The following is a 241748-nucleotide window of genomic DNA, read 5'->3' as shown; positions in this document are numbered from 1 at the left end:
CGGCTTACCTTCCACACGGTAATGGTATGCACTAGTCGCACTAAGATGAACTCTTACAGAGTTGGTCTTAAGACCAGACTCAGACAAGTGCAGAAGTTATTCAAGCAGGGTCTGTGTAGGACAAGAGCGAGGATCTAGGGCCTTGCTGTCACACCAGACGGCAAACCTCCGCCATAGAAAGAAGTAGCTCTTCTTAGTGGAATCTTTCCTGGAAGCAAGCAAGACCCGGGAGACACCCTCGGAGAGACCCAAGGAGGCAAAATCTACGCTCTCAACATCCAGGCCGTGAGAGCCAGAGACCGGAGGTTGGGATGCAGAAGCACCCCCTCGTTCTGAGTAATGAGGGTCGTAAAACACTGCAATCTCCACGGTTCTTCGGAGGACAACTCCAGAAGAAGAGGGAACCAGATCTGACGCAGCCAGAAAGGAGCGATCAGAATCATTGTGCCTCGGTCTTGCCTGAGTTTCAGCAAAGTCTTCCCCACCAAAGGTATGGGAGAATAAGCATACAGGAGGCCTTCCCCCCAATCCAGGAGAAAGGCATCCGATGCTAGCCTGCCGTGGGCCTGAAGTCTGGAACAGAACTGAGGGACCTTGTGGTTGGCTCGGGTAGTAAAGAAATCCACCAAGGGGGTGCCCCACGCTTGGAAGATCTCGTGTACCACTCGTGAGGTTGCATGATCCTGCTCAGCTTGTTGGCCAGACTGTTGTTTACGCCTGCCAGATATGTGGCCTGAAGACACATGCCGTATCAGCGAGCCCAAAGCCACATTCTGACGGCCTCCTGACACAGAGGGCGAGATCCGGTGCCCCCCTGCTTGTTGATGTAATACATGGCAACCTGGTTGTCTGTCTGAATTTGAATAATTTGATGGGACAGTCAATCCCTGAAAGCCCTTAGAGCATTCCAGACCGCTCGTAACTCCAGGAGATTGATCTATAGTGTGAAGCCCATCGACATGAGCTCCCCATCCCAGGAGAGACACATCCGTCGTCAGCACTTTTTGCGGCTGAGGAATTTGGAAGGGACGTCCCAGAGTCAAATTGGGCCAAATTGTCCACCACTGCAGGGATTGAAGAAAACTGGTGGGCAGCTGGACTACATCCTCTAGATACCCAGCAGCTTGGTACCACTGGGAAGCTAGGGTCCATTGAGCTGATCTCATGCGGGCCATGGGAGTCACATGAACTGTGGAGGCCATGTGGCCAAGCAATCTCAACATCTGCCGAGCTGTGATCTGCTGAGACGCCCGCACCCAGGAAACGAGGGACAGAAGATTGTCGGCCCTCGCTTCCAGAAGGTAGGCACGAGCTGTCTGAGAATCCAGCAGAGCTCCTATGAATTCGAGTTTTTGAACTGGAAGAAGGTGGGACTTTGGATAATTTATCACAAACCCTAGTAGCTTCAGGAGTCGAATAGTCAACTGCATGGACTGTAGAGCTCCTGCCTCGGAGGTGTTCTTCACCAGCCAATCGTTGAGGTAAGGGAACACGTGCACTCCCAGTCTGCGTAGAGACGCCGCTACGACAGCCAAGCATTTTGTGAACACCCTGGGCGCGGAGGCAAGACCAAAGGGTAGCACACAATACTGAAAGTGCCATGTTCCCAGACGGAATTGAAGATACTGTCTGTGAGCTGGCAGTATCGGGATATGAGTGTAAGCATCTTTTAAGTCCAGAGAGTATAGCCAATCGTTTTCTTGAATCATGGGGAGAAGGGTGCCCAGGGAATGCATCCTGAACTTTTCTCGGACCAGATAGTCTAGGATGGGACGCATCCCCCCTGTTTTCTTTTCCACAAGGAAGTGCCTGGAATAGAATCCCAGTCCTTCTTGCCCCGGTGGCACAGGCTCAACCGCATTGGCGCTGAGAAGGGCAGAGAGTTCCTCTGCAAGTACCTGCTTGTGCTGGAAGCTGAAGGACTGAGCTCCCGGTGGACAATTTGGAGGCTTTGTGACCAAATTGAGGGAGTATCCTAGCCGGGCTATTTGAAGAACCCACTGGTTGGAGGTTATGAGAGGCCACCTTTGGTGAAAAAAGTTTAACTTCCCCCCGACCGGTAGATCGTCCGGCACGGACACTTTGATTGTGGCTATGCTCTGCTGGAGCCAGTCAAAAGCCTGTCCCATGCTTTTGCTGGGGAGCTGCAGGGGCCTGTGGAGGCACACGCTGTTGACGAGAACGAGCGCGCTGGGGTTTGGCCTGGGCAGCAGGCTGGCGAGAAGGATTGTACCTACGCTTATTAGAAGAATAGGTAACAGTCCGCCTTCCCCCATAAAAACGTCTACCAGTTGAGGTGGATGCTGAAGGCGTCCGGCGGGAGAATTTGTTGAAAGCGGTGTCCCGCTGGTGGAGCTGTTCTACCACCTGTTCGACCATTTCTCCAAAAATATTATCCCCCCAGCAAGGAGAGTCTGCTATCCGCTGTTGGAGCCTATTCTCCAGGTCTGAGGCGTGCAGCCATGTGAGAGTCTGCACATCACCACACCTTGAGCAGCGGCCTTGGACGCGACATCAAAAGTATCGTAAACACTCCTGGCCAGGAATTTACGACATGCCTTCAGCTGCCTGACAACCTGCTGAAAAGGCTTGGCTTGCTTAGAGGGGAGCTTGTCCACCAAGTCCGCCAACTGCCGCACATTATTCCGCATATAAATGCTCGTGTAGAGCTGGTAGGACTGAATTCATTCATTCATGCAGACGCCCCAATCTATATGCTAAACCTCATAGACTTACCTCCCAGAAACGCCACAAGATCATCCCGTAAATTTCTCAACCTGCACTACCCCAGCTGCAAAGGACTTAAATACAAGATGATGCACGCCACTACCTTTTCTTACAAGAGCATGCAGATATGGAATGCATTACCTACAGCCTGAAAGCAATCAAAGAAACATCTATCTTCCGAAAATCTCTGAAAACATTCTTCTTCAACAAGGCCTACAATGAGAACCTATAACCTCACTAAGTCCACTCAACTATGAACGCACACCTTCTATAATTACCCTAACAACTCCCTTCCTTCCTCCCTCATCCCTTCCTTAATCGCTACACATTACTAACTGTATCCGATATCCTGTTATGACAATGTTACCAAATCTATGTAAGCCACATTGAGCCTGCAAATAGGTGGGGGAATGTGGGATACAAATGCAATAAATAAATAATAATAATAATTTTGGAAATGAGCATTGCAGAATGGTAGGCCTTCCTCCCAAAAGAATCCAAGGTTCTAGAGTCTTTGCCCAGGGGCGCCGAAGCATACTCTCTAGAACTCTTGACCTTCTTAAGGACCAGATCCACTACACCAGAGTCTGCATCAACTCCGGGTCCCCATGGATCCAATACTGGGATTCAATCTTGTTGGGAATGTGGGGATTAGTTAGCGGCTTCGCCCAGTTTGCCAGCAATGTCTTCTTGAGGACATGATGCATGGGTACTGTGGACGATTCCTTAGGTGGCGAAGGATAGTCCAAAAGCTCAAACATTTCAGCCCTTGATTCATCCTCAGTAACCACAGGGAAGGGAATGGCCGTAGACATTTCCCGGACAAAGGCCGCGAAAGATAGACTCTCAGGAGGAGAAAGCTGTCTTTCAAGAGAGGGAGTGGGATCAGAAGGAAGACCGTCAGACTCCTAATCTGAGAAATATCTGATGTCTTCCTCTGCTTCCCACGAGGCCTCACCATCGGTGTCAGACACCAGTTCATGAACCTCTGTCCGAAGCCGTGCCCGCCTCGACTCCGTAGGAACATGGCCATGGTGGAAGCGTCGAGAGGAAGACTCCCGCACCGGTGACGATGGAGCTCCCTCCATCGATGTCGTCTGGGAGTCCGCTTGGGAGGCAGCCGATGCCAGGAGACCTTACCACGGACGAGGGCCCAGCCGTCGCCTCAGTCGTCGGTACCGGCGGCGCAAGCACCCCCCAGTACCGGAGGAGAAGGACGCAACAGCTCTTTCAGGATCCCTGGAAGGATGGCCCTGAGGCTCTCGTTCAGAGCGGCTGTCGAGAGAGGCAAGGAGTCCGGTACCGGCGACGAGCTGCGAATCTGCCCAGGAGGCGGTACTGGGCTGTCCACAGGGGAGCGCATCGACACCTCCTGAATGGAGGGTGAGCGGTCCTCCCGATGTCGACGCTTGGGTGCCGGTGGCACCAGCGACCCAGAGCTCTCGGTTCCACGTCTGGAAGGTGACTGATGACTATGCTTCTTTGCCTTCGCACGAAGCACATCATCGGTACCTCCCGGTATCGAAGAGGAGGATGTCGAATCCAACGTCTCCTGTGGGCCGGGTCCGAAAGAGGTCGATCCCGGGGGGCCTGTACAGCAGGAGCCCTCGAGGCAGGCGGAGACCTACTCGAGGGCTCACCGCCACCAGCAGGGGAATGGACAGCCCTCACCTGCACTCCGGAAGATGAAGCACCCTCCGACGACATCGATACCACCGATGACCTCGGTATAGTAGACGCTGGATCACCGGCTGAAGAGCTGGGTACCGCAGACGTCGACGCACCGGATGATGACCTCGGTACCGAAGACGTTGAAGCACCGGACGAGGCCCTGAACAACAGATTCCACTAGGCCAATCTCGCCGCGTGAGTCCGCTTCTTCAAGAGAAGGCAGAGAGTACAGGCCTGGGGGCGATGCCTGGCCCCCAGACACTGAAAGCACGAAACGTGCCTGTCAGTGAGGGAGATAGTCTGGCTGCACTGGGTGCATTTTTTGAAGCCGCTGGCAGGCTTCGAGCACATGGGCAGAAAAATCACGCCGGCGAAGTCAAAATTCGCGATGATGGCTAATGGCACCAAAAAATTTAGAAAAAACCCGTACAGGCAGCGAAAAAGGCCGTGCCCGACAACGAAAGGAAACTTACAGGAAAAAACTCGACGTAAGGAAAATTTTTTTTTTTTTTTAAACTAAGAGACACACAACAGAAAAAGAAAAAACCGGACACTTCCGAACAGAAGAACGTGGCGAAAAGACGCGAGGGGTCTCCTTGGGGCACAGACCGACCGAAAAACAGCCGTCCTGAGCCGCGGAAAAAAGAAGACTGACGAACATGAGCGCGTTCGGGCGGGAAGCCGGTCGCACATACACATGGTGCATGCGCACGCGAGGGCTAGCAAACACTGTTGCTAGTGAAGATCTCCGATCGGAGGGGCTACCATGGACATCACCCATTCGTGAGAACAAGCAGCCTGCTTGTCCTCGGAGAAATGAAGGCTTCACATCTGGGTGGTGGCATTTGACAGAGCTTGGTGTAGTCATATGAGTATCAAAGATTTGGCAGACTGGATGGGTCCGTCTTTATTTGCCGTCATTTACTATGTTACTATGATTTTGATTTTTATAGAACTTTGTAGTTTCTAAGTCTGCACATATGTAGAACTTAGCACTCTAGCTTCAGTTCTCTGTTCCCTGTGGAGCCCTTCAGACTTCTCTGACTTTGGTGTAATTAATATTTTATGAATAAAGGGGTTTTTCCTCTGTAGAACAGCATCAGGAGAAAGGAGCCTAGTTCTTCATCTGTAGGGTCCTAAGCCTATAGGACTAGCTGCTAATCCTTCCAGATCTATGACCACACTTCCTGCTGGTGGCCATCTTGTTTCCTATTCAGCACAAATATATATCTATATCAAGTAGGTTTAGTAAGATAGGAAGCGGCAGCAGCGTGCTTGGCCCATTCTGAGGGCTGAAGCTAGTATGCAGAGCTTGCTGCCACATTGAGTCACCGAAAACAATAGCAAATGCTTATTAAAACAATAAGAAAAAGGGATTATACACACATATCTAGAGCGCATTCTACAATGTCTAGAATTGATTATGTGTTGATCTCTTGTGAGCTTTTGTTGTCAATAGGAGAAGTCAGGTTAGGGCCTATAATGATATCAGACCAAGCCTGGGTAGACATGCAGATGCAGATAGGTTACCTTGCTCCTTCTGGCGGCTTTTGAAGGTTCCCCTCTTTCCTATATAAGGACAGTCATTTCTTACCTTTTTTACTCTCTAAATGGCAGGATTTTAGGGACAACAATGAAGCCCAGAGGGAGAACCCTGTTCTTTTCTGGGAGTCGGCGAAGGCAGTTCTGTGGGGAGAGATTGTCTCGTATACCAGCTTCCAGAGGAAGGTTTGGCATCGTGAGGTGCTGCGCTTGGAGAGGCGGGTGACATCTCTTTGTAAACAATATGGGGAATATCATTCTTTACAGGTTAAAAAGCAATTATTAGAGACCCAGCAGGCTTTGAGTGAATTATTGCATAGGCATGTTAAGAGATCTTTTGCACACTACAAGTATAAGCTTTACAGACACACAAATAAGAGTGGTTGGCTTTTGGCCAGATTGGTCCACAGAAGTTCGGATCCTAGTAAGATTGCCACACTGAGGGACCCCAGGGTAGGTGTAGCGCATAGTGATGGCGCCATTAATGCCATCTTAAAGGACTTTTTTGAGAAGCTTTATGGCCCCCAGCCCTCAACTCCTCTGGTGGGTATCTTATACTAACAGGTCGACACAGAGGGTGGGGTTGCTCTTGCTCAGGGAAAGGCACTTGAAAAACAATAGGAAGGTACTTGACTCAATTGCTGTTTGGAATGTGGTCATCGAGGAATGCTAGCACTTACTGGGTTTAAACTTCCACTAAATCCTCTGCTTTTTTACAAACAGCTCGTCCAATAAATGCACTTAAACAGTCCCAAACATTGCTTCTCTTAGCCAAAAAGCTTGCCTGTGTGCAGACCAGTCAACATCCCGACTGATACAAGCAGAGTTACTTGATTCACTTTTCCTTTCTAGTTTGATTAACCCAACACAAATCTGCCTCTTCACAAGCTTAACCCCATTCATCCTTTTCTGTTACTCACAATGCTGTATATATCAACAGATGTGTCTGATCGGGTCTAGGTATGTGTACCAACATTATGGGGTTGTAACATTGTTCATTGTACCTGGCCACCTGAGGGAGCCTGGCTGTGCTCTGGTTGTTGGCCAGCTGTGAATGAGGCCTTTCACCAGGCTACAGCTTAGCCCATTGATTCCCAAATGTGGTCCTGGAGTCATCCCAGCCAGTCAAGTTTTCAGGATATCCACAATGAATATTCAAGAGAGATATCTGCATGCAGTAGAGTGGTGCACCTTCATCATTGCATGCAAAACTCTCTTATTGTGGATATCTGAAAACCCAACTGGCTGGGGGTTTCCCCAGGATGGGTTTGAGAACCACTGCCTAGGGATGGAGAGCATGTCTTGGAAGTTCTCTCCCCCCCCCCCCCCCAAAAAAAAAAAAAATAAAAAATTGTATATATTCTTTGAACCCTCCCAATTACATTATTCTTAAATCTAATACATTTACAAGGAAATCAAAGGCAAATCTAGCTCCAAGGAAGAGAACTTCCCAGTGTATGACCAGGGATTGTTTTCACCTGGATTTTTACATCAGGACAAAAAGGTGTACAGCTCAAAGGGGGGGAAAAAGTGGTGGATCTGCATGAATGTTGACTATTCAATTCAAGTTGAGTGGAGGAGTGGCCTAGTGGTTAGGGTGGTGGACTTTGGTCCTGAGGAACTGAGTTCGATTCCCACTTCAGGCACAGGCAGCTCCTTGTGACTCTGGGCAAGTCACTTAACCCTCCATTGCCTGCCGCATTGAGCCTGCCATGAGTGGGAAAGCGCGTGGTACAAATGTAACAAAAAAAAAAAAAAAGTTATACCTCATATAATAGACTGCTGTCTTCAATTGGCTTTGAACATAGACACAAGGCAATGACTAACATAAGATGATGGTGAGAGGTAATTGCTGTCAGTAGGAGTTTGGTGCAATTTAGTTGGTGGTGATTTCTTTAGCTAGAGATGAGTTCACTGCATTATTGATTTGCACTTGAGGTCTGCACAGTGTTAGAGCTTGAAGGTGAGGCTGGTCTCCAGCCAATGAATTCTTAAGTGTAGGAAGTGTGCTATAGTAACATGGCAGGATTTTCGCTAACACCACAAGGGCCACTGTGGTCCAGTGAGTGGAGTTTGATGGTAGTTTTTGCTACAGCTCCAGAGAATACATGTAACATCTGGTTGTGGAGAGCATGAATAATATGATAAGAGTTTTTATAATTTCCATGTTTGTCCTGTTTCAGGGTCAACTCTGCTTTTTAGCATTTCTGTAAAGAGCTATCAGGTTGTTAACTCTTTCACAAAACTTGAGCTCTTCCTGCAATTTTTTGCCTTTGCCAAGACATCTGTGACAAAAAAGAGGGGATGAGCTTGAATGTTGATTTGGTAAATGTCTTAGGATTGTTGGGTGTTGGTGGCATGGAAGTAGTCCTTACTTGGTGCATGATCAACATGGTACCCATGGCCAGTTTCATGTCCTAATTTTGCAAGGATTGTTTTCACTCCTCTGAGCTGCACTGTTTAGCACTTTGGTATACATTAGCAAGTCTATAGTGCTGATGTTGATGGACTTGAAGAAATATATAAGTGGGAAGTTGGTGGTATCCTAGAAACACTAGTCATCTTTTTAGGGACTTTAGTAAAAGAGGAGTGTGACAGCACTGGAAAGAAGCTATTTATCCACATTGTAATGGCATCATAATATTCCTTCCTTTCCAAGATTCTTGAACGTGCCATTCACAGCCGCTGCATTGATTTCCTCTCCTCTCATGCCATCCTCGATCCGCTTCAATTCGGCTTTCGCCCCCTACACTCGACAGAAACAGCACTATCTAAAGTCTGCAATGACCTGTTCCTCGCCAAATCTAAAGGTCACTATTCAATCCTCATCCTCCTCGACCTATCCGCCGCTTTTGACACTGTCAATCACAACCTACTTCTCGACACACTGTCCTCCTTTGGGTTCTAGGGCTCTGTCCTCTCCTGGCTCTCTTGACAAATCCCTCCTTTCAGTACCCTTCTCCACCACCGCCAACTCTAGGCTTCGCCCTTTCTGCCTTGCTTCACCCCATACTTGGAACAAACTCCCTGAGCCCATACGCCGGGCCCCCTCCCTACCCATCTTCAAATCATTGCTCTAAGCCCACCTCTTCAATGTCGCCTTCGGCACCTAATCACTACACCTCCTCTCAGGAAATCTAAACTAGCCCAACTTGACATTTCGTCCTTTAGATTGTAAGCTTTTCTGAGCTTTTCTGAGTCCTTATTTGTTAATTTGTACAGCGCTGCGTAACCCTAGTAGCGCTCTAGAAATGGCTTTATTTGCAGATGATTTACTACTACTACTTTAGTAAATCATCTGCAAATAAAGCCATTCAGATCTTAATCTCCCATAAGCCACCTCTTTACTACCCTCATCCCATAGCAACCACACAGTGGCTCAATACATAACACAAAAAGCCCTGAAGATAGATGACAACCTTGGCCAGGCCCCTGCCTAACTTAAAATGCTCAGACAACTTCCCATTAACTAACACATGGGCCAGTAGCCTACTATACAAGATTTTTTATTATTTGAACAAATTCTTCCCCAAACCCATATTTCCGCAAAGCATACCACAAATTGTCCGAAATGCCTTTTCTATAACAAACTCACCACCAGTGCCCTTCCACCCTTCCTCTGCTCCGCCTCAATCTCTGTCAATGCCCACCTCACATTTATAACCCCCATACCTCCCTGGGACATGGTTGGAAATGGTAAATAGAGAATGGTTGTTTAATCTGTCAAATACCACAATAAGAAGAGGCCATGCCATGAAACTAGTGAACAGCAGATTGGGTGGGATTGGCACTGCGGGAGGAGAAGCCTCAGTCGAAGGCACGATGTGGTGGTCCTTATAAGTACATAAGTGGTGCCATACTGGGACAGACTGAAGGTCCATCAAGCCCAGTATCCTGTTTCCAACAGTAGCCAATCCAGGTCACAAATACCTGGCAAGATCCCCAAAAAATAAAACATTTTATGCTGCTTATCCCATTAATAAGCAGTGGATTTTCCCAAGTCCATTTATTTGATTTGCCAAGAGGGGCTATTTATTGGTGTAAATCCTGGGGGTGGGAGTTATATATGAGGAGGGATGCCATCAGGAGAGGTGAGTATCATCAGAAGGGGGGCCTGCAATCGGGGGGGGGGGGTCACATAGGGAGATGCCATTGAGGGATGATTGTTGTCGGAGGTATCATCAGGGAAAGAGGAGGCTGACATGAGGGAATTTTGGTGGCACAGGAGGCACTGATCAGGGCCTTTTGCAGAGAGAGCAGTGATTTTGAAAGGTGCTTCCCTGCCCCAGGTGGAGAGGAAAACCTTTTATTCCCCACTTGCGGCTTTATAAAATTGCTGTTCCCACTGGATGTGGAGGGCTTGGATATGCAGTTCTGCTCCTGTTTTACAAGCAGCTTTACATTTGGCAGAAGTTCCTGACTTAGATGTGTGAATTAATTTCTGTACATTCTACCTGAAATATGTCGTGATTATGTGCAATTTCAGTAGCAGAGATCAAAATGATTAAGGGGGTGGAATGATTCGCATATGAGGAAAGGCTAAAGAGTTAGGGTTCTTCAGCTTGGAGAAGACAAGGCTGAGGGGAGATGAACTGCTATTAAGGTAATCCTGGGGAAAGGCACTGCTTATCTATAGACATTAGTAGCATAGAATCTTGCTGTTTTATGGGATCCTGTCAGGTACTTGTGACCTGGATTAGATGCTGAGCTACATGGACCTTTGATCTGACCCAGTATGGCTATTCTTATGTTTCTGTGTTTTAACTTGTTTGGTCCTGGGCTCTGTAGGAGAGAGAGAGAGAGAGAGAGAGTGTGTGTATGTGTGTGTGTATTGTGCTTTCTCTCGGGTTTTGAAAACTAAGTAAAAATGCCAAAACTTTGTGTTTTGAAGCTTGATTCCTTAATTGCCACATCTTGTACATGCATGTTTAGAAAATTCACCACTTGCAAATGTAGTGCTGTTGGCAAAATCTGCTGCTTCCATATGTAACTGACAACCTCAAGTGATGCTGCTCTTTTTAGAGAAAAGGCTGTTGCTATTGTACATGTCTCCAAATACATGTGCTTTCCTGCACCAGCATTTACTGCAGCAGGTAAAAGGCTCTTTTTTTATTAATGGCTGTGTAGCAAGTGAACCACTTGCCGCATGACCATTTTTTTTTTGGGGGGGGGGGAGCACTTAAGTGGCGGAAAGGGCTTCAGCGCTAAACCAGTGGTAACTGGGCATCGCATGGCACTGCCCGATTACCACCAGGTATAAGACTATTTTTGTAGTTCCGGAAGTGGCGTGCGCTGGGGGCTGCAACTACCGATAGGCTGCTGATGTAGCCTGGTGGTAGTTCTGGATTAGCGAGTGTTAAGCCCATGTTGTGCTTCGTGAAAGACCCCCTCAGCTCTTAGTGTGTGCTGACAATAGTTTTCTGAATAATTCTTCCTATCTAAGAATAAACTGTTCAGACTGTAACATTTAAGGCACTTTATGTTTAAATTAAGTTTTAAATTTTATACAATCCCATATGGAACAAGAAAAGGATGATTAAAGAAATATAATAGTCATGCATCATATACTTCACCATCATCCTAAAGTCCACAAAGAAAGAAGGAGATAAAGGAAATAAACAAGGAAAAATAAGAGATTTCATTTCCAGAAAAGAGCCCAGTTCCATTTAATGATTCCAAAACCCTCAAACCTTCTTCTGGCCCTTAATAAAGGCATCTAAATGTAAAAGATCAAAGCATACATTGGACTTGTCCTGAAATATCACCTCATATTTACAGGGGTACCATATCCAGCGCACAGGGTCTTTAATTTGACATCACAATTTTCAAAGGATGGAGTGGCCACTTTTTCATTTATTAATGCTCTAGCAGTACTGCTTACTGGGTTTCCTATTTCTTCACAGAGAGAGAGGTGCTCTTTGGAACATTTTTTCTTCATTTCTTTGAAAAACCTTCTAATGTTGGTCAGCAATGATGGATATATTTTTTTTAATTGGAAATCCTCAAGGACTGCAACATGAGGAAAGTGGCACCCAGGCTCCAGCTAGTCTCCACATTATTCACTTTCTTTGTTAGCTGTGAAGAAAAAAAGGGGGGAAAACACCCACAAAAACATTTTTATGACAATACTCATACCTGGGGGCAATTTTCAAACAGTTTGAGGAGTTGCAAAAATATTTCCATTTAAAAATCTGTGTACACATCCTGCATTGTTTCCCTGTGAAAAGCAACATGGTAAAAGTTGGTGTCCTTTACACTTGGTATTTTTATAGATAAGTAGAAAAGTTACTCATGGAAATACAATTCTTCATTTTCAAAGTGATCATCCACCACTTTAAAGAAAAGCCCTCTCATTTACTCAATCCTGAGATTAAGGAGGATTTGCTGATACTGTATAAATGAAATTAAAAGTCAAGATAAAGCTTTACAGACTCATTTAACATGAAGGCATTACCCTAAAAAATTAATCCAGAGTGCATACAAGATAGCGAAATTTCAAAATGAAATCTTTTATTTGACAAACCCAGGAGACAGAGCACTAAGAATCAGTCATCGGTGTTTTGAAACATATTCCTTGGACTGAGAAGGTATTAAATATTTTGAGAAGACATTGGGACATTATTTCTAATTTGCCAGCGTTTATCAATGCACATTTAAGACTAGCGTTCAGTGGGAATCAAAATTTAAAAGAACTAATGAGTCAGATAGAGAGAGAACCAATCAGCAAAGACATACTGTAACAGTGAAGGGAAGACATTTGAGATGTCAGGGGTGTAAAATCTGTGAAGTTACTTTGGAATCAGAGACTTGAAGTCCTGTTTACTAAGCTGGGTGCGCTAGCATTTTTACCGTATGCTAAACGCTAAAGACACCCATATATTCCTATGGCTATCTCTAGCGTTTAGCGCACACTGAAAACACAAGAGCGCCTTACTAAACAGGGCCTTTGGTTTGTCCATCCAATTTCTAATCAAAAAAAATATGCTCTGAAACATGATACCACTTGCACATCTGATCACATGGTGTATTTGATGATCTGCCCATGTTTGTGATGGGAAGACCACGTGCCCTTTAAGAAATCGTCTGACTAAACATAAGTTGTCTGAAACGACAAAGAGAGAAGCTCCGTTAGTAGAGCCTTGTATGTATATGAATCACACGTTTTCAATGCTATAGGTGTGTGATAGATCGAGTGACAGAAAATCAAATAAATCGTTCAAACCTTATTACAAAAGGAACAATTCTGGATTTTTAATTTAAAAACTGAAAAAACAGGTGGATTAAATTCTTTTAAGTCTGCCAAACATTGGTATCGTCAAACCAGAAGTGATGTTATTTTGAAGTTAAAAGGAAGTGGTCCCACAGTCATGTTTAGGGAATCTATGGACACGGAGAAATGAATGCGTGAAAACGCGGGCAAGTACTTTCCATTTTAATCAAGTTAAAAGAAGTTTATAATTGATTCTATGGAATGTGAATGCACAACACTTTGTACTGAATGTTTTTTCAGAGAGTAGGGCTTGGAGTAAAATTTTTTACTTTTTCACTTATTTTTAGAATGATTTGGTACACCTTGAAACAGCCTTTCTGGCAAAACTCTGGCTAGAGTCGGTGTGATTGATAATTTGGAAGCAGAAGAGCACTTTATATTTGAAAGCTAAATGTTGCTCTTAATGAAGTCATGTTCATTTTGGAATCCTTAGAGTGGTTAGTGCAGTGCACTTTAATCTTGGGGAACTGGGTTCGATTCCCACTGCAGCGCCTTGTAGCTCTGGGCAAGTCACTTAATTCTCCATTGCCCCAGGTACAAATAAGTATTTGTATATATTATGTAAACCGCTTTGAATGTAGTTGGAAAAACCACAGACAGGCGATATATCAAGTCCCATTTCCCCTCCCTTAAGAACTGAAGGCTACTGGAGTTGTAACAATTGATTTTGGGAGGGTTTTTTTTATACCTGTGAAGACAATAGACGCTAGTAAATCCTGCCACCTAATAAGGTGTAGAGGAAGGATTCTGAGGCTTTTTCCCTTCCAGATAAATTGTACTCCATGGGTAGATCTTGATAAGTATTTAAAGTACAGCAAGCTGTCAGTTTGAGAGAGTATTTATTTGTTGATTGAACTCTCTCTTTCATCCTCTTGATTATTTGAAACTGTCCTGGCACAAAGGTTATTTCTCTCTGGTTCAATCCTGAGCTAAAGATATGAGAGGAAGTGTTCAGCTGCCCTGAGTGGCAGGCTAGGGCTATTTGGTTTGTGTATTGGCCTTTTTGGGAAGGGTAAATTTAAACCTTTGAGCTCTTGAGTGGGAATATAAACTGAAAAAAAGGCATAAGTATCAATGGATGCGGTTAAAGCACTGCTTGCACTGCACGCGGGCGGTTGATCGACTGTTTGGTATGGCTCCTGAATTGACTGAGTTTTGTATATATACAAGAAGATGAAGACGTGTGTGTGTGTGTGTGGGGGGGGGGGGGGGGGGTTATATCTGTGTTGTGCTTGAGTGAGTTTGGCAGAGGGTCTTCCTGAGCCACATTAGGAAACCTTTTGGACTAAAGTAAGCCAGCCATTGTTAACAGCAGCACTCACTCACTCTATGAGCGAAATAATACACAGACTCTTATAGACCCCTTCAAAAGTTGCAATATTGGGGGCTGGTAGTTGTAATAAATTCTGTACCAAATTGTTCTCTGTTCTCATCTAATCAGCATTTACTTGTCATTCCTCCTCACCTCATTCATATCGTGCCACTGCTGGAAGCAGGATACTGAGCTAAATGGAGCATTGGTCTGACCCAGTATGGCTAGTCTTATGTTCTTATAAGGTTGTTGTGTTGCGATATCTCATTTATATAAAGTACTTCAATACACTGTTTCTTAGATCAATAACATCCATTAACATAACTTTGCTGTGTTACAAATCTTTTCCTGTTTCCGAGTTTTCCCTTTTCACCCCCCCCCCCCCTTTTACACTTGGCAATTTGGCTCCAGATGCTTAATTTCCCCTCTACTCTCCGTTAACTCTGAGAAAGTAGTATTATTGGAGGTTCCAAAGACTATTATGTCGTTCACCTCTTCCCTTCCTCTCCTCCCCCCTCCTCTTAACCCTTTCTCTCCCTTCCTCTCCTCCCTCCCCCCACCCCTGCTCAAGTCAGACAGATGCCCACGTTCTTATCACATCTCTTTACTCCAACACATTAAGTACCAGGCTCCTCCCTCTAGGTGACAAGGTAGCTATATATGCTCTCCAAACTTTTAGGAATAAAATTTTCCGCTTAGCTGAGCGTTTAGCTTCTTTCGCCTCCCACATCATCAATTGGTGCACCAGGTTCCGCCAGTGCCAGTATTTGGGCGTCAGGTCTCCCATCCAGTACTGCAAGATACATTTTCTTGCTAGTAAACAACATTTTTGAAACGACAAGGTGTCCTCCCTTGAGGTCCCCCTAAAGGACTCCGGCACATCCAGGAGCATTTGAACTGGGTTCCCCCCTATCTCCCGCTTCATCAAACGTGACAAAAGGTTAGCTATTCTTCCCCAAAATCCACGAATGTTCCTGCAGCTCCAGAAGGCGTGGTAAAAAGTGTTGTCAGCTTGTTTACACCTTTGACACAGAGATGTCTGCACCCCCCCCCCTCCAAATTTTGCGACCTGAGCTTGAGTGAGATATGCCCTGTGACCAATCCTGTCCCTATCTAGTGATTGTATAAAGTGCTTTAGTTGGCAGTGAGCAAATGTGTTCCCCCTACCAAATGTTGTCAGGGCCTAACAATTGTTCCAGTGTCTTGATCGTACCACCTGCGCCTACAACATCCCCCAAACAACTCAATCCTCTCTCTTCCCATTGACGAAAAGCCGGGTTTTCCATACCTGCCTGAAACATTGGATTTCCCCGTATAGGCAGGAGTTCAGTTACCCCTGTGCCCACTTTCAGACAATTCCCCAGGTACTGCCAGGCATCCCTCAGCGGCTTCAACAACAAGCTATTCCTATATTTCTCCGGGATCTGCATCTTATCTATCTCCAAAAGAGCCTGCATTTTGTAAGGAGCAAAAAATGCCCCCTCCGCTTCTAATGGCGTATAATAATTCGAAACGAATAACCAATCCCTGACGTGCCTTAACATACAAGCCACATTATATAATTTCAAATTGGGTAGGCCAAGCCCGCCTTGATGCCACCCGCCCATGAGCCATTGGTATTTCACTTTTGCTTTCTTATTTGCCCAACAGAAACGCATAACCATCCTATAAAAAGCTCTAAGGTCTTTAGTCAACAGATATAACGGTAGAGTTTGCATGACATATAACCACCTTGGTAAAATCACCATGTGTATAAGGCACAACCTTCCTATCAACGGCAGCTGCAGGGCACTCCAGCTCTTCAATTGCTGCCGAGTCTGGGATAGCAACAATCCAATGTTGAGAGTGTACAAGTCAGACACCCCCGGGGTCAGCAAAACACCCAGGTATCTAAACGAGCCCGTTGCCCACCACAGCGGGAACCACCCTGGCCAGTTCACACGAACACCATATCCAATTGCCATAGCTTCAGATTTCTCCAAGTTGCCCAGAACACTGCCACCAGACTCATATTTGGAAAATCTAAATATGAAAGCGCAAAAACCCTTAAGAGAGAAGCTCTACTGGCTTCCACTTAGGGAACGCATTGCGTTCAAGATCTGCACGATTGTACACAAAATCATTCACGCGGACGCCCCAATCTACATGATAAACCTTGTGGACCTACCTCCAAGAAACGCCACAAGATCATCCCGCAAATTTCTCAACCTACACTTCCCCAGCTGTAAAGGACTAAAATACAAGCAGATGCACGCCACCACCTTCTCCTATATAAGCACGCAATTATGGAATGCATTGCCTACAGACCTGAGAACAATCAACGAAACAACTGTTTTCCACAAATCTCTGAAGATTTATCTCTTCAACAAGGCCTACAATGAGAACCGATAGCCACACTAGTCCCTTTCACAAACCCACTCAGTTAAGAAAGCCCCCCTCCTATAATTACCCTAACCCCACTCCCTTCCTTCCTTCCTTCTTTCTTCCCTCACTTAATTTCTACACAATATTAAATGTATCTGCTATCCTGTAATGACAATGTTTACATATTATGTAAGCAACATTGAGCCTGCAAAAAGGTGGGATAATGTGGGATACAAATGCAATAAATAATAATAATAACCGAAAACCCGAGTAATCCCCAAATTCTTTAAATACTTCCAAGTAAGGCTAAAAGCGTTTCTTCTGGTTTCGTAAGCAGAACTAGTAGATCGTCTGCAAAGGCAGCCAGTTTAAATTTACTCTTTCCAAATGTTACCCCGTGTATAGCTGGATTTGAGTAAATATCTCTAATCAATGGGTCCAAGTACAGTGCAAATAATAAAGGCGACAGCGGGCAGCCCTGCCTCGTCCCCCTCCCTATATCAAAATCCTCTGAGCTGCAGTCATTAACCCTTATTCTCGCTTTCGGGGATGAATAGAGCGTCTCAACCGCCCCGAAAAACCAACCTTCGAATCCATAAGCTTTCATTATGGAAAACAAAAAATCCCAATCAACTCGGTCGAAGGCTTTCTCCACGTCAAAGCTCACCATCAAAGCCGGTTCAGCCTCCATGCCTATCTGCTCGAGTGCTGTTAAAATTCTTCTTAGGTTTTTTTAAGTCAACCACCCTTTAACAAACCCCACCTGCACTTCGTGTATTATTCTTGGCAGTACCCGGCTCATGCGGTTAGCCAATATCTTTGCAAAGATCTTCACCTCGCAATTCAGCAGCGATATGGGACGATACGACTCTGGTAATGTAGCGTCTCATTTTGCTTTGGGAAGCAAAATAATTTGGGCCACATTTAGCTGACTAGGAAGCGCCCTTTTCTCCACCCATCCCTTAAACACTTCGACCAATGTTGGCACTATAGCGTCCCCCATTAATTTATAAAATTCCACCCGGAATCCATCCAGCCCTGGTGCTTTCCCTCTCTGACTATCACCAATTGCCCACTGGACTTCATCTGGGTCTACTGGACTTCATCTGGGTCTATTGGGGCATTTAGTCTTGCCTGTTCTTTATCCGACAGAGCTGGAAGGTCCAGCCCATCTAAATAAAGATTACTCGGAAGATCATCTCCTTTCTTTCCTGCATATAGCTTTTGATAAAAAGCCTTGAAAATTTCTCGGATTTCTAAGTCCGAGTGCCACAGCTTACCAGCTCGGTCCTTCAATGATACTACCATACGAGAAGCTTGCTTCCGCACAATTAACCGAGCCAGCATCTCCCCCCCACTTACTCCCATGTTTGTATAACTAAAACCTATAGTATGCCTGTGATTTCACCTATCTCTCATGGATGAGTGTGTTTAGGGCTACCTGAGTACTCAGAAGTTCTGTCCTCAGCTTTGCGTTCGGGCTTTCCGCAAACTTCTTCCGCAGGACTCTGATTTGATGTTCTAATCTCAAAATCTCATTGTCCCTTGCCCTTTTAAAATGACTTACCTAGCTGATTATTTCCCCACGCATAACTGCTTTGGCTGCCTCCTAGAACAATATGACATCAGAGGTTGAGTGTTCATTGAAATTTTTATACTCGGCCCAGCTAGCCTGCAAACACTCCTGGAAACCCCCAGAATTAGCAAGATAACTAGGGAACGTCCATTGCCGTGACTTAGCTCCCATCCCCAAGGGGCTCCATGTCGCCCAAACTTCAGCATGATCTGAAATTCCATATGGGCCTATCTGAGCCTCTTGCACCTCACCCATCAGTGTGCGTGACATCAGCAGGTAGTCTATCCTCGATTGCGAGTTATGGGCTCTCGACAAATGAGTATAGTCACACTCCTGAGGATGTAAGACTCGCCAAACGTCCAAAAGGCCCAACAGGGAGCAAAAGTTCGGAAGCCCTCTTGATGCCCATAGTGATGGTGTGGGAGTAACTCGAGACCTATCCAACTGGGGGTCCCATGCCATGTTAAAGTCCCCTCCCACAACCAGGGGGACAGAATCTTCCCTTGTTAGGAGGCCTAAAAGTTTCTTATAAAATTTGGCCTCGATCTGGTTTGGAGCATATATGCTTCCTAATAACACCTTTTGCTTCTCCAATACAGCTGTACAAAAGACGTATCTTCCCTCGGGGTCTGTAACAACATTCCCTATCTGCACCGCCACTCCCTTTCAAATCAAAATGGCCACTCCTCCCTTCTTCCCCTTTGCTGGTGTGGCCACACATTCCCCCACCCACCATTTTTGCAACTTAGCATGTTCAGCCTCAGTCAGATGCGTCTCCTGCAAGAAGACCACATCTGCCCGAATCCTTTGTAGATATTTTAGTATTTTAGTATTTTTGAACGTTTCACAGGCCTATACCCCCAACATTCCAGGTAACTATTTTGACCATCTCATGGGATGTGATACAGCCTGATCTGCCACAGATATTCTTTGTTTCCCGGGGGGAGCCACCCCAGCCCATGGCCTCCCCCTTCTTTTCCCTTTTTTGTGTATGTAGTTCACCTTATCAGCAGTAGATATGATTTCTTCTCTCTTTCCCCCGTTCTTACAGGTTTCTGTCAAAGAGATCTTATTCCCTATACCTTCCCATATCCCCTCCCCTCCCCCCCTTTAATCCCCCTTCTTCTTGTTCCTGTAGAACTAGCCACGTTTGACACCCCCCTTATTTATCCCTTTTAACCAGTAACCTTAATCCTTTACACGCAGTATCCCCTTTATTAACCTTTAAACCCCACCTTCTCTTCCTCCCCCCCCTTAGTTTCAAAGCTGTGCATATTCATACGACCTTCAGACATTCCCCCTATAGTATAAATCAGAATTTTTAAACAGTTAATATGATTTAACCAAAATTGCAACTTAAGCAGTATTACTTTCAATTCTCCTTTGGGGCACCTCCCGCCCTTCTTATTGAGCTGAATTTCTCATGTCCAAAGTCATTTCACCCCTTTTAGCAACCTACTAGCTTACCCAGCTCAGTCTTTCTTTCGGGGTAGATGATATTCTGGAGCTCTCCTGCTCCTGCTCCTATGGTGCTCTACCCTAGGAATTATCTACTGTCGCAGCAGAACCACATTTGATATATGCTCCCACCATCCATTGGAATTACTCTAATCTCCGTTAGCTCTCCGCCAGCCGGCATCTGCGTCTTTGTGACTCCTGAGCTTCATGCTCCAACATGTTCTTTGCCTGGTCCTGTTTATTCTGCTTTGTAGCACTTAGTGTCTCAGGCAGTCCCCCAGCTGAGCTCTTCGGTAATTTCCCCAAATCAAGGTTTGCGCCCCACCAATCCTTTTGGAGAGCTATCTCCATTCCTCTGTTCTGCGATATCTCATTTATTAAGTAAGAACCAGACAAAGTTTAGGGAGAAACTCTTGAGAACATAAAGATCTGTTGAAAAAGTACAGAATCTGCTATACATGTTGCTCTTCATCCAAGCACATGGCTAAAGACTGTAACGCAGCCATTAAGTGTACAGAGTGCAATAGTGACCAGCATGTCAGCACCTTACACCCTGACAAGAGTAAGCCTACTTCTACAGGAACCCCAGCCTCAGTGTCCAGCCATGGCGGAGAGAAGGAGGAAGCGCAAAGTCACCACTGAACGCTACTCCAAACCATACACAAGTGTAAGGAGGCAGCCACGGTGGACGGTCATGCACCAAGATATAGGTAGATAAGGTGTATAACCAAAAGAGCAACCAGAAAAGGCAGTAAAGTTGTATTTCATCATAGATGAGCAGAGTAACCACAGTCCCTGGCAAGGACAGAGTTCTTTGACCTATTTGACATCCAAGGAGCTCACTATCCCTAGCACCTGTTCAGGGATGAGAAAAAGAACAGGGAGAAGAGCTAGTGGATACATGATAGAAGCAATGGATGGTAGCAACAAGACCCATCTACCAACTCTTATTGCACGTAATCAGATACCTGATAACAGAGAAGAAATTCTCATACCAGAGGCTGCGCAACACCATCGTCATCTCCAACCTATAGCAGAGTATCTGCAGCCTTTGGACCCAAATGCCAAGATCTTACTCTTGTTGGGAAGAGATGCACCAACCTTGATCACAGTTCATGAGTCATGTGCAGGTCCACCTGACACCCCATATGCCTACTGACTTGCCCCTGGGATGGGTGATAGGTGACGTCTGTCTTAACAGACTGAGGAGACCAAGTGTAGATGACTACAAAACGTTCATCCTGAAAAATGGGTGTACCATCTTGTTCAAGCCTGTCAAACATCTGTACATGAAGACGGTTTACAGTTGGGAAGAACCAGACCCCCAGCTTAACCATTTGTCAGGACACCTCTCTACCAGAGTTAGGAGAACATCTGGGGAAGTCTGTGTTCCAATTAACCAAGGATGATGACAAACCAACTTTTTCAGTACAAGACAGAGTTCTTGAGAATTACGGATAAGGAATTCTACAAGGATGAGTCCAACAGCTGGGTGACTCTGCTGCCATTCAGGACACTCAACACGACTAACCAACAGAGAGCAAGCTCTCTCTCATCTCACTTCATTGCAAAACACTCTGAGGAGGAAACAATAGAAAAATACAGAACTTTACAACATTCATGCAGAACATGCTGGATAATGGCCATGCTGAGCCAGCTCCACCATTAAAAGATAACAAAGAATGTTAGTACTTATCTACCTTTGTGGTGTATCACCCACAAAAACCAGGCCAGATCAAAATTGTGTTTGATTCCAGTGCTCAATTTCAAGGAATCTCACTCAACAATGTGCTGCTTTCTGGGACTGACATGATTAACAATCTATTAGGCTTCTTGATTCGCTTCAGAAAGAGCCCTATCACTATTAAGAGCAGATATCCAGCAAATGTTCTATTACTTTGTTGAAGAAGAAGAAGAAACAAAACAGCAAAGATGACCAACAAAAGCAAAAAAACATAAAAATAAAATATATATATATATATATAAAAAACGTCAAAATTTAAAATTAATCATAAGATATGTATTTAAAAGAAGAATCCATCAAAATCAAAAAATTACTTAAACAAGGCGACACTTTGGATGTAAAAATGAAGAATCAACTTTATTAGCCAAACTGTAGCAGGGAGAAAGGGACTCGACACAGCTGTGTTTCGGCCGTACTGGCCTGCATCAGGAATCTTCTCTGCCGTCTGTTGATTATTAATTCTATCCAAATATAAAAAGAATATGTGTGTCTTACCAATAAACTGAAGCTATAGTGCTCAATTATACTGGAAACAAAGTGGTTGAGCGGATCCTGCTCTGATCTCTGCTCAACCACTTTGTTTCCAGTACAATTGAGCACTATAGCTTCAGTTTATTGGTAAGACACACATATTCTTTTTATATTTGGATAGAATTAATAATCAACAGACGGCAGAGAAGACTCCTGATGCAGGCCAGTACGGCCGAAACACAGCTGTGTCGAGTCCCTTTCTCCCTGCTACAGTTTGGATGTAAAAATGAAGAATCAACTTTATTAGCCAAAGTGTCGCCTTTTTTATGTAATTTTTTGATTTTGATGGATTCATCTTTTAAATACATATCTTATGATTAATTTTAAATTTTGACGTTTTATATATATATATATTTTATTTTTATGTTTTTTGTTTTTTGCTTTTGTTGGTCATCTTTGCTGTTTTGTTTCTTGTTGATTTCCTTGTGAAGACTGGTTTCTTCTGTTTTTTGTACTATTACTTTGTTGTACTCTTAGACTACAGAAACTACTTGAGATTCCTGTGGTACCGTGACAATGACTTCAACCAGGAAGTTGTAGAATACATAATGAGAGTTCACATGTTTGGTAACAGTCCATCACCTGCAGTAGCAACTTTCTAGCTTAGGAGGAAAGCTTAGGAGCCCGGGAAGGTGAGAGAGAATAAGGCACAGATGCCAGACGCTTTGTTGAAAGAGACTTTTACATTGATGATGGTTTGAAATCCTTACCTACTGCAGAAGAGGCCATTGGCTTGCTAAAGAGAACACAAGCAATGCTGGCAGAGGCTAATCTGAGATGTTATAAAATCGCCTCCAACAGTCCAGAAGTAATGAGACCATTTCCTTCAGAGGATCATGCGAAAGATTTAAAAGATCTAGGTCTAAGAGTAGACACCCCTCTGCTTCAGAGAAGCCTTTGATTGCACTGGGATCTAAAAAGAGACATTTTAACCTTTCAAGTCTCCACCCAAGAGACATCATATACACGTAGAGGTGTCTTGTCCACAGTCAACTGTCTGTATGACCCACTGGAGTCTGTGGCGCCAGTCACCATTCAAGGAAGATCCCTAATGAGAGAACATTCTCAAAGTACTGATGAGTGGGATGTTCCATTACCACCAGTAATACAAGAATGGGAGAAATGGAAAGATTCTCTAAAGACTCTTGAACTGCGCATCCACACACTTACATCCCTGCAGCACTCAGTACTGCCCATCACAAAGAGATTTGCATCTTCTCAGATGCTTCTGAAAAGACCATAGCAGCAGTGGCCTACTTGAAAACTACAGACACAGATGAACTAGCTCATGTGGGATTTATCTTTGGAAAAGCCAAGTTAGCACCACAACCCAATCATACCATTCCATGCTTACAACTGGGTGCAGCAGTGCTAGTAATAGAGATAGAAGGAATGATACTAAATGAAATGGACGTTGAAATAGACACAGGCAATTTTTACACCGATAGTAAAGTTGTTCTGGGCTACAATTACAATCAAACCAGGAGATTTTGCATGTACGTCAGCAGCAGAGTTGAACATATATGAAAGTCAACATGACCAGAATAGTGGCATTACGTGCCAACTGACCAAAATCCAGCTGAATGTGCCACCAGAGCTGTGTCAGCATGTCGGCTAATGGAAGCTACGTGCTTGTCAGGACCAGACTTTCTTCTAAAACCTGACAACACACCTCTAGTGACAGAGAACTCCTTTGAACTTATCATGACTGACGCAGAGATCCATCCAGAGATGACTGTTCTTGCTCCTAACATTGTACCTGAAAGCAACTTGGGAGCACATTGTTTCTCGGGTAACACTCAGAAGAGCAATAGCACACCTTATTCATATTGCATCTTCATCTCATCAGTCAGCTGATGAAAGACCCAGCATTTGTCATCACTGGCACATCTGTAGAAAGCCTCACTCAGTAAATGAGATTGTCTGAGCAGAATGTACCATCCTACATTACATCCAACAAGAGGTGTATGTGGAAGAATTCAAATGCATCAGTAGAGGTATGAGCCTTCCAAAGAGTAGCCCACTTCTAAAGTTGAACCCCTTAATTGACAAGGAAGGCCTGCTGAGAGTAGGAGGCCGCCTTACCCAAGCAGAACTAGAGAGAGGTGACAAGAATCCTCTGATTGTCCCAGGTTGGCACCACATAGCAACCTTGCTTGGGCATTACTATCATGAGAAGTTAAATATCAAGGATGACATTTCACAGAGGGAGACATCAGAGCTGCAGGATTATGGATTGTGGGAGCAAAACATAGCATCGTCTCTGTAATACATCAGTGTGTCAAGTGTCATAGACTACGGGGCAAGCAACAAGAACAAAGAATGGCAGATTTGCCAGCAGACCGGGTCAGTACTGAACCACCATTCACCTATGTGGGTCTAGATATCTTTGGACCCTGGTCAGTTGTGATATGATGCACAAGAGATGGAGCATTCAGTAGTAAACTTTGGGCTGTGATTTTTCCCATGTATGAGCATTTGAGCAGTTCACATTGAAGTTATTGAGTCAATGGACACTTCAAGCTTTACTGATGCCTTGCGAAGATTCTTCTCCATCAGAGGTCCAGTTAAGCAGATCTGTACCAACTGTGGAACCAACTTTGTAGGTGCTTGTAGAGAACTGAACATCGCATTCACCAAATTAGACTATTCTGCCATTGAACGATACTTATATGACCAGAAGTGCACCTGGAGCTTCAGTCCTCCTCACTCTTAACATATGGAAGGAGCATGGGAGCGAATGATTGGAATAGCTCGTCGTAACCTTGATGCTAATGCTCTTGGATGCTGATCACCTTTGAAGCTCTGACATAAGCCCCTAATAAACTTGGTTTCATTGGTATTATTATTATTTTTTTGTTACATTTGTACCCCGCGCTTTCCCACTCATGGCAGGCTCAATGTGGCTTACATGGGGCAATGGAGTGTTAAGTGACTTGCCCAGAGTCACAAGGAGCTGCCTGTGCCTGAAGTGGGAATCCAACTCAGTTCCTCAGTTCCCCAGGACCAAAGTCCACCACCCTAACCACTAGGCCACTCCTCCACCGTATTATATCTATGTTATTTGAATGATCTAATGCATAATTATTAGGCGTTTCATTGGTAATATACAGACACTGTATTATATCTATGTTATTTGAAAGGGAAATGGGATTTAATATACCACCTTTCTGTGGTTACAGTCAAAGCGGTTTACATTTTATATAAAGACACTTATTTTGTACTTGGGGCAATGAAAGTGGCTTGTTCAGAGTCACAAGGAGCAGCAGTGGAAATCAAACCCAGTTCCCCTAGTTCTCAGGCCACTGCATGAACCAGTAGGCTACTCCTCCTACACAATGCAGTGCTGTTAAATGTATATATTTTTGATAGTATTTCATGGTAGTCCTATTATTAGGTTTCAATTTGCTGTTTTCATCTCATTTATTGTATTTATATTTGGTCATTTTACTATTGTTATGCTGTTAAAAAAAATTGTAAATTTTATGTTTAACTGTACCAGCTGTACACTACCTTGAGTGAATCTCTTCATAAAGTCAGTTAATAAATCTAAATAAATAAAATTACCAATATGTGGTTGGCAAGATAGCAAATTGCCAACCAGCGTTTAAGCAGGTGCAGCTTTTTCTTGTTAGGACTGGATGGACTGTGTGAGTCTTTATCTGCTGTCATTTACTGTGTTATGGTTTATTATTCTTAATGACATTTGATAAAATCATCTTTAATCACAAAGCAAATCAAGGTGATTCACAATAAAAATTTAAACAGACAGAAAGAAACTCCATAGAATACAGAATAGGTGTCATTAATGTGTTCTGTGTTCTGTGTTAATGGCACGAAAAACCCATGGATAAGAGCTTATTCCAATGCAGGGTATTTGAAAATTGCTCCCATATTATAAAACTCTTTGTAGGCTTTAACATTTTTTAATACCTATTCTGTAAAAGAAATAAATACAGCTGTCTGTGCTCATTTCTTGTATCAAAACTTAGCATCAAATGTGAGAAGTACAGAGTGGCACCTGTCAACCTACCCATGCTTAGAGACAGAAATTGTACTGAACGAACAAGTGAGTGTAAAAAAGAAGACACTTATCAGAGGGATGGGGGAGAGCAGTGCTTGTAAATTCCCCAGCTTGTAAATTCCCCTTGAGTATTCAATAAGCCAGTATCAATTTCCTTTTTTCTACCACCTTATCTTAGGATTAGCTCATTATCAACAGAGCTGTGATATATATGGCTGACCTGTAAAGGGGTGTTTATCTTGAAGCCGAAGCCTTCCTTTAGTAAGGCAGTGATGTAACTGAGGTCCATGCAGAGGAATGGGCTACTGGATGTAAAGCCTTCCATGTGATCACAAACTGAGAGCAAAGAAAAATGTGTTAGAGGTTTAACCAGCTATTTCTTTTGCTCTACTACACAGAAGTGCTTAATCTTAGCCTTATTTTGTTAATATGGCAAATTGGAATTAGCAGAAGATTAATAAGTAAAAACAAAACATATAAGGTGATAACTTTTTGGACTAAGTTGACAAATTTATTGACTAGCTTTTGGCTGAGAAAAGAATGAGTAAAGCAAGATATTATCAGAAAATATATGTGAATCATAAAGTATTCCAATGGTAGCAGCTATTCTGAAAAAGTTACAGGTCACATGGATCATCATGGCTTAACGGGCCAGACACAACAAAGACTTTGCAACCAGCAAGATGTTTTCAAGGTGTTTGTAAACATGTATAAGGGAGAGTCCATATAAAGCACCATTTTGCCTAGGATGCCTAAGTTAGAAAAAGGACATCAAAGTTGTACCATGCAAGTGAAATCCCCCACTCATCAGTTGGTTGCTCATGTGTTTGTTGCCAGCAAATTGACGCTGGCTGCTGCTTGGAAATAACTAACTCTACCAGGCCTGTGATAGGTCTTGCACAAGATGGACTATATCAACTTACTGTCTTAACTAACAGCCTTACGTACTGGAAACTTACTACCATATCATCGCATCTGGGACCCTTATGTACAATGGTCTTCTGGTCCCGGCCCTTCTGTGTTGTTAACGTAGCTGAGATACTAGAGGGTAGTGGTTAAGTTTGGGAAGAGGGTGGGATGGGGGTAAAAGAACAACTGTAACATCATTTAGCAATCTAGTATTTATAATGGAGAAATTGTCCAATTGGTTACTTTGTATTTCATAAAAGTTCAAAAATAAAAGTATATAAAAAGTTGTACCATGCAAGGTTTCCTTTGGTAAAAGTATATAAAGAAGTGCAGGAGTACAAGTGTATTTTCTGGTGAGTGGGAACAGACAATAAGCAGAGAGCAACTTTATGCTCTATGTTCACCAGCACTTACACATATCAGTGCTTGATTTGTATTGGGTCAATATTCAGTAAAATGTCTTGGGAATGACTGGAAATGTCAAGTGCCTGTGGTTTGGAGACAATTCCTCTAATTGCCCCCTAATTCAGCTTCTCCCCACCCTCAGTGATCACTGTTACCACCAGCCCAAGCTGGAAATGTTGCTAGTCTGTTTTAGCACCCCCCTCCCTGACCCCAAACTGGCATTCAGCACCACAGCATCCTGAACCTGCCTGTGCTTCCTCTGTAATCACTGCTGCAACCAAGCCTGGGCTGGAAATATGTGGTCCTGCTCCTTCCCCTGTGGTAAAAATAACTGCCATTGCTGGCTGCAGAGGAGGAAACCCCTGTTCACTTCCTTTTTCTACCAACTCTAATCACTGAGTGGAGAGGGTGTTTTAATATTCACCTGGAAGACCCACTGCACCATACACTTCCGACCTTGTCTTACCTCAGACTTGAGCCTGAACCAACTTATTGATGTCCACACATGCTGCAGGGCATACCCTCGATTCTGTCTTACCTTTCCAGTCTACTATTCGCCTGACTTCCTTTTCTGTGCACCCTGTCATAGACTGATCACCACTTGATCTCCTTTTCTTGTACCAATATCCATGTGCCTCTTAAGCTTCCAACTGAGATGCACACATGCACCAAGATCTTAGTAAGCTGACACCGGTATCTCTTGAATCCAACTTAGAACTACGCTACAACATCTTTTTCAGACTTTTTTTTTAAGCTGAATCAGCTTTGTAATGGGATACCACCCTTAGGAAAATCTTTGATAAAGTGGCCTCTCCTATCTCACATGCCCGATCTACAACACCCCAGAACTAAAACTCCTGAATGCCAACTCAATCATACTGAATATTTTTGGAGATGATAGTGTACCCCTGCTTCCCTTACCGCCTATAAGGATCATGTGCTTGTATAAATCTTCAATTTTGGAGGTTAAGAAGAAATACTACACACAGCAGATAATTAGGGCTCCAAACACCTCTACCCTGTACTTCATTCTCAAAACCCTTACTACACATTCCACTCCTGCCGATTCCTCCACCTTTCTCCCATCAGCTCAAGCGCTAGCCACATTCTTTTCAAAGTGACATTATGAGACTCTTTGCCTCTCATGAGGGTAATCTCTTATCTTTCCTATCATTACACTGTAGTGCCTTTCATCTACCCCTCCTAATTCCTTTCTCCACTACTGTATGTCTCTTCTATGTCCTTATTTAGAATTATAAACCACTCAGGTAAATTCTTTGATGAGCGCTATAGCAAGCACTTAATAAACCTGAAACTTGAAAGAGAAAGAGGATGCACACAGATGTGGAGAGCATGGTGGTTGAAAGAGATGAGGTGAGCCTAGGGTGCACGAGTGAGAAGGTATCAGCCTGATGAAATGGTACTGCTATACAAGGAGAAACCAGGGTTGGACAGTGCTCCTCCTCCTCCAAGAAAAATGACTTTCAGGTTTAAAATTAGGTGAAAGTAAGGGAGAACAAGGACTTGAGGTTAAGGGGACTAGGTGGAAGTCTGGGGACTGTGACTAAATGAGGACTAAGGGATGGTAGGAGTGGGGGTTCAGAGATTAAGCAGGAACTCAGGACTGTGCCACAGTGAGGGCAAAGCCACTGGGTAGGAGTACATGTAAGAGTATGTTAGACAAAGTGAGGTATTTGAGACAAGCATTAAAAGGTGAGGTGAGATGGAAAAATGGGGTGAAACTGAAGGACATTGAGGCATTAGAAAAGGGGCAAGAGAGAGGAAAGGGATGGACTGTCTCTTTGTATCAGGTGTTCAGCGCTGCGTGTCTGGTAGCGCTATACAAATGCTAATAATAATAATAATCTGTGATGCTAAAAGGAAATAGAGTAACTAGAGAGTAAATGAAAGGGGGTATTGGAAAATAAAGTAGGGGGTAAGAGAGAGAAGAAAGGGCTGGGCGACAGATGTGTGAGGGGACAAGAGGCACAGGGACATATGTGAGGGCTGTGCAAGTGGTTGAGTACAGGAGGTTGGAAATTAGGATTCAAGGACTGAGTGAAAGAAAGGAGGGAACAAAAGGCTTAGGAACGAGTGAGGAAGAAATGGCTTGACTGGGGAGGCATGATAATGATAGTTTTCTCCCATGCTGATTACTGCAATGGAATTTATGAAGTGTGCAAGGAAAACTATTAAATAAAATGCAAAGAACGCAAAACACAGCTGCAAGACTAATATTCAGAATAAATCAATTCATAAATGCAGAACCACTGCTCCAAAAGCTACACTGGCTCCCCATTAAATCACAGATATCCTTCAAGATATGCACCTTGGCCTACAGAATGCTTTTTGACTTAGCACCGGAATACATGACAAAACTAATAGATCTACCCAGTGTGTTTTTCCAAATGCCAGGACACCCTTCAGGGGTGGGGTGATCACTGAGGGACCCACCCCACAATAGCCAGGCCCTCTGCAACCACTCCCAGAACTATGACAATGCAGAATTTGTGTGTAGAGCCTAAACTCTTTTATTAAAACTTGGGGACCATGGGTCAATTTTAGCAGACAATGGAAAAGGTGCTGGTTCTCAGTAACCCCAAGTACCCCCTAAAAAAAAAGCCCTGGATCTACTAATACGCAACACGCTGAAAGGTGCAAGAACCTACCTCGCCTTACACTTCCCCAGATGCAAAGGCCTGAAATGCAAATCTTCACACTCAACCAGCTTCACATACATATGCCCCAAAACCTGGAAATAGCTTCTGAAAAACCTAAAATGCACAAATGACTACACAACGTTCCGAAAACACCTGAAAGCCCACTTCTTCAGAATTTTTTTCTCCAACAAACCCACATAGTCAACTTGATCACCAACACATGTTGCACGATCAATGACAGAACCTGACCAAAACCAGCATCTACTCCATACAGAACTGTAACAAATCCAACCGAATTAACTAAGCCACACTGAACCAACAACCCAAGTGGAAAATGTGGGGTACAATTGCAGAAATAAATAAAGGTTAGTAGGTAGGTATGAGGTGAAAAAGGGAGATTGAGGACTGCAGAGAAGAGGTGAAAACTAGCTATGAGTGGATAGAAAGGCATAGAAGAAAGAAATGGGAGAAAAAGAATGAAAAGGAAAATCAATGTCAACAAGAGATATAGAGAAGGAAGGGAGAAGACAGAGAAGAAATAAGAAAGGAGACTTTTGAAATGCATTTAAGAAAGGAGACTTTGGAAATGCATATAGGAGATCAACAGAAAAAAGTGGAAGACGACCAGGGACCATTAGATTTTAGTTCCAGTTGCTAGTGTTTGGAAAAATCAGTTTTGGGACTTTGCATCTTGATGTTTTGCTCAATACAGGAGGAAATGCATTTTTATTTTTATTTCTCCCAATATTGTACTGGTCACAGAGGCAATTGTTTATCTAGATTTCCAATTCTAATTTTTGGTCTTTTATTCTTTAATTGGTAAGGATTTGTGTTCTCTGTTGTGTGATTGGGGTGAGGAATGCTTTTTGGCATGCAGTTTTTGTGTGAGTTTTCTATAGCAGTCTGACTTGTTTGACTTCCTCAACAGGAGGCATAAATGGTGTTCTACACTTTCAGTGCTGCTTTTTCAATCATACAATTCTTGCTATTTGTGTCTTGAAAGTTAATGCTATTATGGGATGGAAGGTTTGCTACAAAGGTTGAGTAGATTATTTGCAAGGTATTACTGTACAAAATATTTATCAGTGGAGGGATTTTGTGGTGGTGTTATCGAGGGGATACCAGAATTTGGGGAAAAATATAGTGGTGAATAGGACACCCTCCTGGCCTCCCTGTTGTCTTTTCATACCTGACTGCACTATAAATACTATTTAAGGGGAGAAGAATTTACCTTGATAGCCGAGTATGCATCCCGTGAAAGGCTGCAGCAGGAGAAGGATGATTACAATAATCAAGAGGGCAATGTCCCAAGGTCCTAAACCCTTCCCAGTAATGCTAAGATGCTGTCCTTCCCCAGGACAGGCACAGAACCCCTGGAAGGGAGAAAACCTGGCATGGTGACAGGAAAGGAGGTGCTCCACACCTGCAGTGCTTTCCTGGCGGGAAAGGAGTCAGTTTTTAGGGACAAGCTAGGTTTTAGATCAAGCTCACAAAGCAGTATACCCTGGAAGACAGAGTGAGGCTGGGAAATGGGTGGGGCTCATTCTCCTGGGAAAGACGCCAAGCTAGAAAGCCTGCTGTTGCCTGAAGGAGGGAGGGAATGGTACAAGGAGAAATCTGCCCGAGAGAAGGTCTGGCTTTCCTCACGGAGAATTTGTTGCAGGAGTAAACAGGCTACCCAACCTGGGGGAGGAGGACCTCAAAGTTAATGCAATGCCAAGAAGGTGGGGGACAGGGAAGGAACTGCAGCCCAGTTCTCACTGGGGAAACGCTGTCGTAAGACAGGGACTGACCTGCCTGAAAGGAGAGAGAGGTGGTCAGGGAAACTGCCTGAATGGATGGAGTTTGTTCTGGAAGGGGGAACACTTGCCAATGAAGGAGAATATGGGGATTTTTCCTGAATAACCTAGAACGTCAGTTCCAGCCATGTGGAAGGTGCAGAGACTATTTCTGGCAGTCCTAGCCTGTGGCTGTAATCAGGTTAGTGAAAATACCTGGTCAGTGAGAGGTTCACTAAGGACAAAGCTCTAGTCTGTGCTGTGGAAACGCTGGTTCAAACTTATGGGCAAGATATGAACTGTCATGGACTCAGACTGAAAGTTTGGTGCTGGAAGAAGTGTTAAATCCTCTGCTGTTGTGCATGAATCCTTTTTGTGGCAAAAGCCTAGTGAAAGCAGTGAGTGAACTTGCTGTGTGAACCATTCGGGTTTGTTTTTCCTTTTGAATCCTGAGCCCACATGTTATATGGACTTGTGCTGTGTTTTGAGATTCCTGGGTGAGTGCTGATTAACTATACTTGATGCTTGTAGAGGCAAGATCTCACTGAGCTTGAGGATTTTCCCCAAAACTTTGAAAACTGAACTCTGGTTATGAGATTGATTCTTTTTGCTGAATAACAGCCTTCTTGTTTGGGAACTTGATTGCTTTCTGAATGCCTGTGCTGGAGAGTTGGAAATCCCGGACCAGAGCTGGATCCAAAGAAAGACCATGATCAAGTATATAATATCACATTCATTGTTGATTTAAATCTTGAATTGATAATGAATATGACTATTGAATAGGCTGGATGGACCATTCAGGTGTTTACCTGCCATCACTTACTATGTTTTTTTTCCAAGTTCCTTCAAAGGGAAGAGTGGGCAGACCTTATGACGCAAACCACACCATGCCCTGCGCGACATCACAATATAAAATCTATTTACATATTATTTATTTGGTACGGCAAGCTGTAAGGGGAAGCATCCTAGCTCTTCTCTGTACAGACGCCACAACACCTTTTAATGTCGACAATTTGTTGTGGCGTCTGTACAGAGAAGAGCTAGGATGCATAATATCTGACCCATAAGGATATATGAGTATCCTCCTGCCCTATTATAAAATTACCCACCCTAACGGCTAAAACACCCACATAACCTACTGAAATTTTACTCTTTTATAACTGCAATATTAGGGTGTGCATGAAAAGAGGTAGAGAATTTTCACCACTGAAAAGATAAAGCTAATACATCTGGCAACTGGCTACTTTTTTCAAACAAAAAATAGTTAAACTGTGAAGAGTCCTCAAATTCAACCATCAAGATATTTATGAAAAACAGTCAGACACACATACAGGAATAGCCACCAACAGAATCTAGCCTTCCTTCCAACTACCAACCCATGACACAGTAAAAACATTACCTCCTAAAAAATTCAAACTCACAATGCATACTAGATCCTTGTCCTAGTTACTTTATGAAGGAAGCTCCTAATATATTCATCAATCTGCTTCAGCAGCATTTATCCTTCCTACTATTTCACGGCACTTTACCTGATAATAAAGGTTCTATTATCCTAACACCAATACCAAAAAACAATTCAATCACCATAACTGAAGTAACAAACTACAGACCAGTAGCCTCCATTCCTTTGATGATAAAGGTGATGGAAGGAATAGCAGCAGCACAAACTCTGGACTACCTTTCACATTTCTCCCTACTACACAAATCGCAATCAGGTTTCAGACCATGCTATATCACTGAGACTGTCCTTACTACCCTAGTATCAAATCTCAGAAAAGAAATTAGCATAGGGTCTAAGATCTTAATAATGCAGTTTGATATGTCTAGTGCATTCGATGTAGTAGATCATAATATCCTACTAAACATACCTGTCATACCAGGGTACAAAGTATATTGTAGTGATAAGGTGGACCGGACTGGTGGAGGGGTAGCATTGTATATTAACGAGAGCCTTGACTCAGATAGATTACAAATTCAGTAGGACACAAATCACACCTTTGAATCATTGTGGGTTGAAATTCCATGTATAAAAGGGAAAAGGACGGTGATAGGAGTGTACTACTGTCCGCCTCGCCAGGATGAGCAGGTAGACGCAGAAATGATAAAATAAATCAGAGACGCAAACAAAATGGGCAATGTGATAATAATGGGTGACTTCAATTATCCAAATATAGACTGGGGAAATGTAACATCGGGACACACTAGAGAGGTACAATTCCTTGATGAAATCAAGGACAGCTTTATGGAGCAGCTGGTGCAGGAGCCGACGAGAGAAGGAAAAATTCTAGACTTGGTCCTTAGTGGAGCGCATGATCTGGTGAGGGACATTATGGTACTGGGGCCGCTTGATAACAGTGATCATAATATGATCAGTTTTGATATCAACCTTGAAGTAACTATACACAGGAAGCCAAATACATTAGCGTTTAACTTTAAAAAAGGAGACTATGATAAAATTAGAAGAACGGTTAAAAAAAACTTAGGGGGAACTTCCGGTTGGGGAATGGAGTAGCGAGCCATGAGGCGCAGCTGCTCCGGGACACCCAAAAACCTGCACTCGCTATCAGCGTCCCTCGAAAGAAATAGCGATGCAAAAGTAAAAATATAAGTGTTACAAGCCTACCTCGTCCTGAAAAGTGATCCGGAGGAGACGGATGGCGACAAAAACAGCACGCAAAGATCCCAAAGAGAGATTGCGGCTGGCTGAAAACAAAATGGCCGACAAAGTGGCGCCCAGCTCACCCACGCCCAGTTTGTTGTGGGCCACGGAGATAACGGAGGAGGTTCGGGCAGCAGTGGAGCAAGCGGTAGGACAGAAACTGCAACTTATATTGGATAAATTAGATGGGATGGAAGAGCGGCAGGCAGCGCTGGTAACGGATATGCGTGAAGCGCAACAGAGGCTGGGACAGGCGGAGGACGAGATCAGGAAAATAGTGGAGGCGCAGCCCAAGCTGGAGACCCGACTGTCGGAGCTAGAAACAAAACTCGAGGACTTAGAAAATCGCTCGCGTCGGAACAACCTCTGGCTGGTGGGTCTCCCAGAGAATCTGCCTGAGAAAAATCTTTGCCTGTTTTTAGAAAAATGGCTGCCAAGAGCGTTGGCGCACCCAGACCTACAGGACCGGCTGAAAATAGAAAGGGCCCATCGGTTAGGCCCAAGCAGGGACAATGCTGATCGACCACGAGTAAATCTTGAATTACGCCCACAAAATGGAAGTGCTGCAAAGTTTAAGAGCAGGGAAACATCTGGAATACCAGGGAGGTAAAGTTTTGTGCTTCCAAGACTATTCCTTTAAAGTGTCAGCAGCAAGAAAAGAATTTGCACTGCTCTGCTCAAAACTGTTTGGCTTGAAGTATAAATTTAGCCTCTTGTACCCAGCAAGACTGAAGATAACGCACAATGGGCAAGTGTTGTTTTTTGACAAAGCCCAGGAAGCAAAGAAGTACGTAGGTAAACTTACAAAGGAATCAACCGATGATTGTGGGCAGAACAACGGATGAAGATAGAATGTGCGCAGTGGAGTCGATCACGGAGGATGGCCATCTGATAGTTTGAGAACTATTGCACTTTAATGGATCGTTAAGGGGGAAAAAGCAGACACTGACTAATGGAGAAATGAATGTGCTGGACATGTTAAAACTGACTCCTAAAGGCACAAGATGGCCAATGAGAGGGTTTGAGAAGGGGCGTGAGCCCAAAGTGCTTGGGGTAACTGTCCCAATCCTTGAATAAGGGAGTTCCACGCCACACGGCAGGAGAGGGGTAATGTATGGGGGGAGGGACGGAAGAGGGAGATATGGGGGGGGGGGAAGATCCAGGGAGGGCAATATCCGAGAGGGAGGGTGGGGGTGCGAATGTGGTTACATGGTTGGTATGAATGTGAAGTGTATAAGAAGCGTCAAGGTTCTAGGAGAAAAGAGGAATATGGAAGCAGAGTGTGGTTCGGGGAGTGGTGGCTGGGACACTCTCCGGACGATAGGGTTGGAACTGAAGGTGACAGCACTACCCAGACACAGGTCTGACATCTCTGAAGTTTATGACTTGGAATGTGGGGGACGCATTTAACACAGGTAGAACATGAAAAATTGAAGAGGTGGTGGGTTGGAGAGATTATGGAATCCCCAGCAGTGGAAGGGAAAGGTGGCGTGATCATTCTGATTCGAAAGGGAATACACGTGAAGGTAAAGAAAATATGGGATGGCAGGGGAAGATATGTACTGGTGTCCCTGGAATTGGATAGACAGCTGGTGACATTATGTAATATCTACGCCCCCAACAGATATGAAAGGCAGTTCTACACACAGCTCCTACGAAAGATACAGGGTATGGGAGCTGCACCGGTCATCCTGGGAGGGGATCTAAATGAAGTAGTGGACCCTAAGATCAATAGTTCTAAGCCAACGGCGAGAGAGCTGGCCAGAGGTCAAAGGGGCACCAGGGTGTTAGAAGAAGTGCTAGATGTGGTGGACGTGTGGACACTCCAACCAGTAGACCGTGATTATACACATCTCTCACGGGCACACTCCACTCTGTCCCGTATTGATTACATATTCATAACACGGGCATTGCTGACACAAGTAACGGAGGCTAACATAGGACCCATTGCAGTATCAGACCACGCCTGGGTGGCCATGGACCTGCGACTAGAGGGAATGCAGCAGGGTGAGCGATCCTGGCGCTTCCCTGCACATCTATATCGAGATCCCCAATTTTTGCCCCACATTTTGACCAAATGGCAAGATTTTAAGCAGAACAATGAGGTTCACCGTGGTGACCCTGTCCTCTATTGGGAAACCACCAAGGCTGTGTTACGTGGAGAAATAATAGCTTATGTAAGTTTTAAGGAAAGAGCACGGCAAAGAGAGATATATAGGTTGGAAAAGAGAGTGACCTCTTTGAGGCAGAAATACGGGTTGGATCATTCACAGGGAGTACGTACACAGCTACTAGAGGCACAGCAAGCTCTAAATGAGCTTCTGCATCAATCAGTGCAGAAGTCAATGGTATATTATAAATATCAGTTGTACAAATTTGCAAATAAGGGAGGGGGATTCTTGGCGAAGCTTATACATACAAGAGTGGGTTCCCGAAAGATCATCACATTAACGAATAGGCACGGAGTATCAGAACACAGTGACAGTAAAATCTCTGCTATATTCAAGGATTTTTTTGTGGAACTGTATAAGCCACAAACAGAGATTGTAATGCCTAGTGAGGCTTATCTAGAAAGCATAGAACTCCCAAAATTATTAGAGGAGGAACAACAGCGGCTAAATGCGCCTATAATAGAGGATGAAGTGGCATGGGTATTTAAGCAAAGCCCTCTGGGTAAATCTCCAGGTCCAGATGGCCTAAGTAACGAGTTCTATAAGATGCTGGGACCTGAGATAAGCTCAGTGTTGATGGAAGTCTTTAATTCTATCATAACCAGGGGACAGATGCCACCCCATCTATGGTATAACAGGCTTCTTTGAAAATGCGGTGAGGACATTATACACAAATCCCCAGGCGAAAATAGGTGTTAACGTACTGTTCTCAGACTGGTTCTCTATTGGAAGAGGGATGAGACAGGGGTGTCCGCTCTCACCGCTCTTGTTTGTGTTGACCTTGGACCCCCTGATACGGGAGATTATGAACAATACTGACATCAAAGGGGTGAGCATTAGAGGTCAGATGTTTAAAATTGCAGCCTTTGTGGATGACCTCCTAGTGTTGGTTAAAGATCCCCAGACGTCACTGAGACACCTAATGGAAAGCTTAGCAGAATACGAAGCATTCTCGGGGTTTAAATTAAATTTGGAAAAGTCAGAAGCTTTGGAGAGCGCCGCGGTCCCAAGGGAGGTGTGGGATCAGTTTCCAATGAGGCGGGCAAATGCAGTATTTAAATACTTGGGGTGCTGTTGCCCATGGACCCACCCATTTATATCGTTCTAACATTTAGCAATTGCTGAGGGACACTAGAGACCAATTGGCGATGTGGTCTTCTTTACCTCTGTCACTTATGGGAAGGATACATTTATATAAAATGGTGATCTTTCCGAAGTGGTTGTACATAATGCAATCCCTCCCAATTTGGGTACTCAAAAAGACTTAAAGGTCTTGCAGAGACAGATAGTGAGGTTCAGCTGGGCGGGCAAAAAAACAAAAATGAAATGGCACTATATGAGCGGGGCCCAGGTGGAAGGAGGATTGGGCGTGCCAGACATGAAGGAATATAATCATGCGTGCCTTCTTCGGCATTTGAGAGACTGGATCCTAGAGACATCCTCATATACTGATATTAGATGGGAAAAGGCGCACTTCTACCCCTGGGCCCTACATTATCTATTATATGCTAAGACGAGTAATGTCCCGCAACTGCTGAAAGATAGTGTGCTTCTACAACCATTACGACAGCTTTGGCGGTTCATAGTTAAATTTTGGGATCAAAATCCAGAGAGTAGTATGCTGCTGCCGATTACCGGGAATGCAGAGTTCCCTGCGGGTAGTGAGAATAGAGTTTTTAGAGATATGGAGCGACAGTGAATAACACACTTAGAACACTTCCTCCAGGCAGATGGGACGGAGATGCCCCTTCTAGAGTTTGAGCAGACCTGTGCGGGGGGGGGGGGGGGGGGGGCCCTTGTCTCAGTTGGCCTATCTTCAACTCACTCATTATATCCGGGGATTACCCAGGCCTAGTTTATCTATAGAGTTTGGAGGGAAGATTAGGGAATTTCTAGAAGGAGACCGAGAATTTCTAGAATTTCTAGAATTTTGACCGAGGCGAGAGGTCCCGGAGGTTGCTGACAGATGGAACGGGGGGGGGGGGGGGGGGGGGGGGGGGGGGGGGGGGGGTGGGGGGGGGGGGAGGGGGGGGAGGAGAGTGCCAGTGGGGAGAATTATGACAGCTCTTAAAGGGATTGTGGGGGTGGTGCATAGTGCTGAACTGCAGGAGGCTCACTTTAGGACCATACAAAGAGCATATTTCTCAGGTAAGCAGGCCTGGTATGCTGGAGTCTTGGCCTCCGAACTGTGTCAGAAATGCAGAGTGGAGACTGCAACGCTAACCCATGGGCTCTGGCAATGTAAGGCCATTCAGATGTTCTGGTCAGCTCTTTCCCGTTTTCTTTCTAGGATCCTAGAGGGTTGGATTAATCTGTCTTTTGAAAAGGTGGGAGTGGTGGGAGTGTGGGGCAGAGGGACAGGGGAAGATAAATCATTTTTGAGTAAATCCTGCATCCTGGGGAAAAAATGTATCCTTAATTATTGGGTCACTGATAAAGCACCATCCTATTGGTATTGGAGAAATAAACTACACGAGCTTTTGCTGTGGGAGGCACGTGAGGCCCGATACACGGCAAAAAGGTGACAACTTTTTATTAGAGTCTGGGGCGCGTATTTAAAAGGAATTTCACCTAGAGCACACAGCCAAGTGTTGAACGCATTAGGATGAATGTGGTTGAATGTGGAGTGTATGGGGGGGAGGGAAGGATGAACGGTAGAAGGTGGAATACGCCTAGAGGACCAGATTTCTATTGTATTAGTGTGAGCGTACTTAGTTAATTGAAGAGCCCATATGCGGCAGTGGTTGAAAACATTATTACTAGTTCTTCATGTGGTTACTGCTATCCGTTCTGAGTGTATTGGCAGGTGAGGAGGGACGGAGGGAAAGGAGAGTTCTACAATGTTGTTATGGTTATGATATGGAACACTAGAGCTCTATGCTATAGAGCTTTCTGAGGCTGCCAGCTCGCCTTTTTGCTGAATCTGCACTACATTGATTATTGTGTTACACATATGTTACATTGTAAGAATCGTTTTCATATAACCTTGAAGGGGTGGGGGGTGGAGTTGGGAAGGGGGGGGAGCAAATGTTTAAATTTTGATGATGCGATTATCACCATCCGTGTACTCAGGTTGTCTTGTTTCCAAAGGTTACAGATGGAGCTTATTGACTGTCAATTTTGTTATTTCATTAATAAAAAATTGTTGAACCTAAAAAAAAAAAAAAAACTTAGGGGGACCACTGAGAGGGTAAAAACTGTACAACAGGCATGGACGCTGTTCAAAAATACCATCCTGGAGGCCCAGGCCAAACATATTCCATGAATTAGAAAAGAAAGACAGAAGTCCAAAAGACAGCTGGCGTGGTTGAAAAGTGAGGTGAAGGAAGCTATTTGGGCTAAAAGAAACGCCTTCAGAAAATGGAAGAAGGAACCATCTGAAAATAACAAGAAGCAGCATAAGGAGTGTCAAAGCTAATGCAAGGTGCAGATAAAGAAGGCCAAGAGGGATTCCGAAAAAAAGATAGCATTAGAGGCAAAAAAACATATTAAAAGCAGGAAGCTGGCAAAAGAATCGGTTGGGCCGCTGGATGACAGAGGGGTAAAAGGGGCGATCAAGGAAGATAAAAATGTAGCGGAGAGATTGAATGAATTCTTTGCTTCGGTCTTCACCGAGGAAGATTTGGGTGGGATACCGGTGTCGGAAGTGGTATTTGAAGCGGATGAGTCGGAGAAACTTAGTGACTTCATGGTAAACCTGGAGGACGTAATGGGGCAGTTCAGCAAACTGAAGAGTAGTAAATCTCCTGGACCAGATGGTATTCATCCTAGAGTACTGATAGAACTGAAAAATGAGCTTGCGGAGCTACTGCTAGTGATATGCAACTTATCCTTAAAATCGAGCGTGGTACCGGAAGATTGGAGGGTGGCCAATGTAACGCCCATTTTTTAAAAAGGCTCCAGGGGAGATCCGGGAAATTATAGACCGGTGAGTCTGACGTCAGTGCCGGGGAAAATGGTAGAGGCTATTATTAAAAACAAAATTACAGAGCACATCCGAGGACATGGATTACTGAGACCGAGTCAGCACGGCTTTTGTGTGGGGAAATCTTGCCTGACCAATTTACTTCAATTCTTTGAAGGAGTAAACAAACATGTGGACAAAGGGGAGCCGGTTGATATTGTGTATCTGGATTTTCAAAAGGCGTTTGACAAGGTACCTCATGAAAGGCTACAGAGGAAATTGGAGGGTCATGGGATAGGAGGAAATAGTAACATAGTAGATGATGGCAGAAAAAGACCTGCACGGTCCATCCAGTCTGCCCAACAAGATAAACTCATATGTGCTACTTTTTGTGTATACCTTACCTTGATTTGTATCTGTCATTTTCAGGGTACATACCATATAAGTCTTCCCAGCTATATCCTCGCCTCCCAACCACCAGCCCCGCCTCCCACCACTGGCTCTGCCACCTAATCTTGACATTTCGTCCTTTAGATTGTAAGCTCCTCTGAGCAGGGACTGTCCTTCTTTGTTGATTTGTACAGCGCTGCTTAACCCTAGTAGCGCTCTAGAAATGTAAAGTAGTAGTAGTAGTAGTAGTATCTCAGCTAAGCTTCTGAGGATCCATTCCCTCGGAAAAGGATTCCTTTATGTTTATCCCACGCCCGTCTTATCTTCCGCCAGGGTCGCTTTACTCATACTACCCCTCTCCTCAAGACCCTTCAGTGGCTCCCTATCCGTTTTCGCATCCTGTTCAAACTTCTTCTACTAACCTATAAATGTATTCACTCTGCTGCTCCCCAGTATCTCTCCACACTCGTCCTTCCCTACACCCCTTCCCGTGCACTCCGCTCCATGGATAAATCCTTCTTATCTGTTCCCTTCTCCATTACTGCCAACTCCAGACTTCGCGCCTTCTGTCTCGCTGCACCCTACGCCTGGAATAAACTTCCTGAGCCCTTACGTCTTGCCCCATCCTTGGCCACCTTTAAATCTAGACTGAAAGCCCACCTCTTTAACATTGCTTTTGACTTGTAACCACTTGTAACCACTCGCCTCCACCTACCCTCCTCTCTTCCTTCCCGTTCACATTAATTGATTTGATTTGCTTACTTTATTTATTTTTTGTCTATTAGATTGTAAGCTCTTTGAGCAGGGACTGTCTTTCTTCTATGTTTGTGCAGCGCTGCGTATGCCTTGTAGCGCTATAGAAATGCTAAATAGTAGTAGTAGTAGTAGTAGCATGTTTGAATTCCATTACCGTTTAAAAACTGGTTGAAGGACAGGAAACAGAGACTGGGGTTAAATGGACAGTATTCACAATGGAGAAGGGTAGTTAGTGGGGTTCCTCAGGGGTCTGTGCTAGGACCGCTGCTTTTTAATATATTTATAAATGATTTAGAGATGGGAGTAACTAGCGAGGTAATTAAATTTGCTGATTACACAAAGTTATTCAAAGTCGTTAACTCGCGACAGGATTGTGAAAAATTACAGAAGGACCTTATGAGACTGGGAGACTAGGCGGCTAAATGGCAGATGATGTTTAATGTGAGCATGTGCAAGGTGATGCATGTGGGAAAAAAGAACCCGAAATATAGCTACGTCATGCAAGGTTCCACGTTAGGAGCTACGGACCAAGAAAGGGATCTGGGTGTCGTCGTCAATAATACACTGAAACCTTCTGCTCAGTGTGCTGCTGCGGCTAGGAAAGCGAATAGAAGGTTGGGTATTATTAGGAAAGGTATGGAAAACAGGTGTGAGGATGTTATGTTTAAATGTGTTTATTAAAAGACAAAATAGTACAGTTTGTAGGGCTATAGTCAAAATACATTTTAAGAATATTAACTACAAAACATACAATTAATAGCCTCCAACAGTTTCGCCAGTTTTCTCTTTACTTTGAATCTCCCCTTTTCCCCCCATCTTCCCTCCCCCCCTCCCTCCCGTCCCTCCCGTCTCTAAAGAGCAATTATGGATACGGAGGCAAAGAGTCACTATCTAGCTTAGCCTCTTATGGAGCTATCACACACAAAACTTATGTTTGATTTACAAAACCTGCCAGTGCTGCCAAATCAGGCCATGTCGGTTAGCTTCCAGAGGTCATTTCCTTTTAAAATTCTTAATCTCTAGGGCTTCGAGGATTCTAGACAAGCACCTCATTAATTTGTACTTTTTCTCTTACATCATTTCCCTCTGTTACCACGCCATGGAAAACACCTCCATTCAACCTTTAAGAATTCAAAATCCTACTTCTAGCCACCTCTGTTAATGAGTCCCAAAAAGGGGCCCATGTTTGGCAGAAAGACTCTCCTCTGGGTGAGGCCAGGTCGCCCACCGCTCTTCGTTCCAAAGAGCACAAAAAAATCATTCTCGCTCGCCATTGAGACAGGGTTGGTGAGTCTGGCGTTATCCATAATTGCAAGATAACCTTCTTACCCAGTAAAACCGTTTTTTTAAGAAACGGGCGCAACCCTATAGGTGGTCTTTGTACCAAGTGAAATTTATGGAATAGTAGCTGAGGCTTTTTCCGCCATGTAACCCTCCACATTTCCGACACATGACAACACACTTGCGTCCAAAATCTGGCTATTCGGGGACAAGCCCAGAACATGTGACCCAGCCCCGCTGGAGAGTGACCACACTTCTTACATCTATCTTCCTGACCTACATGCGCCCTCCATGCTCTATGTGGAGAAAAAAACATTCGAGACAGGAATTTATAGGCCGTTTCTTGCAGCGCCACGCTTTCAGAGATTTTGGGTAAATCCAGAAAGCATGCCTTCAAGTGATCAGATTTAACGTTCACTGGTAGTTCTTTATTCCATTGCATTGCCAATTGTTCGTAATCAATCTCACCTAATTGCTCACGTAGTTCCGAATGGTAATATTTTAAAGGGACTGACCCTTGAGCATCCAGAGCTAAAAGAGACATCAGTCGGCTCCATATTTGGGGACTCAAATGTGCAGGTGGAAGAGATCGTAAATAATGTCTTAGTTGGAAGGAGGCAAAAAAATCTTTTCTAAGTACACCAAATTCTCTGTCTAATTCTTCAGTAGTTTTTTAAAATACCCTCTTCTGAGTATAAGTGATGTATATAGCTAATCCCCCGTGTTTCCCACTCTAGGAAAAGTTTAGCCGAGCTCCCCGGGGGGAAGTGATTGTTGCCTCTTATCGGCAATAGTGGAGTGCAAGTTGTAGAAAAAACAAATTTACGGCCCAGCCAACGCCAGGTTTGTCTTAATGGAGACACCACTGATGTGAAATACCGGGGTGTATTTACTGCCCCTGGCGTAGCATGTAGCCATGCACTAAAATGTCGGGGGGAGAACACCATGGTCTCTATACTAGTACACGAAAAGAAACTAGTGCCACGAAACCAATCAGAGAGGTGGCGCATATTACTTGCCACAGAGAATAACTTTAGATTTAAGAGTCCCAATCCCCCCTTAGCTCTAGAGAGATATAATTTAGAAACTGGTAACCTTGGTCTCTTCCCCTGCCATAAATATTTGGTCATTACCCTCGTCAACGTCTGATCATCCTTATGTTTAAGAAACAAAGGAAGCACTTGCAATACATAAACCCATTTTGGGACCAGAATCATGTTATAGAGGGCTATCCGCCCCATCAAGGATAGGGGTAAAGTCGTCCATGTTTGCAAAGTCTGTCTAGTTTTCAGTTTAAGGGGTTCTATGTTTTGGCTATAAAGGGTGGTCAGATCGGCTGTCAGCCATATGCCAAGATATTTCAATTTATCCTCTGCCCATGTTAATGGAAATGCCCCCTCCCAGGTCGAACGTATCCGTGTCTGGACTGGCAGAGCCATAGACTTACTCCTATTCAGGGCAAGGCCCGAGTAGAAGCCAAACTCCTCCAGAATTCCAAATAAATACAGGAGAGAGGATTGGGGTTTTGTTATAGTTACTAATATATCATCTGCAAAAGCTAAAGTTTTGAGCTCCCGCGAGTGTAATTTAATCCCCCGCACATCTGGGTCCCTTTGGATAGTGCATAACAATGGTTCAAGGTATAACAAAAATAAGAGTGGTGAGAGGGGGCAACCCTGTCTCGTGCCACATGCTATTGTAAAGGGGTTTGATTTCATACCATTAATCAATAATGACGCTTTTGGATTAGTGTATAGCGTTACAATAGCATTAAATATCCACCCTCGGATGCCAATATAATCAAGGACAGAAAAAAGGTAATCCCATCTCACCTTGTCAAAAGCCTTTTCGGCATCTAAGCTAACTAGCAGCAACGGTTCGTTCTTGGTAAGGCTCTGTGCAATGGCTAAACAGGCCTTCCTGACATTGTGACAAGGGTGTCTACCCCGCACAAACCCCACTTGACCCTCTCCCACTAATTTTGGTATTAGAGGGGATAAGCGTTCCGAGATGATCTTCGCTAAGATCTTTAAATCAACATTTATAAGAGATATAGGTCTATATGAACCTGGATTTTCTGGTGGTTTGCCCTCTTTTGGAATTAGGGTTATCAAGGCTTCATTAGACTCTCGCCTAAATCCCCCACATTCAATGGATTCCTCAAAAAAATCAAGAAGCGGGCCACCCACTTGTGGAAAAAAGCAATTGATAGTACTCAGCACCAAATCCATCCGGACCCGGAGCTGACCCACGTTTTAATGATTTCACTACTCTTTGCAGCTCCTTGGCCCTGATAGGCATATTTAATTGTTCTAGCACTTCAGGGTTCAGACGTGGCATTCCAGAGTCTGCCAAGTAATCTGTTATGGACGGACCGAGTGGCGCCTCCGGGGCTTTGTATAGGTTTGCATAATATTGTTCCAATAATCTGACTACTTCCTCTGAGTTGTTTATTTGTCTACCCTCTGCATCTCGAAGTGTTGGTATAAACCTATTTCCCCCCCAGGTCTTATTCAGGCGGGCCAACAATTTCCCAGATTTATTACCATGTTTGTGGAAAGAGAAAGATCTATAAAAAAATTGTTTCTTTGTTCTCTCATGGATCATTGTATTAAGGGCTGCCAGAGAGGCCAGCATAACCTCCCTGGACTCTTTCGAGGGGCGTGCTATGTGTGCCCGTTTCGCTGCTTGATACGCTACTTCCAATTGTTTCACTCCCTTTGCCAATCTCTTTGAACGAGCACACATATAAGCGATTATATCCCCACGAATCACTGCTTTGGAGGTCTCCCAGAACAGTCTAGCTTCCCCCGCATGGCCCCCATTCGTGTCAAGGAAATAAGACCATCTTTGTTTCAAGTAATCCTGGAAGTCTGCGTCCTCTGCCAGATATCCAGGAAACCTCCAAACTTGGTGACGTAAACTAGTTGCTCCCACTTCCAGTTCAATCCAAATCATTGCATGATCTGAGATTTCCATTACTCCTATCTCTGCACGTGGTACTTGAGGAAACAAGACTGAGGATATTAATATATAGTCTATTCTCGACCATGAGCTATGTGCTCTGGATAAATGCGTATAGTCTTTAGATGTAGGGTGGGTTAACCTCCATGGGTCTATAAGATCTAAAGCGGTACTCAAATACCCCAATCCTTTACCCCTCCCAAACATTGGGCTTGTTTGCGGTCCAGAGCGGTCTTGGAGCCCATCCATGACTTGATTAAAGTCTCCTGCCACTATCCATGGGCTATGACCATATTGGATTCCTAGCCGAACCAGGTGTTGGAAAAAGGAATGGTCATATACATTTGGGCCATAAACATTAAGTAGGAAAACTTCTTGTCCCATTATGTTTAGCTGTAAAAGTATATATCTGCCCTCTCTATCTTTACAAATTAACTTTGATGTGCATTGCATATTTTTATGAATTAAAATTGCCACCCCTCCTTTTTTGCTGCCCGAAGATGCAAAATAACATTCTCCCACCCAACGTTGTCTAAGCTTTTGGTGCTCAACGTCCGTTAATTTAGTTTCCTGAAGGCATGCTATTCCAGCTTTGTGGCGCTGCAACGCTGTCAAAATCTTTGTGCGTTTTATTGGGGAGGAGATACCCGATACATTCCATGAAATCAATCGGGGGGTTGGTGGCCTAGCCATCCTTTAAATAACTTGGTAACATAAATTAGACAATTTCCATATTCTTAGAGCTCCCGGGTGCCCAGCCCCCACCCAGCAGCCTAGTTTGTGTAACAGAGGTGGCCTACAGTCCTTTCCCAGTAACTTCCCATTCCTATCCGCCTCAGCATTGCAGCAGGTTTCACCCAAGCTTTGTACTTTTCCAGGTCCTTGCTGTAAAGATAACATTTGCTCCAATCGACAGGACTCCGTACTCCAACATAAACAGTGTCTAGTTTTGTGCTTCTCCCTTCCCCCCTCCCCCCCCCCACCATGCAAATCTAATCTCAATTCTACCCTGCTCTCCCATGACATCCCTACCCTCCCCCCTTAGACCTACCCTCTTCCCTACTCTATTCCCCATTTAGTCGCACCTGGGCCTACGTCACCAGACGCAACCCAAATTAGCCGCGTCCGGTGAGGGGTCAATAGGTGCCAACAAAGCCTCGTTCTCCGTCATTTTTAAATATCAACAAATTTCTGAACTTCCCTCCACCCTCTCCAAACCCCCAAACAACCGGGTTATACATCTCTCATAAAGCTTAGAGCACTTGCGAGCCAAATGACTCTAGTTCACTTATCATCGTTCCAGTCTTAGAATTGGCTCTCCAGCATCTGGGTGCCGCCAGTTTTACATCTTGCGTCCATTCTTCTGCACAACTGGGCCACTCGAACCCACAAACCAAGTGATCAACAAAATTCCAAACAGCCAACCTGTCAATCTCGATAATTGTAATCCAACAGGTGTTTTAATCACCTCCAGCCTTTCATGATGATCTCTCAGTAAAGCTGTTTTAATCAGTCTGCTGGCCCTGCTACCTGCTTATTCAGCCATTCCACGGCTACTTCTGGTTTATTAAAGGCTTTCCAGACTCCATTATCCATGATTTTTAAAGTCGCTGGGTATTGTAACATAAATCTGTGTTTCTTCTCCACCAGACTCGTGCAAACTGTCGAAAACGCCCGCCGCTGCATTGACAAGGCCGCGGAGTAATCCTGGAAAACACGGATGACTGCGCCATCATACTTAGTGGAGTCTCTGCATCCTTTATATGCCCGCAAAACGGCTGCTTTTTGTGAATAGTCGTGAAACTTTGCTATGATCACCCTCGGCCGCTGTTCTCTTGCTGGTCTAGGTCCCACGCGGTGGGCCCGCTCAAGACGTATTTGCCTCCCCTCTCCTGCTTCGGGAAAGTTCGCTTGCAACCAAGTTTCAAGAGTAGTTTTCAAATTGGCTTCTGATAAGGATTCCGCAAAGCCCACAAAGCGGAGGTTGTCTCGTCTTGATCTATTCTCCAAGTCCTCGATTCTCTCTGTATAATCTTGTATCAGGCGGGACAATCGTTCTAGTTCACCCGAACTTTCCTGGTGCCCCTCCTCCACCTCTGCCACCCGGGCTTCCAGCTCGCCCGTGCGCCGCGAGAGTTCCGAGGTCACCGCCGTTATGCCTGCTATTTGTGTCGATAACTGATCAAATTGTGGGGCTAATGCCCGCACAACTGCCTCCGTAAGCTCCGGTATGAGCGTCTCACCATTCTGGCTGGAAGGAGAATGTGCCGGCGAAACCGGCGCCATGTTGGATTCGACAGCTTTTGTTTTGTCTTCCTTTTTCTTTCCACTTTTCGCCGTTTGAGCCATCAGAGATCTCGTAATATACTTGTCCATATATTAAGAAAGCTGTTTTGCGCAGTTGGGGAGATTTTCAAGGGCGGGGATCGCCAGTTAAGTTGCTTTTTGAACGAGGCTTTGAGCAGCTAGAGTAGAGCACGTCTTCTGCCGCTCACTGCATCACGTGACCCCCCATGATCAGGTGTGAGGATGTTATAATACCGTTGTATCGCTCCATGGTGCGACCGCACCTTGAGTATTGTGTTCAATTCTGGTCGCCGCATCTCAAAAAAGATATAGTAGAATTGGAAAAGGTGCAGTGAAGGGTGACTAAAATAATAGGGGGGATGGGACGACTTCCCTATGAAGAAAGACTAAGGAGGCTAGGGCTTTTCAGCTTGGAGAAGGGGAGACATGATAGAGGTATATAAAATAATGAGTGGAGTGGAACAGGTGGATGTGAAGCGTTTGTTCACGCTTTCCAAAAATACTAGGACTAGGGGGCATGCGATGAAACTACAGTGTAGTAAATTTAAAACATCGGAGAAAAGTTTTCACCCAACGCATAATTAAACTCTGGAATTCGTTGCCGAGAACGTGGTGAAGGCGGTTAGCTTGGCAGAGTTTAAAAAGGGGTTAGATGGTTTCCTAAAGGACAAGTCCATAAACCACTACTAAATGGACTTGGGAAAAATCCACAATTCCAGGAATAACATGTATAGAACGTTTGTACGTTTGGGAAGCTTGCCAGGTGCCCTTGGCCTGGATTGGCCGCTGTCGTGGACAAGATGCTGGGCTTGATGGACCCTTGGTCTTTTCCCAGTGTGGCATTACTTATGTACTAGACAACTTTGGTATATGTGGCACAGTCCACAAATGGTTTCAAGGGGATTCCTGAAATCAAGATCTTATAAAGTGAAAATGAAAGGAACCTTATCCTCTCCTCGGTCACCGGACTGTGGCGTCCCTCAGGGTTCTCTATTATCGCCCATTCTGTTTAATATAATGATATCACCACTAGGCAACAGATTAGAAACAGCAGGATTCAAAACATTAATGTATACTGACGCTGTTACCATATACATAACCTTCATAAAGAACATTAAAGACATCTTACAAAAGGCAAAACTTGGCTAAAATCTGATGGAAACCTGGGCCTCAGAATCAAAACTAAAGCTAAATAAAGAAAAAACTAAATTCATGGTCATTGCCAACCTATTTGACCAAAAGAACTACAACAGTTTCACAATTGACAACACTTCATTCCCCACTGATAATAATCTGAAAATTCTAGGTATAATTATAGACAAACATTTAACATTTGATACTCAAGTTTCCTCAGTAGTCACAATATCTTTCATGTCTCTTTGGAAACTAAAAAGGATTAGACCCTATTTCTCATCGGAAACATTCAGACTGTTGGTCATTAACATTATCCCAATTCGATTATTGTAATGCCATATATGCTGGCTGTAAGGAGTCCTGTTGAAAAAACTCCAAACAGCTCAAAACACTGCAGCCAGGTTCATATATAAAATCTCTCGTTTTGAAAGTGACTCCCCTTTATTAATCAAAATACACTGGCTTCCCATCAAAGCGAGAATCACCTTCAAATTATGTACCTTTATCTTTCAAATACTAAATGGCACAATTCCAGACTATATGGTACCATTAATAAACTTACCTCAAAGAAACACTAAATATGAGGCAAGAAACTATCTCAGGCTACACCTCCCAAATTGCAAAAACGTTATCTACAAAACTGTCCACTCTGTAGACTTCACTTACTTAGGAACCAAATGGTGGAACTCCTTACAACCCAAAATAAGAAATATACAGGAATATACTAGATTCCGCAAAATCTTCAAATTGTTCCTATTCAAACAAACCCTCACAAAGAATGACCATATCTCAATTAATTATTACCTGAATAGGTTATTACTCTATTTACCATTAACTCTCTTTGCTTCATGTACAATTTTTCATTCATAATAGATTTTCTAAATGTTAAACATCCATAGCTATCCCACTATGTTTATTGATATTGTATTGTAAAATTGGATTCTTACAACAAATGACTTTCTTATGCATTATTCTTTATGTATCCTATACTGTTTATTGTAAGCCACATTGAACTCAAACTTGTTTGGGAGAATGTGGGATATAAATGTCACAAATAAATAAATCTAAATCATGCACACTCTGGGATGAATTTTTATTGCCAAAATTATGACAGTTAGGCTCATTTTCAAAGCACTTAGCCTCCCAAAGTTCCATAGAAACCTATGGAACTTAGCCTCCCAAAGTGCTTTGAAAATATGCCTCAGTGTGACATAAGAATTCCAAATTAAAACAACAGTGCACACCACCTGCCAATTTAGATACCAAAGGGGTAATATTCAGCTCGAGGAGTAAGCTGCTTCCAGCCATGGGCTGACCTAACCCCAAAACATTCAATGCCAGGGCATGCACGGCTCCCAGTGTTTGAATATCCAGGTATGTCCATTGAGCTGGAAGTTAACTGGGCATCTGCTATTATTCAGTGCATACCTTTTATAGATTTTCTGAACGTTGCCACTCAACAGCTAAGTTGCTGTTCTACCTTAACTCCACCCCCAGCCCGCCCCTAACTTAGCTCATTAGAGGATGGCCAGTTAGTACAGTTGAATACCGGTGACCAGCTAGCTCAGCGGGGTTTAACCCTTTTCCACACCAACACCAAAATAAATACTTGGATTGATACAGATTTTCTTAGATTTCCTAAATTAATCTATTTGCCTAAAGAAACATTGATGTAAAAAGTAAAAACATATGTAAGATAATCAGGAGGTAAAGGGGCAGTGAAAAAGAATAAAGGGAGAGACGGCACAAGTTAGCTGAAAAAAGCAAACACAGATTCATACAAGGAACTTGATTTATTTTCTTCTACATATGTGTTTTCCTCACAGGTTTTCTATGAAATACTTACCTTCTATGGCTTTTCTTTCAAAATCTCTTACTTCTAAAATTCCACCTTTTCCATAATCTGTAAAGGAAAATCCACATGTGAGTCCAACATCTTCATCTTATATCCCAGTTCAGGTTCTATATAGGGAAGAGAACATGCCTGTGACAGCAGGCTCCAACGTCTTCTCTGGCTTTCCTCATAGGAAGGGGACACACAGGTGACCGAAAGCTACTCTGCCTAGGCTCCAATGTCTTCTTTGGCTTTCCTCATAGGAAGGGGACACACAGGTGACCGAAAGCTACTCTGCTCTGGCTCCAACGTCTTCTCTGGCTTTCCTCATAGGAAGGGGACACACAGGTGACCGAAAGCTACTCTGCCTAGGCTCCAATGTCTTCTTTGGCTTTCCTCATAGGAAGGGGACACACAGGTGACCGAAAGCTACTCTGCCTAGGCTCCAACGTCTTCTCTGGCTTTCCTCATAGGAAGGGGACACACAGGTGACCAAAAGCTACTCTGCCTAGGCTCCAATGTCTTCTCTGGCTTTCCTCATAGGAAGGGGACACACAGGTGACCGAAAGCTACTCTGCCTAGGCTCCAACGTCTTCTCTGGCTTTCCTCATAGGAAGGGGACACACAGGTGACCGAAAGCTACTCTGCCTAGGCTCCAATGTCTTCTCTGGCTTTCCTCATAGGAAGGGGACACACAGGTGACCGAAAGCTACTCTGCCTAGGCTCCAACGTCTTCTCTGGCTTTCCTCATAGGAAGGGGACACACAGGTGACCGAAAGCTACTCTGCCTAGGCTCCAATGTCTTCTCTGGCTTTCCTCATAGGAAGGGGACACACAGGTGACCGAAAGCTACGCTGCCTAGGCTCCAACGTCTTCTCTGGCTTTCCTCATAGGAAGGGGACACACAGGTGACCGAAAGCTACTCTGCCTAGGCTCCAATGTCTTCTCTGGCTTTCCTCATAGGAAGGGGACACACAGGTGACTGAAAGCTACTCTGCCTCGGCTCCAATGTCTTCTCTGACTTTCCTCATAGGAAGGGGACACACAGGTGACCGAAAGCTACTCTGCCTAGGCTCCAATATCTTCTCTGGCTTTCCTCATAGGAAGGGGACACACAGGTGACTGAAAGCTACTCTGCCTAGGCTCCAACGTCTTCTCTGGCTTTCCTCATAGGAAGGGGACACACAGGTGACCGAAAGCTACTCTGCCTAGGCTCCAACGTCTTCTCTGGCTTTCCTCATAGGAAGGGGACACACAGGTGACCGAAAGCTACTCTGCCTCGGCTCCAATGTCTTCTTTGGCTTTCCTCATAGGAAGGGGACACACAGGTGACCGAAAGCTACTCTGCCTAGGCTCCAACGTCTTCTCTGGCTTTCCTCATAGGAAGGGGACACACAGGTGACTGAAAGCTACTCTGCCTCGGCTCCAATGTCTTCTTTGGCTTTCCTCATAGGAAGGGGACACACAGGTGACCGAAAGCTACTCTGCCTAGGCTCCAACGTCTTCTCTGGCTTTCCTCATAGGAAGGGGACACACAGGTGACTGAAAGCTACTCTGCCTCGGCTCCAATGTCTTCTTTGGCTTTCCTCATAGGAAGGGGACACACAGGTGACCGAAAGCTACTCTGCCTAGGCTCCAATGTCTTCTCTGGCTTTCCTCATAGGAAGGGGACACACAGGTGACTGAAAGCTACTCTGCCTAGGCTCCAACGTCTTCTCTGGCTTTCCTCATAGGAAGGGGACACACAGGTGACTGAAAGCTACTCTGCCTCGGCTCCAATGTCTTCTTTGGCTTTCCTCATAGGAAGGGGACACACAGGTGACCGAAAGCTACTCTGCCTAGGCTCCAACGTCTTCTCTGGCTTTCCTCATAGGAAGGGGACACACAGGTGACCGAAAGCTACTCTGCCTAGGCTCCAATGTCTTCTTTGGCTTTCCTCATAGGAAGGGGACACACAGGTGACCGAAAGCTACTCTGCCTAGGCTCCAACGTCTTCTCTGGCTTTCCTCATAGGAAGGGGACACACAGGTGACTGAAAGCTACTCTGCCTCGGCTCCAATGTCTTCTTTGGCTTTCCTCATAGGAAGGGGACACACAGGTGACCGAAAGCTACTCTGCCTAGGCTCCAACGTCTTCTCTGGCTTTCCTCATAGGAAGGGGACACACAGGTGACCGAAAGCTACTCTGCCTAGGCTCCAACGTCTTCTCTGGCTTTCCTCATAGGAAGGGGACACACAGGTGACCGAAAGCTACTCTGCCTAGGCTCCAACGTCTTCTCTGGCTTTCCTCATAGGAAAGGGACACACAGGTGACTGAAAGCTACTCTGCCTCGGCTCCAATGTCTTCTTTGGCTTTCCTCATAGGAAGGGGACACACAGGTGACCGAAAGCTACTCTGCCTAGGCTCCAACGTCTTCTCTGGCTTTCCTCATAGGAAGGGGACACACAGGTGACCGAAAGCTACTCTGCCTAGGCTCCAACGTCTTCTCTGGCTTTCCTCATAGGAAGGGGACACACAGGTGACCGAAAGCTACTCTGCCTAGGCTCCAATGTCTTCTCTGGCTTTCCTCATAGGAAGGGGACACACAGGTGACCGAAAGCTACTCTGCCTAGGCTCCAACGTCTTCTCTGGCTTTCCTCATAGGAAGGGGACACACAGGTGACTGAAAGCTACTCTGCCTCGGCTCCAATGTCTTCTTTGGCTTTCCTCATAGGAAGGGGACACACAGGTGACCGAAAGCTACTCTGCCTAGGCTCCAACGTCTTCTCTGGCTTTCCTCATAGGAAGGGGACACACAGGTGACTGAAAGCTACTCTGCCTAGGCTCCAACATCTTCTCTGGCTTTCCTCATAGGAAGGGGACACACAGGTGACTGAAAGCTACTCTGCCTAGGCTCCAACGTCTTCTCTGGCTTTCCTCATAGGAAGGGGACACACAGGTGACCGAAAGCTACTCTGCCTAGGCTCCAACGTCTTCTCTGGCTTTCCTCATAGGAAGGGGACACACAGGTGACTGAAAGCTACTCTGCCTCGGCTCCAATGTCTTCTTTGGCTTTCCTCATAGGAAGGGGACACACAGGTGACTGAAAGCTACTCTGCCTAGGCTCCAACGTCTTCTCTGGCTTTCCTCATAGGAAGGGGACACACAGGTGACCGAAAGCTACTCTGCCTAGGCTCCAACGTCTTCTCTGGCTTTCCTCATAGGAAGGGGACACACAGGTGACTGAAAGCTACTCTGCCTAGGCTCCAACGTCTTCTCTGGCTTTCCTCATAGGAAGGGGACGCACAGGTGACCGAAAGCTACTCTGCCTAGGCTCCAACGTCTTCTCTGGCTTTCCTCATAGGAAGGGGACACACAGGTGACTGAAAGCTACTCTGCCTCGGCTCCAATGTCTTCTTTGGCTTTCCTCATAGGAAGGGGACACACAGGTGACCGAAAGCTACTCTGCCTAGGCTCCAACGTCTTCTCTGGCTTTCCTCATAGGAAGGGGACACACAGGTGACTGAAAGCTACTCTGCCTCGGCTCCAATGTCTTCTTTGGCTTTCCTCATAGGAAGGGGACACACAGGTGACCGAAAGCTACTCTGCCTAGGCTCCAACGTCTTCTCTGGCTTTCCTCATAGGAAGGGGACACACAGGTGACTGAAAGCTACTCTGCCTCGGCTCCAATGTCTTCTTTGGCTTTCCTCATAGGAAGGGGACACACAGGTGACTGAAAGCTACTCTGCCTCGGCTCCAATGTCTTCTTTGGCTTTCCTCATAGGAAGGGGACACACAGGTGACTGAAAGCTACTCTGCCTAGGCTCCAATGTCTTCTCTGGCTTTCCTCATGGGGAGGGGACACACAGGTGACTGAAAGCTCCAGTGTCCTACTCAGCCTTCTCTATTAGGGCGCAGACAACTGCAGTTGGAGGCTTCTGCTCTGCTACGTTTCTCCATAGCTAGGGAAGGTAGTAAGTGGTTGGTAACTTTCCTGGAGATAAAAATGTTAGGAAATAAATGATCTTTTCACTTTCTGGGAGTTAGGGTAAAAGTAGTAGCCTTGTGCCTCTGTCCTGTATATCTCCCTCCTTCAGGCCTGCTCTATGTAGAAGTCTGGGTTAGGCACAATACAGAGAAAGAGGTACAGATTCAGATTCAAGGGCTAGTCCCCATTTAGAATAAGGATTTCATTTATGTACATTGCTTTGTTTATAGACTAACTGCGATTAATGCTACCTTCTGTCATGATGCTTTCATGCCAAACATTTGATGAAGTAATAGAACTCTTTACTGCTTATAGGTTAAATTGAAAGAATTAGAGGAGTGTAATAAATTCTACTAATATTGCTATAATATTATTCTTGCACCTTACCTATCAGATTTGTGTCAGCAGCTCGATCATAATAATAAGAAAATGCATAGAAAGTGCTTCCTTTGATCTCATCCACCTGGTGAAGTTTCCCTGCTACGATTCTCAATACTTCAGCATAACAAGACTTGAATCCAGACTCCCCTGTGGGTGGGGGGAGGGGGGGACATGTACAGAAGTAGGAAAAAGTAATGAGATTCCATGGGTGGAGAGGGAAGGAATCAGAGTAAAGGCAAAAGAAACAAGAAAACAGAAATTGTTACAGCCTATGACGACTGCACAACACACCTAGTCTGGCCAATTATACAGCAATGGAGGGAGAACAAGAAGAAAAAATACACAAGTGGTAGCAAAATATTCAAAATTTCCCCCAAAAAGCATGAAACATGCAGTTTGCTAACAAAATGGCTAACCCAGAATGTACAGCATGAGGAACAGCAAATCAAATGCAATAAGGAAGGCAAAGAGGAACTTTGCATTGGAGGCAAAAACACATAGTAAAAACCTTTGTTTAGGTATTAAAAGCAAGAAGCCAGCAAAAGAATTGGAGCACTACATGACCAAGGGGTTAAAGGGCCACTCAGGGAACAGAAAGACATAGCAGAGAGATTAAATTCATTCTTTGCGTCTTCACCGAGGAAAATTTGGAAGAAATACGGGTGCCAGAAATGGTATTCAAAGCTGACGAGTCAGAGAAACTGAATGAAACCTCTATAAACCTGGAAGATGTAATGGCTCAATTTGACAAACTGAAGAGTAGCAAATCACCTGGACTGGATGGTATTCATCCCAGAGTACTGACAGAATTGAAAAATGAACTTGCAGAACTATTGTTAGTAATACATTTTTAAAATCAAGCATGGTAACGGAAGATTGGAGGGTGGCCAATGTAACGCCAATTTTTTAAAAAACATTCCAGAGGTGATCTGGGAAATTATAGACTTGACGTTGGTGCCATGCAAAAGGGTAGAGACTATTCTAAAGAACAAAATTACAGAGTTTATTCAAAAGCATGGATTAATGAGACAAAGCCAAAATGCATTTAATGAAGGGAAATCTTGCTCACTAATCTAATACATTTCTTTGAAAGGTGAACAAAAATGTGGATAAAGGTGAGCTGGTTGATATTGTATATCTAGATTTTCAAAAGGCATTTGACAGTGTAACTCATGAAAGACTCCAGAGGAAATTAGAGACTCATGGGATAAGAGGTAGTGTTCTATTGTAGATTAAAAACTGGTTAAAAGATAGAAAACAGAGAGTAGTGTTAAATGGTCGGTATTCTCAATGGAGAAGGGTAGATACTGGGGTTCCTCAGGGGTCTGTGCTGGGACTGCTGCTTTTTAACATATTTATAAATGATCTGGAGATGAACATAAGAGTAGCCATACTGGATCAGACCAATGGTCCATCTAGCCCAGCATACTGTTTCCAAACAGTGGCCAAACCAGGTCACAAGTACCTGGCAGAAACCCAATTAGCAGCAACATTCTATGCTACCAATCCTAGGGCAAGCAGTTTCTTTTCGGTGTCTGTCTCAATAGCAAACTATGGACTTTTTCAAACTTTTTTAAACCCAGATATGCTAAACTCTGTTACCACATCCTCCAGCAGAGAGTTCCAGAGATTAACTATTCATTGGGTGAAAAAATATTTCCTCCTATTGGTTTTAAAAGTACAGTGCACTCCATTTAAGTTGGATAAGCGCATACCGTTTTTGACGCCATCAATTTCTATGGGGACAAACTTCAGTTTAGCGCACCACCGATAAGTGCAAGATTCGCTTATATACATAGTTTAAGACCGCTCTTCTGCAGGAATGACTCCACATAAGCGCGCGCATGGAATATGGAAGCCGATTGGTGCGTGACAACCAATGAGATTTCAGATTTACCGCCCCTTTAACTGCCACAGGCAGAATAAGCGAAAGAATGTTGTTAGAGTGTACACTGGAGTCGTCGTCATCGTCATCATCGCGCAACTGTAAGACTTTAACACTGGCTGAACGAATAGAAGTTCTTAAAAAATTAGAAAACAAAGTCAAGCATCTATTGCTAAAGAATATGGTCTCAATCCCAGTCAAATTTCACGTATCTTGAAGCAGAAAGACCAGCTTCTGGAAGACTGGCAAAACAATACAAATCCACACCAGAAACGAAAACGGGCGGGAAAAGCTGAGGAGGTAGAAGATGCTCTTCTTTGGTGGTTTTCTCAAGTCAGGAACAGACAGTTTCCTGTCAGTGGTCCACTGCTTATGGAGAAAGCTAATCAGCTAGCTGAAAATCTTGGACTAACTGAATTCAAAGCCACTGTTAGATGGTGGGAAAGATGGAAGGAGAGGAACAACATAAAGTTCAAGAAACAGCATTGTGAAAAACAAGACGCTGATGACTATGGTGCTGAAAATTGGGTTGTTTCAGTTCTTCCTACCATCTTGAACAAGTTTGCACCTCGTGACATTTTCAATGCTGACGAAAATGGTCTCTACTGGCGAGCGATTCCTGATGGAACACTTGCATTCAAACAAGCCGAAACTACAGGAGGTAAAACATTGAAGGACTGCCTGACGATCCTCCTTTGCTGCAATATGGATGGGAGTGAGAAGCTGGAACCACTCGTCATTGGAAAGAGCAAACAGCCCCATTGCTTCAAGAATGTTAAGCGACTTCCTGTGTCATACGAGGCTAACGCAAATTCATGGATGACTGGGGAAATTTGGAAGCAGTGGCTAAAGAAGTTAGACACTAGAATGCGGGCACAAAAGCGTCAGATTTTGTTTCTTTGTGATAATTGTGCTGCACACAGTGATGATGTCAGGCTGTCTAACGTCAAGGTGGTCTTTCTGCCACCAAACACTACCTCTCTGATCCAACCTATGGATCAGGGCATAATAGCCAATTTCAAACAACATTATCGGGCTCTTGTGCTACGTCATCTGATGAGCGTTATGGATGACCGGACTGGCAAGGATAAACGTACATAAGTACATAAGTAATGCCATACTGGGAAAAGACCAAAGGCCCATCAAACCCAGCATCCTGTCCTCGACAGCGGCTAATCCAGGTCAAGGGCACCTGGCAGCTTCCCAAATGTACAAACATTCTATACATGTTATTCCCGAAATTGTGGATTTTTCCCCAAGTCCATTTAGTAGCGGTCTATGGACTTGTCCTTTAGGAAACCGTCTAACCCCTTTTTAAACTCTGCCAAGTTAACCGCCTTCACCACATTCTCCGACAACGAATTCCAGCGTCTAATTACGCGTTGGGTGAAGAAAAATTTTCTCCTATTTGTTTTAAATGTACTACACTGTAGTTTCACCGCATGCCCCCTAGTCCTACTATTTTTGGAAAGCGTGAACAGATGCTTCACGTCCACCTGTTCCACTCCACTCATTATTTTATATACCTCTATCATGTCTCCCCTCAGCCGTCTCTTCTCCAAGCTGAAAAGCCCTAGCCTCCTTAGTCTTTCTTCATAGGGAAGTTGTCCCATCCCCGCTATCATTTTCGTCGCCCTTCACTGCACCTTTTCCAATTCCACTATATCTTTCTTGAGATGCAGCGACCAGAATTGGACACAATACTCAAGGTGCGGTCACACCATGGAACGATACAACGGCATTATAACATCCTCACACCTGTTTTGTATACCTTTCCTAATAATACCCAACATTCTATTCGCTTTCCTAGCCGCAGCAGCACACCGAGCAGAAGGTTTCAGTGTATTATCAACGATGACACCCAGATACCTTTCTTGGTCCGTAACTTCTAACGTGAAACCTTGCATGACGTAGCTATAATTCGGGTTCTTTTTCCCCACATGCATCACCTTACACTTGCTCACATTAAACGTCATCTACCATTTAGCTGCCTAGTCTCCCAGTCTCGTAAGGTCCTTCTGTAATTTTTCACAATCCTCTCGTGAATTAACGACTTTTAATAACTTTGTGTCATCAGCAAATTTAATTACCTCGCTAGTTACTCCCATCTCTAAATCATTTATAAATATATTAAAGAGCAGCGGTCCTAGCACAGACCCCTGAGGAACCCCACTAACTACCCTTCTCCATTGTGAATACTGCCCATTTAACCCCTATCCTTCAACCAGTTTTTAATCCCTAATAGGACATTACCTCCTATCCCATGACCTCCAATTTCCACTGTAGCCTTTCGTGACGTACCTTGTCAAACGCCTTTTGAAAATCCAGATACACAATATCAACCGGCTCCTCTTTGTCCACGTTTGTTTATTCCTTCAAAGAATTGAAGTAAATTGGTCAGGCAAGATTTCCCCACACTAAAGTCGTGCTGACTTGGTCTCAGTAATCCATGATGTGCTCTGTAATTTTGTTTTTAATAATAGCCTCTGCCATTTTCCCCGGCACCGACGTCAGACTCACCGGTCTATAATTTCCCGGATCTCCCCTGGAACTAGCTCGTAATCTATCACTGTTGGATTCCCTACATATGCAGAAAGAAGCCTGGAATCATGTTACACAGGCAACCATTGTGAACTGCTACAAGCGGGCAAGCTTTGTTAGGGATGTGGAGAGGTACGAAACAGATGCAGCTGTCGCAAACGTGTCAGATGAACAGGCTATTGACATCCCAGCCGGTGTTACTGAAGAGGAGTTTCATCACTACGTAGCTGTTGATTACGATCTACAAACAGCTGATGACAGCAGTGATGTCCAGATATGCGCCTACACACAGGCAACAGCTGATGATGAAACAGATAATGAAATGAGCAGCGAGGCACATGCTGACGAAATTCAACAACCTCCTATCACTTTTGCAAGAGCGCTGGAGAATCTCAACACCGTGCGGGCCTATCTGGATGCCACTGGATGTCAGTGCTATGACAGTTTTTACCGTCTGGCAGACGTTGTCTATGGAACTCACAGACATAAGAGTGTACAGAGGACTATGACTGATTACTTCAAGTAAGCCTAACGTTAGTTAACGGAGACTGTATACTGTACGTTTAATAAACAGTACTGTACATATGTTTATCAGATGTCAAGCTTCTTTGGGTCACAATGGTTAAGTGCACGCTCCGGTTAACTGCATGTATTTCTTTGGTACCAGACCCTTGCACTTAAGCGGATTGCACTGTATTTCCATTAATGATAAATATGGAGCTTGCTCACACTTTCTTTTACCAAACTATCATCAAGTAGCAAGACAATTTCCCTCTAATTTCTAATCACAGAGGAAAAGGCTTCAGACACTCAGTGAGCCGATTCTTTAAATTCATAGGCTCACTGACTCGTAATGGCGGCTGTAATTTCTCCGTATATTTAGCCTACCACGAGCATCCTCATTAGCCAAAAACCTCTACATCCATTTTTATAACTTTTTTGAAACTTTTTTCAGTCCTTAATAGTGTCACTTTATTATAATCCACTTAAAAAGGTACACTTATCTTCTGCTGCTTTCCATACAGGACTCCCGGTACGCCCTACAGTGAGCTCCCGTTTCGCCAACAGCTTCTTAAGGAGCAGTACCGCTTTAACTTTGAGAACTTCCTGTACTCACGAAAATGCAGCGCAGCATACTGTATTTCCATGTAATTTCATTGGGTTTCTCCTAGTCTTTGTACTTTTGGAATGAGTAAAAAACTGATTTACTTCTACTCAGGGCTTTTTTTGATGGGGTACATGGGGGTACTGAGTACCGGCACCTTTTCCACTGTCTGCTAAACTTGACCCATGGTTCTCATATTTTAATGAAAGAGCTCAGGTTCTACATACAAATTCTGCCTTGTCATAGATTCTATGACTGGTTTCAGGGGTCCTGGCTATTGTGGGGTGAGTCCCTCAATGATCACTCCACCCCTGAAGGGTGGCCTGGCATTTGAGTACCGGCACCTTTTTTGCTAGACAAAATGCACTGCTTCTACTCATTCTACACCCCTCAGGATTTTGTAGACCTCAATCATATCTCCGCTCATCCGTCTTTTTTCCAAGCTGAAGAACCCTAATCTCTTTAGCCTTTCCTCATAAGAGAGGAGTTCCATCCCCTTTATCATTTTGGTCACTCTTCTTTGAACCTTTTCTAATTCCACTATATCTTTTCTGAGATACAGTGACCAGAACTGAATGCAAAACTCAAGATGCGGTCACACCATGGAGCAATACAGAGGCATTATAGTATTTTCAGTCTTTTTCACCATTCCTTTCCTAATAATTCCTAGTATCCTATTTGCTTTCTTGGCCACCGCTGCACACTGAGCTGAAGATTTCAGTGTATTATCTACAACGACACCTGTATATCATAGAGGCCATGAAGAGGTGCAAACCACACATATTTCTAGGTTTTATTTTAATATAGCTATTTTGCTGGGAGCAGACTTAAGAGTTGCAAGAGAGCTATAAATGTGCTTTTTCTGAAAAATACCTTTCTAAGGCTGTGGTTTGACATTTGGCCTATGCTAACCTATGCTAACTTGTGATAAGTTGCTGGTCAGCAACTAAGAGCCAGAGACTCCTTTGACTAAGGACATCTGCAGTATCCAGAGAAGTAAGTAGGTGTAGGTAAAACTGTAGCCTTAGCAAGAGGGTGGGGGTAGTAACATGGTAACTTTACCCATTATCTAATGAAAACTTATGCTTATGTACATGACAGGCTCTGTCAATTTAAGGGAATATATTATAGAATTTGATGGAACGTCTTGCCCCATCCGTGGCCACCTTTAAATCTAGACTGAAAGCCCACCTCTTTAACATTGCTTTTGACTCGTAACCACTTGTAACCACTCGCCTCCACCTACCCTCCTCTCTTCCTTCCCGTTCACATTAATTGATTTGCTTACTTTATTTTATTTTATTTTTTTTGTCTATTAGATTGTAAGCTCTTTGAGCAGGGACTGTCTTTCTTCTATGTTTGTGCAGCGCTGCGTACACCTTGTAGCGCTATAGAAATGCTAAATAGTAGTAGTAGTAGTAGTAGTAACGTGAGGAAACTGGATTCATCATAACAGGAAACAGAATATTCTGGAAAGAAGCATATTCATTAGGTAGGAAGGGTAATTATAATCAAGATAATGAAGAAAGGAAGAAAAACTATTTAAGAGGAAAGAAAACTGAGGGTGGCGAGCCTCAGTGTGTCCACTAGCAGGTGGACATATTGACAGCTCCCAGGGAAAACTCTGTTTTTATTTGCTACATATTATATTGTATTGGGAGTTTATTTTTTACTATTTCAATAATTACTGATTGGCTTCTTTGACAATTTGAATAAACATTTATTATGTCTAATACTTATTTAGTAGCCAGAGTTTTTCTTGCCTGGAATTCTGCCTGGGGGGCATGGGTCCACCCCTCCAGGAGACCTCCAGAAGGCTACTCCTGTCTCAGAGGCAGAGATAGGAAATGCACACCTAGATCTTTTTCTTGAGTGCTGACCCCCAAGGTGGACTCTAGCATCAGGTATCTATGATTTGGATTATTCTTTCCAATGTGTATCACTTTGCATTTGTCCACATTAAATTTCATCTGCCATTTTGATTCCCAGTCTTCCAATTTCCTAAGGTCTTCCTGCAATATTTCACAGTCCGCACGTTTTTTAACAATCTTGAATAATTTTGTCTCATCTGCAAATTTAACTCACTCGTCGCTCTGATTTCCATATAATTTATAAATATGTTAAATAGCACTAGTCCCAGTACTGATCCCTGTGGCACTCCACCCTCCTCGATTGACAGAGATGACCATTTAACCCTACCCTCTGTTTTTTGTCCAATAACCAATTCCTAATCCACACTAGAACACTGCCCTACCCCATGACTCTAATTTTCTCAGGAGTCTCTCATGAGGAACTTTATCAAAAGCTTTCTGAAAATCTACATAAACTACATCAACCGGTTCATCTTTATCCATACCTTCAAAGAAATTAAGCAAATTGGGGAGGCATGACTTCCCTTGGCTGAACCCATGCTGACTCTGTCCCATTAAACCATGTTTGTCTATGTGTTCTGCAATTTTATTTTGTATAATAGTTTTCACTATTTTGCCCAGCACTGATGTCAGGCTTAACGGTCTGTAATTTCCCAGATCACCCCTAGAACCCTTTCTAAAAATGGCATCACGTTGGCCACCCTCCAATCTTCAGGTACTACAGACGATTTTAAAGACAGGTTATATATTACTAACAGCAGATCAGCAATTTCATGCTTTGAGTACCCTTGGATGTATGCCATCTGATCCAGGTGATTTACTACTCTTTAATTTGTCAATTTGGCTCAGTACATCTTCCAGGTTCACCGAGATTTCTTTCAGTTCCTCTGCATCATCACCCTTGAAAACCATTTCCGGTACAGGCAGATCTCTTACATCTTCTTCTGTAAGGACAGAAGCAAAGAATTCATGGCCTCGTCCTTCCTGAGTGCCTCTTTTACTCCTTCATGATCTAATGGTTCCATGGATTTTCTTGAAGGATTTCTGCTTCTGATGTACCTGAAAAAGTTGTTATTGTGAGTTTTAGCCTCTGTGGCAAGTTTCTCTTCATATTCTCTTTTAACCTTCTTTATTAATGCTTTCCATATGACTTGCCAGTGCTTATGTTGCTTCTTATTTTTGTCATTTGGGTTCTTTTGCCATTCTTTGAAGGACAATGTATTGGCTGTAATAGCCTCTTTTACTTCCCTTTTAAACATGCTGGCTGTCATATTCTCTTCTTTCCACCTTTGCAAATCTCTGGAATGCATCTGGTTTGGGCTTTCAAGAAGGTATTTTTGAATAATGTCCACACCTGATTTAGTGTCCTAACCTTAGCAGCTGATCCTTTTAGTTTCTTTTTAAACATTTTCCTAATTTTATTATAGTCACCCTTTTGAAAATTAAATGCAGCTACAATAGATTTCCTTTTCAGGTTCATCCCAGATAGTAGTTCAAACTTGATCATGTTATGATCACTGCTTCCCAGGGAACCCAACACTGACAGCTCTCGCACTATGTCATACACGCCACCAAGGACCAGATCCAAAATGGCTCCCCCTCTTGTCAGTTCCTGGATGAGTTGCTCCAAGAAGCAGTCATTTATTACATCTAGAAATTTTATCTCCCTGGCACTCCCTGATATAACATTTACCCATATAGCTTTACAAATATCCCTAGATATTTCTAATGTATCAAGATAATTTTAAATAGGAGGAGAAAAAACCCCTCAAATTATAAGGGAACACTCCGTCGTCGGAATATCCAGCATTAGGGAGGTCCCTTAAATCATCATGGGTAAAAACCTCCTTTCATTATTTCAAAAGTATGGCTTCTGCTCAAATACTTAAACAAATGAACCGTCTATATATTTACACTACGGATCGTATGCACTTATCTTTTTTACTCAACAGCCTTTTAGACACCTTCCACGGCCCGACTTCGGCCCAAGTTTCGAATCCTTCCTCAGGGTCCGTGGTGTCCGGCTCTCAAGATACAGTGCTCCGTAATCTGTTCGCTTCAGAAGCGTGGTGATTGTTTGTAGCTGTGGATAAAAATTATGGATGCAATGTTTAGCCCTTGAAACAGCCCGATGGTGGCGAAACAGGGTTCTCCTGTTGGGCATTATGGTTAACGTATGCTGTTGAGAATAATTCGCATTTACTGCACCACTACTATCCAAGCTAAGTAATGATTTAATGTTTGCTTCACCGGAGGAATGGCGGTTTGAATGAGCCTCTACCATAAGGTATTGTGAAAGGTGTATTTACATGTGATTCATGAATAAGAAGTGTGGAGTTTTTTTTTGTGAAGACTAGTGATTGAAGAGGAGCTCTCTGGATATTGAAAGGTTTGCCTTTAAAGAGACAACTCCATGGTTTCTGAAGTCTTTTTTTTCTCCACAATTATATTCATGTAGAATTGTGACTTTACACCTCCAATACTGGGGTTTACAGGGTAAAATTTTTTTTTTTTTATAATAGTTGATTTATATTCTACTTATTCCAATATTGATATCGGTAAATGAAATCACCCATTATTATAGAATTGCCCAATTTGTCAGCTTTCCTAATCTCTGTAAACATTTCTTAATCTGTTTGTTCGTTCTATTCCGGCGGACAAGAATACTCCTATCCATGATTCCATGCTGTTTCATGTGGAATGTTTATTTTATTTGACTCAATTCCCTGCGATGCCTATTTACCTCATCATTCAGTGCTTTATATTCCCCCCCCCTCCTAGCCTTCAACCTTCAACACTTCCTTCCTGCCATTAGTCCATCCCCATTCCTACTAAGCTCATCCCGTCTTCGTCACCCTACCTCCCCCACCCTCCTCCGCACCCTCCTGTCCCTTCTCCTGCTATCCGCCGGAGACATCAATCCCAATCCAGGTCCCCCACACCTGTCCTCGTCCTATCCATGCAAACGTTTCCGTGATATCTCCAATCTCATCTCTATTCCCCTCCTCCCCCCCTTCTCGTGTGTCCTGTGGAATGCCCGCTCGGTCTGCAACAAACTTTCCTTCACCCATGATCTCTTCATCTCCCGTTCCCTTCAACTGCTCGCCATAACTGAAACCTGGCTCACCCCTGATGACTCTGCCTCAGTTGCAGCCCTTTGCCATGGAGGTTATCTTTTCTCCCATTCTCCCCGCCCAACTGGCCACGGTGGCGGCGGCGGGTTACTACTTTCACCCTCCTGCAGTTTTCAACCTCACCTCCTACTGCAGTCTCACTGCTTTTCATCCTTTGAAGTTCACTCCATCCTTCTATTCTACCCGCTACCACTCAGAGTTGCAGTCATTTACCGCCCCCCTGATAAGTCCCTCTCTTCCTTCCTTACCGACTTCGATGCCTGGCTCTCCGTTTTTCTTGAGCCCTCATCCCCATCCCTCATTCTTGGAGACTTTAACATACACACTGATAACCCATCTCAGTGATAACGCTTCTCAGTTTCTCACTCTAACCTCCTCCTTCAACCTCCAACTCAGCTCCACCACCCCAACTCACCAATCTGGCCACTGTCTTGACCTCATCCTCTCCTCTACCTGCTCCCCCTCCAATTTCTGCACCTCAGCTCTTCCTCTCTCTGACCATCACCTGATCACCTTCACACTTCATCACCCTCCCCCTCAGTCCCGCTCTATACTAACCACTACTTCCAGGAATCTCTAGGCTGTCAACCCTCCCACCTTATCCTCTAGTATTTCTAATCTCCTCCCTTCCATCATGTTCTCCGAGTCTGTCGATAAAGCCATCTCCACTTACAATGCCACTTTCTCCTCTGCTCTGGACACCCTTGCACCATCTATCTCCCGTCCCACAAGGCGTACTAATCCCCAGCCCTGGCTGACCCCTTGCACCAGATACCTTCACTCCTGCGCCCGATCGGCTGAACGCCTCTGGAGGAAATCTCACACCCATACTGATTTCATTCATTACAAATTCATGCTATCCTCCTTCCAGTCCTCCCTATTTCTCGCCAAACAGGACTATTACACCCAATTGACTAATTCCCTCAGCTCTAACCCTAGTCGTCTCTTCGTCACCCTTAACTCCCTCCTCAAAGTGCCCCCCGCTCCCCCCCCCCCCCATTCTCTCCTCAATCACTGGCTGACTACTTCCACAACAAGGTGCAGAAGATCAACCTTGAATTCACCACCAAACCTTCTCCTCCTCTTCACCCTATAATCCACTCCCTCAATCAACCAACCCAGGCCTCCTTCTCCTCTTTTCCTGACATCACTGAAGAGGAAACGGCCCACCTTCTTTCCTCCTCGAAATGCACCACCTGTCCCTCTGACCCCATCCCCAGCAGCTTACTTAACACCATCTCTCCTACTATCACCCCCCCCATCTGTTATATCCTCAACCTCTCTCTCCACTGCAACTGTCCCTGACACCTTCAAGCATGCTGTTGTCACACCACTCCTCAAAAAACCATCACTTGACCCTACTTGTCCCTCCAACTACCGCCCCATCTCCCTCCTACCCTTCCTCTCCAAGATACTTCAACACGCCGTTCACAGCCGTTGCCTTGATTTTCTCTCCTCTCATGCCATCCTCGATCCGCTTCAATCCGGCTTTCGCCCCCTACACTCGACAGAAACTGCACTATCTAAAGTCTGCAATGACCTGTTCCTTGCCAAATCCAAAGGTCACTACTCCATCATCATCATCCTCGACCTATCCGCCGCTTTTGACACTGTCAATCACAAATTACTTCTTGCCACACTGTCCTCATTTGGGTTCCAGGGCTCTGTCCTCTCCTGGTTCTCCTCTTATCTCTCCCACTGTACCTTCAGAGTACATTCTCATGGCTCTTCCTCCATCCCCATCCTGCTCTCTGTTGGAGTTCCTCAGGGATCTGTCCTTGGACCCCTTCTCTTCTCAATCTACACCTCTTCCCTGGGCTCCCTGATCTCATCTCATGGTTTCCAATATCATCTTTATGCTGACGACACCCAGCTTTATCTCTCCACACCAGACATCACTGCGGAAACCCAGGCCAAAGTATCGGCCTGCTTATCCGACATTGCTGCCTGGATGTCCAACCGCCACCTGAAACTGGACATGGTCAAGACCGAGCTTATTGTCTTCCCTCCCAAACCCACTTCTCCTCTCCCTCCACCCTCCATCTCAGTTGATAACACCCTCATCGTCCCCGTCTCATCTGCCCGCAACCTCGGAGTCATCTTCGACTCCTCCCTCTCCTTCTCTGCGCATATCCAGCAGATAGCCAAGACCTGTCGCTTCTTCCTCTATAACATTTGCAAAATTCGCCCTTTCCTCTCTGTGCACACCACCCGAACTCTCATCCACTCTCTCATTACCTCTCACCTTGACTACTGCAACCTACTCCTCACTGGCCTCCCACTTAGCCATCTATCCCCCCTTCAGTCCGTTCAGAACTCTGCTGCAAGTCTTATCTTCTGCCTGGACCAATATACTCATATCACCCCTCTCCTCAAGTCACTTCACTGGCTTCCGATCAGGTACCGCATACAGTTCAAGCTTCTCTTACTAACCTACAAATGCACTCGATTTGCAGCCCCTCCTTACCTCTCTACACTCATCTCCCCTTATGTTCCTACCCGTAACCTCCGCTCTCAAGACAAATCCCTCCTTTCAGTACCCTTCTCCACCACCGCCAACTCCAGGCTCCGCCCTTTCTGGCTCGCCTCACCGCATGCTTGGAATAAACTCCCTGAGCCCATACGCCAAGACCCCTCCCTGCCCATGTTCAAATCCTTACTCAAAGCCTACCTCTTCAATGTTGCCTTCGGCACCTAACCACTTTACCTCTATTCTAGACTGCCTCAACTTGACATTTCGTCCTTTGTGGTGGGGCTAGTTCTGGGCAAGACTTCTACGGTCTGTGTCCTGAAAATGGCAGATACAAAAGGTATACAAAAGAAGTAGCACATATGAGTTTATCTTGTTGGGCAGACTAGATGGACCGTGCAGATCTTTTTCTGCCGTCATCTACTATGTTACTATGTAAGCTCTTTTGAGCAGGGACTGTCCTTCTTTGTTAAACTGTACAGCGCTGCGTAACCCTAGTAGCGCTCTAGAAATGTTAAGTAGTAGTAGTAGAGTACTGATAGAACTGAAAAATGAGCTTGCGGAGCTACTGTTAGTGATATGCAATTTATCCTTAAAATCGAGCGTGGTACCGGAAGATTGGAGGGTGGCCAATGTAACACCCATTTTTTAAAAAGGTTCCAGGGGAGATCCGAGAAATTATAGACTGGTGAGTCTGATGTCCGTGCCGGGGAAAATGGTAGAGGCTATTATTAAAAACAAAATTACAGAGCACATCCGAGGACATGGATTACTAAGACCGAGTCAGCACGGCTTTTGTGTGGGGAAATCTTGCCTGACCAATTTACTTCAGTTCTTCGAAGGAATAAACAATCATGTGGACAAAGGGGAGCCGGTTGACATTGTGTATCTGGATTTTCAAAAGGCGTTTGACAAGGTACCTCATGAAAGGCTACAGAGGAAATTGGAGGGTCATGGGATAGGAGGAAAAGTCCTATTGTGGATTAAAAATGGGTTGAAGGATAGGAAACAGAGAGTGGAGTTAAATGGGCAGTATTCACAATGGAGAAGGGTAGTTAGTGGGGTTCCTCAGGGGTCTGTGCTAGGACCGCTGCTTTTTAATATATTTATAAATGATTTAGAGATGGGAGTAACTAGTGAGGTAATTAAATTTGCCCCTATTTGACTGACTGTACATTTGTCCTTTAGATTGTAAGCTCCTTGAGCAGGGACTGTCCTTCTATGTTAAACTGTACAGTGCTGCGTAACCCTAGTAGCGCTTTAGAAATGTTAAGTAGTAGTAATGATACCCAGATCTACCTCTCCGCACCGGATATCTCAGCTGAAATCCAGACCAAAGTATCTGCCTGCCTGTCTGACATCGCTGCCTGGATGTCTCGCCGCCACCTGAAACTAAACATGACCAAAACCGAGTTTCTCCTCTTTCCCCCTAAACCTGCCTCTCCTCTCCCCCCGTTCTCTATTTCGGTAGATAACACTCTCATCCTCCCTATCCCGTCTGCGCGCAACCTTGGAGTCATCTTTGACTCCGCTCTCTCCTTCTCTGCTCATATTCAGCAGATTGCCAAAACCTGTCGTTTCTTTCTCTATAATATTAACAAAATTCGCCCTTTCCTCTCCGAGGACGCTACCAAAACCCTTACCCACACCCTTATTTATCACCTCTCGCCTAGACTACTGCAATTTGCTTCTCGCTGGTCTCCCGCTCAGCCATCTATCTCCTCTTCAATCTGTCCAAAACTCTGCTGCGCGTCTTATATTCCGCCAGAGTCGCTATACTCACGTTAGCCCTCTCCTCAAGTCGCTTCACTGGCTCCCTATCCGCTTCGCATACGGTTCAAACTTCTCCTTTTGACCTACAAGTGAATCTACTCCGCGGCTCCTTAGTACCTTTCCACTCTCATCTCTCCCTACACTCCTCCCCGTGAGCTCCGTTCGCTGGGTAAATGTCTCCTGCCCTCCCCCTTCTCCCCCACTGCTAACTCCCGGCTCCGTTCCTTCTATCTCGCTGCTCCCTATGCCTGGAATAGACTCCCTGAGCCAGTACATCAGGCTCAGTCTCTGGCTGTCTTCAAGTCTAGGCTTAAAGCCCACCTCTTTGCTACTGCTTTCGACTCCTAACCATGACTCTCTTACTCAACACCCTCACTTATCACCCCTACCACTGCAATTTCCCCACCCCTAGCTGTCTGTTCGTCTGTCCAATTTAGATTGTAAGCTCTGTTGAGCAGGGACTGTCTTTTCATGTTAATTTGTACAGCGCTGCGTAAGTCTAGTAGCGCTACAGAAATGCTTAATAATAGTAGTAGTAGTAATGACACAAAGTTATTCAAAGTCGTTAACTTGCGACAGGATTGTGAAAAATTACAGAAGGACCTTACGAGACTGGGAGACTGGGCGGCTAGATGGCAGATGACGTTTAATGTGAGCAAGTGCAAGGTGATGCATGTGGGAAAAAAGAACCCGAATTATAGCTACGTCATGCAAGGTTCCACGTTAGGAGTTACGGACCAAGAAAGGTATTTGGGTGTCGTCGTTGATAATACACTGAAATCTTCTGCTCAGTGTGCTGCTGCGGCTAGGAAAGCGAATAGAATGTTGGGTATTATTAGGAAAGGTATAGAAAACAGGTGTTAGGATGTTATAATGCCGTTATATCGCTCCATGGTGCGATCGCACCTTGCGTATTGTGTTCAATTCTGGTCGCCGCATCTCAAGAAAGATATAGTGGAACTGGAAAAGGTGCAGTGAAGGGCGACTAAAATGATAGCGGGGATGGGACAACTTCCCTATAAAGAACGACTAAGGAGGCTAGGACTTTTCAGCTTGGAGAAGAGACGGCTGAGGGGAGACATGATAGAGGTATATAAAATAATGAGTGGAATGGAACAGGTGGATGTGAAGCGTCTGTTTACGCTTTCCAAAAATACTAGGACTAGGGGGCATGCGATTAAACTACAGTGTAGTAAATTTAAAACAAATCGGAGAAAATATTTCTTCACCCAACGCGTAATTAAACTCTGGAATTCGTTGCTGGAGAATGTGGTGAAGGCGGTTAGCTTGGCAGAGTTTAAAAAGGGGTTAGACGGTTTCCTAAAGGACAAGTCCATAAACCGCTACTAAATGGACTTGGGAAAAATCCACAATTCCAGGAATAACATGTATAGAATGTTTGTACGTTTGGGAAGCTTGCCAGGTGCCCTTGGCCTGTATTGGCCAATGTCGTGGATAGGATGCTGGGCTCGATGGACCCTTGGTCTTTTCCCAGTGTGGCATTACTTATGTACTTATGTACCTTTCTGCTGTTAAGATTTCTGGTGTCTTTTAGAAAAAACAAAAAGGAAAGGAACCCCACCTACCAAAGTCCTCACCTTTTCCTCAGCTGTTCTGCAAATATCGGCTATTCTGTGATATCTAAACTTTCACACTCTGATTCCCTGAGAGTAGTCATGTGTGCTTGCTTGTCTGTTATTCAGGTATGCAATTTAGCATATCCATTCATACTATAAAAATATTGCAATAATTTATACTCTGGTACTTCAAAACAATTGAGGCTTAAGCTTCAGATGTTAAAAAATATAGCTGCTAGGTTGATATTTCATTTATATAAAAATGATAGAGCATCTCTTTTATTGATTTGTTTATAGTAGTACAACTGCAGATTATGTTCAAATTAGCTTGTGCGGTGGCTAAGAAAGCAAATAGAATGTTAGGTATTGTTAAGAAAGGAATGGAAAACAAAAATGAGGACATTATAATGCCTTTGTATCGCTCCATGGTGCGACTGCACCTTGAATATTGTGTTCAATTCTGGTCGCTGCATCTCAAAAAAGATATAGTGGAATTAGAAAAGCTACAGGTAAGGGCGGCAAAAATGATAAAGGGGATGAGACGACTTTCCTATGAGGAAAGGCTAAAGCGGTTAGGGCTCTTCAACTTGGAGAAAAGACGGCTGAGGGGAGATATGATAGAGGTCTATAAAATAATGAGTGGAGTGGAACAGGTAGATGTGAATCACTTACATAGTAACATAGTAGATGACGGTAGAAAAAGACCTGCACGGTCCACCCAGTCCGCCCACGATAAACTCATATGTGTATACCTTACCTTGATCTGTACCCGTCCCTCCCAGGGCACAGACCGTACAAGTCTGTGCAGCAGTATTTCCCGCCTCCCAACCACCAGTCCCGCCTCCCATCACCGGCTCCGGCACAGACCCCGTATAAGTCTGCCCTCCCCCATCCTAGCCTCTCAACCACCAACCCCTCTTCCCCCCCCAACCCAATTTCAGCTAAGCTTCTGTGGATCCATTCCTTCTGCACAGGATTCCTTTATGCCTGTCCCACGCATGCTTGAATTTCGTTACTGTTTTCATCTCCACCACCTCCCGCGGGAGGGCATTCCAAGCGTTCACCACCCTCTCCGTGAAGAAATACTTCCTGACATCTTTCCTGAGTCTGCCCCCCTTCAATCTCATTTCATGTCCTCTCGTTCTACCGCCTTCCCATCTCCGGAAAAGATTCGTTTGCGGATTAATACCTTTCAAATATTTGAACGTCTGTATCATATCACCCCTGTTCCTCCTTTCCTCCAGAGTATACATGTTCAGGTCAGCAAGTCTCTCTTCATACGTCTTGGAACGCAACTCCCATACCATCCTCGTAGCTTTTCTTTGTACCGCTTCCATTTTTTTAACATCCTTCGCAAGGTACGGCCTCCAAAACTGAACACAATACTCCAGGTGGGGCCTCACCAACGTCTTATACAGGGGCATTAAAACCTCCTTTTTTCTGCTGGTCACACCTCTCTCTATACAGCCTAGCAACCTTCTTGCTACGGCCACCGCCTTGTCGCACTGTTTCATCGCCTTCAGGTCCTCAGATACTATCACCCCAAGATCCCTCTCCCCGTCCGTGTCTATCAGGCTCTCCCCACCTAACACATACGCCTCCCTTGGATTTCTACTCCCTAAGTGCATCACTTTGCATTTCTTCGCATTGAATTTTAATTGCCAAACGTTAGACCATTTTTCCAGCTTCTTCAGATCTTTTTTCATGTTTTCCACTCCCTCCGGGGTGTCCACTCTGTTGCAAATCTTGGTGTCATCCGCAAAAAGGCAAACTTTACCTTGTAACCCTTCGGCAATGTCACTCACAAATATATTGAACAGAATGGGCCCCAGCACCGATCCCTGAGGCACTCCACTACTCACCTTTCCCTCCTCCGAGCAAACTCCATTCACTACCACCCTCTGGCGTCTGCCCGTCAACCAGTTCCTAATCCAGTTCACCACTTCGGGTCCTATCTTCAGCCCTTCTAGTTTATTCAAGAGCCTCCTGTGGGGTACCGTGTCAAAAGCCTTGCTGAAATCTAAGTAGATGACGTCCATAGCACGTCCTTGATTTAATTCTCCCGTCACCCAGTCAAAGAATTCAATGAGATTTGTTTGGCACGACTTCCCTTTGGTGAAACCATGTTGTCTCGGATCTTGCAACTTATTGGCTTCCAGGAAATTCACTATCCTTTCCTTCAGCATGGCTTCCATTACTTTTCCAATAACCGAAGTGAGGCTTACCGGCCTGTAGTTTCCAGCTTCTTCCCTATCCCCACTTTTGTGAAGAGGGACCACCTCCGCCATTCTCCAATCCCTCGGAACCTCTCCTGTCTCCAAGGATTTATTAAACAAATCTTTAAGAGGACCCGCCAGAACCTTTCTGAGTTCCCTCAGTATTCTGGGGTGGATCCTGTCCGGCCCCATGGCTTTGTCCACCTTTAGCTTTCCACAGTGCTTTTTTTGTAGAAAAAAAGGTGCCGGTACTCATTGTGGGCGGGGTCACCACACATGGCACCGCCCCTATTATAGCCACACCCACATTAGTCACACCCCTTATACCAGCCATGGCGCATATAAACAGACATCATTGAAAATATTAAACTAGTATAGGAGAAAAAATAATGTGATTTCTTTTCATTATAAATAATTTCTGTAAGCTGTTACAGCTCCAGTATACCCAGTGCAAAATAAGACAAATTCCAAACACTAAAATGAAAATAAAATGATTTTTTCTACCTTTGTTGTCTGGTGACTTTGTTTTTCTATCCATATTGGTCCCAGTCTCTGATTCTGCTGCTATCTGTTCTCTTAACTCCATTTCCAGGGCTTCCTTTCCATTTATTTCTTTACTTTCTTCCTTTCTTCTTCTTTTGTTGCCCTGCATCCATAAGTAAAAGCTGGGTCCTCCTCCATGGAATTGACTGGAGGAGGTATAACATGGATCCAGCTTTTGCCTATTTTCTCCATCCATGTGCAGTTTTTCTCCTCTTCCCTTTCCCTCATCTCCATCCATGTGCATCTTCTTTTTTCTTTCCTCCCCTCCATTCATGTCCAGCACTTCTCCTCTCTCCTCCCCTCTATCCATGTCCAGCATTTCTCATCTCTCTTCCCTCCTCTGTATCCATATAAAGCAATAATTCTCTCTCCCCTCTCCTCCATCCAAGTCAGCATTTCTCCTCTCTCCTAGCCAACTCCTCCATCCATCCATGTTCAGCAATTCTCCTCTATCTCCTGCTCTCCTCTCCATCCATTTCTAGTATTTCTCCTCTCTCCCCTCTCATCCATGTCAGCAATTCTCTCTTCCCTGTCCTCCCCTCCCTGTCCAGCTATTCTCCTCTCTCCCCTCCATGTCCAGCAATTCTCTCTTCCCTGTCCTCCCCTCCCCATCCAGCGATTCTCCTCTCTCCCCTCCATGTCCAGCAATTCTCTCTTCCCTGCCCTCCAATCCCATGTCCAGCAATTCTCTCTCCCCTGCCCTTCCCTCCCATCCCATGTCCAGCAATTCTCTCTCCCTTGCCCTTCCCTCCCATGTCCAGCAATTCTCTCTTCCCTGCCCTTCCCATGTCCAGCAATTCTCTCTCCCCTGCCCTTCCCCCCCATGTCCAGCAATTCTCTCTCCCTTGCCCCTCCCTCCCATCCCATGTCCAGCAATTCTCTCTCCCCTGCCCTTCCCATGTCCAGCAATTCTCTCTCCCCTGCCCTTCCCTCCCATCCCATGTCCAGCAATTCTCTCTCTCTTGCCCTTCCCTCCCATCCCATCAATTCTCTCTCCCCTGCCCTTCCCTCCCATCCCATGTCCAGCAATTCTCTCTCCCCTGCCCTTCCCATGTCCATCAATTCTCTCTCCCCTGCCCTTCCCTCCCATGTCCAGCAATTCTCTCTCCCTTGCCCTTCCCTCCCATCCCATCCCATGTCCAGCAATTCTCTCTCCCCTGCCCTTCCCATGTCCAGCAATTCTCTCTCCCCTGCCCTTCCCTCCCTTCCCATGTCCAGCAATTCTCTCTCCCCTGCCCTTCCCATGTCCAGCAATTCTCTCTCCCCTGCCCTTCCCTCCCTTCCCATGTCCAGCAATTCTCTCTCCCTTGCCCTTCCCTCTCATCCCATGTCCAGCAATTCTCTCTCCCCTGCCCTTCCCTCCCATTATTTCCAGCGATTCTCCGCCTCTCCCCTGCCCTCCCATCGACGTGCGATTTTTCCGTCCCTCCCCTGCCCTCACCTCTCCCATATCCAGCGATTCTTCGTCCCCCAGCGTCCTCCTTCACTGCCTGCCAGCCAGCGTCGGAGTCAGAAGCGAACGGTGCAGGCAGCGATTGGCTGGCAGTGTCGTAGCTTCCCTCTGCAAGTCCCGCCTATGCGTAAACAGGAAGTTGTAGGCGGGACTTGCAGAGGGAAGCTACGACGCTGCCAGCCAATCGCTGCCTGCACCGTTCGCTTCTGACTCCGACGCTGGCTGGCAGGCAGTGAAGGAGGACGCTGGGGGACGAAGAATCGCTGGATATGGGAGAGGTGAGGGCAAGGGAGGGACGGAAAAATCGCACGTCGATGGGAGGGCAGGAGAGAGGCGGAGAATCGCTGGAAATAATGGGAGGGGAGGGGAGGAGGAGAAAAAGGTGCCGGTACGCCGTACCGTTGCGTACCGGCACAAAAAAAGCACTGGCTTTCCAAGTTGTTCATATACACTCTCTTCCGTGAACGGTGCTCTATCCACTTCGTTTTCAGGTGTACTTTTGCCAGTCCCTCTCTGTCCTTCCCCAGGATTTTCTTCAGTAAAAACAGAACAAAAGTATCTATTTAGCAAATTGGCTTTTTCTTCATCATTTTCTACATAGCGTTTTGCTGTATCTTTTAGTCTCACAATCCCCTTTTTAGTCTTTCTCCTTTCACTAATATACCTGAAGAAGTTTTTGTCTCCCCTCCGTACATTTCTAGCCATTTGTTTACTCTTTCCAAAAATACTAGACAAAGGGGCACACAATGAAGCTACAAAGTAGTAAATTTAAAACGAATCAGAGAAAATATTTCTTCACTCAATGTGCTATTAAACTCTGGAATTTGTTGCCAGAGAATGTGGTAAAAGCAGTTAGCTTGTGACCTGGATTGGCCACTGTTGGAAACAGGATGCTGGGCTTGATGGGCCTTTGGTCTGTCCCAGTATGGCAATACTTATGCACTGATAAGAACATTTGCACATAACTGCATATAATCTTCAGTTATTCGTGTTTTCAGTTTTGTCAGTTTCACTTGTTTGCAAATAAATACTTTATTTTTTAATAATTGGTTTGTTTCCTTGCTTGTCAGAGTCTCAGAGCAATAGAACTTGGATTTCTATCATTTGTGAGGAGGGATTTTTAGAGTTACAAATAAAGCTACCATTACACACTGTTATGCTCCCATTACTTATAGTGCACATAAAGCACTATACTGTAGCTAGCTCCGCCTACACTACCAATAGATACAAGACCTCAAAGTTCTTTCTTGATTTTTCACCCTTCTCTGAAGATATTTTTATTTAATAAATTTTTCTCTTAAATTATCTTTCTTTTAATTTTTGGTTTTGTGTGTGATGATGTTTAAATGTTTTAATTTTGTTCATCGTGGATGTTGATCTAGTCTTTGTAAGCCACTTTGGCCCCTTTTGGAGAACTGGCAGAATTTAAGAGGACAGATTAGAGTAGATAAAATGTGTTCATGTATCTTAAGAGTTGTGTAGACTACTGTGGTTATCCCTCAACAAGTGTGGGAACAAGGGAGGAAGCAAAACACTACAGACCTCTGTTGTTTTTGTTTTTTAAACTTTAGTGATAGTTAAAATAATGGAAGAACTTGGGAGGACAGAATAGAGCAGTATCTTGAAGCAAATGGGCTACAAAATCATAGCCAAACATGCTTTCACCATGGGAAAATCCTGCAAACAAATCTGAGTTCTTTCATCATCATCTTTATTTGATATACTGCAAAATCAAAATATAATCTAAGTAGTTTACACATTTAATATTAAAAAGAGTAAAAAAAGAAGACACAGACTGAGGAACACATAGGTATGTTAGAAATGTTGTCATACTGCTGCTCTGATTCAGCAGAGCAAAGGTGAAATTGTGACGTATGTACATTGATTATAAAATTCATTAATCTATGGCGTACTTGTATACTCCTGAGCCGTCACAATGTCTGCGCCTTCACTGTATGCACTACTGCTGCTTGATTTGCACTAGTGTTTATATAAAGACGTCTGCGTATTTATAAAATAGGCAACCTCCTGACCAATTAACCTGGGCACCTGTTATAAAACTGCTTTGTAGGATGTAATTTGATTAAGCAGGTGCTAACAGTTATGCACATCAATGTTTAGAATATTGGCACATACATGTGAGATATGTGCTTAAACCCTATTCTCTAACTTCATGCATATCCCCGTACACATGAGCAGGGTGCAAAGCTACATGCATCTCTCCGGAACACAGACGCACACACAGTACTTGCACCTAAGCACATATGCCTTGATTTACCCAGTTATGATAGTATTCTAGAAAGGAAAGTAGGGGTCTCCTTTTCTTTATAGAATGAGCCAATCAGATGCCCTCTAGGCACCTATACATAAGTGCATTAAAGAATTACCCCCTATGTGACAAAGCTGGAATGTGTTCAAGTGGGGCAAAACACACACAAAAGTCAGAACTTGCACTGCATAAAGACACTATGAAGGGGCTTGTACAGCACATTTTCAGAGCATATCCTGCAGAGCTTCCCTTTGAAAATCCTTTCTGTAGGTGCAGAGTAGACCTACTGAACTTGCAGAAAGTCCTGAATGTACTTTCCTGTCATCTTTCTACCCCTTTCCTCACAGGAAGTGTTCAAAAATTACTCTGCTATATGCATAATGGAAGCATAGCCCTGCAATTTTCATGTAATTTACCATTTTCAATTCCACCATATCGATAACTCACACCGCCAAATTCCCACACGGCTTCCAAGTTCTTCGGTAAACAGGAACTTCGGAATATCTGTTTATCCACAGCTGGAAGGCAAACAGAAAAGAGTCTGTTGGTGGAGGTGTACATTGTGAAGGCCTGAACCAAGCAGTTTCAGTGCTGCTAAGTATCTAATATCTAAGAATTAATGTACAGATGATGAGAAGTGGAAATTTCTCTTTTTTCTGTAAATTACAATGATATTAAGCAGGCCAGGTGGAGCAAGTACCCCCACCTCTTTCCCCCACCTTCCTCTGACCAAGCAAGTGAAAGACAATGAGCTCCTGCCATTTGTTGTCCATTTGCTGTTCACATGAATGTGTGTATTAGCCTTTGAGAGACTTTTAGGATGCAGATCAAAGGAAGTTCCAGGTGTAGGGGGCAGGGCTGACAGAGGAGAGAGAGATAGAAATCCTATAGTAAGGACTGGATAAGAAATATTATTGCAGAAGGGGGAGAATCTCTCCTTTTGAATATGGCCAAGAGACAGAATTCCTTCCCATGCCCTTGGAAGTAAGGCTAGTATCCAGGACAGAATTACCCTTTTACAACCACACTCAGGTAACACCTTATTTCCTTCTCTGCCTAGAACAATTCAAACACTATCTCCCTGGTCCCTGGAGTCAAAAGCAATAGTTCTATTGACAAGAGAAACCTAACAACTCTATAACAACTCTATAAGGAAACAATAATTAACCTTTTTCTCCTCTTTCAGAATAGGAGAAAATACTAATTAAAGGTTTGAAAAATATATGTCCAAGACACTTGGACAGCAGACCAAAGGCATCCTCAAAAGGAAATAGAAACAGATGCTATATATTTCTTTATTGTCAGGAGATCCTGCCTGACTATGGGATGCTAATTAAGGGGGTGCTCCCTTTTTGTCTTGTAAGGGAAAGAAAGTTCTATATATTATGTCTTTGCCAGATAAGAAGTTGGTCAGTGTCTAGTGCACTCTGCCATATGCCAGGGGATGGAGAGCCTGACCTGATCATTTCCATTGTCCTTTCATGTTTTTTCTCCTCTTTTCTATACTAGACTATACTTGAATATTTTCTTATTTTTTTTCCTAATCTCTGGATAATTAAATAAACCTGTGTTAACCCCAGGAAGCGCTTCCTTGGTCTCTTTTTGTCTTTGTTGCAGTCTAAATAGTGCTACCAGTTGTCTGGTTCTTTTAAGGTACCGGGGTCGAGGGGATTGCATTTGTGTAAGTAGTGCTGACCGTGATTAGAGACTCTGCAGGCAGCATGAAAAAGCACAAACAAGTCTCAAACACTGCAGGGACAAAGCAGTGTAGAAGTACAAACCAGGAGCCAAAATACCAAGGACCAAGCATTACAGATGCAAAGGAGGTACCAGCTAGAGAGAAGAAGCCTAATAGTGCAATGGGCTGAGAACCTGGGGAACCAGGTTTGAGTCCCACTGCGACTCCTTGTAATCCTGGGCAAGTCATTTAACCCTCCATTGCCCCATGTACATAATATAGAAACTACTTTGGTTGTACCACAGAAATGCATTACCCTTACAAGTCACTTACCTGTAGCAGATGATCTCTGTAGGCAGCAGGATACAAGTCCTCACAGCATGGGTGAAATCAGTGACAGACACAGCGGGGAAAATTACACTTTCTTCAATGAGTATAGAAGCTTTTGTGGAGTCTCACTGTACATGCGTACCACTTCTTACCTGCCACTGTCACACAGGACTCTGTCTCGTAATGAAGCTTAGATTAGAATACAACCGCTAGAGGAGTGGATAGGTATGTGAGGAATTGTATACTGCTGTCCACAAAGAATAACTGCTATAGGCAAGTAACATGGTTTTCTCCAAGAACTAGCAGGATAGCAAATCCTCACAGCACAGACTCTCTAGATATAGGCTGTCTTGAACAGAAAAAGGAGACAAGAAGAATAATGTAAAACAGTGCAACAGACAAACACCAACAAATTAATTAATTTATGAAAAATGCACCATCCTTGGTGGATCACAATAAAACATCCATAAAACAAATACAAAAATCTAACAGCTAAAATAAATATACAGATAGTTGTCCACATTAATAACACTCAGATTACTCAGATTAGGTGCTATGCTGGGGAGATGGGTTTTATAATCTTTCATTTCCTTCCTCCATTCTTCCTCATTACCGTCTGTTCTGTTTTTATTCCACAATCATTCTTTTCTTCTGCATAAGCTTTTCAGCTCACTCAGTTCTTTGTTAGGCAAAAGGTAGCACCCTGGTTTATGTCCCTTTTTTATTCTCATGGGGGCGATTTCGTCTGTATCAGTTTTGCATCTTTCATCCCACTCTGATAGGAATTCAGCTGATTCCGTAGTTTGTAGACCATTGGTTATTGTATATTCTGTCCCTGAATTTTTCATTAATCTGACCACATGTTTCATGAGGAGACTGAGCAGTATTTATCTTGTTTCTACTTTCCCTCCAGTACAGGGTTAGGTGATCTGACCAGGGGAATTTGGTCAGATCTAGGATACGCCCCTTAGTTTGAGTTATGGTTGTTAGTGGACATTGGAAATCCTGTGATTGTAAGAATTTGTTGCAATCTTCTGGTGTTTTCCTCATCCCATTTCTCCAGGTGTAAGTTGATGTTCCCTGTTAGCAGCACACTGGTATAGGTAATGCACATAGATGAAGTAAAATGCATGGTCTATCTGAGCCTCTTTCCATTTTCCTGGTGGCCTGTAGAATAGAATACAGCACACATGGCCCTGTAGAGATTTGTCTTGTATTTTAATAGCAGTTATTTCCAAGTGTGGGGTTATGGATTCTGATACCACTTCCACTTTAAAGAAGGATCTGTGTATCATAGCTAGCCCCCACTCCCCTTCGTTTCTCTGGTTCGGTTAATGATCTTGTAGCCTGGAGGACATAGTTCACTGATAATTGGATCCTCTTTAGAGTGAGGCCAGGTTTCAGTGATAAATACCAATCCTAGGCTTTCCTTCTCTATCTAGTTCTTTATTAGAAACATGACGGCAGATAAAGGCCATATGACCCATCCAATCTGCCCATCCTCTGTAACCCCTAACTCTTCCTTTTCCTAAGCGTTCCCACATGCTTATCTATTAAGTACTGATCTAGTGTTAAAGTAACCGACAGAAAGCGGTAAGTAACTCTCTTAATTTGGAGTGGAGGAGTGGCCTAGTGGTTACAGCACCGGTCTTGCAATCCAGAGGTGGCTGGTTCAAATCCTGCTGCTGCTCCTTGTGATCTTGGGCAAGTCACTTAACCCTCCATTGCCTCAGGTACAAACTTAGATTGTGAGCACTCCTGGGACAGAGAAATATCCAGTGTACCTGAATGTAACTCACCTTGAGCTACTGCTGAAAAAGGTGTGAGCAAAATCTAAATAAATTTGTGTTCTCAGGATTAATTTTGACCGGCTTCCATTTGCTGTGATTCTTAGACTTATTGCATTTGTTCCTGGACCCTGGCCACCCCTGGCTTGCTGATGGGTTATTTTCTTGAATTATCCACCATTCATTTTTGTAGTGGTTTTTCGTTATTTCTTTGGTGTCTCGGATTAAAAAGTACCAGGATGCTGTATTTGTTGTGGACTAGGGCAGAGGAACTGATTACAGATAGCATAAGTAAAAAAATAAGTAGTTGCCAGATTAATAGTCTTTTGGTGAACATGCCTGTGGTGGAAGGCCTCAGGAGCGATCTTGTTTAAATCTCTCCCAGTGATGTCATTAGGGGCGTGACCAGGAAGTCACGGCCGAGGTCCTCACCCTTCGCGTTCCAGACCAAGTGCGGCTGTCAGCTTCTGTCGAGTTTCCAGTGGGGAGCAAGGCAGGCAACCTATGCAGGTGGATGTAGAGAATTCTTCTTAGACGCCTCAGGAGCGGTCTTGTTTAAATCTCTTCTGGTGATGCCATTAGGGGTATGATCAGGAAGTTGTGGCTGAGATCCTCACCCTTTGCATTCCTTTTGCTTCAGTTTGGGGGAGTTGTGGCATAGTAGGCAAATTAAGGATGTTGAGGGGGGTTGATTGGAACAAGTAAAAGTGAGAGTCTTATGCGGTGTGAGGGCAGTGTGAAAAGGGAGGACTGCAGGCTGAGACAACCCTCCATAGTATGGTAGGCAATAATGGCTCTTCCATAAATTCTTTATAACTTAAATGGAGTAAAAAGTAGTATCCTGGAATGTGGGAGGCATTTCATCACCTGTGAAATGACAAAAAATATTTAGGCACTTAATGGAGCAAAGTCCTCATGGCATTCATATAAGAAACCAACCTAGTTACCTAGGGAAACAGTATATCTCTTTTGACCCCTCTCAATTAGAGAGCTGGAGTTAGCCTGTTTAACTCAAGCGGTCTTAATATTGGTCTCAATTTTTAAAAAGCCAAAATTGTAATCTTTTTCAAAAATGCAAATAATCAGTTTCTAATCTAAGTTCAGTGGGCACAGAGCTCTCATAATGGCAGCAGCCACACGAGGGAACAACTTCTTGCAAGAAGTCGCCAACTTAACAAAAGGTAAAGGAGGAATGGACAGTTTATTCGTATTTAGAAAACTATATGGACCTTGAGCTGACTGACAGGAAATTAAGGAAACCAAATAATCCAGACAAATCCCATATAAAATTAATGACCAAACATAAGATCTTGAAATTGATCCTGGCTGTTACCGGAAGCCAATAGAGTAAGACTATCAGACCTAGTTTTATAAAGTACAACTTGTGCTCCTGTATTTTCCAACTGTTGAATCAGTTGAGAGAGAGAGAGATGCTGAGGGAAGTCTTGTTCCACTCGACATCTGGGTAGATGAGGAATGGTAGGGAGAAGGGAAAGAGGAAGGGTTAAGGATAATAACTGAGCAGGAATTAGTAAAGTTGCAATAGGTTATGTGTAGTAGTCAAAAGAATCAAGACCCCTCATAATTGATAGGAGAATTGGATTAGAGAGGGTTGGGAGAGGGGGATAGATCAGCATTAGGGAATGCTTAGGAGGGAGGGTTTGGGAAATCAGCAGTGTCTTTATATGCTCCATTTGAAGAGAGGATGAGAGGGAGTGGAGGCGTAAATTGTTGTCATGTGGCTGAAGGTGTCTGCACTCCTGGAGACCCCAAAAGAAGCGCTTTTCTCTTCACAGTACAATCCCTGACAATAATCCAGTCTGGGATTTTCTTCTTTCCAGATATAAGCTTTCCAAATTAATTATAAATTCAAAAACAAAACGCCTCTAATTTAGGTATGAAATCTAAAATGTTATAAGTATTCAATGCAATGTCTCACAATGAACAAATCCATTAAGCAAATGCTTAATCACTTTCCCCTCTTTAAGGCAGCTCCACAATTAAACAAAAAGTGCTGCTTTTGTCTGGATCAGTCCAGTTCCCAAGGGCCAAAAGCCTAAAACACTTCTCTCAATATAAATGTCCTTATAAGTTACTGCCCCACCGGGCTCTCAAATGCAGCAGGAAAAAGATTTAGAAAATTCCCCTATGTGTCACACAGTTGTGTTCTGGCCTTGTCAGCAAAACCAAATCCACTTCTCAAAGTCCAAGCCATGAGTCTTTTCTGTTGTGCCTGCAGTGCTCCACCCACTTGCCACCCACTGGGCTGGTTGTTACACCCCAGCAACATGCAAGCCAATGTCACAGAAGTGAATTTAAATTCACTAGGAGGTGACTTTCATTGGCTCTTCAGGACAGAGCTCCCATTCCTCCACAACTTCCATGTTTTCCTCCTGCTACTCAAGGGAACTGCTTCCAGGCTGCCAAGTGACCTATTCCAGGAGGGAGACTGTTTGGCCAGTCCTGGCATTAAATTTACATCCAAAAGCAGAAATCCAAGGACCAGTCAAAAAGTCTGCCTCCTGGAGTGAGTAACTTAGCAGCTCTGTTTTTTTTTCTTAAGGTGCATCTTCCACACCCAGGGAAACTGAGCCTCATCTGAACTCCTCCGCCTGCCAGAAGACTGATGGCTATGCTTTTGGAGAATCCTGAATCCTTTCCTTGGGAGAGGCCAGATCTTCTGATCTAGCTTGGGTACTAATCTGTGTTTGGGGCAAACTAGTGTAATCTCTGCTGGGAACAAGTTCTATACTTTGCGAGTTACCCCTCTGGTTATTACACTGTATAAATAAGTTATGTGGAACATGGATAATGCGAATTGAATTGTTAATAAAGAGATTACTGTTAGTAACATTATTGCGTGCCCCCTAGTCCCATCTCTTCAACAAGACATATCACAAAGATCAACACATGTGAAATCCTCCACATGTATCCAAAACTGTCTTATAATGTTTTCTTGTTTTTACTAATATGCTTCATCATTATCATGTAACCCCAAACCCTCTGTAATATCAAATGTCTACTCTCTTCTTGTATCCACTATTCATGATGTATTGTAAGCCACATTGAACCTGCAAAGAGGTGGGATAATGTGGGATACAAATGCAACAAATAAATAAATAAATAAATAAATAAACAAACAAGCAATTCATCTTTACCCATTCCACTTCACTCATTATTTTATAGATCTCTATCATATCTCCCCTCAGCTGTCTTTTCTCCAAGCTGAAGAGCTGAAGATGCTTCAGCCTTTCCTCATAGGGAAGGTGTCCCATCCCCTTTATCATTTTTATTGCCCTTCTCTGTACCTTTTCTAATTCCACTATATCTTTTTTCAGATGCAGCGACCAGAACTGAACACAATATTCGAGGTGCGGTCACACCATGGACTGATACAAAGGCATTATAACGTCCTCACTTTTGTTTTCCATTCCTTTCCTAATAATACCTAACATTCTATTTGTTTTCTTAGCCGCCGCTGCACACTAAGCAGAAGGTTTCAACCTATCAACAACGACGCCAAGATCCCTTTCTTGGTCGGTGACTCCTAACATGGAACCTTGCATTATATAACTATAGTTCGGGTTCCTCTTTCCCACATGCATCACTTTGCACTTGCTCACATTAAACATCATCTGCCATTTAGACGCACAGTCTTCCAGTCTTGTAAGGTCCTCTTGCAATTTTTCACAATCATCTTGCGATTTAACAACTGAATAATTTTGTGTCCTCAGCAAATTTAATTACCTCACTAGTTAATCCCATCTCTAGATCATTTATAAATATGTTAAAAAGCAGCAATCCCAGCACAGACCCCTGGGGAACCCGCTATCTATCCTTCTCCACTGAGAATACTGACCATTTAACCCTACTCTGTTTTCTATCCTTTAACCAGTTTTTAATCCACAGTGGAACACTACCACTTATCCCATGACTCTCCAATTTCTTCTGGAGTCTTTCATGAGGTACTTTGTCAAACGCCTTTTGAAAATCCAGATACACAATATCAACCAGCTCGCCTTTATCTACATGTTTGTTCACCCCTTCAAAGAAATATAATAGATTGGTAAGGCAAGATTTCCCTCCACTAAATCCATGTTGGCTTTGTCTCATTAATCCATGCTTTAGAATATGCTCTGTAATTTTGTTCTTTATAATAGTCTCTACCATTTTGTCCGGCACCGACGTCAGGCTCACCGGTCTATAATTTCCTGGATACCCTCTGGAACCTTTTAAAAATATTGGTGTTACATGTACTACCCTCCAATCTTCCCGTACCACCATAGGCGGTCGGTGGCCCAACTGTTTGGGGAGGCTAAAGGGGGCGGGGTTAGGGGTGGGGCCAGGGGTGGAGCTTAAATCCATAATTGTCTGATAACACACAGAAAAAATAAATAAATAAAAATAAAAGTCACAATTAATACCTTTTATTAAATTTAGATATAAGCTATGTATCATATGTCAAAGAATAAAGTGGTTGCTCAAAGCATATACTAACTACAATCGCTCAACTGCAAAACACTATGCACAACTTTGTGCAAAAACACACTCAGAACCTTACTATACCATAAATATTACACTGGGCAGAACCTAATACACCAATATACCACCCATATGGAAAATGCAGACCGTCAACAATATGAAACAAGGGATCATATCATGATACATGTAGAGCCACAAAACACCCTAATTCATGTTTAATGTGGGATAAAATGCCATAAATAAGTAAATAAATATAAACTTTTAATGTTGAGCACCTAATTCTCAAAGTGGACATATTCCAAACACTATAATGAAAATAAAATGATCTTTTCTACCTTTGTTGTCTGGTGACTTTGTTTTTCTGATCATGCTAGCCCAGTATCCAATTCTGCTGCTATCTGTCCTCTTAACTCCATTTCCAGGGCTTCCTTTTCATTTATTTCTTTACTTTCCGCCTTTCTTCTTCATTTCTTGCCCTACATCTGTAAGTAAAAGCTGGGTCCTCCACAGACTTGACTGTCCAGTGGCTCCAGCTTCTGCCTATTTTCTTCCTCCATGTGCAGTTTTTCTCTCTTCCTTTTCCCTCATCTCATCTCCTTCCTCACTCTTCCCTTCCCTCCATCCATATCCAGCAACCCTCCTCTCCCCTCCATCTACCCATGTCCAGCAACCTTCCTTATGTACAGTGCAAAATATACAGATAGCAGATTTTAATTCCCAAAGCTGAGAAATTTCACTCAATAAATGGAAAATAAAATTATTTTTCTACCTTTATGCATGGTAATGCTATTTTTCTAAGCATAGTAGTCTCATTCTCTCTCTGTAACCCTTAGATCACTGTCCAGGGCCTCCTGTTCATTTGCCATGTTATATTTTCTCAATTTCTTCCACTCAGACATTGATTTTTTTCATGCTCATCTTCCCCCAATACATTTTTTGCCTCTCAAACTTTATCCCTCTTTCTCATTCTCCAGTCTTCCAGCTCCCTCTTTTTACTGCATCTATAGCTCTGCATCTCTTTCCCCACCCATTTCTAACATCTCCCCTCTCTCCTCTTTCCTTTCCATTGATGCCAAGCATCTCTCCTTTCTTCCCTTCCTTCTTGCCCAGCATCTCTTCCTGGTTTTCTCTTCCCCCTTCCTTCTTGCCCAGCATCTCTTCCTGGTATTCTCTTCCACCTTCCTTCCTAACTAGCATCTCCCTGATTTCTCTTTCCACCTTCCCTCCTCTCCAGTACCACCCCCTGATCTTTCCTCCCACCTTCACTCCTCTGTGCCCAGCATGTCACCCTAATTGCCCTTTTTCTACCCTCCTCCATGCCCAGCATGAACCTCCCATTTCCTTTCTCACATTTCTCCATGCCCAGCATGTCCCACAATCTCCCATTCCATGTTCCCCAATCTTCCTTCCACTGTCCATGCCCCAGAATGTTCCCCAATCTCTCCTCCCCCATTCCTCTGTGCACAGCATGTCCCTGGAATCGATCTCGCTTCTACTCTCCTCCCAGCTCTGATCTGGCAGCGACTCTTCTCCCCCCTGCCCCCCTCCCCCCTCCAGCCATCTGTGGCTTTCGCCTCCCACCCCCGTCTCTTCTGGCCGCTCTCACCCATCCGCTTGCTCGATCATTATTAAAGCCTGAGGCATTCTCCCTCCGACGCAGCGATTCACATAGCCAGCCTTAATCTGCCTGCGTCGGAGCCTCTCCCTCAGACGCGTCCCGCCTCTGCGTAAGACAGGAAGTTGAATTAGAGGAGGCGGGATGCGTCTGAGGGAGAGGCTCTGACACAGGCAGATTAAGGCTGGCTATGTGCATCGCCGATTCACTGGCGTCGGAGGAAGAACGCCTCAGGCCAGAGACGGAGTGACCATGCGGATGGATGAGTGAGGGGGGGGGGGGAAGCGTCAGTGCAAGACTCGCGCGGGAGGAGGCAGAGACCGCCGGTCACTGCAGCATTTAAAAGCAGCCAAGGGTAGTCCACGATTGGCTTGGATTGGGACGTTTCTGAGCTAGGCGTTTTTAGTTTCCATTATCACAAAAAAAAACAAAAAACGCCCATCTCAGAAGGGACCAAATCCATGGCATTTGGTCCGTCCAAACCGTATTTTGAAAACGAAAGATGACGCCCATCTTTTTCCATAATACGGTCTGTCCCGCCTCTTCACATACCCGTTTTTGGACATAGACGTCCATGGAGATGGCCGTTCGCATTCGATTATGCCCCTCCACGTGTTTTTGTCTCCAATGCAATCTTTTTTTCAAAGTCCCTCTTTGCCTTCCTTATCAGTGCTTTGCATTTGACTTGACATTCCTTATGCTGTTTCTTTATTCTTCCACTTTCTGAAGGATTTTCTTTTAGCTCTAATAGCTTCCTTCACCTCACTGTTTAACCATGCCGGCTGTCGTTTGGTCTTCCTCCCTACTTTTTTAATAAGCGGAATATATTTGGCCTGGGCTTCCAGGATGCTATTTTTGAACAGCATCCACACCTGATGTAAATTTTTGACACTTGCAGCTACTCCTTTTTTCACCGTTCTTCTCATTTTATCATAGTCTCCTTTTTGAAGGTTAAACACTAACGTATTGGATTTCCTGTCTATACTTACTCCAAAAGCTAATATCAAATCTGATCATATTATAATCATTGTTATCAAGCGTCCCCATCACCATTACCTCCCGTACTAGATCATGCGCTCCACTAAGGACTAGGTCTAGAATTTTTCCTTCTCTTGGCGGCTCCTGTACCAGCTGCTCCATAAAGCAGTCCTTCATTTTGTCAAGGAATTTTACCTCCCTAGCATGCTCTGATGTTACATTTACCCAGTCAATATCGGGGTAATTGAAATCACCCATTATTATCGTGTTGCCCAGTTTGTTAGCTATGTCTCATGATCAAGATAATGGAAGGCATAATTGCCAAGCAGCATAGGCGCCCGGTATAAGAGGCTTGGGGAGGCTATGCCTCCACAGCCACAGCAGGATGGATCAGCTGTTTCTATAGAAATGCTAAATAGTATTAGTAGTAGTTCTCCTGCAAGTCCTGCTGCTCTGGGATAGCAGCAGCTGCAATGAAAGCCGTCTCTAGCCTTGTGTATAACCAGTTGTAATTTGATCATCTTACTGCTGGGAGAGCAGAGCAGGGGAGGGGGGTTGGCTGGAGGTGTCCTGGGTTGCCAGGGAGATATTTAACTAGGATCATGAGCAATTCACACCAAAGAGACTTGCACTGACCCCTGAAATTTTAAAAGTGCTAAAAATAAGTTTTAAAAATATTTGCATTAAATCTAATTGCAGAATTTAGGTGCTAGGAAGTGGGATTGGTATGCTATGTACTCAAATTTGCTCAAGCCATATGCAAATTAGTCCGTTTTTGGGAGGTTCTCATTTGCATATTTATGGGTAAAAATTGTTGGAAATGTTTACAGCCTTAATGTTAGGGCATGGCTCTGATAAAAAAAAAATGTGAACTTTGATCCAAAAATGAAGGGTTTAGCTAGTATTTTTGACTAAAAATTCCCATTAGAGTGTCTGTATGTTAATCTGCATTCAAATAGAGCTCCTGTTAGAAAATCTGCCTGGGAACAGAGACAAGATGAGAGAATCAATGGGTGGGTGGGTGTGGATGGCTGGAGGGGGGGGGCAGGGGAGAGGAGAGAATCAATGGGTGGGTATGGATGGCTAGAGGGGGGCAGGGGAGCGAGGACAAGAAATGAAGAAGAAAGGCAGAAAGTAAAGAAATAAATGGAAAGGAAGCCCTGGAAACGGAGTTAAGAGGACAGATAGCAGCAGAATCGGATACTGGGCCAGCATGATCAGAAAAACAAAGTCACCAGACAACAAAGGTAGAAAAGATCATTTTATTTTCATTATAGTGTTTGGAATATGTCCACTTTGAGAATCAGGTGCTCAACATTAAATTTACTTATGTATGGCATTTTATCTCACATTAAATATGAATTAGGATGTTTTGTGGCTCTACATGAGAATTGTGATATTATGATCCTTGTTTCATATTGTTGACGGTCTGCATTTTCCGTATGGGTGGTATATTGGTGTATTAGGTTCTGCCCAGTGTAATATTTATGGTATAGTAAGGTTCTGAGTGTGTTTTTGCACAAAGTTATGCATAGTGTTTTGTAGTTGAGCGATTGTGGTTAGTTTATGCTTTGAGCAATCACTTTATTCTTTGACATATGATACATATCTAATATCTAAATGTAATAAAAGGTATTGTGACTTTTATTTTTATTTATTTATTTTTTCTGTGTGTTATCAGACAGTTATGGATTTAAGCTCCACCCCTGGCCCCACCCCTAACCACACCCCCTTTAGCCTCCCCAAATAGTTGGGCCACCGACCGCCTATGCCAAGCAGCTTATGGACTACTTACACTTTCAATACTTTGAGTCTCATTCGGGCTTCAGGCCTCTATTTAGCTCAGAAATGGTACTAATAACACTACTAGCAAACTTTAAAGAGGAAATTAGAAGCGGCAGAAAAATTCTCCTCTTACAATTTGACATGTAGAGTGCTTTCGACATGGTTGACTACCAGATCCTGTTAAGGCTGCTAGATAAAATTGGAATCACTGGATCAGTGCTCAACTGGTTCAAAGACTTCCTAACATTTAGATCCTACCAAGAGGGGCTCCACTATATTCCCCCCCTCTCAAGAAAGCGGACTGTGATGTTCCACAAAGTTCACCAATCTCACCCATACTATTCAACATAATGAGGATACCCCTAGTAAGAACACTAGCAAAAACAGGATTCAACCCCTTCATATATACTGACAACGTATCAATATATATCCCAAATCAACAAAGGGCTGACAGAAAATACTGATATGATCAAACAAGGGATGATCATGGAGTCCTGGGACATAGCATTCAAAATGAAGGCCAACAAAGAGAAAACCCAATGACTGGTACTAACATCGATCTACTGTAAGGAAATTTTCTCCAGCATCAACACAGACGTGATCACACATCCAATAGCAGATAACCTGAAAATATTAGGAGTAACTTTAGAACATAAGAAGATAAGAGTAGCCATGCTGGGTCAGACCAATGATCCATCTAGCCCAGTATTCTGTTTCCAACAGTGGCCAAGCCAGGTCTCAAGTACCTGGCAAAAACCCAAATCGTGGCAACATTCCATGCTACAAATCCCAGGGCAAGTAGTTGCTTCCCCTTGTCTGTCTCAATAGCAGACTGTGGACTTTTTTTTCCCAGGAACTTGTCCAAATCTTTTTTAAACCCAGATACGCTACGCCTGTTACCACATCCTCCGGCAATGAGTTCCTCCTATTTGTTTTAAAAGTATTTCCATGTAAGTTCCTTGCGTGTCCCCTAGTCTTTGTACTTTTGGAACAAGTAAAAAATTGATTTACTTGTACTCCTTCTACACCACTCAGGACTCAGGATTTTGTAGACCTCAATCATATCTCCCCTCATCCGTCTCTTTTCCAAGCTGAAGAGCCCTAACCTTTTTAGCCTTTGCCTTTCCTCATTTGAGAGGAGTTCCATCCCCTTTATCATTTTGGTCTCTCTGCTTTGAACTTTGAGTGACATTTGTGGCCTGTTTTCCAAAGGTTAGGTTACAAAGAATGTTCCACACCATGTGGAAACTGAAATGAGTAAGAGGATACTTCCTAGAGGGGTTTTTCACATGCTAGTATAAACGATGGTTTTGGCCCATGTGGACTACTCAAATACAAAACAGGAAAATATTACTAAAAATCATAATTAAATTTTCATATACATTTTATTATTCCAAACAAATCATATATTATACTTATCAAAATACCTTATTTTTACTATACAACTGCACAACAATCCCTAACAAAATTATCTAAAACATATCTTCACATCCATCCATTCATTACCCTTATGAGTCCACTTAAAAAAACTCCTCCGGAATCGGAAATAGTCCGTGATAGAGACTTTTCTTCTTAATGAATCACCAGGGCATCTGGCGAACCACATCCGGTTCTGCCCATTTCATAGTTCCAAATTAACCATGGAAATCTTCCCGTATTCTATAATTTCCAAACAGATTTAGAGTCAAACACTCCTATTCCTCCAAAAGATTGTCCAGCCTGACACAGAAATTGTGTTTTGCTCAGTTGACGTCTTCAGGAGCTGTCAGTCTGTGCATATAGAATTAACTGAATTACTTATATATTACATATACTCCTTGGACTACTGCCACGGAGTATATGCAGGTTGCAAAGAGGTAATCCTAAGGAAATTGCAGACAGGAATCCTCTGGAGTTAATGCTGTATGTCTCAGCTAGTTTCCTACTGCTACATTCTGATATTTTAATCTTAATTTCTCAACTTTTCTCCTTAGTTAAAAATCTAGCTTCCACTAATGATGATGAACATTCACAGAAAACGTGTCCCACCGCCCAAGACCTAGCTAATCATTTTGCCAATAAGATCCTCCAAATTAAGTCTGATCTAAAGCTACTCCAACAAAGGAAAATAGTCTAACCAGTGGTTCAGCCTCAATAGCCAGAGATCCTACAATCCAGGGACTCAAAACTGACCAAAAACTGGGAATCTTTTCAACCACTAACAGTTGAGGATGTAAGATCACTGTTTTTGAAATGCTCCTGAGTCAACTGCCCTAAGACCTTTGTTTTGTTCCATTTTGGCTGAAAAACATCCAAACCGTCCAGGACTAAAAATATGACGTTTTGAGCTAGACTTGTTTTTATAATGAATACGGCACAAAAAGATGCACTGAATGACCAGATGACCACTGGAGGGAATCAGGGATGACCTCACCAGTGGTCACTAACCTCTTCCCACCCCCAAAAATGCGATCTAAAACATTACTTGCCAACCTCTATGCCAGCCTCAGATGTAATACTGAGGTCCATTACAGCGGCATGCAAGTCCCTGGAGTAGCGTAGTGGTCGGTGCAGTGCACTGCACCCAGGTGGACCCAAGCCCATTCCTCCCCCTACCTGTTACACTTTTGCAGGAAATTGTGAGCCCTCCAAAACTCACCAGAAACCCACTGTACCCACATATAGGTGCCCCCTTCACCTGTAAGGGCTATGGTAGTGGTGGTGTAAGGTTGGGGGCAGTGGGTTTTGGGTGGGTTTGTGGGGGGCTCAGCAGACAAGGTAAGGGAGCAATGGTGAGATGTGTGCCTGTGTCAGACTTGTGAGTTCTTGTACCAAGTAGAGCGCTGCTGAGCCCGGTACTTGGACCAGGTTCTGCTTGGCTGCTGGACAACCCCGGGTTTCACCTGCGCTGACTGCCGTTCCCCCAGAGGTTGAGCCCCTAGGTGCGGGCGGCCTGCAGGCTTTACGGGACAGAGCTGGAAGCGGGGTGATGAATGTATCGACTAGGCAGGCAGCAGGTCAAGAGAATAATCTAGGTACAAGTGGCAGTCAATAGGCAGGCGGCAGGCAAGAGAGTAATCCAGGTACAGGCAAGTCAGTAGGCAGGCGGCAGGCAAAAGAGTAATCCAGATGCAGGCGAAAGTCAGTAGGTAGGTGTTACACTCCTACCTTGCTATTCCTGGCGGCTGCCATCTTGAGAGGTTCATCTGAGGGGCAGCCATCTTGAGAAGTTCATCTGTATCTGTTCCTGAGAGGCAGCCTTCTTGAGAAGCTTAGGGTTACCATATTTGCCCTAAGAAAAAAGAGGACACATGCTCCGCCCCCTATGAAAGACTTCAATGGAAGCCTCGCGAGGCTGCCACTTGAACTGTTAGCAGCAATTTTGAAGCGGCACAGGGAGCAAGACAGTCTGTAGGTGTGCCGGGCAGGAAAGAGGGGGCTCTTTTCTGCCCTGAAGAGGTCACTAGACCACCAGGGCACCACAGTAAGGTAAAGGAGAGGAGGGGAGGATAGGACACCCTGAGGACCGCCCAGCTGTCTGCCCTCCAGCCTGCCTGTTCATCCGCAAATCTGGCAAACGGGCAGGCTGGCAAAACCCACCTGGATGCCTGGCTGTGTTCTCAAAAAGAGGACATGTCCAGATAAAACTGGACATTTGGTAACCCTACCAGGGAGAGCCACAATTTTATGTCAGAGTTCCCTATGAAGAAAGGATAAAGAGGCTAGGGCTCTTCACCTTGGAAAAGAGACAGCTGAGGGGAGGTATGATAGAGGTCTATGAAATAATGAGTGGAGAGGAATGAGTAGACATGAATTGTTTGTTTACTATTTCCAAAAATACAAGGCCTAGGGGATCATATGCAACGAAACTACTTAGTAAATTTAAAACAAATTGGAGAAAATATTTCTTCACTCAACGTGTAATTAAATTCTGGAATTTGTTGCCAGAGAGTGTGTGGTAAAACAGTTAGCTTGCAGGGTTTTTAAAAGGTTTCAATAATTTCCTAAAAGAAAAGCCCAACTGTGCCCAGAGTTAATGGAATAGCCGTCCCATGGGTGCTCTGTGTCCAGAATATGAATGTGTGTAAGATCTAGAAAACAATGAAAAAAATGGGTTTAAAAAACTCCTGTCATCACTGCTCTAGAAATATACAGAGCTCAAGGTGGGGCACATGATAGAAAGAGCAGACTACAGCACACAACTGTCAGCCCACCCTGACACACATACCTTTTTCCTCTTCATTTTTGAGATCTGTTGTAAAAGCTATCAAGTTACGACAGGACCAAGCACAGACCAAAGGGATAGAAGGACAGTGATTGCTTCTGCCTGGGTGTATTCTATTTATCCCACTCACAGACATAAGCTACATCCACTGTGCAGCTAATAGACAGAAGAACTAGGGTGAGGAAAGGATGAGTGCTGAGTTGGTACTGCTTGGCAGGTGAAAGCCATTCTTAACATGGACTTACTTGGGAAAATCCACTTCTTATTTCTAGGCTAATGCAGCATTGGGGGTGCTGAAATTTCTTTACAGGTGATACAGCATTCCCCTCCCTCCCAGTTCCAGGCCCCCGTCCTTCCCAGTTCCAGGACCCCTCCCTCCCTCCGAGTTCCAGGGCCCCCCTCTCCCTCTCTCCCTCCCTTCTTCAAGTTCCAGGGTCTCTCCCTCCCTTCTTATTTATTTATTTGTTGCATTTGTATCCCATGATTTCCCACCTCTTTGCAGGCTCAATGTGGCTTACAATATATCATGAGTAACAGAAATACATGAAAAAGTATGCATGTAGTGATAACTGCAGGATTTTGGGTAGTATGATAATGATAAACATAATAGTGTTTCAGCAAACAAACATATTAAGAAGTATCTAAGAAATATATAATTGTATAAGAAAGTATACATTTAGTAGTAGTTACAGGATCTTGGGTATCACGATAGTGAAAAATATGGTGGTGTTTTGGCAGTTGATATAGTAGAGGTAGTTTTGGATGTGCATATAGGAGTTTATATTTGAGAATCATTGTTGTATGCCTTGTTAAAGAGATGAGTCTTCAAGTTCCAGGGTCTCTCCCTCCCCGCCCCCTCCAAATTATACTACTACTACTACAACAACAAATCATTTCTATAGCACTAAAGGTTATCGTCAATCTAGTTATCATTCTTACCTCACTAGGCTCAGGTTATGGCAGCGGCTAAGGGCAGCAAGGCAGGGGCACACAGACAGACCAGACCGTCCAGACGCTGCAGCCTGCCTGGCTCGTCGTCGACTCAGTTATGGCGGCGGCTGCAGGCGGAGAAGGCGGCAAGATGCAGTAGCAGCATGCAGGATCATCACGTCTTCAGCTGATGCTGATCAGCAAGCAGGCGCTGGCTGGCACGCACAGACGCTGCCTGTAGCCTGCCTGCGTCGGCCCATGCGGTGCCACCATGCGTGCATCAGAGAAGTCAGGTGGGTCGGACTCGGAGGATAGACAGGTCATGTGATGACCCCGGTGACGGGAAACCCGGACAAATCTAGGAAATACTGAAATCCGCCCAGACTCCTGACTGCGCCCTAAAAAAGAGGACAAATCCGGGGAAATCCGGATGAATGGTAACCCTAGAGAAGCTTATCCTTATGGGCATGCCCAATGAGAGTCCTCGCCTGGCAGCTGTGGCAGAGACCCTCTGATGGGAGGCCTATTTAAGAGCAGAACACTGTCAGCATTTTGCTTCGGCTTCAACTTCGGTGGAGTTCGTGGTGTTTCCTGTTTTCCTGTTTCTGGTGAATTTGACCTTTGCCTGAATCCTGACCATCTCTTTGTTTGCTCCCTGCCGTGACCATTGCCTGAATCCTGACCATCTCTTTGTTTGCTGCCTGCCTTGACCATTGCCTGAATCCTGACCATCTCTTTGTTTGCTGCCTGCCTTGACCTCTGCCTGACTTCCGACCGTGCTCTTGGCGTGCCTCTTCTCTCGGCTAGTGTCTCAAAGTCCTGTCGACCCTGGGGCCTGGGGGCTCAACCCCCATAGGAAGGGGTCACTCCAGGTGAAGTCTCGGAATTGTTCGGCCGCCTTGCGGAGCTCAGGTCCACGTTTGTCACATCTGTGCTTCACTGGGCATAGGAGCTCACAAGCGCAACAGCAGGCGGCAGGCAAGAGTAATCCAGATGCAGGCGAAAGTCAGTAGGCAGGCGACAGGCAAGAGAGTAATCCAGGTACAGGCAAGTCAGTAGGACTATTACACCCAATTGACTAATTCTCTGGGCTCCAACCCTCGTCGTCTCTTCTCCACCCTTAACTCCCTCCTCAAAGTGCCCTCCGCTCCCACCCCCCCTCACTCTCTCCTCAATCACTGGCTGACTACTTCCGCGACAAGGTGCAGAAGATCAATCTCGAATTCACAACCAAGCCACCTCTTCCTCTTCACCCCTTAACCCACTCTCTCAACCAACCAACCCAGGCCTCCTTCTCCTCTTTTCCTGATATCACCGAGGAGGAAACCGCCCACCTTCTTTTCTCCTCGAAATGCACCACCTGTTCCTCTGATCCCATCCCCACTAACTTACTAAACACCATCTTTCCTACTGTCACCCCCCCATCTGTCATATCCTCAACCTCTCTCTCTCCACTACAACTGTCCCCGACTCCTTCAAGCATGCTGTAGTCACACCACTTCTCAAAAAACCATCACTAGACCCTACCTGCCCTTCCCACTACCACCCCATCTCCCTCCTACCCTTCCTCTCCAAGATACTTGAACGCACCGTTCACAGCCGCTGCCTTGACTTTCTCTTCTCTCATGCCATCCTCAATCCACTTCAATCCAGTTTTTGCCCTCTACACTCGACAGAAACGGCACTCACTAAAGTCTCTAATGGCCTGTTCCTTGCCAAATCCAAAGGTCACTACTCCATCCTCATCCTCCTCGACCTATCCGCCGCTTTGGACACTGTCAATCATAATTTACTTCTTGCTACACTATCCTCATTTGGGTTCCAGGGCTCTGTCCTCTCCTGGTTCTCCTCTTATCTCTCCCACTGTACCTTCAGAGTAAATTCTCATGGATCTTCCTCCACCCCCATCCCGCTCTCTGTTGGAGTTCCTCAGGGATCTGTCCTTGGACCCCTTCTTTTTTCAATCTACACCTCTTCCCTGGGCTTGCTGATCTCATCTCATGGTTTCCAATATCATCTTTATGCTGACGACACCCAGCTTTATCTCTCCACACCAGACATCACTGCGGAAACCCAGGCCAAAGTATCGGCCTGCTTATCTGACATTGCTGCCTAGATGTCCAACCGCCACATGAAACTGAACATGGCCAAGACTGAGCTCATTGTCTTTCCACCCAAACCTACTTCTCCTCTCCGTCCACTCTCTATTTCAGTCGATAACACCCTCATCCTCCCCATCTCATCTGCCCGCAACCTCGGAGTCATCTTCGACTCCTCCCTTTCCTTCTCTGCCCATATCCAGCAGACAGCCAAGACCTGTCGCTTCTTTCTCTATAACATCAGCAAAATTCGCCCTTTCCTCTCTGAGCACACCACCCGAACTCTCATCCACTCTCTCATTACCTCACGCCTTGACTACTGCAACCTACTCCTCACTGGCCTCCCACTTAACCATCTATCCCCCCTTCAATCCATTCAGAACTCTGCTGCACGTCTTATCTTCCGCCTAGACCGATATGCTCATATCACCCCTCTCCTCAAGTCACTTCACTGGCTTCCGATCAGGTACCGCATACAGTTCAATCTTCTCCTACTAACCTAGTGGAGTGGAGGAGTGGCCTAGTGGTTAGGGTGGTGGACTTTGGTCCTGGGGAACTGAGGAACTGGGTTCGATTCCCACTTCAGGCACAGGCAGCTCCTTGTGACTCTGGGCAAGTCACTTAACCCTCCATTGCCCCATGTAAGCCGTATTGAGCCTGCCATGAGTGGGAAAGCAAGGGGTACAAATGTAACAACAACAACAAAAAACCTACAAATGCACTCAATCTGCAGCCCCTCACTACCTCTCTACCCTCATCTCCCTTTATGCTCCTACCCGTAACCTCCGCTCACAGGACAAATCCCTCCTCTCAGTACCCTTCTCCACCACAGCCAACTCCAGACTCCGCCCTTTCTGTCTCGCCTCACCCTATGCTTGGAATAAACTCCCTGAGCCCATACGCCAAGCCCCCTCCCTACCCATCTTCAAATCCTTGCTCAAAGCCCACCTCTTCAATATCGCTTTCGGCACCTAACCATTGTACCTCTATCCAGGAAATCTAGACTGCCTCAATCTTGATTGACTGCACTTTTTGTCCTTTAGATTGCTGCGCAACCCTGGTAGCACTTTAGAAATGTTAAATAGTAGTAGTAGTAGGCAGGTGGCAGGCAGAAGGGTAATCCAGGTACAGGCAAAGTCAGCAACGAGGGACCAGTAGATAAGAAGCAGACTACAGAGTTAGAAACACCTACCAAAGTAGAAGCCGAAGCATGGAGTCCATGGAGAGCTCAGCTGATAAAGTGCTGGCGTCTAACATCAGCAGGGAGAAGGGGCACAGCCATAGGACAAGAGCAGGGGAAGGAGGAACCAGAAGACCAATAGGAGAGAAGCAAGGGATGCCAGGCAGAGGAAGAGCAGATCCAGGTGGGTGGAAGCAAAGCAATCAAGGAGCCTGGAAGCCAAGCAGAGAGAGAGAGCAGAAACAGGTGCATGGAAGCAAAGTAATTAAGGAGCCTTCAACCACCACTCTCTAAACAAACCCAGAGAGGACTACACACACATGGCTCAGGCAGTGCCAGTCAAGTGTGCGTGTCGACAGGACCTCGCGCATCCCGAGGACGCCGCTTGCGTTGAGGTAGGGGGCATGACAGCCTGGCACCATTTTATGAAGTCCACTGCAGTGCCCCCTAGGGTGCCCTGTTGCTTTCATGGGATGTGTGGGCTCTCTCATTCTCCCTGTCTCCTCAGCTCAAAACCTTGGGGTCATCTTTGACTCTTCTCTCTCCTTCTCTGCTCATATCCAGCAGATTGCCAAGACCTGTCGTTTCTTTCTTTACAACATCCATAAAATCCGCCCCTTTCTTTCCGAGCACTCTACCAAAACCCTCATCCACACCCTTGTCACCTCTCATTTAGACTACTGCAATCTGCTTCTTGCTGGCCTCCCACTTAGTCACCTCTCCCCTCTCCAGTCGGTTCAAAACTCTGCTGCCCGTCTCATCTTCCGCCAGGGTCGCTTTACTCATACTACCCCTCTCCTCAAGACCCTTCACTGGCTCCCTATCCGTTTTCGCATCCTGTTCAAACTTCTTCTACTAACCTATAAATGTACTCACTCTGCTGCTCCCCAGTATCTCTCCACACTCGTCCTTCCCTACACCCCTTCCCGTGCACTCCGCTCCATGGATAAATCCTTCTTATCTGTTCCCTTCTCCATTACTGCCAACTCCAGATTTCGCGCCTTCTGTCTCGCTGCACCCTACGCCTGGAATAAACTTCCTGAGCCCCTACGTCTTGCCCCATCCTTGGCCACCTTTAAATCTAGACTGAACGCCCACCTCTTTAACATTGCTTTTGACTCGTAACCACTTGTAACCACTCGCCTCCACCTACCCTCCTCTCTTCCTTCCCGTTCACATTAATTGATTTGATTTGCTTACTTTATTTATTTTTTGTCTATTAGATTGTAAGCTCTTTGAGCAGGAACTGTCTTTCTTCTATGTTTGTGCAGCGCTGCGTACGCCTTGTAGCGCTATAGAAATGCTAAATAGTAGTAGTAGTAGTAGGGACCAGTCTGCTAAAAATTCTGGCTCCTCCTACATCCCAATGGCTTGATTTTGTGCGTTTCGCATTTGCAGTTTTGTCTTAAACAGTATTTTTGGAAAAAAAAAAAAGAGGCTTTTTTTTTTAAATGACCTTCTTTCCTATTCACATTTTGGATGTTTTTTGCAAAATGTCCAAAGTCAGACTTAGACATCATATCGAAAATGCCCCTCCACGTCAAGCAAAACAACCAACTTTCCAACTACTGGTCTTCACCAAGGAAGATGTGGGAGAGATACCGGTGCCAGAAATGGTATTCAGTGCTGACGAGTCAGAGAAACTGAATCAAATCTCTAAACCTGGAAGATGTAATGGGGCAATTTGATAAACTGAAGAGGTGCAAATCGCCAGGACCGGATGGTATACATCACAGAGTATTGATATAATTGAAAAATAAACTTGCAGAACTATTGTTAGTAATATGTAATTCATCTTTAAAATCAAGCATGGTACCGGAAGACAGGAGGGTGGCCAATGTAACGCCGATTTTTAAAAAGGGTTCCAGAGGTGATCTGGGAAATTACAGACCGGTAAGCCTGATGTTGGTGCTGGGCAAAATGGAAAAGACTATTATAAAGAACAAAACTACAGAGCATATTCAAAAGTATAGAGTAATGAGACAAAGCCATCATGGATTTAGTGAAGGGAAATCTTGGATTATAGGAAGTTCACTATTCTTGCCTTCAGCAGAGTCTCCACTAGTTTCTCAACCACCGAAGGGAGGTTTACTGGCCTGTAGTTTCCCACTTTTATGAAAAGGGACCACATCCATTTGTCTCCAAACCCACAGGACCTCTCCTGTCTCCAAAGATCTATTAAATAAATCCTTAAGGGGTCCTACCAGGATTTCTCTGAGTTCCCTCAATATTCTGGGATGTATCCTATCAGCCCCATGGCTTTGTCCACTTTCAGTTTTTCAAGCTGTTCATAAACAGGACATAATTTGTCACTCAGTAATTTTTTTAAATGGCTGATGGTAACATTAGTACATGGCCATAAATGAAATTAATGGAAAATAAAAGTTTGGGTTTTTTTTTTTACGGTGGAGTAATGTGGTCTTAGCATTAAATGTAATTAATGGAAAATAAAGGTTTTTTTATGGCCAGAGTAATGTGGTCTTAGCATGTGGGAAAGACCTGCACAGGAGTGTGCTAAAGCTACTTCTTACCAGAGCTTTGTAGAAGGATTTCTATATATGTGGTCAAAAGCTTTGAACAATTTTGGTTAATTTTTGAATGTAAATAAGATTAGTTGCCATTATATATAAGCACATCTCTTCCTTTCATATTTTGTTTTGCTAAAGATCATTTTTTAATAATATTTTATTTCCAGTTTGATTTTGTTGACATCTGGGGTAGCATAAACTTTTCCCCATTTTTTGTTTCTCTTTATAAAATAGGAGTGAATATTGTGATCTTTAAAGAGGTCTCACTGAAGTGGAGGAGTGCAGCATTCAGACCCTGTGTTCCTTGAGACTCCAGGAAGAATAGGCAGATCTCCTGAATCGCTAGTAATTATTCTAAATTCCCTAAAGAGAGTAGTTCCTCACTATAAGAGGAATAGACCCATAGGTGACAGAATTATGAATACCCTTACCAGGAAGTGCAAGAAACAAGCTTCCCCTGGAGGGAAAGGAGTAACAAAGTTGCTTTCTGATCACTACATGCAGTGGGAGCCCAGAAGCAGACAGGCAATGTATTCTGGGGAATGTAGTTAGAAGGTCATGGTGCCAAAGAAAAGGAGGAATTTCTATGATGCGTTTCCTAGGGGATAGGAAAGAGGAGGAGCCCAGGGCCAGTGTGAGTCAGTGCACAGCACTGAAAGTTCTCTGAGAGTTGAAGAGCCACAGCCAATGGAAATATGAGCTATTCCTGACCAGGAACCCACAGATACTACTGAACCCTTATTAGAGAGTGCTTCAGAAGGTATGGACATTGATGTGTAAAGAGCCTGCAACTAGGAAAGTCTGCATTGGATTTTTGTTCTGCTGGTTTTTGTTTTTTCAAGAAAGGCAGCTAGATATTTGTTTGTTGCAAGACCAGGGAGGTTGTGAGAGGGTCCTGCAAGTGAAGAATTTTGGGCAGAGACCATCCTCCTCTTGTTCCTTTATTATTGTCCCAGAGGAACAAGAGGTCAAATGGATGTGGCAGTTAAAGGGTCCTTTTACAAAGCTGAAAAAGTGGCCTGCGGTAGTGTGGCCATGTCTTTTGGGCCAATTTTTATCACGGCTGGGAAAGAGGCCATTTTTTAATGGGCCAGAAAATGGGCGTACGCAAAAATTAAAAGTAGTGCAAACCTATTTACAGCCTGAGCCCTTATCACCAGCCATTGACTTAACGTTAAGGGCTCACACACGCCAACATAGCCGCACTGCCGATTACCTCTGGGAACGCCCCCGTGGTAGAAAATAGAAAAATATTTTCTACCGTGGGATTCAGTGCATGCCAAACTCGTAATTACCACCAGGCGCATGCGCTATGCTGGCGGTAGTGCTGATTTGGCATGAGCTATCTGTAAAAGGGCCCCTAAGATTTTTAAGGCGTGGAATGATGACGATGGACTTGTGCTGAAAGAAAGAGATTAAGGCCAATAAGAAAAACAGCAAGAGACTGTGGCTGATCTTCTAAGACTGAACTTGTGGCCTAAGCTTAAGTATTTCAGTCAGCCCTAGGGGGAAGGGATTTCTATTTTTATTTTGGACTTTAGGAGCTGGGCCCTGCTACAGTTTTGTTTGTTAGATTGTGCTCAAGAGGGGGCCAGTCCATCCTGAAACTAACCTTGCACATTATTGCCTACTGGTAAAAGTTTAGATTTTTGTTTTTTAAGGTAGAGAAGTAAAAAGACTGACTGGAATAAAATTAGTGAATTCCTTCAAACTTTGGAGAGTTTGTTTCTGAGAGTGTTTTCATAGACTCTGGGTATAAAGAAGAATTTGGTGTCCAGAGAGCAGCTTCACCAACCTACCCACCAACAGAGGGCGACAATATCCTCTTGCTCAAATTTATAATTGTTGCAGAAAAAGGTGTAAATGTATGCACACTGTGTGTGATTACCATATTTTATAAGACACATGTTTACATCACATCTTCAAGCAGCATGCATGTAAGTGTGCACCATCTTTTTTACTTACACTCAGGTATATCACCATGCAATTATAGAAATGGCCTTTTTCATGTGTAAAACAGGCTTTATAAAATTACCCCCATAGGACTAAATTTTATAAATGGTGCCTAAAAAAAATGCGCTTAGCGTTATTCTATAAACAGTGCTTAAAGTTAGGTGACATATATAGAACAGTGCTTAGTGCCAGGAACCACAACTACATTTAAGCGCAACCACATACACCAACAAAACCTTGGTGTACCATCCCCGTGCCCTTATTTATAACAATGTGCATAAGGTGTGGGCATGCCCCTGATCTGCCCATGACCCTCCCATGGCTGCATCCCCTTTTTGGACCCATGCCTAAATTTCTTCATGTAAATTTTAATTAAATCCAAATAGCAGCAATAATTGCTTGTTAAGAACGCAATTATCAGTGCTAATTGGCTTGTTATTCAATTAAACTGAACACACAAGTTTTAGCAACTTTTATAGAATTTGGGGGATAGTGTCTTCTTCTACATTTACCTCCAGTTTCCACAGCTCCCAAGGTTGCCAGTCGTGCTGCCTTTAGTCCCAAGCCCAAGTAACTGCAGAAAGAAAAAATTACAATATGACTCCTGCTCAAAGCCATGCTAACCACCAAAAGAAACTCTCTCCTCTTCTCATCTGGAAGAACTGTTGGGGATTCAGATATGGGATAGAAGCTCCAGCAGCTGGTGCTCATCACTTTGATGTCCTATGTGGAAGGAAGCTGTGAGACGCTGGTGCCAGGAATTAAGACATAGGAGGTATCTGCAAGGGAAAGTGTGTGGCTAATGACTGTGAATACTGCCAATTCATGGAGGGGACAGACCTGAGTTAAGGATGCAAAGCAAAGATTATGGACACACAGAAGAGTAGTTTTATAAGAGGTCATCCGAAGTTAAGTAAGCAATAAGGTGATTATTTTGGTGTTAATTTATGAAGATACATAGGATGCTATGTGGTATTATAAAATACTAGGGCAAGTCCAGCAGCAATAATGCCTCACTGAAAGTGTGGACATTATGTGCCAACTTCTATAAAGGCCGCTTAGCACTAAGCAACCTGTATAGAATACTGCCATCAACTAATTAATTTGCGTGCAGATCTGGGCAAGATTTCTAGAATCCAGGGGTAAACCTGCTGAAAAGTGGGTGTAAATATTACTGCATTTATATAGCACATAAATTCTTACTCTGCCCATGTTGTAACGCATCACTACTTACCTGATATCCTGAATGTTATCTCTCTATACCTGATTGCTTAATTATATTATGTTATCTACTACTACTACTACTTATCATTTCTATAGCGCTACTAGACGTACGCAGCGCTGTACACTTGAACATGAAGAGACAGTCCCTGCTCGACAGAGCTTACAATCTAATTAATGTTCTTTATGTAATACCAATTGTATCTTTTACTCTGGAATGGCGAATGCCATGAAGGAACATTGTAAGCCACATTGAGCCTGCAAATAGGTGGGAAAATGTGGGATACAAATGCAACAAATAAATAAATAAATAAATGCTCTACCCAAACCTTGCTTCAATGATTGCCTACCCCTAATTATATACACTTGCATGCTCAAATTTAGGGTTAGCATCCAAATTTGCATGCACAATTTATAGAATAAGATCAGTTGCATGCACAATTTAATGTAATAACTGGCAACTAACTGGACTTAGCCAATAATTGGCTTTCATTTGTGTACCAATTCACAGTTGCATGCACACTGCCTATAGTCACTATTCTAGAAGCTGTTCACACAAATTCTATCACGCACAACTTTGAGCAGGGCGTGGATGTGGGAGGGGCATGCCTAGGAGTTACAGAATACTAGCTGCCGATAGTTAGGTGCGAGGACATATATCAGGCTTTGATTTGGTGAATGTGCAAGTGCCTAAAGTTAGGTATGAAACTGTGGACTTAGGCTGTGGCATCAACCTGGCGCTCTTTCTTCAATCTACTCCCTGCTGTACAGCTGTGCACCAACTATCACTGCTCAGATTTTTAAGGGAAATGGGACTTGATATACCACCTGAGGGTTTTGGGTTTTTTTTGCAACTACATTCAAAGCGGTTTACATATATTCAGGTACTTATTTTGTACCAGGGGCAATGGAGGGTTAAGTGACTTGCCCAGAGTCACAAGGAGTTGCATGACAAGGCCGCCCCCGGCCCCCCCACCCACCCCACCCGAGGTCATTGTCGCCGCCGGGCCCCCTCCACCCGAGGTCGCCGGGCCCCCCCTCCACCCGCTACCGGGCCCTGAACTAACCTTAAACGCCTCCTTCCTTTCCTTTCACCACCTTCGCGGCAAGCAGCAGCAGGGCAGACCTTCCATGCTCCGCCCTCGCGGACATTACGTCAGGCGAGGGCGGGACACGGAAGGAAGGAGTGGCCTGCCCTGCTGCTGCTTGCCGCGAAGGTGGTGAAAGGAAAGGAAGGAGGCGTTTAAGGTTAGTTAGTTCGGGAGCGACGGCGGGCGGGCCTGACTGTGGTGGCGCCGGGCCCCCTCCGGAGGCCCGGGCCTGGGGACTTTTGTCCCCCCTGTCCCCCCCTCTCGGCGGCCCTGGCAGTGGGAGTCGAACTCAGTTCCCCAGGATCAAAGTCCACTGCACTAACCACTAGGCTACTCCTCCACTCATTCCACCAATAAGAGCCAACCTCATCAGTGATGTCACAATGGCTTGACTGCCCGATACTTGGCTCACTTCTGATATTGTGATGTCATAAGGGAAAGGGAGAAAGGGAAATGGGACTTGATATACTGCCTTTCTGAGTTTTGTTGCAACTACAAAGTGGTTTACATATATTCAGGTACTTATTTTGTACCAGGGGCAATGGAGGGTTAAGTGACTTGCCCAGAGTCACAAGGAGTTGCAGTGGGAGTCGAACTCAGTTCCCCAGGATCAGAGTCCACTGCACTAACCACTAGGCTACTCCTCCACTAAGCATGACCTAATTTAATAAGAGCTTGTTTATGCACAAAAATGATTTATAAGGGACAAGATGGCCGCCGAGCGTACTTGCTAGCAACCACCATTCCTACAGCTCTTCGATTTTCCTATCACGATGCCGAAGCGAAGGGGCAAGTCCGCCTCCTATGCTCCGCAGCGATCGGCTCCTACTTCGCAAGATATCCGGTCTTTTTTGCAGACGTCTGTAGCTTCATCTACCGCAGTGTTTGGAGTGCCGGGAGGCAGCCCGCTGACACGCGCCGGTGCGAATGGAGGCACGGCAGCGTCTCCTGGGCTAGAGCTTACGCTCAGCCCCGACACAAGGGAACCACCCCCTCAGCCATTTGGCTGCAGCACTCCGTCAGAGATGATTTTGAATGGGTCCCCCAGAAGCGGCGAGACCGGTTCAAGTCGGGAGGCAGACCATCGACTGGCTGGAGAGCAAGAAGCTTTGATGGCTACACCGATTTCTACTGTGAATTCGGTGGGGAATGCTGTGAGCATGAATCCGGTAGGCCCAACACTTCTTTCTTTTGATATGCACAAGCCAGCAGAAGTTACTCTGGACTCTTTGTGGACTCTGATTGTAGATCTAGGGAAATCAATTACACCACAGATAAATAGACTAAACCAGGAAATGTTAAAACAAGAGGAAAAAATAAACAACATGGACTTAAAAATAGGTAAACTGGAACAGATAGAAGAACAAAAAGATTTGGATATGAAAAGATTATTTACCCAGCAGGAGGCTATGATTAAAGACTTGACCTCATTAAGAAGAAAAACTGAATCTCTTGAGAACAATGCTAGAAGTAATAACTTACGTTTGTTAAACTTTCCCAAACAAACTGTTATATCCCCTAGGGAAATGTTAAAAAAATAAGGTGTAAGGGAGGATTTGATCCCTCCTTTCACCCAAGTGTATTATCTTCCAGTTAAAGAAAGGAGTGACCAAAAAATACCAAGCCAAGAACAACCATTGAATGTTACGGATTTACTTGAATTAACAGATAATGAAAATGTAACTCTATCAACATTAATAATTACAGTGGCACTGGCACCTGATAAACAGTGGTTAATGTCCATGTATTTTAAGAATAAAGATAAAACATTCCTTGGTCAGAAAATACAAATGTTTCCCGACATCTCCAGAGACACACAAAAACGTAGAAAGTCTTTTCTTTTAATGAAACCAGCAGTAACTCAGCTGGGTGCAACATTTTACTTGCGATATCCTTGCAAGTGTGTGGTGAGATACCAGGCAAATAAATATGTATTTTTTGATCCAATTCAGCTTACAACATTCCTTACCTCAAGGCAAAATAGGGGTATTTAAACACCATATCCCTTTAATATATAATAAACACTGTGGAATGATGGCTGTTATCATCTAGTGCTCTATCTTTGAAATTTATGCTTATAAATAATTCCATTACTTGAATCTTGTCTCAATAATGTGGACTTGAGCAAGAAATTTCGAATAATTATTTTCCTGTTATGTATTTTCTTTGAACTGATTGAAATATATTGCTTTCTTAAACAAGCATTTGCTTGATTATAAATGTATAAATCTTTATAAATAAATAAATAAAAAAAATGATTTATAAAATTACTCTCATTGGATTTCCTGTTACAAAAGAGTGCCTATGTACAAAGAAAAAAAAAACAGTGCTTATTTTATAAAGATACATATTCAGAAAATAAGACCTTATTTTTCTGATAATTGAAGCCATTTTGTTTTCCTTATTCCTTAACTTCTTTAGTATTAATGTTATCTTTTATTTTAATCTTTGTAAATCACTTCAGGACCTTTTTTAAGGGTAGAAGTGGTATATAAGACCAATGAATTGAACAGAACAAAGTTTGTAAGTCTATGTGCTTTGAAAATGAGAACCATAGTTGCTATGTACTTTTATAAATAAGCTCCGAGAGGTATCACTCAAAGGGCACAAATTCATACCTGCTCTGAAGGTGTAAATACGTGAACGTTAGAAGAACCATGCTGGGTCAGCACAAGGCCCACTGAACCAGGCATTCTGCCTCCAGCACAGGGGTGTAGCTACGGGCGGGCCTGGACAGGCCCAGGCCCAGGCCCACCCATCTTCCCTCCAGGCCCACCCACCGAACATCCTTCGCTGCTGTCACTGCCTTTTCTCCCACGGCTCCGGGTACGGCCTTCCGTGAGGCAGTGTTCAGCGTTGCCTACCTGCTGCTCTGAAATAATTCTTCTCCCCAGGCTCCACTGTATCGTTTTTTCACCCGTCGTGCAGCGCTGCCATTCTCACAGGCAGCTCCGCTCCCCCCTGCCGCATCCATCTGGCCCTCTCTATGCACTTCCTGTTTACGTAGGGCCAGATGGATGCGGCAGGGGGGAGCAGAGCTGCCTGTGAGAATGGCAACGCTGTGCGACGGGCGAAAAACCGATGCAGTGAGGCCTGTGAAGAAGAATTATTTCAGAGCAGGTAAGCAACGCTGAATGCTGCCTCCTGGACTGCTGTACCCGGAGCCGCAGGAAAAGGCAGCGACAGCAGCGAAGGATGTTGGGTGGGTGGACGGGCCTGGAGAGAAAGTGGCTGAGAGCTGCTGGACATGATGGGAGGGAGAGAAGGAAGGGGCTGGAGAGCTTCTGGACATGGGAGGGAGAGTAGGAAGGGGCTGGAGATCTGCTGGACAAGGGAGGAAGAGGAAGAAGGGACTGGAGGGAAGGGACAGAGCTGGTCGACATGGGAGGGAGAGGAGGAAGGGGCTGGAGAGCTTCTGGACATGGGAGGGAGAGTAAGAAGGGGCTGGAGATCTGATGGACAAGGGAGGAAGAGGAAGAAGGGACTGGAGGGAAGGGACAGAGCTGCTGGACATGGGAGAGAGAGGAGGAAGGGGCTGGAGAGCTTCTGGACATGGGAGGGAGAGGAAGGGGCTGGAGATCTGCTGGACAATGGAGGAAGAGGAAGAAGGGGCTGGAGGGAAGGGAGAGAGCTGCTGGACATGGGAGGAAGAGAAGGAGGGGACTGGATGGGAGAGAGCTGCTGGATGTGGGAGGAGGAAGAGGGGGCTGGAGAGAAAAAGCTGCTGGATGTGGGAGGAAGAGGAGGGGGATCTGGATGGAAGGGAGAGAGCTGCTGGATGTGGGAGAAAGAGGGGAAGGACAACTGAAGTGAAGGGAGAGGACTGCTGGTACAGCACAAAGAGGGAGGGAAGGGAAACAGACAGGGCCATGCCAACACGGTAAGCGAGGTAAGCATGGCAGGGGGGCGCTTCCCTCTGGGGGGCGCTGCCGCACCATGCTCACCTCGCTCGCCCTCCCCCCAACATCCCTTTTCTTTTTTTTTCCTTTTTAAATGTACCTCCGTGGCGGTTCCGGCAGCGCAGCGTCAGTGAAGGAGGCGGCGCTCCCGACGTCGCTAGCCTTCCCTTCACTGTGTTCCGCCTTCTAGAAGAAGGCAGAACACAGCGAAGAGAAGGCTAGTGACGTCGGGAGCGCCGCCTCCTTCACTGACGCTGCGCTGCCGGAACCGCCACGGAGGTACATTTAAAAAGAAAAAAAAAGAAAAGGGATGTTGGGGGGAGAGAAGAGGGCGGGCAGTTGAACAATGGGAGTGGGAGGGCAGGGGAGAGACGAGAGCATGGATGCGAGGGGGGTCATGGAAGGGAGAGAGGGGAATTGCTGGAAAAGGATGAATGGAGGGGGCAGGGGACAGAGGAGCATGGATGGGCATGGATTGGGAGGGCAGGGCTCAGGGAGAGAGGGGAATTGCTGGAAAAGGATGAATGGAGGGGGCAGGGGACAGAGGAGCATGGATGGGCATGGATTGGGAGGGCAGGGCTCAGGGAGAGAGGGGAATTGCTGGAAAAGGATGAATGGAGGGGGCAGGGGACAGAGGAGCATGGATGGGCATGGATTGGGAGGGCAGGGCTCAGGGAGAGAGAGGAATTGCTGGAAAGGGATGAATGGAGGGGGCAGGGGACAGAGGAGCATGGATGGGCATGGATTGGGAGGGCAGGGCTCAGGGAGAGAGGGGAATTGCTGGAAAAGGATGAATGGAGGGGGCAGGGGACAGAGGAGCATGGATGGGCATGGATTGGGAGGGCAGGGCTCAGGGAGAGAGAGGAATTGCTGGAAAGGGATGAATGGAGGGGGCAGGGGACAGAGGAGCATGGATGGGCATGGATTGGGAGGGCAGGGCTCAGGGAGAGAGAGGAATTGCTGGAAAAGGATGAATGGAGGGGGCAGGGGACAGAGGAGCATGGATGGGAGGGCAGGGCTCAGGGAGAGAGGAGAAATTGCTGGACATAGAGGGGAGGGAAGAAAGATGAAAGAGATGAAATGAGGGAAAAGGAAGAGAGGAGAAAAACTGCACATGGATGAAGAAAATAGGCAGAAGCTGCGGACCAGAAATGAAGAAGAAAGGAGGAAAGGAAAGAAATAAATAAATGGAAAGAAAGCCCTGGAAACGGAGTTAAGAGGACAGATAGCAGTAGAATCAGATACTGGGCCAGCATGATCAGAAAAGAAAGTCACCAGACAACAAAGGTTAGAAAAAAATCATTTTATTTTCATTTTAGTGTTTGGAATATGTCCACTTTGAGAATTTACATCTGCTATCTTATTTTGCAATATATAGCAATTTGTTTCTAAGAATATTGCTGACAATTCCTGTCAGTGTGGCAAGTGGTGAGCGATCATTTTCACGGGGGAGGGGGGGGGGGCGCCGCCGCCACCAACTGATAGTCTGCAGGGGGGGGCGCCAACTGATAGTCTGCAGGGGGGCGCCAGAGACCCTAGGCACGGCCCTGGAAACAGAGATACCAGACCAAGGAGATGAAGGAAAAGGGAACAAATACTAAACCTACAGTGTGAGGGAGGAAGGAAAGGAGGGCGGGCAGGCAGGCAGGCAGGGAATCAAGCAACCAAACCAGATGCTGGAAAGGGGAGTGAGTGAGAGGGAAAGAAGCTGGATGGGGTAGGGTCAGAGAGGGTAGAGATATAATGGCACTGGGGACAAAGTGAGGGGAGAAGCTGGACAGAAATATAGGGACACAGAGTAAGGGAGATACTAAACATGGAGGAAGATAGAGGTACAGAGATGGAAGAAGATGGATAGTGGACATGGAGAAATAGTAGAAATATCAAATGGATACGAGACCTTGGTGAGTGAGTTAAGAAAAGACAGAATGATGTAGAAACTAGAGCCTTGGGCCAACATAACTTGGAAAAATAAAATGAGCAGACAACAAAAGGTAGAAAAAATAATTTAATTTTTCTATTTTGTGATTAGAATATGTCAGATTTGAAATGTACATCCTGCCAGAGCTGGTGTTAGAATATGGCTGGGGCCCAAGGCAGATATTTAGGAGGGGACCCCAAAGCTTACTAACAGTCTGCACCTTCTTCAGCTTCCAGCTGACCTGGGGTTCTCTCTGGCTAGTGGGGGCAAATCCAGTTGCCCTAGTTGTACCTCCCCTAACACCAGAGGTGTGCTGGAGCCGGCTCGCAGGAGCTGGTTGTTAAATTTTTAAAGCTCTTGCGAGCCGGTTGTTCCGGCAGGCGAGCCGGCTCCCAGGGGCGGCGCAACCCGGCGGTAAGTGAGGTAAGCATGGCAGGAGAGTGCCACAAGCCATGCTTACCTCACTTCCCACCACTCTGGGGGGGGGGTTTAAATCGTTGATTTACCTTCGTCGTCGCAGCAGCCGCAGTGGGGAATCCTTCCCTCCCTCCCTCCCCTGCCCCCCAAGGCTGCTGGACTGAATGCATTACTCTCCCTTCCCTGCTCAAAGTGTTCTAGTATCTCTCTACCCTTCTTCTTACCCCCCCCCCGCGCTCTCCCTTCAGATCTGTCCTAGTACTGCCCTGCAGCTCCTTCACAGTAGAGCCCCGATGAGCAGGAACTAAAGCCAGCTGGTTACAGAGTCCTATGTTGTTACATCCCTTCCAGCGGGGGGGGGGGGGGGGGGGCGCTCTGTCTGCTGGATGCATCCTCCCTCCCACGCACTTCCTGCTGCCAAGAAGGGGGCGGTTCTTCCAACTTCCGGCTGAATTCACAACAGCACGAGGCTCCGCACCTGCCGTTTCTACTTCTTGCTCATAGTGGCTGCACTGGGAAAGATCCACGAGACTAGGACAGGTTTGAAGTGGGGGAGGGGGGGAGTGCATGAAGGGACAAAGCAGAACGGGGGAGGAGAGAGGAAGAGAGAAAGAGAGATTGATCCACTTTGGGTAGGGGCAGTCCAGCAACGGAACGAGAACAGGCTTGAGGGAAGGGAGTGGATGGGGGGGTGGAATGGATAAAGCTGGACATGGAAGGAGATGCTGGAGTATATGGGGCAAGGGAGGGAGAAGAAAGATGGCAAACAGTTGTAGGTTGGGATATGCATTGCTGGACACCAGGAAGATGGGAATAGAGAGGGGGGCAAGAAGGGGCAATGTTGGATGGGGAAGGAGGAGAGAAAGACAGACAGACAGAGAAGGGAAATGTAGGACTACATGGGAAAGGGGAGGGAGAAGAAAAATGACAGACCTTCTTGGTTTGGGAAAATGGGATATGCTGGACTCTGGGGGGAAAAGAATAGGGAAACTGGGCTTAGAGGGCTCAAGTGTAGGGGCACCTAAAGCTTGCTGCACTGGATTGCCCCTTCACAGCTGCCACCATGTCCACCCCATCCCAGTATCTAGGATACAAGCATCTAACACTTCCTTCCCTCCCCCATTCCACCCTCTACCCAAATGGGATAGCGGGTGGAAGGAAACATTGGGGAAATGCTGGTGAGGAGGTGGGTAGACGCTAGAGAGAGGTGGATGGAAGGAGAGATTGGCGGAAAATGCTGGAGAGGAAAAGAGACATCAGGAGAAGATGCTGGAGGCCAAATGGAAGGGGAGATCAGGGGGAGACACTGGATATGGTGGAAAAGTAGATGGAGGATATACTGGCCACAGAAGAAGGTGGAAGGGGAGATCCTTGAAATGGAGTAACATGGGAAACTGTGTGTGGGGGGGGGGGGGCATGCTGGACATAGTGGAAAGGGAGATGGGAGGACGTACTGAACATGGAGGTAGGTGACAGGGAAGATCAGGGTGAGATAACGTCATGAGGGAAGGGAAGACAGGAGAGATGCCTGATGTGGTTGAAGAAGAAGGGAAAAGAGGAGAGATGTTTGACGAGGGTGGGGGACAGATGGAGAGCTAGATAGAAACAGTAGAAAGAGGAAGACTGGAGGATGAGAAGGAGACATTTAATTTAAGAGGCAGAGTGGAGTGGAGGAGTGGCCTAGTGGTTAGGGTGGTGGACTTTGGTCCTGGGGAACTGAGGAACTGAGTTCAATTCCCGGCACAGGCAGCTCCTTGTGACTCTGGGCAAGTCACTTAACCCTCTATTGCCCACCGCATTGAGCCTGCCATGAGTGGGAAAGCGCGGGGTACAAATGTAATAAAAATAAATAAATTGGAGAGAGCTGAGTATGAAAAAATCAATGAGGAAATGAAGAAGATATGAATACAGAAAAGAAATGGCAAAGGGACAGGAGGCTCTGGACAGACAGCACACTAAGAGGATAGAAGAAAGAAGAAGCAGAAACTAGGAACAATACAATTAGGGGGAAAAACACCAGACCAAAAAAAGGTAGAAAAATAAATTTTGTATTTATTTATTGATTGAACTGTGTCAGTTTTGGTAATTGGTATCTGCTTTATTTATATGTTGCACATTACAGGTGCAAACACGCCTCTATTTCTCTGGTGTTGTGCTGCATGCAGAATCTGGCTTTTTGAAGTTTCACATTAATTTTGTCTACATATTTTCACTTTTAGTTTGTGGTCACAATCTATATTTAGAGAAGGTCTATTTGTGTTCTGCATGTGTGACTGGGGTTAATTATTCTGATATAGTATTCCAGCTTGTTCAGTTACCTCAATAGGGATGAGTCCCAGTGGTGTGCTGGAGCCAGCTCGCAAGAGCCGGTTGTTAAATTGTTAAAGGTCTTGCGAGCCGGTTGTTCCGGCAGGCGAGCTGGCTCCCAGGGGCAGCACAACCCGGCGGTAAGTCAGGTAAGCATGGCAGGAGGGCGCCACAAGCCATGCTTACCTCACCTCCCGCCGCTCTGGGGAGGTTTATATCGTTGATTTACCTCTGTCGCAGCAGCTGCAGTGAAAGCCTGTCTCTAGTCTTCCCTTCGTTCCCATCAGTGTCCCGCCTTCTTCTGACGTCATTTCCTCTTTCCATGAGGGCGGGACACTGACAGGAAACGAAGGGAAAGCTAGAGACGGGCTTTCACTGTGGCTGCTGCGATGGAGGTAAATCAATGATTTAAACCCCTCTGGACGGCAGGAGCAAAAAGAGGGATGTTGGGGGGAGAAGAGGGTGGGCAGGTGGACATTGGAGCGGGAAGGCAGGGGAGAGAGGAGCATCGAAGCCATCGATGGAGATGGATGGGAAGGCAAGGCCCAGGGAGAGAGGAAAAATTACTGGACATGGAGGGGAGGGCAGGGGAGAGAGGACAGCTGCTTCCCAAGCATGGATAGACTACATACTCATACCAGAAAATATGCTTGAAAAAGTAACGGACACACGTATAGCCTTACACGATCTCAGACCATGCCTGGGTATGTCTAGATTGGGAATGGGGAGAGCGGAAACCCCAGGGGAACTCTTGGCAGTTCCTGTTAGATCTAGCGGGAGATGAGAAATTCAAAGCTAAATTAAAAGAACGATGGGAGGATTATGCATTACTGAATCAAACACACATAGAAAACCCTCTTTTATTTTGGGAAGCGGCGAAGGCAGTGCTGCGTGGTGAAATAATCAGTTACTACCACCATTTCAGGTCAGCCCATAACAAAAAAATAATAAGGTTAAATAAATTAATATGTAAGGCCCGCCAGACTTACGGCAGGACACATGCTGAGAGCCACCGTAATAATCTCCTAGAACTCCAGACCACACTAAACATGTTGTTACACCAACGGGCTATGAAGTCTCAAACCTATTAATTTCAATTACACAGATTTGGGAACAAGACGGGATGTCTGTTAGCACGATTAGCCGCCCCGAAAGGGAACAAAAGACAGGTCTTGCAAGTGAGGGGAGAACAAGGGAGAATGGAACATAAAATGGAGAAGATATGTGAGGCCTTTGCCAAATATTATAGTACCCTTTATGCGAAACCAAGGGAACAGGGACTGCTGGAGTCTTTATACTTAGATAACCTAGAATTACCGGCCCTTAACCAATGAGACAAAGATAAATTAAACTTACCAATTACGGTGGAGGAGGTAACACTGGGTATAAAACAAGGGAACCTACTAAAGGCACCCGGCCCAGACGGTTTATGCATAGAATTTTACAAGTTATTAGGCGACCACATTGCCCCAACGTTAACTAACTATTATACATAGTAACATAGTAACATAGTAACATAGTAACATAGTAGATGACGGCAGAAAAAGACCTGCACGGTCCATCCTGTCTGCCCAACAAGACAACTCATGTGTGCTACTTTTGTGTATACCCTACTTTGATTTGTACCTGTGCTCTTCAGGGCACAGACCGTATAAGTCTGCCCAGCACTAGCCCCGCCTCCCAACCACCGGCTCTGGCATAGACCGTATAAGTCTGCCCAGCACTATCCCCGCCTCCCACCACCGGCTCTGGCACAGACCGTATAAGTCTGCCCAGCGCTATCCCTGCCTCCCAACCTCCAGTCCCGCCTCCCACCACTGGCTCTGGCACAGACCGTATAAGTCTGCCCCGCACTATCCCCGCCTCCCAACCTCCAGCCCCGCCTCCCACTACCGGCTCTGCTATCCCATCTCGGTTAAGCTCCTGAGGATCCTTTCCTTCTGAACAGGATTCCTTTATGTTTATCCCACGCATGTTTGAATTCCGTTACCGTTTTCCTCTCCACCACCTTACACGGAACAACCTCCGGAGGGTCTGTCCCTTGCACGAATAGTGGTGCTACCAAAACCAGGCAGGGACCCACAAAGGGTGGAATCCTACCGTCCAATCTCCCTTCTGAATGTGGAAATTAAACTACTTGCGAAAATAATGGCCAATCGCATGAAAAAGGTCCTACCAAAATAAATACATGGAGCCCAAACCGGATTCGTAGAAGGTAGGGTAATAGCCAAGAACTTACGGAAAATCATAGGAGCCTTATAGAGGAGGAAATATAAGGACACGCTACCCCTTCTGATTAGTTTCGATGCCGAAAAGGCATTTGACAAAGTGCACTGGCCGTTCCTGTTCTCCACGTTAGAGAAATACGGATTTGGCGATCGATTTGTATCAGCTATGCGGGTCCTTTACCACGAGCCTAAAGCGCGGATAAGAGTCAATGGGATGGAATCGGCGGAATTCCCAATACATAGGGGAACACTACAGGGATGCCCCTTGTCGGCATTATTGTTTGTCCTGTCACTCGACCCACTGATCCGGGACATCGTAGTTAGCCCGACGATAAAAGGCGTGCACATGGGCCAGGCTGAATTCAAAATAGTAGCTTTTGCCGATGACCTTTTGGTACTGATCACAGACCCCCAGAAATCGTTTTCGGTGTTAATGGAGACTTTAAAGGAATATGGGGACTACGCAGGGCTGAGCCTGAACCTAAATCAGAGGCACTAGCCTCATCTGAGGAAGTGAGGAAATCATGGGACCAAGATTTCCCTTTGAGTTGGGCAGAGGGATCATTTAAGTATTTGGGAATCCACATGACTATGGAACTAGAGAAGCTGCATGACTTAAATATTAATGTCTTATTAGAGGGAACAAGGCGTCGGCTAAGTAGCTGGGAGGGCCTGCCACTATCCCTAAATGGCAGGTTAAATTTAATACGCATGGTGATATTCCCAAAGTGGTTATATCTCCTGCAGACATTGCCCCTGCGCCTGAAAAATAAAGACCTAGCACACATTAACAGAATTCTCAGCAGGTTTTGCTGGGCAAAAAAACCCCCCTCAAATATAGGCCAAAGTGATGAAGGGAGGATGGAATAGATGGGGCTTGGGAATACCAGATTTAGCCATATACAATCAAACATGTCTACTTAGATAGATAGGAGATTGGGTAAGCCATTCCAAAACATTTACGCCATTGGAACTGGAATGGGACTACTTTACCCCATATGATGTCATTACACTGTTGCATTTAGATCAGGGACAAATCCCGGCACCATTTAAACACTGTCACTTGTTGCAACCTATGCGCAAGGCATGGAAGGCACTAATTAGGACTATGGGGGGCACGCCAGAAACATCAGAACTCCTAACGATTAGAGGGAACCCGAGTTTTGAACCTGGACAAACAAACCAGGCCTTTCATAGGTGGGAAGCACAGGGAATCACTAAGGTGGAACATTTGCTTAGTAAAGAGGGAGACATCATCAAATTTGCGGATTTGCAAAATAACAAAGGAAATGCATGGGGGGATTATTTTGCATACTGTGAAGGGGTGGAGCAGATGGAAGTGGAAGGGGAAGGGGAAGGAGTGAGGAGGCTCAAGAGCAAAAGCAGACAGAACAGAACATTGCCTTTACTACTTCCCCAGAGAGAGAGAAGAGAAAGGTTAGTGCCCCCTGGAAAATGGAGGAGAGAAAAAGACTACACTACCCAGCAGCCCCGGCGCAAGCCCTGGTATAGAGATTACCTTCCCCAGCAGGTCACAGGGGAGAACTCTGACAAGGCAAGGGAGGGGCCCCTGGAGGGTAATCAGGTGAACGAGGAACAGCTGAAAAGTGGGTGGGACGAGTAACCCATGGAATGGCAAGAGGCTGAGGAGAGGGAGAGAGAGGAGAACCCAGAGGAGCCGATGGACCTCACAGCCTGGGCTCATTCCTTAGGAAAAAAGCTGAAAAAGCAGGTGAACTCGTGGTATGGCAGCTGGGTTGCAAGGGGAAAGAGAAAGGGTCATGAGGGAGGAGGGTCAGTGTATTGAGAGTGACCCAAGAAAGGGTGGGGGACCTTTTTGTTCTCCCCAAAGCGAGTTCAGGCTGTTATGAACTGGGCGTTAAAGGTGCTGTTTGAAGAGGGATTATTGACTCCCCCTGTGTGAACTGTTCACAGCGGGAGGAAGCTGGTTGTTGGAAAGTGTTTGCTCAAGCCTGAAGAAGTGGTTTATTAGGAACTGTTTATTGGGACTGTTTGCCAAAGCACCAGGAGGAAACCGGGAGCAGTTTCTTTCTTTTTCTTGTGTTTTTTTTTCCTTCACGGATGTTCTTCCCCTTTTCAAAGGGGAGGGGGAGAAGGAGAGCACGGGGCTGTAGACTGCTTAAGGTGGAACAAACTGAGTGCTGGAAACAGTGAAATGGAGTGGGGTTTACCCCTGTTGTGCTAGTGCCTTGAGAGGAGAAACAAAGGGGATTGTGTTTAGGATGCCTGCTTTATTTTTGTGTTGAACTGCTGGACTGTGAATCCCAGAGGGAAAATAAAGAGACTTGCTGATTTTCTTTTGAGTTTGATTTCTGCAAGCCCTGCCTTGTGGACTACAATGGGCTAGGAGGTTGGGACATGAAGCCTGATTTGTATCCGAATTGTCCAAGGCAGAGGCAAGATCCCGCGGACCCCGGAGGGAGGGGCGGATCTTTCACAATATGTGCAAGTCAAACATTACATCTTGAGCATTAACCAAATTACACTATGATTGAAAATTGGCGATCAGATACAAACCTTTTTTCAGGCCCTGGAGGCGGTAGGAGTGACAGTGTCAACTATAAACCGTGCACTGGTGCAAAGGGGCCCCACCAAAGACTTAGGATACATCAAACACAAGTGGGAACAAGACTCGGGGGGGCATTTGGGAAACTGGAATGTCGGAGCCACATTGAGACGCATTCCAAAGCTTACCATAGACGAGAGGCTCAGAGAAAGTGGATATAGAGTGACAATGTGAGCTTATATTTCAGGGCAACAATGGGGACATATGAATCCTACTAGGGATGTAAAATGCGTTAAATGTGACAATGAAGCTCCCACATTATTTCATGCCTTCTGGGCTTGCCCGAGTATTAGTGCATTCTGGAGGCAAATTCAGCGCTTCCTGACTAAAACAGTGCAGGTAACGGTAGGGGGACGTGGGACCATTACGTGCTGGACACACAGTCTGCGTTTAACTCACAGGCGAAAGGACCCAGGCTGTGGTACCGTAAGGTCTGCCTGATGGCTCGTAAGACCATATTACAAAAATGGATATCCCAGGATCCACCTGCATATTGGCATTGGCGGACCCAAATACATGAAATGGCAACCTGGGAAGCCAGAGGCGAGAGGTAGCCCAAAAAGGAAAAAAATTTTCATGCAAATTTGGGGTCAATATATACAAGGGCTGAGCCCATGTGAGCATTTGAAAAACCCACCGGTCGGAGGTTATAAGAATCCACCTTTGGTGAAAAAACATTAACCTCCCCCCAACCGGCAATTCATCTGGTATGGACACGTTTACTGAGGCTATGCTGAACTGGAGCCAGTCAAACGCCCATCCCCTGCTTGTACTGGGGAGCCGCAGTGGCCTTAGGTGCACGCTGTTGATGAGAACGAGCACGCTGGGACTGAGCCTGGACAGGCTGCCGAGAAGGACAAGTCCATAAACCACTACTAAATGGACTTGGGAAAAATCCACAATTCCAGGAATAACATGTATAGAATGTTTGTACGTTTGGAAAGCTTGCCAGGTGCCCTTGGCCTGGATTGGCCGCTGTCAGGGACAGGATGCTGGGCTCGATTGACCCTTGGTATTTTCCCAGTGTGGCATTACTTATGTACTTATGTACAATGAAAAGGGTTTCAACATATCATCAAAGATGACACCTAGATCCCTTTCCTGGTCAGTGACTGCTAATGTGGAACCTTGCATTATGTAGATATAATTTGGGTTCCTTTTTCCCCACATGCATCACTTTGCACTTGCTCACATTAAACGTCATCTGCCAGGAGGACCACGTGATGCACGGCTAGAGTGAGGGTGTCGTTGTGCGGAGCTCCCTCCTCACCTGCAGTTCTTTGAGTTTTATAACGTGACTGGAGAGTCCCTTTCACCCAGGATTTTACCCACGAGAGGGGGAAAGCCAGCGGCTGCTTCTGTGCTGAGCGGAACGTGACCAAGAGCGCTGGATGGTGACAAAATCGGGGAAGAAAGAAGGGAAGCGAACCAGAGCGCCGGAGCAAAAGATGGCAGACGCACGCAGTGGAAGTCCTCCGACAGTGAGCTCCGCATGGGCTGCAGAGGTGGCGGCAGAGGTTTCCACCATGCTAGAAGCGTCTGTATCCTCATTTGGGTTCCAGGGTTCTGTCCTCTCCTGGTTCTCCTCCTATCTCTCCCACCGCACCTTCAGAGTACACTCTCATGGATCTTCCTTCACCCCCATCCCGCTCTCTGTTGGAGTTCCCCAGGGATCTGTCCTTGGACCCCTTCTTTTTTCAATCTACACCTCTTCCCTGGGCTCACTGATCTCATCTCATGGTTTCCAGTATCATCTTTATGCTGATGACACCCAGCTATATCTCTGCACACCAGACATCACCGCGGAGACCCAGGCCAAGGTATCGGCCTGCTTATCCGACATTGCTGCATGGATGTCCAACCGCCACCTGAAACTGAACATGGCCAAGACCGAGCTTATCGTCTTTCCACCAAAACCCACTTCTCCTCTTCCTCCACTCTCTATCTCAGTTGATGGCACCCTCATCCTCCCCGTTTCATCTGCCCGCAACCTCGGAGTCATCTTCGACTCCTCCCTCTCCTTCTCTGTGCATATCCAGCAGATAGCAAAGTCCTGTCGCTTCTTTCTCTTTAACATCAGCAAAATTCACCCTTTCCTCTCTGAGCACACCACCCGTACTCTCGTCCACGCTCTCATTACCTCTCGCCTTGACTACTGCATCCTACTCCTTACTGGCTTCCCACTTAGCCATCTATCCCCCCTTCAATCTGTTCAGAACTGTGCTGCACGTCTTATATTCCGCCTGAACCGATATACTCATATCACCCCTCTTCTCAGGTCACTTCACTGGCTTCCAATCAGATACCGCATACAGTTCAAGCTTCTCCTTCTTACCTACAAATGCACTCAGTCTGCAGCCCCTCATTACCTCTCTACCCTCATTTCCCCTTACGTTCCCGCTGTAACCTCCGCTCACAGGACAAATCCCTCCTCTCAGTACCCTTCTCCACCACCGCCAACTCCAGGCTCCGCTCATTCTGCCTCACCTCACCCTATGCTTGGAATCAACTTCCTGAGCCCTTACGCCGGGCCCCCTCCCTACCCGTCTTCAAATCCTTGCTCAAAGCCCACCTCTTCAATGTTGCTTTCGGCACCTAACCTTTATACCTTTCAGGAAATCTAGACTGCCCCTATTTGACTGACTGTACATTTGTCCCTTAGATTGTAAGCTCCTTTGAGCAGGGACTGTCCTTCTATGTTAAATTGTACAGCGCTGCTTAACCCTAGTAGCACTTTAGAAATGTCAAGTAGTAGTAGTAATAAAATGGCAAAAGATTACGGATCAGCTCCAGGGGATCAACGAAAAGCTGGGTGGAATATAGTTGGAGTTTACCCAGTATAAACAACGCCTGTTGGACGTCGAGGACTTGGTCCAGCAACAGCAGAGTGCGGGCAAGGCTTTGCAACAGAAGGTAGACTGCCTTGAAGCAAAGCTGGAGGATATCGAGACTAGGGCCCGGCGGAGCAATGTGCGGATGGTGGGGTTGCCGGAAACGGTGAAAGAAGGCGATCTGAGATCTTTTTTGGAAACCTGGCTCCCCACAGCTCTTAAATTGCCATCAACTACGGGTCCGCTGCGAGTGGAGCGAGCCCACAGGCTGGGACCCATGCGAAAGGAAGATTTGCGTCCGAGAGTGGTGATATTTAAAGTTCTGAATTTTACACTACTACTACTACTACTATTTAGCATTTCTATAGTGCTACAAGGCGTATGCAGCGCTGCACAAACATAGAAGAAAGATAGTCCCTGCTCAAAGAGCTTACAATCTAATAGACAAAAAATAAAGTAATCAAATCAATTAATGTGTACAGGAAGGAGGAGAGGAGGGTAGGTGGAGGCGAGTGGTTACAAGTGGTTACGAGTCAAAAGCAATGTTAAAGAGGTGGGCTTTCAGTCTAGATTTAAAGGTGGCCAAGGATGGGGCAAGACGTAGGGGCTCAGGAAGTTTATTCCAGGCGTAGGGTGCAGCGAGACAGAAGGCGCGAAGACTGGAGTTGGCAGTAGTGGAGAAGGTAAGTTTCACGTCGGTGGTGGGAAAATAATGGAGTCGCTGCTCAAAGGATAATTAACTTTCTAAAAGCTACAAACACGGTATGGGATTTGTGTTGCAAACCATACAAGGAGAGACTTGCTGACCTGAACATTGAAGGAGAAACAAATGACACACAAATTTACACACAAGCAGGACATATTTCAAGCGCTCAGGAGGGTCGGGCAGCTGAAATATGAAGAATCGGTTGTGCGTTGCTTTCAGGACTTTTCCAGTGCAGTGGCTTCGCAACGCAAAGCATTTCGTGAGGTTTGTCAGCTATTGTTCACCAAGAACGTACGATTTGCTCTGCTGTACCCTGCACGTTTGAAGGTTTGGCATCAAGGATCCCAGCAGTTCTTTACCAAGGCGGAAGAGGTGATGAAGTTTCTGCAAGAGGTTTTGGCTGCTGAGGGGCCAGCATGAAGATCATATTTTTGCTGACAAGTGGAACTGGAGCAGAGGCCGGATGGGCCTGGACTACTATGGTCCTGGTGGGAGGCTGAGGCAGGGTAGTCTAATAAGGACATTTCAGGTATTTTTCTTGGACTATATGATGCCTTAGCTCCTGGCATGAAAAGTCGTTAGATTTGTTTAGTGGGGGAGGTTTTGGATAAAGGATGAGTTATTTGTTCTCTTTAATTCTTATCCTCTACTGAGTTAGATTAGCTGGGATTTGTAAAGGTGAGGTTTGGTGTGATATATATGATGGGGCAGTAGCTTGGTATGTTTGATGGTGAGGCGTGTGGAGGGGGTATGTGTGTGGGTATATACTTTATCTTGAAAGGTGGGGGGGGGGAGCTCGCGTGGTTAGGCTCTAACGGGGCGATGAGGGGTTTGGAAAGGAGCGGGTCGGGGATAAGGGGGGAGGGAGGGAGGGAGGCTGAGATGATGTCTGAAGAAACATTGGGAGAAGTGCGACGGGAGTGGGTGGTTGTTGGGGAGGTGCCCAGGGGCTGGGGGGCATTCTCCCGGATTTTTAAGAAGGGTTAGTCTTATAAGGAAAGTGCACGAGTGTTGGATTTATGAGTTCACTTAAAATCTTCTCGCGGAACGTGGAGGGAGTCACATCGCCCATTAAACGTACTAAGATACTGCAAGTGTTGCAGAGACAGAGGGCTGATGTGGCTTTTCTTCAGGAGACACATTTGTCCTCGGAGGAGCATGCGAAGTTTAAAAGAACTTGGGTGGGGTCTTTGGTGGAGGCCCCAGTGGTTGGGAGGAAAGCAGGGGTAATGATTCTTTTTCGCAAGGGAATCCCACTTCAGCTCAAATCGGTTAGAGCTGACCCCGAAGGGAGGTGGGTGCAAGCGGAGGTGGAGATGGCGGGTTGCCCTTTAGTGCTATGTAATGTATATGCCCCAAATGTCTTTAATGAAAGTTTTTTTCAGGCTTTGATTAGGAGACTGACTCCGTATGCAGGGAGGGAGCTGATCTTAGGAGGAGATTTTAATTTAGTGTTCAACTCCCTTCATGGATCAATCCAGTCCAGGTGCCCGGAGTTCGGGGGGAGGTGGCCGGGCACTCTCGTCGCTGTGTAAGGCTCTGGAACTAATAGATGTGTGGAGGGTGTTGCACTCCTCTGAGAAGGATTTTACTCATCTTTCAAGGGCACATAGCTCTCAGTCTCGCATTGACTATCTGTTTGTTTCCCATTCTTTGTTTTCTCAGGTGCGGAAGGCGGAGATTGGACCGTACGCGGTCTCTGATCATGCCCCGGTTTGGTTGCTTTTGATCAACAAGGTGAGAGGTCCGGGTAGTCGGATGTGGCGATACCCTTTGGAGTTTGTGAGGGATCCGAAAGTTCAAATTTATTTGGCAGACAGATGGGATGATTATGTATACCATAATGGTGCACACGTGGATCAGCCTGCCCTTTTTTGGGAAACAGCAAAGGTTGTGTTAAGAGGGGACATCATCGCCTATTCCACGAAAACGCGGAGGGCGAGAGATAGTGAAATAGTGCATCTAGAAGCATTAGTACAGAGGCTAAGGAGAGTATATGGACGTACCCCGACTCCCGGATGTAGGGGGGCACTGTTGGAGGCACAGAAAGAGTTAAATGAACTGCTACATCAAAGAGCAGTTAAGTCCCAGAACTACTATAAATATCGCTTGTTTCAATATGGTAATAAGGCGGGGCGGTTGTTAGCCAGGATGCTTCACAGAAAAGGGGGGGGGGGGTCAATCGTGTGTTGCAGGTGAAGGCACGGGATGGTCGGATGATGCGTGAAGACGGGGACATTGCAGATACTTTTGGATAGTTTTATAAAGCACTATATGCGCCTGATCCCGATGGGGAGTTGGACAGTGATATGTACCTGGTGTGATAAATAAGAGGCTGTCCTAGCCGGGGCAGGCCACTAGATGGCGATGTTCTCCTAAAAATGTCCAGGATGTCCGGGTGAGCCACTAGAGGGAGCCATTAGGGGCTGGGAGGTGGAGGTCGCTAGGACCGGGGAGAGCCCTGGGAGGTCCACAGGTGTAGGAGGTTATGGGCTGGGTCCTGTGTACCTAATTAACCACTTTATACCCACCTGAGAGGTGAAAGGAAGTGAAGTGAGCTGGCAGCAGGAGAAGAGAGATTCCCCTGGAAGATACTGGCTAAACACTATGGACTTGTGGTGGACTGTGTGCTCAAGGAAGAAAAACAGGCTGGGGTAAGAAGTCCCTAAAGCATTAGTGTTGGACTGTGTAGCCTCAGTACTTAGAGGAACTGTGTGTTCAAAGAAAGGACTGGGTGTCCAAGGAAGGAAGGACTGGGTGTCCAAAGAAGAAGTAGGGCTGTGTGTCCCAGTACTGAGAAGCAGGCTGCAAAGCCTGGGGTTAGAAGTCCCCAAAGTATTGAGGTTAATGCTGAGCCCAGGAATCTGTGTGGGGAGGCTCAGTATGAAGATATGTAAATGTATAAAGTATTTAAGCTAGAAGAACTGTGCCCAGGGGCTGGAATAAAGAATTGCCTGAATATGATGTTGGTAAGACCTGTTTAATTTTGCCTCTGGAGAACCAGGTCACCCTGAGCGTGAAAGGATAACATGCTAATCTGCATACAATTTGCATACTGAGAACCAGCTCATCCTGAGTGAGAAAGGGGCCCAGGAGCTTGAGGTTGGATTGCTCAGGATGCTGAGAAGAGACGGTTTGGAGTCCTGTTCAGAGGCCACAGGCCAGTGAGGCCTGCTGGAGAGTGGGAGCAGAAGCCTCATCTTCACACTGGACAATTTAGATTTACCTCAGATCTCTGCTGAGCAACAGCAACGGCTCAATATACCTTTTACTGAGGGTAACAATGTTAGCCTTGCAACAATGTGCCTCTCATAAGACCCCAGGACCAGATGGTTATCAAGTAGAGTTCTACAAACAGTTTTTTGACAGGGTCAAGACGCCATTAATATCCTTATTTAACTCAATGATGCTAACTCAATCGATTCCAGATACTTTCAAGGAGGCCCAGATTGTAGTGATTCACAAGGCAGGGAAGAAAGTGGAGGAGCCTGAATCTTATAGGCCCATTTCGCTTCTCAATGTTGATGCGCAGCTGTATGCTAAAGTGTTGGCTAACCGGTTAGCTATGGTCCTCCCATCATTGGTTGATGTGTCCCAGGCAGGGTTCGTGAAGGGGCGGACAGCAGTTAAAAATATTAGGTCCATTTTGGCATCTTTGGAGGTTGTGGCCCAGAAACATCTTACTTCACTTTTGGTTAGTTTTGACGCCGAGAAGGCGTTCGACAGGGTGAATTGGTCCTACATGTTTGCTGTGTTAAGACATTATGGTTTTGAGAAGTTCTTCATAGAGGCAATTCAGGTTTTATACTTGGAACCGCAGGCCTACGTGTGGGTAAATGGAGAGCGTTCAGCGTCTTTTCGGATTTATAGAGGGACGAGGCAGGGATGCCCTTTATCCTCCCTTTTGTTTGTTTTATCTCTAGATCCCCTTATTCGTGAAATTCAACTCCATCCTGAGATCAGGGGTGTACCAATAAGGGGATCGGAGTTTCTTCTGTCGGCTTTTGCAGACGACCTGCTGGTTCATTTAACCGAGCCACATACCTCTTTGTCTGATCTTCTGGAACTTTTTCGGGAATTTTGAGACTTTGCGGGGTTCCGGCTCATTTATTCTAAATCTTTTGCATTGTCTTCTGAGGATGGTCTGCGGCAAAGGTGGGGCACAGAGTTCCCTGTTAGCTGGGCAAAGGGATCTTTTAGATATTTGGGTCTGTGTCTGTCCATGAGGGTCTCTGAGTTGTATCAGTTAAACGTCTCTAGATTGTCGAGGGCGACCAGGGAGCGGTTGCGCGCTTGGACGTCTTTGCCCCTGTCACTTAGTGGGCGGATCCAGTTGTTCCGAATGGTGGAATTCCCTAGATGGATATATTTAATGCACATGTTACCACTGTATCTCGGCAAGGGAGACTTGAAAGTACTTAGCGGTGCGATCAGACGTTTTTATTGGGGAGGCAAGAAAGCACAGCTTCCTTTGAATTTGCTGCAGGGGTCATGGGGTGAAGGTGGCCTTGGCCTGCCAGACTTGCGGCGCTATAACTGGGCCTGTCTTTTGCGCTATTTTGGAGACTGGTTTTTGGCGCGTGACAATTATACATCTCGACAATTGGAAAGCCAGTACTATGCACCTTGTCATGTTTACTTTTTGCTGCATGCCCCCAGTAAGTCAATCCCGGCTGCGCTGCGGAACAGTATACTACTGACTCCTATGAGGAATCTTCGGAGAGAATTGATGAGGATGTTTGGGTTAAATAGGTGGGTCTCGGATATCCTACCCATTCGGGGGAATCTGTTGTTCCAGCCGGGTTTGGAGAATGAGGTTTTTCGGACATGGGCGTGGCAGGGTATCACTAGACTGGAACAGGTTCAATGCTAAACCTGGGAGCCCTTGGTGTGGGTTTCAACATGGGGGGTATTTTCGCCTATACTCAGTTGAAGCACTATGTCGATTCCTTAGACAAGGCAGCATTGGGGTCGAGACATTGTCATCTCTTGCGATAGTTCTTTCATTCGGTGATGGGAGAGCGCCTCTCCATTTCCGGTCTACACAAGGCGTTGGGAAAGTATTTGGCCCGTAAGGATAGGGATGTGATTCAACAGAGGTGGTTGGGAGACTTATTGAGGCCACATCTTTCCTTAGACTTTGATGTCTTGATAGCCAGAATACTGAGCCTTACGGGAAATGTAGGGCTCTGAGAATGCCAATTTCGGATTCTACACAGGGCTTATCTTACAAAGGCTCAGATCTTTAAGATGGGAGGGGTGAAGACGCCCTTGTGTGGGAAAGGAGTGGCCTAGTGGTTAAGGTGGTGGACTTTGGTCCTGAGGAACTGAGTTCGATTCCCACTTCAGGCACAGGCAGCTCCTTGTGACTCTGGGCAAGTCACTTAACCCTCCATTGCCCCATGTAAGCCGCATTGAGCCTGCCATGAGTGGGAAAGCGTGGGGTACAAATGTAACAAAAAAAAAATGTGGAAGGGTCCCGGGGTCTTTCTTTCGTTGTTTGTGGGATTGTTACAAGGTGAGATTTTTCTGGAATTCTATTGTTCAGTACTTGGAATCACTTTTGGGATCGAGAGTCATGTGCTCCCCGATGGGGATACTGTTTGACAAATATGAACTTTTGATCTTACAGGGGGGAGCGGCCCGTCAGTTGAATAGGAAAGCTTGTCTGATAGGCAAACGGCTCATAATGAGTCAGTGGGTGGTGGAGTCCCCCCGGGACTTTTGGCACTGGAGGAATAAACTACATGAGTTCATGTTATTTGAAAGGAGGGGAGTGGGAGGCTCCTCGAGGAGGCAGAGTCAGTTTCTGGACATTTGGGGCCATATATCCAAAGCTTGTCTCCTAAAGGGAGACGTTTGATGGTGAATTCACTTTAGGTACACTGTATGGTGTAGGTCATTCCTGTCGCACAATTATTGGGGGGATAGGACGTTTCCTCAGAGGGGGTAGTGGGAGGGGAAATGGGGGGGGGGGGGTGGACAAAACCGGCTAGTAGGTGTCTGTTTTTCTGACTGATGCTTATTATTACAAAAGTGCTGGGTGTTGTCACTTTTGAGACACAGAGAAGGATTGGGGAGGTGGTGGGGGGGGGGGAGAAAAGAAAAAATTTGTAACTCATTTTTGATTAGACAAGTGCTTGGCTGTTGTACAGAAGCAAGTGCAGTTACGTTATTTATCTTTGTGTGAAATGTGAGAAGTTTTCCTTTTTGAATAGTGTTATATAGATGTGTTTACCATGACAATGTTGTAACATAGTGTTAAGGGAGACTACACACGGAGAATGGAAGAACTCTTTGCAAGTCGGGAGGTGACCAGCCATCATCCTGAGCTAGGCTCAGCTGTCCAAGGTAGAGGTGTGGTCTTTCTGAGGGGCTATAAGAACAAAGGCCCCCCCCCCCCCATTATTGATATATGTAGTTGATTTGTGTTTGGCCTCATAGAGAATACTTTTACTTATCATGGTGTGGATTGTTGTCTTCATGTTGGATTGTTAATAAACAGATTTAAACATAAATGTCATCTGGCATTTGAATGCCCAGTCTCCCAGTCTCGTAAGGTCTTTTTGTAATTTTCACAATCCTCAAGCGGTTTATCAACTTTAAATAACTTAGTGTTGTCAGCAAATTTAATTACCTCACTAGTTACTCCCATCTCTAGATCATTTATAAATATGTTAAAAAGCAGCGGTCCCAGCACAGACCCCTGGGGAACCCCACTACCTACCCTTCTCCATTGAGAATACTGACCATTTTACCCTACTCTCGGTTTTCTACCTTTTAACCAGTTTTTAATCCACAATAGAACACTACCTCCTATCCCATGACTCTCCAATTTCCTCTGGAGTCTTTCATGAGGTACTTTGTCAAACATCTTCTGAAAATCCAGATACACAATATCAACCGGCTCACCTTTATCCACATGTTTGTTCACCCCTTCAAAGAAATGTAATAGATTGGTGAAGCAAGATTTCTCTTCATTTTGTCTCATTAATCCATGCTTTTGAATATGCTCTGTAATTTGTTCTTTATAATAGTCTCTACCATTTTGCCCGGCACTGATGTCAGGCTCATCGGTCTATAATTTCCTGATCACCTCTGGAACCTTTTTTAAAAATCGGTGTTACATTGGCCACCCTCCAATCTTCTGGTACAATGCTTGATTTTAAAGATAAATTACATATTACTAAAATTGTTCTTCAAGTTCATTTTTCAATTATATCAGTACTCTAGGATGAATACCATCCAGTCCAGGCAATTTGCTACTCTTCAATTTGTCAAATTGCGCCATTACATCTTCCAGGTTTATAGAAATTTCATTTGGTTTCTCTGACTCATCAGCTTTAAATACCATTACTGACATCAGTATCTCTCCCAAATCTTCCTTGAAAACCAAAGCAAAGACTTCATTTAATCTCTTTGCTATGGCTATGTCTTCCCTGAGTGCACCTTTTACCCCTTGGTCATCTAACGGTCCAACTGATTCTTTTGCTAGCTTCTTACTTTTAAAAGCCCCTCTCCCAAGCCTCCTCCCAACTTAATCCCCTCCTTCCTTCCCCTCAGCTTGCCCCCTTGTTCCTGCCCCTTGCAGCTTCCCTACATCACCACAAGCTGCCGCAAGAGGTCATGGCAGCCATTTTCTTAGGGAAACCGCAAGGGGCAGGAATTAAGGGTTTTTTTATCCTGCCCCCAATGATGCCATGGACTGCCACGGACATCAGATAGACCTGGGGGTGGGGGAAGGGCTTTTGAGCTGTTCTAAAGTCACCTACTTAGCTATGTGGGTGCTGACACTAAGATGATACTAAGATCTGTAACAGAGTGGACACCCGGGAGGGAGTGGAAAACATGAAAAAGGATCTGAGGAAGCTAGAAGAATGGTCTAAGGTTTGGCAATTAAAATTCAATGCGAAGAAATGCAAAGTGATGCACTTAGGGAATAGAAATCCTCGGGAGATGTATGTGTTAGGCGGGGAGAATCTGATAGGTACGGACGGGGAGAGGGATCTTGGGGTGATAGTATCTGAGGATCTGAAGGTGACGAAACAGTGTGACAAGGCGGTGGCCGTAGCTAGAAGGTTGTTAGGCTGTATAGAGAGAGGTGTGACCAGCAGAAGAAAGGAGGTGTTGATGCCCCTGTATAAGTCGTTGGTGAGGCCCCACCTAGAGTATTGTGTTCAGTTTTGGAGGCCGTACCTTGCGAAGAATGTAAAAAGAATTGAAGCGGTGCAAAGAAAAGCTACGAGAATGGTAAGGGATTTGCGTTACAAGACGTATGAGGAGAGACTTGATGACCTGAACATGTATACTCTGGAAGAAAGGAGAAACAGGGGTGATATGATACAGACGTTCAAATATTTGAAAAGTATTAATCCGCAAACGAACCTTTTCCGGAGGTGCGAAGGCGGTAGAACGAGAGGACATGAAATGAGATTGAAGGGGGGCAGACTCAAGAAAAATGTCAGGAAGTATTTTTTCACGGAGAGAGTAGTGGATGCTTGGAATGCCCTCCCGCGGGAGGTGGTGGAAATGAAAACGATAACAGAATTCAAACACGCGTGGGATAAACATAAAGGAATCCTGTTCAGAAGGAATGGATCCTAAGGAGCTTAGCCGAGATTGGGTGGCAGAGCCGGTGGCGGGAGGCGGGGATAGTGCTGGGCAGACTTATACGGTCTGTGACCTGAAGAGGACAGGTACAAATCAAAGTAGGGTATACCCAAAAAGTAGCACATATGAGTTTATCTTGTTGGGCAGACTGGATGGACCATGCAGGTCTTTTTCTGCCGTCATTTACTATGTTACTATGACACTGGATATTGCCAGCACCCACATAACTGCTGGCTCCTCCCCAACACCACCCCCGACCTACCCATTTTTTTATGGTTGGTCAGAGGCAATATTGAGCAGCACTGCCTCTCCTGTCCACTTAAATCGCTTTGAATATCAGGCCCATTGATTTTATTGTTTCTTCCCCCGTCTCATCTGATTTCATTTTAGACAAACAGATTTCCTGTGTCTGACACAGAAGGCATATAGCAAATCTTGAATTAAATAACAGACGATGAAATGGAAAATGAGGAAAACAGAGGTAAAGACACATTGGGGGTTGATATTAAAAGTGATTTAAGTGGCTCCTAGCTGGATACATCGCTTTTTTGAGGCTAACCACTCATTTTGTAGAGGAGTAGCCTAATGCTTAGTGCAGTGGCCTGAGACCCAGATGAACCAGGTTCACTTCCTACTGAAGCTTGTTGTGACTCTGGGCAAGTCACTTAACCTTCTATTGCCCCAGGTTCAAAATAAGTACCTGCACGTAATACGTAAACCACTTTGATTGTAATCACAAAAAGGCAGTATATCAAATCCCATCCCCTTTCCAGCAGCAGTTAACTGGCTAGTGACACTGAACATGTCCAGTTAGCACTTAACTAGGTACTTGTGACCTGGATTGGCCACTGTTGGAAACCTTCGGTCTGTCCCAGTATGGCAACACTTATGTATTTATGAACATAAACCCAGCTATTTTGGGGAAATTAGAGGGGCGAAGCCAGCACTTGGCCAATGAAGTAGCAATGTTCAACACCTAAGAAGCCATGGTAACTGCTTAAATAGGACACCATAAATGTCAGTCCTACCTTTATGTGGTTCAACATAGCCACTTAAATATTTGAAAGGTATTAATCCGCAAACAAATCTTTTCCGGAGATGGGAAGGCGGTAGAACGAGAGGACATGAAATGAAGTTGAAGGGGGGCAGCCTTAGGAAAGATGTCAGGAAGTATTTTTTCACAGAGAGTGTGGTGGATGCTTGGAATGCCCTCCCGCGGGAGGTGGTGGAGATGAAAACGGTAACGGAATTCAAACATGCGTGGGATATGCATAAAGGAATCCTGTGCAGAAGGAATGGATCCTCAGAAGCTTAGCCGAAATTGGGTGGCGGAGCAGGTGGGGGGAAGAGGGGTTGGTGGTTAGGAGGCGAGGATAGTGGAGGGCAGACTTATACGGTCTGTGCCGGAGCCGGTGATGGGAGGCGGGACTGGTGGTTGGGAGGCGGGAAGTACTGCTGGGCAGACTTGTACGGTCTGTGCCCTGAATAAGGCAGGTACAAATCAAGGTAAGGTATACACATATGTTTGTCTTGTTGGGCAGACTGGATGGACCGTGCAGGTCTTTTTCTGCCGTCATCTACTATGTTACTATGTAAATGCTGAATATCGAACGTAAGTGGCTATGGTTTAGCCAGCTCTGTAAACCCGGAACTTCAATGTCAGAGCCGGACGTGGCCTGTTGCAGACATATTGCCGGCGGCGGTCAGGAAAACGCTGAACATTGACCCCATTATACTTTAAATGTGATTGTTAACTGTTTTGAATGATTAATCAGGTAATGCATTACATGAAAGCTTTTTAAATAAAATATAAGCCTTTCCAACACAGAGATGGTGACACAAATGTAAACATTCGCACTTTTAAAGCTACTCACCTGTGAGTATACAATTTATAAGTGGTGTGGAACATCTTAAATGATGTGATAAAATCCAAGGGACTCTGCTCAAGTGTTTCCTAAAATGTATCAAAAATCAGAAAGGAAAATGAAAATGTGCCCATAATTTCTCTTAGACAATTAGAAATGTTTGTAGCTTGTAATACTTTTTATTGGACATTTGTAAGAATGCAAATATGTTGTAGGAAAGGAACTTTCAACACCACGATTTCCTTTTCCAGACATGTTTCTTAGGGAGGTATCAGAAATAAGCATGGATCAACAAAGGCAAAGTGGTGCCGACAGTGGGGTGTTAGAAACCTTCTATCAAAACTGTGATTGGAAGATTGGCCCTCCTCTTCCTTCTGCTTGTTCAGCAATACTATACACTTAGCTGCCATGCCATGAAGAAAATCTGGGTTTGAATACTGGAGGGCTGATGCAGAAAGTTACTGCGAGCCACAGGGCGTATGCACATACGACTGGTCGCACAATGCAGAAAGTTAGAGTGAACCAGAGCATGCTGTTACCACAGGAGTATGCACAAATGACTGGCCGCACAATGCAGAAAGCTACAATGAGGTGGAACAAAAGCTAGCAGACCAGAGGTATGGTCAGATAAAAATCTTTAATGAGGTATAAACCTAGAAAAACGCCCGACACTGGCCATGTTTCACCCACAAAAGGGATGCATCAGGGGCTAAAGAGCAACAAATACATATCAATGTATATAATAACATAAAAACACAATAAAAACAAATATTGAATACTCACTTAAAACATCATAGTGATATAAATAATAAAATCAAAATATTCAAATAACTCAATATAGCATGCCTAGGACCCCAATTACTAAGCTGACCTATAGGCGTGCTAACCTTTTAGTGTGCGCTTAAAATTAGTGCACGCTAACGCTAAAGACACTAACGAATATATGGGTGTCTTAGCATTAGCGCAAGCTAAAAAGTTAACACACCTACAGCGCGGCTTAGTCAACAGGGCCCACAGTGACTAAAGTATAAAAATCATTATTCAGCGACAAAAGATCATATACATCTTAATTGACAGCGACAGGATAAAAACAGTATCAAGAAAAAACAGGAGTGCTGTACAGGTAGTGGATAAGTAGTGGAGGAGTGGCCTAGTGGTTAGGGTGGTGGACTTTGGTCCTGGGGAACTGAGGAACTGAGTTCGATTCCCACTTTAGGCACAGTCAGCTCCTTGTGACTTTGGGCAAGTCACTTAACCCTCCATTGCCCCATGTAAGCCGCATTGAGCCTGCCATGAGTGGGAAAGCGCGGGGTACAAATGTAACTAAAAAAACAAAAAAATGACTAGAAAACCAGCCAGTGATAAAGCATGGTTAGGGAAACAATAGAACAAGACATCTTACTTATGTGGGCATCCAAATGGCAGATAAAATTTAATGTAGACAAATGCAAAGTGATGCACATTGGGAAGAATAATCTGAACCACAGTTACCTGATGCTAGGGTCTATCTTGGAGTCAACACCCAAAAAAAAGATCTAGGTGTCTTGGTAGACAATATGCTGAGGGCAACCTTCGAAAGCTAATCAAGAAATGTATTAAGTTATGTCCAATAAAAAAGGTATCATCTTATTTTCTTTTCCATGTTTTATTTTGTTTGATTTCTATTGATAGACAATATGCTGAAATCTTCTGCCCAGTGTGCGGATGAATAAGACAAAGAATACTATAATACTCTATATCACTCCATGGTGCGACCTCACCTTGAGTATTGCGTTACGTATATCAAAAAAGGTTCAAAGAAGAGCAACCTAAATAATAAAGGAGATAGAATTCCTTCTTATATGAGGAAAAGCTAAAGCAGTTAGGACTCATCAGGTTGAAAAACAGATGGCCAAGGGGGAGTATGATTGAGGTCTACAAAATCCTGAGTGGTGTAGAACTAGTAGAAGTGAATCAATTTTGTACTGTACTCTTTCAAAAAATGCAAAGACTAGGGGACACTCAAAGTTACATGGAAATACTTTTCAAACAAATCGGAGGAAATATTTATTTATTTTTATTTTATTTGTTGTATTTGTATCCCACATTTTCCCACCTTTTTGCAGGCTCAATGTGGCTTACATATTACCGTTAACGGCGTTAGCCGATTCCGGTCTGAACAAATACATGGTGTGAATGAATACAAGGTGATATTGTGATAGATAAGGTACCTGGTAGGTACAATTGGGGGGAATTTAGGGAGGGATAGATGGGGGAGGAGTCAGGTAATGTCCATTATGTTCTTTGGTTACATCGTGTCGCAGGTGTCCATGTATTCTTATGTTGAGTCGGTGGGGTATGCTCTTTTGAAAAGGTCTGTTTTAGTGCTTTCCGGAATTTAAGATGGTCTGGCATAGGTTTTACTATTTTTGGCAGTGTGTTCCATAATTGTGCACTTAAGTAGGAAAAGCTGGATGCATAAGTGGATTTGTATTTGAGTCCTTTGTTGCTTGGGTAGTGGAGGTTTAGGTATGATCGTGCAGATTTTGTGGTGTTTCTAGTTGGCAGGTCAATAAGGTCTGTCATGTATCTAGGTGCCTCACCGTAAATAATTTTATGAACAGTCGTGCAGATTTTGAAGGTGATACGTTCTTTGATTGGTAGCCAATGCAGTTTTTCTTGGAGTGGTTTGGAGCTGTCAAAACATGTTTTTCCAAATATAAGCCTGGCTGCTGTGTTTTGGGTGGTGGTCTGAAGTTTTTTTATGATTTGATCTTTGCATCCCGCATAGATTCCATTACAGTAGTCTGCGTGGCTTAGTCCCATTGATTGTATCAGGTTACAAAATATTTCCCTCGGGGAAAAATGGTTTCACGCGTTTGAGTTTTCACATTGAGAAAAACATTTTCTTTATGGTGGATTTCGCTTGGGTCTCTAGTGAGAGGTTACGGTCGATTGTTACTCCGAAAATTTTCAGGCTGTCTGAGATAGGGAGGGTGTATCCAGGGGTGTTAATGTTTGTGGGTTTGTATGTATTGTATTGGGATGAGATGATGAGGCAGTGTGTTTTTTCTGTATTGAGTTTTAGTTGGAATGCATTTGCCCATGAGTTCATGATGTTTAAGCTGAGCTTGATTTTGTTGGTGATTTCTGCCAAATCATGTTTGTAGGGGATATATAATGTAACGTCATCAGTGTAGATATGGGTTAAGGCCTTGGGTGGATAAGGTCTTGGCTAGTGGTGTCATCATGAGGTTGAAAAGGATCGGTGATAGCGGTGATCCTTGCGGTACTCCGCAGTTTGGTTTCCATGGTGATGATATGTTTGTTTTTTATTTCACTTGATAAGTTCTTGTGGTTAGAAAACCCTTGATCCAGTTGAGAATGTTGCCACCGATTCCAAAGTATTCTAGAAGTCTTAGCAGTATGTTATGGTTAACCATGTCAAACGCACTTGACATGTCAAATTGGAGGAGGAGAATGCTGTTGCCTATTGTTATTTCCTGTTTGAATTTGGTTAGGAGAGTAAGTAGTACTGTTTTGGTACTGTGTAGGGGTCAAAATCCTGATTGTGACTCATGTAGTATAGTGAATTTGTTTATGTAATCATTGAGTTGTTTGGTCACCAGTACTTCCATTAGTTTGACTACTATAGGGATGGATGCTACTGGGTGGTAGTTGGTAAAGTCGTTTGTTTTTTTCTTGGTGTCCTTTGGTATTGGGGTGAGCAGGATGTTGCCTTTTTCTTTAGGGTAGATACCTTGCTGAACATGAAGTTTAAGTGGGATGTGAGATCTGTTATGAAGCGGTGGGGGGCAGATTGTATTAGGTAACTGGGGCAGGTGTCCAGTTGACAGTGGATGTTGGAGTATTTTTTAATTGCCTGGGTAACTGTATCGGTGCTGAGGGGGGCGAAATTTAACCATATTTGGGCAGCAGGGTATTTGCCAGGGGTTGGGTCTAGACCATTAATGAAGTTTTCTATGTCCATGTTGTTCTTAGGAAGGGTTTTGCGTAGATTTACGATTTTTTTCGTTGAAATATTTAGCAAGGTTGTCTGCAGATGGGATGTCAGTGTTGGTTGTGGTGACTGGCATTGTGTCCAGTAGTTTGTTCACGAGATGGTATAGTTTCTTTGTGTTTTTGTAGTCCGGTCCAATTTTAGTTTTGTAATACGTCCTTTTGGTCTGCCTTATTGCATATTTGTATTTCCTTTGTAATTGTTTCCATGCATTGAGTGTGTGTTCATTTTTTTATTTTTTTCCCACATGTGTTCCAGTTTCCTAGATTGTGTTTTTAGTTTTTTCAATTCTTCAATCAACCACGGTATCGAGTTGTGTCTAAGTGAAGTTCGTGTTTGTAAGGGTGTTATTTCGTCTAGTATGTCTCTGCATCTTTGTCCCAATCTGAGAGGTAATATATGGATTCCGTTTGTGCTGTCCAGTCGTTGTTGTATATCTGTTGCCAGAAAGTAACCGGGTCTATTTGGCCTCTCATGGTGTGGGTTGTGTGGTCTCGTGTGTGGGGAGAGCCCCTTTTCTGCCATTTTATGGATAGGTTTAATTTGTAATGGTCGGTCCATGGTGTTTCTGTCCATCTAGTTTGTGTTATGGTTAAGTTCTGATCAGTGGACAGTTTGTGTGAGAAGAGGTCGAGTGTGTGACCCTTCGCGTGGGTTGTTTGCATGTGTGGCCATGTAAGATCGCATAGGTGAAGGAAGTCCTTGCATTCTCATGCGTTGGTAGAGTTTGGGTCTTCAAGGTGAAGGTTAATGTCTCCTAAAACTAGTGTGTTGGAGTTGGATACACATATGTTTGAAACAAAGTCCATGAAGTCCGCCTGGCTTTCGTTCCATTTGCATGGTGGTCTATAGAATAGTACGCAATTTAGGTGGTCGAGCAGGGTTTTATGGTGGATTCTAATTGAAGCTATTTCGAGGTGGGTTGTTATAGATTCTGCAATGGTTTCAATCGCAAAGCGAGATCGGCATATAAGCGCTATGCCCCCTCCTCTTTTTTCTTTTCTGGTCCAGTGGATGATTTTATATCCTGGAGGACATAGGTTTAAGATGATAGGGTCCTTCTGATCATGGATCCATGTTTCAGTGATGAAGAGTAGATCGAGTTTCGCTGACGTGATCTAGTCTGTTATTATTTTTGTTTTGTTTACTATGGATCTGGCGTTGACGTAGCCTATTTGAATGTTTTGGTATTGGTCTTCTGCATTCGGTGTTATGTTGACTTTTGTTAGTTGTTTCTTGGTTTGTGTGGATTTTTTATGACCTTTCTTTTCATTTTGTAGCGGGTGTACGCTTGCTGGTTCTCTTCCTTTGTTTTGGTTATTGTCGGTTTGGTGCGATGTGGTGTGTCTGGTCAGTATATACTTATGCTCTGGAACTCATTGTTGGAGGATGTGGTAACAACAGTTACTGTATCTGGTTTTAAAAAAGGTTTGCACAAATTCCTGGAGGAAAGTCCATAGTCTCCATGGTCTGCTATTGAGACAGACATGGGGAAGCCGCTGCTTGCCCTTGGATTGGTAGTATAGAATGTTGCAACAATTTGGGTTTCTGCCAGGTACTTGTGACCTGGATTGGTCACTGTTGGAAACAGGATAGATGGACCATTGGTCTGACCCAGTATGGCTCTTCTTAGGTTCTTATGTGTTGGCTACAGATAGGTGCTTGAGTTCAAATGTAAACTCTTACCACTGATTTCCAGAGTTTTAAAAGAGAACACTTCAACTTAAATAACAAATCAGGAAAGTATGTGGAGCATAGATCATGGAATTCTTTCCAACCACATTATGTATGTGCATGCGGGTGTATGTATGTTTGTATGTCAGGTAGCTTAGGGGGCTTGAAGCAGTATGAAGGTGGTGGGGCAGCTGCTGGTAGGGATAGTTTAGGGGGCAGTTATGGGAGAAGGGATAACTTGGGAGGTTGGGACAGGTGCAGGGGTAGTTTAGAGGGGGTTGAGGGAGGTACAGCGGAATGGTCCAGGGCCAGCCATGCTATTACAGTGGCAGCATTTAGGGGCTGTAATGCTGCAAAAGAGCAGCATCTCTTCTTTTCTTCCTTACAGCCATCCTATCCACCATCACCTCCTGCTTCCCTTCCCCTGCTGCTGCTATGCTATGCATGTGCACATCAGTGCATGAATAACTCAAGGTGCTCATCTTCTTATAGCTCTTGCCAATCCTGTCAGACTGTAGAAGTGCTGGTGCAAGTTTCCTCCCCCCCCCTGTCCCCACTGATGACGATGGATTGGGATGGTTCTCAGATCAACAGTTTCCTCTGTAGTAAGTCTACACATGTGCAAAAATAAGAGTGCTCTTGTTTTCATTGCTACACTACACAAGCTGACTCAATCCCACACAATAAATATTTCAAGTGCTCCCTACTACCATCCAATCATGTTTCAGGTAATCCTCAGCCCTCCTTGTAACTGGACCTTGGGAGACTGGGCGGCTAAATGGCAGATGACGTTTAATGTGAGCAAGTGCAAAGTGATGCATGTGGGAAAAGGAACCTGAATTATAGCTACGTCATGCAAGGGTCCACGTTAGGAGTCACGGACCAAGAAAGGGATCTAGGTGTCGTTGTTGATGATACGTTGAAACCTTCTGCTCAGTGTACTGCTGCGGCTAAGAAAGCAAATAGAATATTAGGTATTATTAGGAAAGGAATGGAAAACAAAAATGAAGATGTTATAATGCCTTTGTATTGCTCCATGGTGCGACCGCACTTCGAATATTGTGTTCAATTCAGGTCGCCGTATCTCAAAAAAGATATAGTGGAATTAGAAAAGGTGCAGAGAAGGGCGATGAAAATGATAAAGGGGATGCGACAACTTCCCTATGAGGAAAGGCTAAAGCGGCTAGGGCTCTTCAGCTTGGAGAAAAGGCGGCTGAGGGGAGATATGATAGAGGTCTATAAAATAATGAGTGGAGTGGAACAGGTAGGTGTGAAGTGTCTGTTCACGCTTTCCAAAAATACTAGGACTAGGGGGAATGCGATGAAGCTACAATGTAGTAAATTTAAAACGAATCAGAGAAACTTTTCTTCACTCAACGTGTAATTAAACTCTGGAATTCATTGCCAGAGAATGTGGTAAAAAGGTTTGGACAGCTTCCTAAAGGAAAAGTCCATAGACCGTTATTAAATGGACTTGGGGAAAATCCACTATTTCTGGGATAAGCAGTATAAAATGTTTAGTATTTTTGGGGATCTTGCCAGGTATTTGTGATCTGGATTGGCCACTGTTGGAAACAGGATGCTGGGCTTGATGGACCTTTGGTCTTTCCCAGTATGGCAATACTTATGTACTTATGAAGCCTAGCGCGATAACAAAAATTAATAAAATAAAGGGAAGCAAAGTTAAACTATGACACAGGAGACCTTGGCAGTGACTTGTTTCATGCTAGGAGAACTGCCTGAGAATCACTAGTATCATCATCGGTCTCAACGTGCCACAGAATCTTATTTCTTAAAATAGAAAAAAACTTTAATAAGTACTCTCTAGTAGAAAAATCCTTAAAAATATTTCTTAAAATGAACTTATCTTAGTCAACTTAGCAAGTGTTTCACTGTTTTGGACCCACGCCAACATGACATGTTTCACTATGCTGCATCAGGGCTTGGTCCTAAACTGATGCAGGTAACAACTTTCAATGTCTAGAGTAAATTTACCATGCCTGGTTGAGCCCCTGCCATATCAAAGTTCACCTCCCGAGACAAAAAAAATTAGCATTTTCATGATCCTAGCCCGCTTGATGTCACACCTGAAAACTGAAGGGCTGGAGGCTGAGGAACCACCGCATGATGTGTGCATTGAACTCCTTGTGACAAGCCATCCACTTGAGGGGGTTAGTGATCTGTGATGCATAAGAATTGCCCACTTGACAGCTAGCGTTTACTTTTCAATCACTGCATGGCTTTGCTCCCTAGTAAAGAGCTTCTAGCTGATGTAGGCCACAAGATGTTCTTCACTGCAGATTACTTCAAGACCGACAAGGGCCAGCTGAAGTTCAGGTTGACCAGAACCAGCTCAAAGCAGACAGCATTCAGGGTCTGGAAAGCAGTGTACAGTTCAGACGTCCAATGCATCTTCTTAGGGACCTTCTTTTGCAAGAGGTGAGTTGGTGGCTCTGCTTTCTCAGCAAACCTCGTAATGAAGCTTTGGTAGTGCCCAATCAGCCCCAACAAGGCTCATACCTGCTTCTTGGACTGTGGTACTGGTACTTGTCTGATTGCTTCCACCTTCGGGACTTGGGGTCTCACTTATCCTTTCCCAACAGAGTACCCAGGGTACTAGACTTCCTATCCTCCAGGATGCATTTCTTCAGATCTGCCATCAATCCAGCTGTCCTTAAACTGTCCAGTACCATTTCCACCTAGATTAGGTGTCCTCTACATAAGTACATAAGTATTGCCATACTGAGACAGACCGAAGGTCCATCAAGCACAGCATCCCATTTCCAATCAAGTCACAAGTACCTGGCAAGATCCCAAAGCAGTACAATACATTTTATGCTGCTTATTCTAGAAATAAGCAGTGGCTTTCGCCCCAAGTCCATTTTAATAATGGTCTATGGACTTTTCCTTTAGGAAGCCATCTAAACCTTTTTTAAACCCCACTAAGCTAACCGCTTTTACTACATTCTCTGGCAACAAATTCCAGAGTTTAATTACATGTTGAGTGAAGAAATATTTTCTCTGATTAGTTTTAAATTTGCTACTTTCTAGCTTCATTGCATGCCCCCTAGTCCTAGTATTTTTGGAAAGAGTAAACAAGAAATTCACATCTACCCGTTCCACTCCACTCATTATTTTATAGACCTCTATCATAGCTCCCCTTAGCCATCTTTTCTCCAAGCTGAAGAGCCCTAGATGCTTTTCTAATTCCACTACATCTTTTTTGAGATGCAGTGATCAGAACTGAACACAATATTAGAGGTGCACCATGGAGCGATACAAAGGCATTATAATATCCTCATTTTTGTTTTCCATTCCTTTCCTAATAATACCTAACATTCTATTTGCTTTCTTAGTGGTTGCCGCACACCGAGCAGAGGGTTTCAACGTATCATAAACGATGACACCTAGACCCCTTTCCTGGTCGGCAATTCCTAATGTGGAATCATGCATTACATAACTATATTTTGGGTTCCTCTTTCCCACATGCATCACTTTGCATTTGCTCACATTAAATGTCATCTGCCATTTAGATGCCCAGTTTCCAGTCTCGTAAGGCCCTCTTGTAATTTTTCACAATCCTCTTGCGATTTAACAACTTTGAATAACTTTGTGTTGTCAGCAAATTTAATTACCTCACTAGTTACTCCCATCTCTAGATCATTTATAAATATGTTAAAAAGCCCCAACACAGACCCCAGGGGAACTCCATTATCTACCCTTCTCCATTGAGAATACTAACCATTTAACCCTACTCTCTGTTTTCTATCTTTTAACCAGTTTTTAATCCACAATAGGACACTACCTCCTATCCTACGACTTTCCAATTTCCACTGGAGTCTTTCATGAGGTACTTTGTCAAATACCTTTTGAAAATCCAGATACACAATTTGAAAGTTTAAGTTAAGTTAAAGTTTGAAATGTTTCACGGGCATATTTTCAAAGCACTTAGCCTTCCAAAATTCCATAGAAACCTATGGAACTTTGGAAGGCTAAGTGCTTTGAAAATATGCCTAAGGGGCTCACCTTCCTCCACATGTTTGTTCACCCCTTCATAGAAATATAATAGATTGGTGAGGCAAGATTTCCCTTCTCATTAATCCATGCTTTTGAATATGCTCTGTTATTTTGTTCTTTATAATAGTCTCTATTATTTTGCCCACCATTGACATCAGTCTAGTGTTTACTGTAAATGACAATGTTGTTCAAGTAGGCAGTCAGCTAAGAGTTGAAACTTGCAGAAGCCCATGAAGGCTAAAAAGCAATACAGTAAACTTAACAGACCTTAGGACATCGAAAAGGCTGTCTTCTGCTTGGCAGCCGGAGTAAGGGGTATCTGCCAGTACCTTTTGGTCAGGTCTAGCACTGAGATAAAGTGGGCCCTTCCTAGCCTTTTAATAAGCTCATCAACCCTTGGCATCAGGTAGGCTTCCAGTTTGGAAACAGCATTCACCTTCCAGAAATCCATACAGAACTGGATGATCCCATCTGGTTTCAGCACTAGCACAATAGGGGTAGATTCCTTAATGATTCCCAGTTCCAGTATCTCAGTGACCTACTTTGCCACAAACTGCTGCCAAGCTTCCAGAATCCTGTATGGGTGTTGTTGGACCACTACTCCTGGATCCATCATGATATCATGGGACGCAAGGTGTGTCCAGCCTGGCATGCTGAAGAACATGTCATCATTCTGGCGAACTAACTGCTCCAAATCAGCTTTTTTTATGTCTGAAATGGATCCTGCAGTAGTTCTGGCTGTGTCAGCACCTCAAGTCTGAAACCATCCTCCTGGACCTGCGTGGCAGTGATACATAAACTGTTGCTGCTGTTGCAGCACCTCCACTACGGCCTGGAGTAACTGCTCCACGTTTTTGTTGTACCCCAGCAAACACAAGTGAACGCTGCATGAAAGGGACAATCCAAAAACAAAATTAAACCTGCCTGTCCGACACTTTTATACTTCTTCTGTCTCCTAACTAGGGCAGGGGTAGTCACTTTGGCCCAATTTTCCTGCATGGTAGTCCTACAAGGCCCAGATCCCAGGACGCTAAGGATTCTGGCTTTTTCTAGCAGAGCAAGCTGCTATACCACTGCTGTCAACATATGTGGTAACATGAACAATGGCAGGCCCTGGAGCTAGGATAAACTGGAGCCACACAGCAGGTTAAGGTGAACCAAATAATATTTATAAGATGTAAGGTAGGGGTCCTGTTCAATTCACAGGTGGGGGAAAGTAAAACACAAAACTAGTCTGTAGATATAAGAATGCCCTTTCATGGTTTGCTACTGCAGGTCTCTCAGCAAGGTAGCACACACTGTTGGGCTTTGGACTGGCTCCCCAGAGTACTAGTACCATCTATAGCAGTCAACATAGGTCAAAGATATCAGTTTGTACGGTTCCAAGTTGAACTTGGCCTACCTCACTGTCGTGGTTGCAGTTCATAGATACGTGGCAGAGGTATATGCAGTCAGAGATCGCTGCTTCCCTCTGGGCCTCCTTATCCTAGCTGTGCCCTCAGCTTTTATGCTTCCTTCACTATAGCCTACTAGTTCCAGCCCTCCTGTGTCATTGCCCCTTTGGGTGGAACTATGAGTTTTAAGGTGGGTCTGATACTGAGAGAGAATCCTTAGGGGGAAGTGACAGTGTCCTATAGACTCCCTCACACCCCTATATTATATAAAATTTGCAAACCACTTAAATTAACTCAAGATTTGCAGTATATCAGATAAAGATAATTGAAACTGTATTCACATATCCTATAATCCCCTCATTCACCACATATCCACCTGACTCTGAAAGATACACAACCCCAACTCTGAAAGATACACAACCCCACTCTTCATCCACCACTCAAAACCCCCTTATATACACCACTTTACCTCCAAGCACTCTGTGCTCTACACTCCACTCAATCATCCCACACACTGCACAATGAAAGAACGAGTGTAAAGAATGGCTGGATAGTGCAGGTAATATATATTTTAATTAATTAATTAAAGAAACTGATGGAGGGAAGTGACGTCATGAGGCTGAATGGCCGCTTAGCCCTATAGCTCCGTGCTATCCCACCTTTAATAAGAAGCCATCCGACTCAAAAATCCACCTCCGGAGTCAGATGCGACTACAAAATAAAGGAGATAAGACCCAGAATCGCGACATGAGCAAAAAAAGCGGCGCTTCGCAGCGTGAAAGTGAACGGCCCGCCACGAGACAGACGGAGCGGGACCTGGTTCGCCATGCATCCCCGAAGGCGCGGAGGCTGTCGGAATCGGGGTCAACATCTTCCTGTGAGGAGCGGAGCGAGCCTGCTTCAGTAAGAGAGCTTCTGCAGGACTTCACAAAATGTTTTGAGGTAATGCGGGCTGAGATCCGTGCATCGAAAGAAGAGATACTGGAGCACGTGGATGCTCTTAGTGTGGACTTGAGAGAGCTGGGAGGTAGGGTGGAGGCCCTAGAAGAGTGGGCAGACGAACAGCAAGATATAAACGAGGAGGTGGAGCAGCTACTTAAAAAACTGGGAGAGCAGGCGGAGGAGTTCCAGTATAAGCTGGACGACCTTGAGAACCGGGGGCGCAGACAAAACCTCCGGTTCCGTGGTATCCAAGAGAATGGAGATAAGGAAGATGTTCCAGCAGTGGTGCGTGCTCTATGCGCACAAATGATGGGACCAGAATTTAACTCCAATGAGATGGGCATAGAAAGGGCTCACAGAGCGCTGGGTCAGCCTAGCAAAAATAGACCAAGAGACATAGTGGTGCACTTTGCCACATATGTGTTTAAGGATCAGATCTGGCATAAGGCCCGTCAGACTCCTAACCTGGAATTTAATGGAGCCCGAGTAGCGATATTCCAAGACCTTTCACTGTTTACCCTGAGCCTGAGAAGAGCAATGAAGCCGGTCATAGAAGTACTGACCAAAGAGAAGATCCCTTATAGATGGGCCTTCCTGTTTGCTATATGTTTTAATCTAAACGGAGAGCAGCACAGTTGCCGAAGCGTGGGAGCCGCGTGGAGGCGATTGCACAAAGCAGGACTGACTCAGACGGCGGTTTTGCCACTGGAGATAGCGCCTGCAACGAAGGCCCGGTTCCAAAGATGGAAGCATGTGGAGAAAACTGCTAAGACTATGAGATCCAAGACCTGAAAGACTGAAGGGCTGCTATGACTGGCGGTTATTCAGGTTCTGGGGACAATTTGCTCCTTAAGAGTTTAAGGGAAAAGATCTCTAGGGGAGAGGAGTTTTGGAGAGACTTATTAGACGGGTGGTCAGAGATGCATATGTGAATGTATATGTTTGGTGGGATGCGGAGCTGGGGGACTGGGGGGTCACAGTTCTTCTTGTTAGAGTTGGTATTGTTAATATAGATTTGCTTAGGGGGGTCACATTCTTTCGATTCCCAAGTAGTGCTAAATGGCACAGGTTGGTGGAGTTTCAGTTGGGGGGGAGGCAGGGAGGGCCTGGGAGATTGGGTAGGGGTGGGGCAATTGGGGAAGGGATGGGGTCTTCCATCAAAGCTAGGTGCAGATCAAAGTATGTTCCATGGCACATCTTAAATTCCTTACATACAACATAAAGGGTCTGAATTCTCCATATAAAAGGCACGCCTTAATGCGTGAATTGCGGCTGATGAAGCCACATGTAGTTTTCTTGCAAGAAACTCATTTATTAAGGAAACATGAAGGCTTCCTGTCATCTAAACAATACCCGCAGGTAGTGTGTGCCTCGGATGAGACGGGTGCAAAAAAAAGGGGGGGGGGGTGGCTATATTAGCCCATAAAGATGTCCAGATGCAAATTCTACACCTGAAAAGGGACAGGGAGGGTAGATTTCTTTTTCTACATGTACTGTTGGAGCAGGAGGAATATACATTAGCTAGTGTTTACGCTCCAAATGAGGGGCAAGATGTTTTTTTCTTGCATATCCTGAGAGAGTTGCAATCATTTGCTATAGGTAAGGTACTGGTGGTGGCAGGGGACTTTAATGCCACTATGCAACCAAATCTGGACAGATCAACTTCCCCTACTTCAGTGGACTGTAAGATCTCTCGAGGGTTGAAAAATTTTGTAAAAGAAATGGGAATGTATGGTGTGTGGAGACTGGGACATTCTAGAGGGCGTGACTATACTTATTACTCCCCTGTGCACCTTTCTTATTCAAGATTGGACTATATCTTTCTTGATAAAACATTGTCTGATGGGGGAGGAGAAACGGGTATAGGCTCCATCACTATCTCAGATCATGCCCCGGACTGGATGGTACTCCCCTCCTTACGAGAGGAGGTGAGAGAAAAAAGATGGACATTCAATAATAGCTTGCTACAAGATCCGGAAATTGTGGCTGGATTTACCCCAGTCATGAAAGAATATTTTGATATCAATATGGACTCAGGACCATCCCTAGGAATAGTGTGGGATGCCTTTAAGGCAGTATCAAGAGGATATTTTATTAAATGTGCAGCTCAGAAGGCCCGGGCCCATAAAGCACGATTGATTCAGTGTATGGAAAGGGTGTGAGCTTTGGAGGCTAGATACCGAGCCACGGGGTCGGTGTCTGACTATCGCAGGCTCCAAGATATGAGGCTCGAGATCGCTTCATTGCACGAGGACGGTTTGCAATTTGTACACGCAAGGGTAAAACAAATGTTTTATGAGGGTACCAATAAGCCAGGCAGACTATTAGCAGCCAAACTGAGAAAGCTGAGGTCAGACCGGCAAATCATGAAAGTTAGGGATGACAAGGGAGAGGTAGTGCATAGATCTGCACAGATCAGGAAATGCTTTGCCCAATACTATGAGACATTATATAAGTAGGATGCTGCTATACAGACCGAGAAAATAGAGGATTACCTGGCAGACAAGGGTTTGCCGACCTTGTCCGACTCTCAGAGACGGGAACTTGAAGAACCAGTGGGGGTGGATGAGATCAAGCGGGTTATAAAGGAACTCCCGACGGGGAAAGTGCCTGGACTAGATGGCTTCACGAATGAGTTTTTTAAGGCATATGTGGGGGTCTTGGCACCTTACTTGGCGATGATTCTTAATTTGGTAAGAGAGGGAGTACCCCTTCCTAAGACAATGATTGAGGCGTGGGTGGCCGTGATACCAAAACCAGGCAAAGATCGAACTGACTGCACCACGTATCGACCAATATCGATACTTAACTCCGACGTGAAAATACTTGCAAAAGTGTTGGCGAATCGCTTGGGGAGGGTGCTCCCTATCTTAATTCACCCGGACCAGGTGGGCTTCGTAGCCAAACGCCAAGCTATGGATAACATAAGGAAAACAGTGAACCTACTTTACGCAGCTCAGACAAAGGCTAGACCAGTGGTACTGCTTGGGCTCGACACGGAAAAAGCGTTTGACCGGGTCCATTGGGGATATCTCGATAAGGTCATGCATAGAGCGGAGATTGGCCAGCAATATCAAGCCTGGATTCAGGCATTATACTCTTCGCCGACGGCCTGTGTCAGGGTGAATGGAGGGAATTCTGAGGCATTTCCACTCGGTCATGGAACGAGACAAGGATGCCCGTTGTCCCCTTTACTATTTGCCCTGGCGATGGAACCTTTGGCAGAGGCGATTTGAGATAATGAAGATATTGCTGGAGTTAGGGTGGGAACACGAGAATACAAAATAGCATTATTCGCAGATGACATTCCCACTGATCTCTCTTCCTAATCTCATGAGAGTGATAGAGGAATATGCGAGGGTGTCGGGTTACAAACTGAATGCTAGCAAATCAACGGGAATGGCGGTCGCAATCCTTCCAAACTTGATGGATACATTGAAATCGTCTTTTGCTTTTAAGTGGGAAGGTAGTGCACTGAGTTATCTTGGGGTGAAAATCACTGGCAAGTTGTCTGAGCTGTTTGCTGCCAACTACCCGGTCCTTAAGAGGAAAGTGCAGAGAGATTTGGATAGATGGAGGTCTATGGGCCTCTCCTGGCTTGGGAGGATAGCGGCGATAAAAATGAACATCTTACCTCGTCTTTTGTATTTGTTTCAGGTACTCCCTCTGCGGTTATCTAGAGCTTTCCTGTCCGGGCTACAGGATATGTTGATCAGATTTGTATGGAATCAAAAGAGATCCAGGCTGCCTCGAGCCCTGTTATATAAACATAGACGGGAGGGAGGTTTGGGGGTGCCCAACCTCCTCTGGTACTATTGCGCAGCACAATCCAGGGCGGCGGTAGATTGTTTCGTCCTGGTATAGGAAATAATATTTTTTACAGATGGGCGGAAGTGGGACTGGACATGTTGGGACAATTACATGTGGGAGAGAATATTGTACCCTTTGAGACTCTTGAGACTGATTTTGGTCTTGCACAAGGGGACCGATACGCTCATCTGCAATTACAACACTTCTTGAAGGGGAGGGTGTACATGGGATGTCTGAAGAGGGATGTTCAACCTTTAGAGGAGGTGTGTGTAGATTCAAAGGGTAAGAGAGGACTGATACCTTACCTGTATGCTTACTTAGTGAAAGGCTCCAAAATGTCCTTATTGCATAGAAAATGGTGGGAACAGGAGCTACAGTTTACACTACAGGAGACAGGCTGGCTGACCTTAGAGAAGAGCTTGTTGCGATCCTCCCGTTCAGTGGCCATGCAGGAGAGTGCTATAAAGGTATTCTATAGATGGTACCTGACCCCGGTTAGATTACACCACCTGTTTCCACAGGTCTCAAAGTGTTGTTGGAGGAAGTGGGGGGAAGGGACCCTGGGACACATCTGGTGGCAGTGCCCTAAAGCGCAGGCCTATTGGAAGGGTGTGGACTCTCGACTTCAGGTATGGCTCGGTATATCTGTGCGGTGGCATCCTTTGATCTTTTTGCTAGGGCAAAGACTCAAGGGCATTACATCTGAACAGTGGGGATTGGTGAGGAACTCCTTCGCAGCGGCCCAAGTCCATATGGCAAGAAATTGGAAAATGTCACAAGTGCCTCAATGAGGGGTTGGCTTACTAAAGTGAGCTACATTTGTGAGATGGAGAGATTGACTGCTGTGAAAGGGAAAAGTCTGCCTAAATGGCAAAAATATGGGACTCCTTCTTAAAACATACAAAAGGATCTGGACAATAACTGTACTATTAGACTTTGACAGAGAATGGAAGATGGGAGGAGAGGTGGGGGGGGAGGAGGAGGGAGGGTATTGGGGGGGGGGAGTTAGGGAACACCTGTATAAAATTTAAAAAGTTATTGGAAGTACATAAGTACATAAGTACATAAGTAGTGCCATACTGGGAAAGACCAAAGGTCCATCTAGCCCAGCATCCTGTCACCGACAGTGGCCAATCCAGGTCAAGGGCACCTGGCACGCTCCCCAAACGTAAAAACATTCCAGACAAGTTATACCTAAAAATGAGGAATTTTTCCAGTCCATTTAATAGCGGTCTATTGTCTATAGGTTATTGTTATAGCATTGTGTTGGTGATGAAGAGGAGAATGGAGTGGATATAGCACCGTTCACGGAAGAGAGTGTGTATCAACAACTAGAAAAACTAAAGGTGGACAAAGCCATGGGACCGGATGGGATCCACCCCAGGATATTGAGGGAGCTCAGAGAGGTTCTGGCGGGTCCTCTTAAAGATTTGTTCAATAAATCCTTAGAAATGGGAGAGGTTCCGAGGGATTGGAGAACAGCGGAGGTGGTCCCTCTTCACAAAAGTGGTGATAGGGAAGAAGCTGGAAACTACAGGCCGGTAAGCCTCACTTCGATTATTGGAAAAGTAATGGAAGCGATGCTGAAGGAAAGGATAGTGAATTTCCTGGAAGAAAATGAGTTGCAAGATCCGAGACAACATGGTTTTACCAAAGGGAAATCGTGCCAAACAAATCTCATTGAATTCTTTGATTGGGTGACCGGAGAATTGAACCGTGGACGTGCTATAGACGTAATCTACTTAGATTTCAGCAAGGCTTTTGACACGGTTCCCCACAGGAGGCTCTTAAATAAATTGGATGGGCTGAAGATAGGACCCAAAGTGGTGAACTGGATTAGGAACTGGTTGATGGACAGGCGCCAGAGGGTGGTGGTGAATGGAGTTCGCTCGGAGGAGGGAAAGGTGAGTAGTGGAGTGCCTTAGGGATCGGTGCTGGGGCCGATTCTGTTCAATATATTTGTGAGTGACATTGCCGAAGGGTTAGAAGGTAAAGTTTGCCTATTTGCGGATGATACTAAGATTTGTAACACAGTGGACACCCCGGAGGGAGTGGAAAACATGAAAAAGGGTCTGAAAAGCTAGAAGAATGGTCTAAGGTTTGGCAATTAAAATTCAATGCGACGAAAGGCAAAGTGATGCACTTAGGGAGTAGAAATCCAAGAGAGGCGTATGTGTTAGGCGGTGAGAGTCTGCTAGGTACGGCTGGGGAGAGGAATCTTGGGGTGATAGTATCTGAGGATCTGAAGGTGATAAAACAGTGTGACAAGGCGGTGGCCGTGGCTAGAAGGTTACTAGGCTGTATAGAGAGAGGTGTGACCAGCAGAAGAAAAGAGGTGTTGATGCCCCTGTACAAGTCGTTGGTGAGGCCCCACCTGGAGTATTGTGTTCAGTTTTGGAGGCCGTATCTTGCTAAGGATGTAAAAAGAATTGAAGCGGTGCAAAGAAAAGCTACGAGGATGGTATGGGATTTGCGTTACAAGACGTATGAGGAGTGACTTGCGGACCTGAACATGTATACCCTGGAGGAAAGAAGAAACAGGGGTGATATGATACAGACGTTCAAATATTTGAAAGGTATTAATCCGCAAACAAACCTTTTCCAGAGATGTGAAGGCGGTAGATCGAGAGGGCATGAAATGAGATTGAAGGGGGGCAGACTCAAGAAGAATGTCAGGAAGTATTTTTTCACGGAGAGGGTGGTGGATGCTTGGAATGCCCTCCCGCGGGAAGTGGTGGAGATGAAAACGGTAACGGAATTCAAACATGCGTGGGATAAACATAAAGGAATCCTGTTCAGAAGGAATGGATCCTAAGGAGCTTAGCCGAGATTGGGTGGCAGAGCCGGTGGCAGGAGACGGGGATAGTGCTGGGCAGACTTATACGGTCTGTGCCAGAGCCGGTGGTGGGAGACGGGGCTGGTGGTTGGGAGGCGGGGCTAGTGCTGGGCAGACTTATAGGGTCTGTGCCAGAGCTGGTGGGTGGGAGGCGGGGTTGGTGGTTGGGAGGCTGGGATAGGGCTGGCCAGACTTATACGGTCTGTGCACTGAAGAGGACAGTACAAATAAAAAAGTAGCACATATGAATTTATCTTCTTGGGCAGACTGGATGGACCGTGCAGGTCTTTTTCTGCCGTCATCTACTATGTTTACTATGTTTATACTCAACGTTAGATTCATAATGTGCGAAGAAAATATAATCTCTTATACTGAGTATGTAATGTTTATCTTATGCAATGCTTAATAAAGTCTTCTATAAATTAAAAAAAAAAAGAAAATGATAGAAAATATAGCAGATAGAACACAGTACAAGATCTGGGTCTAGATATTACTGTGAATTATTTAGCAATGACTCTTGCATTTCAATGTATCTAGGTCTCCACAGATGAAAGACAAAATAGTCACTACTATGTTATCCACACCAAGTTTTCCTCCAACCCGAATGAACACCCGGTTAGTGCAGTGGCCTGAGAACCTGAGGAACTGAGTTCAATTCCCACTGCAGCTTCTTATGGCTCTGAGCAAGTCACTTAACTCTCAATTGCTCCAGGTGTAGATTGTGAGGCCACTAGGGACAGAGAAAGTACCTGCAAATAATAAATGTAAACCGCTTTGGTTGTACCAACAAAGACAGAATATCAAATCTATGGCCCTCTAACCTCCCTTACCCCTTTAAGACCTCTCACTCATCAAACACCCACTCTACTTATCAGCTCTTAGAAGCAAGAAGCCAGTTAAATAATCAATTGGACTGTTAAATAACAAAGGAGTAAAAGGAGCACTTGGGGAGGACAAGGTCAAAGCATACAGACTATATTAATTCGGCCTTCAATGAGATGATGTGGGGAAGATACCCATGCCAGATGGTGATGAGTCAGAGGAACTGAAACAAATCTCTAAACCTGGAAGATGTAATGGAGCAATTTTATAAATTAAAGAGCTGCAAATCACCTGGACCGGATGATATACATCCTGGAGTACTGACAGAACAAAAAAATGAATGTGCAGAGCTATTATTAATATGTAATTTATCTTTAAAATCAAGATTGGCACCGGAAGAATGGAAGGTGGCTAATATAATGCCAGTTTTTATAAAGGGTTCCAGAAGTGACCCAGAAAATTATAAACCATAGAGTCTGATATCAGCGCTGGACAAAATGGTAGAGACTATTATAAAGAACAAAATTACTGCGCATATACAGAGGCATAGAGATTAATGGGAGAAAGCCAATACAGATTTAGCCAAGGGAAATCTTGCCTCACCAATCTGCTACACTGCTTTGAAAGACATTTTAAAAAGTACCTCATGAAAGACTCCTTGAAAAATTAGAAGTCATGGGATTGGAGGTAGTGTCCTACTGTGGATTAAGAACTGGTTAAAAGACAGAAAACAATTTTCCCACTGCAGAGAAGAATGCGACAAGGTTGTCCCCTATCACCCCCTTTTGTTTATTCTCACTTTGGAACACGTTGTGCAAAACAAAAATCAGGGTATCACCAGATATTCGTGGAATTAGATTGCGGAATCATGAACAGAGTATACATCTTTTTGCAGATAATATGTTGCTCTTTTTAGGGCACCTGGAGACAGATCTGGGGACAGTAGTAACATTAATAGACTCATTCTGTAGATTTTCAGGACTGAAAATAAATTATGACAAGTGTAAGTACCTGGAGTGTGAGGGATTAAGACTGGGTTCACTCTCACCACCTATGCGTATAGCCAAGGACAAGCCTGAAATATGTAGGTACAGTGGTGGAAATAAGTATTTGATCCCTTGCTGATTTTGTAAGTTTGCCCACTGACAAAGACATGAGCAGCCCATAATTGAAGGGTAGGTTATTGGTAACAGTGAGAGATAGCACATCACAAATTAAATCCGGAAAATCACATTGTGGAAAGTATATGAATTTATTTGCATTCTGCAGAGGGAAATAAGTATTTAATCCCTCTGGCAAACAAGACCTAATACTTGGTGGCAAAACCCTTGTTGGCAAGCACAGCGGTCAGACGTCTTCTGTAGTTGATGATGAGGTTTGCACACATGTCAGGAGGAATTTTGGTCCACTCCTCTTTGCAGATCATCTCTAAATCATTAAGAGTTCTGGGCTGTCGCTTGGCAACTCGCAGCTTCAGCTCCCTCCATAAGTTTTCAATGGGATTAAGGTCTGGTGACTGGCTAGGCCACTCCATGACCCTAATGTGCTTCTTCCTGAGCCACTCCTTTGTTGCCTTGGCTGTATGTTTTGGGTCATTGTCGTGCTGGAAGACCCAGCCACGACCCATTTTTAAGGCCCTGGCGGAGGGAAGGAGGTTGTCACTCAGAATTGTACGGTACATGGCCCCATCCATTCTCCCATTGATGCGGTGAAGTAGTCCTGTGCCCTGAGCAGAGAAACACCCCCAAAACATAACATTTCCACCTCCATGCTTGACAGTGGGGACGGTGTTCTTTGGGTCATAGGCAGCATTTCTCTTCCTCCAAACACGGCGAGTTGAGTTCATGCCAAAGAGCTCAATTTTTGTCTCATCTGACCACAGCACCTTCTCCCAATCACTCTCGGCATCATCCAGGTGTTCACTGGCAAACTTCAGACGGGCCGTCACATGTGCCTTCCGGAGCAGGGGGACCTTGCGGGCACTGCAGGATTGCAATCCGTTATGTGGTAATGTGTTACCAATGGTTTTCGTGGTGACAGTGGTCCCAGCTGCCTTGAGATCATTGACAAGTTCCCCCCTTGTAGTTGTAGGCTGATTTCTAACCTTCCTCATGATCAAGGATACCCCACGAGGTGAGATTTTGCATGGAGCCCCAGATCTTTGTCGATTGACAGTCATTTTGTACTTCTTCCATTTTCTTACTATGGCACCAACAGTTGTCTCCTTCTCGCCCAGCGTCTTACTGATGGTTTTGTAGCCCATTCCAGCCTTGTGCAGGTGTATGATCTTGTCCCTGACATCCTTAGACAGCTCCTTGCTCTTGGCCATTTTGTAGAGGTTAGAGTCTGACTGATTCACTGAGTCTGTGGACAGGTGTCTTTCATACAGGTGACCATTGCCGACAGCTGTCTGTCATGCAGGTAACGAGTTGATTTGGAGCATCTACCTGGTCTGTAGGGGCCAGATCTCTTACTGGTTGGTGGGGGATCAAATACTTATTTCCCTCTGCAGAATGCAAATAAATTCATATACTTTCCACAATGTGAGTTTCCGGATTTAATTTGTGATGTGCTATCTCTCACTGTTACCAATAACCTACCCTTCAATTATGGGCTGCTCATGTCTTTGTCAGTGGGCAAACTTACAAAATCAGCAAGGGATCAAATACTTATTTCCACCACTGTATATCACTTGCATCTGACCTTAGGTCAATGTATCAACTTAACTGAGAGATAAATTGGATAGTGTAGAAAAGTTATGTGAACGATGAAAGGATCTCCCTCTTTTACTGATGGGTAGATGTACTACTACCACTTCTTGTTTCTATAGCACTACTAGACATACGCAGTGCTGTACACTTGAACATGAAGAGACAGTCCCTGCTCAACAGAGCTTACAATATAATTAGGACAGACAAACAGGATAAATAAGGGATAAGGGAATTACAAAGCTGGGAATGATAAAACATGGGTACTGAAGAAGTGAGTAAGGGTTAGGAGTTAACAGCAGCATCAAAAAGGTGGGCTTTTAGCCTAGATTTGAAGACAGCCAGAGATGGAGCTTGACATACAAGTCTATTCTAGGCATGTGGTGCAGCAAGATAAAAGGAACAAAGTCTGGAGTTAGCAGTGGAGGAGAAGGGTGCGAATAAAAGAGATTTACCAAGAGTACAGAGTTCCCTGGGAGGAGTGTATGGAGAGATAAGAGTGGAGAGGTATTAAGGAGCTGCAGAGTGAATGCACTTATAAGTCAATAACTTTATGCAGAAATGGGTAAAGAGCTATAATTCGGGTTCCTCTTTCCCGCATGCATCGCTTTGCACTTGTTCACATTAAACATCATCTGCCATTTGGATGTCCAGTCTTAAGGTCCTCTTGTAATTTTTCACAATCCTCTTCAATTTGAAACTTTGAATAACTTTGTGTCATCAGCAAATTTAATTACCTCACTAGTTACTCCCATCTCTAGGTCATTTATAATTATGTTAAAAAGCAGTTGTCCCAGCACAGACCCCTGGGGAACCCCACTATCTACCTCTCCATTGAGAATACTGACCATTTAACCGTACTTTCTTTTTTCTATCTTTTAACCAGTTTTTAATCCACAATAGGACACTACCTCCTATCCCATGACTCTCCAATGTCCTCTGGAGTCTTTCATGAGGTACTTTGTCAAATGCCTTTTGAAAATCCAGTTACACAATATTAACTGGCTTACCTTTATCCACGTTTCTTCACCCCTTCAAAGAAATGCAATAGTTTGCCAAGGCAAGTTTTCCCTAAATTCATGTTGGCTTTGTCTCATTAATCTATGCTTTTGAATACATTCTGTCATTTTGTTCTTTATAATAGTCTCTACCATTTTACCCGGCACTGATGTCAGGCTCACCGGTCTATAATTTCCAGATTACCTCTGGAACTTTTTTTTTTTTTAATTGGCATTATATTGGCCACCTTCCAATCTTGGACCGATACAAGGGCATTATAACATCCTCATTTTTGTTTTCCATTACTTTCCTAATAATACCTAACATTCTATTTGCTTTCTTAGCCGCCGCCGCACACTGAGCAGAGGGTTTCAACATATCAACAATGATGCCAAGATCCCTTTCTTGGTTGGTGACTCCTAATGTGGAACCTTGCATGACATAGCTATAATTCGGATTCCTCTTTCCCACATGCATCACTTTGCACTTGCTCACATTAAACATCATCTGCCATTTAGACGCACAGCCGTCCAGTCTTGTAAGGTCCTCTTGTAATTTTTCACAATCCTCTTGCGATTTAACAACTTCAAATAACTTTGTGTCCTCCGCAAATTTAATTAACTCACTAGTTAATCCCATCTCTAGATCATTTATAAAGATGTTAAAAAGCAGCGGTCCCAGCACAGACCCCTGGGGAACCCCGCTATCTATCCTTCTCCACTGAGAATACTGACCATTTAACCTTACTCCCTGTTTTCTATTCTTTAACCAGTTTTTAATCCACAATGGAACACTACCACCTATCACATGACTTTCCAATTTTTTCTGGAGTCTTTAATGAGGTACTTTGTCAAATACCTTTTGAAAATCCAGATACAATATCAACTGGCTCACCTTTATCCACATGTTTGTTCACCCCTTCAAAGAAATGTAATAGATTGATGAGGCAAGATTTCCGTTCACTAAATCTATGTTGGCTTTGTCTCATTAATCCATGCTTTTGAATATGTTCTGTAATTTTGTTTTTTTATAATAGTCCCTTACGGAAACAGGAAATGAGGATGGGACACTGAGAGAGAAGGGGAAGGCTGAAGGCGAGCCTGCTCTACTCTGCTTCTTTTGCAGTCATGACTTCAGTCAGGTAAAATGAGTTTTACGCGCTGGCTGGGCGGCAGGAAAGCAAGGAGGGCTGTTGAGGGAGAAGAGGGCGGGTAGGTCGGGCTGGGGACGCTGGAACCGGAACTTTGGATGACTGACGGCCGGGAAAATATTGGGGTGCTCGAGCACCCACAGCACCCACGGAGTCGGCGCCTATGCTTGGACCAAGACAAGAGAGTCTGGTTTCATCTGATAAATGTATTTACATTGAATCCCTCATGAAAGAAGTACAAGAACTAAGAGAAGAAGTGGCAAGACTAAGAAACATCTGGGACAACCAGAAATTTCTCACAGAAATGCGTGTTGAAACATTGGGGACTTCCAGCAAAGGAAAAGAAGATCTCGGGCAGACAGAGCACAGCTGGACGCAGGTCACTAGATTCTGCAAGATCAACCCTCCAACTCCATCTTCTGTTGAACTAAAGAATTGGTTCACAGCTCTGGAGGCAGAAGAGCTAGAAACATCTAAAAAACAGAAGAAAACAACAACCAAAAATGCCAACACCGTTGGACAAGCGGCCAATAAGAAGCGAAAGGTAGTGGTGGTTGTAGATTCACTCCTGAGGGGTACTGAGGTGCCCATCTGTTGACCGGATATGTTGTCCAGGGAGATATGCTGTCTGCCTGGTGCCAAGAGTTGTGATGTTGTGGAAAGATTGCCTAGACTCATCAAGCCTACTGACTACTCTCGTATGCTACTTATCCATGTGGGCACAAATGATACTTCTAAGTATCCTACTGAACATATCATACGAGACTTCATGGCTTTGGGTCAGAGGGTGAAGCACCTAGGTGCACAGGCGGTGTTCTCATCTATCCTCCCTGTCGAAGGTAAAGGCAGAATGAGAGAAGCTCGCATCCTGGAGATAAATGAATGGCTGTGTGGATGGTGCCAACTAGAGTGCTTTGGTTTCCTAGACCATGGGATGATTTTCCAAGAGCTACTGAGCAGTGATGGTGTCCATCTATCAAGGAAGGGACAAAGTGTCTTCAGCAACAGACTGGCTAAAGTACTAAAGAGGGCTTTAAACTAAAATTGCTAGGGATGGGTGAAAAAAAGGCCACAAAGCCAAAGATAACTCCAAGGAAGATAGGACATTGAATGCTCCTATAGAAGAGGAAAAAAGACTTAGTAAACCGCCTTTAAAATGTATTGGCTAGAGGAAAGAAGGAATTGAGGGGATACAATAGAAATATTTAAATAAAGGTGAAATTTTCCATTGAAAAGAAAATTGACATAGAAAAGGTTCAAAGGAAACATGAGAAAATACTTCTTTACTGAACAAGTAGTTCACAGTGGTAGCGTAAAGTGCTTGGGACAGACCGTAAGTATATGTTACAGGAAAATCACAGTCACAGAAGAGAGGGAAAACAGCAAACAAATACAACCAGGCAAACAAAAAAAGCAAACACTGGGCCTTCAGGATTGAGAAAAATGTAGTCCTTTAATATGACAATAATATGGGTTTTTGTCATATTAAAGGACTACATTTTTCTCAATCCTGAAGGCCCAGTGTTTGCTTTTTTTGTTTGACAGGGAAATCACAGACAGAAGATATGGCATAGGAGATTGGAATAGATACACAGTCATAAAGGGCCGGATTCTGTACATGGCATCTAAAATGTAGGCAAGTCAGACCACACATAGCGCAATTCTATAAACTCCATCTACAGTAACACATGTAGGCCAGGGGAATATTCCTATGTTTAGGCGCAGCCATTTACACCACTGAAAACCTGATGTAAATACCTGCGTCTATGTACGCAAATTCCCCCGAATTCTAGTAGAACACATGCATATTTGATTGACACCCCTGACTTGTCTACACTCCTCCCTGGTACCCCTTTTCAGCTTTGCATGCAGGAATTTACGTGTGCTTCATTTTTAGAATACACCTAAAAAGAAGTGCGCATAAATTCCAGTTATTGCCAATTAGTGATGATAACTGGTTACATTGGGCAATTATCATTGAGTAGCATGTGTGAAATGGCTATGCGTACATTTTAACATGTGTTACTCAGTATGCCTTATATAGAATCCGGTCCATAAAAAGGGAAATTATAAGCAGATGAGCAGATTTGTGGTATAGCTGCTCTTTGCTCTTGCAAGAAGGCTGGGGTAATACACAAAACATTTTTACCTCATAGTTTGTGTTTTATTCTGGAATTAACATGTTGACTAAGGTACTGTTAATGTTCAACACAGAAAAATGAATGGTGTGTTCTGACGATGCTGTATGTACCCACCTCAGATTGTGGCAAAAAGGTAATTTGTGTGGAAGCTCCTCCTAGGTCCAGGATCCCAACTGTTTGCTTACTCTGGCTGTAAAGCTGACCTGACAAACAAACATTAGTTAGAAAAGGTCCATGATTTCCTCTTCCATGGTAATTTACTACTTATACCTCTATGTGGTAGTGGAAAGGTGGCATATGTTAGACTGAAGACAGTGGCCTTGGAAGCTATAATTATTAACATTTTTGTTTAATATTAGTATTGTTATTATTTTTGTAATCTGTAAACCTCTGATTATAAAGATTATGAAATAAATAAATTGCCAATGTTTGATGGGTATTCTCTATAGACATTACAAAAAGTGGAGTCAATAAGCGCATATAGCAGCATAATATGAACGATGAGCAAGGCGTTCTGTGCTGGGTGGCATATTACGTTAGTTATTATTGGATCAGCTAACGAGAGGTAACATTTAGTGGCATGTGTATAAGAATTAAGAACCAGTCACTGATTCATTTCATTATCATCTTTAAGTGAGATCTTGTTTTGACCCCTGACACAGGCATTTGCTTATGCCGAAACACAGCTGTGTCGGGTTCTTCCAATGTTATTGCTGCTGACAGTAAAGAATTATCTGGTTCCTATCTTGGTTTGTTCCATCCATGGAGGATTGCTTCCTTCTTTGTTTTGTACTAGTCTCTATAGAAAGAAGGATAATTAACACAAGTGGGTGACAGCCTTTCACAACATTAATATGGGATAACATTGCTCACTAGTGTGGCTGATTCATCATGCCTATTTACAAAAAGAAAAGGAACTTATTTGTACAAGAGGTTCTTTGTAGACAGCAAGATTATCAATAGAAATCAAACAAAATAAAGCATGGAAAAGAAAATAAGATGATACCTTTTTTATTGGACATAACTTAATACATTTCTTGATTAGCTTTCGAAGGTTGCCCTTCTTCGTCAGATCGGAAATAAGCAAATGTGTTAGCTGATAGTATATATAAGTGAAACATCCAAGCATTTCAATGACAGTCTAGCAGGGTGGGGGTGGGTAGGAGGTATGCATGGGGACATCAAAGCATTTCATTTCATTGATAGTCTAACAGGATGGGTGTGAGTAGGTGAGAGGAGGGTGATAAACAGAGAAATACAACTTTATGGTTTATAATGGGCTAGAAAACCCAGATCTTTGTTAAGTCAGCAAGATAAATCAGTAATACAAGTGAGTTATATCTAACAGCACTGATGTGAACCAGCCCCTACCTCACAAGTCCCCTCAGTCTATTACAGAGCTTAGGCATGAATTCCCCATGTGGATAGTTACATATGTCTGATTTATCCTGCTGTTCATAGAGAAACTCAGTTACCTCAGTGGGGAATCTCATAGAAGAGATCTGCCTCTTTTGATTTGCTTGGTTTCTGGGTGCAATCTGAACAAGAATGCTATTAGGGGGAAGGAGTGGACTATTAAATAAATAGAACTGCTTGTCTACATGCACTGTCTCTTCAAGGCAATTTTTAGACATGAGATTTAAAGGTATGAATGGACAACCATACTGCAACTCTACAGACAGCCTCTATTGGAACAGCATGTGAATGTGCATCGCATATTGCCATGGTTCTGACCTTATGCATCTCCAGTGGATCATTTAATTGCAGTCCTGTTACTTTGTAGCAGCAGGAAATGCAGATTTAAGACTTTATTGTTATTGCTATTTCTATAGCCTAATTTACTAATCCTCGCTAATGCAATTTAATATGTTAAATAGTGCAAGCTTCTTCATTCCCAAATGTGCCTATATACTAATTAGGAGGATAATGGAACAAGGAGCTGCAGGTCTCCCTAGATCACACTGATTGGGATGTCATTCGGAAGTCAGCCCTTTCAGTCTCCATGTAGCGAATATTCTTTCTTCTGTTCCTATCATATGGGGTCAAGCGATTCATTCCCCTGTCTTCCCACACAGATGACCCAAACAGTATGATGAACAAGCAACTGCAGCAAACACATATATCCATCTTTTATGCAAGATTCATGGAGTTGTGTTTCCCCGGGGCCATTTCCCCAAGTGGGTTAGTTTTGTGCATACCATGACAGGAATGAACCTCACTCCTAAGCTGGGGTACGTGGAATATGTCTGTCAAATTTACTGCTAACGCTCTCCGTAGTACTTTCCTTGTATCAAACAAAGATTCTTTCTGGAGTTCATAAGATGTAACATATATAGGTAACTTATTCAGGTGTGCTTGGAAGTTCTTTTTTATCAAGCCTGTGGCACCCAAAACGATGGGTATTTCTGCCACATTTTCTTAGTTTCAGACTGCATTTCTTGGTACTTGAGGATCTTCCCTCTCTCCATGCAATTCTCCAAGTAATCACTTGACACTGACACCTCTATAATCAATGCCATTCTGGTGTTTTCTCTTTTACTACTATATCCGGTTTTCTGGCATCCAGCTTTTTATCAGTTGGGATGGGGATGTCCCAGGTGATCAGTTCTCTTAGACTCATGATCGCAATGCTTTTCCAGTGAACTGATGTTTAATGCTTAGAGTTTCCTGCTAAATTTTTGGAAGGAAAATAAAAAAGGGCTAAGAAAATATGTAAAAGTTTAGCTTGGCACCTTAAGACAAAAAAAGATTCCCCGAAGAGGTAATGCATCTGGAAAGCAGTGCAGTGGCGTTCCTAGGGAGGCTGACACCCGGGGCGGATCGCCGATGCGCCCCACCCTCCCGGGTGCAGCGCCCCCCCTGGATGCATGCGACACCCTCCCCCAGCGAAAGGACACCCCCCGGGTGCACGCCACTGAGGGGTGCCGCGCGCGCCTGTCCTTCGTTCGTTCCATGCTCCCTCTGCCCCGGAACAGGAAGTAACCTGTTCCGGGGCAGAGGGAGCATGGAACGAACGAAGGACAGGTACGCGTGGCCCCCCCCCCCCCCCCCCAGTGGCGTGCACCAGGGGTGGACCGCACCCACCGCCCCCCCCCCTAGGAATACCACTGAAGCACTGCAAAACACTGAGGAACCTCTAGTAGCAGCTGCATGGGAACACTAGAGTTTTCTGAGCTCAGAGCTCACTCATGTTGGTGCTATTAGATGATAGAAGCGAGTTTTTCAATCATGGATCATTGGGCCGAGGTGTTTCAGTTTAAGTTAAACAAAGATAAAACAGTGGCTTAGGAAGGGGGGGCGAGAGGGGCGGTCCACCCCGGGTGCATGCCACTGGGGGGGTTTCGGCTCTGCTAGTTCCCTGCTCCCTCTGCCCCAGAACAGGTTACTTCCTGTTCCAGGGCAGAGAGAGCAGGGAACCAGCGGAGCTGACGCAGCTCCCAGCGACGTGCACTTGGGGCGGACCGGCCCTCCCTCCCGCCCTCTTTCCTACGCCACTGCTAAGAATGCACTCCGGGGAGGAAGGGGTGCACAATGCTGCACCCGGAAGGGGGGGGGGGGTGTTCGTGCCCTGTGCTGCACCCGAGGGGGTGCGCAGCGGCGAACCGCCCTGGGTGGCAGCCGCCCTTGCTATGGCACTGAGATAAAACGCAGTGTCTTGTCCTCTCGTCCATCCATACCAAATTCTCTTCAAGCACCATTGTCCTCAAAGACCAGACACTACCTATCTCAAAGAGCCTAAGACTTCTTGGTGTTGAGCTGGATCCTCATCTGCAACTAGACCTGCATGTGTGAGCGGTCCCCAAGAGGATGTTCTATGCAATGTGGAGGCTGCGGCATATTAGATTCTGTCTGACTAGAGAGCTTTTCCGCACTCTTGTTCATTGGCTAGTTTTGTCTCACCTAGATTACTGTAGCGGGATATATGCGGGCTGCCAGGAGCACTTACTGAGAAAGTTCCAGACTGCCCAGAACACGGCAGCAAGACTCATCTTGGGAAAATCGCGCACAGTTCATGCCCAGCCTCTGCGTCTCAATCTACACTGGCTACCAGTAAAAGAACGAATGGCCTTCAAGATCTGCATGTTAACACATAAAATAATTTACGGATTGGCTCCAGAATATATGATCCCTTTAATTGATCTTCCGCCAAGAAATGCCATAAACACAGCTCGCTCTTATCTCCAACTACATTACCCATCTTGTAGGGGTGTCAAATACAAGCTTCTTTTTGCTTCATCTTTCCACTACTCCAGCCCGAAGAATTGGAATGCTTTACCCTTGTTCTTAAAATCGCAAGCCGATCACCATCTCTTCAAGAAGTTGCTGAAAACATTCCTCTTTGAAAAAACTTACTCCATCAATAACTCTGCTGTTTAGTCATTGTTATTGTGGTTCGCGTTACCTCAGTCTTCTTCTGTAATCATCCATGTATTGTACGCTTCTTCTTTTATAATTCATGTAAGCCACATTGAGCCTGCATTTGTGGGAAAATGTGGGGTAGAAATGAACCATAAATAAATAAACTAGTATGGCTGATTAATCAGACAAATTTCAGCCAGCCAAATAAAGATAACTTGGGCATTGAAAGAGAAAATCCATGTGTTATGCAATGCAATGTTACAGGCTAAAAGTGTCAATTTGCCACTTTCCTTCCCCTCTTACCAAGGCTTATTTTCTTCAAAAACTAACAAAATATAAGACATTAAAAATTGAAGTTACCTTCTGCTATTTCAGACTCTCCCTTATCCATCACTCCTTCTTAGTATCTTTCACACTCCTGCAGCTATTCCACCTCTCCCTTTTACCAAGGCTTCAGGGCAGTAGAGAATACCCTTCCTTCTGTTCCTCTCATTTGGGGCCAAACAATTCATTCCCCCTCTTCCCACACAGAAGACCCAAACAGTTCTTCAGCTTCTGTCATGTCGCTGCAAGCGATCTGGAGTAGTGAGCCCTTGGGCTGCTGCCCGAGACCGGCAACAGCAGGAACACCACCCAACAGGGAAGCGTGGACATACACCAACAGACTGGACATGAACCACACACTAGAACAGAATTGGCTTGGCTGGTCTGGAACCAAAAGCGGGAGCGGACTTGGCTTGACTGGACTGGAACCACAAGCTGGAGCAGACTTGGCTGGACTGGAACCACAAGCTGGAGTACTCAGGCAAGGCAGACATGAACGGGGAAGGGCTAAAGCTAAGGACAGCCAGGGTGGAACAAGCAGGCAGGGAACTATAGCAGAAAACAGACAGATCAGGGAAACAATAAGGAACTGGAGCTAGTTAGAGCAGATACAGCAGCAGGGAACTAAAGTTAAAGACACACAGGGCTGAAACAGCAGGAGGGAAACTAGAACTGACCATGAGCAAAACAGCAACAAACAGTAAGGAACTGAAGCTAGGCAGAGCAGATACAGCAGTAAGGAACTAAAGTTAAAGACACACCAGGCAAAAACAAACAGAAGAAACTAAAGCTAAGGACACACAAAGCAGATACTAACCGAGCTAGAGCAGCAATAAACACTCTCAGACAAAAGCACATCTGAAGACCTCTGTTGCAAAGGCAAAGCCTGAAAGTTCCCAGGTGCTTAATAAGGCAATTACAGATGATGTCACCGGTGAGGCTTGACAGCAGAACCACCGGGGCAAGTCTGGAAAGCTGGAACATCAGGACTGGAATGGAACCTGGAAGACATCTGGGAAACAGGAAAAAGCAGTCCACAGCAACCACAGGACCCGGTCACCCGGAGGCAAGGTGAGTGTAGGCATGGAATAAAGTCACAGTTGTGACAGCTTCCTCCCTTCTCTAGCCACGAGCATAGATTCATACATTCTGTTCACCTGTCCTTTCCCTTCTATTGAGTAGAAGAGCAGGCAGCCTAGTGCCAGCAGGCAGGACATGCTTCTTTGCATGCTGATGCATCTCAGACTCTTCCAGGAACAGTAAAGCAGTGAGTTGTAAGGTGTGAAGTTCTTCTGCACTCAGAATGGTAGAAATGTATGTCCATTTCCACAACCACTTCACTTGTTCTACAGGCACAGTGGGCTGTGCTTTCTAATAGGGAAAGGTATACTTTTCACCTACTCTTGCCACCATGCTATCTGGAGAAGAGGTGGCCATGCCATATTGCAGAAGGGAGGCAAAGAGTGAGCCATTTCTTTTTAGTTCGTTTTTGTTTTTGCTGGTGCTGGTGGCAGCAGGGGAGACACCAACATGCTTAGCCTATGAAATCTATGCCTTACCTGTTAAAAAATTTACAGTAATCCAGGCCAGAATTCCTAAAAAACAAGAGATGTTCATGAAGGTTTTCACATACATCACAACCCTTTACATTTACAACCACCATCACTTTCTGTTCTCCAACACCACATCCAATATTCCTTTTGGGCTGAACAGCAAAGGAGTAGAAGGAAAGTACCCACAGGTAGAGAATGACATGGGTACAGGGATAGAGCCCACAGGGATAGAGTGGGGATGGGGACAGAACCTGCGGGGACGGGGTGGGGATGGAGACGGAGACCAAACCTATGGGGATAGGGTGGGGACAAATTTTATACCTGTGTCATTCTCTACCCACAGATAAACCTTGTTAATGGACTTCTTTTACCAACAGATACTAAAACACAACAACCCCTCCTAAAAACATGGCATGATGGGGTCTTCTGCACCGAGAGCATTACATTTTTCTCACACTAATATTCATCCAGTTTTACCTAATCTTGAATATTATTTCTAGCTTATATTGAACAAAAATGGCCAAGGTCACAGATATGACCTTCTCGATGTATATTTCACATGTCCACTTTTGTGCTCCACTAGCCCTGCAGAACCTCATCACTGAGACCTGAAATGTTAAGGTGTTGACATGGTTATTTTTCATGGTACCCTTTTCATATTACTAACTTTCACATGGTCTTAATCTCTCTGGGTCTACCCAAAACTTACTCCAGCCGATATGTTTGAAGCGATTTAAGCGGGCAGCAGAGGCTCCTGACTGCTTAAATCGCCTGGGGCCACTTAACCCCCGATATTCAGCAGCTTCAGAAAAAGTGACCAGATCAAGGGCGGTACATAGGGTGGCACTGGGAAGGAGCCAGGGATTCTACGGGTGCCCTCATTATTCAGTATTGGCACCCGCATAGCTAGTTCAAAAATTGGACTAAATTAACTTCTTAGCTATGGTCAGGACCTGCATTAAAAAAAATACTGCAGCTTCACGTCAATCCCCAATCCCCTGTGGTCCACAGCCCCCTACCAACCCTTCCCGATAGCCATTTCGGATTTGTTGCTGCCTAGGGCAGGAGTGAGTGGGTCCAAACCTTTTTTAAACCCAGGCATCCTACCTGCTTTTATCATATCCTCTGGCAACGAGTTCTGGAGTTCATTCGTTGAGTGGAACTAAATATTATCACCTATTGGTTTTAAAAGTATTACCATGTAACTTCATTGAGTGTCTCTAGTCTTTATATTTTTTGAAAGAGTAAACAACCGATTCACATTTATCCATTCTACTCCACTCAGGATTTTGTAGCCCTAACCTCTTAAGCCTTTCTTAATGTAAGAGGAGTTTCACCTCTTAATCATTTTGTTCGCCTTTCTTTATACCTTTTCTAATTTTGCTATATCTCTTGAGATAAGCGAATAGAATGTTGGGTATTATTAGGAAAGGTATGGAAAACAGGTGTGAGGATGTTATAATGCCATTGTATCGCTCCATGGTGCGACCGCACCTTGAGTATTGTGTTCAATTCTGGTTGCCGCATCTCAAGAAAGATATAGTAGAATTGGAAAAGGTGCAGCGAAGGGCGACTAAAATGATAGCGGGGATGGGATGACTTCCCTATGAAGAAAGACTAAGGAGGCTAGGGCTATTCAGCTTGGAGAAGAGACGGCTGAGGGGAGACATGATAGAGGTATATAAAATAATGAGTGGAGTGGAACAGGTGGATGTGAAGCGTCTGTTCACGCTTTCCAAAAATACTAGGACTAGGGGGCATGCGATTAAACTACAGTGTTGTAAATTTAAAACAAATCGGAGAAATTTTTCTTCACCCAACGTGTAATTAAACTCTGGAATTCATTGCCGGAAAATGTGGTGAAGGCGGTTAGCTTAGCAGAGTTTAAAAAGGGGTTGGACAGTTTCCTAAAGGACAAGTCCATAAACCGTTACTAAACGGACTTGGAAAAATCAAAAATCCCAGGAATAACATGTATAGAATGTTTGTACGTTTGGGAAGCTTGCCAGGTGCCCTTGGCCTGGATTGGCCGCTGTCGTGGACAAGATGCTGGCCTCGATGGACCCTTGGTCTTTTCCCAGTATGGCATTACTTATGTACTTATGTACTAACTTTCCTCCTTTGAGACCCTTCTAGCAGATGTGAATAAATGTACGGATGAGCTAGAACAAAGAGTCTCAGCGCTGGAAGACGCTTGCCCCCGGTGGCGGAGGCCATGCCAAAGCTTACCAGCACGGTGCCTACGTTGTCCGAGAAGGTGGACGATTTGGAAAACCGGTCTCAGCAGTCTAACCTGAGAATCATTGGCATGCCAGAAAAACGTGGGAGATGCAGTGTAGTGGAGAAATGGCTGAGCAACGAGTTTGCCTTATCGGATAACGCAGGGCCCTTATGTCTAGAAAGAGCACACTGGATGGGCAGGAAACAAGATGGCCGGCAAATACCGAGAGCTGTGCTTATTAAACTGCACAACTATATTCATAAGGTTGAAATATTATGAGGATATAGAATGAAGTGAGACTCTTTACAATTTGATGGGAATACCATATGAATCTTTCAGGATTACTCGTCCTCCTTGCAAGAGCGGAGGAGGCAGTTCACACCTTTGTGCCGTCAACTTCCTGAAAACAACATACGATTTTTATTACTGTACTCAGCCACAATGAAGATTTCACAACATGGTCAATGGGAAACTTTTAATAACGTTGACGCAGCAAGGAACTGCGTGGACAAAATATTGCAAGAACTTTCCAATACTCCACCGACTGGATAAATTAGAGCATTTGCTTTCTTTTGTGAGGGGAGCACCACATGTAACAGTAGTAAGGTTAGATGTGCTGTACTCTACAATATAAAAGTCACTATAAGGATTATATATCATGCTGTATAATTGCGCAGGAGTGTGCAGGGGTCCCAGGCACTTTTGTATGATTTCAATATCTGTCTTGGCAGGGAGATAGATGCTCACATGGTTCACTTGGAAAGGGGGGGCAGTATTGGGAAGGGAAGGGAGGGGAGGTGGCTGAGGGGGGAAGATAGGGTAGAAATGGGATTGTATGCAAGACTCTGCGAGGAATACAACAATGTAAGGGATTTGTGTAATTGGGACAGACATGGAGAAACTGTAAATGCTGTTGTGTGAAAGCTGTGGTGCATTGTGGGGGAGGCATTCCCTCGGGGGAAGCTGGGCGCCCCGGGGTGGAAAGACGAGAACACTGCTGGCACGAGGTATTCAGCGGAGATTCCAGATCATTCTATTCAACGCTCAGTGAGAGTGGGTCGTGGAATGTCTGTGGAATAACCTCACCTGTCAAAAGAACTAAAATTCTGACAGCTTTGAAGAGGCATAGAGTGGATATAGACTGTTTGCAGGAGACAAGGCTCTCCGCTGAGGAACATAAGAAGTTACAGCGTAAATGGGTGGGAGAAGTTTACTCATCACCGGCCACAGGATGCAGGGGTGGAGTAACTTTGTTGCTGCATAAATCACTCGCCTACCAAGCTAAATTATTGTTTAAAGATGAAGAGGGTAGATATGTGGGTATTCAAATTAACATACAGGGAAGAGAAATGTTGCTGGTGTCGGAGTACATGCCAGTGGTCCATGACAAGTTCTTTTACCCCAGACTTCTTTCACGTTGCCAGAAATACCCGTCTCTACCCTTGATAATAGCTGGAAATATGAATTTGGTATTTGATGCGTATATGAATAGGTCCGGTACACCATGTGACGGGGTACAGGGGAGGCACTCAATACTAGAATCTTTTTGCACCGCGTTGGGACTAATTGATACATGGCAGTTGCTCCATCCGGATGAGAGGGACTACACACACACGTCACGTACACATCAGTCCCAGTCCTGCCTTGATTATATATTCATGTCACAAGGATTGCTGACTCAGGTGCTTTCAACCACAATAGGGCCAGAAGAGATATCAGACCAAGCAGTAATATGGGTAGACATCGAGGCGGCGCAACACTTTTCTGAAAGCCTCGGGGTGGAGGTTCCCAGTGTATTTGTTCTCATCCAAGGATTTTGTTGAATATTTAACAAACAGATGGCAGGGGTTTGTCTCCACGAACCACCACCACATAGATGATCCATTACTTTTTTGGCCTACAGCTAAGGCAGTGCTCCGTGGAGACATAATCGCGTACATTAGTGCAAGGAACCGTAAGATTATGCAGGGCATAGTGGATTTAGAAAAGAAATGTAGAACACTTAAACGTCGTTACTCACACAATCCCACCCCTAAGTTATATGAAACACTAACTGCAACTAGAGCAGCATTAAATAGTATCCTACATGAGCGGACCATGAAGTCACTTATTTACCGCAAATACAACTTCTACAAATATGGGGAATGGGCAGGGGGACTACTAGCGCGTATGGTGAAAAAGAGCAGGAGATCACATTTTATCCCAGCAATCTGTAGCCACACTGGAGCTGTCTCCACCAAATTGGAGGAGATAGCGGACATCTTTCAGCAACAATTTGGCGTATTATATGACTCAAAGAAGGTGGATTCAGATCTAGAAATTAAGATTCATCAGTATCTTCAGGCTGCGGGGATTCCAAGGCTCCCCACCGCAATGACAGCGTTACTTAATCAACCAATAATGGGAAAAGAGCTACATGCAAGCCATTAAGGCTCTAAAATTCTTTTCTGCCCCCGGCTCGGATGGGTTTACAAATGAGTTTTACAAAATATTACAGCCACATTTAATAGGTCCCTTACTCGACTATTATGGTAATTGAAGAAGGCAAATTCCCCCCATACTCTAATGCTGCTCTTATCAGTTTATTACCCAAGCCTGGACGTAATTTGCAGCAGCCAGGCTCCTATCGCCCAATCTCCTTAATAAACGTAGATGTTAAATTGCTGGCGAGAGTCTTATCAGACCGACTGTCGCCGCTGCTGCCCCAATTAATTGCGGAAGATCAGGTGGGATTTGTGAAGGGGCGGAAGTCGGTGGTCAACGTCCGAAAACTTATCTCAACTCTATTATGGGGTCAGAAAATGAAGGCTTCGTATTTAGTAGTGAGCCTTAATGCAGAACGTGCATTTGACCATGTGCAATGGCTTTTTTTATTTGCTACATTGAAATGGGTAGATTTATTTATTTTTTGTTACATTTGTACCCTGCGCTTTCCCACTCATGGCAGGCTCAATGCGGCTTACATGGGGCAATGGAGGGTTAAGTGACTTGCCCAGAGTCACAAGGAGCTGCCTGTGCCTGAAGTGGGAATCGAACTCAAGTCCTCAGTTCCCCAGGACCAAAGTCCACCACCCTAACCACTAGGCCACTCCTCCGCAACAAATAGGAGAAAGCTTTTCTTTACTCAGCACGTAGTTAGACTCTGGAACTCGTTGCTGGAGAATGTGGTGACAGCAGTTGGCCTTGCTGAGTTTAAAGGGGGTTTGGACAGATTCCTGAAGGAAAAGTCCATTGAACATTATTAATTTAAATTTTTGTTTTGTTTTTGGGTTTTTGCCAGGTTCTTGAGGCCTGGATCGGCCACTGTCGGAGACAGGATGCTGGGCTTGATGGACCCTTGGCTTTTTCCCAGTATGGCGGTGCTTATGTTCTTATGGGTGGGTATCCAGGGTTGGTTCTTACAGTCAGTGTCGTCACTGTATGCAGCACCCCAAGCAGCACTCTTTGTTAATGGGGTGAGGACGCCAGAATTCCCCATAGAAAAGGGAATCAGACATGGGTGCCCATCGCTACTATTTCTCCTATCTATAGAACCGCTTCTGTGCATGATTCGGTCAAATGAGGAGATACGGGGGGGGGGGGGGGGGGGTACAATTCCCAGATCACACGGTAAAAGTACTAGCATATGCTGATGATTTACTTTTGACCTTGGATGACCCACAGAGCTCTCTTAAACACCTTTTACAGACTATAGCGGAATATGGTGTAGTGTCCGGGTTTCAGTTAAATTTAACCAAATCCATCGCTTTGCCACTCAAGGCGGGTACTCAAGACTCATGGCAGAACCTTTTTTCATTGCACTGGGTTGCTGACCAAGTTAAATACTTAGGCGTTATTATCCCCACAGATTTGTCAAAATTATATGATAAGAACGTGCTTCCCTTACTGATGCACACTAAACGCCAGTTACAACTCTGGAATGAATGCCCCCTCTCTCTGATGGGATGCAAAGCACTGGTTAACATGATGCTGTTGCCCTGCTGGCTTTAAGTGTTCCAAATGTTGCCCCTGTTTTTAGGAAGGAAGGAAGGAAGGAAGGAAGGAAGGAAGAAAGAGCGGGTGTTAAACAGGGCACTTCAGGTTTTCCTGTGGAGAGGTAAGCCCCTAGACTCCCTATAGCAATACTGTAAAAGCCAAGAGAACATGGGGGGTTGGGACTGCTGAATGTGAGATATTTAATAATAGCATGTTCCATGAGACATATGCGTGATTGGTTATTGGGAATGCAGTCTTTTTCAGCCACATCTCTTGAAGCGGCACTTTTCCCCCACCATGCACCTCAGCTGGTTGTTACACAGTATTCCAGGCAAATCTGGCCTAGTTTGGCATCATAACCCACTTTTTCTTTCAGCGAGAGCAGCCTGGAGGTGGCTATACCGGTGCCATGGCTTTTCAACGGTGGCTACGCCGTGCCTGGGCTTTTGGCATAATCCGGACTTTCCAGCCGGCACGTCTTCTGTAGTCTTCACCCGCTGGAGGAGAGCGGAAATCCATTATCTAAGCCAACTACTTAACGAGGAAGGGAAACTGAAATCCTTTACAGATTTGCGGAGTGAATTTGTACGTCCACAGACTGATTTTTTTGTTTACCTTCAATTGCACCATTATGTAACAACCTTAGGATGGATGAACCTCTGTGAAGATGTCTCTGAACTCAGCATTAACGCTGGGGACACAAAATGTGATTCCCTTATGTTATCACCATAGACACTTATTAGACACGACATAAGACTTGGATTACAGGAAGATTGCGGATGTCTGGTCTGCTGAGCTGCGAATGGCTATAACAGAAGACCAACTCAAGCAGCATGTATTGAGCTTGCAGCATGGCTCCTCCTTTGCACGACATTGGGAACTACAATATAAATTTGCACTACGTTTACACATATCCCCCTCGAGAGCATATCGGTCGGGGTATGGGACATCTAGGGCCTGTCCCAAGTGCAGGCAAGAACCAGCAACACTCAGTCATATGTTCTGGCTCTGTCCGCGAATCACTAACTTTTGGACATCAGTGCTCAACGCAGTGAACCAATATTGGAGGCGCAGGGTGGTGATGGATCCACTGCTACTGTTTGGGATTTACAAGTACTGCAACCTCACCTGCCCAGAGTTTCGGCGTTTTCTGCAAAAGGCTATTTTAATGGGGAAAAGAGTCATATTATTGTACTGGAAAGACCCACATGCCCCCATGCTGGAAAGATGGTGCATACACATGATTGATCTGTTGAAGTTGGAGAGATGTGGGATTAAATAAGGACTTCTCTTCGGTGGAAGGTCAACAATTTCAGAGAACTTGGGAGAGATTTTGGGCAACACTGCAGCCAGCAGCCGATTATTAAACTGTTAAACATAGAGAAGTCCCCTCGCAGGGAAAAAGACCCATCTGAATGTACCTAATTATAGGATCTGGTAAGGGGAGGGGAAAGGGGGGTTTGGGGGGAGAGGAGGGGGGATGGGGGATTTGATTAAAGTTGTTCACTTACTGTATGTTTATGCGATGGCTTCAGTCGGTTCAAAACTCTGCTGCCAGTCTCATCTTCCGCCAGGGTCGCTTTACTCATACTACCCCTCTCCTCAAGACCCTTCACTGGCTCCCTATCCGTTTTCGCATCCTGTTCAAACTTCTTCTACTAACCTATAAATGTACTCACTCTGCTGCTCCCCAGTATCTCTCCACACTCGTCCTTCCCTACACCCCTTCCCGTGCACTCCGCTCCATGGATAAATCCTTCTTATCTGTTCCCTTCTCCACTACTGCCAACTCCAGACTTCGCGCCTTCTGTCTCGCTGCACCCTACGCCTGGAATAAACTTCCTGAGCCCCTACGTCTTGCCCCATCCTTGGCCACTTTTAAATCTAGACTGAAAGCCCACCTCTTTAACATTGCTTTTGACTCGTAACCACCTGTAACCACTCGCCTCCACCTACCCTCCTCTCTTCCTTCCCGTTCACATTAATTGATTTGATTTGCTTACTTTATTTATTTTTTGTCTATTAGATTGTAAGCTCTTTGAGCAGGGACTGTCTTTCTTCTATGTTTGTGCAGCGCTGCGTACGCCTTGTAGCGCTATAGAAATGCTAAATAGTAGTAATAGTAGTAGTAGCTTGTTGTGCAAATAAGTTTGTTTTGAAATAATAATAAAAATATTTAAACATAAAAATATATATAGATGCTTGATGTTAGCTCTTAAAAATGTTGTTTGTGATGTTTATCCCAGAAGATGTCTGGTTTCTTGATTTCTGGAATCTGCATAGAACCATATGGTATAGGCGGAATATAAGATTCTTTTGTAATGTATTGTTACGAACCTTCATATGTGCCATTCATGATGCTAACACTGTTGTCTGGGACCAAAAAAGGTGATTCCTCCAAGACATTCTTCACCTGTGATAAATTTGCAGTGTTATTAAAAATACCACAGCATATCCGTCTGTAATTTAAGAGTATTAGACTTACAGAAAACTTGCACTCATGAGATATTTACATACACAGCCTATAAGTGTTATGCATTTAAAGTAAAAGGTAGTCTTCCTGTATGAAAGTACCAAGTCACAAACAACTTATGGGGGGGGCATCACTTGTGTAATGGTTTCTTGGAAGAGCCTTCTTATGCAAAAATTAGAGCTTCTCTGAAAACCTTGAATTTTTTTCTAAATGCTAATTCATCTGAGCATGGCTTTGTATGTCAGTGTTGTATAGTAACTAAGAGGTCCATTTATAAAGGTGCACTAGTGATTTTAGCGTGCGTCAAAATAAGCATGTGCCTCTATATTGTAAAAGGACCCCTAAGTAAATGTAACTGTTGAATATTCTGAAGCTCGACTTCTATTCTGCCAGTGTCGCTATGCTCACATTAGCCCTCTCCTCAAGTCACTTCACTGGCTTCCTATCTGTTTCCGCATTCAGTTCAAACTCTTCTTATTGACTTACAAGTGCATTCACTCTGCAGATCCTCAGTATCTCTCCATTCTTCTCTCTCTCTACACTCCTCCCCGGGAACTCCGTTCACTGGGTAAATCTCTCTTATCTGCACCCTTCTCCTGCACCGCTAACTCCCGACTCTGTTCTTTTTATCTTGCTGCACCATATACCTGGAATAGACTTCCTGAGCCTGTACATCAAGATCCATCTCTGGCTGTCTTCAAATCTATGCTAAAAGTCCACCTTTTTGATGCTGCTTTTAACTCCTAACCCTTATTCACTTGTACAGTACCCATGTTTTATCATTCCCACCTTAGTAATTCCCTTATCTCTTATTTATACTGTTTGTCCGTCCTAATTAGAGTGTAAGCTCTGTCGAGCAGGGACTGTCTCTATGTCCAGTATATAGCACTGTGTACGTCTAGTTCAGTTTTGACTGGGCAAGCTGGTTCTGTTTATTGTTTGTCTCCACAGCATGGGAAATAAGTGATTATACTGAAATGTTTTGGTTGATGTTGGAAAAAAAAAGTTGTAAAAAAAACCCCAAAACAAAACAGAAAGAACCCAAATACAATAAATGGACAAAGGAGAAAAAACAGAGCCAAGGCCAGCCATGAAAATATAATGGAAAGAAACACACTAGCGTTACAGAAAATTCATAAAGGTGGGCAGTGATCTAAAGTTGCTGATTATTAGTGCATTAGTTACTATATTAAAAGCAAATAGCAGAGGGTGACCAATGTGTAGGATGAGGATAAAGAGTGTTTTTAATTATTAGGTTCCAGTGAATCTTGAGTCAGATGCAGGAGGGTTAGATAAATGTGTTTAAAGTTGAGTATATGATCGGGGAAAAATGAAGAGGTTGGAAAGAGAAAAATAATGTAGTGTCGCTCCTCTCTCTCAATAAACAGAAACAAAAAAAAATCACACACGGGTATGCACATATAAAGAACAGTAGACCAATATTTTATCATTATATCAGGCTCTGCTTGATCCTATGGATGAATCAGAATATCAATCTGCAAAACAAATTCAGATACACATACAAAGGGGTAGAATTACAGGCAAATTCTGCAGACTGGCTGCAACACAGGCTCATACAATGGGAGGACTAACTCTATTGGTGTAGTAGAGATGACAACAATTATTTAAGAACCAAGAGAAATTACCTATTATTCAGAAAGACACCAAAACCTGGTTATTCTCTGAAATAGGCAGATAGGGGAGATGACAGTATCTCAGGCCTCAGGGTACTTGTTGAAAAGGGGGTTAGGACAGAAATATTTAGTATGGGTGATTAGGTTGTCAGCAATTGATGTCTAGGTCCCCATTCATACCCATCCCCAGTCAATTATTTTCCATCCCCATCATACTGGTGCCATCCCCTCACCCAACCCACATTTAAAAGAGCTTGTAAATTCAAGCAAAACATAAAATGCATCCTATAACTTGTTAAAACTTACTACTAATTTCTATAGTGCTACTAGACTTATGCAGTGATGTACACTTGAACATAAAGAGACTGTCCCTGCTCAACAGAGCTTACAATATAATCAGGACAGACAAATAAGGGATAAGGGAATTACTAAGGTGGGAATGATAAAACAGACATGAGCACTGAACAAGTGAATAGGGGTTAGGAGTTAAAAGCAGCATCAAAAAGGTGGGCTTTTAACCTACATTTGAAGACAACCAGAGATGGAGCTTGACGTACTGGCTCAGGAAGTCTACTCTAGGCATATGGTGGATAGGAAAGGGAGGAAGCAGGGCCGTGCCAACACGGTAAGCGAGGTAAGCACGGCAGGAGGGCACCGTCCTCTGGGGGGTGCCCCGCCGCACCATGCTTACCTCGCCCTCCCGCTCCCATGTCCCAACTGCTCGCCCTTTTCTCCCCCCCAACAAGATCCCTTTTAAATTTACCTCCGTCCGGCAGCGAATGCGCAGCGTCAGTGAAGGAGGCAGCGCTCCCGACGTCTCTACTAGTCTTCCCTTCGCTCAGTGTTCCGCCTTCTTCTGACGTCAAGGAAATGACGTCAGAAGAAGGTGGGACATTGAGCGAAGGGAAGACTAGTAGAGACGTCGGGAGCACCGCCTCCTTCACTGATGCTGCGCCTTCGCTGCCTGACGGAGGTAAATTTAAAAGGGATCTTGAGGGGGAGAAGAGGGCGGGCAGTTGGGACATGGGAGCGGGAGGGCAGGGGAGAGAGGAGCGTGGATGGGAAGGCAGCAATCATTTTCACGGGGGGAGGGGGTGCGCACGCGCGCCAACTGCGTCTGCGGGGGGGGGCGCTGGGGGCGCCAACTGATCTTCTGCAGGGGGGTGCCACAGACCCTTGGCACGGCCCTGGGAGGAAGGAGATGGAGCAATAGTTGGAAGGACAGGTAGGGTCCAATGAAGGTTTTTTGAGGAGTGGTGTCACTACAGTATGTTTGAAGGCAACAGGAGCAGTCGCAGTGGAAAGTGAACGATTGAGGATGAAAAGAAAAGGAGGCAAGGGTTGAAGGAGGGTTGAAAGAATGGACTGAGGGAAAGAGAGGTGGAGGTGACTTGGTTGAGAATTCAAGGTTAATCTTGCGAATCTTATCATGAAAGTAATCAGCCAGAGCCAGAGTTCAGTTCCATTTTATGTTCCTCTATTGCTCATTCTGAAGCTGAAAAGAATGTTCTGATGATGTGTTGGTGAAAGGAGTTCCAAGTAGGAAGCAGGCAAAATGTGTCAGTTTCAGCCACATGACCTCTGTTGCCAGTAGAATTCCTTGTAAGAGCACGATACGTATGTATCCACATATTTCGATCACAGAAGCCATTTGCCGGCTCTTGAATAAGCCTCCAGGTCTTCTCGTTTTGGATTTTTTTTTTTGTGTTTGGCAACTGGCTGCACCTCAATTACAGCTTGATCTGCTGTCAGTATTCTCAGTCTATTCATGGCACTGTTCTATCCTTTTTAACAAATTTTGTAAGCGATACTGCTAGGGATCAACTTCAGTTTTTGATGGCTGGAGTCCATGAGAGAGAGTACGAGATGTTTAGTTTTTAAAAATCACTTTGTGCCCTGAATGCTGAGGATGTAAAGGACCTTCTGACATTTCTTCTTTCTAGATGTAATAAATGTTTCCTTCATACTTTACAAATGGGATATCCCACTTTAAAGCTATTTGTCTAGCCAGGAGAGTTCTTTCCCATTTCAGGCTGCTAGAGTTTGGAATGAACTCATCTCAAAATGCTGCATTAATCAAATAGATGAGACTAGCTCAGTGGAGATTATAATCTGCCAAAATGCTTGAAACAAATTGACAAATATTCTCACCAGTTTATTAGTAGTCTCCCTCATTGCCAAATTAACTAAACACAAGCCCTGTTTGATCTGATTGTATAATCTGACTGTGTTTCAAACTGTTTGTGTTTCAAACTGGTTTATTGATATCTGTGAATCTGAAAACTAGATTTCTGATTTCAAACTGCCAGCAAGTATTAGAAATCTTTCTTTTACCAAGTTTCTGAGCTCCTTCCTTCCCCCACCCCATCTATCTCAGTTCACCTGGGTTTTTTTTCTGCAGCCATTTTAAAAGCACAAGTGTGTTTTCTGTGGAGAGCTGTGTTGCTGGTCTCTGGCTGGGAGAAACTCAGATAAGATTTGTGCTTGCTATATTTGTGGCTTTTCCTACCCTAGAACTGTGGTTTTTTTTGCACATCTCTACCTACTATCCTTGTCCTCCCCTTGTCCCAATCAGCTTTGTAGAAAAGAGGCTTAATACAGGCCTAAGATAGGTTTTACAGCAAACACATTCCACAAGTTTAGGTTTATACCCACCCACCCCAAGACTGACACTTCCTAAATCCCTATTCTAACTATACTATTTATCACAACTTAACTCCACCCGAATTACAACTGTCTCAAATTGCTGAGGAGTAAAGTTAATCTTGTACACTGTCAAGCCTCATCATAAAATACCTATTCATACCCATTCAACAAATCAAGATGACTTTTATTCTCTGTAATAATTGTGGAGCTTTAGTTTCAAGGCCAATCATCTGGAAACTTAAGGCTTGTCCTAACTGTAATCAGCTCGCTAGTTTAAAACAAGAGGTCAGTAAATTAAAGCAGGAATTAGATGCACTTAAAGCAACTTCTAAGACTGCACAAAATCAAACCAAATTCACACCACTGCCTCAAAGGATAAAACCACCTAAGAATAGATGGTTCACAGTAGGCTCAGGCAGACTTCGTCATGTGATACAGAGGCATACACCCTCACAAGTGTTAACCCTACAGAATTCTTTTGCTCCATTAGAGCTCTGTGAGGTTCCTAAAAATAGAACTGAGCCAGAAGAAACAGCAAAAGCAAAAGAACAAAAAGATATGGAGGGACCCAAAGACAAAAAACACACCAAAATATCAAATGTTGAAACACATACCAGGAAATGTAAATGGAAAGTAATGACCACAAATGCTCACAGTCTTGGCAACAAAGTTCATGACCTTCAAGCCCTGATGTTGGAGGCAGACTTGGACGTTGTTGCAATCACAGAGACATGGCTCAATGGTTCCCATGAATGGGATGCAAACATACCAGGCTATAATCTATTTAGGAAGGATAGAGAGGGTCGTAAAGGTAGAGGAGTAGCTCTATATGTGAGAAATGATATCACAGCAACCGAAATGACAGGGACCTGGGGTAAGGAAGAAGCGATATGGATCACCTTAAAAAGAGATGATAGAACCTCTGTCCACGTGGGTGTTGTCTACAGACCTCCAACACAATTGGAAGAATTAGATAAAGACCTGATCGCAGATATTCAAAAGTTGGGAAAGAAGAGAGAGGTGCTGTTGCTGGGAGACTTCAATCTGCCGGATGTAGATTGGAAGGTTCCGTCTGCGGAATCAGAAAGAAGTAGAGAGTGTGGATGCTTTCCAAAGTGCTCTGCTCAGACAAATGGTCATGGAACCCACGAGGGAGGGAGCGACGCTGGATCTTGTGCTCACAAATGCGGATAGCGTGTCAAATGTCCGAGTGGGTGCCCACCTGGGCGGCAGTGACCATCAAACGGTTTGGTTTGATATGACGGCTGAAGAGGAGGGTTGCCACTCAAAAAGTCCTGGATTTCAAGCGTGCTGACTTTAGTAAAATAGGGGAATACCTAAGAGGGAGCTGATGGGCTGGGAGGATGTACGAGAAGTGGAAGGACAGTGGTCCAGGCTGAAAGAAGCTATAAATAGGGCCACAAACCTTTATGTAAGGAAAGTAAATAAAAGCAAGAGAAAAAGGAAACCGCTATGGTTCTCCAAGCAAGTGGCTGAGAAAATAAAGGCTAAAGAGTTCGCATTCCAGAAATACAAAAAAACTCAAGACGAGGAACACGGGGAGGAATACCGGAGGAAACTGAAAGAAGCCAAGAGAGAGGTACGTCTGGTGAAAGCGCAAGCGGAAGAACAAATGGCTAGAAAGGTAAGGAGGGGTGACAAAAATTTCTTCAGGTATATTAGTGAAAGGAGAATGACTAAAAATGGAATTGTGAGACTAAAAGATACTGCAAACCGCTATGTAGATAATGATGAAGAAAAGGCAAATTTGCTAAATAGATGCTTTTGTTCTGTTTTTACTGAAGAAAATCTGGGAGAAAGACCACGATGGACTGGCAAAAGTTCATTTGAGAATGGAGTGGATATAGCACCGTTCACGGAAGAGAGTGTGTATCAACAACTAGAAAAACTAAAGGTGGACAAAGCCATGGGACCGGATGGGATCCACCCCAGGATATTGAGGGAGCTCAGAGAGGTTCTGGCGGGTCCTCTTAAAGATTTGTTTAATAAATCCTTAGAAATGGGAGAGGTTCCGAGGGATTGGAGAACGGCGGAGGTGGTCCCTTTTCACAAAAGTGGTGATAGGGAAGAAGCTGGAAACTACAGGCTGGTAAGCCTCACTTCGATTATTGGAAAAGTAATGGAAGCGATGCTGAAGGAAAGGATAGTGAATTTCCTGGAAGAAAATGAGTTGCAAGATCCGAGACAACGTGGTTTTACCAAAGGGAAATCGTGCCAAATGAATCTCATTGAATTCTTTGATTGGGTGACCGGAGAATTCAACCGTGGACGTGCTATAGACGTAATCTACCTAGATTTCAGCAAGGTTTTTGACACAGTTCCCCACAGGAGGCTCTTAAATAAACTGGATGGGCTGAAGATAGGACCCAAAGTGGTGAACTGGATTAGGAACTGGTTGACGGACAGGCGCCAGAGGGTGGTGGTGAATCGAGTTCGCTCGGAGGAGGGAAAGGTAAGTAGTGGAGTGCCTCAGGGATCGGTGCTGGGGCCGATTCTGTTCAATATATTTGTGAGTGACATTGCCGAAGGGTTAGAAGGTAAAGTTTGCCTATTTGCGGATGATACTAAGATTTGTAACACAGTGGACACCCCGGAGGGAGTGGAAAACATGAAAAAGGATCTGAAAAAGCTAGAAGAATGGTCTAAGGTTTGGCAATTAAAATTCAATGCGAAGAAATGAAAAGTGATGCACTTAGGGAGTAGAAATCCAAGAGAGGCGTATGTGTTAGGTGGTGAGAGTCTGCTAGGTACGGATGGGGAGAGGGATCTTGGGGTGATAGTATCTGAGGATCTGAAGGCGATGAAACAGTGTGACAAGGCGGTGGCCGTAGCTAGAAGGTTACTAGGCTGTATAGAGAGAGGTGTGACCAGCAGAAGAAAAGAGGTGTTGATGCCCCTGTACAAGTCATTGGTGAGGCCCCACCTGGAGTATTGTGTTCAGTTTTGGAGGCCGTATCTTGCTAAGGATGTAACATACATAGTAGATGACGGCAGAAAAAGACCTGCACGGTCCATCTAGTCTGCCCAACAAGATAAACTCATGTAAAAAGAATTGAAGCGGTGCAAAGAAAAGCTACGAGGATGGTATGGGATTTGCGTTACAAGACGTATGAGGAGAGACTTGCAGACCTGAACATGTATACCCTGGAGGAAAGGAGGAACAGGGGTGATATGATACAGACGTTTAAATATTTGAAAGGTATTAATCCGCAAACGAACCTTTTCCGGAGATGGGAAGGCGGTAGAACGAGAGGGCATGAAATGAGATTGAAGGGGGGCAGACTCAAGAAGAATGTCAGGAAGTATTTTTTCACGGAGAGGGTGGTGGATGCTTGGAATGCCCTCCCGCGGGAGGTGGTGGAGATGAAAACGGTAACGGAATTCAAACATGCGTGGGATAAACATAAAGGAATCCTGTGCAGAAGAAAGGGATCCTCAGGAGCTTAGCCTAGAATGGGTGGCAGAGCTGGTGGTTGGGAGGCGGGGCTAGTGTGGGCAGACATATACGGTCTGTGCTGGGGCTGGTGGTTGGGAGGCGGGACTAGTGCTGGGCAGACTTATACGGTCTGTGCCGGGGCTGGTGGTTGGGCGGCGGGGATAGTGCTGGGCAGACTTATACGGTCTGTGCCAGAGCCGGTGGTGGGTGGCAGGGATAGTGCTGGGCAGACTTATACGGTCTGTGCCAGAGCTGGTGGTTGGGAGGCGGGGTTGGTGGTTGGGAGGCGGGGATAGGGCTGGCCAGACTTATACGGTCTGTGCACTGAAGAGGACAGTACAAATAAAAAAAGTAGCACATATGAATTTATCTTCTTTGGCAGACTGGATGGACTGTGCAGGTCTTTTTCTGCCGTCATCTACTATGTTACTATGTTACATGCATCAATTTTCACCAAGGTGAGTTCCTCTCAATTTTATTTTTTTAAGCCGAGGTGTTGGTGTCAAGACTATTATGGAAATTAAGATGCATTAGACATTTAGTTAGATAATTTATAACCTGCACAATCTATCATTCTGGGTGGTTCACAAAATAACATTCAGAATAATAAACATAATAAAAATTATCCTGAGAATATTTTCAGTCACTCTCTTATATATTGCTGGAGGAATAACCAAGCATGCCCCAGGTGTGCATGTTCATAAACTGTTGGTCCACAGCTATACTCACTGACCCTGTTTGGCCTTCCATGCATAAACATGCGAACATTTAATCCAATCGCTTCAGGCATGCTATCAGACCCAGGGGAGAAAAGAAGTGGGACAGACACTGCGTCCCCCTCCTTCAACATAATTTTACTTTTGATATTTTTAGAATGATTGCATAAACGATGGTATTAATCCATATGGCTTACTGTAACATCATATATTTGGGCTGTAAAGAGGCTACTTTTAAAAAATTGCAGACACTTAAATATTACAGCCTAAATGATTTTTAAAAGTTTGAAATCTGTGAGGGCTACACCCCCCTATTGTTACAACTGCACCGGTTATGTTCATTAGTAGTTTTGATCTTACGTGGATTTGTCCTGAGTTATATGTCTTTGCTTATTTATCAACCTGCAAAAAAACACCAGGTTTGATTGTAGGGTGTTTTTGGCACTGCACTATCCTACTCCCAGGACGGTTGTTTATAAGAAGCTTTTTTCTACATTTGAATACTAGGCGGCAAATCATTGGAACAAACTTTCACGGGTAATCAGACACATGCGCGGACTGAGAGTGGTCTGGGTCCTCCACCCGGCCGCTGCCTGATACCCACCCCCACCGCTGTGCTGCTGCCCCCAGTCCCAGTCATACCTGAAGTGGTCTCTGCCGGGGGGGGGGGGGGGGAGCATGTTCTTTCCTGCCTGCTGCGCTGCCACTATTCCCCCACCTGCAGGCACCACCATGTTTTCAAAATGGTGGCTGAGACTTCCCGTGGTACTCTCACGGGTCTCAACAGTCTTGCAAGACTTCTGCAGGAATCTCAGCCGCAATTTTTAAAGTACGGCAGTGCCGGGCAGGGGACATAGCGGCAGCACAACGGGCAGGAAAGAACATGGTCCTCCCCCCTGCAAAGGCCATTAGATCACTAGCAGCGTGCCTTTGAAGGTAGGACCGGGGAGGGCTGTAGTGTGTGGCGAGCATCCAGGCAGAGCCTCTGAGCCCTAGGGCACTGCCCGGTTGCCCAAATGGTCAGTCCGCCCCAGATCAGATATCAGACAAACGATGGTAGTTTTCGAAAAATGTTAAAAACTTATTTATATAGGAGGTAAATGATGTCTAGTTGATTCTATCTTTATACAACCTTATGTTGTAATGGTCCTGGGAATTCCCAGCTTCTTATTGTGTAAGCCACACTGAACTATAAAGGTATGTGTAGGGTATAAGTGTCAAAATGTAATGTAAAGTTTCCAAGTCAAGGGACATAAACTGGTCTCCATCCCCTCCCATTTCCATCCCCATTTCCAATCCATCCCTTCTCACCTTCCCATTCATTATTGATCTATCCCCTCCAGTCCCCATGTTAATGACTTTTTTGTCCCCATTCCCAAAGATTTTGTGCAGGTTTCCCGTTGTTCCCATCCACATGTCTAAATGATATATTGAGCTGTAATTTTGGATTTTAATGTATGCTTTTATTTTTTATTTCTACAAACACGTTGAAAGATGTGGGCTACAGTTTAAACTAAATGTCTCTCGTATACAGGAACAGAGCTACTGTATAGGTACATTCTTCTGTCACTCGACATTAGATTCAGAACCATGTCTCTCACATTTTTTATTACCTCAGATAGCAGAGCCTGGGCTTTCTTTTCTGGCAGTAGTCGTAGCCCTGCTGTCGCTTTTAATACTACTGGGGTTTTTTTCCAGTGACTTGAAGGCACAGCATCTTTGGCTACTTCCAGTAACCCTCGAATTGTTTCTGCTCCCTAGAATTCAAAAGACAACATATTTCTTCATATCACTCATGTAATATTCAAACAAGCCTACCCAAAAGACCCAGATTAATCTCTTGAACCCATCTACCTTACATATACTGAAGAGAAAACGACATTGACCCAGACGCTATCTCCCACCTTACCTTCCTCTCTCTATTACCTGTCTCTACCTACCTATCCATCCTATTATTATGTTATACTTAATTTCCTACTTTACATAACAAAATTCTGTGTTACCTATTACTATGTAAGCCGCATTGAGCCTGCTTTTAGTGGGAAAGTGTGGGATATAAATATAATAAATAAATCAATAATATGCCCAACTTCAGACCTTCCCTTTTCCTAATCATTTCCCTGATCAACATCTATGAAGGCTAAGGAGACTGCTCATCCCCATAAGATACTCAAGTGATGGAAAATAAACAATATGGAATGGGCTTTGTCATGCTTTCCACAGATTAAACAACCTTGAAGGGTGAGCTCACAGAGCAAGGCTCATCCCTTTTGCAATATTCTGCTCAAGGACTGATAACACTACCAAAAATGTTATCCATTCTCTCATTAATTCCTTTTTAGACTACTGCAGCCAGCTCCCTCATGGGTGATCTACTCAACCATCTTTTTCCACGGCAGACTAGTCAAAATCCAGTTTCATGATTTATTGATGAACATTTATATATAGCTAGCTTACTTTAGATAATTTCACATAAAATCAGAATAGGCCTGATTTTCAGCAGCGAATGGATAAAGTAAAATACCAATGACAGCAGTGGCATTTGCTGCTTAAATGGTACTGCTAAATATAAAGTAGCAGTGTTACAGCTACTTTTCTGTTGTCGTAAAATGCACAGAATTTAAATGTAGAGCAGATAATTTCATCATTCTATAGAACTTGTTTTAGAAAGTTTAATGCAATTTCTACCTGGAAAATATGGCACTTATATATATTTATTTGTTACATTTGTATCCCACATTTTCCCACCTATTTGTAGGCTCAATGTGGCTTACATAGTACCGGAGAGGCCTTTGCAGGCTCCGGTGTGAACAAATACAGGGTGATGTTGTGGTAAGATCAAGTTCATGTGGCACAGCCACATTAGGGAATCGGAGAACGGAAGAGTTGTGTTATGTCCATTACGTGCTTTAGTTTGGTTGTGTTGCAGAGATTAGGCATTTAAGTTGGATCGGTAGGGTATGCCTTTTTAAACAGGTTGGTTTTTAGTGATTTCCGGAAGTTTAGGTGGTCGTACATCGTTTTCAAGGCTTTTGGTAATGCGTTCCACAGTTGTGTGCTTATGTAGGAAAAACTAGACGCGTAAGTTGTTTTGTATTTAAGTCCTTTGCAGCTTGGGTAGTGCAACCCGGCGGTGAGGTAAGCATGGCAGGAGGGTGCCACAAGGCATGCTTACCTCACCTCCTGCCACTCTGGGGAGTTTAAATCTTTGATTTACCTCCATCGCAGCAGCCGCAGTGAAAGCCCGTTTCTAGTCTTCCCTTCGTTCCCGTCAGTGTCCTGCCTTCTTGTGATGTCATTTCCTCTTTCCGCGAGGGCGGGACACTGACAGGAAACGAAGGGAAGGCTAGAGGCGGGCTTTCACTGCGGCTGCTGCAACGGAGGTAAATCAAAGATTTAAACCCCCCAGGATGGCAGGAGCAAAAAGAGGGATGTTGGGGGGAGAAGAGGGCGGGCAGGTGGACATTATTATGGGAGCAGGAGGGCAGGGGAGAGAGAAGCATCGAAGCCATCGATGGATATGCATGGGAAGGCAGGGCCCAGGGAGAGAGGAGAAATTGCTGGACATGGAGGGGAGGGGGGCAGGGGAGAGAGGACAGCTGCTGGATATGGATGGATGGAGGGGGCAGGGGAGAGAGGAGAATTGCTGGATATGGATGGATAGATGGATGGAGCATGGAGGGCAGGGGAGAGGACAGTTGCTGGACATGGGTGGATGGAGGGGAGGGCAGGGGAGAGGAAAGTTGCTGGACATAGGTGGATGGAAGGGAGGGGAAAGGAGGGTTGCTGGGCATGGATGGATGGAGGGGAGGGCAGGGGAGAGAGGAGAGTTTCAGGACATGGATGGAGAGGAGGGCAGGAGAAATTCTGGACATGGATGGAGGGTAGGGAAGACAGGAAGGAGATGCACATGGATAGAGGGGAAGGGAGAGAGAGGAAATGCTGGACATGGATGGAGGGTAGGGAAGAGAGAGGAAGAGAGATGAACATGAATGGAGGGGAGAAAGGAGAAATGCTGGATATGGAGGGAAGAGAGAGGAAGGAGATGAGATGAGGGAAAAGGAAGAGAGGAGAAAAACTGCACATGGATGGAGAAAATAGGAAGAAGCTGGATCCACTGGACAGCCAAGTCTGTGGAGGACCAGAAATGAAAAAGAAAGGAGGAAAGAAAAGAAATAAATGGAAAGGAAGACCTGGAAATGGAGTCAAGGGAACAGATAGAGAGAAGCTGAATCAGATACTGGGCCATCATGATCAGAAAAACAAAGTCACCAGACAACAAAGGTAGAAAAAATTATTTTCATTTTAGTGTTTGGAATATGTCCACTTTGAGAATTTACATCTGCTATCATATTTTGCAGTGTATAGCAACGTGTTTCTTTCTGTTTTTCTGGTATTATGCTGCATGCATCTTAGGATTTCAGGTTAATTTTTGAAGAATTTGAATAGGGGCTATCTCTGTTCTGCATGTATGACTGCAAGGCCAAGTGTCTGAATAGGGATCTGTGTTAGGTTCTGAGATTTTGATAACACATTGTTTTTCAGAGTTGGCAAGACTGTCTGTTCTCCTAATTCCTGGCCTGTATGCTAATTTGGTTTGTGTCATTTTGGGTATACTGCAGAGATTTTTTTTCCTGGTAAAGGGCTTCTAAAACAGACATCATATTATGAGAATCAGGTTCTCAAAGTTAAAAGTTTATATTTACTTATTTATGGCATTTGATCCCACATTAAACATGAATTAGATTGGAACCTGGGAGCATTTAATTTTTTTTTCCTGGAGAGAGTAATGCATTGCCGATGCCCCCCAGGCTCTCTCCTCAGCTATAGCCAGCTCTGCAATTTGGAGGGGGGGGGGGGCGCAGAAGTAGACCAGGGAGAGAGCCTGTTGTTAAACATTTACTGGCCCTAGTCCTAGTATTTTTGGAAAGCGTAAACAGACGCTTCACATCTACCCTTTCAACTCCACTCATTATTTTATAGACCTCTATCATATCTCCCCTCAGCTGCCTTTTCTCCAAGCTGAAGAGCCCTGGCTGCTTTAGCCTTTCCTCATAGGGAAGTCGTCTCATCCCCTTTATAATTTTCGTTGCCCTTCTCTGTACCTTTTCTAATTCCACTATATCTTTTTTGAGATGCGGCGACCAGAACTGAACACAATATTTGAGGTACGGTCACACCATGGAGCGATACAAAGGCATTATAACATCCTCATTTTTGTTTTCCATTCCTTTCCTAATAATACCTAACATTCTATTTGCTTTCTTAGCTGCAGCAGTACACTGAGCAGAAGGTTTCAACGTATCCTCAACGACGACACCTAGATCCGTTTCTTGGTCTGTGACTCCTAACGTGGAAACTTGCATGAGGTAGCTATAATTCGGGTTCCTCTTTGCCACATGCATCACTTTGCACTTGTTCACATTAAATGTCACCTGCCATTTAGACTCCCAGTCTCGTAAGGTCCTCTTATAATTTTTCACAATCCTCCCACGATTTAACGACTCTGAATAACTTTGTGTCATCAGCAAATGTAATTACCTCAATAGTTACTCCCATCTCTAGGTCATTTATAAATATGTTAAAAAGCAGCGGTCCCAGCACAGACCCCTGGGGAACCCCACTAAGTACCCTTCTCCATTGAGAATACTGACCATTTAACCATACTCTCTGTTTTCTATCTTTTAACCAGTTTTTAATCCACAATAGAACACTACCTCCTATCCCATGACTCTCCAATTTCCTCTGGAGTCTTTCATGAGGTACTTTGTCAAACACCTTCTGAAAATCCAGACACACAATATCAATCGGCTCACCTTTATCCACATGTTTGTTCACCCCTTCAAAGAAATGTAGTAGATTGGTGAGGCAAGATTTCCCTTCACTAAATCCATGTTGACTTTGTCTCATTAATCCATACTTTTGAATATGTTCTGTAATTTTGTTCTTAATAATAGTCTCTATCATTTTGCCCGGCACTGACATCAGACTCACTGGTCTATAATTTCTCAGATCTCCTCTGGAACCTTTTTAAAAAATCGGCATTACATTGGCCACCCTCCAGTCTTCCGGTACCATGCTCGATTTTAAGGATAAATTATATATTACTAACAATAGCTCTGCAAGCTCATTTTTCAGTTCTATCAGTACTCTGGGATGGATACCATCCAGTTCAGGAGATTTGCTACTCTTCAATTTGTAGAACTGCCCCATTACATCCTCCAGGTTTACAGAGAATTCATTAAATTTGTCCGACTCGTCAGCTTCGAATAACACCTTTATAAATAATATATGTCAAATGGGAGAAATCTCAAAGTGTGAACCAATAATTCATAGATCCATGAGATTCATTAATGAAAAGTGCCATATTTCAGCGATTCATTCAAACTCTCACTGTCTTTGGTCTCCCAAAGATAACATATGAGATAGTAAACCAAAATAACTATAAAATGTTCACCATTAAAACAGTCTTAACTCCTATCACCAGTGCTTACATCAATAAATCCAGTCAATTATTTAAATATATACAATGTTTCAATTCGTTGTCCGGATGAGAACCTGAGAGGGTTTTTTTGTTGGTTGTTAGTGGGGGGGCTTCTTGATGGTAGGTGAGGGAAGAAAGTCTTATCAACTAAATTTCCTCATATTCAGGACAGCAGGGAAATCCTTGTTCCTGCATTACTGGCCTGAGTGTGTTCTCTCAGAAAACGTATCTGTGGCGAGTGTTTTTATTGAATTGGGTTAGCTAAACAAACAACCATTATGACTGAGGGACTGCTGTTCTCTTTAGTTTGCTAAAACTGACTGCCAATGATTAGTTATTTTCTAAGTTCTGTTAAAAGAAATTATGATTTTTACAGAACCAGCAATGTTTTCTGTCATTCTACAAAACTCAATTCCTGTGTCAATAATTGCACATCGTGATTCTTTCAAATTGATGCCTGAATAAAGCTCTTAATTATTAAAGCACAGGTTTCTTTATTTAACATCACCTCTGGGTAAAAAGCATAGGCTTGGGTAAGGGTTAAACATAACATAGTACACTTTCTCCCATAACATCATCCAGCTGAATTGCAAGTCATGCAACCCTATGAAAGTCAGAAGACATCATGGAGCTATGTGGCTCATTGGAGTGCACTGGCAATGGATTTGATGGTGGAGGGGTCTCACTGGTGGAAGCTGGAATGGGAGCAAAGATACAGAGGAGATGTTTTTCTCACAGGTACACGTGGTCAAGAGGCAGCTGAAGTTTGTGTTTAATATAGTGCTTGATATACTGCCCTTAAACAAGATATCAGAGCAGTTTACAACCAATGGCTATGCAGAGTAGAAAGAGCAAGAAAAAATAAGAAAAAGAAAGTAGCAGCCAGGGACAAGATTGAATAAGTGACTTCTCAGTACAAAGATACTTGGACAAAGAGTTACAAAGTAGTGCGGCTACAACATAAGGCAGAGTCATAAGTGGACATGTGGCATACCATGGACAAGAGGTAATATAGATAAAAAAAAGTAAGATTGTGTCCAGAGAGCAAGCAGATGAGCATTTGGAATGAGTATATTGGTGTAGCCAGCAGACCACTCCTCAAAGTTTTGTAAGTCACTAATAATATTTTAAGAACCCAGGAAACTGGGGCAGACTGAAGGTCTATGAAGCCTAGTATCCTGCTTCCAACAGTGGCCAATCCAGGTCATAAGTACTTGGCAAGATCCCAAGAAAGTAAAACAAATTTTATGGTACTTATCCCAAGAATAAGCAGTGTATTTTCCCCAAGTACATCTATGGAATGCTTCATGAAGCACCAAAGGCTTCCAGCAGTGGGGAAGAAGCTGTGCTGAAAGAGGACAACTGGACTCAGATCACGCATCTCTGAAGGAACAATACCATGACTCCACCTGCTCTCGAACTGAAAAAACGATATGTAGCCCTGGAAGTGGAGAAAGTGAGAGCACCCCAGAGAGAGGAGGAATTGGAGCTTGAAATCCCCAAAGTTGCTGAATCAGTGACCACTAAGAACTGAAAAGTAGAAGTGGTTGATGATTCTCTTCTGAGGGGTACAGAGGCGTCATCTGCAGACCAGACATGATGTCCCAGGAGGTGTGATGTCTGCCAGGTGCCAAAACTCAAGATGTTACAGAGAGCTTGCCAAGCCTAGACTATTATCCAAATGCTGCTCATCCATGTTAGCACAAATAATACTGCTGGGTACCCCTCCAAATGTATCATGTGACTTCATGGCTCGGGGAGAGAGGGTGAAGCAAACAGGTGCTCAGGTAGTATACTTGTCAGTCCTCCCTGTTGAGAAGCTCGCATCCTGGAGATGAATATGTGGTTGCACAGATGGTGTGGTCAAAAGCATTTTGGCTCCTGGATCATGGTATGCATTTTCAAGGCCTGCTGAGCAGAGATGGTGTCCATCTAAGAAGGAAAGTGTTTTCATCAGCTGACTGGCTGTCACTATCGCTTCCGCATTCCCTTACCTCCACATTGGGGTCCCGTGTGACGTGCCCTGCTGCCTTACATGCTGCTCCCTCTTCCGGTCTGCTGATGGCTGTGTGCGCTCATTTGAAGGAGGCTGGATGCGGGTTGATGCTGCTTGGTTCTGCCCCTCACTGACATCATCCTGTGCCTTGCCTTCTCTTGCAGTCGCTGCTCTCTGCCTTGCAAGAGGTTGTCCTGGTTCCAGTGTCCTGCATAGCGCCTGTTTCCAGCCCTGGTTCCAGCTTGCAGTACAAGTTTCAGGTTCCAGCTCAGCGTCAGCTTCCATCACAAGCTTCAGCTTCTTGCCCTGGTGCCAGCCTCCAGTCCCGGTTCCAGTTCCAGCACAGCTCCTATTTCCAGTCCTAGTTCCAGCAGGAAATTCTGGACTCTCTACAAGGAGAACTATTCCAGCAGTTGGTAATGGAATCCATGCAGGATGGGGCCATACTGGACTTAGTGCTTCCTAATGGGGACAATGTTCCTGATGTAGTAGGTGATCATCTGGCATCCAGTGATCATCAGATTGTGTGGTTTAATATTAAGATAGGTGCAAAGAGAGTTCATTCAAAAGTGAAGGTTCTACTATTCAGATGGGGGATTAACTCAAGGAATTGAAGTCTGGATAGGAACATCTGGAAGAAGTTGGAAAGAACATAAGAACATAAGAGTAGCCATACTGGGTCAGACCAATGGGTTCATCTAGCCCTGTATCCTGTTTTCCAAACAGTGGTCAAGCCAGGTCACAAGTACCTGGCAGAAACCCAAATCGTGGCAACGCTCCATACTACAAATTGCATCCTCCGGAAAAAAGTTCCCAGAGTTTAACTATTCGTTGAGTGAAAAAATATTTCCTCCTATTTCTTTTAAAAGTATTTCCATGTAACTTTGAGTGTCCCCTAGTCTTGGTACTTTTAGAACGAGTAAAATATTGATTTACTTCTACTCATTCTACACCACTCAGGATTTTGTAGACCTCAATCATATCTCACCTCATCCGTCTCTTCCAAGCTGAAGAGCCCTAACCTCTTTAGCCTTTCCTCATATGAGAAGAGTTCCATTCCCTTTATCATTCTGGTTGCTCTTCATTGAACCTTTTCTAATTCAGCTATATCTTTTTTGAGATACGGCGACCAGAACTGAACACAATACTCAAGGTGCAGATGCACAAAGGCATTATAGTATTTTCAGTCTTATTCACAATCCCTTTCCTAATAATTCCTAGCATCCTGTTTGCTTTTTTTGGCTGTGAACACATACATGCTGGGCAAAACTTAAAGGAGCTATTGTTAAGGAGAACAAACCTTTTTGTAAAGAAGGTTAATAAAAATAAGAGGAAAATGAGACCACTGTGGTTCTCAAAAGTAGTAGCTGAAAAGGTAACAGAAAAAAAGAGGCTAGCCTTTAAACTACTACAGATCGCAGAAAGAGGAAGACATGCAACATAACATTGACATTCACACTTCAGGCAGCCCTTAACACATACTTAAAATTTTTTAAATAATTCAAACAACAATTTCTTTTTTGGAATAAAATTTGGCTGCAGCTTTATTTCCAAATATTAATAAATTCATTTACTTAACATCAACTTAGTAACATATAATTTTCCACCAGGTTAACTTCAGAATGCGGTTAATAATGTTAAGCCCTTCGGTAACGAACTGGCTCACTTTCTCCCCACTTCACAGTGTGATTAATAATAATGTTAAGCCCTTCGGTAACGAACTGGCTCACTTTCTTCCCCCCTTACCCCCTCCCCCAGGTGACTTACGGTACCGTCAAGCCACCTCTTACTCATGGCGGTTCCGCCCACGAGTTCATTTCCATTTCATATATTCATACAATTCCTTTAACCGCTTCTGGTGCCTCTTAAACCCCTCATCCAGGCACCCCTTTCCATTTAAAAGCTGCTACCCTTTACCCCCAAATCCTCCACTTTCCTTAACCATCTCAAAATTTTGTCCCCACCCACACCCCCCCACCAAGGGCGGGCTGGGATGGGTCTTTCACTCCCTCCTATTCACCCTAACCCTCTCCTACCTAACTAAAAACTAATTCTGAGCGCCCAAATCTTCCCTATCCTAGCACTTCCCTTCCAGCCAATCCTATCCCTTAATTCCTACCCAATCCCCTTTCTCCCTTTCCTGTTGCTAACCTAAACACTAACTACTTCCAAACTAACTCCCTTCTGCAACTCCCCCCCCCCCCCCCCTTTCCTTTCTTCTTCTGGCTGCCTGGCTTCAGTCAATGTTAACACCCTCACAGCTTAACTGTGAGGGCTTCCATATCTGGAAAAGCTAAGAGAAGCTGGTATTCAGGAAAGCAAAGCCAATATGGTAGAATGGGGTGACAAAACTTTTTTTTTTTTTTTTTAGATATGTTAGTTATAGGAGGAAGTGCAAAAGTGGCACTGTGAGATTCAAAGGTGAAGGGGAAGAATATCCTGCTTCCAACAGTGGCCAATCCAGGTCTCAAGTAGCTGACAGAAACCCAAATAGTTAGCAACATTCCATTCTGCCCTGGGATTGGCAGGATAGAATGTTGCCGGGGAAAATGGTAGAGGCTATTATCAAAAACAAAATTACAGAGCACATCCAAGGACATGGATTACTGAGACAAAGTCAGCATGGCTTTTGTGTGGGGAAATCTTGCCTGACCAATTTACTTCAATGCTTTGAAGGAGTAAACAAACGTGGACAAAGGGGAGCCAGTTGATATTGTGTATCTGGATTTTCAAAAGGCGTTTGACAAGGTACCTCATGAAAGGCTACAGAGGAAATTGGAGGGTCATGGGATAGGAGGAAATGTCCTATTGTGGATTAAAAACTGGTTGAAGGAAAGGAAACAGAGAGTGGGGTTAAATGGGCAGTATTCACAATGGAGAAGGGTAGTCAGTGGGTCCTCAGGGGTCTGTGCTAGGACCGCTGCTTTTTAATATATTTATAAATAATTTAGAGATAGGAGAACTAGCGAGGTAATTAAATTTGCTGATGACATAAAGTTATTCAAAGTCGTTAACTCGCGACAGGATTGTGAAAAATTACAGAAGGACCTTACGAGACTGGGAGACTGGGCGGCTCAATGGCAGATGATGTTTAATGTGAGCAAGTGCAAGGTGATGCATGTGGGAAAAAAGAACCCGAATTATAGCTACGTCATGCAAGGTTCCACGTTAGGAGTTACGGACCAAGAAAGGGATCTGGGTGTCGTTGTCGATAATACACTGAAACCTTGCTGCGGCTAGGAAAGTGAATAGAATGTTGGGTATTATGATGAAAGGTATGGACCGCACCTTGAGTATTGTGTTCAATTCTGGTCGCCGCATCTCAAGAAAGATATAGTAGAATTGGAAAAGGTGCAGCGAAGGGCGACAAAAATGATAGCGGGGATGGGACGACTTCCCTATGAAGAAAGACTAAGGAGGCTAGGGCTTTTCAGCTTGGAAAAGAGACGGCTGAGGGGAGACATGATAGAGGTATATAAAATAATGAGTGGAGTGGAACAGGTGGATGTGAAGCATCTGTTCACGCTTTCCAAAAATACTAGGACTAGGGGGCATGCAATGAAACTACAGTGTAGTAAATTTAAAACAAATCAGAGAAAAGTTTTCTTCACCCAACGCATAATTAAACTCTGAAATTCGTTGCCGGAGAACGTGGTGAAGGCGGTTAGCTTGGCAGAGTTTAAAAAAGGGGTTAGATGGTTTCCTAAAGGACAAGTCCATAAACCACTACTAAATGGATTTGGGAAAAATCCACAATTCCAGGACTAACATGTATAGAATGTTTGTAAGTTTGGGAAGCTTGCCAGGTGCCCTTGGCCTGGATTGGCTGCTGTCGTGGACAGGATGCTGGGCTCGATGGACCCTTGGTCTTTTCCCAGTGTGGCATTACTTATATACTATGTACTTATGCTACTATTAGGGTTTTTGCTAGGTACTTGTGACCTGGATGGGTCACTGTTGGAAGCAGGATGCTGGGCTAGATGGACCACTGGTCTGACCCAGTATGGCTACTCTTACGATCTTAGAAGCTGATAAAGATAATACAGAATTGCTTAACAACTATTTCTGTTCTGTGTTCATAACTGAAGGGATGGGAACAAGACCACAGAAGACAAACATAAATAGGAATGGAGGGGTGGAAGTCCCTGAACGATTTTCAGAGGACTGGCTAAACTAGTGGACAAAATGATGGAGCTGGATGGAATACATCCTACATCAGAAGGTACTTGCTTCGGGAGTGCAGCATGAGGCTTCCAATGGGTGCATCATTGGGCCAATGCTGCACCCACTGGAAGCCTTGCGCTGCACTTCGCTGGCTGACCTTTTCAATGCTTCTCTAGAGTCGGGAGTGGTCCCTGAGGGCTGAAGAGCAAATCTGGTCCTTCTCCACAAAAGCTTTTGTGAAGAGGAAGAGGTTGGGAACTATTGGCCGGTAAATCTGACTTCTGTGGTAAGTAAATTAATGGAAACGTCTTTAAAAAAATAGTAAAGTTTTTGGAATCCAGTGGATCACAGGACCCGGCAATATGGATGGAGAAATTAAGACTTACCTGATAATTTTCTTTCTTTCCTTTAGTTCTACCAGACCAGTCCAGAATGAATATGATATGTCCAGCCACCAGCGGAAGGAGACAGAGAAAAACCACAGTTCCAAGTACTTTGCCCCTTAAGGGTATCATGCAGCCTGAAATGTTCAGTATTTTGAATAGCCAAGCAATGGGGCTTATCAGTCTTATTGCTGAGTACATGAAAAAGGAAGTTGAGCACAATGGTGGCGAGCCATATGGAGAAAATGAAGATAATGCCAATGAAAAGAATAGTGAAATAGCTGAGAAAGAGCTAGAAGCTCCCGAAAAGAATACTCCAAAGGAAGCCCAGGAAGACAATTATGAAGATGAAGATAATGAAGGTGGTGCTATGGTGAGAACTAATCGGAAGGCTGAAATGTAATTCTATTACATTTCATGGATCAAGTTCACATAAGGATTCTCATGTGACTTCTCAAAAATTAGAAATATGGTTGTGGACCTTTCTAGGAGGATTTGATGAAAACTAAAAAAAAAAAAAGTTTTATTAATTTATGTATTAGAAGTTGCGATACATCTTGTACGGCTACAATATTTTGCTATTATGGGACATTTTCTTATTTCTTTTGTAGTGAGATTTTATATAGAAAAATAACATCTCTAACACATCAGTAAAATCCGTCCCCTCATCTCTGAGCACTCTACCAGAACCCTTATCCACACTCTTATCACCTCTTGTCTTGATTATTGTAACCTACTTCTCACCGGCCTCCCTCTTAGCCATCTCTCTCCTCTTCAATCAATCCAAAACTCTGCTGCGCGACTCATTTTCCGCCAAAGTCGCTATGCCCACATTAGCCCTCTCCTTAAGTCACTTCACTAGCTCCCTATCCGTTTCCGTATTCAATTCAAACTTCTCCTATTGACCTATAAGTGCATTCACTCTGCCGCTCCCCAGTACCTCTCCACTCTGGTCTTCCCCTACGTCCCCCCTCGAGTACTCCGTTCTGTAGATACTACTACTACTACTACTTATCATTTCTATAGCGCTACCGGACGTACGCAGCGCTTCACACCTGAACATGGAGAGACAGTCCCTGCTCAATAGAGCTTACAATCTAATTATGACGGACAGACAGGACAAGTAAGGGATAAGGGTTAGGACAGACAGGACATATCAGGGAAACGTAAAGATTTTATTGACATCATAGTACGGAAACAGTATTGGTTACCCTTATATCCAAGTTTAAACAACTAACTGCTGCTGGTAAGAGAATACTCCTTATGCAATTTGATATGTCCATTGCATTTGACATGATTGATCACAACATCCTGTTACACCTTTTGGACTATTTCAGAATTGGTGGAACCGTGCTGGAATGGTTTAAGTGTTTTCTTTCATCTAGATCCTATCGAGTGAAAATGAACTCAACTTTATCTTTTTCATGGAACGCAGTTTGCAGAGTCCCTCAGGGATCACCACTGTCCCCCATACTGTTTAACATAAGGATGGCCCCACTGGCCAATGCCCTATCCAGGTTAGGTTTAATCCTTATATTTATGCAGATGATGTAACAATATATATACCATTTAGTAAGAATTTGGATGAAATTACCAATCAAATCACTCTTGGTTTGACCACAATGGACAAATGGGCCAATTCTTTCCACCTGAAATTAAATGCTGAAAAGACCCATTGTTTAATTTTATCGTCTCAGTATAACAAATATAATCCTACCACTTTAAATACTCCCAACCTTTCTTTACCAATCTCTGATAGTTTGAAACTTCTGGGGATTACAATTGATCAACATTTAACATTAGAGACTCAAGTAACCAACACCATAAAGAAAATGTTTTATTCACTGTGGAGACTCAAACGAGTAAAACCATTTTTTCCTCGAGATGTCTTCCGCAATCTGATACAGTCTATGGTCTTGAGTCAGATGGATTACTGCAACGTCATATATGCAGGATGCAAGGAACAACTACTCAGGAAATTGCAAATGGCTCAAAATGCTGCGGCAAGAAGTCGGTGAAGTCCCAGAATATATGCTTGAGTTAATTGACTTACCACCCAGAAACAGATTTAGTACCTCACGATCATACCTGAACTTGCACTATCCAGACTGTAATGGCCTTAAATACAAGTCAATTTATGCCTCCAACTTTACATACATAGGCACTCAACTGTGGAATGCTCTACCCAAATCAGTAAAATCCACCCAGAACTACCTAAACTTCAGAAAATTACTGAAATCAGTATTGTTTAAGAAGGCTTATTCCCCAGGTTAAACTTAATTTGAATTACTTCCTACCATTAATAAGATTCAAGGACACTAATTACCTGTTATTATCTCTTGACTATTGCTGTTTAATTGTTATTTTATATCTTATTATCAATTTGTATAACTGTTTTTACTTGCACTGTAGCCTTACTACAGATTTATGTAAGCCACTTTGAGCCTGCAATCAGTGGGAAAATGTGGGATATAAATGTAATAATAAATAAATAAATATTATAGAGAAAGAAACAAAAGGTTTTAGCAGTCTGTTGAATATGTGCAGAGAAGGAAAGAGGAGTCAAAGATGACCCCAAGGTTATGAGCTGATGAGAGAGGAAGGATGAGAGTGCTATCCACAGACAGAGAATGGGAGAAGAGGAAAGGTTGGTTTAGGGGGAAAGATAAGAAGCTTAGTCTTGGTCATGTTTAGTTTCAGATGGCAGTGAGACATCCAGGCAGGAATGTCAAATAGGCAAGCTGATACTTTGGCCTGGATTCCTGATGAAATTTCTGGTGTGGAGAGGTAGATCTAGGAGTCACTAGAATAGAGGTGAAACTGAAAGCCATGGGATGAGATTAGAGTACCAAGGGAAGAAGTATAGATGGAGAAAAGAAGAGGTCCCAGGATAGATCCCTGAGGTACACCAATTGATAGTGGGATAGAAATGGAGGAAGATCCACCAGAGTATACATGATGGGAGAGACAAAAAGAAAACTAAGAAAGAAGAGAGCCCTGAAATCCAAGTGAGGACAACATATCGAGGAGTAGGCAGTGATCAACAGTGTCAAAAGCAGCAGATAGATTGAGAAGGATGAGGATAGAATAGAGACCTTTGGATCTAGCCAGGAACAGGTCCATTGGAGACCCTAACAAGTGCAGTCTCAGTTGAATGAAGAGGGCGAAATCCAGATTGAAGTGGATCGAGAATAGCTTTAGATGAAAGAAAGTCAAGACAACGGTGGTGAACAGCACGTTCACAGCCTTGCAAATTTCTTCAATGGAGGCCAACCTCAAGTGAGCTACCAATGCAGCCATGGCTCTGACATTATGATCCCTGACATGACCCTCTAAGGCCAGCTCAGGCTGGGCATAAGTGAAGGAAATAAAATCTGCCAGCCAAATTGAAATAGTATGTTTCCCGATGGCGACCCCCATCCTGTTGAGATCAAAAGAAACAAAACGTTTGGCTGACTGTCTGTGGGACCTTTTCCACTCCATGTAGTAGACCAATGGTCTCTTGCAATCCAAGGTGTGCAAGCTGCTTTCGCCAGGATGGGCATGAGGTTGGGGAAAGAATGTTGGCAAGACAACTAACTGGATCAGATGGAACTCTGACACCACCTTCGGCAGGAACTTAGGGTGTGTGCGGAGGACTACTCTGCTGTGATGAACTTAGTATAAGATGCATCCACTACTAAGGCCTGAAGCTCACTGACCCTACGAACTGAAGTAACAGCCACCACCAAGAAAACAACATTCCAGATCAAGTACTTCAGATGGCAGGACTTTAGTGGCTCAAAAGGAGTTTTCATTAGCTGAGTGAGCATGACGTTGAGATCCCATGATACTGGTGAAGGTTTGACATGGGGCTTTGACAGAAGCAAACCTCTCATGAATCGAACTAGAGGCTGTCCAGAGATGAGCTTACCTTCTACACAATAATAAACACTAATTGCACTAAGGTGAACTCTTGTGGAGTTGGTCTTCAGACCAGACTGACAAGTGTAGAAGGTATTCAAGCAGAGTCTGTGTAGTGCAAGAAGGGGGATCTAGGGCCTTGCTCTCATAACAGATGGCAAACCTCCTCCATTTAAAAGAATAACACCTTTTACTGGAATCTTTCCTGGAAGCCAGCAAGACTTGGCAGATACCATCTGAAAGACACAAGGAAGCAAATTCTAGGCCCTCAACATCCACGCTGTGAGAGCCAGAGACAGGGGTTGGGATTCAGAAGCAACCCCTCGTTCTGTGTGATGAGGGTCGGAAAGCACTCCAATCTTTACGGTTCTTCGGAGGATAATTCCAGAAGAAGAGGGAACCATATCTGCCGTGGCCAGTATGGTATGATCAGAATCATGGTTCCATGGTCTTGCTTGAGTTTCAAAAATATTCCTATTATAGGTATTGAAGGATACAAATACAGAAGACCTGTCCCCCAATTGAGGAGAAAGGCATCTGATGCTAGCCTGTTGTGGGCCTGAAGCCTGGAACAGAACTGAGGGACCGTGTGGTTGATCTGAGTGGCAAAAACATCCACCTAGGGGGTGCCCCACACTCGGAAGATCTTGCAGGCTGAGCTTATATTGAGAGACTACTTGTGCGGCTGAATTATCCTGCTCAGTCTGTCGGCCAGGGTATTGTTTTTGCCGTCCAGATAAGTGGCTTGAAGGAACATGCCATGTTGTCGAGCTCAATGCCACATCTGGATGACCTCCTGACACAGAGGGCGTGATCCATGCCCCCCTGCTTGTTGGTGTAATACATTGCAACCTGATTGTCTGTCTGGACGAGAAAAATTTGGTGAGATAGTCAATCTCTGAAAGCCTTTAGAGCGTTCCAGATCACCCGAGGCTTCAGGAGGTTGATCTGAAGATTTGTTTCCTGGGAGGACCAGGCACCTTGAGTGTGAAGCCCATCTACATGAGCTCCCCATCCCAGGAGAGATGCATCCGTCATCAGCACAATATACACTGTGGAAGCTATGTGGCCCAACAATCTCAACATCTGCCGAGCTGTGACCTGCTGAGGAGCACAAACCTTGGATGCCAGCGCAACAAGATTGTCCGCTCTCATCTCCGGGAGGTAGGCATGAACCCTGTGTCAAGCAGGGCTCCTATGAATGTCAATCGCTGGACAGGGTGGAGATGGGACTTGGTGTAGTTTAAAACAAACCCTAGTAGCTCGAGCACCCAACTAGTCATGCGCATGGACTCCCGAGCACCTTCCTCCGAGGTGCTCTTCACCAGCCAATTGTCGAAATACAGGAACACATGGACTCCCAGTCTGCGTAGCAATGCTGCAACTATCACTAGACACTTAAAGACCCTGGGAGCTGACACGAGGCCAAAAGGCAACACGCGATACTGAAAGTGATGTGCTCCCAGCCAAAATCAAAGATACTTCCAGTGGGCCGGAAGTATTGGGATGTGAGTATATGCATCAGAGAGCATAGCCAATCAATTTTCGGAATCATTGGGAGAAAGATGCCCAGGGAAACAATCCTGAACTTTTCTCAGACTAGAAATCTGTTCAGAGCCCTTAGGTCTAGGATGGGGCTCATCCCCCCTGTCTTCTATACAAGAAGTACCTGGAATAGAATCCCTGCCCCTCTTCCCCTGGTGGAATGGGCCTTTAGAAGGGTGGAGAGTTCCTCTGTAAGTATCTGTCAAGTACCTGCTGAGAGCTGAATGAGCTCTTGGTGGGCAATTTGGAGGTTTTTGATACATACTGAGGGAGTATCCGAAATGGACTATTTGAAGAACCAACCAGTCAGAGGTTATAAGAGACCACCTTTGGTGAAACATTTTAGCCTCCCCCTGACCTGTAAGTTGTTCGGGACAGACACTAATTGCGGTTATGCTCCTCTCTTGCATTGCCTGGGGAGCAGCAGGGGCCTTAGGTGCACGCTGTTGACGTGAACGAGTGCACTGGGGCTGAGCCTGTGTAGGGTGTCGAGCTAAAAGGAGTGTACCTATGCCTAAAATAGTAGTAGGAACTGCTCCATGGCTTGCCAAAAATCCTCCTAGCTGAGGAGGTGGAAGCTGAAGTTTCCTGGTGGAAGAGAGGAGATATAGTATCAGTTTGCTTCTTGATTTGGTCAGCGAATTCAACCTTGGCATACCACTGCTGAACAGAGTGTTCCTAGTCAGAAACACGCAGCCATGAGAGTCTACGAATTGCTATACTTTGAGCAGAGATCCTGGATGCCACATCAAAAGTCATAAGTGCACATGGCAAAAAAAACTTTGACACGTCTTCTGCTGCTTGACCAACTGGCAAAAAGGCTCAGCGTGATCTGGAGGGAGCGCATCCACCAAGTCCAACAGCTGTCACGCTGAGTTTCGCAAGTAAACGCTCATGAAGAGCTGGTAGGATTGTATACAGGAGATGAGCATTGAAGCCTGGTACATCTTTCTCCCAAAAGAATCCAGGGTTCTAGATTCTTTGCCTGGAGGCACCGAGGCATAGTCTCTACTATGCCTGGCTCTTTTGAGAGCGGACTCCACCATATCTGCAGTAATGTCACTAAGGAAACGTACTGTAGCAGCATTTAATTTTCAAAAGGGCAACTATGGCAACTACAACAAAATGAGGAAAATGGTTACAAAGAAGTCTGTAGTCCACTCTGCTGCTATTTTGTATTGTGCCGCCAGCTGAGACGTTTCTTCTTTTTTTTTTTTTTTTTGATAGTTGCTCTATAAGTTTTTTGTTAATTCTTGGACGGTCTGAATTATTAACCTCCTTTCCCCTGAAGCAGCCTGTAGAGGTGAAACAGAGAACCCATGTTGGGATTTGAGATTTGCAGTTTAGAAGAGATGCCGGATACAGCATATTGAGAAAACAAAGAGACTGCAAGTACAGTATACCAGTGCGGTCAACATTCATTTTGCTTTGTTCAGCTTATTCTGTATCTATGGAAGGTATTTTGTCATTTATAGACACTGGTAATGTTAAAGTGGAGTTTTTTATGACTTAAGATTGAAAAGTGCCTCCTACAATTCTGAAGATGTTAGCCTTATAAATAGGAGCGACTCTGATATTCACTGAAGTCTTTTTTTCTCAACTTTATATACATTGTTACAGATATATATCTTTTTAAGAAATTAAATGACATCCCTAGAGGTACAGAATATGTTTTGAGGTAGAAATCGAGTATAGACATATGATTTCAATTACTCTAATATTGACTGAATAAATGTTACATCAAGGAGTGCCAGTGAAATAAAATTTCTAGATGTAATAAATGACTGCTTCTTGGAGCAGCTGGTCCAGGAACAGACAAGAGGAGGAGCCATTTTGGATCTGGTCCTTGGTAGCATGCAGGGCATAGTGCGAGAGGTGGTGGTGTTGGGTCCTCTGGGAAACAGTGATCATAACATGATCAAGTTTGAGCTACTATCTGGGATGAACCCACAAAGGAAATCTACTGTAGCTCCATTTAATTTTTGAAAGGGCGACTATAATAAAATGAGGAAAATGGTTATCTAAAGAAAAATGCCCCAGCTCGATTCATTACTGACCTCACCACCCACTTAAAACTTCCTGCTTCAACAAGGCTCCTTCCCCTCTGAACACAGCAAGATTCTACTCACACCAATACCAAAAAACCCCAAAAAAACAGCGAAAGACATCACCAACTATCGACCTGTGGCCTCCATCCCTCTTCTAACCAAACTAATGGAAAACAGAGTGACCTCCCAACTCAACGAATTCATACAAACATTCTCCATACTACATGAGTCATAATCAGGCTTTCGGCCTGCACACAGCACTGAAACAGTACTACTCACCCTAATCTCCAAGTTCAAACAAGAAATTTCATTTGGCAACAACATACTTCTTCTGCAGTTCGACCTATCCAGCGCATTTGACATGGTAGACCACAATATTCTTACGAAACTACTGGACAAACTAGGGATCGGTGGAAACATTATTAAATGGATAAAAAGTTTCATCACCACTAGATCCTATCAAGTCAAATCCACCTCATCTGTATCATCTGCGTGGTCCTCACAAAGCGGAGTCCCCCAAGGATCACCTCTATCCCCGATACTCTTCAATCTTATGATGATTCCTTTGGCCAAAGCCCTATCCAAAGCTGGTCTAAACCCCTTTATCTATGCAGATGGCATCACCATATTCATCCCTTTCCAATCCAACCTTGCAGAAATCTCTGAAAAAATAATCACTGGCATGAACGACTTAGCCTCCTGGGCCAACGCCTTCAAAATGAAATTAAATAAAGAAAAAACTCAATGCTTAATCCTCTCATCAAGACACTCCACTCTACTCCCACCCACTCTGACCACACCTGACGTTACAATCTCTATATCTGACAATCTAAAAATCCTGGGAGTAATGTTAGACAATCACCTAACTTTAGAAACGCATGCAAAAGCCATAACAAAGAAGATGTTCAACATGATTTGGATACTGAAAAGAGTAAAACCTTTCCTCCCCCAAGCAACTTTCCGCAACTTGGTACAATCCACAGAACTCACCCACGCTGATTACTGCAACAGCATCTTCATTGGTTGCAAAGCCCAAATCCTGAAAAAACTCCAAACCGCCCAAAACACGGCAGCCAGACTCATATTTGGTAAATCACGATTTGAAAGTGCAACACCACTCCGTGAAAAACTCCACTGGCTCCCTATCAAAGAGCGTATAATCTTCAAAGTCCACACACTGATCCACAAGATCCTCCATGGAGAATCCTCAAGTTACATGACCAATCTAATTGACCTACCAGCCAGGAACGGGTCCAAATCTTCTCGTACATATCTCAATCTTCACCTTCCCAACTGCAAAGGTCTCAAATAAAAAACCTACTACGCATCCAACTTCTCCGTTATAGGCAGCCAACTCTGGAACGTCATACCAAGATACATCCGAACAACCAACAAACATCTACCATTCCAAAAACTGCTGAAAACATACCTCTTCAAACAAGCCTACCCAAACGACCCAACTTAATTCACGAACCAAATCCACACCACTAACACGAACCAAATCCACACCACTAACACTAACCATAACTCTCTCCTTCCCCCTCACATCTCTCCCTCTTATCCTTCTCTATACAATTGTGTTATCTACATGATACTTTGTACCCATACATTATGCTACTTCTGGGATACTTTGTACCCACACATGGTGTTACCTCTGTTATACTTTGTACACGTACATTGTAAGCTGCACTGAACCTGCTACCGAGCGGGAAAGAGCGAGGTACAAATGCTATAAATAAATAAATAAAAAAGAAACAAAGGATTGGCTAGGAGTGGCCTAGTGGTTAGGGTGGTGGACTTTGGTCCTGGGGAACTGAAGAACCGAGTTCGATTCCCACTTCAGGCACAAGCAGCTCCTTGTGACTCTGGGCAAGTCACTTAACCCTCCATTGCCCCATGTAAGCCGCATTGAGCCTGCCATGAGTGGGAAAGCGCGGGGTACAAATGTAACAAAAAAAAATGTTAGGCCACTAATTCAGACGTGGACTTTATTTAAAAATACCATCTTGGAAGACCAGTCCATATGCATTTTGCATATATTTGCAAAAGGTGAAAAGGAGAGAAAACGTCAGCCAGCATGGTTAAAAGAAGAAGAATAAAGAGGCCATCATTGCCAAAAGATTGTCCTTCAAAGAATGGAAAAAGGACCCAAATGAAGAAAATAAGCAGCAACATGTCAGACTTGTGATTTCTTGTACCAAGTAGAGCGCTGCTGAGCTCGGAACTCGGACCAGGTTCCGCTTGGCAGCCGGACAACCCTGGGTTTCACCTGTGCTGACCGCCGTTCCCCAGAGGTTGAGCCCCTAGGTACGGGCAGCCTGCAGGACTTACGAGGTGGAACTGAAAGCAGGGTGGTGAACGTATCGGCCAGGCAGGCAGCAAGCAAGAGAGTAATCCAGGAACAGGCAATGTCAACAGGCAAGCAGCAGGCAAGAGAGTAATCCAGGAACAGGCAATGTCAATAGGCAAGCAGCAGGCAGGGGAGTAATCCAAGTACAGGCAATGTGAATAGGCAAACAACAGGCAAGAGAGTAACCCAGGTACAGGTAAAGTCTGTAGGCAGGCAGCAGGTCAAGAGAGTAATCCAGGTACAGGCAAAGTCTGTAGGCAGGCAGCAGGTCAAGAGAGTATTCCAGGTACAGGCAAATCAGTAGGCAGGCAGCAGGTCAAGAGAGTAATCCAGGTACAGGCAAAGTCTGTAGGCAGGCAGCAGGTCAAGAGAGTATTCCAGGTACAGGCAAATCAGTAGGCAGGCAGCAGGTCAAGAGAGTATTCCAGGTACAGGCAAATCAGTAGGCAGGCAGCAGGTCAAGAGAGTAATCCAGGTACAGGCAAAGTCAGTAGGCAGGCAGCAGGTCAAGAGAGTAATCCAGGTACAGGTAAAGTCTGTAGGCAGGCAGCAGGCAAGAGGGTAATCCAGGTATAGGCAAATCAGTAGGCAGGCAGCAGGTCAAGAGAGTAATCCAGGTACAGGCAAATCAGTAGGCAGGCAGCCGGTCAAGAGAGTAATCCAAGTACAGGCAAAGTCAGTAGGCAGGCAGCAGGTCAAGAGAGTAATCCAGGTACAGGCAAAGTCAGTAGGCAGGCAACAAGTCAAAAGAGTAATCCAGGTACAGGCAAAGTCAGTAGGCAGGCAACAAGTCAAAAGAGTAATCCAGGTACAGGCAAAGTCAGTAGGCAGGCAACAAGTCAAAAGAGTAATCCAGGTACAGGTAAAGTCAGTAGGCAGGCAGCAGGTCAAGAGAGTAATCCAGGTACAGGCAAAGTCTGTAGGCAGGCAGCAGGCAAGAGGGTAATCCAGGTATAGGCAAATCAGTAGGCAGGCAGCAGGTCAAGAGAGTATTCCAGGTACAGGCAAATCAGTAGGCAGGCAGCAGGTCAAGAGAGTATTCCAGGTACAGGCAAATCAGTAGGCAGGCAGCAGGTAAGAGGGTGATCCAGGTACAGGTAAAGTCAATAGGCAGGCAGCAGGTAAGAGGGTGATCCAGGTACAGGCAGTCAGCAACGAGGGACAAGTAGATAAGAAGGAAACTACTGAGCAAGAAACACCTACCAAAGTAGAAGCTGAAGCCTGAAGTCCAGGAAGAGCTCAGCTGATAAAGTGCCGACGTCTGATATCAGCAGGAACCAGCAAGGAGAAGGAGCACAGCTATAGGACAAGAGCAGGGGAAGGAGGAACCAGAAGACCAATAGGAGAGAAGCAAGGGAAGCCAGGCAGAGGGAGAGCAGACACAGGTGGATGGAAGCAAAGCAATCAAGGAGCCTGGAAGCCAGGCAGAGAGAGAGCAGACACAGGGGCATGGAAGCAAAGCAATTAAGGAGCCTGCAACCACCGCTCTCTGAACAAACCCAGAGAAGAACTACACACACATGGCTCAGAGCAGTGCCAGTCAAGTGTGCGTGTCGACGGGACCCCGTGCAGCCCGAGGATGCTGCTTGCGCTGAGGTAGGGGACATGACACAACATAAGAACTGGCAAGTCAGATGCAAAGCATTAATAAAGAAGGCTAAAACAGAATATGAAGAGAAACTTGCCACAGAGGCTAAAACTCACAGTAACAACTTTTTCAGGTACATCAGAAGCAGAAAGCCTGAAAAGGAATCCATGGGACCGTTAGATCACGAAGGACGGACCAAAAGGTGTGCTCAGGAAGGAGAAGGACATAGCAGAGAAACTGAATTAATTCTTTGCTTCTCTCTTTCCGGAAGAATATGTAAGAGATCTGCCTGTACCAGAATTGGATTTCAAGGGTGATGATGCAGAGGAACTAATAGAAATCTCGGAGAACCTGGAAGATGTATTGACCCAAATTGACAAATTAAAGAGCAGTAAATTACCTAGACCGGATGGTTTACATCCCAAGGGTATTCGACGAACTCAAACATGAAATTGTTTATCTGCTGTTAGTAACCTGTCATTAAAATCATCCATAGTACTTGAAGATTGGAGGGTGGCCAATGTGATGCCGATTTTTACAATGTAATAATGTTTTTATTGATGAATGCATAAATGATACAATATCATGCCAATCCTTAGAACTCCGGTAGTAAACATTTCAAACCTGTACTAATACATCTGAACATCTATCATCAACATTTTTTGTTCCCCCCTCCCCTTCCCTTCCCCATCCCCCTCCCTTTTTGTAATATGTTTATTGACTGTATCCAATGTTGAAGAGAAAATCTGTACAGAATTATTGTCAAGAAAGCTTTACAGGAACCTTTGGACTGTATCAATCAGTGACCATAGCATTGTTCAGCAAGTTCAAAATGAAAATAAAATATGGAATGCTGTCAACATTCTGTAGTCAGTACATGTAGTTCCTGTGTTTCACTACTTTCCATGTCTCCTCCATTGTATGCCAAAGTTGTGAGTCATCAACAAGTTAACGCCCACAGGGCAGGAGGAACACATCACGGTTTTAAATGCCATCCTCCTTTTCCCATCTCACAGACTCCCTTCATTCTATATCATACTCTTCCCGTCTACCCTCCCCTTCCCTCTTAGTGATGCCGATTTTTAAAAAGAGTTCTAGGGGTGATCTTGGAAGTTATAGACCAGTCAGCCTAACGTTGGTGCTGGGCAAAATAGTGGAAACTATTATAAAGAACAAAATTACAGAACATGTGGAAAAAATGTTTTAATGGGACAGAGTCAGCATGGGTTCAGCCGAGGGAAGTCTTGCCTCATCAATTTGCTTCATTTCTTTGAAGGCGTGAATAAATATTTGGATAAAGGTGAGCTGGTTGATGTAGTGTATCTAGATTTTCAGAAAGCTTTTGATAAAGTTCCTCAAGAGAGACTCCTGAGAAAATTAGTCATGGGATAGGAGGCAAGGTTCTGGTGTGGATTAGATTGTAAGCTCTTTGAGCAGGGACTGTCTTTCTTCTATGTTTGTGCAGCGCTGCGTACGCCTTGTAGCGCTATAGAAATGCAAAATAGTAGTAGTAGTAGTAGGATTAGGAATTGATAAGAGGACAGGAAACAGAGGGTAGGGTTAACTGGTCATTTCTGTCAATGGAGGAGGGCGAACAGTGGAGTGCCGCAGGGATTTGTAATGGGACTGGTACTATTTAACATATTTATAAATGAAATGGAAAATGGGGCGACGAGTGAGGTGATCAAATTTGAAGATGATACAAAAATATTTAAGGTTGTTAAAAAAACGTGCAGATTGTGAAATATTGCAGGAAGACCTTAGGAAATTGGAAGACTACTACTACTACTTAACATTTCTAAAGCGCTGCCAGGGTTACGCAGCGCTGTACAATTTTAACACAGAAGGACAATCCCTGCTCAAAGAGCTTACAGTCTAATGGACAAGTGTAGAGTCAGTCAAGTAGCGGTAGTCAATTTGGGGCATTCACGATTACATGAAAGGTACAAAGGTATAAAGGTTAGGTGCCAAAAGCAATATTGAAGAGGTGGGCTTTGAGCAATGATTTGAAGATGGGTAAGGAGGGGGCTTGGCATAGGGGTTCAGGAAGTTTATTCCATGCGTAAGGTGATGCGAGGCAGAATGGGCGGAGCCTGGAATTGGCGGTGGTGGAGAAGGGTGTTGAGAGGAGGGATTTGTCCTGTGAGCGGAGGTTACGGGCGGGAATATAAGGGGAGATGAGGCTAGAGAGGTAATGAGGTGCTGCAGACTGAGTGCATTTGTAGGTAAGAAGGAAAAGCTTGAACTGTATGTGGTATCTGATTGGAAGCCAGTGAAGTGACTTGAGGAGAGGGGTGATATGAGTATATCGGTTCAAGCGGAATATAAGGCGTGCAGCGGAGTTCTGAACTGATTGAAAGGGGGATAGATGGTTAAGAGTGAGGCCAGTGAGGAGTAGGTTGCAATAGTCAAGGCGAGAGTTGATGAGAGCGTGGATGAGAGTTCGGGTGGTGTGCTCAGAGAGGCAAGGGCGAATCTTGCTGATATTAAAGAGGAAGAAGCGACAGGTCTTGGCTGTTTGTTGGATATGTGCAGAGAAGGAGAGGGAAGAGTCTAAGATGACTCTGAGGTTGCGGGCAGATGAGACGGGGAGGATGAGGGTGTTATCAACTGAGATCGAGAGCGGAGGAAGAGGAGAAGTGGGTTTTGGTGGAAAGACGATAAGCTCGGTCTTGGACATGTTCAGTTTCAGGTGGCGATGGACATCCAAGCAGCAATGTCGGATAAGCAGGCCGACACCTTGGCCTGGGTCTCCACGGTGATGTCTGGTGTGGAGAGATACAGCTGGGTGTCATCAGCATAAAGATGATACTGGAATCCATGGGATGAGATCAGTGAGCCCATGGAAGAGGTGTAGATTGAGAAAAGAAGGGGTCCAAGGACAGATCCCTGGGGAACAACAGAGAGCGAGATGGGGGTGGAGGAGGATCCATGAGAGTGTACTTTGAAGGTGCGGTGGGAGAGATAGGAGGAGAACCAAGAGAGGACAGAGCCCTGGAATCCAAATGAGGTCAGTGTGGCAAGAAGTAAGTCATGATTGACAGTGTCGAAGGCGGCGGATAGATCGAGGAGGATAAGGATGGAGTAATGGCCTCTGGATTTGGCAAGGAACAGGTCATTACAGACTTTAGAGAGTGCTGTTTCTGTCGAGTGTAGAGGGCGAAAACCAGATTGAAGTGGATCGAGGATGGCCTGAGAGGAGAGGAAATCGAGGCAGCGGCTGTGAATGGCACGCTCAAGTATTTTGGAGAGGAAGGGTAGGAGGGAGATGGGGCGGTAGTTGGAGGGACAGGCCGGGTCAAGTGAAGGTTTTTTGAGGAAAAGTGAAGGTTTTTAGGAAATTGGAAGACTGGGCGTCTAAATGGTGGATGAAATTTAATGTGGACAAATGCAAAGTGATGCACATTGGAAAGAATAATCCAAATCATAGTTACCTTAATGCTAGGGTCCACCTTGGGGGTCAGCACTCAAGAAAAAGATGTGGGCGTCGTTGTAGATAATACGCTGAAATCTTTTGCTCAGTGTGTGGCAGTGTCCAAAAAAACAAACAGGATGCTAGGAATTATTAGGAAAGGGATGATGAATAAGACCAAAAACACTATAATGCCTTTTTATCGCTCCATGGTGTGTCCGCACCTTGAGTATTGAGTTCAGTTCTGGTTGCCGTATCTCAAAAAAATATATAGCGGAATTAGAAAAGTTTCAAAAAAGAGCTACCAAAATGATAAAGGGGATGGAACTCCTCTCATATGAGGAAAGGCTAAAGAGGTTGGGGCTCTTCAGCTTGGAAAAGAGACAGATGAGGGGAGATATGATTGAGGTCTACAAAATTCTGAGTGGTGTACAACGAGTAGAGGTAAATTAATTTTTTTACTCCTTCCAAAAGTACAAAGACTAGGGGACACTCGAGGAAGTTACATGGAAATATTTTTAAAACAAATAGGAGAAAATATTTTTTCACTCAACGAATAGTTAAGCACTGGAACTCTTTGCCGGAGGATGTGGTAACAGTGGTTAGCGTACCTGGGTTTAACGATTTGGACAAATTCTTGGAGGAAAAATTCATAGTCTGCTATTGAGGCAGACATGGGAAGAAAATGCTTGGCCTGGAATTTGTAGTATAGAGTGTTGCCATGATTTGGGTTTCTGCCAGGAACTTGTGACCTGGCTTGGCCAGTGTTTGGAAAATAGGATACTGGGCTAGATGGACCATTGGTCTGACCCAGTAATGCTATTCTTATGTTCTTTGTTATAAACCTACCATGCGGTGGAAAAATGTGGGATACAAATGCAATAAATAAATAAATAAATTATATGGGCTAAATGTTTTCATCTGAGAAAACACATCTGCCACTTAAGCTATTTTTCGGACTTTTCTTTTGATTACAAGCCCCATTTTCTCTTATGAGTATCTCATTTCACATAGTTTTAGGTAAGTTTTAGGTTTTTGCATTCACTTTTTATAGTATTTGTATTTTATATTTGATGTGGATGTAATCTGCCTTTGGCATTTCTACGGAGAGGCACACAAACTGTAGTAAATTAAATAAATCTGTATAGTCTTATGTACATCTAGTAGCACTATTGAAAATTAGTAGATAACATTTGGGCAGTTCTATAGGGAGCTACCTACAGATCTGTATTATATAAGCTCCTGCTCCACAGATATTGACTTACCTGCTCAGGTATATCTGCATAGGCGGAAAGACCAGGCTTCACAGACTCAAATATTTCTTTTCTCAGCTCTGGAAGTTGGTCTGCAGACAAGAAATTAAGAGCAATCACAAATTTCTCTCTAACCATCAGACTAGGATTACTGCAGTGCTTCTCAACCTTCTCCTGGAGGAACACCTAGCTAGTGGGGTTTTCAGGATTACAGGATTACATAGGGGCTCATTTTCAAAGCACTTAGGCTTACAAAATTCCATAGGTTTCTATGTAACTTTGTAAGTCTACGTGCTTTGAAAATATGCCTCATAGTAACATAGTAGATGACGGCAGAGAAAGACCTGCACGGTCCATCCAGTCTGCCCAACAAGATAAACTCATATGTGCTACTTTATGTGTATACCTGACCTTGATTTGTATCTGCCATTTTCAGGGCACAGACCGTAGAAGTCTACCCAGCACTAGCCCCGCCTCCCACCACTGGCTCTGCCACCCAATCTCCGCTAAGCTTCTGAGGATCCATTCCTTCTGAACTGGCTTCCTTTATGTTTATCCCAAACATTTTTTAATTCCGTTACCGTTTTCATCTCCAACACCTCCCACAGGAGGGCGTTCCAAATATCCACCACTCTCTCCGTGAAAAAATACTTCCTGACATTTTTCTTGAGTCTGCCCCCCTTCAATCTCATTTCATGTCCTCTAGTTCTACCGCCTTCCCATCTACGGAAAAGGTTCGTTTGTGGATTAATACCTTTCAAATATTTGAACATCTGTATCATATCACCCCTGTTTCTCCGTTCCTCCAGGGTATACATGTTCAGGTCAGCAAGTCTCTCCTCATACGTTTTGTAACGTATTGTGTTTGGGTATTTAATAAATTCTAAAAAAAGTTATATCTCATATTATCTACAATCCTAAGCACATTACAACATTTTAGGCTCTTGATCATTTAAATCACCAGTCATAAGAACATAAGAGTAGCCATACTGGATCAGACCAATGGTCCATCTAGCCCAGTATCCTGTTATCCAAACAGTGGCCAAGCCAGGTCACGAGTACTTGGCAGAAACCCAATTAGCAGCAATGTTCCATGCTACCAATCCCGGGTAACTGGGAATTTTCAGCAGTACTTACCTGGATAGTGCGCTGAAAATGCCTGGTTAGAACTCAAGCCAAAACAAGGTTATTTTGGGGGCATTTCAGGTGAGGAGTTGGCACTTAACTGGTTATAATAACTGCAAAAATAGGACTGCATAAAATGTAATCCTATCTTAACTGTCTAAGTTTTAGTCGGCTCCCAATACCCGGAAATTCAATGTTGGAGCCTGGACAGAGGCCAGCACTGAATTTCCAGGTTTAACACCGATGGCAGTCAACATAACACTGACTGCCAACAACTGAATATTGGGCCCAGTATATCTTTTATCAAAAGATATTATAACCTGAACATGTCAGTTCTCAGAAGCCTTATGCAATTAAATAAATACTTTACTACTACTAGACAAACACAGTGCTATACACACATGCAGGTACTTTCACTGACCCTGGAGGGCTCACAATCTAAGTTTTTGTATCTGAGGCAATGGAGGGTTAACTGACTTGCCCAAGGTCACAAGGAGCTGCAGTGGGAATTGAAGCCAGGTTGCCAAGATCAAAGCCTGCTGCAGCTACATAGTTTTTAGTTATATCTTCACAACATGCATAAAATTAAAGTCTTACCTGGATACTTCTGCGTGAAGCTGTATATATGGATCCTGGTCCCAGTGCTTCCAGCATCAAACATGATACCATAAACAGACTCAATACTGGCATTCTGGATGCACATTGTGGATGGTAAAAGGTTTTCAAACCATGTCTTGGTGTCTGGAAAGGCATCCACTTCAGAAAGCACACAATCAAGCAGGGAAGATACTAGTATTAGGGAAAACAAAGTCCTCAGAAAGGATGGCTCATAATCCATTTTATAACTCAGAGTAGCAGTTTCAGCTGAGAAAATGAGACAGAAGGAAAAATAAAAAACAGGAAAATGGGAAATACGGAAATTAAAATACAACTAAGGATAGAATTTTAAAACAAATTCATTTCATATAACTAAGTAGTCATTTCTCACTCTTAGATCTCATACACATGAAGGCTACTCTTCTCTCTAATCAGTCACATCAATATTTCAGACTTAAGAATGCATGTCTACGATGACTCTCACAGCCCTTTCTCCTCTACTGCACTGACAAGGACTGAAAGGCAGAATAATCTAAATCCAGATATCGACACGCTCTAGCAAGGCCCAAAACACAAAACCCATTCTTCACAGCCCCACACAAAGAGAACTTCATTACAGACAAATGGCAATTGTACTACAATTCGCCGTCAGAGATGGCACATCTGTACATATGGAGAGAGTTAATGCTTGAGTACTACCCTCGTTAGTACATATTTCCTAGATACATATTGCAGAGATATTAAAAACACATCATAGCCTTTTCCATCATTTAGGTCACGTGCACAAAGTATAGATGACCATTTTCTGGATAGCTTCCTAAAAGAAAAGTCCATAAGCCATTATTAAGATGGACCTGGGGAAAATCCATTGCTTATTTCTAGGATAAGCAGCATAAAATGTATTGTACTGTTTTGGGATATTGCCAGGTACTTGTAACCTGGATTGGCCACTGATGGAAATACGATGCTGGGCTCGATGGACCTTCGGTCTGTCCCAGTATGGCAACACTTAAGTACTTCAGTTGTAGCTCTTCTAATGAAAGGAAAACATTTAAATATAAATTTGTCTGTTTATCTGTTAGAATATAATAGCCATAAAGGGTCAGACCAATGGTCCACCTAGCCCAGTATCCTGCTTCCAACAGTGGCCAAGCCAGGTCACAAGGTCCTGGCAGAAAACCAATTAGTAACAATATTCCATGTTAACAATGACAGGGACAACAGTGGCTTCCCCTTGTTCATCTCAATAGCAGGCCATTAACGTTTCCTCATGGTTGTATTTGACTGTTTCATGGGGGGTGGGGGCAGGCCAAAAGGTGTGGTGGCACACTAACATTCATTTGCATTGCATAAATATATCTCGTACATATTGAATAGGAACCCAGTACATCAAAACAGTGATATAGATTTTAAAAAAATTTCTAAATTAGCCAACACTGGAAAATTTCTCTCCTTATGTCTCCTCTCACATTCACATGAACAAACATGGGGAGAGGACACTTTCCCAGTGCCCCTTCCCTAGGCTTGACACCGGCACCTTCCTCATTTCTCCTTCTCCAGGGCCCAGCTCTTTCTCCCTTCCTCCCTCCTTCCCCCAAAGCAGACCTTACAAATACACAGGCTCTAGAGGAAGAAACTGGGGAGGCAAAATGGCTGACAGGAATAGCAAGCAGTTTCATACCTTCCTGAGTAATATATTCAAATTGGTTAGTTCTCCATTCCAGATTCTCATCTCATACAAAATAGGGGGGCCACAAAAAACTGAAATGGAGAACCCCCCCCCCCTTCCCCAGATTAAACAATGCAATGCTGGTAAAATAAACACAAATGTATTTTCTCCTGTATTCTGCTAAATAAAAAAACAAAACAAAACAGATAAGATGTACATTTCTCAAAACAAACATTCCAATCCTTAAAAAGAATTAAATAAAAATATATTCTTCCTTTGTCTGGGCACTTTTATAATTGGGTTGGAGGGAGGTCACGTGATGTGTTGAGGGAGCAAGACGCGGATTCCAGCTCTCCGAGGTTCCTGCAACCATAAACTCTAATACTGCTACAAACTCATCGCAAAAAACGAGCCTGACTGTTGGTGGGGATCGTTGGATGGACAAATACTTAACATCAACGACAGGCGGCATGGCTAACAAAGGAACTAAATGCGAAACAGAGAAGCCACGAGCACAGCTGGCCAAAATGGAGGACCAGAACTTACAAAACGGCCCAGTCTTTTCAACGGAGTAATTATTACAGCTGATGGCAGTAGTGAAGACAGCAATGGAGCCCAAACTAGAGCGCCTTTCAGAACAGTTTAAAAACCTTGAAAGCATTTTGGCGGACACCAGTAAACGTATGGGAGAACTAAAGCAGAGAATATCAGCTCTTGAAGACACATCTCATGTGGGAAATTATAGACCGGTGAGTCTGACGTCGGTGCCGGGGAAAATGGTAGAGGCTATTATTAAAAACAAAATTACAGAGCACATCCGAGGACATGGATTACTGAGACCGAGTCAGCACGGCTTTTGTGTGGGGAAATCTTGCCTGACCAATTTACTTCAATTCTTTGAAGGAGTAAACAAACATGTGGACAAAGGGGAGCCGGTTGATATTCTGTATCTGGATTTTCAAAAGGCGTTTGACAAGGTACCAAATGAAAAGCTACAGAGGAAATTGGAGGGTCATGGGATAGGAGGAAATGTCCTATTGTGGATTAAAAACTGGTTGAAGGATAGGAAACAGAGAGTGGGGTTAAATGGGCAGTATTCACAATGGAGAAGGGTAGTTAGTGGGGTTCCTCAGGGGTCTGTGCTAGGACCGCTGCTTTTTAATATATTTATAAATGATTTAGAGATGGGAGTAACTAGCGAGGTAATTAAATTTGCTAATGACACAAAGTTATTCAAAGTTGTTAACTCGCGACAGGATTGTGAAAATTACAAGAGGACCTTACGAGACTGGGAGACTGGGTGGCTAAATGGCAGATGACGTTTAATGTGAGCAAGTGCAAGGTGATGCATGTGGGAAAAAAGAACCCGAATTATAGCTACATCATGCAAGGTTCCACGTTAGGAGTTACGGACCAAGAAAGGGATCTGGGTGTCGTCGTCGATAACACACTGAAACCTTCTGCTCAGTGTGCTGCTGCGGCTAGGAAAGCGAATAGAATGTTGGGTATTATTAGGAAAGGTATGGAAAACAGGTGTGAGGATGTTATAATGCCGTTGTATCGCTCCATGGTGCGACCGCACCTTGAGTATTGTGTTCAATTCTGGTCGCCGCATCTCAAGAAAGATATAGTACAATTGGAAAAGGTGCAGCGGAGGGCGACTAAAATGATAGCGGGGATGGGACGACTTCCCTATGAAGAAAGACTAAGGAGGCTAGGGCTATACAGCTTGGAGAAGAGACGGCTGAGGGGAGACATGATAGAGGTATATAAAATAATGAGTGGAGTGGAACAGGTGGATGTGAAGCGTCTGTTCACGCTTTCCAAAAATACTAGGACTGGGGGGCATGCGATTAAACTACAGTGTAGTAAATTTAAAACAAATCGGAGAAAATCTTTCTTCACCCAACGTGTAATTAAACTCTGGAATTCATTGCCGGAAAATGTGGTGAAGGCGGTTAGCTTAGCAGAGTTTAAAAAGGGGTTGGACGGTTTCCTAAAGGACAAGTCCATAAACCGCTACTAAATGGACTTGGAAAAATCCAAAATCCCAGGAATAACATGTATAGAATGTTTGTTTGTACGTTTGGGAAGCTTGCCAGGTGCCCTTGGCCGCTGTCGTGGACAAGATGCTGGGCTCGATGGACCCTTGGTCTTTTCCCAGTATGGCATTACTTATGTACTTATCTCCCGTAATGGCGAAGACGATGAAAGCACTGCAAGATAAGGTACAGAACTTGTCTGAAAAAGTAGATGACCTGGAAAATCGATCTCGTCGGTCCAATTTACAGATCTTAGGCTTAGCGGAGTCAGTGAGTGATAAAGTGCTGGCCTCAATGCTTGAGCACTGGCTAGCAACGACGGAGTTTGCAGTGTTGGATCGGACAGGGCCGCTGTGTTTGGAATGTGCTCATCGCATGGGAAAACAACAAAATAGCCGGCAACTGCCACCTGCAGTATTAATTAAAGTACACAACTACACTCATAAAACGGAGATATTGCATGGTTATCGCTTAAAAGGGGGCAAGGTTTAATATGATGGTCACCCTGTGCGTATTTTTCAGGACCACTCAGCCAGCCTGAGGGAACGTAGAAAACAGTTTTCGCCATTCTGCAGTCACCTCCATGAGAAAAATATACATTTTATGCTGCTATATCCTGCGCTTCTTAAGGGCCAAGTGCAAGGACAATGGCGCTTCTACAGTATGCTGGAGGCGGCAAAAGAATGCACCCCAGAGATAGAACACGCTCAGACTGGACATTCTTGAAACAGTGAGATTATATGTTCATGTGAGACTGATTGGAAATAGTGGATAAGTATAATGTTGATGTTCTTATAAGGAATGTATGCAATGTTTAATAATGCTTTGGATGGTTGCAGGACCTTAATAGTGGATAAGTATAATGTTGATGTTCTTATAAGGAATGTATGCGATGTTTAATAATGCTTTGGATGGTTGCAGGTCCTTGTGCATTAAGTGGATCCTCATATCTATCTGAGATAAGATGGATATTAATAGGGAAATGTTTGGGAGTACAGGGGGGAGAAGGTATAATGGAGGGAGGTTTTTGGTTTACTGTATGCATGGAATTAAAAAGGGGAGAGGGAGAGGGCGGGGTATAACAACAGTACACTGTAGCAAAACGAGATGTCGGGTAACTGGGAAGGTATGCTTCTGGTTCTGTGAGAGGTTGGAGCCACTATCCAGCTCATTTTCGAAAGAGAAGGGCTCCCATTTTCCGACACAAATCGGGAGATGGGCGGCCTTCTCTCATGGCCGGCCAAATCGACATAATCGAAAGACGATTTTGGCTGGCCTCAACTGCTTTTCGTCATGGGGTCGGCCAAAGTTCAAGGGGGCATGTTGGCACCGTACCGAAGGCGGGACGGGGGTGTGGTTAACAGATGGCCGTCCTCGGGCGATAATGGAAAAAAGAAGGGTGGCCCTGACGAGCATTTGTCCGACTTTACTTGGTCCCTTTTTGTTCACAACCAAGCCTTGAAAAGGTGCCTGAACTGACCAGATGACCACTGGAGGGAATCGGGGATCACCTCCCCTTACTCCCCGAGTGGTCACCAACCCCCTCCCACCCCCCCAAAAAAATGTTTAAACATTTTTTTGCCAGCCTCTAAGCCAGCCTCAAATGTCATACCCAGCTCTATCATAGCACTATGCAGGTCCCTGGAGCAGTTTTTAGTGGGTACTGTAGTGCACTTCAAGTAGGCGGACCCAGGCCCATGCCTCCCACCTGTTACACTTGTGGTGGTAAATGGGAGCCCTCCAAAACCCACCCAAAACCCAATGTACCCACATCTAGGTGCCCCCCGTTACCCTTTAAGGGCTATGATAGTGTTGTACAGTTGTGGGTGGTGGGTTTTGGGGGGGTTGGGGGGCTCAGCACCCATGGTAAGGGAGCTATGCACTTGGGAGCAATTTGTGAAGTCCACTGCAGTGCCCTCTAGGGTGCCTGGCTGTTGACCTGACATGTGAGGGGGACCAGTGCACTATAAATGCTGGCTCCTCCCATGACCAAATGGCTTGGATTTGGCCGGTTTTAAGATGGCTGTCCTTAGTTTCCATTATCGGCGAAAACCAATGGCGGCCATCTCTAAGGGCGGCCCAAATGTTGAGATTTGGCTGTCCCCGACCGTATTATCGAAACGAAAGATCTTGTTTCAATAATACGGTTGGGGACGCCGCTTTACGGGGCCGTCCTTAGAGATGGGCACCCTTATAGATGGGCACCCCCGTTCGATTATGCCTCTCCATGTGTGCACTGGGAGGCGAATGGAGCAGCTCCGGAGCGAGGCTGGGCGCCCCGGGCCTTTTGAAACATTTGTTGTCAATTTACAGAGCAAAATAATTGTGTATCCTGGATAAATCTCTAGTGCGCATGACCCTTATAGTTTCTTGGAATGTGGGGGGGATTTTGTCCCCAATTAAAAGAACAAAAATACTAGCAGCTCTGAATAGATGCAAGGCAGATATAGTATGTCTACAAGAGACTAGGCTTTCTGCAGAGGAACACTTAAAGTTGAAAAGTAGATGGGTTTAAGTGTTTTGTTCCCCTGCAACCGGGCAAAGAGGGGGAGTAGTCATTTTAATACACAAGTCTTTGGCATGTCAAGCTAAGTTGCTGTTTGAGGGAGGAGGGGGTAGGTATGTGGAATTACAACTCAATTTGCAGGGCCGAGAGGTCATGCTAGTGGCATTATATGCTCCTGCAGTTCCGTCTGATACATTTTACCCACAATTGCTTGCCATAAAGGTGCAACGAAGGGCGACAAAAATGATAGCAGGGATGAGGCGACTTCCCTATGAAGAAAGACTAAGGAGGCTAGGGCTTTTCAGCTTGGAGAAAAGATGGCTGAGGGGAGACATGATAGAGGTATATAAAATAATGAGTGGAGTGGAACAGGTGGACGTGAAGCGTCTGTTCACGCTTTCCAAAAATACTAGGACTAGGGGGCATGCGATGAAACTACAGTGTAGTAAATTTAAAACAAATAGGAGAAAATTTTTCTTCACCCAACGCATAATTAAACTCTGGAATCCGTTGCCGGAGAACGTAGTGAAGGTGGTTAGCTTGGCAGAGTTTAAAAAGGGGTTGGACGGTTTCCTAAAGGACAAGTCCATAAACCGCTACTAAATGGACTTGGGAAAAATCCACAATTTCGGGAATAACATATAAAATGTTTGTACGTTTGGGTAGCTTGCCAGGTGCCCTTGACCTGGATTGGCGGCTGTTGGGGACAGGATGCTGTGCTCGATGGACCTTTGGTCTTTTCCCAGTATGGCATTACTTATGTACTTGTCAGCAACACTCACAATTGTCTCTGATTGTGACATGAGACATGAATATGGTATTAGAACCCCAACTAGATTGTTCAGATCCATCAAAATCCAGACATTCGCCATCCCCGACCGTGCTTGAACATTTTTGCGCAGCGTTGGGGATGGTGGATCCCTGGCGCTTGCTACACCCGGAGGAAAGGGACTACATGCATACATCTACAGCACATCGCACTCATCGCATTTAGATTACATCTTTGTTTCTAGAGAGATATTCACAGAAGTGGTGTTTGCGGTTATAGGACCAGAAGAAATATCAGATCATGCGTTAGTGTGGATAGACTTGGAGGCCGCCTCACAATTTCAACAAATGCCTAGCTGGAGGTTTCAAGCTTATTTATATTCTTCCCACAAGTTTGTGCAATATTTGCAGAATAAATGGCAAGATTTTGCAGACTGTAATCAGTAGCACAATGATGACCCTATTCTGTTCTGCTCCACAGCTAAGGCGGTCCTCCAGGGAGATATCATTGCGTTCGTAGCAGGGCAGAATAAACGCATAGCAAAGGGTATAATAAATCTAGAAAGTGCGCTGCATGCACTCAAACGGAAATATGTCCTTCCCCCAAGACATATGAAACAATGACAGCCACAAGAGTAGCATTAAATAGCTTATTACATGAGCGCACAATGAAATCTTTGTTATATCGCAAATATAAGTTTTATAAATATGGAGAACGTGCAGGGCAACTACTTGTACAAATAATGAAGCAAAGTAAAAAATCCCTCTTCATACCTGTGATTCGGGACAAGAATGGTCTAATTACACATAAACAACAAGAGATAGCAGATACATTCTATCAACACTTTCAAGCCTTGTATGCTTCAGGGGATTCAAATAAAATGTCCCGAGAAGCTATACAACAATACCTACAGGAAGCGGGCATGCCCAAGTTTATCACTTGAGGCACTGGAATCCCTTAACCGTCCTTTGAAACAGCACTCTGCACCTGGTGCAGATGGTTTTGCGAGTGAGTTCTATAAAATATTGCAACTGCAACTAGTGGGACCGTTGATAGATTTCTTTGAAGCGGTGATAGAGAGTGAAGGCTTCCCACAGCATGCCAACACAGCGCTTATCAGTCTGATACGTAAACCTGGAAGAGAGCTAACATTACCGGAGTCTTATCAGCCAATATCACTGATAAACATCGATGTGAAGCTTTTGTCTAGGATACTGGCAGATCGCCTGGCTCCCCTATTACCATCTATAATACAGAATGACCACGAAGGGTTTGTAAGGGGACGGTAGTTGGTGGCCAATGTGCGCAAGCTACTCTTGGCGCTGATTCATGGGCGGCAGGTGGAAGCGCCTTACCTGATTTGCATTTGTACCCCACATTTTCCCACCTATTTGCAGGCTCAATGTGGCTTATATAGTACCGTCAAAGGCGTTTGCCCAGTCGGATGATAACAGATACAAGGTTGTATAGTGATCGAATGAGGTATATGTGGAGGGTCGAAGGGATGAAGATTGTGTGGTGGCCGGTGTTGAATACCTGGTTTGTTTTTGGCCGCTTAGAACATAGCTGGCCACATTGATATTCAGCGCTGGCCAGCTAAGTTCACAGTGACCAAGAATGGATGTTATTACAGAATAAACTAGACACAAACTTCAGTGAATCTACTATAATAAAATGCACCTCCAACGTTCTGAAGCTGACTCCGTGGCAGTGAAGGTTTGTAGGGTTCATGCTGCCTGTAACGCTGTATCCATCTCCTGTCCTGACGTTAGCATACTTCCTGGTTCGTCACAAGCAGCACTGACCAACCACACGATAGCAGCACGAGCCACACCAACGTATAGCACAACCCGCGTTCCTTCCCAGTTCCAGGCCCACCTCCCACCGAGCGGCAGCTCGACCTGCACTGGCCGCCAGCCCCCCGATAACAAGTTTAGATGTTGAACGTGCGTTTGATCGCATGGGATGGCCATTTCTATTTCAGACATTGAACTGGGTGGGACTGCGAGGCTGGTATCTAAAGGCATTGATGGCATTATACTCTTTTCCGCAGGCGAGGGTGTTGGTAAATGGCATTCGAACAGAAGAATTTTCAATAAGTTGTGGCACACGCCAGGGATGCCCTTTGTCACCGTTATTGTTTCTTCTTACCTTAGAACCCCTCTTGTGTACAATTAGAGCTGACAAGGAGATAGGTGGGGCAGACCATCAAGGGTCAATCCGTAAAGATCCTAGCATACGTGGATGATTTGCTCTTGGTACTAAATCAATCGCAAAGGTCCCACCAGCAGATGCTCAAGAAGATACAATACGGGACTTTATCTGGGTTCCAATTAAATTTTAACAAGTCCATAGCAATGCCATTATTTGACCTACCCAATCAGGCTGTGTAGGAGATTTCCCGCTTCAATGGGCAGCCTGACAAATACGATATTTTGAATTAATATACCACAGGATTTAGCATTGCTTTATGATGTGAATGTGCAACCTCTGCTAAAAGAAACTATGCGGTTACTGGTGTTGTGGTCAAGTTGTCCCTTGTCAATATTAGGCCGCATTTCTTGGTTCAACATGGTGATAGCTCCCTGATGGCTATACATTTTTCAAATGCTGCCGTTGTTTCTGGAAAGCTTTATCTGGAAAGGACGGCGCCCAAGGCTTTCCATAGCGATGTTGCAAAAACCAAAGGCGCAGGGGGTCTTGGGGTTAATGAATCTACGTTACCTGACAGTAGCTTGCTCCATGAGGCATATAAATGATTGGTTGACCCACATGCAATCATTCTCCAATACTAAGTTAGAACTAAGTATGCATCCTGATGCACACATTAGTTGGCTCCTACACACGATACCGGGGAGGTCAGTGGGGGTATTGCACACTAATCCACTTCTCTTTTCAGCGCGTGCCACATGGAAGTGGCTGTGTAACAGGCATCACTTTTCAGCTGCGACCACACCATATTTAGCATTCTACCATAATCCTGATTTTCCAGCAGGCACTACATCTGCTACATTTCACAGATGGAGACAGGTGGGAATACAATATCTATTTCAGGTTCTGAATGATGAAAGCCCAAACTAAAATCATTTGTAGAACTGCAACAGGAATTCAAATTACCAGCAACAGATCTTTTTGCATATGTGCTGTTGCAGCACTACGTTGCAGGCGCAGCCCTGGGATGGGTCAACTTGACAGAGGACATTCAAGATACTCTTAACACCGCATTGACGCTGAGGGCACAAACACTAGTGCCCTTAAGATTTCATCATAGATGCCTATTAGACTCCACAGAGGATTTGAACTTTAGCCATTTTGCAAAGATCTGGTTGGAAGAACTTGCAAAGCTATTAACCACAGAACATAGTAACATAGTAGATGACGGCAGAAAAAAACCTGCACGGTCCATCTAGTCTGCCCAACAAGATAAACTCATATGTGCTACTTTATATGTATACCTGACTTTGATTTATCCTTGCCATTTTCGGGGCATAGACCATAGAAGTCTTCCCAGTACTTGCCCCGCCTCCCAACCACCAGTTTAAGACATTTATTCTGGATGCTTTGAAGCACCTCCCCTTCACCCGATATGTGGAATTGCAATACAAATTTGCGCTGAGATTATATGTTTCACCCCAAACAGCATTTCGCGCTTCCTTTGCAGGGGAGGGGAGATGCCCGAAGTGCAGTCAAAGTTCAGCGAACCTCAGTCATATGTTCTGGACCTGCTGGCAGCCAGCCAATTTTGGGCACAGTTGCTGCAGGCTGTTTCCAATATGTGAAAATGTAAGGTAGCTAAAAGCCCGTTACTTCTCTTCAACATAATACAAGGACATAATACAAGCCCTTCTGGATTTAAGCCATTTTTATGTCAGTCAATACTGATGGGAAAGAAAGTGATATTGCTCTGCTGGAAACAATCCTGCACACCTACTTTAGCGATGCGGAGGACTCATATAATAGACTTAATCAAATTAGAGCGTGTTGGCATTAGTGACATCAACTCTAAACAAGGCGTGAGATTCCAACACACCTGGGAACGATTCTGGAATACATTACATCCCACGGCTCGGAGTCGGTTATTAAATCAAGCTTGACCTCTTATAATGTAATTTCTTAATGGTGTACGGTACAGGTAATGGAAGATGTCTGGGATGGGGAGGCGGAGGAGGGGAGGAGGGAATTAACATCTTAATATTAAATTTACTGATCGATATCATCTTGTATGTGAACTAGATTGTTATGTTTCAGTGCAGTGTTTCTGTTTACTGCTTGTTTAATAAAGATGATTTAAACATAATTGGGTTGGTCCCAATCTGTTCTACTTTTTGTGTCAGTGTTCTAAATTTTTTTTTTCCAAGTCTGCCTTTCCATTTCTTCTCTCTCCTCTTGTCCTTCTTCCCTTCCTTCTCTATATCCATCTGGCATTGATCTCTTTTTTTGTGGGTTTCTTTTCCTCTCTGCCGGTGCAGATGCTGCCCAGTGCACTGTATCTTTAAGAGGCTTTTGGCAGCAGTCCCAATGCATGAGCACAGAACCCTCAGTAACATTAAAAAGCTAAACAAAATTCAACTTCCAAGGGGAGGTGGGAGGGGTGAAAGAACACTTGTCCTGCTGTCCTCCAAGACCACCTGCTACAGCTTAAGTAACCGCTTTCTCCAAGGACAAGCGGAACCCTAGTACAGAAAAATTATTTACCTGATAATTTCTTTCCTTTAGTTGCAGCAGATGAATTCAGAGACTTGTAGGTTGTGACCATCTACCAGCAGGAGGAGAAAGAGCGCTGAACTGCACTGTTTTATAAGATAGAATGATCCTTGGTCAGTCAATATTTCTCATAACAAAGCAGAAGAAAACAGAGTTATAATGTTTCTCCTTCCTCTCCAAGGACCGCAAACATGTAAATCGATTACAACTGTCCATCTAAAATATAAAAATGCAAGAACGAGTTCCAACAGAGAGAACTAACCAATAGGATCCACCGGAAAAATAGGGTGGGCCTCTGGATTCATCTGCTGCAAGTAAGGGGAAAAAATGATCAGGTAAGAAAACTTCATTCCTTAGAGTCAGCAGTAGATGAATCCAGACTTGTGGAATGTAGTAATTCTGGTCGCCGTATCTCAAAAAAGATATAGTGGAATTAGAAAAGGTGCAGAGAAGGGCAACGAAAATGATAAAGCGGATGAGACGACTTCCCTATGAGGAAAGGCTAAAGCGGCTAGGGCTCTTCAGTTTGGAGAAAAGGCGGCTGAGATGAGATATGATAGAGGTCTATAAAATAATGAGTGGAGTGGAACGGGTAGATGTGAAGAGTCTGTTTACGCTTTCCAAAAATACTAGGACTAGGGGGCATGTGATGAAGCTACAATGTAGTAAATTTAAAACGAATCAGAGAAAATGTTTCTTCACTCAACGTGTAATTAAACTCTGGAATTCGTTGCCGGAGAATGTGGTAAAGGCGTTTAGCTTAGCGGAGTTTAAAAAAGGTTTGGATGGCTTCCTAAAGAAAAAGTCCATAGACCATTATTAAATGGACTTGGGGAAAATCCACTATTTCTGGGATAAGCAGTATAGAATGTTTTGTACTTTTTTGGGATCTTGCCAGGTATTTGTGACCTGGATTGGCCACTGTTGGAAACAGGATGCTGGGCTTGATGGACCTTTGGTCTTTCCCAGTATGGCAATACTTACCCTATATAATAACATGTACCTCCCAACATTCTGAAGCCGAGAAAGTGAAGCCTTCAAGCCTTGAAGCATTCCTGCAATGTTCCGGAACTTTAAGCATCACTTTCTCGGCTTCAGAACGTTGGAGGTGCATTTTATTATACAGGATGTGCTCGGTGCTTTTCTGTAGCACATGGGGGGGGGGGGTATTTAATATATGCTGATTAAAGTGGAGGAGTGGCTGGAGGGGGCAGGGGAGAGAGGACAATCAGTGGGTGGCTGGAGGGGGGCAGGGGAGAGAGGAGAATCACTGGGTGGCTGGAGGGGGTCAGGGAACACAGGAGAATCGCTGGGTGGCTGGAGGGGGGGGAGCAGGGAACACAGGAGAATCGCTGGGTGGTTGGAGGGGGGCAAGGGAAAAAGGAGAATCGCTGGGTGGCTGGAGGGGGGCAGGGGAGATAGGACAATCACTGGGTGGCTGGAGGGGGAGCAGGGGACACAGGAGAATCGCTGGGTGGCTGGGGGGCAGGGAACACAGGAGACTCACTGGGTGGCTGGAGGGGGGGCAGGGGACAGAGGAGACTCGCTGGGTGGCTGGAGGTGGGACAGAGGAGACACACTTGCACCCAGCAGTCTCTCTCTGTCACACACACATACACACTCGCAAATTCACTCTCTCTCACACACAATCAATCTCACACATACTCTGTCAAACATACACACTCCGAGGAAAACCTTGCTAGCGCCCGTTTCATTTGTGTCAGAAACGGGCCTGTTTTACTAGTGTACTTATATTAGAAGCTGTAGAACGCAGCTCTGTTTCAAATGGGGCATATTTTATTTCATTCTCCCATATTACTTGACTAGCAGTTCATTGAATGACTGGAACAGCTAACACTACGCTACATTGCTAAAGGTTAGCTGTGTTGTTTTTCCATAGAAGCTTTGCTCTCTAGTATTGCACACTGACGCTGGCCAAACCTATTGCATACTAGCTCCAGCCACTACTCTATTAGCATGGTCATTAGCTTTATGTCAGTGTCTCTAAATGCTTCTATTGTGCTTTTGCTCCTTTTCATTGTATTGGATAGCTAGCGATTATTACAGAGCAATGTAGAGAAATAGCTTAATGGTTAAAGCAACCAGCTGAGAGTGAGCTCAGAGATCTAGAGGTTCCTGGTTCAAGTCCCACTGCTGCTTGCCATCAATAGTGCACAATGGTACACAGAGCCATATTTTGCTATATTATCTAGCTCAGCCTTGTTCCCTGCCTCAGTCTCCCTTGATGGACCATGCCCTGAAGAGACATTTGCACTCCAGATCAGAAGTATGGTCTATTGCTCCCGTCTCCCTATCATTCTTAGGGAATATTTTCAGAGGAGTCCCTTTCTGCACAGATGCATAAGGAATTGGAGGAGGGGGAGCTATTTACAGCAAAATTTGATGATCCCACCACAGTGTGGATGTTAAGGAGGCGTTGCCTTCCTTTATACCTAAGCTCTGCTACACCTGCATCTGATAATCTTAAAAGGGTGAGCACTAGAATTCTGATTCAGTCTTTTCCAGTGCATGTGGCTATGCAAGGAGACATTTCTGCTCAGTGGGTCACCACAGACACTGCCCTTTGATTTGTGGTGGCTTTGTTGTGTCTTTACCCCATTTCCACTGAGCTCCAGCCACCCACCGATGCTCTTCTCTCCCCTGCCCCACCTCCAGCCACCCAGCGAGTCTCCTCTGTCCCCTGCCCCACCTCCAGCCACCCAGCGAGATTCCTCTGTCCCCTGCTCCCCCTCCAGCCACCCAGCGAGTCTCCTGTGTTCCCTACCCCCCCAGCCACCCAGCGATTCTCCTGTGTCCCCTGCTCCCCCTCCAGCCACCCAGTGATTGTCCTATCTCCCCTGCCCCCCTCCAGCCCCCACGATTCTCCTGTGTCCCCTGCCCCCCTCCAGCCACCCAGCGATTCTCCTTTTTCCCTTGCCCCCCTCCAACCACCCAGCGATTCTCCTGTGTTCCCTGCCCCCCCCCAGCCACCCAGCGATTCTCCTGTGTCCCCTGCTCCCCCTCCAGCCACCCAGTGATTGTCCTATCTCCCCTGCCCCCCTCTAGCCACCCAGCGATTCTCCTTTTTCCCTTGCCCCCCTCCAACCACCCAGCGATTCTCCTGTGTTCCCTGCTCCCCCCCTCCAGCCACCCAGCGATTCTCCTGTGTTCCCTGCCCCCCTCCAGCCACCCAGTGATTCTCCTCTCTCCCCTGCCCCCCTCCAGCCACCCACTGATTGTCCTATCTCCCCTGCCCCCTCCAGCCACTCCTCCACTTTAATCAGCATATATTAAATACCCCCCCCCCCCATGTGCTACAGAAAAGCACCGAGCACATCCTGTATAATAAAATGCACCTCCAATGTTCTGAAGCCGAGAAAATGATGCTTAAAGTTCCGGAACGTTGCAGGAATGCTTCAAGGCTTGAAGGCTTCACTTTCTCGGCTTCAGAATGTTGGGAGGTACATGTTATTATATAGGGTAAGTATTGCCATACTGGGAAAGACCAAAGGTCCATCAAGCCCAGCATCCTGTTTCCAACAGTGGCCAATCCAGGTCACAAATACCTGGCAAGATCCCAAAAAAGTACAAAACATTCTATACTGCTTATCCCAGAAATAGTGGATTTTCCCCAAGTCCATTTAATAATGGTCTATGGACTTTTTCTTTAGGAAGCCATCCAAACCTTTTTTAAACTCCGCTAAGCTAACTGCCTTTACCACATTCTCCGGCAACGAATTCCAGAGTTTAATTACACATTGAGTGAAGAAACATTTTCTCTGATTCGTTTTAAATTTACTACATTGTAGCTTCATCACATGCCCCCTAGTCCTAGTATTTTTGGAAAGCGTAAACAGACTCTTCACATCTACCCGTTCCACTCCACTCATTATTTTATAGACCTCTATCATATCTCATCTCAGCCGCCTTTTCTCTGAAGAGCCCTAGCCGCTTTAGCCTTTCCTCATAGGGAAGTCATCTCATCCCCTTTATCATTTTTGTCCCCCTTCTCTGCACCTTTTCTAATTCCACTATCAGGCTTATTTTCGAAAGAGAAGGGCACCCATCTTTCGACACAAATCGGGAGATGGGCGTCCTTCTCTCAGGGTCGCCCAAATCGGCATAATCGAAATCCGATTTTGGGCATCCCCAACTGCTTCCCGTCGCGGGGATGACCAAAGTTCCTGGGGGCGTGTCGGAGGCTAACAAAGGCATGCCTGGGGCGTGCCTAACAGATGGGCATCCTCGAGCGATAATGGAAAAAAGAAGGGCTTCCCTGATGAGCACTCGGGCGACTTTACTTGGTCCATTTTTTCTTACGACCAAGCCTCAAAAAGGTGCCCGAACTGACCAGACGACCACCGGAGGGAATCGGGGATGACCTCCCCTGACTCCCCCAGTGGTGACTAACCCCCTCCCACCCTGAAAAAAAACCAACTTTAAAAACTTTTTTTGCCAGCCTCAAATACTCAGGTCCATCGCAGCAGTATGCAGGTCCATGGGGGGGGGGGGAGGTGTGTGTGTGTGTGTCAGCGGAGGCATAGCGAAGGCGTGGACGTCCTTTCAAACATTTTGGACTGCCCTCCCCCCCCCCCCCCCCCCCACAGGGACGGCCAAATTTCAAGGGAGTGGAGTGGAGGAGTGGCCCAGTCTTCTGAAGATAACATAAGAGTAGCCATACTGTGTCAGACTAATGGTCCATCTAGCCCAGTTTCCTGTTTCCAATCATGTACCGACTTTATCATAACCTTACTCTGTAAGCCACATTGAGCCTGCAAAAAGGTGGGATAATGTGGGGTACAAATGCAATAAATAAACAGAGGCCAAGTCAGGTTACAAGTACCTGGCAGAAACCCAAATCATGGCAACATGTCATGATATCAAGTCCAGGGCAAGCAGTTGCTTCCCCATGTCTATCTCGATAGCAGACTATGGACTTCCTCCAGCAACTTGTCCAAACCTCTTTTAAACCCAGATACGCTAACCGTTGTTACTACATCCTCTAACAAAAAGTTCCAGAGCTTAACTATTCGTTGAGTGAAAAAAATATTTCCTCCTATTTATTTTAAAAGTATTTCAATGTAACTTCCTTGACTGATCCCTAGTCTTTGTACTTTTGGAATGAGTAAAAAATGATTTATTTCTACTCATTCTACACCACTCAGGATTTCATAGACCTCAATCACATCTCCCCTCATCTGTCTCTATTAAGACATAAGCATCACCATGCTGGGACAGATCAAGGGTCCATCAAGCCCAGCACCCTGTCTCCGACAGCGGCCAAAAGAACAAGCATTTCATCTCGCCCTTTCCAGAAATAGTGGATTATTCCTACGTCCATTCAATAACATTCTATGTCCTTTTCCTCCAGGAAGCTGTCTAAACTTTTTAAAACTCCGCTAAGCCAACCGCCCCAACCACCTTATCCGGCAACAAATTCCAGAGTCTAACCATGGGTTGAGTGAAGAAACGCGTTGTTAGACTCTGGAATTCCAAGCTGAAAAGCCCTAACCTCTTTAGCCTTTCCTTATATGAGAGGAGTTCCATTCTCTATCGTTTTGGTTATGCTTCTTTGAGCCTTTTCTAATTCTGCTATAACTTTTTTGAGACTCGGTGACCAGAACTGAACACAATACTTAAGGTGAGGTTGCACAATGGAGCGATAGAGGCATTATAGTATTTTCAGTCTAATTCACCATCCCTTTCCTATTAATTCCCATCATCCCATTTGCTTTTTTGGCCACTGCTGCATTTTGAGCAGAAGATTTCACCATATTATCTACAATGACACCTACATCTTTTTCTTGGTTGCTGACCCACAAAGGTGGACTCTGATTTGGATGATTCTTTCGAATGTGCATCACCTTGCATTTGTACACATTAAATTTCATCTGCCATTTGGATGTCCAGTCTTCCAATTTCCTAAGGTCTTTCTGCAATATTTCACAGTCCGCCTATTTTAACAACCTTGAATTATTTTTGTGTCACCTGCAAATTTAATCACCTCACTCATTCCGATTTCCATATCATTTATAAATAAATTAAATAGCACTGGTCCCAGTACTGATCTCTGCAGCACTCCACTGTTCACCCTCCATTGAGAGAAATGACCATTTAACCCTAACTAACCTCTGTTAATTCTGTCCAATAACCAATTCCTAATCCACACCAGAACATTGCCTCCTATCCCATGACTAATTTTCTCAGGAGTCTCTCATGAGGAACTATCAAAAGCTTTCTGAAAATCTAGATACACTAGGCATCCACATGTTTATTCATGCCTTCAAAGAAATTAAGCAAATTGGTGAGGCAAGACTTCTCTTGGCTGAACCATTATGACTCTGTCCCATTTATCTGTTCCATCATTTTATTCTTTATAATAATTTCCACCATTTTGCCTGGCACCAACATTTACCGGGTCACCCCTGGAAACCTTTTTAAAAATTGGCGTCACATTGGCCACAATCCAATCTTCAGGTACTATGAATGATTTTAAACGACAGGTTACATATTACTAACAGTACATCAGCAATTTCATGCTTGCCACCTATAGGCATTAAGGAGCAGCAGGATGACCTCGGGGAAAAACAGGTCAGAAGACCCCCACCTCTGGAGAAATCCCCAGAGCAGTTGATGTGTGGAAGGACCTATAAAGCAGTGCAGTAAAGGAGTCGCAGGCAGCGCTACTCCCGAATTTCATCACTGTAAAAAAAAAAAAAAAAAAAAAGGTTGCCAGATCATTTTCGGCCCTATGAGAATGAGCCTGCATCTCTCCCACGTGGGAAACTATTGAGGACTCTCCGAACAAGGTCTTCTCTGCCAGATGACAGCCTGCACAGCCACCTGGACACTGCCCCCCGTGCTGCTTTCCGCTTCTCCTAATGGGAGCAGCTTTTAACAACTTCAGTAGCCATTGCAAAGAAAACAAAAACCACAACTGACCCAAAGGTGTAACAAAAGTTAAAGATACACTCACCCTAGGAGAGCCAGCTGCCGGGAGTCCTACATGTTAAACTCAGTGCTGCTGGAAGCACACTAATATCCTCTCCATTACTAAGCCCTTTATACTAGCCCAAACCATTATCTCTCCTGCATGCAAAAGGATGAGGGCTTTTAAATAATTATGCCGCAAATTGTTTTTCAGTGAGGAAGGAGAATGGAGTAAGGGCTGGCGAAGGAAGGGGGAGAGACCTGGTAACAAGGTGTATGCCCTAAACCCAGCAGTGTTCAGCCACATACCCCAAAGCTCTACTGAACTGAGAGACTCAGAACAGGAGCCACCATCAGGTGAAACGAGGAACTTGTGAGAGACCATCCATCTGTCTGCTGGAGATAGAAAATATTGGCTGACCAAGGAGCACTCCATCCTATAAGACAGTACAGTTCAGCGCTCAATCTCCACCGGCGTCATTGTTGATAATAAGCTGAAATGCTCTGCTCAGTGTACTATGGCGGCTAAAAAAGCAAATAGAATGTTAGGTATTATTAGGAAAGGAATGGAAAACAAAAGTGAGGACATTATAATGCCTTTGTATCAGTCCATGGTGCAACCACACCTCAAATATAATACTGGTCACCACATCTTTAAAAATATATAGTGGAATTAAAAAAAGGTACAGAGAAGGGCGACAAAATGATTAAGGGGATGGGACAACTTCTCCATGAGGAAAGGCTGAAGCATCTAGGGCTCTTCAGCTTGGAGAAGAGACGGCTGAGGGGAGATAAGATAGAGGTTTATAAAATAATGAGTGGAGTGGAATGGGTAGATGTGAATCTTTTGTTTACTCTTTCCAAAGATACTAGGACTAGGGGGCATGCGATGAAGCTACAAAGTAGTAAATTTAATACGAATCAGAAACAATTTTCATCACTCAACGTGTAATTAAATTCTGGAACTTGTTGCCAGAGAACATGGTAAAGGTAGTTAGCTTAGCGGGGTTTTTAAAAAAGGATTGGACAGCTTCCTAAAGGAAAAGTCCATAGACCATCATTGAAATGACTTGGGGAAAATCCACTACTTATTTCTGGGATAAGCAGCATAAAATGTAGTGAACTTTTTTGGGATCTTGCCAGTATTTGTGACCTGGATTGGCCACTGTTGGAAACAGGATGCTGGGCTTGATGGACCTTTGGTCTGTCCTAGTGTGGCAATACTTATGTACCTCATAAAGTGTATTGGGCTTGTTCATCATTAGCTGTTTAACATATGTTAGAAGTTAAATTAAACAGCTGGTGCAGATTAATGAGTCCAATTTCCAATTAAAATAATCTTCTTTAGTCCCAATAGTTCCTGTTCCAGTATTAGTGCAGCTCTGGGATATGGTGCCTCATTTGATAACGCATTTCTTTACCAAGCTCCCATCTCCTCGACTTTCCTACATTAGTAGATGGGTTTTTCTGCAGCATTTCAGTGGGTTCTTAGTTATCCATTTTAAAATCAAATCCCACCTCATCAATGAAGATGGTGCACAACATCTCCAATTTTATAACTTCTTTAGCACTTAAATCAAAACTGACAGAAAAGAAAACCCTTCCAAACATCATGTCATAGAAACTGAAGCCAGAACAAAATTTCAAGTGTCCCATTATCAAATATAGTTCTCAGATGAAATATTTTTCAGAAAATATTTTAAAAAACACTTGATGTGCTATAAGAGCAATTCTGTAACAGCGTGCCTATATTTAAGCAACTAGAGGGCACCTTTAGAGTACTAGCCTAAAGGTAAAATGCACTAGGCATTTAACACTTATGCCAGCCATAGAGCCGATGTAAATTGATTACAAACATGCGTAAATTATAACATTCTTTAAATTACCTGCATTAAATGTACACTCACCTTCGAACCATGTACCATTGCATTTAGGCACCCTTCTATATAACAGCCAAGTAAACGTACACACATAAAAACATGCCCACTTTATGGACTAACTCAAGCGCTTATCTGACTTCACGTGCAACTTCCTTTAAATGAGTCCCCTTTTCTAACTCCTGCTACTCTGTATGTTCCATCTTTGCTTACACCCTATGCTATTAAAATGTTTCATTGCTTATTGTTTTGACACTAATGTACTATACTATGCCATATCTTGTATTTGACTATTTTTACTGCTGTAATTGTCTATTGCCTATGTTTGACTTATTCTTGCTGTATACTGCCTTGAGTGAGTTCCTTCAAAATACGTAATAAATAAATCCTAATAAACTCCGTATGCGTCTAAATGATATGCATAGACCATACTATAGGCTATTTTACTGTCATCTTGAAAGCATGCTATTTGGAGAGCAACAGTGCTCTTGCACGGGATAGAAGATCTAGCAGTAGCCCAAGTTCCTTCCTTATCACCAAACATCCTTCCTTGCTGGTTCGTGTTTTCTCTGTGTGTGCACTAAATTCCTCGATTCTTGATACCTGTTTCTGCAGCAGCTGGTCTCATTACCACAGGCAAGATGTATCTCACTTTCTTCCAACAGTGTATTTCACCTTTGTGTTGCAAATAAATACGGAATGTAGGCTTCATCAGTGCACTCTCTGCATGCTTGGCAAGTCACATTTTGTAAATGATTTCCTTCCTAACGTAGGTCAAAAGCAAAAAGCTGACATTACCTGAAACTATTTATTGATAACAAATTGTCATTGTATCACCACTGGTAGGCCAAAGTCCAGTAAACGGACTTCAGCTATGCCAAATTTATCTTGAAAATATTTATTTTGGATAAAACATCACAATAGATTCAGACCTCTTCAGTTTTCTTGTATTCTTTTCTGCAGATTATGTGACAACACAGAAGTAGACAAAAGTGTTGCCAAATTTACAATTAAGTTATCCAGGTAAAAGCTTTCTTCCTAGCCATAGCATAGTGCTTGACCAGCAGCTATCAATGTCAGACTCCCCTGATCAAAACCTAAGAACACAGATAATTCTTTTGGATGGCTAATGCTGAAACCTTAAAAAAAAAAAAAGAAGAAATCACACACACACATACCCCCTGGAAGGATGGCTCAGTGAAGAGAATTAATGATTTTCTCCTTTGCAAGTATATAATTTACCACTAAATGCTCTCTGGAGACATCTTATTCAGAGCTGCTCAGTTCACATTAACACAGTAATATAGAGGATAAGCGGCCAAACTTTCACCCACCCAGAATCAAGGAATCAGAAAGCACAAGAGTTTCCTGTTTTCAAGAGGTTCTTTGGTACTCTAAAGCCCCAATTCAGTCCCATCAGTCTCTCTCCCCCTCTTCACACCAATGTTATTCTCTTTCAATTCCCCATCCTGTCCCACCACTCCTCAATTTCCTCACCTTATCCCACCAGTCTTTCACGTCCCCCTCAACCTATCCATACTAGTTCTGTTCAACCCTCTTCACCAGTCTCTCTCAATTCTACAATACTATCCTCTCTAGGCTCTCTCAATTTCCTCATCCTGTCCACCACACCAGTCTCTCTCCAAAAACCCCAACCTCATCCTCACTCTCCCTCAATCCTCCCCTTCCCCCATCACATCCTCATTAGTCTGACTTCATGGATAACGTCTACTTTCCAAGTTGGATGTGCCTTGCTCTCTCTGGTGTTACTGAAATCCCATCTAAAATATCAAATTTTGTGATGCTTCTTTTAAATCTTAATCCTGATTATCCCCATCACAAACTTATAGTGCAATGACTCGCCTGTAGTGGGTGTTCTCTGAAAACAGTAGGATGCCCATCCGAAGGAGCCCAGTGCGGGGAATCTCCCCCCCCCCCCCCCCCCCCGCAATCAATCCAGAAGCCTCCCCACCCACCATCTCCATGTGGGACCAGATCAAAGACTGTAGTTGATAGAATGTAACGGCCAAGAAGAAGAGCAAAGGGCAGTCAGAATATGCACCCTGCTGTCCTCAGGAAGTATTTGCTTAAGTAATGTGCCCCAGTTGTTTAGTTTATACTGATCTGTGATTCCCAGTGATTGACTGGTTTTCTTAATATGTAATCCACATAAAACTTACAAAGTGTTTGCAGAAAATAAAATATTTGTAATGTAATGCTACAGATAAGTAATTCAACTTCAACGACAAGCAGGATGCAATATTTTGACTGATGGGAATCCCTAGCTACCAGTCTGCCTGAAACAATAAAGGGACCTGCAACCGGCAAGGCTCAGAATTATAACCAGTAAGAAAAATATGAATTTTAAATGAGATGTAAATGTACGGACAGAGATCCATGTCACAGCTCTGCAAATCTCAATGGAGGATGATCTCAAGTGGGCTACTCATGCTGCTATGGCTCTGACTTTGCGAGCTGTGACATAACCCTCCAGAGTCAGCCCAGCCCGAGCATCAGAAAGAAGATGAAGTCTGCCAGCCAATTCAAAAGAGCGCATATACCGATGGCAGCACCCACATATTGGGGTCAAAAGAAACAAAAAGCTTGGTGGACTTTCTAAGAACTTTAGTCCACTCCAGTTGAAGGCCAAGGCTATCAGTCCAGTGTGCAGCGCGCTTTCAACTTGATGGACATGTGCCTTGAAACAAATGTTTGCAGGAAAACTGGTTAAAATAGAAACCCTCTGCTCAGTGTGCAGAGGCAACTAAGAAAGCAAATAAAATGATAGGGTATTAGGAAAGGAATGGAAAACAAAAATGAGGATGTTATAATGCCTTAGTATCGGTCTATGGTGCGACCGCACCTCAAAAATTGTGTTCAGTTCTGGTTGCCATATCTCAAAAAAGATATGGGCAGACTTATACAGTCTGTGCCTGTGCCAGAGCCGGTGGTTGGGAGGTGGGGCTGGTGGTTGGGAGGCGGGGATAGTGCGGGGCAGACTTATACGGTCTGTGCCCTGAAGAGCACAGGTACAAATCAAAGTAGGGTATACACAAAAAGCAGCAAATATGAGTTATCTTGTTGGGCAGACTGGATGGACCATGCAGGTCTTTTTCTGCCGTCATCTACTATGTTACTATGATATAGTGGAATTAGAAAAGGTGCACAGAAGGACGACAAAAATGATAAAGGGGATAGGATAACTTCCCTATGAGGAAAGACTAAAGTAGCTAGGGCTCTTCAGTTTTGAGAAAAAACAGATGAGGGGAGATATGATAGAGGTCTATAAAATAATGAGTGGAGTGGAACGGGTAGACACAAATCTGGTTTACTCTTTCCAAAAATAGTAGTACTGGGGGAGGGGCATGCAATGAAGCTACAAATAGTAAATTAAAACGAATCAGAGAAAATATTTCTTCACTGAACATGTAATTAAACTTGTTGCCAGAGAACGTAGTAAAAGCAGTTAGTGTAGGTTTGGCTAGCTTCCTAAAAGAAAAGTCCATAAGCTATTATTACATTAGTACATAAGTATTGCCATACTGGGACAGACTGATAGAAACAGGATGCTGGGCTTGATGGAGTTTAAGTGGCCAATCCAGGTCACAAATACATGTCAAGATCCCCAAAAAAGTACAATACATTTTATGCTACTTATCCTAAAAATAAGCAGTGGATTTTCCCCATTTTAATGATGGTTTATGGACATTTCCTTTAGGAAGCCAGCCAAAACATTTTTAAACCCCGCTATGCTAACTGCTTTTACTACATTCTCTGGCAACAAGTTCCAGAATTTAATTACATGTTGAGTGAAGACAAATTTTCTCTGATTCGTATTAAATTTACTACTTTGTAGCTTCATCGCGTGCCCCCTAGTCCAAGTATTTTTGGAAAGAGTAAACAAGCAATTCACGTCTACCCATTCCACTCCACTCATTATTTTATAGACCTCTATCATATCTCTCCACAGCAGTCTTTTCTCCAAGCTGAAGAGCCCTAGCCGCTTCAGCCTTTCCTCATAGGGAAATCTTCCCATCCCCTTTACCATTTGTCGCCCTTCTCTGTACCTTTTCTAATTCCACTATATCTTTTTTGAGAAACAGCTACCAAAATATTAAAATGGACTTGGGGAAAATCCACTGCTTATTTCTAGGTCAAGCAGCATAAGGAATGTACTGTTTTGGGATCTTGCCAGGTACTTGTGACCTGGATTGGCCACTGTTGGAAACAGGATGCTGGGCTTGATGGACCTTCGGTCTGTCTCAGTATGGCAATACTTATGTACTTAATTCCAACATTACCTTAAGAAGATACTTAGGATGTGTGTGCAAAACCCCTCTGAATGAAAACTTCATATGATTTATTTTACCGCCTATTTACTGATACCTTTGTGGTGCATATGGATCACCATAATGTGGACCTGTATGCCGATTTAATTTTAATATTGGATTATTTGTTTATACTTGTTTCCTGCATTTTTCCATTTATGTTTTCATTAATGTAAAAAAGTTTAACATTTTTTACATTATAATTGTATTTTATAAGGTATACATTGTGCTGTTTGTATCCTGTGTGTACCGAGATCAATGATCTTGTTCTTATATATTTCATTCAATTATGGATGGACATAACTATTTTGGATCATCATTTATCTTTTTGAAAATATGGGCCCCCATTTATAAAGCCGCACTAGCAGCTGGCGGTGTGGTACTGATGACACAGCTCATTCACTCTGAATGGGCTGTGTCGGAAATGCTATGCAACTTTGTAAACGGGGGGGGGGGGGGGGTGATTTTTTTAAAAGAATACTATTCTTGTAATTTTACCATCACGATTTTTAATTCACATCTGTCAATTTCAATTCTTTTATAAGTATTTTTGATTAAGTGTGCATTTTTAGCCACCTTATTCATGTTTACTTTTTAATTGTGTGTAGCCCACTGATGCAAATATTAGTCATTTCATAAAAATTCAGCTGTGAGAAATTGAATCCATGGTCAATCCATTGATACCTATGGCCATTCTTTGTTATCTTTTGCCCGATTCTTCTGTTTTGCCTTTGTTTGGAACTCCTCAGCTGTTCAAACTCATTCCAGCCAAACTATAATAACTGTGGTACACTAGTCCTAAGGCAGACCATATGTAGGTTTAGGGCTCCCCCCATCTGTCTAACTCTTTTCTATGAAACAGGAACTCAAACTGCAACTAAAGGAGATTCCAGGACTACATAGCACGTGCAGAAGGCACGAGCATAGCCCTCAGACTCTTCTCTCCCTTTTATAAGCAGTTATCAAGCCTTTATCTGAACAATGGTCTATATTTTGAATAATGTGCCAATGTTTTTTTCAAGATCTTTACTTAATCATTGGACATGTGTAAATGGCAGTGGGCATACAATTTTTTAAAAACCTTTCCTTTTTCCTTGCACTTAAGCAGCTCTTTTCTGTCTATATTAGCAGCTTGCTGATAACAGGTATCAATACATTTAGTATTCTTTTTCTCTAAACCTCTCTCTCTCTCTCTCATTTCCCTAGACCTTTCTTCATATCTTATAGGGTTGGAACAGTCTTTTTAATCTAAGGAACTGGCTATAAGAGAGGCTGGTTTTCAATGGCTGACTATAACTACAATATCCTATTATTTAGGCCTATTATCTCCAGCAAATTATATGCACTGTAGAAGCAATCTTAAGACACATTTATTTAGGCAACAGAGAGGGGCATAATTGAACGTCGCCGGCCAAATAGATGGCCGGCCATCTTCGTGGGCAGCTACGCAAGGGGGCGGTACCAAGCGTATTTTCAAAATACGCTTGGAGCCGGCCAAATCGCTAGCCGGGGTTGAGATAGGATCGCCGGGTTTAGATGAGATGGCCGGCTCCGATTTTCAGCCATAATGGAAACCGGAGACGGCCATCTCAAACCCGGCTAAATGCAAGGCATTTGGCCGTGGGAGGAGCCAGCATTTGTAGTGCACTGGCCCCCCTCACATGCCAAGACACCAACCGGGCACCCTGGGGGGCACTGTAAAAAAGTAAAAAATAAAATAAAATTTGCTCCCAGGTGCATAGCACCCTTCCCTTGAGTGCTGAGCCCCCCAGATGCCCCTCAAGGCCCACTGCCCACAACTCTACACCATTACCATAGCCCTAAGGGCTGAAAGGGGACACCTACATGTGGGTACAGTGGGGTTTAGGGGGGTTTTGAGGGCTCAACATTAACGACCCCAAGTGGAACAGGTAGGGGGGATGGGGCCTTGGTCCACCTGCCTGATCTCCACTGCACCCACTAACAACTGCTCCAGGGACCTGCATATTGCTGTCAGGGAGCTGGGTATGACAATTCAGGCTGGCAAAAAAAGTTTTTAAAGTTGGGGTTTTTTTGGTGGGAGGGGGTTAGTGACTACTGGGGGAGTCAGGGGAGGTGATCCCCGATTCCCTCTGGTGGTCATCTGGTCAGTAGGGGCACTATTTGTGGACTTGGACCCCAAAAAAAAGGTAAAAAAAACCGGACCAAATTCTCGTCAGGGCCGGCTTTCTTTTTTTGATTATCGAGTGAAGCCGGCCATCTCAATGTACGCCCCCGCCCCGCCTTCGCTACCAAGCCAACACGCCCCCTTTGGAGTTTAGCCGGGCCCGCTACAGGACGGCAGTTGAAGACGGCCAAATTCGGCTTTCCATTATACCGATTTGGCAGGGTTTAGGAGATGAGTGGCCATCTCCCGATTTGTGTCGGAAGATGGCCGGCCTTCTCGTTCGAAAATGA

General features: G+C 44.5%; 1 protein-coding gene and 1 non-coding gene across 6 annotated transcripts; one reads left to right on the top strand and one right to left on the bottom strand.

The window, feature by feature from the left end:
• Positions 1–7879: 7879 nt before the first annotated feature.
• Positions 7880–8037, top strand: LOC115478265. Its single transcript, XR_003943482.1, has one exon. It is a non-coding gene; the product is annotated as a small nucleolar RNA SNORA62/SNORA6 family (small nucleolar RNA).
• Positions 8038–11883: 3846 nt separating this feature from the next.
• ENTPD5 (ectonucleoside triphosphate diphosphohydrolase 5 (inactive)) lies at positions 11884–235714 on the bottom strand. Of its 5 annotated transcripts, XM_030213808.1 has the most exons (15): positions 235588–235714; positions 226169–226263; positions 214488–214754; positions 212778–212857; positions 185253–185396; positions 175051–175126; positions 166524–166559; positions 160396–160484; positions 133798–133877; positions 104618–104679; positions 78973–79074; positions 55726–55866; positions 51384–51440; positions 26440–26555; positions 11884–12015 (listed from the first exon to the last, which is right to left on the bottom strand). In XM_030213808.1, exons 2-15 carry the CDS (start codon positions 226227–226229, stop codon positions 11929–11931), a joined length of 1398 nt encoding a protein of 465 aa, XP_030069668.1. In that variant the 5' UTR covers positions 226230–226263; positions 235588–235714; the 3' UTR covers positions 11884–11928. The 5 variants fall into 5 exon arrangements, with proteins under 5 accessions (XP_030069668.1, XP_030069670.1, XP_030069667.1 ...); XM_030213810.1 differs by lacking the exon at positions 226169–226263 and having other exon boundaries at positions 235539–235713; XM_030213807.1 differs by lacking the exon at positions 226169–226263 and having other exon boundaries at positions 235588–235713.
• Positions 235715–241748: the final 6034 nt, after the last annotated feature.

This window comes from Microcaecilia unicolor, chromosome 9 (assembly GCF_901765095.1).
Source record: "Microcaecilia unicolor chromosome 9, aMicUni1.1, whole genome shotgun sequence".
Lineage (NCBI taxonomy): Eukaryota > Metazoa > Chordata > Amphibia > Gymnophiona > Siphonopidae > Microcaecilia > Microcaecilia unicolor.
Note: the sequence above shows the minus strand (reverse complement) of the source record. Positions and strands in the feature narration are given on the sequence as shown.

Excerpts from the sequence above, each read along its gene's own strand:
- ENTPD5 (XM_030213806.1), bottom strand. The coding sequence starts at position 233,543 with ATGGAGTGCTCCTTGGTCAGCCAATATTTTCTATCTCCAGCAGACAGA. Across the intron at positions 133,878-160,395 it reads CCTTTTTGCCACAATCTGAG|GAAACACTTGAGCAGAGTCC; the intron begins GTGGGTACATAC and ends GATACATTTTAG. Across the intron at positions 55,867-78,972 it reads ATATGGTGGAATTGAAAATG|GGGAGTCTGGATTCAAGTCT; the intron begins GTAAATTACATG and ends CCCCACCCACAG.